General features: G+C 33.3%; 1 long non-coding RNA gene across 3 annotated transcripts; it reads right to left on the reverse strand.

The window, feature by feature from the left end:
• Positions 1-120131: 120131 nt before the first annotated feature.
• On the reverse strand, positions 120132-240700 carry LOC141581056 (uncharacterized). Of its 3 annotated transcripts, none has more exons than XR_012513501.1 (6): positions 235469-235531; positions 231461-231591; positions 177830-177975; positions 176553-176698; positions 121378-121523; positions 120132-120249 (listed from the first exon to the last, which is right to left on the reverse strand). It is a non-coding gene; the product is annotated as an uncharacterized LOC141581056 (long non-coding RNA). The 3 variants fall into 3 exon arrangements; XR_012513502.1 differs by lacking the exon at positions 120132-120249 and adding an exon at positions 120256-120952; XR_012513503.1 differs by lacking the exons at positions 231461-231591; positions 235469-235531 and adding an exon at positions 240390-240700.
• Between the last annotated feature and the right edge of the window lie 8782 nt (positions 240701-249482).

Below are 249482 nucleotides of genomic sequence, written 5' to 3' on the forward strand. Positions count from 1 at the left end.
GCTCCTCCCCTCAGGCAATCTGGCTTAGAGGAAGGCAAGTGAAGGCCAGATGAGACTGAGCCTGCACCCAGCTCCCCATGCCCATCCAACCCTCTGATTCTCTACCCTGCGCATCTTGAAGTCAAGTTAGGTATGTTTTAATGACTGTGTCATAGTTTAAAGAGATGAAAGCGATGATGATTCATTGTGCATTTGTTAAACCAAGTTTCAGACATGATTAACGTGGGCCCTGGACACCAAGCATGGGTGAATTATTTTAGTCTCAGGAAGACAGGTTTTGTAATGTATTTTGTATTAGGCAGAATGAGAAAGTAGAGAGATTGGAGAGTCCTAGATAAGCTGATAGAGAATGGGTAGGACCCCACTGGCACCTTCTCACCCTTCTCCTGACCAGCAGACTGCTGGTTAATCCCGGCTTTGGTCTCGCCTAGCTTCCTACGTGGTTCATCAGTGGCAGTGAGGCACAATGCATTATCTGCTGAAACACAAAGAAAATGCTGATGCATTTCACATTTATTTCCTCAAGTCAATTGAACTTTCCCCTAAAATACGGTCACATTATTAATTACTTTAAATCTTGTCTTTGCCACATATTATGTGTAACATTGAGTAAGCAATTTAACTTTTCTACGTCTCATTCCCTCATCTGTAAAATGAGGTTGACAATAGTGTCCCCTGAGGGTGGTTGGTGAGAATATTAAATAAATCAATATATGTAAACCTCTCAGAACCATGCCTAGTGCATAACAAATACTTCATAGAAAGATTCTTTGTTATTTTATTTTCCACAAGTTATTGGGGTGCAGCTGGTATTTGGTTACATGAGTAAATTCTTTAGTAATGTGTGAGATCCTAGTGCACCCATCGCCTGAGCAGTATACACGGCATTGTATTTGTTGCTTTTGTCCCTTGTGCCTCCCCCCCTCCACCAAGTCATCGAAGTCCACTGTGTCATTCTTAAGCCTTTGTGTACTCATAGCTTAGTTCCCGCATATCAGTGAGAACATACAATATTTGGTTTTCCATTCTCGAGTCGCTTCACTTAGAATAAGTCACCAATCTCATCTAGGTTATGGCAAATGCTGCTAATTTATTCCTTTTTTGGCTGAGTAGTATTCCATCATGTATCTGTATGCCAGTTTCTTTATCCACTCATTTATTGATGGGTATTTGGGTTGGTCCCATGATTTTGCAGTTGTGAATTGTGTTGCTATAAACATGCATGTGCAAGTATCTTTTCTCAAATAATGACTTTTTTTTTTTCTGAGTAGATATCCAGTAGTGGTATTGCTTGATCAAATGGTAATTCTACTTTTAGTTCTTTAAGGAACTCCGCCCTGTTTTCCGTAGTGGCCGTACTAGTTTATATTTCTTCTAGCAGTGTAGAAGTGTTCCCTAATTGCCACAACCATGCCAACATCTACTGTTGTTGTTGTTGTTGTTGTTGTTGTTTTTACATTCTTTGATTATGACCATTCTTGCAGGAGTAAGGTGGTATTGCATTGTTGTTTTGATTTACATTTCCCACATCATTAGTGATGTTGAGCATTTATTAAATTATTTGCTAGCCATTTGTATGTCTTCTTTGGAGAATTGTCTATTCATGTCTTAGCCCACTTTTGGATGGGGTTGATTGATTTTTTCTTACTGATTTGTTTGAGTTTGTTGTAGATTCTGGATATGAGTCCTTTGTCAGAAGTATATATTGTGAACATTTTGTCTCACTCTGTGAGTTAACTGTTTATTCTGCTGACTGTTATTTTTGCCATGCAAAAGCTCTTTAGTTATCTCTCAGCTATTTATCTTTGTTTATATTGCAATTGCTTTTGGGTTTTTAGTCATAAAATCTTTGCCTAAGCCAATGCCTAAAAGGGTTCTTCCAGTGTTATCTTCTGGAATTTTTATAGTTTCAGGTTTTAGGTTTAAGTCTTTAATCTGTCCTGAGTTGATTTTTGTATAAGGTGAGAGATGAGGATTCGGCTTTATTCTCCTACATGTGGCTGGCCAGTTATCTCAGCACCATTTGTTGAAAAGGGTGTCCTTTCTCCACTTGATGTTTTTGCTTGCTTTACTGAAGATCAGTTGGCTGTAAGTATTTGGTTTTATTTCTGGATTTTCTATTCTGTTCCCATTGATCTATGTGCCTGTTTTTATACCAGTACCATGCTGTTTTGGTGACCATGGCCTTATAGTTTGAAATCAGGAAGTGTGATGCCTCCAGATTTGTTCCTTTTACTTAGTCGTGCTTTGGCTATGTTGGCTCTTGTTTGTTTCCATATGAATTTTAGAACTGCTTTTCTTGAACTCCCGACCTCAGGTGATCCACCCGCCTTGGCCTCCAAAATGCTCGGATTACAGGCATGAGCCACCACGCCCGGCCTTAGAACTATTTTTCTAACTCTGTGAAGAATGATGGTAAAATTTTGATGGGAATTGCATCGTGTTTATACATTGCATGTATTTGTACATTGCAGTATGCTCATTTTTACAATATTGATTCTACCCATCCAGGGCCATGTGATGTGTTTTCATTTCTTTGTGTCATCTATGTTTTCTTTCATCCGTGTTATGTAGTTTTCCTACTAGAGGTCTGTCCACCCTTTTGTTAGATATATTCCTAAGTATTTTTTTTTTCTTTTTTTTTTTTTCTTTTTTGGCGGCAATGGTGAAAGGGTTGGAGTTCTTGATTTGGTTCTCCATTTTGTCACTGTTGGTGTATAGAAGAGCTGATTTGTGTACATTAATCTCGTATTGGGAAATCTGCTAAATTATTTTATCAGTTCTGTGAGCTTTCTTGGGGAGTCCTTTGGGTTTTCAAGGTAGATGATCATATTGTTAGCAAACAGAGACAGTTTGACTTCCTCTTTATCTGTTTGGATGCCCTTTATTTCTTTCACTTGTCTGATTGCCCTGGCTAGGATTTCCAGTACTATGTGGAAGAGGAATGGTGAGAGTGGCCATCCGTGTCTCGTTTCCATTCTCAGGAGGAATGCTTTCAACTTTTCCCCATTCAGTATTATGTTGGCTGTGGGTATGGCATAGATGGCCTTTATTACATTAAGGTATGTCCCTTGTGTACCGATTTTGCTGAAGGTTTTAATCAGAAAATGATGCTGGATTTTGTTAAATGCTTTTTCTGCATCTATTGAGATGATCATGTAATATTTGTCTTTAATTCTGTTAATGTGGTACAGCACATTTATTGACTTGCTTATGTTACCCCATCCCTGCATCCCTGGTATGAGTCACTTGATCATGGTAGATTATCTGTTTGATATGTTGTTTGATTTGCTTAGCAAGTATTTTATTAAGAATTTTAGCATGTATCTTTATCAAGGACATTGCTCTGTAGTTTTCTTTTTAGTTGTGTCCTTTCCTGGCTTTGGTAATAGGGTGATGCTGGCTTCATAGAATGGATCAAGGAGGGTTCCTTCTTTCTCTGTCTTGTGGAATAGTGTCAAAAGGATTGCTGTCAATTCTTCTTTGAATATCTGGTAGGATTCTGTGGTGATTCCATCTGCTTCTGAACTTTTTATTGTTGGTAATTTTTAAATTACCATTTCAGTCTTGCTACTTGTTATTAGTTTGTTTGGGGCATCTAATTCTTTCTGATTGAAGCTAAGAGGGCTGTATTTTTCCAGGAATTCATCCATCTCTTCTAGCTTTTCTAGTTTATTTCTGTCAAGGTGTTCGTAATAGCCTTGAGTGATCTTTAGTATTTCAGTGGTGTGAGTTGTGATATCTTCCGTTGTGCTTCTCAGTGAGGTTATTGGGATGTTTCTCTCTTCTCTTGGGTAATTCTGCTAATGGTCTACCAGCTTTATTTATCTTTTCAAAGAACCAGCTTTTTGTTTCATTTATCTTTTGTATTTTTGTTCGTTTGTTTCTATTACATTTAGTCTGGTGTTGGCTATTTCCTTTCTTCTGGGTTTGGGTTTGGGTTTGGTTTATGTTTTTCCTCTCATTCCTTGAGGCACGACCTTAGATTGTCTGTTTGTGCTCTTTCAGACTTTTTGACGTAGGTGTTAAGGGCTATGCAGTTTTCTCTTAGCACCTCCTTAGTTGTAGCTCAGAGGTTTTGATAGGTTGTGTAATTTAAATATGTCATTGAGTTTGACAAATTTTTACATTTCTATCTCAATTTGCTTTGGGACCCAGTGCTCTTTCAGGAGCAGGTTATTTAATTTCCATGTATTTGTGTGGTGTTGAAGGTTCCTCTTTGAGTTTATTTCCAGTTTGATTCCACTGTTGGTATGATAGAGTGCTTGATACAATTTCAGTTGTCTGAAACTTCCTGAGGGTCGTTTTATGGCCTATCATATGGTCTATACTGGAGAAAGTTCCATGTATTGTTGAACAGAATGTGTATTCTGTGGTTGTTGGATGAAGCGTTCTGTATATATCTGTTAAGTCTATTTATTCCAAGGTATAGTTTAAATCCATTGTATCTTTCTTGACTTTCTGTCTTGATGACCTGTCTAGTGCTGTCAGTGGAGTATTGAAGTCCCCCGCTCTTATGGTGTTGCTGTCTACCTCATTTCTTAGGTCCGTTCGTAATTGTTTTATAAATTTGGGAACTCCAGTGTTAGCTGCATATATGTTTAGGATCGTGGTGTTTTCCTGTTGGACAAGGCCTTTTACCATTATGTACTATCTCTCTTTGTCTGTTTTAACTGCTGTTGCTTTAAAATTTGTTTTGTCTGATCTAAGAACAATTATCCCTGCTCAGTTTGGTGTCCTTTTGTATGAAATGCCTTTTTCCAGCCTTTTACTTTAAGTTTCTGTGAGTCCTCATGTGTCAGGCAAGACTCCTGAAGGCAGCAGATGGTTGGTTGGTGAGTTCTTACCCATTTTGCAGTTCCGTATCTTTTAAGTGGAGCATTTGGGCCATTTACATTCGATGTTAGTATTGAAATGTGAGGTATCATTGCAGTCATCATGCTCTTTGTTGCCTGCATAGTCTGTGTTGTTTTGTTTTCGCTTTTTACCTTGTAATTTTGTTTTATTGGTTTTGTGTGATTTATGCATTAAAGAGATTCTGTTTGCGTGTGATTCCAGGATTTTGTTTCAAGATTTAGAGCTCCTTTTATAGCGGTTCTTGTAGTGGTGGTTTGGTAATGGTCAATTCTGTCAGTGTGTGTTTGTCTGAAAATGACTGTATCTTTCCTTCTTAAATAATGCTTAGTTTCACTGGATGCAAAATTCTTGGCTGCTAACTGTTTTGTTTGAGGAGGCTGAAGATAGGACACCAATCCCTTCTAGCTTGTAGGGTTTATGCAGGTAAATCTGCTTTTAATCGGGTGACTTTGGTTTTACAGGTTACCTGGTGCTTCTGTCTCACAGCTCTTAAGAGTCTTTCTTTCCTCTTAACTTTGGATAATTTGATGGCAATATGCCTAGGCAAAGACCTTTCTGTGATGAATTTCCCACGTCTTCTTCATGCTTCTTGTATTTGCATGCCTAGGTCTCTATCTGGGCCAGGGAAGTTTTCCTCAGTTATTTCCCTAAATATGCTTTCCAAACTTTTAGAATTTTCTTCTTCCTCAGGAATACCAATTATTCTTAGGTTTAGTCATTTAACATAATCCCATAATTTGTGGAGGCTTTGTTCATAATTTCTTATTCTTTTTTCTTTGTCTTTGTTGGGTTGGGTTAATTCAAAGTCCTTATCTTTGAGCTCTGAATTTCTCTCTTCCACTTGTTCAATTCTATGGCTGAGACTTTCCAGAGCATTTTACATTTCTAAAAGTATGAACAAATTTTCCTGAATTTTGGATTGTTTTTTTTTTTTTTTTTCTTGAAGCTGTCTGTTTCCTTTAATATTTCTCCATTCACTTCTAGTATCATTTTTTGGATTTTTTTTTTCCCACCCCCACAGGGCTTTGCCTTTCTCTGGACCCTCCCTGAGTAGCTTAACTAACCTCCTGAATTCTTTTTCAGGGGAATCAGGGATGTCTTCCTGGGTTGAATCCATTGCTGGTGAACTAGTGTGATTTTTGTGGGGTGTTGACACGCCTTGTTTTGCCATATTACCAGGGTTGGTTTTCTGGTTCTTTCTCATTGGGCTAGGCTGTGTTAGAGGCAAAGTCTAGGGCTGAAGGCTGTTCTGATATTTTTTGTCCCATGGGGTGTTCCCGTGGTGTAGTGTTCTCCCTGTTCTCCTGTGGATGTGGCTTCCTGTGAGCTGACTGCAGTGATTGTTGTCTCTTCTGGATCCAGCCACCCAGTGAGTCTACCTGGTTCTGGGCTGGTACTGGGGATCGTTTGCACAGAGTCCTGTGATGTGAACCATCTATGGATCTCTCAGTTGTGGATACCAGTGCCTGTTCTGGAGGAGGTGGTGTAGGGTGCAGCAAACCCATGAGGGTTCTTAACTTTGTTGATTTAGAGGTCTATGTTTGTGCTGATTGGCCTCCTGCCAGGAGGTGGCACATCCCAGAAAGCATCAGCTGTGGTAGTGTGGAGAGAAACCATTGGTGGGTTTCTCTCCCAAGATTATATGCCCTTTGTCTTTCCCTACCAGGGTAGGTAGGGAAGGACCGTCATGTAGGGCAGGGCCAGGTGTGTGTGAGTTCAGACTCTCCTTGGGCAGGTCTTGCTGTGGTTGCTGTGGTGGGTGGGGATGAGACTCCCAGGTCACTGGCATTGTGTACCTAGGATTATGGCTGCCTCTGCTGGATCTTGCAGGTTGTCAGGGAAGTGGGGGAAAGCTGGCAGTCACAGGCCTCACCCAGCTCCCAGGAAACCTGAAGGGCCAGTCTCACTCCCACGATGCCCCCTGCAGCATCCCTGAGTCTGTTTCCAGGTGAATGACGAATCGGGCTCGGAAACTTGCCGGAGGGTTTCCTTCTTTCAGCTTCAGCTTCTCCATTGGGGACGTTTTCCACTTCCACAGCTGGGTCTCTCATAGTATTTGGGGTGTCTCTGGGGTCCTGAGGAAAGAGTCTGTTTCCTTCAGAGGGTCTGTCAGTCATCTCAGTATTGCTGGTTTGTTCTTGGAGTCAATCTGGAGCAAAAATTCACAGTGGAAGCCTCCACATGCTGCTCTGACTGGAGCTGCCACCTACTCCTGCCTCTCGTCTGCCTTGATCCATAAGTAGATTCCTAATTATGGAATTTGTGATTATTTTAAGTTATTTAAGGCAATTGTGTTCAGATCTTATTTTGCCACTAAAACTGCCTTGGAAATACGTTCTCTGCCACTCATGCTAACAGTGGTTATAGTGACACAATGGCATAACAGTTTCTCCAGAAATAATTCAGAATTCTCGGACAGTTTTTATTTGTGTCATTCTTTGGTTTATTTGGACAGATTCCGTTTTCCCGTGAATTACATTTGACCTTGTACAGAAATGTAACCAAATAACTGGAAAGTAATTTTCTATTCATTATACTAGTTATTTAATCTCTTAAATGATTATATCAAATAAATTTCTTCAGAGCATAAGAAATAGTGCATATAAAAATGCCTTTAAGACCTTGAAAAAAAATGTTTTCCAGAGGAGTTTTGGTTGTCTGCTTTAGCTTGGTTTGTTTTTACTAAGCTCATCGGTAATTTCTGTCCAACACCCAGCATGACGGAGTCTAGTTGAGTTGGACAGGGTTTGTGTACTGAGTCTGAAGGTTAAAATAAAAAATACATGTTGAATTCCATCTCAGAGGAGGTTATATGAACCACAAAGTTGTATGTTTTTCATGGCGTATAATATGCTTGTCTCAAGTGTGGGTATTCTTTCTACCAAAAGCACTACATTAAAAAGGATCATTTCTATATCCCATGCCAAACATGCCTCCCTGTGAATTTTAGATGACTCATTTCCCACAAGGGAGGTGGCTATGGAGGCCAGCTTTGTTGTTTTTAGTTTCATGGGATTTTCTTCCAGGAACTGGAATGTAAAGAGTATGGCCATGATGCAAACTTAAATGACGATAAGTCCCAGGCTTGCTTTGAGGAGTTACCACTGATATGCATATGCACACACCCACGTGCAACAAAAACTTCAGAGGCCGAATGACAGCACCAGCAGCTTTATGTATGACCCTGATTGGAGGCACTGCACAGGTGTGAGAACTGGGGATATTGTTTGGATGTTTTGTCTTTTCTGACTCTCATGATGACACGTGATTCACCCAGTGTTGGAGGTGGGGTCTAGCGGGAGGTGTTTGTGTTATGGGAGCAGATCTCTCATGAATGACTTGATGCCCTCCCCAGGGAAATGAGTGATTTATTGCTCTATTAGTTTAGCTGGTTAAGAGTCTGGGACCTCCCTCTTCTCTTGCAATGTGAAACACCGGCTTCCCCTTTGCCTTCCACCACGAGTAAAAGCTCCCAGAGGTCTGACCACTAGTTGAGCAGGTGGCGGTGCCATGCTTGTATTGCCCGCAGAACTGTGAGCCAAAGAAACCTCTTTTCTGAATAAGTTACCCAGTCTCAGATATTCCTTTACAGCAATACAAAATGGACTAACACAACTGGGAAGTCCCATCCCTGGGAAGAGCTGTCCCTAATCTTTTTGACAACAGAGACTGGTTTCCGTCTTGGGCAGCTTTACCCCAAAACCAGTTGGGATGGTTTTTGGATGAAACTGTTCCACTTCAGATCATCAGGCAATAGTTAGATTCTCATATGGAGTGCACAAGCTAGATCCCTCACATGTGCAGTTGACGACAGAGTTTACGCTCCTGTCAGAATCTAATGCTGGCTGATGTAACAGGAGGCAGGTCTCAGGTGGTAATGCTCACTTGCCTGCCACTGACCTCCTGCTGTACAGCCCAGTTCCTAGCAGGCCGCAGACCAGTCTCAGTCCACGGCCTGGGGAGTTAGGAACCCCTGCTCAGGAAGGTCAGAGCCAAAGACAATTGTAGTGCCAGCAAAGAATTCTACCAGGTGCATCAGGAGATGGCTTAACACCTTTGGAATCCAGGGTCCTCTGGTAGAAGGATATTCTACCGAACCTGCAGGCCAACGTTTCTGTGCATGTAAGGGGCTTATTTTAGGTAGCCCAGGGGTTGTGGCCCTCCACTTATGAACCCCAAATATGTCTGGGGTAACATATGGAAGGAGAGGGAAGATTGTTGGGCATGGAGAATTGCCTCTGAGATGCTACAGAAGAGGCAAGAGAGTCACCCCTGTGTAACACATAAAAATTACAATAAAGAATTGAATTTTGATCTTTTTCATGGACTGGTAATCTACACGACACATACTAAGAATGTAAGGGTTGTATTTGTATTTTTGACAATAACACAGCTTGGGGTTGTATTTGTATTATTTTCAAAGATAGAGCTAAGGGATGTATTTATATTTTTGAAAATAACACAGCATCGGGGTGTATTTGTATTATTTTCAAATATACAGCTAAGGGTTGTATTTGTCTTTTTGAAAATAACACAGCTTGTGGGTGTATTTGTATTATTTTCCAAGATACAGCTTAGGGTTGTATTTGTATTTTTGAAAATAACACAGCTTGGGGCTGTATTTGCATTATTTTGCAAGATACAGCTAAGGGTTGTATTGGTATTTTTGAAAATAACACAGCTTGGGTGTGTATTTGTTTTTTTTTCCAAGATACAGCTAAGGGTTGTACTTGTATTTTGGAAAATAACAGGGCTTGGGGGTGTATTTGTATTATATTCCAAGATACAGCTAAGGGTCTTATTTGTATTTTTGAAAATAACACAGCTTGGGGGTGTATTTGTATTATTTTCCAAGATACAGCTAAGGGTCGTATTTGTATTTTTGAAAATTACACAGCTTGGGGGTGTATTTGTATCATTTTTAAACATACAGCTAAGGATTGTATTTGAATTATTGAAAATAACACAGCTTGGGGGTGTATTTCTATTATTTTCCAAGATACAGCTAAGGGTTGTATTTGTATTTTTGAAAATAACACAGCTTGGGGGTGTATTTGTATTATTTTCCAAGATACAGCCAAGGGTTTTATTTGTATTTATGACAATAACACAGCTTGGAGGTGTATTTGTTTTATTTTCCAAGATACAGCTAAGGGTTGTCTTTGAATTTTTAACAATAACACAGCTTAGGGGTGTGTTTATATTATTTTCAAAGATAAAGTTATGGGGTTTATTTGTATTTTTGACAATAACAGAGCTTGGGGGTATATGTATTATTTTCCAAGATAGAGCTAAGGGTTGTATTTGTATTTTTGAAAATAACACAGTTTGGGGATGTATTTGCATTATTTTCCAAGATACAGCTAAGGGTTGTATTGGTATTTTTGAAAATAACACAGCCTGGGGGTGTATTTGTGTTTTTTTCCAAGATACAGCTAAGGTTTCTATTTGTGTTTTTGAAAATAACACAGCTTGTGGGTGTATTTGTATTATTTTCCAATACAGAGCTAAGGGTTATATTTGTATTTTTAAAAATAACACAGCTTGTGGGTGAATTTGTATTATTTTGCAAGATACAGCTAAGGGTTGTATTTGTATTCTTGAAAATAACATAGCTTGGAGGTGTATTTGTATTATTTTCCAAGATAGAGCTAAGGGTTATATTTGTATTTTTGAAAATGACACAGCTTGGGTGTGTATTTCTATTATTTTCCAAGATACAGCTAAGGGTTGTATTTGTATTTTTGAAAATAACGCAGCTTGGCGGTGTAGTTGTATTATTTTCCAAGATAGAGCCAAGGGTTGAATTTGTATTTTTGACAGTAACCCAGCTTTGGAGTGTATTTGTGTTATTTTCAAAGATACAGCTAAGGGTTGTATATGTATTTTTGAAAATAACACAGCTTGGGGTTGTATTTGTATTATTTTCCAAGATACAGCTAAGGATTGTACTTGTATTTTGGAATATAACACGGCTTGGGGGTGTATTTGTGTTATATTCCAAGATACAGCTAAGGGTCGTATTTGTATTTTTGAAAATAAAACAGCTGGGGGAGTATTTGTATTATTTTCCAAGATAGAGCTAAGGGTCGCATTTGTATTTTTGAAAATAATATAGCTTGGGGGTGTATTTGTATCATTTTCAAAGATACAGCTAAGGATTGTATTTGTATTTTTGAAAATAACACAGCTTGGGGGTGTATTTGCATTATTTTCCAAGATACAGCTAAGGGTTTTATTGGTATTTTTGAAAATAACACAGCTTGGGGGTGTATTTGTGTTATTTTTCAAGATACATCTAAGGGTTGTATTTGTATTTTGGAAAATAACACAGCTAGGGGGTGTATTTGTATTATTTTCCAAGATACAGCTATGGGTTGTATTTGTATTTTCGTCAATAACACAGCTTGTGGGTGTATTTCTATTATTTTCCAAGATACAGCTAAGGGTTGTATTTGTATTTTTGAAAATAACACAGCTTGGGGGTGTATTTCTATTATTTTCCAAGATACAGCTAAGGGTTGTATTTGTATTTTGGAAAATAACGCAGCTTGGCGGGGTATTTGTATTATTTTCCAAGATAGAGCTAAGGGTTGAATTTGTATTTTTGAAAATAACACAGCTTGTTGGTGTATTTGTATTATTTTCCAAGATACAGCTAAGGGTTGTATTTGTATTTTTGAAAATAACACAGCTTGGGGTTGTATTTGCATTATTTTCCAAGATACAGCTTAGGGTTGTATTGGTAGTTTTGAAAATAACACAGCCTGGGATGTATTTTTGTTTTTTTTCCAAGATACAGCTAAGGGTTGTACTTGTATTTTGTAAAATAACACGGCTTGGGGGTGTATTTGTATTATTATCCAAGATACGTCTTAGTGTTGTATTTGTATTTTGGGAAATAACACAAATTGGGGGTGTATTTGTATTATATCCCAAGATACAGCTAAGGTTTCCATTTGTATTTTTGAAAATAACACAGCTTGTGGGTGTATTTGTATTATTTTCCAATATACAGCTAAGGTTTGTATTTGTATTTTTGAAAATAACACAGCTTGGGGGGTGGTATTTGTATCATTTTCCAAGATACAGCTATGGGTTGTATTTGTATTTTTGAAAATAACACAGCTTGGGGTTGTATTTGTATTATTTTCCAAGATAGAGCTAAGGGTTGAATTTGTATTTTTGAAAATAACACAGTTGGGGGTGTATTTGTATTATTTTCCAAGATAGAGTTAAGGGTTGTATTTGTATTTCTGAAAATAACACAGCTTGGGGGTATATTTCTATTATTTTCCAAGATACAGCTAAGGGTTGTATTTGAGTTTTTGAAAATATCACAGCTTGGGTGTGTATTTGAATTATTTTCCAAGATACAGCTAAGGGTTGTATTTGTATTTTTGAAAATAACACAGCTTGTAGGTGTATTTTTATTATTTTTCAACCTACATCTAAGGGTTGTATTTTTATTTTGGGAAATAACACAGCTTGGGGGTGTATTTGTATTATATTCCAAGATACAGCTAATGGTTCTATTTGTATTTTGGAAAATAACACAGCTTGTGGGTGTATTTGTATTATTTTCCATCATACAGCTAAGGGTTGCATTTGAATTTTTGAGAATAACACAGCTTGGGTGTGTATTTGAATTATTTTCCAAGATACAGCTAAGGTTTCTATTTGTATTTTTGAAAATAACACAGCTTGGGGGTGTATTTCTATTATTTTCCTAGATACAGCTAAGGGTTGTATTTGTATTTTTAAAAATAACTCAGCTTGGCGGTGTATTTGTATTATTTTCCAAGATAGAGCTAAGGGTTGAATTTGTATTTTTGAAAATAACACAGCTTGGGGGTGTATTTGTATTATTTTCCAAGATAGAGATAAGGGTTGTATTTGTATTTCTTAAAATAACACAGCTTGGGGGTGTATTTGTATTATTTTCCAAGATACAGCTAAGGGTTGTATTTGAGTTTTTGAAAATATCGCATCTTGGGTGTGTATTTGAATTATTTTCCAAGATACAGCTTCGGTTTCTATTTGTATTGAAAATAACACAGCATGTGGGTGTATTTGTATTATTTTACAATATTCAGCTAAGGGTTGTATTTGTATTTTTGAAAATAACACAGCTTGTGGGTGAATTTGTAATATTTTCCAAGATACAGCTAATGGTTGTATTTGTATTTTTGAAAATAACACAGCTTGTGGGTGTATTTCTATTATTTTCCAAGATACAGCTAAGGGTTGTATTTGTATTTTTGAAAATAACGCAGCTTGGCGGTGTATTTGTATTATTTTCAAAGATAGAGCTAAGGGTTGAATTTGTATTTTTTAAAATAACACAGCTTGAGGGTGTATTTGTATTATTTTCCAAGATAGAGTTAATCGTTGTATTTGTAGTTCTGAAAATAACACAGCTAGGTGGTGTATTTGTATTATTTTCCAAGATACAGTTAAGGGTTGTATTTGAGTTTTTGAAAATATCACAGCTCGGGTGTATATTTGAATTATTTTCCAAGATACAGCTAAGGTTCGTATTTGTATTTTTGAAAATAACACAGCTTGTCGGTGTATTTGTATTATTATCCAACATACATCTTAGGGTTGTATTTGTATTTGGGGAAATAACACAGCTTGGGGGTGTATTTGTAGTATATTCCAAGATACAGCTAATGGTTCTATTTGTATTTTGGAAAATAACACAGCTTGTGGGTGTATTTGTATTATTTTCCATGATACAGCTAATTGTTTTATTTGAATTTTTGAGAATAACAAAGCTTGGGTGTGTATTTGAATTATTTTCCAAAATACAGCTATGGTTTCTATTTTTATTTTTGAAAATAACACAGCTTGTGGGTGTATTTGTATTATTTTCCAATATATAGCTAAGCGTTGTATTTGTATTTTTGAAAATATCACAGTTTGGGGGAGGTATTTGTATTATTTACCAATATACAGCTTTGGGTTGTATTTGTATTTTTGAAAATAACACAGCTTGGGGTTGTATTTGCATTATTTTCCAAGATACAGCTAAGGTTTGTATTGGTATTTTTGAAAATAACAAAGCCTGGGGTGTATTTGTGTTTTTTTCCAAGACACAGCTAAGGGTTGTACTTGTATCTTAGAAAATAACACGGCTTGGGGTGTAATTGTATTATATTCCAAGATACAGCTAAGGGTCGTATTTGTATTTTTGAAAATAACAAAGCTTCGGGGTGTATTTGTATTATTTTCCAAGATACAGCTAAGGGTCGTATTTGTATTTTTGAAAAAAACACAGCTTGTGGGTGTTTTTGTATCATTTTCAAATATACAGCTAAGGATTGTATTTGTATTTTTGAAAATAACACAGCTTGGGCGTGTCTTTGTATTATTTTCCAAGATACACCTAAGGGTTGTATTTGTATCTTTGAAAATAACACAGCATGGGGTTGTATTTCTATTATTTTCCAAGATACAGCTAAGGGTTGTATTTGTATTTTTGAAAATAACACAGCTTGGGTGTGTATTTGTATTATTTTCCAAGATACAGCTAAGGGTTGTATTTGTATTTTTGAAAATAGCACAGGTTGGGGGCGTATTTGTATTATTTTCCAAGATACAGATAAGGGTTGTATTTGTATTTTTGAAAATAACACAGCTTGTGGGTTTATTTGTATTATTTTCCGAGATAAAGCAAAGGGTTGTATTTGTATTTTTGACAATAACACAGCTTGGGGGTGTATTAGTATTATTTTCCAAGATACAGCTAACGGTTGTATTTGTGTTTTTGAAAATAACACAGCTTGGGGGTGTATTTGTATTATTTTCCAAGATACAGCTAAGGGTTGTATTTGTATTTTTGAAAATAACACAGTTTTGGGTTGTATTTGTATTATTTTCCAAGATACAGCTAACGGTTGTATTTGTATTTTTGAAAATAACAGAGCTTGGAGTTGTATTTGTATTATTTTCAAAGACAGAGCTAAGGGTTGTGTTTGTATTTTTGAAAATAACACAGCTTTGGTGTGTATTTGTATTATTTTCCAACATACAGCTATGGCTTGTATTTGTGTTTTTGAAAATAACACAGCTTGGTTATGTATATGCATTATTTTCCAAGATACAGCTTAGGGTTGTATTTGTATTTTTGAAAACAACACATTTTGTAGGTGTATTTGTATTATTTTACAAGATACAGCTAAGGGTTGTATTTGTATTTTTGAAAATAACACAGCTTGGGGGTGTATTTGTATTATTTTCCAAGACACAGCTAAGGGTTGTATTTGTACTTTTGAAAATAACACAGCTTGGGGTTGTATTTGTATTATTTTCGAGATACAGCTAAGGGTTGTATTTGTCTTTTTAAAAATAACACAGCTTGGGGGTGTATTTGTATTATATTCCAAGATACAGATAAGGGTTGTATTTGTGTTTTTGAAAATAACACAGCTTGGTGGTGTATTTGTATTATTTTCCAAGATACAGCTAAGGGTTGCATTTGTATTTTTCAAAAAAACACAGCTTGGTGGTGTATTTGAATTATTTTACAAGATACAGCTAAGTGTTGTATTTGTATTTTTGACAATAACAAAGCCGGGGGTGTATTTGAAGTATTTTCCAAGATACAGCTAAGGGTTGTATTTGTATTTTTGAAAATAACACATCTTAGGGGTGTATTTGTATTATTTTCCGAGATACAGCTAAGGGTTGTATTTGTATATTTGAAAATAACACAGCTTCGGGGTTTATTTGTATTATTTTTGGAGGTAGAGCTAAGGGTTGTATTTGTATTTTTGAAAATAACACAGCTTGGGAGAGTGTTTGTATTTTTTTCCGAGATACAGTGAAGGGTTGTGTTTGTATTATTGAAAATAACACCGCTGGGGGGTGTATTTGTATTATTTTCTGAGATACAGCTAAGGGTTGTAATTATATTTTTGAAAATAACATAGCTTGGGTGTGTATTTATATTATTTTCCGAGATATAGCTATGGGTTGTATTTGTATTTTTGAAAATAACACAGCTTGGGGGTGTATTTGCATTATTTTCCGAGATACAGCTAATGTTTGTATTTGTATTTTTGTAAATAACGCAGCATGGGTGTGTATTTGTATAATATTCCAAGATAGAGCTAAGGGTTGTATTTGTGTTTTTGAAAATTACACAGCTTTGGGGTGTATTTTTATAATTTTCCAAGATACAGCTAAGGGTAGTATTTGTATTTTTGAAAATAACACAGCTTGGGGGTATATTTGTATTATTTTCCAAGATACAGCTAAGGGTTGTATTTGTTTTTTCGAAAATAACACAGGTTGGGGGTGTATTTGCATTATTTTCCAAGATACAGCTAATGGTTGTATTTGTATTTTTGAAAATAACACAGATTGGGTGCGTATTTGTATTATTTTACAATATAGAGCTAAGGGTTGTATTTGTATATTTGAAAGAAACAAAGCCAGGGGGTGTATTTTTATTATTTTCCAAGGTGCAGATAAGGGTTGTATTTGTATGTTTGACAGTAAAACAGCTGGGGGTGTGTTTGTATTATTTTCCGAGATATACCTATGGGTTGTATTTGTATTTTTGAAAATAACACAGCTTGGGGTTGTATTTGTATTATTTTCCGAGATACAGCTAATGGTTGTATTTGTATTTTTGTAAGTAACACAGCATGTGTGTGGATTTGTATAATATTCCAAGATAGAGTTAAAGGTTGTATTTGTGTTTTTGAAAATTATACAGCTTGGGGGTGTATTTTTATTATTTTCCAAGATACAGCTAAGGGTAGTATTTGTATTTTTGAAAAAAACACAGCTTGGTGGTGTATTTGAATTATTTTACAATTTACAGCTAAGGGTTTTATTTGTATTTTTGAAAATAACAAAGCCGGGGGTGTATTTTTTATTATTTTCCAAGATACAGCTAAGGGTATTATATGTATTTTTGACAATAACACAGCTTGTGGGTGTATTTGTATTATTTTCTAACATACAGCTAACTGTTGTATTTGTATTTTTGACAATAACACAGCTTGGGGGTGTATTTGAATTATTTGCCAAGATACAGCTAAGGGTTGTATTTGTATTTTTGAAAATAACACAGCTTGGGATTGTATTTGTATTATTTTCCAAGATATATCTAAGGGTTGTATTTGTATTTTTGAAAGTAACACAGCTTGGGGGTGTATTTGTATTATATTACAAGATACAGCTAATGGTTCTATTTTTATTTTGGAAAATAACACAGCTTGTGGGTGTATTTGTATTATTTTCCATGATACAGCTAAGGGTTGTATTTCAATTTTTGAGAATAACACAGCTTGGGTGTGTATTTGAATTATTTTCCAAAATATAGCTAAGGTTTCTATTTGTATTTTTGAAAATAACACAGCTTGTGGGTGTATTTGTATTATTTTCCAATATACAGCTAAGGGTTGTATTTATATTTTTGAAAATAACACAGCTTGGGGGTGTTTTTGTATTATTTTCCAAGATACAGCTATGGGTTGTATTTGTATTTTTGAAAATAACACAGCTTGGGGTTGTATTTGCATTATTTTCCAAGATACAGCTAAGGGTTGTATTGGTATTTTTGAAAATAACACAGCCTGGTGGTGTATTTGTGTTTTTTTCCAAGATACAGCTAAGTGTTGTACTTGTATTTTGGAAAATAACACGGCTTGGGGGTGTAATTGTATTATATTCCAAAATACAGCTAAGGGTCGTATTTGTTTTTTGAAAATAACACAGCTTTGGGGTGTATTTGTATTATTATCTAAGATACAGCTAAGGTTCGAATTTGTTTTTTTGAAAAAAACACAGCTTGGGGGTGTATTTGTATCATTTTCAAAGATACAGCTAAGGATTGTATTTGTATTTTTGAAAATCACACAGCTTAGGGGTGTAATTGTCTTATTTTCCAAGATACAGCTAAGGTTTGTATCTGTAATTTTGAAAATAACACAGCTTGGTGGTGTATTTGTATTATTTTCCAAGATACATCTAAGGGTTGTGTTTGTATTTTTGAAAATATCACAGCGTGGGGTTGTATTTGTATTATTTTCCAAGATACAGCTAAGGTTGTATTTGTATTTTTGAAAATAACACAGCTTGGGGGTGTATTTGTATTATTTTCAAAGACACAGATGAGGGTGGTATTTGTAATTTTGAAAATAACACAGATTGGGGGTGTATTTGTATTATTTTCCAAGATACAGCTAAGGGTTGTATTTGTATTTTTGAATATAACACAGCTTGGTGGTGTATTTGTATTATTTTCCAAGGTACAGCTTAGGGTTGTATTTGTATTTTTGAAAATAACACAGCTTGGGGGTGTATTTGTATTATTTTCCGAGATACAGCTAAGGGTTGTATTTGTATTTTTGAAGATAACGGACCTTGGGGGTGTATTTGTATTCTTTTCCGAGATACAGCTAAGGGTTGTATTTGTATTTTTGAAAATAACACAGCTTGGGGGTGTATTTGTATTATTTTTTGAGATACAGCTAAGGGTTGTATTTGTATTTTTGAAAATAACACAGCTTTGGGGTGTATTTGTATTATTTTCCAAGATACAGCTAAGGGTTTTATTTGTATTTTTGAAAATAACACAGCTTGGGGGTGTATTTGTATTATTTTACAAGATACAGCTAAGGGTTGTATTTGTATTTTTGACAATAACAAAGCCTGGGTGTGTACTTGAATTATTTTCCAAGATACAGGTAAGGTTTGTATTTGTATTTTTGATAATAACACAGCTTGAGGGTGTATTTGTATTATTTTCCAAGATACACCTAAGGGTGGTATTTGTATTTTTGAAAATAACACAGTTTGGGGTTGTATTTGTATTATTCTACAAGATAGAGCTAAGGGTTTTTTTGTATTTTTTAGAATAACTCAACTTGGGCGTGTTTTTGTATTATTTTACAAGATACAGCTAATGGTTGTTTCTGTATTTTGGAAAATAACACAGCTTGTGGGTGTGTTTGTATTATTTTTCAAGATACAGCTAAGGTTTGTATCTGTAATTTTGAAAATAACACAGATTGGGGGTGTATTTGTACTATTTTCCAAGATACATCTAAGGGTTGTATTTTTATTTTTGAAAATAACACAGCTTGGGTGTGTATTTGTATTATTCTCCAAGATACAGCTAAGAATTGTATTTCTATTTTGGAAAATAACACAGCTTGGGGGTGTATTTGTATTATTTTCCAAGATAGAGCTAAGGGTTGTATTTGTATTTATGAAAATAACATAGCTTGGGGCTGTATTGGTATTATTTTCCAAGATACAGCTAAGGTTTTATTTATATTTTGGAAAATAACACAGCTTGGGGTTGTATTTGTATTATTTTCCAAGATACAGCTAAGGGTTGTATTTGTATTCTTGAAATTAACACAGCTTTGGGGTATATTTGTATTATTTTCCCAGAAAAAGCTCTGTGTTATATTTGTATTTTTGACAATACCACAGCTTGGGGGTGTATTTGTATTATTTTCCAAGATACAGCTAAGTGTTGTATTTGTATTTTTGAAAATATCACAGCTTGGGGTGTATTTGTATGATTTTCCAAGATACAGCTAAGGGTTCTATTTGTATTTTTGAAAATAAGACAGCTTGGGGGTGTATTTGTATTATTTTCAAAGACAAAGCTGAGGGTGGTATTTGTAATTTTGAAAATAACACAGCTTGGGGGTGTATTTGTATTATTTTCCGAGATACAGCTAAGGGTTGTATTTGTATTTTTGAAAATAACACAGCTTGGGGGTGTATTTGTATTATTTTCCGAGATACAGCTAAGGGTTTTATTTGTATTTTTCAAAATAACAGAGCTTCGGGGTTTATTTGTATTATTTTCGAAGATACAGCTAAGGCTTGTTTTTGTATTTTTGAAAATAACACAGCTTGTGAGAGTGTTTGTATTTTTTTCCGAGATACAGCTAAGGGTTGTATTTGTATTTTTGAAAATAACACAGCTTGGGGGTGTATTTGTATTATTTTCCGAGATACAGCTAAGGGTTTTATTTGTATTTTTCAAAATAACAGAGCTTCGGGGTTTATTTGTATTATTTTCGGAGATACAGCTAAGGCTTGTTTTTGTATTTTTGAAAATAACACAGCTTCGGGGTTTATTTGTATTATTTTCGGAGATACAGCTAAGGGTTGTATTTGTATTTTTGAAAATAACACTGCTTGGGGGTGTATTTGTATTATTTTCCGAGATACAGCTAAGGGTTGTATTTGTATTTTTGAAAATAACACAGCTTAGGGTTGTATTTGTATTATTTTCCGAGATACAGCTAATAGTTTATTTGTATTTTTGTAAATAACACAGCATGGGTGTGTATTTGTATAATATTCCAAGATAGAGCTAAGGGTTGTATTTGTGTTTTTGAAAATTACACAGCTTGGGGGTGTATTTTTATTATTTTCCAAGATACAGCTAAGGGTAGTATTTGTATTTTTGAAAAAAACACAGGCTTGGTGGTGTATTTGAATTATTTTACAATTTACAGCTAAGGATTTTATTTGTATTTTTGACAATAACAAAGCTGGGGGTGTATTTGTATTATTTTCCAAGATACAGCTAAGGGTTGTATTTGTATTTTTGACAATAACACAGCTTGTGGGTGTATTTGTATTATTTTCTAAGATACAGCAAAGTGTTGTATTTGTATTTTTGACAATAACACAGCTTGGGGGTGTATTTGAATTATTTTCCAAGACACAGCTAAGGGTTGTATTTATATTTTTGAAAATAACACAGCTTGGGATTGTATTTGTATAATTTTCCAAGATACAGCTATGAATTGCATTTGTATTTCTGACAATAACACAGCGTGATGGTGTATTTTTATTATTTTCAAAGACACAGCTAAGGGTGGTATTTGTAATTTTGAAAATAACACAGCTTGGATGTGTATTTGTATTATTTTCCAAGATACAGCTAATGGTTGTATTTGCATTTTTGAAAATAACACAGCTTGGGGGTGTATTTGTATTATTTTCCAAGATACAGCTAAGGGTTGTATTGTGTTTTCGAAAATAACACAGCTTGGGGGTGTATTTGCATTATTTTCCAAGATAGAGCTAAGGGTTGTATTTGTATTTTTGAAAATAACATAGCTTGGGGGTGTATTGGTATTATTTTCCAAGATACAGCTAAGGGTTGTATTTGTATTTTTGAAAATAACACAGTTTGTGGTTGTATTTGTATTATTTTACAAGATAGAGCTAAGTGTTGTATTTGTATTTTTTAGAATAACTCAACTTGGTGTTCTATTTTTATTATTTTACAAGATACAGCTAATGGTTGTTTCTGTATTTTATAAAATAACACAGCTTGTGGGTGTATTTGTATTATTTTTCAAGATACAGCTAAGGTTTCCATCTGTAATTTTGAAAATAACACAGCTTGGGGGTGTATTTTTATTATTTTCCAAGACACAGCTAAGATTTGTATTTCTATTTTGGAAAATAACACAGTTTGGGGGTGTATTTGTTTTATTTTCCAAGATAGAGCTAAGGGTTGTGTTTGTATTTCTGAAAATAACATAGCTTGGGGGTGTATTGGTATTATTTTCAAAGATACAGCTAAGGGTTGTATTTATATTTTGGAAAATAACACAGCTTGGGGGTGTATTTGTATTACTTTCCAAGATACAGCTTAGGGTTGTATTTGTATTCTTGAAATTAACACAGCTTTGGGGTATTTGTGTATTATTTTCCAAGATACAGCTAAGGGTTGTATTTGTATTTTTTAAAATAACACAGCTTGGGTGTGTATTTGTATTATTTTCAAAGACACAGCTAAGGGTTGTATTTGTAATTTTGAAAATAACACAGCTTCGGGGTGTATTTGTATTATTTTCCAAGATACAGCTAAGGGTTGTATTTGTATTTTTGAAAATAACACAGCTTGGTGGTGTATTTGTATTATTTTCCAAGATACAGCTAAGGGTTGTATTTGTATTTTTGAAAATAACACAGCTTGGGGGTTTATTTATATTATTTTCCGAGATACAGCTAAGGGTTGTATTTGCATTTTTGAAAATAACACAGCTTGGGGGTGTATTTGTATTATTTTCCGAGATACAACTAATGGTTGTATTTGTGTTTTCGAAAATAACACAGCTTGGGGGTGTATTTGCATTATTTTCCAAGATACAGCTAATCGTTGTATTTGTATTTTTGAAAATAACACAGATTGGGTGTGTATTTGTATTATTTTACAATATACAGTTAAGGGTTATATTTGTATTTTTGACAATAACAAAGCCTTGGGGTGTATTTTTATTATTTTCCAAGATACAGATAAGGGTTGTATTTGTATGTTTGACAGTAAAACACCTGGGGGTGTATTTGTATTATTTTCCAAGATACAGCTAATGGTTGTATTTTTATTTTTGAAAATAACACAGCTTGGGGGTGTATTTTTATTATTTTCCAAGATACAGCTAAGGGTTGTATTTGTATTTTTGACAATAACAAAGCCTGGGGGTGTACCTGAATTATTTTCCAAGATACAGGTAACGTTTGTATTTGTATTTTTGATAATAAAACAGCTTGAGGGTGTATTTGTATTATTTTCCAAGATACAGCTAAGTGTTTTATTTGTATTTTCGGAAATATCACAGCGTGTGGTGTATTTGTATTATTTTCCAAGATACAGCTAAGGATTGTATTTGTATTTTGAAAATAACACAGCTTGGGGGTGTATTTGTATTATTTTCAAAGACACAGCTGAGGGTGGTATTAGTAATTTTAAAAATAACACAGTTTGGGGGTGTATTTGTATTATTTTCCCAGATACAGCTAAGGCTTGTATTTGTATTCTTGAAAATAACACAGCTTGGTGGTGTATTTGTATTATTTTCCAAGATACAGCTAAGGGTTGTATTTGTATTTTTGAAAATAACACAGCTTGGGGGTGTATTTGTATTATTTTCCGAGATACAGCTAAGGGTTGTATTTGTATTTTTGAAAATAACGCAGCTTGGGGGTGTATTTGTATTATTTTCCAAGATACAGCTAAGGGTTGTAATTGTATTTTTGAAAATAACGCAGCTTGGGGGTGTATTTGTATTATTTTCCGAGATATAGCTAAGGGTTGTATTTGTATTTTGAAAATAACACAGTTTGGGGTGGTATTTGTATTATTTTACAAGATAGAGCTAAGGGTTATTTTGTATTTTTTAGAATAACTCAACTTGGGGGTGTTTTTGTATTATTTTACAAGATCCAGCTAATTGTTGTTTCTGCATTTTGGAAAATAACACAGCTTGAGGGTGTGTTTCTATTATTTTTCAAGATACAGCTAAGGTTTGTATCTGTAATTTTGAAAATAACACAGCTTGGGGGTGTATTTGTATTATTTTCCAAGATACAGCTAAGGGTTGTATTTGAGTTTTTGTGAATATCACAGCTTGGGTGTGTATTTTAATTATTTTCCAAGATACAGCTGAGGTTTGTATTTGTATTTTTGAAAATAACAAAGCTTGTAGGTGTATTTGTATTATTATCCAAGATAAACCTTAGGGTTGTATTTGTATTTTGGGAAATAACACAACTTGGGGGTGTATTTGTATTATATTCCAAGATACAGCTAAGGTTTCTCTTTATATTTTTGAAAATAACACAGCTTGTGGGTGTATTTGTATTATTTTCCAATATACAGCTAAGGGTTGTATTTGTATTTTTGAAAATAACACAGCTTCGGGGGTGTGTATTTGTTTTATTTTCCAAGATACAACTATGGGTTGTATTTTTATTTTTGAAAATAACACAGCTTGGGGTTGTATTTGCATTACTTTGGAAGATACAGCTAAGGGTTTTATTGGTATTTTTGAAAATAACACAGCCTGGGGTGTATTTGTGTTTTTTCCAAGATACAACTAAGGGTTGTACTTGTATTTTGGAAAATAACACAGCTTGTGGGTGAATTTATATTACTTTTCAAGGTAGAGCTAAGGGTTGTATCTGTAATTTTGAAAATAACACAGATTGGGGGTGTATTTGTATTATTTTCCAAGATACATCTAAGGGTTGTATTTTTATTTTTGAAAATAACACAGCTTGGGGGTGTATTTGTATTATTCTCCAAGATACAGCTAAGAATTCTATTTCTATTTTGGAAAATAACACAGCTTGGGGGTGTATTTGTATTATTTTCCAAGATAGAGCTAAGGTTTGTATTTGTATTTATGAAAATAACATAGCTTGGGGCTGTATTGGTATTATTTTCCAAGATACAGCTAAGGGTTGTATTTATATTTTGGAAAATAACACAGCTTGGGGGTGTATTTGTATTATTTTCCAAGATACAGCTAAGGGTTTTATTTGTATTTTGAAAATAACACAGCTTGGGGGTTTATTTCTATTATATTCCAAGATACAGCTAAGGGTTGTATTTGTATTTTTGCAAATAACGCAGCTTGGCGGTGTATTTGTATTATTTTCCAAGATAGAGCTAAGGGTTGAATTTGTATTTTGAAAATAACACAGCTTGGGGGTGTATTTGAATTATTTTCCAAGATACAGCTAAGGGTAGTATTTGTATTTTTGAAAAAAACACAGCTTGGTGGTGTATTTGAATTATTTTACAAATTACAGCTAAGGGTTTTATTTGTATTTTTGACAATAACAAAGCCGGGGGTGTATTTTTATTATTTTCCAAGATACAGCTAAGGGTTTTATATGTATTTTTGACAATAACACAGCTTGTGGGTGTATTTGTATTATTTTCTAACATACAGCTAACGGTTGTATTTGTATTTTTGACAATAACACAGCTTGGGGGTGTATTTGAATTATTTTCCAAGATACAGCTAAGGGTTGTATTTGTATTTTTGAAAATAACACAACTTGGGGGTGTATTTGTATTATTTTCAAAGACACAGCTGAGGGTGGTATTTGTAATTTTTAAAATAACACAGCTTGGGGGTGTATTTGTATTATTTTCCAAGATACAGCTAAGTGTTGTATTTGTGTTTTTGAAAATAACTCAGCTTCGGGGTGTATTTGTATTTTTTTCCGAGATACAGCTAAGGGTTGTATTTGTATTTTTGAAAATAACACAGATTGTGGGTGTATTTGTATTACTTTCCGAGATACAGCTAAGGGTTGTATTTGTATTTTTTGAAAATAACACAGCTTCGGGGTTTATTTGTATTATTTTCGCAGATACGGCTAAGGGTTGTATTTGTATTTTTGAAAATAACACAGCTTGGGGGTGTATTTGTATTATTTTCCAAGATAAACCTAAGTGTTGTATTTGTATTCTTGAAATTAACACAGGTTTGGGGTATATTTGTATTATTTTCCGAGAAAAAGCTCTGGGTTATATTTGTATTTTTGACAATACCACATCTTGGGGGTGTATTTGTATTATTTTCCAAGATACAGCTAAGAGTTGTATTTGTGTTTTCGAAAATAACACAGCTTGGGGGTGTATTTGCATTATTTTCCAAGATACAGCTAATCGTTGTATTTGTATTTTTGAAAATAACACAGATTGGGTGTGTATTTGTATTATTTTACAATATACAGCTAAGGGTTGTATTTGTATTTTTGACAATAACAAAGACTAGGGGTGTATTTTTATTATTTTCCAAGATACAGATAAGGGTTGTATTTGTATTTTTGACAGTAAAACAGATGGGGGTGTATTTGTATTATTTTCAAAGATCCGGCTAAGGGTTGAATTTGTATTTTGAAAATAACACAGCTTGTGTGTTTATTTGTATTATTTTCCAAGATACAGCTAAGTGTTGTATTTGTATTTTTTAAAATATCACAGCGTGGAATGAATTTGTATTATTTTCCAAGATACAGCTAAGGGTTGTATTTGTATTTTTGAAAATAACACAGCTTCGGGGTGTATTTGTATTATTTTCCAAGATACAGCTAACGGTTGTATTTGTATTTTTGAAAATAACAGAGCTTGGTGGTGTATTTGTATTATTTTCCAAGATACAGCTAAGGGTTGTATTTGTATTTTTGAAAATAACACAGCTTGGGGGTGTATTTGTATTATTTTCCGAGATACAGCTAATGGTTGTATTTGTATTTTTGAAAATAACACAGCTTGGGGGTGTATTTGTAGTATTTTCCGAGATACAGCTAAGGGTTGTATTTGTATTTTGGAAATAACACAGCTTGGGGGTGTATTTGTATTATTTTCGGAGATACAGCTAAGGGTTGTATTTGTATTTTTGAAAATAACATAGGTTGGGGGTGTATTTATATTATTTTCCGAGATACAGCTAATGGTTGTATTTGTATTTTTGAAAATAACACAGCTTGGGGGTGTATTTGTATTATTTTCCGAGATACAGCTAATGGTTGTATTTGTATTTTTGAAAATAACACAGCTTGGGGTTGTATTTGTATTATTTTCCGAGATACAGCTAATGGTTGTATTTGTATTTTTGTAAATAACACAGCATGGGTGTGGATTTGTATAATATTCCAAGATAGAGTTAAGGGTTGTATTTGTGTTTTTGAAAATTACACAGCTTGGGGGTGTATATTTATTATTTTCCAAGATACAGCTAAGGGTAGTATTTGTATTTTTGAAAAAAACACAGCTTGGTGGTGTATTTGAATTATTTTACAAATTACAGCTAAGGGTTTTATTTGTATTTTTGACAATAACAAAGCCGGGGGTGTATTTTTATTATTTTCCAAGATACAGCTCAGTGTTTTATATGTATTTTTGACAATAACACAGCTTGTGGGTGTATTTGTATTATTTTCTAACATACAGCTAATGGTTGTATTTGTATTTTTGACAATAACACAGCTTGGGGGTGTATTTGAATTATTTTCCAAGATACAGCTAAGGGTTGTATTTGTATTTTTGAAAATAACACAACTTGGGGGTGTATTTGTATTATTTTCAAAGACACAGCTGAGGGTGGTATTTGTAATTTTTAAAATAACACAGCTTGGGGGTGTATTTGTATTATTTTCCAAGATACAGCTAAGTGTTGTATTTGTATTTTTGAAAATAACTCAGCTTCGGGGTGTATTTGTATTTTTTTCCGAGATACAGCTAAGGGTTGTATTTGTATTTTTGAAAATAACACAGATTGTGGGTGTATTTGTATTACTTTCCGAAATACAGCTAAGGGTTGTATTTGTATTTTTTGAAACTAACACAGCTTCGGGGTTTATTTGTATTATTTTCGCAGATACGGCTAAGGGTTGTATTTGTATTTTTGAAAATAACACAGCTTGGGGGTGTATTTGTATTATTTTCCAAGATAAACCTAAGTGTTGTATTTGTATTCTTGAAATTAACACAGGTTTGGGGTATATTTGTATTATTTTCCGAGAAAAAGCTCTGGGTTATATTTGTATTTTTGACAATACCACATCTTGGGGGTGTATTTGTATTATTTTCCAAGATACAGCTAAGGGTTGTATTTGTATTTTTGAAAATAACACAGCTTGGGGGTGTATTTGTATTATTTTCAAAGACACAGCTGAGGGTGGTATTTGTAATTTTGAAAATAACACAGTTTGGGGGTGTATTTGTATAATTCTCCAAGATACAGCTAAGGGTTGTATTTGTATTTTTGAATATAACACAGCTTGGTGGTGTATTTGTATTATTTTCCAAGATACAGCTTAGGGTTGTATTTGTATTTTTGAAAATAACACAGCTTGAGGGTGTATTTGTATTATTTTCCAAGATAAACCTAAGGGTGGTATTTGTATTTTTGAAAATAACACAGTTTGGGGTTGTATTTGTATTATTTTACAAGATCGAGCTAAGTGTTTTTTTGTATTTTTTAGAATAACTCAACTTGGGGGTGTTTTTTTATTATTTTACAAGATACAGCTAATGGTTGTTTCTGTATTTTGGAAAATAACACAGCTTGTGGGTGTGTTTGTATTATTTTTCAAGATACAGCTAAGGTTTGTATCTATAATTTTGAAAATAACACAGATTGGGGGTGTAATTGTATTATTTTCCAAGATACATCTAAGGGTTGTATATTTATTTTGGAAAATAACACAGCTTGGAGGTGTATTTGTATTATTTTCCAAGATAGAGCTAAGGGTTGTATTTGTATTTATGAAAATAACATAGCTTGGGGCTGTATTGGTATTATTTTCCAAGATACAGCTTAGGGTTGTATTTATATTTTGGAAAATAACACAGCTTGGGGGTGTATTTGTATTATTTTCCAAGATACAGCTAAGGGTTGTATTTGTATTCTTGAAATTAACACAGCTTTGGGGTATATTTGTATTATTTTCTGACAAAAAGCTCTGTGTTATATTTGTATTTTTGACAATACCACAGCTTGGGGTTGTATTTGTATTATTTTCCAAGATACAGCTCAGTGTTGTATTTGTATTTTTGAAAATATCACAGCTTGGGATTGTATTTGTATTATTTTCCAAGATACAGCTAAGGGTTGTATTTGTATTTTTGAAAATAAGACAGCTTCCGGGTGTATTTGTATTATTTTCAAAGACAAAGCTGAGGGTGGTATTTGTAATTTTGAAAATAACACAGCTTGGGGCTGTATTGGTATTATTTTCCAAGATAAAGCTAAGGGTTGTATTTGTATTTTTGAAAATAACACAGCTTGGGGGTGTATTTGTATTATTTTTCGAGATACAGCTAAGGGTTGTATTTGTATTTTTGAAAATAACACAGCTTGGGGGTGTATTTGTATTATTTTCCGAGATACAGCTAAGGGTTTTATTTGTATTTTTCAAAATAACAGAGCTTCGGGGTTTATTTGTATTATTTTCGGAGATACAGCTAAGGGTTGTTTTTGTATTTTTGAAAATAACACAGCCTGTGAGAGTGTTTGTATTTTTTTCCGAGATACAGCTAAGGATTGTATTTGTATTTTTGAAAATAACACCGCTTGTGGGTGTATTTGTATTATTTTCTGAGATACAGCTAAGGGTTGTAATTGAATTTTAGAAAATAACACAGCTTGGGGGTGTATTTGTATTATTTTCCAAGATACAGCTAAGTGTTGTATTTGTATTCTTGAAATTAACACAGGTTTGGGGTATATTTGTATTATTTTCCGAGAAAAAGCTCTGGGTTATATTTGTATTTTTGACAATACCACAGCTTGGGGGTGTATTTGTATTATTTTCCAAGATACAGCTAAGTTTTGTATTTGTATTTTTGAAAATATCACAGCGTGGGGGTATATTTGTATTATTTTCCAAGATACAGCTAAGGGTTGTATTTGTATTTTTGAATATAACACAGCTTGGTGATGTATTTGTATTATTTTCCAAGATACAGCTTAGGGTTGTATTTGTATTTTTCAAAATAACACAGCTTGGGATGTATTTGTATTATTTTCCGAGATACAGCTAAGGGTTGTATTTGTATTTTTGAAAATAACGCACCTTGGGGGTGTATTTGTATTATGTTCTGAGATACAGCTAAGGGTTGTATTTGTATTTTTGAAAATAACACAGCTTGGGGGTGTATTTGTATTATTTTCCGAGATACAGCTAAGGGTTGTATTTGTATTTTTGAAAATAACACAGCTTTGGGGTGTATTTGTATTATCTTCCAAGGTACAGCTAAGGGTTTTATTTGTATTTTTGAAAATAACACAGCTTGGGGGTGTATTTGTATTATTTTACAAGATACAGCTAAGGGTTGTATTTGTATTTTTGACAATAACAAAGCCTGGGGGTGTACTTGAATTATTTTCCAAGATACAGGTAAGGTTTGTATTTGTATTTTTGATAATAACACAGCTTGAGGGTGTATTTGTATTATTTTCCAAGATACACCTAAGGGTGGTACTTGTGTTTTTGAAAATAACACTGTTTGGGGTTGTATTTGTATTATTTTACAAGATCGAGCTAAGGGTTTTTTTGTATTTTTTAGAATAACTCAACTTGGGGGTGTTTTTTTATTATTTTACAAGATACAGCTAATGGTTGTTTCTGTATTTTGAAAAATAACACAGCTTGTGGGTGTGTTTGTATTATTTTTCAGTATACAGCTAAGGTTTGTATCTGTAATTTTGAAAATAACACAGATTGGGGGTGTATTTGTATTATTTTCCAAGATACATCTAAGGATTGTATTTTTATTTTTGAAAATAACACAGCTTGGGGGTGTATTTGTATTATTCTCCAAGATACAGCTAAGAATTGTATTTCTATTTTGGAAAATAACACAGCTTGGGGGTGTATTTGTATTATTTTCCAAGGTAGAGCTAAGGTTTGTATTTGTATTTATGAAAATAACATAGCTTGGGGCTGTATTGGTATTATTTTCCAAGTACAGCTAAGGGTTGTATTTATATTTTGGAAAATAACACAGCTTGGGGGTGTATTTGTATTATTTTCCAAGATACAGCTAAGGGTTGTATTTGTATTCTTGAAATTAACACAGCTTTGGGGTATATTTGTATTATTTTCCGAGAAAAAGCTCTGTGTTATATTTGTATTTTTGACAATACCACAGCTTGGGGGTGTATTTGTATTATTTTCCAAGATACAACTAAGTTTTGTATTTGTATTTTTGAAAATATCACAGCTTGCGGTGTATTTGTATTATTTTCCAAGATACAGCTGAGGGTTGTATCTGTATTTTTGAAAATAAGACAGCTTGGGGGTGTATTTGTATTATTTTCAAAGACAAAGCTGAGGGTGGTATTTGTATTTTTGACAATATCACAGATTGGGGGTGTATTTCTATTATTTTTTAAGATACAGCAAGGTGTTGTATTTGTATTTTTGAAAATATCACAGCGTGGGGTGTATTTGTATTATTTTCCAAGATACAGCTAAGGGTTGTATTTGTATTTTTTAAAATAACACAACTTGGGGGTGTATTTGTATTATTTTCAATGACATAGCTGAGGGTGGTATTTGTATTTTTGAAAATAACACAGCTTGGTGGTGTATTTGTATTATTTTCCAAGATACAGCTAAGGGTTGTATTTGTATTTTTGAAAATAACACAGCTTGGGGGTGTGTTTGTATTATATTCTGAGATACTGCTAAGGGTTGTATTTGTATTTTGGAAAATAACACAGCTTCGGGGTTTATTTGTATTATTTTCGGAGATACAGCTAAGGGTTGTATTTGTATTTTTGAAAATAACACAACTTGTGGGTGTATTTGTATTATTTTCTGAGATACAGCTAAGGGTTGTAATTGTATTTTTGAAAATAACATAGTTGGGGGTGTATTTATATTATTATCCGAGATATAGCTATGGGTTGTATTTGTATTTTGAAAATAACACAGCTTAGGGGTATATTTGTATTATTTTCCGAGATACAGCTAAGGGTTGTACTTGTATTTTTGAAAATACCACAGCTTGGGGTTGTATTTGTATTATTTTCCGAGATACAGCTAATAGTTGTATTTGTATTTTTGTAAATAACACAGCATGGGTGTGTATTTGTATAATATTCCAAGATAGGGCTAAGGGTAGTATTTGTATTTTTGAAAAAAACACAGCTTGGTGGTGTATTTGAATTATTTTACAATTTACAGCTAAGGGTTTTATTTGTATTTTTGACAATAACAAAGCCGGGGGTGTATTTGTATTATTTTCCAAGATACAGCTAAGTGTTGTATTAGTATTTTTGACAATAAAACAGCTTGTGGGTGTATTTGGATTATTTTCTAAGATACAGCTAAGTGTTGTATTTGTATTTTTTACAATAACACAGCTTGGGGGTGTATTTGAATTATTTTCCAAGACACAGCTAATGGTTGTATTTGTATTTTTGAAAATAACAGAGCTTGGGATTGTATTTGTATAATTTTCCAAGATACAGCTATGATTTGTATTTGTATTTTTGACAATAACACAGCGTGATGGTGTATTTTTATTATTTTCAAAGACACAGCTAAGGGTGGTATTTGTAATTTTGAAAATAACACAGCTTGGATGTGTATTTGTATTATTTGCCAAGATACAGCTAATGGTTGTATTTGCATTTTTTAAAATAACACAGCTTGGGGGTGTATTTGTATTATTTTCCAAGATACAGCTAAGGATTGTATTGTGTTTTCGAAAATAACACAGCTTGGGGGTGTATTTGCATTATTTTCCAAGATACAGCAAATCGTTGTATTTGTATTTTTGAAAATAACAGAGATTGGGTGTGTATTTGTATTATTTTACAATATACAGCTAAGGGTTGTATTTGTATTTTTGACAATAACAATGCCTGGGGGTGTATTTTTATTATTTTCCAAGATACAGATAAGGGTTGTATTTGTATGTTTGACAGTAAAACTGCTGGGGGTGTATTTGTATTATTTTCAAAGATCCAGCTAAGGGTTCGATTTGTATTTTTGACAATAACACAGCTTGGGGTTGTATTTGTATTATTTTCCGAGATACAGCTAAGGGTTGTATTTGTATTTTTGAAAATAACACAGCTTGGGTGTGTATTTGTATTATTTTCTAAGATACAGCTAAGGGTTGTATTTGTATTTTTGACAATAACACAGCTTCGGGGTGTATTTGTATTATTTTCCAAGATACAGCTAAGGGTTGTATTTGTAGTTTTGAAAATAACACAGCTTGGGGGTGTATTTTTATTATTTTCCAAGATACAGCTATGGGTTGTATTTGTATTTTTGAAAATAACAGAGCTTGGGGGTGTATTTGTATTATTTTCTGAGATACAGCTAAGGGTTGTATGTTTATTTTTGAAAATGGCACAGCTTTGGGGTGTCTTTGAATTATTTTACAAGATACAACTAAGGGTTGTATTTGTATTTTTGAAAATAACACAGATTTGTGGTGTATTTGTGTTATTTTCCAAGATACAACTAAGGGTTGTATTTGTATTTTTGAAAATAAAACAGCTTTGGGGTGTATTTGTATTATTTTCCAAGATATAGCTAAGGGTTGTATTTGTATTTTTGAAAATAACACAGCTTGGGGGTGAATTTGTATTATTTTCCAAGATACAGCTAAGTGTTGTATTTGTATTTTTTAAAATATCTCAGCCTGGGGTGTATTTGTATTATTTTCCAAGATACAGCTAAGGGTTGTATTTGTATTTTTGAAAATAACACATTTTGGGGGTGTATTTGTATTATTTTCAAAGACACAGCTAAGGGTGGTATGTGTAATTTTGAAAATAACACAGCTTGGGGGTGTATTTGTATTATTTTCCAAGATACACCTGAGGGTTGTATTTGTATTTTTGAAAATAACACAGCTTGGGGGTGTATTTGTATTGTTTTCCGAGATAAAGCTAAGGGTTGTATTTGTATTTTTGAAAATAACACAGCTTGGTTGTGTATTTGTATTATTTTCCAAGATACAGCTAAGGCTTGTATTTGTGTTTTTGAAAATAACACAGCTTGTGTGTGTATTTGCATTATTTTCCAAGATACAGCTAAGGGTTGTATTTGTATTTTTGAAAATAACACAGCTTGAAGGTGTATTTGTATTATTTTACAGATACAGCTAAGGGTTGTATTTTTATTTTTGACAATAACAAAGCTTGTGGGTGTATTTGTATTATTTTCCAAGGTATAGCTTAGGTTTATATTTGTATTTTTGAAAATAACACAGCTTGAGGTGTATTTGTATTATTTTGCAAGATACATCTTTGGGTTGTATTTGTATTTTTTAAACTAACACAGCTTGGGGGTGTATTTGTATTATTTTCCAAGATACAGCTAAGTGTTGTATTTGTATTTTTGAAAATAACACAGCTTGGGGGTGTATTTGTATTATTTTTGGAGATACAGCTAAGGGTTTTATTTGTCTTTTTGAAAATAATACAGCTTGGGGGTGTATTTGTATTATATTCCAAGATACAGCTAAGGGTTGTTTTTGTGTTTTTGAAAATAACACAGCTTGGGGGTGTATTTGTATTATTTTCCAAGATACAGCTAAGGGTTGTATTTGTATTTTTGAAAATAACAAAGCCGGGGGTGTATTCGTATTATTTTCGAAGATACAGCGAAGGGTTGTAGTGGTATTTTTGACAGTAACACAGCTTGTAGGTGTATTGTATTATTTTCCAAGATACAGCTAAGGGTTGTATTTGTATTTTGGACAATAACACAGCTTGGGTGTGTAATTGAATTATTTTCCAAGATACAGCTAAGGGTGGTATTTGTATTTTTGAAAATAACATAGCTTGGGATTGTATTTGTATTGTTTTCCAAGATACAGCTAAGGGTTGTATTTGTATTTTTGAAAATAACACAGCTTGGGGGTGTATTTGTATTATTTTCCAAGACAAAGCTATTGGTTGTATTTGTATTTTTGAAAATAACACAGCTTGGGGGTGTATTTGTATTATTTTGACAGATACAGCTATGGGTTTTATTTGTATTTTTGAAAATAACGCAGCGTAGGGGTGTATTTGTATTATTTGCGAAGATACAGCTAAGTTTTGTATTTGCGTTTTTGAAAATAATACAGCTTGGGGGAGTATTTGTATTATTTTCCAAGATACAGCTAAGGGTTGTATTTGTATTTTTGAAAATAACACAGCTAGGGGGTGTATTTGTATTATTTTTCAAGGTACAGCTAGGGTTGTGTTTGTGTTTTTGAAAATAACACAGCTTGGAGGTGTATTTGTATTATTTTCAAAGACACATCTAAGGGTTGTATTTGTAGTTTTGAAAATAACAGAGCTTTGGGGTGTATTTGTATTATTTTCCAAGACACAGCTAAGGCTTGAATTTTTGTTTTTCAAAATAACACAGCTTGGGTGTGTATTTGCATTATTTTCCAATATACAGCTAAGGGTTGTATTTGTATTTTTGAAAATAACACATATTGGTGGTGTATTTGTATTATTTTCGGATACAGCTAAGGGTTGTATTTGTATTTTTGAAAATAACACAGCTTGGGGGTGTATTTGTGTTATTTTCCAATTTACAGCTAAGGATTATATTTGTATTTTGGAAAATAACACAGCGTGGGGTTGTATTTGTATTATTTTCCGAGATACAGCTATGGGTTGTATTTGCTTTTAGAAAATAACACATCTTGGGCGTGTATTTGTATTATTTTCCAAGATACAGCTAAGGGTTGTATTTGTATTTTTGAGAATAACACAGCTTGGTGGTGTATTTGTATTATTTTTAAAGATACAGCTAAGGGTTGTATTTGAATTTTTGACAATAATACAGCTTGGGGGTGTATTTGTATTATTTTCCAACATACACCTAAGGGTTGTATTTGTATTTTTGACAATAACACAGCTCGTGTGTGTATTTGTTTTATTTTCAAAGATACAGCTATGGGTTGTATTTGTATTTTTGACAATAACACAGCTTGTGGGTGTATTTGTGTTATTTTCAAATATACAGCTAAGGGTTGTATTTCTATTTTTGACAATTACACAGTTTGGGTGTGGGTTTGTGTTATTTTCAAAGATACAGCTAAGGGTTGTATTTGTATTTTTGACAATAACACAGCTTGGGGTTGTTTTTGTGTTATTTTCAAAGATACAGCCAAGTGTTGTATTTGTATTTTTGAAAATAACACAGCTTCCGGTTGTATTTGCATTATTTTCCAAGATACAGCTAAGGGTTGTATTGGTATTTTTGAAAATAACACAGCCTGGGAGTGTATTTGTGTTTTTTTCCAAGATACAGCTAAGGATTGTACATGTATTTTGGAAAATAACAGGGCTTGGGGGTGTATTTGTATCATTTTTAAAGATACAGCTAAGGATTGTATTTGTATTTTTGAGAATAAAACAGCTTGGGGGTGTATTTGTATTATTTTCCAAGATACAGTTAAGGGTTGTATTTGCATTTTTCAAAAAAACACAGCTTGGGTTGGTATATGAATTATTTTACAAGATACAGCTAAGGGTTGTATTTGTATTTTTGACAATAATAAAGCCGGGGGTGTATTTGTATTATTTTCACAGATACAGCGAAAGGTTGTAGTTATATTTTTGACAATAACACAGCTTGTAGGTTTATTGTATTATTTTCCAAGATACAGCTAAGGGTTGTATTTGTATTTTTGACAATAACACAGCTTGGGGGTGTAATTGAATTATTTTCCAAGATACAGCTAACGGTTGTATTTGTATTTTTGAAAATAACACAGCTTGGGATTGTATTTGTATTATTTTCAAAGATACACCTAAGGGTTGTATTTGTATTTTTGACAATAACACAGCATGTGGTTGTATTTGTATTATTTTCAAAGATATAGCTAAGGGTTGTATTTTTATTTTTGACAATAACACAGCTTCGGGGTTTATTTGTATTATTTTCCAAGATACAGCTAAGGGTTGTTTTTGTATTTTTCACAATAACACAGCTTGGAGGTGTATTTGTATTATTTTTAAAGACACAGCTACGGGTTGTATTTGTATTTTTGACAATAACACAGCTTTGGGGAGTATTTGTATTATTTTCCAAGATACAGCTAAGGGTTGTATCTGTATTTTTGATAATAACACAGCTTGGTGGTTTAATTGAATTATTTTCCAAGATACAGCTAAGGGTTGTATTATTATTTTTGAAAATAACACAGCTTGGGATTGTATTTGTATTATTTTCAAAGATACAGCTAAAGTTGTATTTGTATTTTTGACAATAACACAGCATGTTGTTGTATTTGTATTATTTTCAAAGATATAGCTAAGGGTTGTATTTGTATTTTTCACAATAACACAGCTTGGGGGTGTATTTGAATCATTTTCCAAGATAAAGCTAAGGGTTGTATTTGTATTTTTGAAAATAACACAGCCTGGGGTAGTATTTGTATTATTTTCCAAGATACAGCGAAGGGTTGTATTTGTATTTTTGACAATAACACAGCTTGCGGGTGTATTTGTAATATTTTCTAAGATACGGCTAAGGGTTGTATTTTTATTTTTGACAATAACACAGCTTCGGGGTGTATTTGTATTATTTTCCAAGATACAGCTAAGGGTTGTATTTGTATTTTTGAAAATAACACAGCTTGGGGGAGTATTTGTATTATTTGCGAAAATACAGCTAAGGTTTGTATTTGCGTTTTTGAAAATAACACAGCTTGGTGGTGTATTTGTATTATTTTCCAAGATACAACTAAGGGTTGTATTTGTATTTTTGAAAATAACACATATTGGTGGTGTATTTGTATTATTTTCGGATACAGCTAAGGGTTGTATTTGTAGTTTTGAAAATAACAGAGCTTGGGGGTGTATTTGTATTATTTACCAAGATACAACTAAGGGTTATATTTGTATTTTGGAAAATAACACAGCTTGGGGTTGTATTTGTATTATTTTCCGAGACACAGCTATGGGTTGTATTTGTCTTTTAGAAAATAACACAGCTTGGGGGTGTATTTGTATTATATTCCAAGATACAGCTAAGGGTTGTATTTGTGTTTTTGAAAAAAACACAGCTTGGGGGTGTATTTGAATTGTTTTAAAGATACAGCTAAGGGTTGTATTTGTATTTTTGACAATAAAAAAGCTGGGGGTGTATTTGTATTATTTTCCAAGATACAGCGAAGGGTTGTAGTTGTATTCGTGACAATAACACAGCTTGTAGGTGTATTGTATTATTTTCCAAGATACAGCTAAGGGTTGTATTTGTATTTTTGACAATAACACAGCTTGGGGGTGTAATTGAATTATTTTCAAAGATACAGCTAAGGGTTTTATTTGTATTTTTGAAAATAACACAGCTTGGGATTGTATTTGTATTATTTTCAAAGATACAGCTAAGGGTTGTGTTTGTATTTTTGACAATGACAAAGCCGGGGGTGTATTTGTATTATTTTCCAAGATACAGCGAAGGGTTGCAGTTGTATTTTTGACAGTAACACAGCTTGTAGGTGTATTGTATTATTTTCCAAGATACAGCTAAATGTTGTATTTGTATTTTGGACTATAACACAGCTTGGGTGTGTAATTGAATTATTTTCCAAGACACAGCTAAGTGTGGTATTTGTATTTTTGAAAATAATATAGCTTGGGATTGTATTTGTATTGTTTTCCACGATACAGCTAAGGGTTGTATTTGTATTTTTCAGAATAACACAGGTTGGGGGTGTATTTGTATTATTTTCCAAGATACAGCTAAGGGTTGTATTTGTATTTTTGAAAATAACACAGCTAGGGGGTGTATTTGTATTATTTTCCAAGGTGCAGCTAAGGGTTATATTTGTATTTTTGAAAATAACACAGGTTGGGGGTGTATTTGTATTATTTTCCAAGATACAGCTAAGGGTTGTATTTGTGGTTTTGAAAATAACAGAGCTTTGGGGTGTATTTGTATTATTTTCCAAGACACAGCTAAGGCTTGTATTTGTGTTTTTGAAAATAACACAGCCTGGGTGTGTATTTGCATTATTTTCCAAGATACAGCTAAGGGTTGTATTTGTATTTTTGAAAATAACACATATTGGTGGTGTATTTGTATTATTTTCGGATACAGCTAAGGGATGTATTTGTGTTTTTGAAAATAACACAGCTTGAGGGTGTATTTGTATTATTTTCCAAGATACAGCTAAGGCTTATATTTGTATTTTGGAAAATAACACAGCTTCGCGTTGTATTTGTATTATTTTCCGAGATACAGCTATGGGTTGTATTTGTCTTTTAGAAAATAACACAGCTTGGGTGTGTATTTGTATTGTATTCCAAGATACAGCTAAGGGTTGTATTTGTGTTTTTGAAAATAAGACAGCTTGGGGGTGTACTTGTATTATTTTCAAAGATACAGCTAAGGGTAGTATTTGCATTTTTGAGAAAAACACAGCTTTGGGGTGTATTTGAATTGTTTTAAAGATACAGCTAAGGGTTGTATTTGTATTTTTGACAATAAAAAAGCCGGGGGTGTATTTGTATTATTTTCCAAGGCACAGCGAAGGGTTGTAGTTTTATTTGTGACAATAACACAGCTTGTAGGTGTATTGTATTATTTTCCAAGATACAGCTAAGGGTTGTATTTGTATTTTTGACAATAACACAGCTTGTAGGTGTATTGTATTATTTTCCAAGATACAGCTAAGGGTTGTATTTGTATTTTTGACAATAACACAGCTTGGGGTTGTATTTGTATTATTTTCCAAGATAGAGTTAAGGGTTGTATTTGTATTTCTGAAAATAACACAGCTTAGGGATGAATTTGTATTATTTTCCAAGATACAGCTAGGGGTTGTATTTGAGTTTTTGAAAATATCACAGCTTGGGTGGGTATTTGAATTATTTTCCAAGATACAGCTAAGGTTTGTTTTTGTATTTTTGAAAATAACACAGCCTGTAGGTGTATTTGTATTACTATCCAACATACGTCTTAGGGTTGTATTTGTATTTTGGGAAATAACACAGCTTGGGGGTGTATTTGTATTATATTCCAAGATACAGCTAATGGTTCTATTTGTATTTTGAAAATTAACACAGCTTGTGTGTGTATTTGCATTATTTTCCATGATACAGCTAAGGGTTGTATTTGAATTTTTGAGAATAACACACCTTGGGTGTGTATTGAATTATTTTCCAAAATACAGCTAAGGTTTCTATTTGTATTTTTGAAAATAACACAGCTTGTGGGTGTATTTGTATTATTTTCCAATATACAGCTAAGCGTTGTATTTGTATTTTTGAAAATATCACAGCTTGGGGGGTGGTATTTGTATTATTTTCCAAGATACAGCTAAGGGTTGTATTTGAATTTTTGAAAATAACACAGCTTGGGGGTGTATTTGCATTATTTTCCAAGATACAGCTAAGGGTTGTATTGGTATTTTTAAAAATAAAACAGCTTGTGGGTGAATTTGTATTACTTTCCAAGATACAGCTTAGGGTTGTATTTGTATTCTTGAAAATAACACAGCTTTGTTTTGTATTTGTATTATTTTCCAAGATACAGCTACGGGTTTTATTTGTATCTTTGAAAATAACACAGCTTTGTGTTGTATTTCTATTATTTTCCAAGATACAGCTAAGGGTTGTATTTGTATTTTTGAAAATAACACAGCTTGGGGGTGTATTTCTGGTATTTTCCAAGATAAAGTTAAGGGTTTTATTTGTATTTATGACAATATCACAGCCTGTGGGTTTATTTGTATTATTTTCCAAGATACAGCTAAGGTTTCTATTTGTATTTTTGAAAATAACACAGCTTGTGGATGTATTTGTATTATTTTCCAATATACAGCTAAGGGTTGTATTTGTATTATTGAAAATAACACAGCTTGGGGGGGGTATTTGTATTATTTTCCAAGATACGGCTAAGGGTTGTACTTGTATTTTTGAAAAAAAAAAACAGCTTGTGGGTGTATTTCTATTATTTTCCAAGATACAGCTAGGCTTGTATTTGTATTTTTGAAAATAACACAGCTTGGTGGTGTATTTGTATTATTTTCCAATATACAGTTAAGGGTTGTATTTGTATTTTTGACAATAACTCAGCTTGGGGTGTATTTGTATTATTTTCAAAGATACAGCTAAGGGTTGTATTTGTATTTTTGAAAATAACACAGTCTGGGGGTGTATTTGTATTATTTTCCAAGATACAGCTAAGGGTTGTATTTGTATTTTTGAAAATAACACAGCTTGGCGGTGTATTTGTATTATTTTCCAAGATAGAGCTAAGGGTTGAATTTGTATTTTTGACAATCACAGAGCTTGGGGGGGTATTTGTATTATTTTGCAAGAGAATGCTAAGTGTTGTATTTGTATTTTTGATAATAACACAGCTTGTGGGTGTATTTGTGATATTTTCAATGATACAGCTAAGGGTTGTATTTGTATTTTTGAAAATAACACAGTTTGGGGTTGTATTTGTATTATTTTCAAAGATAGAGCTAAGGGTTGTATTTCTGTTTTTGAAAATAAGACAGCATGGGGTTGTATTTCTATTATTTTCAAAGATACAAGTAAGGGTTGTATTTATATTTTTCATAATAACGCAGCTTGGGGGTGTATTTGTATTATTTTCAAAGGTACAGCTAAGGGTTGTATTTGTATTTTTGACAATAACCAGCTTGGGGTGTATTTTATTATTTTCAAAGATACAGCTAAGGGTTGTGTTTGTGTTTTTGAAAATAACACATCTTGGGGGTGTATTTGTATTATTTTCCAAGATACAGCTAAGGGCTGTATTTGTATTTTTGAAAATAACACAGCTTGGGGTTGTATTTGCATTATTTTCCAAGATAGAGCTAAGGGTTGTATTGGTATTTTTGAAAATAACACAGCTTGTGGGTATATTTGTGTTATTTTCAAAGATACGGCTAAGGGTTGTATTTGTATTTTTCACAGTAACCCTGCTTTGGAGTGTATTTGTGTTATTTTCAAAGATAAAGCTAAGGCTTGTATTTGTATTTTTGACAATAACACAGCTTGTGATTGTATTTGTATTATTTTCCTAGATACAGCAAAGGGTTGTATTTGTATTTTTGAAAATAACACAGCTTGGGGTTGAATTTGCATTATTTTCCAAGATACAGCTAAGGGTTGTATTGGTATTTTTGAAAATAACACAGATTCGAGGTGTATTTGTGTTTTTTTCCATGATAGAGCTAAGGGTTGCACTTGTATTTTGGAAAATAACACGGCTTGGGGGTGTATTTGTATTATATTCCAAGATACAGCTAAGGGTCGTATTTATATTTTTGAAAATAACACAGATTGGGGGTGTATTTGTATTATTTTCCAAGATACAGCTAAGCCTCGTATTTATATTTTTGAAAATAACACAGATTGGGGGTGTATTTGTAGTATTTTCCAAGATACAGCTAAGGGTCGTATTTGTATTTTTGAAAATAACAGAGCTTGGGGATGTATTTGTGTTTTTTTCCAAGATACAGCTAAGGGTTGTACTTGTATTTTGGAAAATAACACAGCTTGGGGTTGTATTTGTATTATTTTCAAAAATACAGTTATGGGTTGTATTTGTATTTTTGACAATCACAGAGCTTGGGGGGGTATTTGTATTATTTTGCAAGATAGAGCTAAGGGTTGTATTTGTATTTTTGACAATAACACAGCTTGTGGGTGTATTTGTGTTATTTTCAAAGATACAGCTAAAGGTTGTAATTGTATTTTTGACAGTAACACAGCTTTGGAGTGTATTTATATTATTTTCAAAGATACTGCTAAGGGTTGTATTTGTATTTTTGAAAATAACACAGCTTGGGGTTGTATTTGTATTATTTTCAAAGATACAACTAAGGGTTGTATTTGTATTATTTCCAAAGATACAGCTAAGGGTTGTATTTGTATTTTTGACAATAACTCAGCTTGGCGTGTGTTTGTATTATTTTCAAAGATACAGGTAAGGGTTGTATTTGTATTTTTGAAAATAACACAGCTTGGGGGTGTATTTGTATTATTTTCCAAGATACAGGTAAGGGTTGTACTTTTATTTTTGAAAATAACACAGCTTGGGGTTGTATTTGCAGTATTTTCCAAGATAGAGCTAAGGGTTGCATTGGTATTTTTGAAAATTACACAGCTTGGGGGTGTTTTTGTGTTTTTTTCCAAGATACAGCTAAGGGTTGTACTGGTATTTTGGAAAATAACACGGCTTGGGGGTGTATTTGTATTATATTCCAAGATAAAGCTAAGGGTTGTATTTGTCTTTTTGAAAATAACACAGGCATGGGGTGTATTTGTATTATTATCAAAAAGAGAGTTATGGGTTGTCTTTGTATTTTTGACAATCACAGAGGTTGGGCGGCGGGTATTTGTATTATTTTGCAAGATACAGCTAAGGGTTGTATTTGTATTTTTGACAATAACACAGCTTGTGGGTGTATTTGTGTTATTTTTAAAGATACAGCTAAGGGTTGTAATTGTATTTTTGACAGTAACACAGCTTTTGAGTGTATTTATATTATTTTCAAAGATACAGCTAAGGGTTGTATTTGTATTTTTGAAAATAACACAGCTTGAGGTTGTATTTGTATTATTTTCAAAGATAGAGCTAAGGGTTGTATTTGTGTTTTTGAAAATAACACATCTTGAAGGTGTATTTGTATTATTTTCCAAGATACAGCTAAGGTTTGTATTTGTATTTTTGAAAATAACGCACCTTGGCGGTGTTTTTGTATTATTTTCCAAGATATAGCTAAGGATTGAATTTGTATTTTTGTAAATAACACAGCTTGGGGTTTTATTTGCATTATTTTCCAAGATACAGCTAAGGGTTGTATTTGTATTTTAGAAAATAACACAGATTTGGGGTGTATTTGTATTAATTTTAAAAATACATTAATGGGATGTATTTGTATTCTTGACAATCACAGAGCTTGGCGGGGTATTTGTAGTATTTTGCAAGATACAGCTAAGGGTTGTGTTTGTATTTTTGAGTATAACACAGCTTGTGGGTGTATTTGTGTTATTTTCAAAGATACAGCTACGGGTTGTATTTCTAATTTTGACAATAACACAGCTTGGGATTTTATTTGTATTATTTTCAAAGATACAGCTAAGGGTTGTATTTGTATTTTTGAAAATAACACAGCTTGGGGTTGTATTTGCATATTTTCCAAGATACAGCTAAGGGTTGTATTGGTATTTTTGTAAATAACACAGCTGGGGGTTGTATTTGCATTATTTTCCAAGATACAGCTAAGGGTTGTATTGGTATTTTTGAAAATAACACAGATTCGGGGTGTATTTGTGTTTTTTTCCATGATACAGCCAAGGATTGTATTTGTATTTTTGACAAAAACACAGCTTGGTGGTGTTTTTGTATTATTTTCCAAGATAGAGCTAAGGGATTTATTTGTATTTTTGAAAATAACACAGCTTGTGGGTATATCTTCCAAGCTGTGATGTTTTCCAAAATACAAGTACAACTCTTAGCTGTATCTTGGAAAAAAATACAAATACAACCGCAAGCTGTGTTATTTTCAAAAATACCAATGGAACCCTTAGCTGTATCTTGGAAAATAATGCAAATACAGCCCCAACCTGTGTTATTTTCTAAAATACAAGTACAACCCTTAGCTGTATCTTTGAAAATAACACAAATACACCCACAAGCTGTGTTATTGTCAAAAATACAAATACAACCCTTAGCTCTATCTTGCAAAATAATACAAATAAACCCCCAAGCTCTGTTATTGTCAAAAATACAAAAACAACCAATAACTGTATTTTTGAAAATAATACAAATACGCCGCAAAGTTGTGTTATTTTCAAAAATACAAATACAACCCTTAGTTGTATCTTGGAAAATAATACAGATACACCCCCAAGCCGTGTTATTTTCCAAAATACATGTACAACCCTTAGCTGTATCTTGGAAAAAAACACAAATACACCCCCAAGCTGTGTTATTTTCAAAAATACAAATACGACCCTTAGCTGTATCTTGGAAAATAATACAAATACACCCCCAAGCTGTGTTATTTTCAAAAATACAAATACGACCCTTAGCTGTATCTTGGAAAATAATACAAATACACCCCCAAGCTGTGTTATTTTCAAAAATACAAATACGACCCTTAGCTGTATCTTGGAAAATAATACAAATACACACCCAAGCCGTGTTATTTTCCAAAATACAAGTACAACCCTTAGCTGTATCATGGAAAAAAACACAAATACACCACGAATCTGTGTTATTTTCAAAAATACCAATACAACACTTAGCTGTATCTTGGAAAATAATGAAAATACAAACCCAAGCTGTATTATTTTCAAAAATACAAATACAACACTTAGCTGTATCTTTGAAAATAATACAAATACACCCCTAAGATGTGTTATTTTCAAAAATACAAATACAACCCTGATCTGTATCTTTGAAAATAATACAAATACACCCCAAGCTGCGTTATTGTGAAAAATAGAAATACAACCCTTAGCTGTATCTTTGAAAATAATACAAATACACCCCCAAGCTGCGTTATTGTGAAAAATAGAAATACAACCGTTTGCTGTTTCTTGGAAAATAATACAAATACACCCCCATGCTGTGTTATTTTCAAAAACACAAATACAATCCTTAGCTCTATCTTTGAAAATAATACAAATAAAACCCCAAGCTATGTTATTTTCAAAAATACAAATACAACCCTTAGCTGTATCTTTGAAAATAATATAAATACACTCCAAAGCTGTGTTACAGTCAAAAATACAATTACAACCCTTAGCTGTATCTTGGAAATTAATACAAATTCACCCACAAGCTGTGTTATTTTCAAAAATACAAATACAACCTTTAGCTGTATACTGGAAAATAATACAAATACACACACAAGCTGTGTTATTTTCAAAAACGCAAATAGAAACCTTAGCTCTATCTTGGAAAATAATTCAAATACACACCCAAGCTGTGTTATTCTCAAAAATTCAAACACAACCCTTAGCTGTATATTGGAAAATAATAGAAATACACCCACAAGCTGTGTTGTTTTCAAAAATAAAAATAATACCCTTAGCTGTATCTTGGAAAATAATATAAATACACCCCCAAGCTGTGTTATTTTCAAAATTACAAATATACCCTTTAGCTGTATCTTTGAAAATAATACAAATACAACCGCAAGCTGTTATTGTCAAAAATACAAATACAACCCTTACCTGTATCTTTGAAAATAACACAAACACACACCTAAGCTGTGTTATTGTCAAAAATAGAAATACAACCCTTCGCTGTATCTTTGAAAATATCACAAATACACCCCCAAGCTGTGTTATTTTCAAAAATACAAATACAACCCTTAGCTGTATCTTGGAAAATAATACAAACAACCCCCAAGCTCTGTTATTATCAAAAATACAAATACAACCCTTAGCTGCATCTTGAAAAATAACACAATTAAACTTCCAAGCTCTGTTATTTTCAAAAATACCAATACAACCCTTAGCTGTATCTTGGAAAATAATGGAAATACACCGCCAAGCTGTGTTATTTTAAAAAATACAAATACAACCCATAGCTGTATCTTGGAAAATAATACAAATACCGCTACCCCCCAAGCTGTGTTATTTTCAAAGGTAGAAATACAACACTTAGCTGTATATTGGAAAATAATACAAATACACCCACAAGCTGTGTTATTTTCAAAAATACAAATAGAAACCTTAGCTGTATCTTGGAAAATAATTCAAATACACAACCAAGCTGTGTTAATCTCAAAAATTCAAATACAACCCTTAGCTGTATCATGGATAATAATACAAATACACCTACAAGCTGTGTTATTTTAAAAACTACAAATACAACCCTTAGCTGTATCTTGGAAAATAATACAAATACAGCTCCAAGTTGTGGTATTTTCAAAAAGAAAAATACAACCCTTAACTGTATCTTTGAAAAAAATATATATAAACCCCCAAGCTGTGTCATTTTCCAAAATACAAATACAACCCTTAGCTGTATCTTTGAAAATAATACAAATACACCCCCAAGCTCTGTTATTGTCAAAAATACAAATACAACCCTTAGCTGTATCTTGGAAAATAATACAAATACACCCCCAAGATGTGTTATTCTCAAAAATACAAATACAACCCTTAGCTGTATGTTCGAAAATAATACAAATACACCCCCAAATTGTGTTATTGTCAAAAATACAAATACAACCCTTAGCTGTATCCCCGAAAATAATACAAATACACCCCCAAGCTGTGTTATTTTCAAGAATACAAATACAACCCTTAGCTTTATCTTGGAAAATAATAAAAATACAACCCCAAGCTGTGTTATTTTCAAAAATACAAATACAACCCTTAGCTGTATCTTGGAAAATAATACAAATACCCACCGAGTTGTGTTGTTTTCATAAATACAAATACAACCCTTAGCTGTATCTACGAAAATAATACAAATACACCCCCAAGCTGTGTTATTTTTAAGAATATAAATACAACCCTTAGCTTTATCTTGGAAAATAATACAAATACACTACCAAGCTCTTTTATTTTCAAAAATACAAATACAACCCTAAGCTGTATTTTTGAAAATAACACAAATACACCTCCAAGCTGTGTTATTGTCAAAAATACAAATACAACCCTTACCTGTATCTTGGAAAATAATACAAATACACCCCCAAGCTGTGTTATTGTCAAAAATACAAATACAACCCTTAGCTGTATTTTGGAAAATAATACAAATATACCCCCAAGCTGTGTTATTTTCAAAAAGACAAATACAACTCTTAGCTGTATCTTTGAAAATAATACAAATACACACCCAAACTGTGTTATTGTCAAAAATACAAATAAAACCCTTAGCTCTATCTTGTAAAATAATACAAATACACCCTCAAGCTGTGTTATTGTCAAAAATACAAATACTACTCTTAGCTGTATCTTGGAAAATAATACAAATACACCCACAAGCTGTATTATTGACAAAAATACAAATACAATTTTTAGCTGTATCTTTGAAAATAATACAAATACACCCCCTAGCTGTGTATTGTCAGAAATACATATAAAACCCTTATCTCTATCTTGGAAAATAATACAAATACACCAAAAGCTGTGTTATTTTCAAAAATACAAATACTTCCCATAGCTGTATCTTGGAAAATAATACAAATACACCCCCAAGCTGTGTTATTTTCAAAAATACAAATACAACCCTTAGGTGTATCTTGGAAAATAATATAAATACACCACCAAGCTGAGTTATTTTCAAAAATGCAAATACAACCCTTAGCTGTATCTTTTAAAATGATTCAAATACACCCCCAAGCTGTGTTATTTTCAAAAATACAAATAGAAAACTTAGCTGTATCTTCGACAATGATACAAATACACCCCCAAGCTGTGTATTTTTCAAAAATACAAATAAGACCCTTAGCTGTATCTTGGAAAATAATACAAATACACCCCCAAGCTGTGTTATTTTCAAAAATAGAAATACGACCCTTAGCTGTATCTTGGAATATAATACAATTACACCCCCAAGCCGTGTTATTTTCCAAAATACAAGTACAACCCTTAGCTGTATCTCGGAAAAAAACACAAATACACCCCCAAGCTGTGTTATTTCCCAAAATACAAATACAACCCTAAGATGTATCTTGGATAATAATAGAAATACACCTACAAGCTGTGTTATTTTCTAAAATACAAATACAAACCTTAGGTGTATCTTGGAAAATAATTCAAACACACACCCAAGCTGTGTTATTGTCAAAAATAAAAATTCAACCCTTAGCTCTATCTTGGAAAATAATACAAATACACCGCCAAGCTGCGTTATTTTCAAAAATACAAATACAACCCTTAGCTGTATCTTGGAAAATAATAGAAATACACCCCAAAGCTATGTTATTTTCAAAAATACAAATACAACCCTTAGCTTTATCTTGGAAAATAATACAAATACACCTCCAAGCTGTATTATTTTCAAGAATACAAATACAACCCTTAGCTCTATCTTGGAAAATAATACAAATACAAACCCACGCTGTGTTATTTTCAAAAATACAAATACAACCCTTAGCTGTATCTTGGAAAATAATACAAATACAACCGCAAGCTGTGTTATTTTCAAAGATACAAATACAACCCTTAGCTGCATCTTGGAAAATAATACAAAAACACCCCCAAGCTGTGTTATTTTCAAAAATAGAAATACAATCCTTAGCTGTATCTTTGAAAATGATACAAATACACCCCCAAAATGAGATTTTTTCAGAAATACAAATACGACCCTTAGCTGAATCTTGGAAAATAATACAAATACACCCCCAAGCTGTGTTATTTTCAAAAATGCAAATACGACCCTTACCTGTTTCTTGGAATATAATACAATTACACCCCTAAGCCGTGTTATTTTCCAAAATACAAGTACAACCCTTAGCTGTATCTTGGAAAAAAACACAAATACACCAATAGGCTGTGTTATTTTCGAAAATACCAATACAACCCTTAGCTGTATCTTGGAAAATAATGCAAATACAACCTCAAGCTGTGTTATTTTCCAAAATACAAATAGAACCATTAGCTATATCTTTTAATATAATACAAATACACCCCCAAGCTGTGTTATTTCCCAAAATACAAATACAACACTAAGATGTATGTTGGATAATAATACAAATACACCTAAAAGCTGTGTTATTTTCAAAAATACAAATACAAACCTTAGCTGTATCTTGGAAAATAATTCAAATGCACACCCAAGCTGTGATATTTTCAAAAACTCAAATACAACCCTTAGCTGTATCTTGGAAAATAATACGAACACACGCCCAAGCTGTGTTTTTTTCAGAAATACAAATAAAACCCTTAACTCTATCTTGGAAAATAATACAAATACACTGCCAAGCTGCGTTATTTTCAAAAATACAAACACAACCCTTAGCTGTATCTTTGAAAATAATAGAAATACACCCCCAAGCTGTGTTATTTTCAAAAATACAAATACAACCCTCAGCTCTATCTTGGAAAATAATTCAAATACACCCCCAAGCTTTGTTATTGTCAAAAATACAAATACGATCCTTAGCTGTATCTTGGAATATAATACAATTACACCCCTAAGCCGTGTTATTTTCCAAAATACAAGTACAACCTCTAGCTGTATCTTGGAAAAAAACACAAATACACCAGCAGGCTGTGTTATTTTCAAAAATACCAATACAACCCTTAGCTGTATCTTGGAAAATAATGCAAATACAACCCCAAGCTGTGTTATTTCCAAAAGTACAAATATAACCCATAGATGTATCTTGGAAAATAATATAAATAACCACCCCAAGCTGTGTTATTTTCAAAAATACAAATACAACCCTTAGCTGTATATTGGAAAATAATACAAATACACCCACAAGCTGTGTTATTTTCAAAAATACAAATAGAAACCTTAGCTGTATTTTAGAAAATAATTCAAATACACACACAAGCTGTGTTATTCTGAAACATTCAAATACAACCCTTAGCTGTATCATGGAAAATAATACAAATACACCCACAAGCTGTGTTATTTCCCAAAATAGAAATACAACCCTAAGATGTATGTTGGATAATAATACAAATACACCTAAAAGCTGTGTTATTTTCAAAAATACAAATACAAACTTTAGCTGTATCTTGGAAAATAATTCAAATATACACCCAAGCTGTGATATTTTCAAAAACTCAAATACAACCCTTAGCTGTATCTTGGAAAATAATACAAATACACCCCCAAGCTGTGTTATTTTCAGAAATACAAATACAACCCTTAATTCTATCTCGGAAAATAATACAAATACACCCCCAAGCTGTGTTATTTTCAAGAATACAAATACAACCCGTAGCTGTATCTTGGAAAGTAATACAAATTCACCCAGAAGCTGTGTTATTTTCAAAAATAGAAATACAACCCTTAGCTGTATATTGGAAAATAAAACAAATACACCCACAAGCTGTGTTGTTTTCAAAAATACAAATAGAAACCTTAGCTGAATCTTGGAAAATAATTCAAATACACACCCAAGCTGTGTTATTCTCAAAAATTCAAATACAACCCTTAGCTATATCTTGGAAAATAATGCAAATACAACCCCAAGCTGTGTTATTTTCAAAAATACAAATACAACCCATAGCTGTATCTTGGAAAATAATACATATACGCCCCCCAAGCTGTGTTATTTTCAAAAATACAAATAAAACCATTAGCTGTATATTGGAAAATAATACAAATACACCCACATGCTGTGTTATTGTCATAAATACAAATAAAACCCTTAACTGTATCTTGGAAAATAATACAAATAAACCCCAAAGCTGTGTTATTTTCAAAAATACAAATACAACCCTTAGCTGTATCTTGGAAAATAATAGAAATACACCCACAAGCTGTGTTGTTTTCAAAAATATAAATACAACCCTTAGCTGTATCTTGGAAAATAATAGAAATACAACCCCAAGCTGTGTTATTTTGAAAGACAGAAATACAACCCTTAGCTGTATCTTGGAAAATAATAAAAAAACCAACCCAAGCTGTGTTATTTTCAAAAATACAAATACAATCCTTAGATGTGTCATTGACAATGATACAAATACACCCCCAAGCTGTGTTTTTTTCAAAAATACAAATACGACCCTAAGCTGTATCTTGGAAAATAATACAAATACACCCCAAGCTGTGTTATTTTCAAAAATACAAATACGACCCTTAGCTGTATCTTGGAATATAATACAATTACACCCCCAATCCGTGTTATTTTCCAAAATACATGTACAACCCTTAGCTGTATCTTGAAAAAAACACAAATACACCACCAGGCTGTGTTATTTTCAAAAATACCAATACAACCCTTAGCTGTATCTTGGAAAATAATGCAAATACAAACCCAAGATGTGTTATTTTCAAAAACACAAATACAACCCATAGCTGAATCTTGGAAAATAATACAAATACCACCCCCCAAGCTGTGTTATATTCAAAAATACAAATACAACAATTAGCTGTATATTGGAAAATAATACAAGTACACCCACAAGCGGTGTTATTTTCAAAAATACAAATAGAAACCTTAGCTGTATTTTGGAAAATAATTCAAATACACACCCAAGGTGTGTTATTCTTAAAAATTAAAATACAACCCTTAGCTGTATCATGGAAAATAATACAAATACACCCACAAGCTGTGTTATTTTCCAAAATACATATAGAACCATTAGCTGTATCTTGAAATATAATACAAATACACCCCCAAGCTGTGTTAGTTCCCAAAATACAAATACAACCCTAAGATGTATGTTGGATAATAATACAAATACACCTACAAGCTGTGTTATTTTCAAAAATACAAATACAAACCTTAGCTGTATCTTGGAAAATAATTCAAATACACATCCAAGCTGTGTTATTCTCAAAAATTCAAATACAACCCTTAGCTGTATCTTGAAAAATAATACAAATACACCCCAAAGCTGTGTTATTTTCAAAAATACAAATACAACCCTTAGCTCTAACTTGGAAAATAATGGAAATACACCAGGAAGCTGTGTTGTTTTAAAAAATACAAATACAACCCTTAGCTGTATCTTGGAAAATAATACAAATACAACCCGAAGCTGTGTTATTTTCAAAGATAAAAATACAACCCTTAGCTTTATCTTGGAAAATAATACAAAAACAAACCCAAGCTGTGTTATTTTCAAAAACACAAATACAATCTTTAGCTGTATCTTTGAAAATAATACAAATACACCCCCAAGCTGTGTTTTTTTCAAAAATACAAATACGACCCTTAGCTGTATCTTGGAAAATAATACAAATACACCCCCAAGCTGTGTTATTTTCAAAAATACAAACAAGACCCTTAGCTGTATCTTGGAATATAATAAAATTACACCCCCAAGCCGTGTTATTTTCCAAAATACAAGTACAAACCTTAGCTGTATCTTGGAAAAAAACACAAATACACCCCCAGGCTGTGTTTTTTAAAAAATACCAATACCACCCTTAGCTGTATCTTGGAAAATAATGCAAATGCAACCCCAAGCTGTGTTATTTTCAAAAATAGAAATACAACTCATAGCTGTATCTTGGAAAATAATACAAATAACACCCCCCAAGCTGTGTTATTTTCAAAAATACAAATACAACCCTTAGCTGTATCTTGGAAAATAATAGAAATAAACCCCCAAGCTGTGTTATTTTCAAGAATACAAATACAACCCTTAGCTGTATCTTGGAAAGTAATACAAATTCACCCAGAAGCTGTGTTATTTTCAGAAATACAAATACAATCCTTAGCTGTATCTTGGAAAATAATACAAATACACCCACATGCTGTGTTATTGTCATAAATACAAATAAAACCCTTAACTGTATCTTGGAAAATAATAAAAATACACCCCTAATCTGTGTTATTTTCAAAAATACAAATACAACCCTTAGCTGTATCTTGGAAAATAATAGAAATACACCCACAATCTGTGTTGTTTTCAAAAATACAAATAGAACCATTAGCTGTATCTTGGAAAATAATACAAATACAACCCCAAGCTGTGTTACTTTCAAAGATACAAATACAACCCTTAGCTGTATCTTGGAAAATAATACAAAAACACCCCCAAGCTGTGTTATTTTCAAAAATACAAATACAATCCTTAGCTGTATCTTTGAAAATGATACAAATACACCCCCAAGCTGTGTTTTTTTCAAAAATACAAATACGACCCTTAGCTGTATCTTGGAAAATAATACAAATACACCCCCAAGCTGTGTTTTTCAAAAATACAAATACGACCCTAAGCTGTATCTTGGAATATAATACAATTACACCCCCAAGGCGTGTTATTTTCCAAAATACAAGTACAACCCTTAGCTGCATATTGGAAAAAAACACAAATACACCCCAGGCAGTGTTATTTTCAAAAATACCAATACAACCTTTAGCTGTATCTTGGAAAATAATGCAAATACAACCACAAGCTGTGTTATTTTCAAAAATAAAAATACAACCCTTAGCTGTATATTGGAAAATAATACAAATAAACCCAAAAGCTGTGTTATTTTTAAAAATACAAATAGAAACCTTAGCTGTATCTTGGAATATAATACAAATACACCCACAAGTTGTGTTATTTCCCAAAATACAAATAAAACCCTTAGGTGTATCTTGGATAATAATAAAAATACACCTACAAGGTGTGTTATTTTCAAAAACACAAATTCATACCTTAGCTGTATCTTGGAAAATAATTCAAATACACACCCAAGCTGTGATATTTTCAAAAACTCAAATACAACCCTTAGCTGTATCTTGGAAAATAACAGAAATACACCCCCAAGCTGTATTATTTTCAGAAATACAAATACAACCCTTAGCTCTATCTTGGGAAATAATACAAATACACCGCCAGGCTGCGTTATTTTCAAAAATACTAATACAACCCTTAGCTGTATCTTGGAAAATAATAGAAATACACCCCCAAGCTGTGTTATTTTAAAAAATACAAATACAACCCTTAGCTTTATCTTGGAAAATAATACAAATACACCCCCAAGCTGTGTTATTTTCAAGAATACAAATACAACCCTTAGATGTTTCTTTGAAAATAATACAAATTCTCCCAAAAGGTGTGTTATCTTCAAAAATACAAATACAACCATTAGCTGTATATTGGAAAATAATACAAATTCACCCACATGCTGTGTTATATTCAAAAATGCAAATAGAAACCTTAGCTATATCTTGGAAAATAATTCAAATACACACCCAAGCTGTGTTATTCTCAAAAATTCAAATACAACCCTTAGCTGTATCTTGGAAAATAATACAAATACACCCACATGCTCTGTTATTGTCATAAATACAAATAAAACCCTTAGCTGTATCTTGGAAAATAATAGAAATACACCCACAAGCTGTGTTGTTTTCAAAAATACAAATGTAACCCTTAGCTGTATCTTGGAAAATAATACAAATACAACCGCAAGCCGTGTTATTTTCAAAGATACAAATAAAACCCTTAGCTATATCTTGGAATGTAATACAAAAACACCCCCAAGCTGTGTTATTTTCAAAAATACTAATACAATCCTTAGCTCTATCTTTCAAAATGATACAAATACACCCCCAAGCTGTTTTTTTTTTCAAAAATACAAATACGACCCTTAGCTGTATCTTGGAAAATAATACAAATACACCCCCAAGCTGTGTTATTTTCAAAAATACAAATACGACCCTTAGCTCTTTCTTGGAATATAATACAATTACACCACCAAGTCGTGTTATTTTCCAAAATACAAGTACAACCCTTAGCTGTATCTTGGAAAAAAACACAAATACAACCCAGGCTGTGTTATTTTCAAAAATACCAATACAACCCTTAGCTGTATCTTGGAAAATAATACAAATACAACCCCCCCAAGCTGTGTTATTTTAAAAAAAACAAATACAACCCTTAGCTGTATATTCGAAAATAATACAAATACACCCACAAGCTGTGTTATTTTCAAAAATACAAATAGAAACCTTAGCTGTATTTTGGAAAATAATTCAAATACACATCCAAGCTGTGCTATTCCCAAAAATTGAAATACAACCCTTAGCTGTATCATGGAAAATAATACAAATACACCCACAAGCTGTGTTATTTTCCAAAATACAAATAGAACCATTAGCTGTATCTTGGAATATAATACAAATACACCCCCAAGCTGTGTTATTTCCCAAAATACAAATACAACCCTAAGATGTATCTTGGATAATAATAGAAATACATCTACAAGCTGAGTTATTTTCTAAAATACAAATACAAACCTTAGGTGTATCTTGGAAAATAATTCAAACACACACCCAAGCTGTGTTATTCTCAAAAATTCAAATACAACCCTTAGCTGTATCTTAAAAATAATGCAAATACAACCGCAAGCTGTGTTGTTTTCAAAAATACAAATACGACCCATAGCTGTATCTTGGAAAATAATACAAATACCCCCTCCACCCAAGCTGTGTTATTTTCAAAAATACAAATTCAACCCTTAGCTCTATCTTGGAAAATGATACAAATTCACCACCAAGCTGCGTTATTTTCAAAAATACAAATACAACCCTTTGCTGTATCTGGGAAAATAATAGAAATACACCCCAAAGCTGTGTTATTTTCAAAAATACAAATACAACCCTTAGCTTTATCTTGGAAAATAATACAAATACACCTCCAAGCTGTATTATTTTCAAGAATACAAATACAACCCTTAGCTCTATCTTGGAAAATAATACAAATACAACCCCAAGTTGTGTTATTTTCAAAGATAAAATACAACCCTTAGCTGTATCTTGGAAAATAATACAAAAACACCCTCAAGCTGTGTTATTTTCAAAAATACACATAGAATCCTTAGCTGTATTTTTGAAAATGATAAAAATACACCCCCAAGCTGAGATTTTTTCTAAAATACAAATACGACCCTTAGCTGTATCTTGGAAAATAATACAAATACACCCCAAAGCTGTGTTATTTTCAAAAATACAAATACGACCCTTAGCTGTATCTTGGAATATAATACAATTACACCCCTAAGCCGTGTTATTTTCCAAAATACAAGTACAACCCTTTGGTGTATCTTAAAAAAAAACACAAATACACCACCATGCTGTGTTATTTTCAAAAATACCAATACAACCCTTAGCTGTATCTTGGAAAATAATGCAAATACAACCCCAAGCTGTGTTATTTTCAAAAATACAAATACAATCCATAGCTCTATCTTGGAAAATAATACAAATACCCCCCCCCAAGCTGTGTTATTTTCAAAAATACAAATACAACCCTTATCTGTATATTGGAAAATAATACAAATACACCCACCAGCTGTGTTGTTCTCAAAACTACAAATAGAAACCTTAGCTGTATTTTAGAAAATAATTCAAATACACACCCAAGCTGTGTTATTCTCAAACATTCAAATACAACCCTTAGCTCTATCATGGAAAATGATACAAATACACCCACAAGCTGTGTTATTTTCCAAAATACAAATAGAACCATTAGCTGTATCTTGGAATATAATACAAATACACCCCCAAGCTGTGTTATTTCCCAAAATACAAATACAACCCTAAGATGTATGTTGGATAATGATACAAATACACCTAAAAGCTGTGTTATTTTCAAAAATACAAATACAAACAGAAGCTGTATCTTGGAAAATAATTCAAATACACACCCAAGCTGTGATATTTTCAAAAACTCAAGTAGAACCCTGAGCTGTATCTTGGAAAATAATACAAATACACCCCCAAGCTGTATTATTTTCAGAAATACAAATACAACCCTTAATTCTATCTTGGAAAATAATACAAATACACTCCCAAGCTGTGTTATTTTCAAAAATACAAATTCAACCCTTAGCTCTATCTTGGAAAATAATACAAATACACCGCCAAGCTGCGTTATTTTCAAAAATACAAATACAACCCTTAGCTGTATCTTGGAAAATATTACACATTTACCCACAAGCTGTGTTATTTTCAAAAATACAAATAGAACCCTTAGCTGTATATTGGAAAATAATACAAATACACCCACAAGCTGTGTTATTTTCAAAAATACAAATAGAAACCTTAGCTGTATCTTGGAAAATAATTCAAATACACACCCAAGCTGTGTTATTCTCAAAAATTCAAATACAACCCTTAGCTGTATCTTGGAAAATAATACAAATACACCCTCATGCTGTGTTATTGTCATAAATACAAATAAAACCCTTAACTGTATCTTGGAAAATAATACAAATACACCCGCAAGCTGTGTTATTTTCAAAAATACAAATACATCCCTGGCTGTATCTTGGAAAATAATAGAAATACACCCCCAAGCTGTGTTTTTTTCAAAAATACAAATACGACCCTTAGCTCTATCTTGGAAAATAATACAAATACACCCCCAAGCTGTGTTACTTTCAAAAATACAAATAAGACCCTTAGCTGTATCTTGGAATATAATACAATTACACCCCTAGGCCGTGTTATTTTCCATAATACAATTACAACCCTTAGCTGTATCTTGGAAAAAAACACAAATACACCCCCAGACTGCGTTATTTTCAAAAATAAAAATACAACCCTTAGCTGTATCTTGGAAAATAATAGAAATACACCCACAAGCTGTGTTATTTTCAAAAATAAATATACAACCCTTAGCTTTATCTTGGAAAATAATACAAATACACCTCCAAGGAGTATTATTTTCAAGAATACAAATACAACCCTTAGCTGTATCTTGGAAAATAATACAAATTCACCCACAAGCTGTGTTATTTTCAAAAATACAAATACAACCCTTAGCTGTATATTGGAAAATAATACAAATACACCCACAAGCTGTGTTATTTTCAAAAATACAAATAGAAACCTTAGCTGTATCTTGGAAAATAATTCAAATACACACCCAAGCTGTGTTATTCTGAAAAATTTAAATACAACCCTTAGCTGTATCTTGGAAAATAATACAAATACATTCACATGCTGTGTTATTGTCATAAATACAAATAAAACCCTTAACTGTATCTTGGAAAATAATACAAATACACCCCCACGCTGTGTTATTTTCAAAAATACAAATACAACCCTTAGCTGTATCTTGGAAAATAATACAAATACAACCCCAAGCTGTGTTATTTTCAAAGATACAAATACAACCCTTAGCTGTATCTTGGAAAATAATACAAAAACACCCCCAAGCTGTGTTATTTTCAAAAATACAAATACAATCCTTAGCTGTGTCTTTGAAAATGATACAAATACACCCCAAAAATGAGATTTTTTCAAAAATACAAATACGACCCTTAGCTTTATCTTGGAAAATAATTCAAATACACCCCCAAGCTGTGTTATTTTCAAAAATACAAATACAATCCTTAGCTGTGTCTTTGAAAATGATACAAATACACCCCCAAAATGAGATTTTTTCAAAAATACAAATACGACCCTTAGCTTTATCTTGGAAAATAATAAAAATACACCCCCAAGCTGTGTTATTTTCAAAAATACAAATACAATCCTTAGCTGTGTCTTTGAAAATGATACAAATACACCCCCAAAATGAGATTTTCTCAAAAATACAAATACGACCCTTAGCTTTATCTTGGAAAATAATACAAATACACCCCCAAGCTGTGTTATTTTCAAAAATACAAATACAACCCTTAGCTGTTTCTTGGAATATAATACAATTACACCCCTAAGCCGTGTTTTTTTCCAAAATACAAGTACAACCCTTAGCTGTATCTTGGAAAAAAACACAAATACACCACCAGGCTGTGTTATTTTCAAAAATACCAATACAACCCTTAGCTGTATCTTGGAAAATAATGCAAATACAACCTCAAGCTGTGTTATTTTCAAAAATACAAATACAACCCATAGCTGTATCTTGGAAAATAATACAAAAAACCCCCCAAGCTGTGTTATTTTCAAAAATACAAATACAACACTTAGCTGTATATTGGAAAATAATACAAATACACCTACAAGCTGTGTTATTTTCAAAAATACAAATAGAAACCTTAGCTGTATTTTAGAAAATAATTAAAATACACACACAAACTGTGTTATTCTGAAACATTCAAATACAACCCTTAGCTGTATCATGGAAAATAATAAAAATACACCCACAAGCTGTGTTATTTTCCAAAATACAAATACAACCCTAAGATGTATGTTGGATAATAATACAAATACACCTAAAAGCTGTGTTATTTTCAAAAATACAAATACAAACCTTAGCTGTATCTTGGAAAATAATTCAAATACACACCCACGCTGTGATATTTTCAAAAACTCAAATACAACCCTTAGCTGTATCTTGGAAAATAATACAAACACACCCCCAAGCTGTGTTATTTTCAGAAATACAAATACAACCCTTAACTCTATCTTGGAAAACAATACAAATACACCCCCAAGCTGTGTTATTTTCAAAAATACAAATTCTACCCTTATCTCTATCTTGGAAAATAATACAAATACACCGCCAAGCTGCGTTATTTTCAAAAATACAAACACAACCCTTAGCTGTATCTTGGAAAATATTACAAATTTACCCACAAGCTGTGTTATTTTCAAAAATAGAAATACAACCCTTAGCCGTATCTTGGAAAATAATACAAATACACCCACAAGCTGTGTTATTTTCAAAAATACAAATAGAAACCTTAGCTGTATCTTGGAAAATAATTCAAATACACACGTAAGCTGTGTTATTCTCAAAAATTCAAATAAAACCCTTAGCTGTATCTTGGAAAATAATACAAATGCACCCATATGCTGTGTTATTGTCATAAATACAAATAAAACCCTTAACTGTATCTTGGAAAATAATACAAATACACCTGCAAGCTGTGTTATTTTCAAAAATACAAATACAACCTTAGCTGTATCTTGGAAAATAATAGAAATACACCCACAAGCTGTGTTGTTTTCAAAAATACAAATACAACCCTTAGCTGTGTCTTGGAAAATAATACAAATACAAACCCAAGCTGTGTTATTTTCAAATATACAAATACAACCCTTAGCTGTATCTTGGAAAATAATACAAAAACACCCCCAAGCTGTGTTATTTTCAAAAATACAAATACAATCCTTAGCTGTATCTTTGAAAATGATACAAATACACCCGCAAGCTGTGTTTTTTTCAAAAATACAAATACGACCCTTAGCTCTATCTTGGAAAATAATACAAATACACCCCCAAGCTGTGTTACTATCAAAAATACCAATACAACCCTTAACTGTATCTTGGAAAATAATGCAAATACAACCCCAAGCTGTGTTATTTTCAAAAATACAAATTCAACCCTTAGCTCTATCTTGGAAAATAATACAAATAAACCGCCAAGCTGCGTTATATTCAAAAATACAAATACAACCCTTAGCTGTATCTTGGAAAATAATAGTAATACACCCCCAAGCTGTGTTATTTTAAAAAATACAAATAAAACGCTTAGCTTTATCTTGGAAAATAATACAAATACACCTCCAAGCTGTATTATTTTCAATAATACAAATACAACCCTTAGCTGTATCTTGGAAAATAATACAAATTCACCCACAAGCTGTGTTATTTTCAAAAATACAAATACAACCCTTAGCTGTATATTGGAAAATAATACAAATACACCCACAAGCTGTGTTATTTTCAAAAATACAAATAGAAACCTTAGATGTATGTTGGAAAATAATTCAAATACACCCACATGCTGTGTTATTGTCATAAATACAAATACAATCCTTAGCTGTATCTTTGAAAATGATACAAATACACCCCCAAGCTTAGATTTTTTCAAAAATATAAATACGACCCCTAGCTGTATCTTGGAAAATAATAGAAATACACCCCCAAGCTATGTTATTTTCAAAAATACATATACGATCCTTAGCTGTATCTTGGAATATAATACAATTACACCCCTAAGCCGTGTTATTTTCCAATATACAAGTACAACCCTTAGCTGTATCTTGGAAAAAAACACAAATACACCACCAGGCTGTGTTATTTTCAAAAATACCAATACAAACCTTAGCTGTATCTTGGAAAATAATGCAAATACAACCCCAAGCTGTGTTATTTTCAAAAGTACAAATACAACCCATAGATGTATCTTGGAAAATAATACAAATAACCAACCCAAGCTGTGTTATTTTCAAAAATACAAATACAACCCTTAGCTGTATATTGGAAAATAATACAAATACACCCACTACCTGTGTTATTTTCAAAAATACAAATAGAAACCTTAGGTGTATTTTAGAAAATAATTCAAATACACCCACAAGCTGTGTTATTTCCCAAAATAGAAATACACCCCTAAGATGTATGTTGGATAATAATACAAATACACCTAAAAGCTGTGTTATTTTCAAAAATACAAATACAAACCTTAGCTGTATCTTGGAAAATAATTCAAATATACACCCAAGCTGTGATATTTTCAAAAACTCAAATACAACCCTTAGCTGTATCTTGGAAAATAATACAAATACACCCCCAAGCTGTGTTATTTTCAGAAATACAAATACAACCCTTAACTCTATGTCGGAAAATAATACAAATACACCCCCAAGCTGTGTTATTTTCAAAAATACAAATACAACCCTTAGCTGTATCTTGGAAAATAATACAAATACACCCCCAAGCTGTGTTATTTTCAGAAATACAAATACAACCCTTAACTCTATCTCGGAAAATAATACAAATACACCCCCAAGCTGTGTAATTTTCAAAAATACAAATACAACCCTTAGCTGTATCTTGGAAAATAATACAAATACACCCCCAAGATGTGTTATTTTCAAAAATACAAATACAACCCTTAGCTGTATCTTTGAAAATAATACAAATACACCTCAAGCTGAGTTATTGTCAAAAATACAAATACAACCCTTAGCTGTATCTTTGAAAATAATGCAAATACAACCCCAAGCTGTGTTATTTTCAAAAATACAAATACAACCCTTAGCTGTATCTTGGAAAATAATACCAATACACCCCGAAGCCGTGCTATTTTCCAAAATACAAGTACAACCCTTAGCTGTATCTTGGAAAAAAACACAAATACACCCCCAGGCTGTGTTATTTTCAAAAATAACAATACAACCCTTAGCTGCATCTTGGAAAATAATGCAAATACAACCCCAAGTTGTGTTATTTTCAAAAATAGAAATACAACCCATACTTGTGTCTTGGAAAATGATACAAATAACACCTCCCAAGCTGTGTTATTTTCAAAAATACAAATACAAACCTTAGCTGTATATTGGAAAATAATTCAAATACACCCACAAGGTGTGTTATTTTCAAAAGTACAAATAGAAACCTTAGCTGTATTTTGGAATATAATACAAATACACGCCCAAGTTTTGTTATTTCCCAAAATACAAATACAACCCTAAGATGTATCTTACATAATAATACAAATACACCTACAAGCTGTGTTATTTTTTAAAATACAAATACAAACCTTAGCTGTATGTTGGAAAATAATTCAAATACACACCCAAGCTGTGATATTTTCAAAAACTCAAATACAACCCTTAGCTGTATCTTGGAAAGTAATACAAATTCACCCAGAAGCTGTTTTATTTTCAGAAATACAAATATAACAATTAGCTGTATCTTGGAAAATAATACAAATACACCCACATGCTGCGTTATTGTCATAAATACAAATAAATCCCTTAAGTGTATCTTGGAAAATAATAGAAATACACCCACAATCTGTGTTGTTTTCAAAAATAGAAATACAACCATTAGCTGTATCTTGGAAAATAATACAAATACAACCCCAAGCTTTGTTACTTTCAAAGATACAAATACAACCCTTAGCTGTGTCTTGGAAATTAATACAAAAACACCACCAAGCTGTGTTATTTTCAAAAATACAAATACGACCCTAAGCTGTATCTTGGAATATAATACAATTACACACCCAAGCCGTGTTATTTTCCAAAATACAATACAACCCTTAGCTGAATCTAGGAAAAAAACAGAAATACACCCCAGGCAGTATTATTTTCAGAAATACCAATACAACCCTTAGCTGTATCCTGGAAATTAATAGAAATACAACCCCAAGCTGTGTTATTTTCAAAAATACAAATACAACTCATAGTTGTATCTTGGAAAATAATACAAATACACCCACAAGCTGTGTTATTTTCAAAAATACAAATTCATACCTTAGCTGTATCTTGGAAAATAATTCAAATACACCCGAAAGCTGTGTTATTTTCAGAAATACAAACACAACCCTTAGCTGTATCTTGGAAAATAACACAAATACACCCCCAAGCTGCGTTATTTTCAAAAATACAAATTCAAAGCTTAGCTCTATCTTGGGAAATAATACAAATACACATCCAAGCTGTGTTATTTTCAAAAATACAAATACAACCCTTAGCTGTATATTGGAAAATAATACAAATACACCCACATGCTGTGTTATTTTCAAAAATGCAAATAGAAACCATAGCTGTATCTTGGAAAATAATTCAAATACAAACCCAAGCAGTGTTATTCTCAAAAATTCAAATAGAACCCTTAGCTGTATCTTGGAAAATAATACAAATACACCCACATGCTCTGTTATTGTCATAAATACAAATAAAACCCTTAACTGTATCTTGGAAAATAATACAAATACACCCACAAGCTGTGTTATTTTCAAAAATACAAATACAACGCTTAGCTGTATCTTGGAAAATAATAGAAATACACCCACAATCTGTGTTGTTTTCAAAAATACAAATGCAACCCTTAGCTGTATCTTGGAAAATAATACAAATACAACCGCAAGCTGTGTTATTTTCAAAGACACAAATACAACCCTTAGCTATATCTTTGAAAATAATACAAAAACACCCCCAAGCTGTGTTATTTTCAAAAATACAAATACAATCCTTTGCTGTATCTTTGAAAATGATACAAATACACCACCAAGCTGTTTTTTTTTTTTAAAATACAAATACGACCCTTAGCTTTATCTTGGAAAAAAATACAAATACACCCCCAAGCTGTGTTATTTTCAAAAATACAAATACGACCCTTAGCTGTATCTTGGAATATAATACAATTACACCACCACGTCGTGTTATTTTCGGAAATACAAGTACAACCCTTAGCTGTATCTTGGAAAAAAACACAAATACAACCCAGGCTGTGTTATTTTCAAAAATACCAATACAACCCTTAGCTGTATCTTGGAAAATAATGCAAATACAACCCCAAGCTGTGTTATTTTCAAAAATACAAATACAACCCATAGCTGTATCTTGGAAAATAATACAAATACCGCCCCCCAAGCTGTGTTATTTTCAAAAATACAAATACAATCCTTAGCTGTACTTTTTAAAATGATACAAATACACCCCCAAGCTGAGATTTTTTCAAAAATACAAATACGACCCTTAGCTGTATCTTGGAAAATAATACAAATACATCCCCAAGCTGTGTTATTTTCAAAAATACATATATGACCCAAAGCTGTATCTTGGAATATCATAAAATTACACCCCTAAACCGTGTTATTTTCCAAAATACAAGTACAACCCTTAGTTGTATCTTGGAAAAAAACACAAATACACCACCAGGCTGTGTTATTTTCAAAAATACCAATACAACCCCTAGCTATATCTTGGAAAATAATGCAAATACAACCCCAAGCTGTGTTATTTTCAAAAATACAAATAGAACCCATAGCTGTATCTTGGAAAATAATACAAATACACCCACAAGCTGTGTTATTTTCCAAAATAAAAATAGAAGCATTAGCTGTATCTTGGAATATAATACAAATACATCCCCAAGCTGTGTTATTTCCCAAAATACAAATACATCCCTAAGATGTATGTTAGATAATAATACAAATACACCTACAAGCTGTGTTATTTTCAAAAATACCAATACAAACCTTAGCTGTATCTTGTAAAATAATAAAAATACACCAACATGCTGTGTTGTTTTCAAAAATACAAATACAACCCTTAGCTGTATCTTGGAAAATAATAAACATACACCCACATGCTGTGTTGTTTTCAAAAATACAAATACAACCCTTAGCTGCATCTTGGAAAATAATAAACATACACCCACATGCTGTGTTGTTTTCAAAAATAAAAATACAACACTTAGCTGTATCTTGGAAAATATTAAAAAAACACCCACAAGCAGTGTTTTTTTCAAAAATACAAATACGACCCTTAGCTGTATCTTGGAATATAATACAATTACACCCCCAAGCCGTGTTATTTTCCAAAATACAAGTACAACCCTTAGCTGTATCTCGGAAAAAAACACAAATACACCACCAGGCTGTGGTATTTTCAAAAATACCAATACAACCCTTAGCTGTATCTTGGAAAATAATGCAAATACAACCCCAAGATGTGATATTTTCAAAAATACAAATACAACCCATAGCTGTATCTTGGAAAATAATACAAATACCACCCCCCAAGCTGTGTTATTTTCAAAAATACAAATACAACCCTTAGCTGTATATTGGAAAATAATACAAATACACCCACAAGCTGTGTTATTTTCAAAAATACAAATAGAAACCTTAGCTGTTTTTTGGAATATAATACAAATACATCCCCAAGTTGTGTTATTTCCCAAAATACAAATACAACCTTAAGATGTATCTTGGATAATAATAGAAATACACCTACAAGCTGTGTTATTTCTAAAATACAAATACAAACCTTAGGTGTATCTTGGAAAATAATTCAAATACACACCCAAGCTGTGTAATTCTCAAAAATTCAAACACAACCCTTAGCTTTATCTTGGAAAATAATTCAAATACAACCGCAAGCTGTGTTATTTTCAAAAATACAAATACAAACCATAGCTGTATCTTGGAAAATAATAAAAATACCACCCCCCCCAAGCTGTGTTATTTTCAAAAATACAAATTCAAACCTTAGCTCTATCTTGGAAAATAATACAAATACACCGCCAAGCTGCGTTATTTTCAAAAATACAAATACAACCCTTAGCTGTATCTTGAAAAATAACACAAAAAAACCCCCAAGCTGTGTTATTTTCAAAAATACCAATACAAACCTTAGCTGTATCTTGGAAAATAATGCAAATACACCCACACGCTGTGTTATTTTTAAAAATACAAATACAACCCTTAGCTGTATCTTGGAAAATAATACAAATACACCGCCAAGCTGCGTTATTTTCAAAAATACAAATACAACCCTTAGCTGTATCTTGGAAAATAATAGAAATACACCCCAAAGCTGTGTTATTTTCAAAAATACAAATACAACCCTTAGCTTTATCTTGGAAAATAATACAAATACACCTCCAAGCTGTATTATTTTCAAGAATACAAATACAAGCCTTAGCTCTAAGTTGGAAAATAATACAAATACAACCACAAGCTGTGTTATTTTCAAAAATACGAATAGAAACCTTAGCTGTATCTTGGAAAATAATTCAAATACACACCCAAGGTGTGTTATTCTGAAAAATTCAAATACAACCCTTAGCTGTATCTTGGAAAATAATACAAATACACCCACATGCTGTGTTATTGTCATAAATACAAATGAAACCCTTAACTGTATCTTGGAAAATAATACAAATACACCGCCAAGCTGTGTTATTTTCAAAAATACAAATACAACCCGTAGCTGTATCTTGGAAAATAATACAAATACAACCCCAAGCTGTGTTATTTTCAAAGATACAAATACAACCGTTAGCTGTATCTTGGAAAATAATGCAAATACAACCACAAGCTGTGTTAATTTCAAAAATACAAATACAACCCTTAGCTGTATCTTAGAATATAATACAAATACACCCACAAGGTGTGTTATTTTCAAAAATACAAATACAACCCTTTGCTGTATCTTGGAAAATAATACAAATACAACCCCAAGCTGTGTTATTGTCAAAAATACAAATACAACCCTTAGCTCTATCTTTGAAAATAACACAAACACACAACCTAGCTGTGTTATTCTCAAAAATAGAAATATAACCCTTATCTGTATCTTTGAAAATAACACAAATACACCCACAAGCTGTGTTATTGTCAAAAATACAAATACAACCCATAGCTGTATCTTGGAAAATAATACAAATAACCCACAAGCTATGTTATTGTCAAAAATACAAATACAACCCTTAGCTGTATCTTGAAAAATAACACAAAAAAACCCCCAAGCTGTGTTATTTTCAAAAATACCAATACAAACCTTAGCTGTATCTTGGAAAATAATGCAAATACACCCACACGCTATGTTATTTTTAAAAATACAAATACAACCCTTAGCTGTATCTTGGAAAATAATAGAAATACATGCCCAAGCTATGTTATTTTCAAAAATACAAATACAACCCTTAGCTGTACCTTGGAAAATAATACAAATACCCCCCCCACCCCCAAGCAGTGTTATTTTCAAAAATACAAATACAACCCTTAGCTGTGTATTGGAAAATAATACAAATACACACACAAGCTGTGTTCTTTTAAAAAATACAAATAGAAACCTTAGCTGTATCTTGGAAAATAATTCAAATACACACCCAGGCTGTGTTATTCTCAAAAACTCAAATAAAACCCTTAGGTGTGTCATGGAAAATAATACAAATACACCCAAAAGCTGTGTTATTTTCCAAAATACAAATAGAACCATTAGCTGTATCTTGGAATATAATACAAATACACCCCCAAGCTGTGTTATATCCCAAAATACAAATACAACCCTAAGATGTATCTTGGATAATAATAAAAACACACCTACAAGCTGTGTTATTTTCAAAAATACAAATACAACCCTTAGCTGTACCTTGGAAAATAATACAAATACAACCCCAAGCTGTGTTATTTTCAGAGATAGAAATACAACCCTTAGTTGTATCTTGAAAAATAATACATAAACACCCCCAAGGTGTGTTATTTTCAAAAATACAAATACAATCCTTAGCTGTATCTTTGAAAATGATACAAATAGACCCCCAAGCTGTGTTTTATCCAACAATACAAATACGACCCTTAGCTGTATCTTGGAAAATAATACAAATACACCCCCAAGCTGTGTTATTTTCAACAATACAAATTCGACCCTTAGCTGTATCTTGGAATATGATACAATAACACCTCCAAGTCACATTATTTTCCAAAATGCAAGCACAACCCTTAGCTGTATCTTGGAAAAAAACACAAATACACCCCCAGGCTGTGTTATTTTCAAAAATACCAATACAACCCTTAGCTGTATCTTGGAAAATAATAGCAGTAAACCCCCAAGCTGTGTTATTTTCAAAAATACCAATACAACCCTTAGCTGTATCTTGGAAAATAATAGCAGTAAACCCCCAAGCTGTGTTATTTTCAAAAATACCAATACAACCCTTAGCTGTATCTTGGAAAATAATAGCAGTAAACCCCCAAGCTGTGTTATTTTCAAAAATACCAATACAACCCTTAGCTGTATCTTGGAAAGTAATACAAATTCACCCACAAGGTGTGTTATTTTCAAAAATAGAAATACATCCCTTAGCTGTATATTGGAAAATAATACAAATACACCTACAAGCTGTGTTGTTTTCAAAAATACAAATAGAAACCTTAGCTGTATCTTGGAAAATAATTCAAATACTAACCCAAGCTGTGTTATTCTCAAAAATTCAAATACAACCCTTAGCTGTATGTTGGAAAATAATGCAAATACAACCCCAAGCTGTGTTATTTTCAAAAATACAAATACAACCCATAGCTGTATCTTGGAAAATAATATATATACGCCCCCCAAGCTGTGTTATTTTCAAAAATACAAATACAACCATTAGCTGTATATTGAAAAATAATACAAATACACCCACATGCTGTGTTATTGTCATAAATACAAATAAAACCCTTAACTGTATCTTGGAAAATAATACAAATAAACCCCAAAGCTGTGTTATTTTCAAAAATACAAATACAACCCTTAGCTGTATCTTGGAAAATAATACAAATACAACCCCAAGCTGTGTTATTTTCAAAGATAGAAATACAACCCTTAGCTGTATCTTGGAAAATAATAAAAAAACCAACCAAAGCTGTGTTATTTTCAAAAATACAAATAGAACCCTTAGCTGTATCTTTGACAATGATACAAATACACCCCCAAGCTGTGTTTTTTTCAAGAATACAAATACGACCCTAAGCTGTATCTTGGAAAATAATACAAATACACCCCCAAGCTGTGTTATTTTCAGAAATACAAACACAACCCTTATCTCTATCTTGGAAAATAACAGAAATACACCCCCAAGCTTTGTTATTTTCAAAAATACAAATTCAAACCTTAGCTCTATCATGGGAAATAATACAAATACACCGCCAGGCTGCGTTATTTTCAAAAATACTAATACAACCCTTAGCTGTATCTTGGAAAATAATAGAAATACACCCCCAAGCTGTGTTATTTTCAAAAATAAAAATACAACCCTTAGATGTATCTTTGAAAATAATACAAATTTTCCCAAAAGCTGTGTTATTTTCAAAAATACAAATACAACCCTTAGCTGTATATTGGAAAATAATACAAATACACCCACATGCTGTGTTATATTCAAAAATGCAAATAGAAACCTTAGCTGTATCTCGGAAAATAATTCAAATACACACCCAAGCTCTGTTATTCTCAAAAATTCAAATACAACCCTTAGCTGTATCTTGGAAAATAATACAAATACACCCACATGCTCTGTTATTGTCATAAATACAAATAAAACCCTTAACTGTACCTTGGAAAATAATACAAATACACCCACAAGCTGTGTTATTTTCAAAAATAAAAATACAAGCGTTAGCTGTATCTTGGAAAATAATAGAAATACACCCACAAGCTGTGTTGTTTTCAAAAATACAAATGCAACCCTTAGCTGTATCTTGGAAAATAATACAAATACAACCGAAAGCTGTGTTATTTTCAAAGATACAAATAAAACCCTTAGCTATATCTTGGAAAATAATACAAAAACACCCCCAAGCTGTGTTATTTTCAAAAATACAAATACGACCCTTAGCTGTTTCTTGGAATATAATACAATTACACCACCAAGTCGTGTTATTTTCCAAAATACAAGTACAACCCTTAGCTGTATCTTGCAAAAAAACACAAACACAACCCAGGCTGTGATATTTTCAAAAATACCAATACAACCCTTAGCTGTATCTTGGAAAATAATGCAAATACAACCCCAAGCTGTGTTATTTTCAAAAATACAAATACAACCCATAGCTGTATCTTGGAAAATAATACAAATACCCCCCCCAAGCTGTGTTATTTTAAAAAATACAAATACAACCCTTAGCTGTATATTCGAAAATAATACAAATACACCACAAGCTGTGTTATTTTCAAAAATACAAATAGAAACCTTAGCTGTATTTTGGAAAATAATTCAAATACACATCCAATCTGTGCTATTCCCAAAAGTTCAAATACAACCCTTAGCTGTATCATGGAAAATAATACAAGTACACCCACAAGCTGTGTTATTTTCCAAAATACACATAGAACCATTAGCTGTATCTTGGAATAAAATACAAATACACCCCCAAGCTGTGTTATTTCCCAAAATACAAATACAACCCTAAGATGTATCTTGGATAATAATAGAAATACACCTACAAGGTGTGTTATTTTCTAAAATACAAATACAAACCTTTGGTTTATCTTGGAAAATAATTCAAACACACACCCAAGCTGTGTTATTCTCAAAAATTCAAATACAACCCTTAGCTTTATCTTGGAATATAATGCAAATACAACCGGAAGCTGTGTTATTTTCAAAAATACAAATTCAACCCTTAGCTCTATCTTGGAAAATAATACAAATTCACCGCCAAGCTGCGTTATTTTCAAAAATACAAATACAACCCTTCGCTGTATCTTGGAAAATAATAGAAATACATCCCAAAGCTGTGTTATTTTCAAAAATACAAATACAACCCTTAGCTTTATCTTGGAAAATAATACAAATACACCTCCAAGCTGTATTATTTTCAAGAATACAAATACAACCCTTAGCTCTATCTTGGAAAATAATACAAATACAACCCCAAGTTGTGTTATTTTCAAAGATACAAATACAACCCTTAGCTGTATCTTGGAAAATAATACAAAAACACCCTTAAGCTGTGTTATTTTCAAAAATACAAATACAATCCTTAGCTGTATTTTTGAAAATGATAAAAATACACCCCCAAGCTGAGATTTTTTCAAAAATACAAATACGACCCTTAGCTGTATCTTGGAAAATAATACAAATACACCCCCAAGCTGTGTTATTTTCAAAAATACAAATACGACCCTTAGCTGTATCTTGGAATATAATACAGTTACACCGCTAAGCCGTGTTATTTTCCAAAATACAAGTACAACCCTTAGGTGTATCTTAAAAAAAAACACAAATACACCACCATGCTGTGTTATTTTCAAAAATACCAATACAACCCTTAGCTGTATCTTGGAAAATAATGCAAATACAACCCCAAGCTGTGTTATTTTCAAAAATACAAATACAACCCTTATCTGTATATTGGAAAATAATACAAATACACCCACCAGCTGTGTTATTCTCAAAAATACAAATAGAAACCTTAGCTGTATTTTAGAAAATAATTCAAATACACACCCAAGCTGTGTTATTCTGAAACATTCAAATACAACCCTTAGCTCTATCATGGAAAATAATACAAATACACCCACAAGCTGTGTTATTTTCCAAAATACAAATAGAACCATTAGCTGTATCTTGGAATATAATACAAATATACCCCCAAGCTCTGTTATTTCCCAAAATACAAATACAACCCTAAGATGTATGTTGGATAATAATACAAATACACATAAAAGCTGTGTTATTTTCAAAAATACAAATACAAACCTTAGCTGTATCTTGGAAAATAATTCAAATACACACCCAAGCTGTGCTATTTTCAAAAACTCAAGTACAACCCTTAGCTGTATCTTGGAAAATAATACAAATACACCCCCAAGCTGTATTATTTTTAGAAATACAAATACAACCCTTACCTCTATCTTGGAAAATAATACAAATACACTCCCATGCTGTGTTATTTTCAAAAATACAAATTCAACCCTTAGCTCTATCTTGGAAAATAATACAAATACACCGCCAAGCTGCGTTATTTTCAAAAATACAAACACAACCCTTAGCTGTATCATTGAAAATAATAGAAATACACCCCTAAGCTGTGTTATTATCAAAAATACAAATACAACCGTTAGCTGTAATTTGGAAAATAATACAAATACACCTCCAAGCTGTGTTATTTTGAAGAATACAAATACAACCCTTAGCTGTATCTTGGAAAATATTACAAATTTACCCACAAGCTGTGTTATTTTCAAAAATACAAATAGAACCCTTAGCTGTATATTGGAAAATAATACAAATACACCCACAAGCTGTGTTATTTTCAAAAATACAAATAGAAACCTTAGCTGTATCTTGGAAAATAATTCAAATACACACCCAAGCTGTGTTATTCTCAAAAATTCAAATACAACCCTTAGCTGTATCTTGGAAAATAATACAAATACACCCTCATGCTGTGTTATTGTCATAAATACAAATAAAACCCTTAACTGTATCTGGGAAAATAATACAAATATACCCGCAAGCTGTGTTATTTCCAAAAATACAAATACAACCCTGGCTGTATCTTGGAAAATAATAGAAATACACCCGCAAGCTGTGTTATTTTCAAAAATACAAATAAAAACCTTAGCTGTATCTTGGAAAATAATACAAATACACCCCCAAGCTGTGTTTTTTTCAAAAATACAAATACGACCCTTAGCTCTATCTTGGAAAATAATACAAATACACCCCCAAGCTGTGTTATTTTCAAAAATACAAATAGAATCCTTAGCTGTATCTTTGAAAATGATACAAATACACCCGCAAGGTGTGTTTTTTTCAAAAATACAAATACGACCCTTAGCTGTATCTTGGAATATAATACAATTACACCCCTAAGCCGTGTTATTTTCCAAAATACAAGTACAACCCTTAGCTGTATCTTGGAAAAAAACACAAATACACCCCCAGGCTGTGTTATTTTAAAAAATACCAATACAACCCTTAATTGTATCTTAGAAAATAATGCAAATACAACCCCAAGATGTGTTATTTTGAAAAATACAAATACAAACCATAGCTGTATCTTGGAAAATAATACAAATACACCCACATGCTGTGTTATTGTCATAAATACAAATAAAACCCTTAACTGTATCTTGGAAAATAATACAAATACACCCCCAAGCTGTGTTATTTTCAAAAATACAAATACAACCCTTAGCTGTATCTTGGAAAATAATACAAATACAACCCCAAGCTGTGTTATTTTCAAAGATACAAATACAACCCTTAGCCGTATCTTGGAAAATAATACAAAAACAACCCCAAGCTGTGTTATTTTCAAAAATACAAGTACAATACTTAGCTGTATCTTTGAAAATGATACAAATACACCACCAAGCTTAGATTTTTTCAAAAATATAAATACAACCCTTAGCTGTATCTTGAAAAATAATACAAATACACCCCCAAGCTGTGTTATTTTCAAAAATACATATACGATCCATAGATGTATCTTGGAATATAATACAATTACACCCTTAAGCCGTGTTATTTTCCAAAATACAAGTACAACCCTTAGCTGTATCTTGGAAAAAAACACAAATACACCACCAGGCTGTGTTATTTTCAAAAATACCAATACAACCCTTAGCTGTATCTTTGAAAATAATGCAAATACAACCCCAAGCTGTGTTATTTTCAAAAATACAAATACAACCCGTAGATGTATCTTGGAAAATAATACAAATAACCAATCCAAGCTGTGTTATTTTCAAAAATACAAATACCACCCTTAGCTGTATATTGGAAAATAATACAAATACACCCACAAGCTGTGTTATTTTCAAAAATACAAATAGAAACCTTAGCTGTATTTTAGAAAAGAATTCAAATACACACACAAGCTGTGTTATTCTGAAACATTCAAATAAAACCCTTAGCTGTATCATGGAAAATAATGCAAATACACCCACAAGCTGTGTTATTTCCAAAAATAGAAATACAACCCTAAGATGTATGTTGGATAATAATACAAATACACCTAAAAGTTGTGTTATTTCCAAAAATACAAATACAAACCTTAACTCTATCTCGGAAAATAATACAAATACAACCCCAAGCTGTGTTATTTTCAAAAATACAAATACAACCCTTAGCTGTATCTTGGAAAATAATACAAATACACCCCCAAGATGTGTTATTTTCAAAAATACAAATACAACCCTTAGCTGTATCTTGGAAAATAATACAAATACACCCCCAAGCTGTGTTATTTTCAAAAATACAAATACGACCCTAAGCTGTATCTTGGAATGTAATACAATTACACCCCCAAGCCGTGTTATTTTCCAAAATACAATACAACCCTTAGGTGTATCTAGGAAAAAAACAGAAATACACCCCAGGCAGTGTTATTTTCAAAAATACCAATACAACCCTTAGCTGTATCTTGGAAAATAATGCAAATACAACCCCAAGCTGTGTTATTTTCAAAAATACAAATAGAACCCATAGCTGTATCTTGGAAAATAATACAAATACACCCACAAGCTGTGTTATTTTCCAAAATACAAATAGAAGCATTAGCTGTATCTTGGAATATAATACAAATACACCCCCAAGCTGTGTTATTTCCCAAAATACAAATACAATCCTAAGATGTATGTTAGATAATAATACAAATACACCTACAAGCTGTGTTATTTTCAAAAATACAAATACAAACCTTAGCTGTATCTTAAAAAATAATACAAATACAACCACATGCTGTGTTATTGTCATAAATACAAATAAAACCCTTAACTGTATCTTGGAAAATAATTTAAATACACACCCAAGCTCTGTTATTCTCAAAAATTCAAATACAACCCTTAGCTGTATCTTGGAAAATAATACAAATACACCCACATGCTGTGTTGCTTTCAAAAATACAAATACAACCCTTAGCTGTATCTTGGAAAATAATACAAATACAACCCCAAGCTGTGTTATTTTCAAAGATAGAAATACAACACTTAGCTGTATCTTGGAAAATATTAAAAAAACACCCCCAAGCTGTGTTTTTTTCAAAAATACAAATACGACCCTTAGCTGTATCTTGGAAACTAATACAAATACACCCCCAAGCTGTGTTATTTTCAAAAATACAAATACGACCCTTAGCTGTATCTTGGAATATAATACAATTACACCCCCAAGCCGTGTTACTTTCCAAAATACAAGTACAACCCTTAGCTGTATTTCGAAAAAAAACACAAATACACCCACAGGCTGTGGTATTTTCAGAAATACAAATACAACCCTTAGCTCTATCTTGGAAAATAATACAAATACACCGCCAAGCTGCGTTATTTTCAAAAATACAAACACAACCCTTAGCTGTATCTTTGAAAATAATAGAAATACACCCCCAAGGTGTGTTATTTTCAAAAATACAAATACAACCCTTAGCTGTATCTTGGAAAATATTACAAATTTACCCACAAGCTGTGTTATTTTCAAAAATAGAAATACAACCCTTAGCTGTATCTTGGAAAATAATACAAATACACCCACAAGCTGTGTTATTTTCAAAAATAAAAATAGAAACCTTAGCTGTATCTTGGAAAATGATTCAAATACACACCCAAGCTGTGTAATTCTCAAAAATTCAAATACAACCCTTAGCTGTATCTTGGAAAATAATACAAATACACCCACATGCTGTGTTACTGTCATAAATACAAATAAAACCCTTAACTGTATCTTGGAAAATAATAAAAATACACCCGCAAGCTGTGTTATTTTCAAAAATACAAATACAACCCTAGCTGTATCTTGGAAAATAATAAGAATACACCCACAAGCTGTGTTGTTTTCAAAAATACAAATACAACCCTTAGCTGTATCTTGGAAAATAATACAAATACAAACACAAGCTGTGTTATTTTCAATGATACAAATACAACCCTTAGCTGTATCTTGGAAAATAATACAAAAACACCCCCAAGCTGTGTTATTTTCAAAAATACGAATACAATCCTTAGCTGTATCTTTGAAAATGATACAAATACACCCGCAAGCTGTGTTTTTTTCAAAAATATAAATACGAACCTTAGCTCTATCTTGGAAAATAATACAAATACACCTCCAAGCTGTATTATTTTCAAGAATACAAATACAACCCTTAGCTGTATCTTGGAAAATAATACAAATTCACCCGCAAGCTGTGTTATTTTCAAAAATACAAATACAACCCTTAGCTGTATATTGGAAAATAATACAAATACACCCACAAGCTGTGTTATTTTCAAAAATACAAATAGAAACCTTAGCTGTATCTTGGAAAATAATTCAAATACACACCAGAGCTGTGTTATTCTGAAAAATTCAAATACAACCCTTAGCTGTATCTTGGAAAATAATACAAATACACCCATATGTTGTGTTATTGTCATAAATACAAATAAAACCCTTAACTCTATCTTGGAAAATAATACAGATACACCCCCAAGCTGTGTTATTTTCAAAAATACAAATACAACCCTTAGCTGTATCTTGGAAAATAATACAAATACAACCCCAAGCTGTGTTATTTTCAAAGATACAAATACAACCCTTAGCCGTATCTTGGAATACAATACAAAAACACCCCCAAGCTGTGTTATTTTCAAAAATACAAATACAATCCTTAGCTGTATCTTTGAAAATGACACAAATACACCCCCAAGCTGAGATTTTTTCAAAAATACAAATACGACCCTTAGCTCTATCTTGGAAAATAATACAAATACACCCCCAAGCTGTGTTATTTTCAAAAATACAAATACGATCCTTAGCTGTATCTTGGAATATAATACAATTACACCCCTAAGCCGTGTTATTTTCCAAAATACAAGTACAACCCTTTGCCGTATCTTGGAAAAAAACACAAATACACCACCAGGCTGTGTTATTTTCAAAAATACCAATACAACCCATAGCTGTATCTTGGAAAATAATGCAAATACAACCCCAAGCTGTGTTATTTTCAAAAATACAAATACAACCCATAGATGTATCTTGGAAAATAATACAAATAACCACCCCAAGCTGTGTTATTTTCAAAAATACAAATACATCCCTTAGCTTTGTATTGGAAAATAATACAAATACACCCACAAGCTGTGTTATTTTCAAAAATACAAATAGAAACCTTAGCTGTATTTTAGAAAATAATTCAAATACACACACAAGCTGTGTTATTCTGAAACATTCAAATACAACCGTTAGCTGTATCATGGAAAACAATACAAATAAACCCACAAGCTGTGTTATTTCCCAAAATAGAAATATAACCCTAAGATGTATGTTGGATAATAATACAAATACACTTAAAAGCTGTGTTATTTTCAAAAATACAAATACAAACCTTAGCTGTATCTTAAAAAATAATTCAAATATACACCCAAGCTGTGATATTTTCAAAAACTCAAATACAACCCTTAGCTGTATCTTGGAAAATAATAGAAATACACCCCCAAGCTGTGTTATTTTCAGAAATACAAATACAACCCTTAACTCTGTCTCGGAAAATAATGCAAATACACCCCCAAGCTGTGTTATTTTCAAAAATACAAATTCAACCCTTAGCTCTATCTTGGAAAATAATACAAATACACGGCCAAGCTGCGTTATTTTCAAAAATACAAATACAACCCTTAGCTGTATCTTGGAAAATAATAGAAATACACCCCCAATCTGTGTTATTTTCAAAAATACAAATACAACCCTTAGCTGTATCTTGGAAAATAATACAAATACAACCCCAAGCTGTGTTATTTTCAAAGATACAAATACAACCCTTAGCCGTATCTTGGAATATAATACAAAAACACCCCCAAGCTGTGTTATTTTCAAAAATACAAATACAATTCTTAGCTGTATCTTTGAAAATGACACAAATACACCCCCAAGCTGAGATTTTTTCAAAAATACAAATACGACCCTTAGCTCTATCTTGGAAAATAATACAAATACACCCCCAAGCTGTGTTATTTTCAAAAATACAAATACGATCCTTAGCTGTATCTTGGAATATAATACAATTACACCCCTAAGCCGTGTTATTTTCCAAAATACAAGTACAACCCTTAGCTGCATCTTGGAAAAAAACACAAATACACCACCAGGCTGTGTTATTTTCAAAAATACCAATACAACCCTTAGCTGTATCTTGGAAAATAATGCAAATACAACCCCAAGCTGTGTTATTTTCAAAAATACAAATACAACCCATAGATGTATCTTGGAAAATAATACAAATAACCACCCCAAGCTGTGTTATTTTCAAAAATACAAATACAACACTTAGCTTTGTATTGGAAAATAATATAAATACACCCACAAGCTGTGTTATTTTCAAAAATACAAATGGAAACCTTAGCTGTATTTTAGAAAATAATTCAAATACACACACAAGCTGTGTTATTCTGAAACATTCAAATACAACCCTTAGCTGTATCATGGAAAACAATACAAATAAACCCACAAGCTGTGTTATTTCCCAAAATAGAAATACAACCCTAAGATGTATGTTGGATAAGAATACAAATACACCTAAAAGCTGTGTTATTTTCAAAAATACAAATACAAAACTTAGCTGTATCTTGGAAAATAATTCAAATATACACCCAAGCTGTGATATTTTAAAAAACTCAAATACAACCCTTAGCTGTATCTTGGAAAATAATAGAAATACACCCCCAAGCTGTGTTATTTTCAGAAATACAAATACAACCCTTAACTCTGTCTCGGAAAATAATGCAAATACACCCCCAAGCTGTGTTATTTTCAAAAATACAAATTCAACCCTTAGCTCTATCTTGGAAAATAATACAAATACACGGCCAAGCTGCGTTATTTTCAAAAATACAAATACAACCCTTAGCTGTATCTTGGAAAATAATAGAAATACACCAACAAGCTGTGTTGTTTTCAAAAATACAAATACAACCCTTAGCTGTGTCTTGGAAAATAATACAAAAACACCCCCAACCTGTGTTATTTTCAAAAATACAAATACAATCCTTAGCTCTATCTTTGAAAATGATACAAATACACCCCCAAGCTGTGTTTTTTTCAAAAATACAAATACGACCCTTAGCTCAACCTTGGAAAATAATACAAATACACCCACAAGCTGTGTTATTTTCAAAAATACAAAGAGAAACCTTAGCTGTATCTTGGAAAATAATTCAAATACACATTCAAGTTGTGTTATTCTCAAAAATTCAAATACAACTCTTAGGTGTATTTTGGAAAATAATACAAATACACCCCCAAGCTGTGGTATTTTCAAAAAGACAAATACAACCCTTAGCTGTATCTTTGAAAATAATACAAATACACACCCTAACTGTGTTATTGTCATAAATACAAATTAAACGCTTTGCTCTATCTTGGAAAATAATACAAATACACCCGCAAGCTGTGTTATTGTCAAAAATACAAATACTACCCTTAGCTGTATCTTGGAAAATAATAAAAATACACCCTCAAGCTGTGTTTTTGTCTAAAATACAAATACAATCCTGAGCTGTATCTTTGAAAATAATACAAATACAACCCAAAGCTGTGTATTGTCAGAAATACATAGGCAACACTTAGCTCTATCTTGGAAAATAATACAAATACACGCCCAAGCTGTGTTATTGTCCAAAATACAAATGCAACCCTTAAATGTATCTGGGAAAATAATACAAATATACCCCCAAGCTGTGTTATTGTAAAAAATACAAATACAACCCTTAGCTGTATCTTGGAAAATAATACAAATACACCCAAAAGCTGTGTAATTTTAAAAAATACAAATACAAGCCTTAGCTGTATCTTTGAAAATAATACAAATACACCGCCAGCTGTGTTATTGTCAAAAATACAAATACAACCCTTAGCTGTATCTTGGAAAATAATACAAATACACCCCCAAACTGTGATATTTTCAAGAATACAAATAAAACCCTTAGCTGTATCTTGGAAAATAATACAAATACACACCCAAGCTGTGTTATTTTCAAAAATACAAATACAACCCTTTGCTGTATCTTGGAAAACGATACAAATACACCACCAAGCTGTGTTGCTTTCAAAAATATAAATACAAACCTTAACTGTATCTTGGAAAATAATACAAATACACCCGCAAGCTGTGTTATTGTCAAAAATACAAATACAACACTTAGCTGTATCTTGGAAAATAATACAAATACTCCCACAAGCTGTGATATTTTCAAGAATACAAATAAAACCCTTAGCTGTATCTTGGAAAATAATACAAATACACACCCAAGCTGTGTTATTTTCAAAAATACAAATACAACCCTTTGCTGTATCTTGGAAAACGATACAAATACACCACCAAGCTGTGTTGCTTTCAAAAATATAAATACAAACCTTAACTGTATCTTGTAAAATAATACAAATACACCCGCAAGCTGTGTTATTGTCAAAAATACAAATACAACACTTAGCTGTATCTTGGAAAATAATACAAATACACCACCAAGCTGAGTTATTTTCAAAAATTCAAATACAACCCTTAGCTGTATCTTTGAAAATGATTCAAATACACCCCCAAGCTGTGTTATTTTCAAAAATACAAATACAAAGCTTAGCTGTATCTTGGAAAATAATACAAATACACCCCAAAGCTGTGTTTTTTTTCAAAAATACAAATACAACCCTTAGCTGTATTTGGCAAATAATACAAATACAACCCCAAGCTGTGTTATTTTCAAAAATACAAATAAAACCCTTAGCTGTATCTTGTAAAATAATACAAATACACCATCAAGCTGTGTTATTTTCAAAAAGACAAATACAGCCCTTAGCTGTATCTTGGAAAATAATACAAATACATACCCAAATTGTGTTATTTTCCAAAAGACAAATACAACACTTAGCTTTATCTTGGAAAATAATACAAATAAAACCTCAAGCTGTGTTATTTTCAAAAATACAAATACAACCCTTAGCTGTGTCTTGGAAAATAATACAAATACACCCCGAAGCTGTGTTATTTTCAAAAAGACAAATACAACCCTTAGCTGTATCTTGGAAAATAATACAAATACACCCCCAAGCTGTGTTATTTTCAAAAATACAAATACAACCCTTAGCTTTGTCTTTGAAAATAATACAAATACACCCCCAAGCTGTGTTATTTTCAAAAATACAAATAAAACACTTAGCTGTATCTTGGAAAAAACTACAAATAAACCCCCAAACTGTGTTATTTTTAAAAAGACAAAAACATCCCTTAGCTGTATCTTGGACAATAACACAAATACACTCCCAAGCTGTGTTATTTTCAAAAATTCAAATACAACCCTTAGTTGTATCTTTGAAAATAATACAAATACACGCCCAAGCTGTGTTATTTTTAAAAATACAAATCCAACCCTTAGCAGTACCTTGGAAAATAATAGAAATACACCCGCAAGCTGTGTTATTTTCAAAAATACAAATACAACTCTCTGTTGTATTTTTGAAAATAATAAAAATACACCCCCAAGCTGTGTTATTTTTAAAAATACAAATACAACTCTTAGTTTTATTTTTGAATATAATACAAATACACCCCAAAGTTGTGTTATTTTCAAAAATACAATCACGACTCTTAATTGTATTTTTGAATATAATACAAATACACCTCCCAGCTGTGATATTTTCAAAAATACAAATACTAAATCACTTAAATCGGGGACCGTTTTAGCTGTGTATTCTGAAAAACTTGTCTAGCATTCAAAGTACGGACAGTTTTAGCTGTGTATTTTCAAAAAGTTGTCTCTACCTGCCATAGCTCATGAAGTCAAAACGAGTGATCTGTGTCCCCTTGAGTTGAGCATTCTTTTAGTAAGAAAGGATTAAGTTCAATTGGAATTCTGGAAAACTGCTTCTCATTTGTCAATCAGCTGTCAGTTTTGTGTGTTTATTTCTAGGAGAGGTTATAGAGTCAATCCAAAACCAAAGGTGTATTCAAGTCCAGATTGACAAGTCAAACCAAGAAAGCAGGCACTGAGCTGGAAGAGGGATCTTTTCCCAGTGGGCCTTAAGGCCCACATAAATCCCTGTGAAGGAATCGGGAAACAGAGACAGAAAGGGACTCGCCTAAGGCTTGTCACATGAAAGTGCCTGGCAGACTGACTGGCAGAGTGCTGGAAATCAAATCCAAATCTTCGGACGTGTAATTTCACAGGGTGCACCGCCTCGCCCAGGCCCAATGTGACACTTCAGTGGCTTAACGAGAGCTTGACGGGATGGATGTCAACATGAAAAGACATTCGATTCCTTCGGACCTGTCTTTGGCCCATTGTGTCTAAGGAGAATGTGCCTGGTTCAAATTCTCACTTTGCTTCTCACCTGAGAGATGTGACCTCAGTGGTCAATGGGAAATGAGCTGGTTTCGGTCACCAACCTCTCACTCATCACCAAGAAAAATTCCTTCAACCATACATGGATTGTGTTTTCAGGAGTGCTGGGCTTCATCCACAGTTCTGAGTAACATGCTAAAAGAGGAAAGATTTGCTGCTCAGGAATGGAGACAGAAATACAGACACACACACACAGACACACACACACACTCACACACACACGTGACACATAAAACACCCAAACACAGGCCGCACACACAACTGCTCGTGATCAGAAAAATATTTAGTGGTATGAGGTGGGCTTTGAACCCGTCCATGCTCCAAAGGAAGACACACCTTTCGCTATTTCACCCGTCTTTTCTCGTAGGGAATGTGAATAATTCTTTCAGACACGGCTCATGATGACAGGGACCACTCTCATTTCACCCTCAGAGGCAGACAAGAGGACTGCAAAGGACTCAGGTGTCGTCCCGGCTGACTGAAGAGGACTCCCATTTCCCCTCGAACCCAAAGACACAGCAAAAGTAGCTTTCTCTTTGAAGAGCACACAACTTTTTCAAAATACACAGCTAAAATGGTCCCCGCTTAAAATACTTAAAGCGTGGAACGTTTTAGCTGTGTATTCTGAAAAACTTGTCTAGCATTCAAAGCACGGACAGTTTTAGCTGTGTATTTTCAAAAAGTTGTCTCTACATGCCATAGCTCATGAAGTCAAAACGAGTGATCTGTGTCCCCTTGAGTTGAGCATTCTTTTAGTAAGAAAGGATTAAGTTCAATTTGAATTCTGGAAAACTGCTTCTCATCTTGTCAATCAGCTGTCAGTTTTGTGTGTTAATTTCTAGGAGAGGTAATAGAGTCAATCCAAAACCAAAGGTGTATTCAAGTCCAGATTGACAAGTCAAACCGAAAAAGCAGGCACTGAGCTGGAAGAGGGATCTTTTCCCAGTGGGCCTTATGGCCCTCATAAATCCCTGTGAAGGAATCGGGAAACAGAGGCAGAAAGGGACTCGCCTAACGCTTGTCACATGAAAGTGCCTGGCAGACTGACTGGCAGAGGGCTGGAAATCAAATCCAAATCTTCGGACGTGTAATTTCACAGGGTGCACCGCCTCCCCCAGGCCCAATGTGACACTTCAATGGCTTAACGAGAGCTTGACGGGATGGATGTCAACATGAAAAGACATTAGATTCCATCGGACCTGTCTTTGGCCCACTGTCTCTAAGGAGAATGTGCCTGGTTCAAATTCTCAGTTTGCTTCTCACCTGAGAGATGTGGCCTCAGTGGTCAATGGGAAATGAGCTGGTTTCAGTCACCAACCTATCACTCATCACCAAGAAAATTTCCTTCAACCATACATGGATTGTGTTTTCAGGAGTGCTGTGCTTCATCCACAGTTCTGAGTAACATGCTAAAAGAGGAAAAAAGATTTGCTGCTCAGGAATGAAGACAGAAATACAGACACACATCCACAGACACACACACACACACACACACACACACACACACACGTGACACAAAATACACCCAACACAAGCCGCACACACAACTGCTCGTGTTCAGCAAAATACTTCGTGGTATGAGGTGGGCTTTGAACCCGTCCATGGTCCAAAGGAAGACACACATTTCGTTATTTCACCTGTCTATTCTCGTAGGGAATGTGAATAATTCTTTCAGACATTGCTCATGATGACAGGGACCACTCTCATTTCACCCTCAGAGGCAGACAAGAGGACTGCAAAGGACTCAGGTGTCGTCCCTGCTGACTGAAGAGGACTCCCATTTCCCCTCGAAACCAAAGGCACAGCAAAATTAGCTTTCTCTTTGAAGAGCCCACAAATTTTTCAAAATACACAGCTAAAATGGTCCCCGTTTTAGCACTTAAAGCGGGGACCGTTTTAGCTGTATATTCTGAAAAACATGTCTAGCATTCAAAGCACGGACAGTTTTAGCTGTGTATTACAACCCTTAGCTGTATCTTGGAAAATAATACAAATACACACACAAGCTGTGTTATTGTCAAAAGTCCAAACACAACCCATAGCTGTTTCTTGGAAAATAATACAAATACACCCCCAAGCTGTGCTATTTTCAAAAATACAAATACAACCCTTAGCTGTATCTTGGAAAATAATACAAATACAATCCCAAGCTGTGTTATTTTCAAAAATACAAAAACAACCCTTAGCTGTTTCTTCGAAAATAATTCAAATACACCCCCAAGCTGTGTTATTGTCAAAAATACGAATACAACCCTTAGCTGTATCTTGGAAAATAATACAAATACACCCACAAGCTGTGTTATTGTCAAAAATACAAATACAACCCTTAGCTGTATCTTGGAAAATAATACAAATACACCCCCTTCTCTGTTATTGTCAAAAATACAAATAAAACACTTAGCTGTATCTTGTAAAATAATTTAAATACACAACAAAGCTGTGTTTTTTCAAAAATACAAATACAACATTTAGCTGTATCTTGGAAAATAATAAAAATACAACCCCAAGCTGTGTTATTTTCAAAAACACAAATACAACCCTTAGCTGTATCTTGGAATATAATACAAATACACGCCCAAGCTGTGTTATTTTCAAAAATACAAATACAACCCTTAGCTGTATCTCGGAAAATAATACAAATAGAATCCCAAGCTGTGTTATTTTCAAAAATACAAATACAACCCTTAGCTGTATCCTGGAAAATAATACAAATACACCCCTTAGATGTGTTATTTTCAAAACTACAAATACAACCCTTAGCTGTATCTTGGAAAATAATACAAATACACCCCCAAGCTGTGTTATTTTCAAAAACACAAATACAACCCTTAGCTGTATCTTGGCAAATAATACAAATAAACCACCAAGCTGTGTTATTTTCAAAAATACAAATACAACCCATAGCTGTATCTCGGAAAATAATACAAATACACCCCCAAGCTGTGTTATTTTCAAAAATACAAATACAACCCTTAGCTGTATCTTGGAAAATAATTCAATTACACCCCCGGCTTTGTTATTGTCAAAAATACAAATACAACCTTTAGCTTCATCTTGTAAAATAATTCAAATACACCCCCAAGACATGTTGTTTTCAAAAATACAAATACAACCCTTAGCTGTATCTCAGAAAATAACACAAATACACCCCCAAGCTGTGGTATTTTCAAAAATAAAAATACAACCCTTAGCTGTATCTCGGAAAAAAATACAAATACTCTTCCAAGCTGTGTTATTTTCAAAAATACAAATACAACCGTTAGCTGTATCTCCGAAAATAATACAAATACACCCCCAAGCTGTGTTATTTTCAAAAATACAAATACAACCTTTACCTGTATATCGGAAAATAATACAAATACACCCCATGCTGTGTTATTTTCAAAAATACAAAAACAACCCTTAGCTGTATCTCGGAAAATAATACAAATACACCCCCAAGCTGTGTTATTTTCAAAAACACAAATACATCCCTTAGCTGTATCTAGGAATATAATACAAATACATCCCCAAGCTGTGTTATTTTAAAAAAGACAAATACAACCCTTAGCTGTATCTTGTAAAATAAAACAAATACACTGCCAAGCTGTGTTATTTTCAAAAATGCAAAAACAACCCTTAGCTGTATCTTGGAAAATAATGCAAATACACACCCAAGCTGTGTTATTTTCAAAAACACAAATACAAGCCTTAGCTGTATCTTGGAAAATAATACAAATACACCCCAAAGCTGTGTTATTATCAAAACTACAAATACAACCCTGGGCTGTGTCTTTGAAAATAATACAAATACAGCTCCAAGCTGTGTTACTGTCAAAAACACAAATACAACCCTTAGCTGTATCTTGGAAAATAATACAAATACACGCCCAAGCTGTGTTAGTGTAAAAAATATAAATACAACCCAAAGATGTATCTTGAAAAATTATACAAATACATCCCAAGCTGTGTCATTTTCAAAAATACAAATACAAACCTTAGCTCTACCTTGGAAAATAATACAAATACACCCACAGGCTTTGTTATTGTCAAAAATACAAATACAACCCTTAGCTGTATCTTGGAAAATAATGCAAATACACACCCAAGCTGTGTTATTTTCAAAAACACAAATACAACCCTTAGCTGTATCTTGGAAAATAATACAAATACACCCCCAAGCTGTGCTATTGTCAAAAATACAAATAGAAGCCTTAGCTGTATCTTTGAAAAAAATACAAATACACCCACAGGCTGCGTTATTGTCAAAAATACAAACACAACCCATAGCTGTATGTTGGAAAATAATATAAATACACCCGCGGCTTTGTTATTGTCAAAAATACAAATACAACCCTAAGCTGTATCTTGGAAAATAATAAAAATACAACCCCAAGCTGTGTTATTTTCAAAAACACAAATACAACCATTAGCTGTATCGTGGAATATAATACAAAAACACTCCCATGCTGTGTTATTTTCAAAAACACAATTACAACCCTTAGCTGTATCTCGGAAAAAAAATACAAATACTCTCCAAAGCTGTGTTATTTTCAAAAATACAAATACAACCCTTAGCTGTATCTCCGAAAATAATACAAATACACCCACAAGCTGTGTTATTTTCAAAAATACAAATACAACCCTTAGCTGTATCTTGTAAAATAATTCAAATACACCCCCAAGCTGTGTTTTTTTGAAAAATACAAATAAAACCCTTAGCTTTATCTTGGAAAATAATACAAATACACACCCAAGCTGTGTTATTTTCAAAAACACAAATACATCCCTAAGCTGTATCTTGGAATATAAGACAAATACACCCCCAAGCTGTGTTATTTTAAAAAAAACAAATAGAACACTTAGGTCTATCTCGGAAAATAATACAAATAGATACCCAAGCTGTGTTATTTTCAAAAATACAAATACAACCCTTAGCTGTATCTTGGAAAATAATACAAATACACCCGCAAGCTGTGTTATTTTCAAAAATACAAATACAATCCTTAGCTGTATCTTGGAAAATAATACAAATACACCCCCAAGCTGTGTTATTTTCAAAAACACAAATACAACCCTTAGCTGTATCTTGTAAAATAATACAAATACACACCCAAAATGTGTTATTTTCAAAAATACAAATACAACCCTTAGCTGTATCTAAAAATAATACAAATAAATCCCCAAGCTGTGTTATTGTCAAAAATACAAATACAACCCTTAGCTGTTTCTTGGAAAATAATACAAATACACCCACAAGCTTTGTTATTGTCAAAAATACAAACACAACCTTTAACTCTATTTTGGAAAATAATATAAATACACCCCCGGCTTTGTTATTGTCAAAAATACAAATACAACCCTAAGCTGTATCTTGTAAAATAATTCAAATACACCCCCAAGCTGTGTTATTTTCAAAAATACAAATACAACACTTAGCTGTATCTTTGGAAAATAATACAAATACACCTCCAAGCTGTGTTATTTGCAAAAACACAAATACAACCCACAGCTGTATCTCGGAAAATAATACAAATACAACCCCAATCTGTGTTATTGCCAAAAATACAAACATAACCCTTACCTGTATCTTGGAAAATAATACAAATAAACCACCAAGCTGTGTTATTTTCAAAAATACAAATACAACTCTTACCTGTATCTTGGAAAATAATACAAATACACGCCCAAGCTGTGATATTTTCAAAACTACAAATACCACCCTTAGCTGTGTCTTTGAAAATAATACAAACACATCCCCAAAGCTGTGTTATTTTCCAAAATACAAATACAACCCTTACCTGTATCTTGGATAATAATACAAATACACCCCCAAGCTGTGTTATTTTCAAAAATACAAATACATCCCTTAGCTGTATCTCGGAAAATAATACAAATACACCCACAAGCTGTGTTATTTTCAAAAATACAAACAAAACCCTTAGCTGTATCTTGGAAAATAATACAAATACACCCACAAGCTGTGTTATTTTCAAAAATACAAATACAACCCTAAGCTGTATCTTTGAAAATAATACAAATACACCCACATGCTGTGTTATTATCAAAAATACAAATACAACCCTAAGCTGAATCTTGGAAAATAATACAAATACACCCCCGGCTTTGTTATTGTCAAAAATACAAATACAACCCTTAGCTGTATCTTGGAAAATAATACAAATACACCCCCAAGCTGTGATATTTTCAAAACTAAAAATACCATCTTTAGCTGTGTCTTTGAAAATAATACAAATACACCCCAAAGCTGTGTGATTTTCAAAAATACAAATACAACCCTTAGCTGTATCGTGGAAAATAATACAAATACACTCCCAACCTGTGTTATTTTCAAAAATACAAATACAACCCTTAGCTGTATCTTGGAAAATAATACAAATACACCCCCAAGCTGTGATATTTTCAAAACTACAAATACCACCCTTAGCTGTGTCTTTGAAAATAATACAAATACACCCCAAAGCTGTGTTATTTTCAAAAATACAAATACAACCCTTAACTGTATCTTGGATAATAATACAAATACACCCCCAAGCTGTGTTATTTTCAAAAATACAAATACAACCCTTAGCTGTATCTTGGAAAATAATACAAATACACCCCCAAGCTGTGTTATTTTCAAAAACACAAATACAACCCTTAGCTGTATCTAGGAAAATAATACAAATATAACCCCAAGCTGTGTTATTGTCAAAAATACAAATACAACCCTTAGCTGTATCTTGGAAAGTAATACAAATACACCACCAAGCTGTGTTATTTTCAAAAATACAAATACAACCCTTAGCTGTATCTTGGAAAATATTTCAAATACACCACCGGCTTTGTTATTGTCAAAAATACAAATACAACACTTAGCTGTATCTTGTAAAATAATTCAAATACAGCCCAAGCTCTGTTTTTTTGAAAAATACAAATAAAACCCTAGATGTATATTGGAAAATAATACAAATACACCCCCCAAGCTGTGTTATTTTCAAAAACACAAATACAACCCTTATCTGTATTTTGGAATATAATACAAATAAACACCCATGCTGTGATATTTTTAAAAAGACAAATACAATCCTTAGCAGTATCTCGAAAATAATACAAATACAACCCCAAGCTGTGTTATTTTCAAAAACACAAATACAACCCTTAGCTGTATCTTGGAAAATACTACAAATACATTCCCAAGCTGTGTTATTTTCAAAAATACAAATACAACCCTTAGCTGTATCTTGGAAAATAATACAAATACACCCCCAAGCTGTGTTATTTTCAAAAACACAAATACAACCTTTAGCTGCATCTTGTAAAATAATACAAATACACCCACAAAATGTGTTGTTTTCAAAAATACAGATACAACCCTTAGCTGTATCTTGTAAAATAATGCAAATACACACCCAAGCTCTGTTATTTTCAAAACACAAATAAAAGCCATAGCTGTATCTTGAAAAATTATACAAATACACCCCAAAGCTGTGTTATTTTCAAAACTACAAACACAACCCTTAGCTGTGTCTTTGAAAATAATACAAATACACCTCCAAGCTGTGTTATTTTCAAAAATACAAATACAACCCTTAGCTGTATCTTGGAAAATACTTCAAATACACCCCCGGCTTTGTTATTGTCAAAAATACAAATACAACACTTAGCTGTATCTTGTAAAATCATTCAAATACACCACCAAGCTGTGTTTTTTTGAAAAATACAAATGCAAACCTTAGCTGTATCTTGGAAAATAATACAAATACACCCCCAAGATGTGTTATTTTCAAAAACACAAATAAAACCCTTATCTGAATCTTGGAATACAATACAAATACACCCCCAAGCTGTGTTATTTTTAAAAAGACAAATACAACCCTTAGCTCTATCTCAGAAAATAATACAAATACACCCCCAAGCTGTGTTATTTTCAAAAATAAAAATACAACCCTTAGCTGTATCTCGGAAAAAAATACAAATACTCTTCCAAGCTGTTTTATTTTCAAAAATACAAATAAAACCGTTAGCTGTATCTCCGAAAATAATACAAATACACCCCCAAGCTGTGTTATTTGCAAAAATACAAATACAACCTTTACCTGTATATCGGAAAATAATACAAATACACCCCCATGCTGTGTTATTTTCAAAAATACAAAAACAACCCTTAGCTGTATCTCGGAAAATAATACAAATACACCCCCAAGCTGTGTTATTTTCAAAAACACAAATACATCCCTTAGCTGTATCTAGGAATATAATACAAATACATCCCCAAGCTGTGTTATTTTAAAAAAGACAAATACAACCCTTAGCTGTATCTTGTAAAATAAAACAAATACACTGCCAAGCTGTGTTATTTTCAAAAATACAAATACAACCCTTAGCTGTATCTTGGAAAATAATGCAAATACACACCCAAGCTGTGTTATTTTCAAAAACACAAATACAAGCCTTAGCTGTATCTTGGAAAATAATACAAATACACCCCAAAGCTGTGTTATTATCAAAACTACAAATACAACCCTGGGCTGTGTCTTTGAAAATAATACAAATACAGCTCCAAGCTGTGTTACTGTCAAAAATACAAATACAACCCTTAGCTGTATCTTGGAAAATAATACAAATACACGCCCAAGCTGTGTTAGTGTAAAAAATATAAATACAACCCAAAGATGTATCTTGAAAAATTATACAAATACACCCCAAGCTGTGTGATTTTCAAAAATACAAATACAAACCTTAGCTATACCTTGGAAAATAATACAAATACACACACAGGCTTTGTTGTTGTCAAAAATACAAATACAACCCTTAGCTGTATCGTGAAAAATAATGCAAATACACTTTAAAACTGTGTTATTTTCAAAAATACAAATACAACCCTTAGCTGTATCTTGGAAAATAATGCAAATACACACCCAAGCTGTGTTATTTTCAAAAACACAAATACAACCCTTAGCTGTATCTTGGAAAATAATACAAATACACCCCCACGCTGTGTTATTTTCAAAAATACAAATAAAACCCTTAGCTGTATCTTGGAAAATAATACAAATACACCCACAAGCTGTGTTATTTTCAAAAATACAAATACAACCCTAAGCTGTATCTTTGAAAATAATACAAATACACCCACATGCTGTGTTATTATCAAAAATACAAATACAACCCTAAGCTGAATCTTGGAAAATAATACAAATACACACCCGGCTTTGTTATTGTCAAAAATACAAATACAACCCTTAGCTGTATCTTGGAAAATAATACAAATACACCCCCAAGCTGTGATATTTTCAAAACTAAAAATACCATCTTTAGCTGTGTCTTTGAAAATAATACAAATACACCCCAAAGCTGTGTGATTTTCAAAAATACAAATACAACCCTTAGCTGTATCGTGGAAAATAATACAAATACACTCCCAACCTGTGTTATTTTCAAAAATACAAATACAACCCTTAGCTGTATCTTGGAAAATAATACAAATACACCCCCAAGCTGTGATATTTTCAAAACTACAAATACCACCCTTAGCTGTGTCTTTGAAAATAATACAAATACACCCCAAAGCTGTGTTATTTTCAAAAATACAAATACAACCCTTAACTGTATCTTGGATAATAATACAAATACACCCCCAAGCTGTGTTATTTTCAAAAATACAAATACAACCCTTAGCTGTATCTTGGAAAATAATACAAATACACCCCCAAGCTGTGTTATTTTCAAAAACACAAATACAACCCTTAGCTGTATCTAGGAAAATAATACAAATATAACCCCAAGCTGTGTTATTGTCAAAAATACAAATACAACCCTTAGCTGTATCTTGGAAAGTAATACAAATACACCACCAAGCTGTGTTATTTTCAAAAATACAAATACAACCCTTAGCTGTATCTTGGAAAATATTTCAAATACACCACCGGCTTTGTTATTGTCAAAAATACAAATACAACACTTAGCTGTATCTTGTAAAATAATTCAAATACAGCCCAAGCTCTGTTTTTTTGAAAAATACAAATAAAACCCTAGATGTATATTGGAAAATAATACAAATACACCCCCCAAGCTGTGTTATTTTCAAAAACACAAATACAACCCTTATCTGTATTTTGGAATATAATACAAATAAACACCCATGCTGTGATATTTTTAAAAAGACAAATACAATCCTTAGCTGTATCTCGAAAATAATACAAATACAACCCCAAGCTGTGTTATTTTCAAAAACACAAATACAACCCTTAGCTGTATCTTGGAAAATACTACAAATACATTCCCAAGCTGTGTTATTTTCAAAAATACAAATACAACCCTTAGCTGTATCTTGGAAAATAATACAAATACACCCCCAAGCTGTGTTATTTTCAAAAACACAAATACAACCTTTAGCTGCATCTTGTAAAATAATACAAATACACCCACAAAATGTGTTGTTTTCAAAAATACAGATACAACCCTTAGCTGTATCTTGTAAAATAATGCAAATACACACCCAAGCTCTGTTATTTTCAAAACACAAATAAAAGCCATAGCTGTATCTTGAAAAATTATACAAATACACCCCAAAGCTGTGTTATTTTCAAAACTACAAACACAACCCTTAGCTGTGTCTTTGAAAATAATACAAATACACCTCCAAGCTGTGTTATTTTCAAAAATACAAATACAACCCTTAGCTGTATCTTGGAAAATACTTCAAATACACCCCCGGCTTTGTTATTGTCAAAAATACAAATACAACACTTAGCTGTATCTTGTAAAATCATTCAAATACACCACCAAGCTGTGTTTTTTTGAAAAATACAAATGCAAACCTTAGCTGTATCTTGGAAAATAATACAAATACACCCCCAAGATGTGTTATTTTCAAAAACACAAATAAAACCCTTATCTGAATCTTGGAATACAATACAAATACACCCCCAAGCTGTGTTATTTTTAAAAAGACAAATACAACCCTTAGCTCTATCTCAGAAAATAATACAAATACACCCCCAAGCTGTGTTATTTTCAAAAATAAAAATACAACCCTTAGCTGTATCTCGGAAAAAAATACAAATACTCTTCCAAGCTGTTTTATTTTCAAAAATACAAATAAAACCGTTAGCTGTATCTCCGAAAATAATACAAATACACCCCCAAGCTGTGTTATTTGCAAAAATACAAATACAACCTTTACCTGTATATCGGAAAATAATACAAATACACCCCCATGCTGTGTTATTTTCAAAAATACAAAAACAACCCTTAGCTGTATCTCGGAAAATAATACAAATACACCCCCAAGCTGTGTTATTTTCAAAAACACAAATACATCCCTTAGCTGTATCTAGGAATATAATACAAATACATCCCCAAGCTGTGTTATTTTAAAAAAGACAAATACAACCCTTAGCTGTATCTTGTAAAATAAAACAAATACACTGCCAAGCTGTGTTATTTTCAAAAATACAAATACAACCCTTAGCTGTATCTTGGAAAATAATGCAAATACACACCCAAGCTGTGTTATTTTCAAAAACACAAATACAAGCCTTAGCTGTATCTTGGAAAATAATACAAATACACCCCAAAGCTGTGTTATTATCAAAACTACAAATACAACCCTGGGCTGTGTCTTTGAAAATAATACAAATACAGCTCCAAGCTGTGTTACTGTCAAAAATACAAATACAACCCTTAGCTGTATCTTGGAAAATAATACAAATACACGCCCAAGCTGTGTTAGTGTAAAAAATATAAATACAACCCAAAGATGTATCTTGAAAAATTATACAAATACACCCCAAGCTGTGTCATTTTCAAAAATACAAATACAAACCTTAGCTATAACTTGGAAAATAATACAAATACACACACAGGCTTTGTTGTTGTCAAAAATACAAATACAACCCTTAGCTGTATCGTGAAAAATAATGCAAATACACTTTAAAACTGTGTTATTTTCAAAAATACAAATACAACCCTTAGCTGTATCTTGGAAAATAATGCAAATACACACCCAAGCTGTGTTATTTTCAAAAACAGAAATACAACCCTTAGCTGTATCTTGGAAAATAATACAAATACACCCCGAAGCTGTGTTATTGTCAAAAATATAAATACAACCATTAGCTGTATCTTGGAAAGTAATACAAATACACCACCAAGCTGTGTTATTTTCAAGAATACAAATAGAACCCTTAGCTGTATCTTTGAAAATAATACAAATACACCCACAGGCTGCGTTATTGTCAAAAATACAAACACAACCCATAGCTGTATGTTGGAAAATAATATAAATATACCCCCGGCTTTGTTATTGTCAAAAATACAAATACAACCCTAAGCTGTATCTTGGAAAATAATAAAAATACAACCCCAAGCTGTGTTATTTTCAAAAACACAAATACAACCATTAGCTGTATCGTGGAATATAATACAAAAACACTCCCATGCTGTGTTATTTTCAAAAACACAAATACAACCCTTAGCTGTATCTCGGAAAAAAAATACAAATACTCTCCAAAGCTGTGTTATTTTCAAAAATACAAATACAACCCTTAGCTGTATCTCCGAAAATAATACAAATACACCCACAAGCTGTGTTATTTTCAAAAATACAAATACAACCCTTAGCTGTATCTCGGAAAATAATACAAATACACCTCCAAGCTGTGTTATTTTCAAAAATACAAATACAACCCTTAGCTGTATCTTGTAAAATAATTCAAATACACCCCCAAGCTGCGTGTTTTTGAAAAATACAAATACAACCATTAGCAGTATCTTGGAAAATAATACAAATACACACCCAAGCTGTGTTATTTTCAAAAACACAAATACATCCCTAAGCTGTATCTTGGAATATAAGACAAATACACCCCCAAGCTGTGTTATTTTAAAAAAAACAAATAGAACACTTAGGTCTATCTCGGAAAATAATACAAATAGATCCCCAAGCTGTGTTATTTTCAAAAACATAAATACAACAATTAGCTGTATCTTGTAAAATAATACAAATACACCCCGAAAATGTGTTATTTTCAAAAATACAAATACAACCCTTAGGTGTATCTAAAAATAATACAAATAAATCCCCAAGCTGTGTTATTGTCAAAAATACAAATACAACCCTTAGCTGTTTCTTGGAAAATAATACAAATACACCCAGAAGCTTTGTTATTGTCAAAAATACAAACACAACCTTTAACTCTATCTTGGAAAATAATATAAATACACCACCGGCTTTGTTATTGTCAAAAATACAAATACAACCCTAAGCTGTTTCTTGTAAAATACTTCAAATACACCCCCAAGCTGTGTTATTTTCAAAAATACAAATACAACACTTAGCTGTATCTTTGGAAAATAATACAAATACACTCCCAAGCTGTGTTATTTGCAAAAACACAAACACACCCCACAGCTGTATCTCAGAAAATAAAACAAATACAACCCCAATCTGTGTTATTGTCAAAAATACAAACATAACCCTTACCTGTATCTTGGAAAATAATACAAATAAACCACCAAGCTGTGTTATTTTCAAAAATACAAATACAACCCTTACCTGTATCTTGGAAAATAATACAAATACACGCCCAAGCTGTGATATTTTCAAAACTACAAATACCACCCTTAGCTGTGTCTTTGAAAATAATACAAACACATCCCCAAAGCTGTGTTATTTTCAAAAATACAAATACAACCCTTAGCTGTATCTTGGATAATAATACAAATAGACCCCCAAGCTGTGTTATTTTCAAAAATACAAATAAAACCCTTAGCTGTATCTGGGAAATTAATACAAATACACCCCCAAGCTGTGTTATTTTCAAAAACACAAATAAAACCATTATCTGTATCTTGGAATATAATACAAATACACCACCAAGTTTTGTTATTTTAAAAAAGACAAATACAACCATTAGCTGTATCTCGGAAAATAATACAAATACAAACACAAGCTGTGTAATTTTCAAAAATACAAATACAACCCTTAGTTGTATTTTAGAAAATAATACAAATACACCCCCAAGCTGTGTTATTTTCAAAAATATAAATACAACTAATAGCTGTATCTTGGAAAATAATTCAAATACACCCACAAGCTGTGTTATTGTCAAAAATACAAATAAAACCCTTAGCTGTATCTTGGAAAATAATACAAATACACCCACAAGCTGTGTTATTTTCAAAAATACAAATACAACCCTAAGCTGTATCTTTGAAAATAATACAAATACACCCACATGCTGTGTTATTATCAAAAATACAAATACAACCCTAAGCTGAATCTTGGAAAATAATACAAATACACCCCCGGCTTTGTTATTGTCAAAAATACAAATACAACCCTTAGCAGTATCTTGGAAAATAATACAAATACACCCCCAAGCTGTGATATTTTCAAAACTAAAAATACCATCTTTAGCTGTGTCTTTGAAAATAATACAAATACACCCCAAAGCTGTGTGATTTTCAAAAATACAAATACAACCCTTAGCTGTATCGTGGAAAATAATACAAATACACTCCCAACCTGTGTTATTTTCAAAAATACAAATACAACCCTTAGCTGTATCTTGGAAAATAATACAAATACACCCCCAAGCTGTGATATTTTCAAAACTACAAATACCAGCCTTAGCTGTGTCTTTGAAAATAATACAAATACACCCCAAAGCTGTGTTATTTTCAAAAATACAAATACAACCCTTAACTGTATCTTGGATAATAATACAAATACACCCCCAAGCTTTGTTATTGTCAAAAATACAAATACAACCCTTAGCTGTATCTTGGAAAATGATACAAAAACACCCCTAAGCTGCCTTATTATCTAAATTACAAATACAACCCTAAGCTTTATATTGGAAAATAATACAAATACACCCTGAAGCTGTGTTATTGTCAAAAATATAAATACAAACCTTGCTGTATCTTAGAAAATAATACAAATACACCCTCAAGCTGAGTTATTGTCAAAAATACAAATACAACTCTTAGCTGTATCTTGGAAAATAATTCAAATACACTCCCAAGCTGTGTTATTTTCAAAATACAAATACGACACTTAGCTGTATCTTTGGAAAATAATACAAATACACCCCCAAGCTGTGTTATTTTCAAAAACACAAATACAACCCTTAGCTGAATCTAGGAAAATAATCCAAATGTAACCCCAAGCTGTGTTATTGTCAAAAATACAAATACAACCCTTAGCTGTATCTTGGAAAGTAATACAAATACACCACCAAGGTGTGTTATTTTCAAAAATACAAATACAACCCTTAGCTGTATCTTGGAAAATATTTCAAATACACCACCGGCTTTGTTATTGTCAAAAATACAAATACAACACTTAGCTGTATCTTGTAAAATAATTCAAATAAAGCCCAAGCTGTGTTTTTTTGAAAAATACAAATAAAACCCTAGATGTATATTGGAAAATAATACAAATACACCTCCCAAGCTGTGTTATTTTCAAAAACACAAATACAACCCTTATCTGTATCTTGGAATATAATACAAATAAACCCCCATGCTGTGATATTTTTAAAAAGACAAATACAATCCTTAGCTGTATCTCGAAAATAATACAAATACAACCCCAAGCTGTGTTATTTTCAAAAACACAAATACAACCCTTAGCTGTATCTTGGAAAATACTACAAATACATTCCCAAGCTGTGTTATTTTCAAAAATACAAATACAACCCTTAGTTGTATTTTAGAAAATAATACAAATACACCCCCAAGCTGTGTTATTTTCAAAAATATAAATACAACTAATAGCTGTATCTTGGAAAATAATTCAAATACACCCACAAGCTGTGTTATTGTCAAAAATACAAATAAAACCCTTAGCTGTATCTTGGAAAATAATACAAATACACACACAAGCTGTGTTATTTTAAAAATACAAATACAACCCTAAGCTGTATTTTTGAAAATAATACAAATACACCAACATGCTGTGTTATTATCAAAAATACAAATACAACCCTAAGCTGAATCTTGGAAAATAATACAAATACACCCCCGGCTTTGTTATTGTCAAAAATACAACCCTTAGCTGTATCTTGGAAAATAATACAAATACACCCCCAAGCTGTGATATTTTCAAAACTAAAAATACCATCTTTAGCTGTGTCTTTGAAAATAATACAAATACACCCCAAAGCTGTGTGATTTTCAAAAATACAAATACAACCCTTAGCTGTATCGTGGAAAATAATACAAATACACCCACAAGCTGTGATATTTTCAAAACTACAAATACCACCCTTAGCGGTGTCTTTGAAAATAATACAAATACACCCCCAAGCTGTGTTATTTTCAAAAATACAAATACAACCCTTAGCTGTATCTTGGAAAATAATACAAATACACCCCCAAGCTTTGTTATTGTCAAAAATACAAATACAACCCTTAGCTGTATCTTGGAAAATGATACAAAAACACCCCCAAGCTGCTTTATTTTCTAAATTACAAATACAACCCTAAGCTTTATCTTGGAAAATAATACAAATACACCCCGAAGCTGTGTTATTGTCAAAAATATAAATACAAACCTTGCTGTATATTAGAAAATAATACAAATACACCCTCAAGCTGAGTTATTGTCAAAAATACAAATACAACTCTTAGCTGTATCTTGGAAAATAATTCAAATACACTCCCAAGCTGTGTTATTTTCAAAATACAAATACGACACTTAGCTGTATCTTTGGAAAATAATACAAATACACCCCCAAGCTGTTTTATTTTCAAAAACACAAATACAACCCTTAGCTGTATCTAGGAAAATAATACAAATATAACCCCAAGGTGTGTTATTGTCAAAAATACAAATACAACCCTTAGCTGTATCTTGGAAAGTAATACAAATACACCACCAAGCTGTGTTATTTTCAAAAATACAAATACAACCATTAGCTGTATCTTGGAAAATATTTCAAATACACCACCGGCTTTGTTATTGTCAAAAATACAAATACAACCCTTAGCTGTATCTTGGAAAATAATGCATATACACACCCAAGCTGTGTTATTTTCAAAAACACAAATACAAGCCATAGCTGTATGTTGGAAAATAATACAAATACACACCAAAGCTGTGTTATTTTCAAAACTACAAACAGAAACTTTAGCTGTGTCTTTGAAAATAATACAAATACACCTCCAAGCTGTGTTATTTTCAAAAATACAAATACAACCCTTAGCTGTATGTTGGAAAATAATACAAATATGCCCCCAACCTGTGTTATTTTCAAAAATACAAATACAACCCTTAGCTGTACCTTGGAAAATAATACAAATACACCCCCAAGATGTGATATTTTCAAAATTACAAATACCACCCTTAGCTGTGTCTTTGAAAATAATACAAATACACCCCTAATCTGTGTTATTTTAAAAAATACAAATACAACCCTTAGCTGTATTTTGGATAATAATACAAATACACCCTCAAGCTGTGTTATTGTCAAAAATACAAATACAACACTTAGCTGTATCTTAGAAAATAATACAAATACACACACAAGCTGTGTTATTGTCAAAAATACAAATACAACCCTTAGCTGTATCTTGGAAAATAATAAAAAATACACCCCCGGCATTGTTATTGTCAAAAATACAAATAAAACCCTTAGCTGTAAATTGTAAAATAATAAAAATACACCCCCAAGCTGTGTTATTTTCAAAAATACAAATACAACACTTCGCTGTATCTTGAAAAATATTACAAATACAAACTCAAGGTGTTTTATTATCAAAAATACAAATACAAACCTTACCTGTATCTTGGAAAATAATTCAAGTACACCCCTAGGCTTTGTTATTGTCAAAAATACAAATACAACCCTTAGCTGTATCTTGGAAAATAATACAAATACACCCCAAAGCTGTTTTATTTTCAAAAATACAAATACAAACCTTAGCTGTATCTTGGAAAATAATACAAATACACCACAATGCTGTGTTATTTTCAAAAATACAAATACAAACCTTAGCTGTATCTTGGAAAATAATACAAATACACCCCAAAGCTGTGTCATTTTCAAAAATAAAAATACAACCCTTAGCTGTATCTCAGAAAATAATACAAATACACCGCCAAGCTCTGTTATTTTCAAAAATACAAATACAACCCTTAGCTGTATCTTGGAAAATAATACAGATACACCAGCAAGCTGTGTTATTTTCAAAAATACAAATACAACCCTCAGCTCTATCTTGGAAAATAATTCAAATACACCCCCAAGCTTTGTTATTGTCAAAAATACAAATACAACCCTTAGCTGTATATTGTAAAATAATACAAATACACACCCAATCTGTGTTATTTTCAAAAATACAAATACAACGATTAGCTGTATCTTGGAAAATAATGCAAATACACCCCCAAGCTGTGTTATTTTCAAAAACACAAATACAACTCTTAGCTGTATCTTCGAAAATAATACAAATACAATCCCAAGCTGTGTTATTTTCAAAATACAAATACAACCCTCAGCTGTATCTTAGAAAATAATACCAATACACCCCCAAGCTGTGTTATTTTCAAAAACACAAATAGAAACCTAAGCTGTATCTTGGAAAATAATTCAAATACACACCCAAGCTGTGATATTTTCAAAAACTCAAATACAACCCTTAGCTGTATCTTGGAAAATAATACAAATAAACCCCAAAGCTGTGTTATTGTCAAAAATACAAATAAATCCCTTATCTCTATCTTGGAAAATAATACAAATACACACCCAAGCTGTGTTATTTTCAAAAATACAAATTCAACCCTTAGCTCTATCGTGGAAAATAATACAAATACACCGCCAAGCTGCGTTATTTGCAAAAATACAAATACAACCCTTAGCTGTATCTTGGAAAATAATTAAAATACACACCCAAGCTGTGATATTCACAAAAACTCAAATACAACCCTTAAATGTATCTTGGAAAATAATACAAATACACCCCCAAGCTGTTTTATTTTCAAAATTACAGATACAAACCTTAGCTGTAACTTGAAAAATAATAGAAACACACCCTCAAGCTGTGTTATTTTCCAAAATGCAGAAACAACAATTAGCTGTATCTTGTAAAATAATACAAGAACACCCCCAAGTTGAGTTATTCTAAAAAATAAAAAAAAACCCTTAGCTCTATCTTGTAAAATAATACAAATGCCACCCCAAACTGTGTTATTTTCAAAATACAAATACAACCCTTAGCTGTATCTTGGAAAATAATACAAATACACCCCCAAGCTGTGTTATTTTCAAAAATACAAATACAACCTTTAGCTGTATCTCCGAAAATAATACAAATAAACCCCGAAGCTGTGTTATTTTCAAAAATACAAATACAACCCTTAGCTGTATCTCGGAAAATAATACAAATACACCCCCAAGCTGCGTTATTTTCAAAAATACAAATACAACCCTTAGCTGTATCTTGGAAAATAATACAGATACACCACCAAGCTGTGTTATTTTCAAAAATACAAATACAACCCTCAGCTCTATCTTGGAAAATAATTCAAATACACCCCCAAGCTTTGTTACTGTCAAAAATAGAACTACAACCCTTAGCTGTATATTGTAAAATAATACAAATACACACCCACTCTGTGTTATTTTCAAAAATACAAATACAACGATTAGCTGTATCTCGGAAAATAATGCAAATACACCCCCAAGCTTTGTTATTTTCGAAAACACAAATACAACTCTTAGCTGTATCTTCGAAAATAATACAAATACAATCCCAAGCTGTGTTATTTTCAAAATACAAATACAACCCTCAGCTGTATCTTAGAAAATAATACCAATACACCCCCAAGCTGTGTTATTTTCAAAAATACAAATAGAAACCAAAGCTGTATCTTGGAAAATAATTCAAATACACACCCAAGCTGTGATATTTTCAAAAACTCAAATACAACCCTTAGCTGTATCTTGGAAAATAATACAAATAAACCCCAAAGCTGTGTTATTGTCAAAAATACAAATAAAACCCTTATCTCTATCTTGGAAAATAATACAAATACACACCCAAGCTGTGTTATTTTCAAAAATACAAATTCAACCCTTAGCTCTATCTTGGAAAATAATACAAATACACCGCCAAGCTGCGTTATTTGCAAAAATACAAATACAACCCTTAGCTGTATCTTGGAAAATAATTAAAATACACACCCAAGCTGTGATATTCACAAAAACTCAAATACAACCCTTAGCTGTATCTTGGAAAATAATACAAATACACCCCCAAGCTGTTTTATTTTCAAAATTACAGATACAAACCTTAGCTGTAACTTGAAAAATAATAGAAACACACCCTCAAGCTGTGTTATTTTCCAAAATGCAGAAACAACAATTAGCTGTATCTTGTAAAATAATACAAGAACACCCCCAAGTTGAGTTATTCTAAAAAATAAAAAAAACCCCTTAGCTCTATCTTGTAAAATAATACAAATGCCACCCCAAACTGTGTTATTTTCAAAATACAAATACAACCCTTAGCTGTATCTTGGAAAATAATACAAATACACCCCCAAGCTGTGTTATTTTCAAAAATACAAATACAACCTTTAGCTGTATCTCCGAAAATAATACAAATAAACCCCGAAGCTGTGTTATTTTCAAAAATACAAATACAACCCTTAGCTGTATCTCGGAAAATAATACAAATACACCCCCAAGCTGCGTTATTTTCAAAAATACAAATACAACCCTTAGCTGTATCTTGGAAAATAATACAGATACACCACCAAGCTGTGTTATTTTCAAAAATACAAATACAACCCTCAGCTCTATCTTGGAAAATAATTCAAATACACCCCCAAGCTTTGTTATTGTCAAAAATACAACTACAACCCTTAGCTGTATATTGTAAAATAATACAAATACACACCCACTCTGTGTTATTTTCAAAAATACAAATACAACGATTAGCTGTATCTCGGAAAATAATGCAAATACACCCCCAAGCTGTGTTATTTTCGAAAACACAAATACAACTCTTAGCTGTATCTTCGAAAATAATACAAATACAATCCCAAGCTGTGTTATTTTCAAAATACAAATACAACCCTCAGCTGTATCTTAGAAAATAACACCAATACACCCCCAAGCTGTGTTATTTTCAAAAATACAAACAGAAACCTAAGCTGTATCTTGGAAAATAATTCAAATACACACCCAAGCTGTGATATTTTCAAAAACTCAAATACAACCCTTAGCTGTATCTTGGAAAATAATACAAATAAACCCCAAAGCTGTGTTACTGTCAAAAATACAAATAAAACCCTTATCTCTATCTTGGAAAATAATACAAATACACACCCAAGCTGTGTTATTTTCAAAAATACAAATTCAACCCTTAGCTCTATCTTGGAAAATAATACAAATACACCGCCAAGCTGCGTTATTTGCAAAAATACAAATACAACCCTTAGCTGTATCTTGGAAAATAATTAAAATACACACCCAAGCTGTGATATTCACAAAAACTCAAATACAACCCTTAGCTGTATCTTGGAAAATAATACAAATACACCCCCAAGCTGTTTTATTTTCAAAATTACAGATACAAACCTTAGCTGTAACTTGAAAAATAATAGAAACACACCCTCAAGCTGTGTTATTTTCCAAAATGCAGAAACAACAATTAGCTGTATCTTGTAAAATAATACAAGAACACCCCCAAGTTGAGTTATTCTAAAAAATAAAAAAAACCCCTTAGCTCTATCTTGTAAAATAATACAAATGCCACCCCAAACTGTGTTATTTTCAAAATACAAATACAACCCTTAGCTGTATCTTGGAAAATAATACAAATACACCCCCAAGCTGTGTTCTTTTCAAAAATACAAATACAACCTTTAGCTGTATCTCCGAAAATAATACAAATAAACCACGAAGCGGTGTTATTTTCAAAAATACAAATACAACCCTTAGCTGTATCTCGGAAAATAATACAAATACACCCCCAAGCTGCGTTATTTTCAAAAATACAAATACAACCCTTAGCTGTATCTTGGAAAATAATACAAATACACCCCCAAGCTGCGTTATTTTCAAAAATACAAATACAACCCTTAGCTGTATCTCGGAAAATAATACAAATACACCCCCAAGATGTGTTATTTTCAAAAATACAAATACAACCCTTAGCTGTATCTTGGAAAATAATACAAATACACCACCAAGCTGTGTTATTTAAAAAATACAAATACAAGCCTTAGCTGTATCTTGGAAAATAATACAAATACACCCCCAAACTGTGTTATTTTCAAAATTACAAATACCACCCTCAGCTGTGTCTTTGAAAATAATACAAATACACCCCCAAGCTGTGTTATTTTCAAAAATACAAATACAATCCTTAGCTGTATCTTGGAAAATAATACAAATACACCCCCAAGCTGTATTATTTTCAAAAATACAAATACAACCCTTAGCTGTATCTTGGAAAATAATACAAATACACCCCCAAGCTGTATTATTTTCAAAAATACAAATACAACCCTCAGCTCTATCTTGGAAAATAATTCAAATACTGCCCCAAGCTGTGTTATTGTCAAAAATACAAATAGAACCCTTAGCCGGATCTTTGAAAATAATACAAATAAACCCCCAGCTGTTTTACTGTCAAACATACAAATACAACCCTTATCTGTATCTTGGAAAATAATAAAAATACACCACCAGTCTTTGTGATTGTCAACAATTCAAATACAACCCTTAGCTTTATATTGTAAAATAATACAAATACACACCCAATCTGTGTTATTTTCAAAAATACAAATACAACGATTAGCTGTATCTTGGAAAATAATGCAAATACACCCCCAAGCTGTGTTATTTTCGAAAACACAAATACAACCCTTAGCTGTATCTTGGAAAACAATACAAATACACCCCCAAGCTGTATTATTTTCAAAAATACAAATACAACCCTTAGCTCTATCTTTGAAAATAATACAAATACACCCTGAAGCTGGGTTATTGTCAAAAATACAAATACAAACCATACCTGTATCTTGGAAAATAATTCAAGTACACCCCCAGGCTTTGATATTGTCAAAAATACAAATACAACCCTTAGTTGTATCTTGTAAAATAATACAAATACACCCCCAACCTGTGTTATTTTCAAAAATACAAATACAACCCTTAGCTGTATCTTGGAAAATAATACAAATACACCCCAAAGCTGTTTTATTTTCAAAAATACAAATAAAACCCTTAGCTGTATCTTGGAATATAATACAAATACACCACAAAGCTGTGTTATTTTCAAAAATACAAATACAACCCTTAGCTGTATCTCGGAAAATAATTCAAAGACACCCCAAAGCTGTGTCATTTTCAAAAATAAAAATACAACCCTTAGCTGTATCTTGGAAAATAATACAAATACACCCCACGCTTTGATATTTTAAAAAATACAAATACAACACTTAGCTGTATCTTGGAAAATAATTCAAAGACACCCCAAAGCTGTGTCATTTTCAAAAATACAAATACAACCCTTAGCTGTATCTTCGAAAATAATACAAATACACCCCACGCTGTGATATTTTAAAAAATACAAATAAAACACTTAGCTGTATCTTGGAAAATAATACAAATACACCCCCAAGCTGTGTTATTTTAAAAATTACAAATACCACCCTCAGCTGTGTCTTTGAAAATAATACAAATAGACCACCAAGTTGTGTTATTTTCAAAAATACAAATAAAACCCTTAGCTGTATATTGGAAAATAATACAAATACACGCCACGCAGTGATATTTTCAAAAATACAAATAGAACACTTACCTGTATCTTGGAAAATAATACAAATACACCCCCAAGCTGTGGTATTGTCAAAAATACAAATATAACCCAGAGCTTTTTCTCGGAAAATAATACAAATATACCCCAAAGCTGTGTTAATTTCAAGAACACAAATACAACCCTTAGCTGTATCTTGGAAAATAATACAAATACACCCCCAAGCTGTGTTATTTTCCAAAATATAAATGCAAACCTTAGCTGTATCTTGGAAAATAATACCAATATACCCCCAAGCTATGTTATTTTCATAAATACAAATACAACCCTTAGCTCTATCTTGGAAAATAATACAAATACACCCCCAAGCTGTGTTATTTTCCAAAATAGAAATACAACTCTTAGCTGTATCTTGGACAATAATACAAATACACCCCCAAGCTGTGTTATTTTCAAAAATACAAATACAACCCTTAGATATATCTTGGAAAATAATACAAATACACACCCAAGCTGTTGTTATTTTCAAAATTACAGAGACTAACCTTAGCTGTATCTTGAAAAATAATACAAATACACCCACAAGCTGTGATATTTTCCAAAATACAGAAACAACCATTAGCTGTATCTTCTAAAATAATACAAATACACCCCCAAGTTGAGTTATTCTAAAAAATACAAAAAAACCCTTAGCTCTATCTTGTAAAATAATACAAATACAACCCCAAACAGCTTTATTTTCAAAAATACAAATACAACCCTTAGCTGTATCTTGGAAAATAATACAAATACACACCCAAGCTGTGTTATTTTCAAAAATACAAATACAACCCTTGGCTCTATCTTGGAAAATAATACAAATACACCCCCAAGCTGTGTTATTTTCAAAATTACAAATAGCACCCTTAGCTGTGTCTTTGAAAATAACAAAAATACACCCACAAGCTGTGTTATTGTCAAAAATACAAATACAAATCTTAGCTGTATCTTGGAAAATAGTACAAATACAATCCCAAGCTGTGTTATTTTCAAAAATACAAATACAACCCTTAGCTGTATCTTGGAAAATAATTCAAATACACCCCCAAGCTGTGTTATTGTCAAAAATACAAATACAACAGTTAGCTCTATCTTAGAAAATAATACAAATACACCCACAAGCTGTGTTATTGTCAAAAATACAAATACAACAGTTAGCTATATCTTAGAAAATAATACAAATACACCCACAAGCTGTGTTATTGTCAAAAATACATATAAAACCCTTAGCTGTATCTTGCAAAATAATAAAAAATACACCCCCGGCTTTGTTATTGTCAAAAATACAAATAAAACCCTTAGCTGTAAATTGTAAAATAATTCAAATACACCCCCAAGCTGTGTAATTTTCAAAAACACAAATGCAACCCTTAGCTCTATCTTGGAATACTATACAAATACACACCGATGCTGTGTTATTTACAAAAATACAAATACAACCATTAGCTGTATCTCGGAAAATAATACAAAAACAACCCCTAGCTGTATTATTTTCAAAAATACAAATACAACCCTTAGCTGTATCTCGAAAAATAATACAAATACACCGCCAAGCTGTGTTATTTTAAAAAATACAAATACAACCCATAGCTATATCTCGGAAAATAATATAAATATACCCCGAAGCTATGTTATTTTCAAAAATACAATTACAACCCTTAGCTGTATCTTGGAAAATAATACAAATACACTACCAAGCTGTGTTATTTTCAAAAATACAAATACAACCCTTAGCTGTATCGTGGAAAATAATACAAATACACCCCCAAGCTGTGTTATTTTAAAAATTACAAATAACACCCTCAGATGTGTCTTTGAAAATAATACAAATACACCCCCAAGCTGTGTTATTTTCAAAAATACTAATACAACCCTTAGCTGTATCTTCGAAAATAATAGAAATACACCCCCAAGCTGTGTTATTTTCCAAAATAGAAATACAACTCTTAGCTGTATCTTGGAAAATAATACAAATACAACGCCAAGCTGTGTTATTTTCAAAGTTACAGATACAAACCTTAGCTGTATCTTGAAAAATAATACAAATACACCAACAAGCTGTGTTATTTTCCAAAATACAGAAACAATCATGAGCTGTATCTTGTAAAATACAAGTTGAGTTATTCTAAAAAATACAAATACAACCCTTAGCTCTGTCTTGTAAAATAATACAAATACAACCCCAAACTGTGTCATTTTCAAAAATTCAAATACAACCCTTAGCTGTATCTTGGAAAATAATACAAATACACCCCAAAGCTGTTTTATTTTCAAAAATACAAATACAACCCTTAGCTGTATCTTGGAAAATAATACAAATACACCACAAAGCTGTGTTATTTTCAAAAATACAAATACAACCCATAGCTATATCTCGGAAAATAATATAAATACACCCCCAAGCTATGTTATTTTCAAAAATACAAATACAATCCATAGCTGTATCTCAGAAAATAATACAAATACACCCCCACGCGGTGTTATTTTCAAAAATACAAATACACCCCTTAGCTGTATCTCGGAAAATAATACAAATACACCCCCAAGCTGTGTTATTTTCAAAAATGCAAATACAACCCTTAGCTGTATCTCGGAAAATAATACAAATACACCACCAAGCTTTGTTATTTTCAAAAATACAAATACAACCCTTAGCTGTATCTTGGAAAATAATACAAATACACCCCGAAGCTGTGTTATTTTCAAAATTACAAATACAACCCTTAGCTGTGTCTTTGAAAATAATACAAATACACCACCAGCTGTTTTACTGTCAAACATACAAATACAACCCTTATCTGTATCTTGGAAAATAATAAAAATACCACCACTCCGGCTTTGTTATTGTCAAAAATACAAATACAACCCTTAGCTGTATATTGTAAAATAATTAAAATACACCACCAAGCTGTGTTATTTTCAAAAATACAAATTCATACCTTAGCTGTATCTTGGAAAATAATTCAAATACACACCCAAGCTGTGATATTTTTAAAAACTCAAATACAACCCTTAGCTGTGTTATTTTCAAAAATACAAATACAACGCTTAGCTGTGTTATTTTCAGAAATACAAACACAACCCTTATCTCTATCTTGGAAAATAACACAAATACCCCCCAAGCTGTGTTATTTTCAAAAATACAAATTCAAAGCTTAGCTCTATCTTCGGAAATAATACAAATACACCGCCAAGCTACGTTATTTTCGAAAATACTAATACAACCCTTAGCTGTATCTTGGAAAATAAGAGAAATACACCCCCAAGCTGTGTTATTTTCAAGAATACAAATACAACCCTTAGCTGTATATTGGAAAATAATACAAATACACCCACATGCTGTGTTATTTTCAAAAATGCAAATAGAAATCATAGCTGTATCTTGGAAAATAATTCAAATACAAACCCAAGCTGTGTTATTCTCAAAAATTCAAATAGAACCCTTAGCTGTATCTTGGAAAACAAATACACCCATATGCTCTGTTATTGACATAAATACAAATAAAACCCTTAACTGTATCTTGGAAAATAATACAAATACACAGACAAGCTGTGTTATTTTCAAAAATACAAATTCAACGCTTAGCTGTATCTTGGAAAATAATAGAAATACACCCACAAGCTGTGTTGTTTTCAAAAATACAAATGCAACCCTTAGCTGTATCTTGGAAAATAATACAAATACAAACCCAAGCTGTGTTATTTTCAAAGACACAAATACAACCCTTAGCTATATCTTGGAAAATAATACAAAAACACCCCCAAGCTGTGTTATTTTCAAAAATACAAATACAATTCTTAGCTGTATCTTTGAAAATGATACAAATACACCACCAAGCTGTTTTTTTTTTAAAAATACAAATACGACCCTTAGCTGTATCTTGGAAAATAATACAAATACACCCCCAAGCTGTGTTATTTTCAAAAATACAAATACGACCCTTAGCTGTATCTTGGAATATAATACAATTATACCACCACGTCGTGTTATTTTCGAAAATACAAGTACAACCCTTAGCTGTATCTTGGAAAAAAACACAAATACAACCCAGGCTGTGTTATTTTCAAAAATACCAATACAACCCTTAGGTGTATCTTGGAAAATAATGCAAATACAACCCCAAGCTGTGTTATTTTCAAAAATACAAATACAACCCTTAGCTGTATATTGGAAAATAATACAAATACACCCACAAGCTGTGTTATTTTCAAGAATACAAATACAACCCTTAGCTGTATCTTGGAAAGTAATACAAGTTCACCAAGAAGCTGTTTTATTTTCAGAAATACAAATACAACCCTTAGCTGTATATTGGAAAATAATACAAATACACCCACAGGCTGTGTTATTGTCATAAATACAAATAAAACCCTTAACTGTATCTTGGAAAATAATAAAAATACACCCCTAATCTGTGTTATTTTCAAAAATACAAATACAACCCTTAGCTGTATCTTGGAAAATAATAGAAATACACCCACAATCTGTGTTGTTTTCAAAAATACAAATACAACCATTAGCTGTATCTTGGAAAATAATACAAATGCAACCCCAAGCTGTGTTACTTTCAAAGATACAAATACAACCATAGCTGTATCTTGGAAAATAATACAAAAACACCCCCAAGCTGTGTTATTTTCAAAAATACAAATACAATCCTTAGCTGTATCTTTGAAAATGATACAAATACACCCCCAAGTTGTGTTTTTTTCAAAAATACAAATACGACCCTTAGCTGTATCTTGGAAAATAATACAAATACACCCCCAAGCTGTGTTATTTTCAAAAATACAAATACGACCCTAAGCTGTATCTTGGAATATAATACAATTACACCCCCAAGCCGTGTTATTTTCCAAAATACAAGTACAACCCTTAGCTGTATCTCGGAAAAAAACACAAATACACCCCCAGGATGTGGTATTTTCAAAAATAACAATACAACCCTTAGCTGTATCTTGGAAAATAATGCAAATACAACCCCAAGACGTGATATTTTCAAAAACACAAATACAACCCATAGCTGTATCTTGGAAAATAATGCAAATACCACCCCCCAAGCTGTGTTATTTGCTAAAATACAAATACAACCCTTAGCTGTATATTGCAAAATAATACAAATACACACACAAGCTGTGTTATTTTCAAGAATACAAATACAACCCTTAGCTGTTTCTTGGAAAGTAATACAAATTCACCCAGAAGCTGTTTTATTTTCAGAAATACAAATACAACCCTTAGCTGTATCTTGGAAAATAATACAAATACACCCACATGCTGTGTTATTGTCATAAATACAAATAAAACCCTTAACTGTATCTTGGAAAAGAATAAAAATACACCTTTAATCTGTGTTATTTTCAAAAATACAAATACAACCCTTTGCTGTATCGTGGAAAATAATAGAAATACACCCACAATCTGTGTTGTTTTCAAAAATACAAATACAACCATTAGCTGTATCTTGGAAAATAATATAAATGCAACCCCAAGCTGTGTTACTTTCAAAGATACAAATACAACCCTTAGCTGTATCTTGGAAAATAATACAAAAACACCCCCAAGCTGTGTTATTTTCAAAAATACAAATACAATCCTTAGCTGTATCTTTGAAAATGATACAAATACACCCCCAAGCTGTGTTTTTTTCAAAAATACAAATACGACCCTTAGCTGTATCTTGGAAAAGAATACAAATAAACCCCCAAGCTGTGTTATTATCAAAAATACAAATACGACCCTAAGCTGTATCTTGGAATATAATACAATTACACCCCCAAGCCGTGTTATTTTCCAAAATACAATACAACCCTCAGCTGTATCTAGGAAAAAAACAGAAATACACCCCAGGCAGTGTTATTTTCAAAAATACCAATACAACCCTTAGCTGTATCTTGGAAAATAATGCAAATACAACCCCAAGCTGTGTTATTTTCAAAAATACAAATACAACCTATAGGTGTATCTTGGAAAATAATACAAATACCCCCCCCCAACTGTGTTATTTTCAAAAATACTAATACAACCCTTAGCTGTATATTGGAAAATAATACAAATACACCCACAAGCTGTGTTATTTTCAAAAATACAAATAGATACCTTAGCTGTATCTTGGAATATAATACAAATACACCCCCAAGTTGTGTTATTTCCCAAAATACAAATACAACCCTAAGGTGTATCTTGGACAATAATACAAATACACCTACAAGCTGTGTTATTTTCAAAAATACAAATTCATACCTTAGCTGTATCTTGGAAAATAATTCAAATACACACCCAAGATGTGATATTTTTAAAAACTCAAATACAACCCTTAGCTGTATCTTGGAAAATAATACAAATACACCCCAAAGCTGTGTTATTTTCAGAAACACAAACACAACCCTTATCTCTATCTTGGAAAATAACACAAATACCCCCCAAGCTGTGTTATTTTCAAAAATACAAATACAAAGCTTAGCTCTATCTTGGGAAATAAGACAAATACACCGCCAAGCTGCGTTATTTTCAAAAATACAAACACAACCCTTAGCTGTATCTTTGAAAATAATAGAAATACATCCCCAAGCTGTGTTATTTTCAAAAATACAAATACAACCCTTAGCTGTATCTTGGAAAATATTACAAATTTAAGCACAAGCTTTGTTATTTTCAAAAATAGAAATACAACCCTTAGCTGTATATTGGAAAATAATACAAATACACCCACAAGCTGTGTTATTTTCAAAAATACAAATAGAAACCTTAGCTGTATCTTGGAAAATAATTCAAATACACACCCAAGCTGTGTTATTCTCAAAAATTCAAATAAAACCCTTAGCTGTATCTTGGAAAATAATACAAATACACCCACATGCTGTGTTATTGTCATAAATACAAATAAAACCCTTAAGTGTATTTTGGAAAAGAAATACACCCGCAAGCTGTGTTATTTTTAAAAATACAAATACAACCCTAGCTGTATCTTGGAAAATAATAGAAATACACCCACAAGCTGTGTTGTTTTCAAAAATACAAATACAACCCTTAGCTGTATCTTGGAAAAAAACACAAATACACCCCCAGGCTGTGTTATTTTCAAAAATACCAATACAACCCTTAACTGTATCTTGGAAAATAATGCAAATAGAAACCCAAGCTGTGTTATTTTCAAAAATACAAATACAAACCATAGCTGTATCTTGGAAAATAATACAAATACCCCAACCCCCAAGCTGTGTTATTTTAAAAAATACAAATTCAACCCTTAGCTGTATCTTGGAAAATAATACAAATAAACCGCCAAGCTGCGTTATATTCAAAAATACAAATACAACCCTTAGGTGTATCTTGGAAAATAATAGAAATACACCCTCAAGCTGTGTTATTTTCAAAAATACAAATACAACCCTTAGCTTTAACTTGGAAAATAATACAAATACACCTCCAAGCTGTACTATTTTCAAGAATACAAATACAACCCTTAGCTTTACCTTGGAAAATAATACAAATTCACCCACAAGCTGTGTTATTTTCAAAAATACAAATACAACCCTTTGCTATATATTGGAAAATAATACAAATACACCAACAAGCTGTGTTATTTTCAAAAATACAAATAGAAACCTTAGCTGTATCTTGAAAAATAATTCAAATACACACCCAAGCTGTGTTATTCAGAAAAATTCAAATACAACCCTTAGCTGTATCTTGGAAAATAAAACAAAAACACCCACATGCTGTGTTATTGTCATAAATACAAATAAAACCCTTAACTGTATCTTAGAAAATAATACAGATACACCCCCAAGCTGTGTTATTTTCAAAAATACAAATACAACCCTTAGCTGTATCTTGGAAAATAATACAAATACAACCCGAAGCTGTGTTATTTTCAAAGATACAAATACAAGCCTTAGCTGTATCTTGGAAAATAATACAAAAACACCCCCAAGCTGTGTTATTTTCAAAAATACAAATACAATCCTTAGCTGTATCTTTGAAAATGATACAAATACACCCCCAAGCTGAGATTTTTTCAAAAATACAAATACGACCCTTAGCTGTATCTTGGAAAATAATACAAATACACCCCCAAGCTGTGTTATTTTCAAAAATACAAATACGATCCTTAGCTGTATCTTGGAATATAACACTATTACACCACTAAGCCGTGTTATTTTCCAAAATACAAGTACAACCCTTAGCTGCATCTTGGAAAAAAACACAATTACACCACCAGGCTGTGTTATTTTCAAAAATACGAGTACAACCCTTAGCTGTATCTTGGAAAATAATGCAAATACAACCCCAAGCTGTGTTATTTTCAAAAATACTAATACAACCCATAGCTGTATCTTGGAAAATAATACAAATAACCCCCCCAAGCTGTGTTATTTTCAAAAATACAAATACAACCCTTAGCTTTGTATTGGAAAATAATAAAAATACACCCACAAGCTGTGTTATTTTCAACAACACAAATAGAAACCTTAGCTGTATTTTAGAAAATAATTCCAATACACACACAAGATGTGTTATTCTGAAACATTCAAATACAACCCTTAGCTGTATCATGGAAAATAATACAAATACACCCACAAGCTCTGTTATTTCCCGAAATACAAATACAACCCTAAGATGTATGTTGTATATTAATACAAATACACCTAAAAACTGTGTTATTTTCAAGAATACAAATACAACCCTTAGCTGTATCTTGGAAAATATTACAAATTTACCCACAAGCTTTGTTATTTTCAAAAATAGAAATACAAACCTTAGCTGTATATTGGAAAATAATACAAATACACCCCCAAACTGTGTTATTTTCAAAAATACAAATACAACCCTTAGCTGTATCTTGGAAAATAATAGAAATACACATCGAAGCTGTGTTATTTTCAAGAATTCAAATACAACCCTTAGCTGTATCTTGGAAAAGAATACAAATACACCCACATGCTGTGTTTTTTTCATAAATACAAATAAAACCCTTAACTGTATCTTGGAAAATAATACAAATACACCCGCAAACTGTGTTATTTTCAAAAATACAAATACAACCCTAGCTGTATCTTGGAAAATAATAGAAATACACTCACAAGCTGTGTTTTTTTCAAAAATACAAATACAACCCTTTAGCTGTATTTTGGAAAATAATACAAATGCAACCACAAGCTGTGTTATTTTCAAAGATACAAATACAACCCTTAGCTGTATCTTGTAAAATAATACAAAAACACCCCCATGCGGTGTTATTTTCAAAAATACAAATACAATCCTTAGCTTTATCTTTGAAAATGATACAAATACACGCCCAAGCTGTGTTTTTTTCAAAAATACAAATACGACCCTTAGCTGTATCTTGGAAAATAATACAAATACACCCCCAAGCTGTGTTATTTTCAAAAATACAAATACGACGCTTAGCTTTATCTTGGAATATATTACAATTACACCCCCAAGACGTGTTATTTTCCAAAATACAAGTACAACCCTTAGCTGTATCTTGGAAAAAAACACAAATACACCCCCAGGCTGTGTTATTTTCAAAAATACCAATACAACCCTTAGCTGTATCTTGGAAAATAATGGAAATACAACCCTAAGCTCTGTTATTTTCAAAAATACAAATACAACCCATAGCTGTATCTTGGAAAATAATACAAATACACACCCAAGCTGTGTTATTTTCAAAAATACAAATTCAACCCTTAGCTCTATCTTGGAAAATAATACAAATACTCCGTCAAGCTGCGTTATTTTCAAAAATACAAATACATCCCTTAGCTGTATCTTGGAAAATAATAGAAATACACCCCCAAGCTGTGTTATTTTCAAAAATACAAATAGAGCCCTTAGCTGTATCTTGGAAAATAATACAAATTCACACACAAGCTGTGTTATTTTCAAAAAGACAAATACAACCCTTGGCTGTATATTGGAAAATAATACAAATACACCCACAAGGTGTGTTATTTTCAAAAATACAAATAGAAACCTTAGCTGTATCTTGGAAAATAATTCAAATACACACCCAAGCTGTGTTATTCTCAAAAATTCAAATACAACCCTTAGCTGTATCTTGGAAAATAATACAAATACACCCACATGCTGTGTTATTGTCATAAATACATATAAAACCCTTAACTGTATCTTGGAAAATAATACAAATACACCAACAAGCTGTGTTGTTTTCAAAAATACAAATACAACCCTTAGCTGTGTCTTGGAAAATAATACAAAAACACCCCCAAGCTGTCTTATTTTCAAAAATACAAATACAATCCTTAGCTGTATCTTTGAAAATGATACAAATACACCCCCAAGCTGTGTTTTTTTCAAAAATACAAATACGACCCTTAACTCAACCTTGGAAAATAATACAAATACACCCCCAAGCTGTGGTATTTTCAAAAAGACAAATACAACCCTTAGCTGTATCTTTTAAAATAATACAAATACACACCCTAACTGTGTTATTGTCATAAATACAAATTAAACGCTTAGCTCTATCTTGGAATATAATACAAATACACCCGCAAGCTGTGTTATTGTCAAAAATACAAATACTACCCTTAGCTGTATCTTGGAAAATAATAAAAATACACCCTCAAGCTGTGTTTTTGTCTAAAATACAAATACAATCCTTAGCTGTATCTTTGAAAATAATACAAATACAACCCAAAGCTGTGTATTGTCAGAAATACATAGGCAACACTTAGCTCTATCTTGGAAAATAATACAAATACACGCCCAAGCTGTGTTATTGTCCAAAATACAAATACAACCCTTAAATGTATCTGGGAAAATAATACAAATATACCCCCAAGCTGTGTTATTGTAAAAAATACAAATACAACCCTTAGCTGTATCTTGGAAAATAATACAAATACACCCAAAAGCTGTGTAATTTTAAAAAATACAAATACAAGCCTTAGCTGTATCTTTGAAAATAATACAAATACACCCCCAGCTGTGTTATTGTCAAAAATACAAATACAACCCTTAGCTGTATCTTGGAAAATAATACAAATACACCCACAAGCTGTGATATTTTCAAGAATACAAATAAAACCCTTAGTTGTATCTTGGAAAATAATACAAATACACACCCAAGCTGTGTTATTTTCAAAAATACAAATACAACCCTTTGCTGTATCTTGGAAAATGATACAAATACACCACCAAGCTGTGTTGCTTTCAAAAATATAAATACAAACTTTAACTGTATCTTGGAAAATAATACAAATTCAACCGCAAGATGTGTTATTGTCAAAAATACAAATACAACACTTAGCTGTATCTTGGAAAATAATACAAATACTCCCACAAGCTGTGATATTTTCAAGAATACAAATAAAACCCTTAGCTGTATCTTGGAAAATAATACAAATACACACACAAGCTGTGTTATTTTCAAAAATACAAATACAAACCTTTGCTGTATCTTGGAAAACGATACAAATACACCACCAATCTGTGTTGCTTTCAAAAATATAAATACAAACCTTAACTGTATCTTGGAAAATAATACAAATACACCAGCAAGCTGTGTTATTGTCAAAAATACAAATACAACACTTAGCTGTATCTTGGAAAATAATACAAATACACCACCAAGCTGAGTTATTTTCAAAAATTCAAATACAACCCTTAGCTGTATCTTTGAAAATGATTCAAATACACCCCCAAGCTGTGTTATTTTCAAAAATACAAATACAAAGCTTAGCTGTATCTTGGAAAATAATACAAATACACCCCAAAGCTGTGTTTTTTTTTCAAAAATACAAATACAACCCTTAGCTGTATTTGGCAAATAATACAAATACAACCCCAAGCTGTGTTATTTTCAAAAATACAAATAAAACCCTTAGCTGTATCTTGTAAAATAATACAAATACACCATCAAGCTGTGTTATTTTCAAAAAGACAAATACAGCCCTTAGCTGTATCTTGGAAAATAATACAAATACATACCCAAATTGTGTTATTTTCCAAAAGACAAATACAACAGTTAGCTTTATCTTGGAAAATAATACAAATAAAACCTCAAGCTGTGTTATTTTCAAAAATACAAATACAACCCTTAGCTGTTTCTTAGAAAATAATACAAATACACCCCGAAGCTGTGTTATTTTCAAAAAGACAAATACAACCCTTAGCTGTATCTTGGAAAATAATACAAATACACCCCAAGCTGTGTTATTTTCAAAAAGACAAATACAACCCTTAGCTGTATCTTAGAAAATAATACAAATACACACCCAAGCTGTCTTAATGTCAAAAATACAAATCCTACCCTTTGCTGTATCTTTGAAAATAAAACAAATACACATCCAAGCTCTGTTATTGTCAAAAATACAAATACAACCCTTAGCTGTATCTTGGAAAATAATGCAAATACACCCCAAGCTGTGATATTGTCAAAAATACAAATGCACCCCTTCAGCTGTATTTTTGAAAATAATACAAATACACTCCCAGTCTGTGTTATTGTCAAAAATACAAATAGAACCCTTAGCTGTATCTTTGAAAATAATACAAATACACCCCCACGCTCTGTTATTGTCAAAAATACAAATACAACCCTTAGCTATATCTTTGAAAATAATACAAATACACCCCCAAGCTCTGTTACTGTCAAAAATACAAATACAACCCTTAGGTGTATCTTTGAATGTAATACAAATACACCCCAAAGCTGGTTTATGGTCAATAATACAGATACAACACTTAACTGTATCTTTGAAAATAATACAAATACACCCCCAAGCTGTGTTATTTTCAAAAATACAAATACAACCCTTAGCTTTGTCTTTGAAAATAATACAAATACACCCCCAAGCTGTGTTATTTTCAAAAATACAAATAAAACACTTAGCTGTATCTTGGAAAAAACTACAAATAAACCCCCAAACTGTGTTATTTTTAAAAAGACAAAAACATCCCTTAGCTGTATCTTGGACAATAACACAAATACACTCCCAAGCTGTGTTATTTTCAAAAATTCAAATACAACTTTTAGTTGTATCTTTGAAAATAATACAAATACACGCCCAAGCTGTGTTATTTTTAAAAATACAAATCCAACCCTTAGCAGTACCTTGGAAAATAATACAAATACACCCGCAAGCTGTGTTATTTTCAAAAATACAAATACAACTCTCTGTTGTATTTTTGAAAATAATACAAATACACCCCCTAGCTGTGTTATTTTTAAAAATACAAATACAACTCTTAGTTTTATTTCTGAATATAATACAAATACATCCCAAAGTTGTGTTATTTTCAAAAATACAATCACGACTCTTAGTTGTATTTTTGAATATAATACAAATACACCTCCCAGCTGTGATATTTTCAAAAATACAAATACTAAATCAGTTAAATCGGGGACCGTTTTAGCTGTGTATTCTGAAAAACTTGTCTAGCATTCAAAGTACGGACAGTTTTAGCTGTGTATTTTCAAAAAGTTGTCTCTACCTGCCATAGCTCATGAAGTCAAAACGAGTGATCTGTGTCCCCTTGAGTTGAGCATTCTTTTAGTAAGAAAGGATTAAGTTCAATTGGAATTCTGGAAAACTGCTTCTCATTTGTCAATAAGCTGTCAGTTTTGTGTGTTTATTTCTAGGAGAGGTTATAGAGTCAATCCAAAACCAAAGGTGTATTCAAGTCCAGATTGACAAGTCAAACCAAGAAAGCAGGCACTGAGCTGGAAGAGGGATCTTTTCCCAGTGGGCCTTAAGGTCCACATAAATCCCTGTGAAGGAATCGGGAAACAGAGACAGAAAGGGACTCGCCTAAGGCTTGTCACATGAAAGTGCCTGGCAGACTGACTGGCAGAGTGCTGGAAATCAAATCCAAATCTTCGGACGTGTAATTTCACAGGGTGCACCGCCTCGCCCAGGCCCAATGTGACACTTCAGTGGCTTAACGAGAGCTTGACGGGATGGATGTCAACATGAAAAGACATTCGATTCCATCGGACCTGTCTTTGGCCCATTGTGTCTAAGGAGAATGTGCCTAGTTCAAATTCTCACTTTGCTTCTCTCCTGAGAGATGTGGCCTCAGTGGTCAATGGGAAATGAGCTGGTTTCGGTCACCAACCTCTCACTCATCACCAAGAAAAATTCCTTCAACCATACATGGATTGTGTTTTCAGGAGTGCTGGGCTTCATCCACAGTTCTGAGTAACATGCTAAAAGAGGAAAGATTTGCTGCTCAGGAATGGAGACAGAAATACAGACACACACACACAGACACACACACACACTCACACACACACGTGACACATAAAACACCCAAACACAGGCCGCACACACAACTGCTCGTGATCAGCAAAATATTTAGTGGTATGAGGTGGGCTTTGAACCCGTCCATGCTCCAAAGGAAGACACACCTTTCGCTATTTCACCCGTCTTTTCTCGTAGGGAATGTGAATAATTCTTTCAGACACGGCTCATGATGACAGAGACCACTCTCATTTCACCCTCAGAGGCAGACAAGAGGACTGCAAAGGACTCAGGTGTCGTCCCGGCTGACTGAAGAGGACTCCCATTTCCCCTCGAACCCAAAAACACAGCAAAAGTAGCTTTCTCTTTGAAGAGCACACAACTTTTTCAAAATACACAGCTAAAATGGTCCCCGCTTAAAATACTTAAAGCGTGGAACGTTTTAGCTGTGTATTCTGAAAAACTTGTCTAGCATTCAAAGCACGGACAGTTTTAGCTGTGTATTTTCAAAAAGTTGTCTCTACCTGCCATAGCTCATGAAGTCAAAACGAGTGATCTGTGTCCCCTTGAGTTGAGCATTCTTTTAGTAAGAAAGGATTAAGTTCAATTTGAATTCTGGAAAACTGCTTCTCATCTTGTCAATCAGCTGTCAGTTTTGTGTGTTAATTTCTAGGAGAGGTAATAGAGTCAATCCAAAACCAAAGGTGTATTCAAGTCCAGATTGACAAGTCAAACCGAAAAAGCAGGCACTGAGCTGGAAGAGGGATCTTTTCCCAGTGGGCCTTATGGCCCTCATAAATCCCTGTGAAGGAATCGGGAAACAGAGACAGAAAGGGACTCGCCTAACGCTTGTCACATGAAAGTGCCTGGCAGACTGACTGGCAGAGGGCTGGAAATCAAATCCAAATCTTCGGACGTATAATTTCACAGGGTGCACCGCCTCCCCCAAGCCCAATGTGACACTTCAATGGCTTAACGAGAGCTTGACGGGATGGATGTCAACATGAAAAGATATTAGATTCCATCGGACCTGTCTTTGGCCCACTGTCTCTAAGGAGAATGTGCCTGGTTCAAATTCTCAGTTTGCTTCTCACCTGAGAGATGTGGCCTCAGTGGTCAATGGGAAATGAGCTGGTTTCAGTCACCAACCTATCACTCATCACCAAGAAAATTTCCTTCAACCATACATGGATTGTGTTTTCAGGAGTGCTGTGCTTCATCCACAGTTCTGAGTAACATGCTAAAAGAGGAAAAAAGATTTGCTGCTCAGGAATGAAGACAGAAATACAGACACACATCCACAGACACACACACACACACACACACACACACACACACACACGTGTGACACAAAATACACCCAACACAAGCCGCACACACAACTGCTCATGTTCAGCAAAATACTTAGTGGTATGAGGTGGGCTTTGAACCCGTCCATGCTCCAAAGGAAGACACACCTTTCGCTATTTCACCCGTCTATTCTCGTAGGGAATGTGAATAATTCTTTCAGACATTGCTCATGATGACAGGGACCACTCTCATTTCACCCTCAGAGGCAGACAAGAGGACTGCAAAGGACTCAGGTGTCGTCCCTGCTGACTGAAGAGGACTCCCATTTCCCCTCGAACCCAAAGGCACAGCAAAATTAGCTTTCTCTTTGAAGAGCCCACAAATTTTTGAAAATACACAGCTAAAACGGTCCCCGTTTTAGCACTTAAAGCGGGGACCGTTTTAGCTGTATATTCTGAAAAACATGTCTAGCATTCAAAGCACGGACAGTTTTAGCTGTGTATTACAACCCTTAGCTGTATCTTGGAAAATAATACAAATACACACACAAGCTGTGTTATTGTCAAAAGTCCAAATACAACCCATAGCTGTTTCTTGGAAAATAATACAAATACACCCCCAAGCTGTGCTATTTTGAAAAATACAAATACAACCCTTAGCTGTATCTTGGAAAATAATACAAATACAATCCCAAGCTGTGTTATTTTCAAAAATACAAAAACAACCCTTAGCTGTTTCTTCGAAAATAATTCAAATACACCCCCAAGCTGTGTTATTGTCAAAAATACAAATACAACCCTTAGCTATATCTTGGAAAATAATACAAATACACCCACAAGCTGTGTTATTGTCAAAAATACAAATACAACCCTTAGCTGTATCTTGGAAAATAATACAAATACACCCCCTTCTCTGTTATTGTCAAAAATACAAATACAACACTTAGCTGTATCTTGTAAAATAATTCAAATACACAACAAAGCTGTGTTATTTTCAAAAACACAAATACAACCCTTAGCTGTATCTTGGAATAAAATACAAATACACCCCCATGCTGTGTTATTTTCAAAAATACAAATACAACCCTTAGCTGTATCTCGGAAAATAATACAAATACAACCCCAAGCTGTGTTATTTTCAAAAATACAAATACAACCCATAGCTGTATCTTGGAAAATAATACAAATACACCCCCTAGATGTGTTATTTTCAAAACTACAAATACAACCCTTAGCTGTATCTTGGAAAATAATACAAATACACCCCCAAGCTGTGTTATTTTCAAAAACACAAATACAACCCTTAGCTGTATCTTGGCAAATAATACAAATAAACCACCAAGCTGTGTTATTTTCAAAAATACAAATACAACCCATAGCTGTATCTCGGAAAATAATACAAATACACCTCCAAGCTGTGTTATTTTCAAAAATACAAATACAACCCTTAGCTGTATCTTGGAAAATAATTCAATTACACCCCCGGCTTTGTTATTGTCAAAAATACAAATACAACCTTTAGCTTCATCTTGTAAAATAATTGAAATACACCCCCAAGACATGTTGTTTTCAAAAATACAAATACAATCCTTAGCTGTATCTCAGAAAATAATACAAATACACCCCCAAGCTGTGTTATTTTCAAAAATAAAAATACAACCCTTAGCTGTATCTCGGAAAATAATACAAATACTCCTCCAAGCTGTTTTATTTTCAAAAATACAAATAAAACCGTTAGCTGTATCTCCGAAAATAATACAAATACACCCCTAAGCTGTGTTATTTTCAAAAATACAAATACAACCTTTACCTGTATATCGGAAAATAATACAAATACATCCCCATGCTGTGTTATTTTCAAAAATACAAAAACAACCCTTAGCTGTATCTCGGAAAATAATACAAATACACCCCCAAGCTGTGTTATTTTCAAAAACACAAATACATCCCTTAGCTGTATCTAGGAATATAATACAAATACATCCCCAAGCTGTGTTATTTTAAAAAAGACAAATACAACCCTTAGCTGTATCTTGTAAAATAAAACAAATACACTGCCAATCTGTGTTATTTTCAAAAATACAAATACAAACCTTAGCTGTATCTTGGAAAATAATGCAAATACACACCCAAGCTGTGTTATTTTCAAAAACACAAATACAAGCCTTAGCTGTATCTTGGAAAATAAAACAAATACACCCCAAAGCTGTGTTATTATCAAAACTACAAATACAACCCTGGGCTGTGTCTTTGAAAATAATACAAATACAGCTCCAAGCTGTGTTACTGTCAAAAATACAAATACAACGCTTAGCTGTATCTTGGAAAATAATACAAATACACGCCCAAGCTGTGTTAGTGTAAAAAATATAAATACAACCCAAAGATGTATCTTGGAAAATTATACAAATACACCCCAAGCTGTGTCATTTTCAAAAATACAAATACAAACCTTAGCTATACCTTGGAAAATAATACAAATACACCCACAGGCTTTGTTATTGTCAAAAATACATATACAACCCTTAGCTGTATCTTGGAAAATAATGCAAATACACACCCAAGCTGTGTTATTTTCAAAAACACAAAAACAACCCTTAGCTGTATCTTGGAAAATAATACAAATACACCCCGAAGCTGTGTTATTGTCAAAAATATAAGTACAACCCTTAGCTGTATCTTGGAAAGTAATTCAAATACACCCCCAAGCTGTGCTATTGTCAAGAATACAAATAGAACCCTTAGCTGTATCTTTGAAAATAATACAAATACACCCACAGGCTGCGTTATTGTCAAAAATACAAACACAACCCATAGCTGTATGTTGGAAAATAATATAAATACACCCCCGGCTTTGTTATTGTCAAAAATACAAATACAACCCTAAGCTGTATCTTGGAAAATAATAAAAATACAACCCCAAGCTGTGTTATTTTCAAAAACACAAATACAACCATTAGCTGTATCGTGGAATATAATACAAAAACACTCCCATGCTGTGTTACTTTCAAAAACACAAATACAACCCTTAGCTGCATCTCGGAAAAAAAATACAAATACTCTCCAAAGCTGTGTTATTTTCAAAAATACAAATACAACCCTTAGCTGTATCTCCGAAAATAATACAAATACACCCACAAGCTGTGTTATTTTCAAAAATACAAATACAACCCTTAGCTGTATCTTGTAAAATAATTAAAATACACCCCCAAGCTGTGTTTTTTTGAAAAATACAAATACAACCCTTAGCTGTATCTTGGAAAATAATACAAATACACACCAAAGCTGTGTTATTTTCAAAAACACAAATACATCCCTAAGCTGTATCTTGGAATATAAGACAAATACACCCCCAAGCTGTGTTATTTAAAAAAAAACAAATACAACACTTAGGTCTATCTCGGAAAATAATACAAATAGATCCCCAAGCTGTGTTATTTTCAAAAATACAAATACAACCCTTAGCTGTATCTTGGAAAATAATACAAATACACCCGCAAGCTGTGTTATTTTCAAAAATACAAATACAATCCTTAGCTGTATCTTGGAAAATAATACAAATACACCCCCAAGCTGTGTTATTTTCAAAAACACAAATACAACCCTTAGCTGTATCTTGTAAAATAATACAAATACACCCCCAAAATGTGTTATTTTCAAAAATACAAATACAACCCTTAGCTGTATCTAAAAATAATACAAATAAATCCCCAAGATGTGTTATTGTCAAAAATACAAATACAACCCTTAGCTGTTTCTTGGAAAATAATACAAATACAACCACAAGCTTTGTTATTGTCAAAAATACAAACACAACTTTTAACTCTATCTTGGAAAATAATATAAATACACCCCCGGCTTTGTTATTGTCAAAAATACAAATACAACCCTAAGCTGTATCTTGTAAAATAATTCAAATACACCCACAAGCTGTGTTATTTTCAAAAATACAAATACAACACTTAGCTGTATCTTTGGAAAATAATACAAATACACCCTCAAGCTGTGTTATTTGCAAAAACACAAATACAACCCACAGCTGTATCTCGGAAAATAATACAAATACAACCCCAATCTGTGTTATTGTCAAAAATACAAACATAACCCTTACCTGTATCTTGGAAAATAATACAAATAAACCACCAAGCTGTGTTATTTTCAAAAATACAAATACAACCCTTACCTGTATCTTGGAAAATAATACAAATACACGCCCAAGCTATGATATTTTCAAAACTACAAATACCACCCTTAGCTGTGTCTTTGAAAATAATACAAACACATCCCCAAAGCTGTGTTATTTTCAAAAATACAAATACAACCCTTAGCTGTATCTTGGATAATAATACAAATACACCCCCAAGCTGTGTTATTTTCAAAAATACAAATACAACCCTTAGCTGTATCTGGGAAATTAATACAAATACACCCCCAAGCTGTGTTATTTTCAAAAACACAAAAAAAATCATTATCTGTATCTTGGAATATAATACAAATACACCACCAAGTTTTGTTATTTTAAAAAAGACAAATAAAACCATTAGCTGTATCTCGGAAAATAATACAAATACAAATCCAAGCTGTGTAATTTTCAAAAATACAAATACAACCCTTAGTTGTATTTTGGAAAATAATACAAATACACCCCCAAGCTGTGTTATTTTCAAAAATATATATACAACTAATAGCTGTATCTTGGAAAATAATTCAAATACACCCACAAGCTGTGTTATTGTCAAAAATACAAATACAAGCTTTAGCTGTATATTTTAAAATAATACAAATACACCCACATGCTGTATTATTGTTAAAAATACAAACACAACCCTTAGCTGTATCTTGGGAAATAATATAAATACACCCCTGGCTTTGTTATTGTCATAAATACAAATATAACCCTTAGCTGTATCTTGTAAAATAACTCAAATACACCCCCAAACTGTGTTATTTTCAAAAATACAAATACATCCCTTAGCTGTATCTCGGAAAATAATACAAATACACCCCCAAGCTGTGTTATTTTCAAAAATACAAATAAAACCCTTAGCTGTATCTTGGAAAATAATACAAATACACCCACAAGCTGTGTTATTTTCAAAAATACAAATACAACCCTAAGCTGTATCTTTGAAAACAATACAAATACACCCACATGCTGTATTATTATCAAAAATACAAATACAACCCTAAGCTGAATCCTGGAAAATAATACAAATACACCCCCGGCTTTGTTATTGTCAAAAATACAAATACAACCCTTAGCTGTATCTTGGAAAATAATACAAATACACCCCCAAGCTGCGATATTTTCAAAACTACAAATACCACCCTTAGCTGTGTCTTTGAAAATAATACAAATACACCCCAAAGCTGTGTTATTTTCAAAAATACAAATACAACCCTTAGCTGTATCTTGGATAATAATACAAATACACCCCCAAGCTGTGTTATTTTCAAAAATACAAATACAACCCTTAGCTGTATCTTGGAAAATAATACAAATACACACTCAAGCTTTGTTATTGTCAAAAATACAAATACAACCCTTAGGTGTATCTTGGAAAATGATACAAAAACACCCCCAAGCTGCCTTATTTTCTAAATTACAAATACAACCCTAAGCTTTATCTTGGAAAATAATACAAATACACCCCGAAGCTGTGTTATTGTCAAAAATATAAATACAAACCTTGCTGTATCTTAGAAAATAATACAAATACACACTCAAGCTGAGTTATTGTCAAAAATACAAATACAACTCTTAGCTGTATCTTGGAAAATAATTCAAATACACTCCCAAGCTGTGTTATTTTCAAAATACAAATACGACACTTAGCTGTATCTTTGGAAAATAATACAAATACACCCCCAAGCTGTGTTATTTTCAAAAACACAAATACAACCCTTAGCTGTATCTAGGAAAATAATACAAATATAACCCCAAGCTGTGTTATTGTCAAAAATACAAATACAACCCTTAGCTGTATCTTGGAAAGTAATACAAATACACCACCAAGCTGTGTTATTTTCAAAAATACAAATACAACCCTTAGCTGTATCTTGGAAAATATTTCAAATACACCACCGGATTTGTTATTGTCAAAAATACAAATACAACACTTAGCTGTATCTTGTAAAATAATTCAAATACAGCCCAAGCTGTGTTTTTTTGAAAAATACAAATACAACCCTAGATGTATATTGGAAAATAATACAAATACACCCCCAAACTGTGTTATTTTCGAAAACACAAATACAACCCTTAGCTGTATCTTGGAAAATAATACAAATACACCCCCAAGCTGTGTTATTTTCAAAAATGCAAATACCACCATTAGCTGTATCTTGGAAAATAATACAAATACACATCCAAGCTGTGTTATTTTCAAAATTACAAATACCACCCTTAGCTGTGTCTTTGAAAATAATAAAAATACACCATCACGCTGTGTTATTGTCAGAAATACAAATACAAATCATAGCTGTATCTTGGAAAATTATACAAATACAATCCCAAGCTCTGTTATTTTCAAAAATACAAATACAACCCTTAGCTGTGTCTTGAAAATAATTCAAATACACCCCCAAGCTGTGTTATTGTCAAAAATACAAATACAACACTTTTCTGTATCTTAGAAAATAATACAAATACACCCACAAGCTGTGTTATTGTCAAAAATACAAATACAAACCTTAGATGTATCTTGGAAAATAATACAAATACACCCCCAGCTTTGTTATTGTCAAAAATACAAATAAAATCCTTAGCTGTAAATTGTAAAATAATTCAAATACACCACCAAGCTGTGTTTTTTTCAAAAATACAAATACTACCCTTAGCTGTATCATGGAAAATAATAAAAATACACCCCCAAGCTGTGTAATTTTCAAAAACACAAATACAACCCTTAGCTCTATCTTGGAATATTATACAAATACACACCCATGCTGTGTTATTTAAAAAAATACAAATACAACTATTAGCTGTATCTCGGAAAATAATACAAATACAACCCCAAGCTGTGTTATTTTCAATAATACAAATACAACCCTTAGCTGTATCTCGGAAAATAATACAAATATACCCCTAAGCTGTGTTATTTTCAAAATACAATTACAACCCATAGCTATATCTCGGAAAATAATATAAATACACCCCCAACTATGTTATTTTCAAAAATACAATTACAACCCTTAGCTGTATCTCAGAAAATAATACAAATACACCCCCAAGCAGTGTTATTTTCAAAAATACAAATACAACCCTTAGCTGTATCTCAGAAAAAAATACAAACACTCTCCCAAGCAGTGTTATTTCCAAAAATACAAATACAACCCTTAGCTGTATCTCCGAAAATAATACAAATAAACCCCGAAGCTGTGTTATTTTCCAAAATACAAATACAACCCTTAGCTGTATCTCAGAATATAATACAATTACACCCCCAAGCTGTGTTATTTTCAAAAATACAAATACAACCCTTAGCTGTATCTCGGAAAATAATACAAATACACCCACAAGCTGTGTTATTTTAAAAAATACAAATACAACCCGTAGCTGTATCTCGGAAAATAATACAAATACACCCACAAGCTGTGTTATTTTCAAAAATACAAATACAACCCTTAGCTGTATCTAGGAAAATAATACAAATACACCACCAAGCTGTGTTATTTTCAAAAATACAAATACCACCCTCAGCTCTGTCTTTGAAAATAATACAAATATACCCCCAAGCTGTGTTATTTTCCAAAATACAAATACAACCCTTAGCTGTATCTTGGAAAATAATACAAATACACCCCACGCTGTGATATTTTCAAAAATACAAATACAACACCTTGCTGTATCTTGGAAAATAATACAAATACACCCCCAATCTGTGGTATTGTCAAAAATACAAATATAACCCATAGCTTTTTCTCGGAAAATAATACAAATATACCCGAAAGCTGTTTTAATTTCAAGAATACAAATACAACCCTTAGCTGCATCTTGGAAAATAATACAAATACACCCCCAAACTGTTTTATTTTTCAAAATATAAATACAACCCTTAGGTGTATATTGGAAAATAATACCAATACACCCCCAAGCTATGTTATTTTCCAAAATAGAAATACAACCCTTAGCTGTATCTTGGAAAATAATACAAATACACCCCCAAGCTGTGTTATTTTCAAAATTACAGATACAAACTTTAGCTGTATCTTGCAAAATAATACAAATACACACACAAGCTGTGTTATTTTCCAAAATACAGAAACAACCATTAGCTATATCTTGTAAAATAATACAAATACACCTCCAAGTTGAGTTATTCTAAAAAATACAAATACAACGCCTAGCTCTATCTTGTAAAATAATACAAATACAACCCCACACTGTGTTATTTTCAAAAATTCAAATACAACCCTTAGCTGTTTCTTGGAAAATAATACAAATACACCCCCAAGCTGTGTTATTTTCAAAAATACAAATACAACCCTTAGCTGTATCTTGGAAAATAATACAAATACACCCACAAGCTGTGTTATTTTCAAAATTACAAATACCACCCTTAGCTGTGTCTTTGAAAATAATAAAAATACACCCTCAAGCTGTGTTATTGTCAAAAATTCAAATACAAATCTTAGCTGTAACTTAGAAAATAATACAAATACATCCAAAAGCTGTGTTATTGTCAAAAATACAAATAAAACCCTTAGCTGTATCTTGGAAAATAATACAAATACAACCCCGGCTTTGTTATTGTCAAAAATACAAATAAAACCCTTGGCTGTAAATTGTAAAATAATTCAAATACACCACCAAGCTGTGTTTTTTTCAAAAATACAAATACTACCCTTAGCTGTATCTTGGAAAATAGTAAAAATACAACCCCAAGCTGTGTAATTTTCAAAAACACAAATACAACCCTTAGCTCTACTTTGGAATACTATACAAATACACACCATGCTGTGTTATTTACAAAAATACAAATACAACCATTAGCTGTATCTCGGAAAATAATACAAATACAACCCCAAGCTGTGTTATTTTCAAAAATACAAATACAACCCTTAGCTGTATCTCGAAAAATAATACAAATACACCCTCAAGCTGTGTTATTTTAAAAAATACAAATACAACCCATAGCTATATCTCGGAAAATAATATAAATACACCTCGAAGCTATGTTATTTTCAAAAATACAATTACAAACCTTAGCTGTATCTCAGAAAATAATATAAATACAACCCCAAGCTGTGTTATTTTCAAAAATACAAATACAATCCTTAGCTGTATCTCGGAAAAAAATACAAACACTCTCCCAAGCTGTGTTATTTCCAAAAATACAAATACAACCCTTAGCTGTATCTCGGAAAATAATATAAATAAACCCCCAAGCTGTGTTATTTTCAAAAATACAAATACAACCCTTAGCTGTATCTTGGAAAATAATACAAATACACCACCAAGCTGTGTGATTTTCAAAAATACAAATACAACCCTTAGCTGTATCTTGGAAAATAATACAAATACACCCCGAAGCTGTGTTATTTTCAAAATTACAAAAACAACCCTTAGCTGTGTCTTTGAAAATAATACAAATACACACCCAAGCTGTGTTATTTTCAAAAACACAAATAAAACCCTTATCTGAATCTTGGAATACAATACAAATACACCCCCAAGCTTTGTTATTTTTAAAAAGACAAATACAACCCTTAGCTGGATCTCGAAAATAATACAAATACAACCCAAAGCTGTGTTATTTTCAAAAGTACAAATACAACCCTTAGCTGTATCTTGGAAAATAATACAAATACACCCCCAAGCTGTGTTATTTTCAAAAATACAAATACAACCCTTAGCTGTATCTTGGAAAATAATACAAATACACCCCCAAGCTGTGTTATTTTCTAAAACACAAATACAACCGTTAGCTGTATCTTGTAAAATAATACAAATACACCAACAAAATGTGTTGTTTTCAAAAATACAAATACAACCCTTAGCTGTATCTTGGAAAATAATGCATATATACTCCCAAGCTGTGTTATTTTCAAAAACGCAAATGCAAGCCATAGCTGTATGTTGGAAAATAATACAAATACACACCAAAGGTGTGTTATGTTCAAAACTACAAACACAACCCTTAGCTCTGTCTATGAAAATAATACAAATTCAACCCCAAGCAGTGTTATTTTCAAAAATACAAATACAATCCTTAGCTGTATCTTGGAAAATAATACAAATACACCCCCAATCTGTGTTATTTTCTAAAAAATACAAATACAACCCTTAGCTGTATCTTGGAAAATAATACAAATACAACCCAAAACTGTGTTATTTTCAAAAATACAAATACAACCCTTAGCTGTATCTCGGAAAATAATACCAATACACCCCCAAGCTATGTTATTTTCAAAAATACAAATACAACCCTTAGCTCTATCTTGGAAAATAATACAAATAAGCCCTCAACCTGTGTTATTTTTAAAAATACAAATACAAACCTTAGCTGTATCTTGAGAAATAATACAAATACACCAACAAGCTGTGTTATTTTCCAAAATACAGAAACAACCATTAGCTGTATCTTGTAAAATAATACAAATACACCCCCAAGTTGAGTTATTCTAAAAAATACAAATACAACGCCTAGCTCTATCTTGTAAAATAATACAAATACAACCCCACACTGTGTTATTTTCAAAAATTCAAATACAACCCTTAGCTGTTTCTTGGAAAATAATACAAATACACTCCCAAGCTGTGTTATTTTCAAAAATACAAATACAACCCTCAGCTGTGTCTTGGAAAATAATACAAATACACCCACAAGCTGTGTTATTTTCAAAATTACAAATACCACCCTTAGCTGTGTCTCTGAAAATAATAAAAATACACCCTCAAGCTGTGTTATTGTCAAAAATACAAATACAAATCTTAGCTGTATCTTGGAAAATAATACAAATACGTCCCAAGCTGTGTTATTTTCAAAAATACAAATAAAGCCCTTAGCTGTGTCTTGGAAAATAATACAAATAACCCCCAAGCTGTGGTATTGTCAAAAATACAAATATAACCCATAGCTTTTTCTTGGAAAATAATACACATATACACCAAAGCTGTGTTAATTTCAAGAATACAAATACAACTCTTAGCTGTATCTTGGAGAATAATACAAATTCACCCCCAAGCTGTGTTATTTTCAAAAATACAAATACAACCCTTAGCTGTATCTTGGAAAATAATACAAATACACCCCAAAGCTGTTTTATTTTCAAAGATACAAATACAACCCTTAGCTGTATCCTGGAAAATAATACAAATACACCCCGAAGCTGTGTTATTGTCAAAAATACAAATACAACCCTTAGCTGTATTTTAGAAAATAATACAAATACAACCCCAAGCTGTGTTATTTTCAAAAATACAAATACAACCCTTAGCTGTATCTCGGAAAATAATATAAATACACCCCCAAGCTGTGTTATTGTCAAAAATACAAATAGAACCCTTAGCCGGATCTTTGAAAATAATACAAATACACCCCCAGCTGTTTTACTGTAAAACATACAAATACAACCCTTATCTGTATCTTGGAAAATAATAAAAATACACCCCCAGGCTTTGTTATTGTCAAAAACACAAATACAACCCTTAGCTGTATATTGTAAAATAATACAAATACACACCCAATCTGTGTTATTTTCAAAAATACAAATACAACGATTAGCTGTATCTTGGAAAATAATGCAAATACACCCCCATGCTGTGTTATTTTCGAAAACACAATACAACCCTTAGCTGTATCTTGGAAAATAATACAAATACACCCCCAAGCTGTGTTATTTTCAAAAATGGAAATACAACCATTAGCTGTATCTTGGAAAATAATACAAATACACATCCAAGCTGTGTTATTTTCAAAATTACAAATACCACCCTTAGCTGTGTCTTTGAAAATAATAAAAATACACCATCACGCTGTGTTATTGTCAAAAATACATATACAAATCTTAGCTGTATCTTGGAAAATTATACAAATACAATCCCAAGCTCTGTTATTTTCAAAAATACAAATACAACCCTTAGCTGTGTCTTGGAAAATAATTCAAATACACCCCCAAGCTGTGTTATTGTCAAAATTACAAATACAAGACTTTGCTGTATCTTAGAAAATAATACAAATACACCCACAAGCTGTGTTATTGTCAAAAATACAAATACAACCCTTAGCTGTATCTTGGAAAATAATACAAATACACCCCCAGCTTTGTTATTGTCAAAAATACAAATAAAATCCTTAGCTGTAAATTGTAAAATAATTCAAATACACCACCAAGCTGTGTTTTTTTCAAAAATACAAATACTACCCTTAGCTGTATCTTGGAAAATAATAAAAATACACACCCAAGCTGTGTAATTTTCAAAAACACCAATACAACCCTTAGCTCTATCTTGGAATATTATACAAATACACATCCATGCTGTGTTATTTACAAAAATACAAATACAACTATTAGCTGTATCTCGGAAAATAATACAAATACAACCCCAAGCTGTGTTATTTTCAAAAATACAAATACAACCCTTAGCTGTATCTCGGAAAATAATACAAATATAACCCTAAGCTGTGTTATTTTCAAAATACAAATACAACCCATAGCTATATCTCGGATAATAATATAAATACACCCCCAACTATGTTATTTTCAAAAATACAATTACAACCCTTAGCTGTATCTCAGAAAATAATACAAATACACCCCCAAGCAGTGTTATTTTCAAAAATACAAATACAACACTTACCTGTATCTCGGAAAAAAATACAAACACTCTCCCAAGCTGTGTTATTTTCAAAAATACAAATACAACCCTTAGCTGTATCTTGGAAAATAATACAAATAAACACTGAAGCTGTGTTATTTTCCAAAATACAAATACAACCCTTAGCTGTATCTCAGAATATAATACAAATACACCTCCAAGCTGTGTTATTTTCAAAAATACAAATACAACCCTTAGGTGTATCTCGGAAAATAATACAAATACACCCACTAGCTGTGTTATTTTAAAAATAAAAATACAACCCGTAGCTGTATCTAGGAAAATAATACAAATACACCCACAAGCTGTGTTATTTTCAAAAATACAAATAAAACCCTTAGCTGTATCTTGGAAAATAATAAACATAAACCACCAAGCTGTGTTATTTTCAAAAATACAAATACCACCCTCAGCTGTGTCTTTGAAAATAATACAAATACACTCCCATGTTGTGTTATTTTCAAAAATACAAATACAACCCTTAGCTGTATCTTGGAAAATAATACAAATACACCCCACGCTGTGATATTTTCAAAAATACAAATACAACACCTTGCTGTATCTTGGAAAATAATACAAATACACCCCCAATCTGTGGTATTGTCAAAAATACAAATATAACCCATAGCTTTTTCTCGGAAAATAATACAAATATACCCGAAAGCTTTGTTAATTTCAAGAATACAAATACAACCCTTAGCTGTACCTTGGAAAATAATACAAATACACCCCCAAGCTGTTTTATTTTCCAAAATATAAATACAACCCTTAGCTGTATCTTGGAAAATAATACCAATACACCCCCAAGCTATGTTATTTTCAAAAATACAAATACAATCCTTAGCTCTATCTTGGAAAATAAAACAAATACACCCCCAAGCTGTGTTATTTTCCAAAATAGAAAGACAACTCTTAGCTGTATCTTGGAAAATAATACAAATACACCCCCAAGCTGTGTTATTTTCAAAATTACAGATACAAACTTTAGCTGTATCTTGAAAAATAATACAAATACAAACACAAGCTGTGTTATTTTCCAAAATACAGAAACAACTATTAGCTATATCTTGAAAAATAATACAAATACACCCCCAAGTTGAGTTATTCTAAAAAATACAAATACAACCCCTAGCTCTAACTTGTAAAATAATACAAATACAACCCCACACTGTGTTATTTTGAAAAATTCAAATACAACCCTTAGCTGTTTCTTGGAAAATAATACAAATACACCCCCAAGCTGTGTTATTTTCAAAAATACAAATACAACCCTTAGCTCTATCTTGGAAAATAATACAAATACACCCCGAAGTTGTGTTATTTTCCAAAATAGAAATACAACTCTTAGCTGTATCTTGGAAAATAATACAAATACACCGCCAAGCTGTGTTAAGTTCAAAATTACAGAAACAAACCTTAGCTGTATCTTGAAAAATAATACAAATACACCAAAAAGCTGTGTTATTTTCCAAAATACAGAAACAACCATGAGTTGTATCTTGTAAAATACAAGTTGAGTTATTCTAAAAAATACTAATACAACCCTTAGCTGTATCTTGGAAAATAATACAAATACACCACATAGCTGTGTTATTTTCAAAAATACAAATACAACCCATAGCTATATATCGGAAAATAATACAAATACACCCCCAAGCTATGTTATTTTCAAAAATACAAATACAATCCATAGCTGTATCTCAGAAAATAATACAAATACACCCCCAAGCTGTGTTATTTTCAAAAATACAAATACAACCCTTAGCTGTATCTCAGAAAAAAATACAAACTCTCTCCCAAGCTGTGTTATTTTCAAAAATACAAATACAACCCTTAGCTGTATCTCGGAAAATAATACAAATACACCCCCAAGCTGTGTTATTTTCAAAAATGCAAATACAACCCTTAGCTGTATCTCGGAAAATAATACAAATACACCCCCAAGCTGTGTTATTTTCAAAAATACAAATACAACCATTAGCTGTATCTTGGAAAATAATACAAATACACAACCAAGCTGTTTTATTTTCAAAAATACAAATACAACCCTTATCTGTATCTTGGAAAATAATACAAATACACCCCGAAGCTGTGTTATTTTCAAAATTAAAAATACAACCCTTAGCTGTGTCTTTGAAAATAATACAAATACACCCCAAAGCTGTGTTATTTTAAAAAATACAAATACAACCCTTAGCTGTATTTTGGAAAATAATACAAATACACCCCACGCTGTGATATTTTCAAAAATACAAATACAATACTTAGCTGTATCTTGGAAAATAATACAAATACACCCCCAAGCTGTGGTATTGTCAAAAATACAAATATAACCCATAGCTTTTTATTGGAAAATAATACACAAATACCCCAAAGCTGTGTTAATTTCAATAATACAAATACAACCCTAAGCTGTATCTTGGAAAGTAATACAAATACACCCCCAAGCTGTGTTATTTTCCAAAATATTAATACAACCCTTAGCTGTATCTTTGAAATTAATACCAATACACCCCCAAGCTATGTTATTTTCAGAAATACAAATACAACCGTTAGCTCTATATTGGAAAATAAAACAAATACACCCGCAAACTGTGTTATTTTCCAAAATAGAAATACAACTCTTAGCTGTATCTTGGAAAATAATACAAATACACCACAAAGCTGTGTTATTTTCAAAAACACAAATACAACCCTTAGCTGTATCTTGGAAAATAATTCAAAGACACCCCAAAGCTGTGTCATTTTCAAAAATAAAAATACAACCCTTAGCTGTATCTCAGAAAATAATACAAACATACCCCCCAAGCTGTGTTATTTTCAAAAATACAAATACAACCCTTAGCTGTATCTTGGAAAATATTAAAAATACACCCCCAAGCTGTGTTATTTTCCAAAATATAAATAAAACCCTTAGCTCTATCTTGGAAAATAATACCAATACACCCCCAAGCTATGTTATTTTCAAAAATACAAATACAACCCTTAGCTCTATCATGGAAAATAATACAAATACACCCCCAAGCTGTGTTATTTTCCAAAATAGAAATACAACTCTTAGCTGTATCTTGGAAAATAATACAAATACACCGCAAAGCTGTGTTATTTTCAAAATTACAGAAAAAAACCTTAGCTGTATCTTGAAAAATAATACAAATACACCAACAAGCTGTGTTATTTTCCAAAATACAGAAACAACCATGAGATGTATCTTGTAAAATACAAGTTGAGTTATTCTAAAAAATACTAATACAACCCTTAGCTCTATCTTGTAAAATAATACAAATACAACCCCAAACTGTGTTATTTTCAAAAATTCAAATACAACCCTTAGCTGTATCTTGGAAAATAATACAAATACACCAACAAGCTGTGTTATTTTCCAAAATACAGAAAAAACCATGAGCTGTATCTTGGAAAATAATACAAATACACCCTCAAGCTGTGTTATTATCAAAAATACAAATACAAACCTTACCTGTATCTTGGAAAATAATTCAAGTACACCCCCAGGCTTCGTTATTGTCAAAAATACCAATGCAACCCTTAGCTGTATCTTGGAAAATAATACAAATACACCACAAAGCTATGTTATTTTCAAAAATACAAATACAATCCATAGCTGTATCTCAGAAAATAATACAAATACACCCCCAAGCTGTGTTATTTTCAAAAATACAAATACAAACCTTAGCTGTATCTTGGAAAATAATTCAAAGACACCCCAAAGCTGTGTCATTTTCAAAAATAAAAATACAACCCTTAGCTGTATCTAAGAAAATAATACAAATATACCCCCAAGCTGTGTTATTTTCAAAAATACAAATACAACCCTTAGCTGTATCTTGGAAAATATTAAAAACACACCCCCAAGCTGTGTTATTTTCAAAAATACAAATACAACCCTTAGCTGTATCTCGGAAAATAATACAAATACACCCCGAAGCTGTGTTATTGTCAAAAATACAAATACAACACTTCGCTGTATCTTGAAAAATAATACAAATACAAACTAAAGCTGTGTTATTATCAAAAATACAAATACAAACCTTACCTGTATCTTGGAAAATAATTCAAGTACACCCCCAAGCTTTGTTATTGTCAAAAATACAAATACAACCCTTAGCCGGATCTTTGAAAATAACACAAATACACCCCCATCTGTTTTACTGTCAAAAATACAAATACAAACCTTATCTGTATCTTGGAAAATAATAAAAATACACCCCTAGGCTTTGTTATTGTCAAAAATACAAATACAACCCTTAGCTGTATATTGTAAAATAATACAAATACACACCCAATCTGTGTTATTTTCAAAAATAGAAATACAACGATTAGCTGTATCTTGGAAAATAATGCAAATACACCCCCAAGCTGTGTTATTTTCGAAAACACAAATACAACTCTTAGCTGTATCTTGGAAAATAATAGAAATACAATCCCAAGCTGTGTTATTTTCAAAATACAAATACAACCCTCAGCTGTATCTTAGAAAATAATACCAATACACCAACAAGCTGTGTTATTTTCAAAAATACAAATAGAATCCTAAGCTGTATCTTGTAAAATAATTCAAATACACACCCAAGCTGTGATATTTTCAAAAACTCAAATACAACCCTTAGCTGTATCTTGGAAAATAATACAAATAAACCCCAAAGCTGTGTTATTGTCAAAAATACAAATAAAACCCTTATCTCTATCTTGGAAAATAATACAAATACACACCCAAGCAGTGTTATTTTCAAAAATACAAATTCAACCCTTAGCTCTATCTTGGAAAATAATACAAATACACCGCCAAGCTGCGTTATTTGCAAAAATACAAATACAACCCTTAGCTGTATCTTGGAAAATAATTAAAATACACACCCAAGCTGTGATATTCACAAAAACTCAAATACAACCCTTAGCTGTATCTTGGAAAATAATACAAATACACCCCCAAGCTGTTTTATTTTCAAAATTACAGATACAAACCTTAGCTGTATTTTGAAAAATAATAGCAACACACCCTCAAGCTGTGTTATTTTCCAAAATGCAGAAACAACAATTAGCTGTATCTTGTAAAATAATACAAAAACACCCGCAAGTTGAGTTATTCTAAAAAATAAAAAAAAACCCTTAGCTCTATCTTGTAAAATAATACAAATACCACCCCAAACTGTGTTATTTTCAAAATACAAATACAACCCTTAGCTGTATCTCGGAAAATAATACAAATACACCCCCAAGCTGCGTTATTTTCAAAAATACAAATACAACCCTTAGCTGTATCTTGGAAAATAATACAAATACACCCCCAAGCTGCGTTATTTTCAAAAATACAAATACAACCCTTAGCTGTATCTCGGAAAATAATACAAATACACCCCCAAGCTGTGTTATTTTCAAAAATACAAATACAACCCTTAGCTGTATCTTGGAAAATAATACAAATACACCACCAAGCTGTGTTATTTTCAAAAATACAAATACAAGCCTTAGCTGTATCTTGGAAAATAATACAAATACACCCCCAAACTGTGTTATTTTCAAAATTACAAATACCACCCTCAGCTGTGTCTTTGAAAATAATACAAATACACCCACAAGCTGTGTTATTTTCAAAAATACAAATATAATCCTTAGCTGTATCTTGGAAAATAATACAAATACACCACATGCTGTTATATTTCCAAAAATACAAATAAAACACTTAGCTGTATCTTGGAAAATAATACAAATACACCCCCAGGCTTTGTTATTGTCAAAAATACAAATACAACCCTTAGCTGTATCTTGTAAAGTAATACAAATACACCCCCAAGCTGTGTTATTTTCAAAAATACAAATACAACCCTTAGCTGTATCTCCGAAAATAATACAAATAAACCCCGAAGCTGTGTTATTTTCAAAAATACAAATACAACCCTTAGCTGTATCTCGGAAAATAATACAAATACACCCACAATCTGTGTTATTTTCAAAAATACAAATACAACCCTTAGCTGTATCTCGGAAAAAAATACAAATACACCCCCAAGCTGTGTTATTTTCAAAAATACAAATACAACCCTTAGCTGTATCTTGGAAAATAATACAAATACACCCCCAAGCTGTATTATTTTCAAAAATACAAATACAACCCTTAGCTCTATCTTGGAAAATAATACAAATACACCGCCAAGCTGCGTTATTTGCAAAAATACAAATACAACCCTTAGCTGTATCTTGGGAAATAATTAAAATACACACCCAAGCTGTGATATTCACAAAAACTCAAATACAACCCTTAGCTGTATCTTGGAAAATAATACAAATACACCCCCAAGCTGTTTTATTTTCAAAATTACAGATACAAACCTTAGCTGTATCTTGAAAAATAATAGAAACACACCCTCAAGCTGTGTTATTTTCCAAAATGCAGAAACAACAATCAGCTGTATCTTGTAAAATAATACAAAAACACCCGCAAGTTGAGTTATTCTAAAAAATAAAAAAAAACCCTTAGCTCTATCTTGTAAAATAATACAAATACCACGCCAAACTGTGTTATTTTCAAAATACAAATACAACCCTTAGCTGTATCTCGGAAAATAATACAAATACACCCCCAAGCTGCGTTATTTTCAAAAATACAAATACAACCCTTAGCTGTATCTTGGAAAATAATAAAAATACACCCCCAAGCTGCGTTATTTTCAAAAATACAAATACAACCCTTAGCTGTATCTCGGAAAATAATACAAATACACCCCCAAGCTGTGTTATTTTCAAAAATACAAATACAACCCTTAGCTGTATCTTGGAAAATAATACAAATACACCACCAAGCTGTGTTATTTTCAAAAATACAAATACAAGCCTTAGCTGTATCTTGGAAAATAATACAAATACACCCCCAAACTGTGTTATTTTCAAAATTACAAATACCACCCTCAGCTGTGTCTTTGAAAATAATACAAATACACCCACAAGCTGTGTTATTTTCAAAAATACAAATATAATCCTTAGCTGTATCTTGGAAAATAATACAAATACACCACATGCTGTTTTATTTCCAAAAATACAAATAAAACACTTAGCTGTATCTTGGAAAATAATACAAATACACCCCCAGGCTTTGTTATTGTCAAAAATACAAATACAACCCTTAGCTGTATCTTGTAAAGTAATACAAATACACCCCCAAGCTGTGTTATTTTCAAAAATACAAATACAACCCTTAGCTGTATCTCCGAAAATAATACAAATAAACCCCGAAGCTGTGTTATTTTCAAAAATACAAATACAACCCTTAGCTGTATCTCGGAAAATAATACAAATACACCCACAATCTGTGTTATTTTCAAAAATACAAATACAACCCTTAGCTGTATCTCGGAAAAAAATACAAATACACCCCCAAGCTGTGTTATTTTCAAAAATACAAATACAACCCTTAGCTGTATCTTGGAAAATAATACAAATACACCCCCAAGCTGTATTATTTTCAAAAATACAAATACAACCCTTAGCTCTATCTTGGAAAATAATACAAATACACCGCCAAGCTGCGTTATTTGCAAAAATACAAATACAACCCTTAGCTGTATCTTGGAAAATAATTAAAATACACACCCAAGCTGTGATATTCACAAAAACTCAAATACAACCCTTAGCTGTATCTTGGAAAATAATACAAATACACCCCCAAGCTGTTTTATTTTCAAAATTACAGATACAAACCTTAGCTGTATCTTGAAAAATAATAGAAACACACCCTCAAGCTGTGTTATTTTCCAAAATGCAGAAACAACAATCAGCTGTATCTTGTAAAATAATACAAAAACACCCGCAAGTTGAGTTATTCTAAAAAATAAAAAAAAACCCTTAGCTCTATCTTGTAAAATAATACAAATACCACGCCAAACTGTGTTATTTTCAAAATACAAATACAACCCTTAGCTGTATCTCGGAAAATAATACAAATACACCCCCAAGCTGCGTTATTTTCAAAAATACAAATACAACCCTTAGCTGTATCTTGGAAAATAATAAAAATACACCCCCAAGCTGCGTTATTTTCAAAAATACAAATACAACCCTTAGCTGTATCTCGGAAAATAATACAAATACACCCCCAAGCTGTGTTATTTTCAAAAATACAAATACAACCCTTAGCTGTATCTTGGAAAATAATACAAATACACCACCAAGCTGTGTTATTTTCAAAAATACAAATACAAGCCTTAGCTGTATCTTGGAAAATAATACAAATACACCCCCAAACTGTGTTATTTTCAAAATTACAAATACCACCCTCAGCTGTGTCTTTGAAAATAATACAAATACACCCACAAGCTGTGTTATTTTCAAAAATACAAATATAATCCTTAGCTGTATCTTGGAAAATAATACAAATACACCACATGCTGTTTTATTTCCAAAAATACAAATAAAACACTTAGCTGTATCTTGGAAAATAATACAAATACACCCCCAGGCTTTGTTATTGTCAAAAATACAAATACAACCCTTAGCTGTATCTTGTAAAGTAATACAAATACACCCCCAAGCTGTGTTATTTTCAAAAATACAAATACAACCCTTAGCTGTATCTCCGAAAATAATACAAATAAACCCCGAAGCTGTGTTATTTTCAAAAATACAAATACAACCCTTAGCTGTATCTCGGAAAATAATACAAATACACCCACAATCTGTGTTATTTTCAAAAATACAAATACAACCCTTAGCTGTATCTCGGAAAAAAATACAAATACACCCCCAAGCTGTGTTATTTTCAAAAATACAAATACAACCCTTAGCTGTATCTTGGAAAATAATACAAATACACCCCCAAGCTGTATTATTTTCAAAAATACAAATACAACCCTTAGCTCTATCTTGGAAAATAATACAAATACACCCTCAAGCTGTGTTATTGTGAAAAATACAAATACAAACCTTACCTGTATCTTGGAAAATAATTCAAGTACACCCCCAGGCTTTGATATTGTCAAAAATACAAATACAACCCTTAGTTGTATCTTGTAAAATAATACAAATACACCCCCAACCTGTGTTATTTTCAAAAATACAAATATAACCCTTAGCTGTATCTTGGAAAATAATACAAATACACAACCAAGCTGTGTTATTTTCAAAAATACAAATAAAACCCATAGCTGTATCTTGGAAAATAATTCAAAGACACCCCAAAGCTGTGTCATTTTCAAAAATAAAAATACAACCCTTAGCTGTATCTCAGAAAATAATACAAATACACCCACAAGCTGTGTTATTTTCAAAAATACAAATACAAACCTTAGCTGTATCTTGGAAAATTATTCAAATACACAACCAAGCGGTGATATTTTCAAAAACTCAAATACAACCATTAGCTGTATCTTGGAAAATAATACAAATACACCCCCAAGCTGTGTTATTTTCAGAAATACATATACAACCCTTATCTCTATCTTGGAAAATAATACAAATACACCCCTAAGCTGTGTGATTTTCAAAAATACAAATTCAACCCTTAGCTCTATTTTGGAAAATAATACAAATACACCCCCAAGCTGTGTTATATTCAAAAACACAAATACAACCCTTAGATGTATCTTGGAAAATAATACAAATACACCACCAAGCTGTGTTATGTTCAAAATTACAGATACAAACCTTAGCTGTATCTTGGAAAATAATACAAATACACCCCCAAGCTGTGTTTTTTTCAAAAATACAAATACGACCCTTAGCTGTATCTTGGAATATAATACAATTACACCCCCAAGCCGTGTTATTTTCCAAAATACAAGTACAACACTTAGCTGTATCTTGGAAAAAAACACAAATACACCACCAGGCTGTGTTATTTTCAAAATACCAATACAACCCTTAGCTGTATCTTGGAAAATAATGCAAATACAACCCCAAGCTGTGTTATTTTCAAAAATACAAATACAACCCATAGCTGTACCTTGGAAAATAATGCAAATACAACCCCAAGCTGTGTTATTTTCAAAAATACAAATACAACCCTTAGCTCTATATTGGAAAATAATACAAATACACCCACAAGCTGTGTTATTTTCAAAAATACAAATAGAAACCTTAGCTGTATTTTGGAAAATAATTCAAATACACACCCAAGCTGTGTTATTCTCAAAAATTCAAATACAACCCTTAGCTGTATCACGGAAAATCATACAAATACACCCACTAGCTGTGTTATTTTCCAAAATACAAAAAGAACCATTAGCTGTATCTTGGAATATAATACAAATACACCCTCAAGCTGTGTTATTTCCCAAAATACAAATACAAACCTAAGATGAATGTTGTATAATAATACAAATACACCTACAAGCTGTGTTATTTTCAAAAATACAAATACAAACCTTAGCTGTATCTTGGAAAATAATTCAAAAACCCACCCAAGCTGTGATATTTTCAAAAACTCAAATACAACACTTAGCTGTATCTTGGAACATAATACAAATACACCCCCAAGCTGTGTTATTTTCAGAAATACAAATACAACCCTTAACTCTACCTTGGAAAATAATACAAATACACCGCCAAGCTGCGTTATTTTCAAAAATACTAATACAACCCTTAGCTGTATCTTGGAAAATAATAGAAATAAACCCCCAAGCTGTGTTATTTTCAAAAATACAAATACAACCCTTAGATGTATCTTGGAAAATAATACAAATACACCTCCAAGCTCTGTTATTTTCAAGAATACAAATACAACACTTAGCTGTATATTGGAAAATATTACAAATTCAACCACAAGCTGTGTTATTTTCAAAAATACAATACAACCCTTAGCTGTATATTGGAAAATAATACAAATACACCCCCAAGCTGTGTTATTTTCAAAAATACAAATAGAAACCTAAGGTGTATATTGGAAAATAATTCAAATACACACCCAAGCTGTGATATTTTCAGAAACTCAAATACAACACTTGGCTGTATCTTGGAAAATAATACAAATACACCGCCAAGCTGTGTTATTTTCAGAAATACAAATACAACCCTTATCTCTATCTTGGAAAATAATACAAATACACGCCCAAGCTGTGTTATTTTCAAAAACACAAATTCAACCCTTAGCTCTATCTTGGAAAATAATACAAATACACCGCCAAGCTGCGTTATTTTCAAAAATACAAATACAACCCTTAGCTGTATCTTGGAAAATAATAGAAATAAACCCCCAAGCTGTGTTATTTTCAAAAATACAAATTCAACCCTTAGCTGTATATTGGAAAATAATACAAATACACCCACAAGCTGTGTTATTCTCAAAAATACAAATAGAAACCTTAGCTGTACCTTGGAAAATAATTCAAATACACACCCAAGCTGTGTTATTCTCAAAAATTCAAATATTGCCCTTAGCTGTATCTTGGAAAATAATACAAATACACTCACTTGGTGTGTTATTGTCATAAATACAAACAAAACCCTTAACTGTATCTTGGAAAATAATAAAAATACACCACCAAGCTGTGTTATTTTCAAAAATACAAATACAACCCTTAGCTGTATCTTGGAAAATAATAGAAATACAACCCCAAGCTGTGTTATTTTGAAAGAAACAAATACAACCCTTAGCTGTATCTTGGAAAATAATACAAAAACACCCCCAAGCTGTGTTATTTTCCAAAATACAAGTACAACCCTTAGCTGTATCTTGGAAAAAAACACAAATACACCCCAGGCTGTATTATTTTCAAAAATACCAATACAACCCTTTGCTGTATCTTGGAAAATAATACAAAAACACCCCCAAGCTGTGTTATTTTCAAAAATACAAATACAACCCGTAGCTGTATATTGGAAAATAATACAAATACACCCACAAGCTGTGTTATTTTCAAAAATACAAATAGAAACCTTAGCTATATTTTGGAAAATAATTCAAATACACACCGAAGCTGTGTTATTCTCAAAAATTGAAATACAACCCTTAGCTGTATCACGGAGAATAATACAAATACACCCACAAGCTGTGTTATTTTCCAAAATACAAATAGAACCATTAGCTGTATCTTGTAATATAATACAAATACACCCCCAAGCTTTGTTACTTTCAAAAATACAAATACAACCCTTAGATATATCTTGGAAAATAATACAAATACAATCCCAAGCTGTGTTATTTTCAAAAATACAAATACAACCCTTAGGTGTATCTTGGCAAATAATTCAAATACACCCCCAAGCTGTATAATTGTCAAAAATACAAATACAACAGTTAGCTGTATGTTAGAAAATAGTACAAATACACCCACAAGCTGTGTTATTGTCAAAAATACATATAAAACCCTTAGCTGTATCTTGGAAAATAATAAAAAATACACCCCCGGCTTTGTTATTTTCAAAAATACAAATAAAACCCTTAGCTGTAAATTGTAAAATAACTCAAATACACCACCAAGCTGTGTTTTTTTCAAAAATACAAATACTACCCTTAGCTCTATATTGTAAAATAATACAAATACACACCCAATCTGTGTTATTTTCAAAAATACAAATACAACGGTGAGCTGTATCTTGGAAAATAATGCAAATACACCCCCAAGCTGTTTTATTTTCAAAAAAACAAATACAACCCTTAGCTGTATCTTGGAAAATAATACAAATACACCCCCAAGCTGTGTTATTTTCAAAAATACAAATACAACCCTTAGCTGTATCTTGGAAAATAATACAAATACACCCACAAACTGTGTTATTTCAAAATTACAAATACCACCCTTAGCTGTGTCTTTGAATATAATAAAAATACACCCTCAAGCTGTGTTATTGTCAAAAATACAAATACAAATCTTAGCTGTATCTTGGAAAATAATACAAATACAGTCCCAAGCTGCGTTATTTTCAAAAATACAAATAAAGCCCTTAGCTGTGTCTTGGAAAATAATTCAAATACACCCCCAAGCTGTGTTATTGTCAAAAATAGAAATACAGTACTTAGCTGTATCTTAGAAAATAATACAAATACATCCACAAGCTGTGTTATTGTCAAAAATACCAATACAACCCTTAGCTGTATATTCGAAAATAATACAAATACACCCACAAGATGTGTTATTTTCAAAAATACAAATAGAAACCTTAGCTGTATTTTGGAAAATAATTCAAATACACATCCAATCTGTGCTATTCCCAAAAGTTCAAATACAACCCTTAGCTGTATCATGGAAAATAATACAAGTACACCCACAAGCTGTGTTATTTTCCAAAATACACATAGAACCATTAGCTGTATCTTGGAATATAATACAAATACACCCCCAAGCTGTGTTATTTCACAAAATACAAATACAACCCTAAGATGTATCTTGGATAATAATAGAAATACACCTACCAGCTGTGTTATTTTCTAAAATACAAATACAAACCTTAGGTGTATCTTGGAAAATAATTCAAAAACACACCAAAGCTGTGTTATTCTCAAAAATTCAAATACAACCCTTAGCTTTATCTTGGAAAATAATGCAAATACAACAGCAAGCTGTGTTTTTTTCAAAAATACAAATTCAACCCTTAGCTCTATCTTGGAAAATAATACAAATTCACCGACAAGCTGCGTTATTTTCAAAAATACAAATACAACCCTTCGCTGTATCTTGGAAAATAATAGAAATACACCCCAAAACTGTGTTATTTTCAAAAATACAAATAAAACCCTTAGCTTTATCTTGGAAAATAATAGAAATACACCCCCAAGCTGTGTTATTTTCAAAAATACCAATACAACCCTTAACTGTATCTTGGAAAATAATGCAAATACAACCCCAAGCTGTGTTATTTTCAAAAATACAAATACAAACCATAGCTGTATCTTGGAAAATAATACAAATACCCCACCCCCCAAGCTGTGTTATTTTCAAAAATACAAATTCAACCCTTAGCTCTATCTTGGAAAATAGTACAAATACACCGCCAAGCTGCGTTATTTTCAAATATACAAATACAACCCTTAGCTGTATCTTGGAAAATAATAGAAATACACCCCCAAGCTGTGTTATTTTCAAAAATACAAATACAACCCTTAGCTGTATCTTGGAAAATAATACAAATTCACCCACAAGCTGTGTTATTTTCAAAAATACAAATAGAAACCTTAGCTGTATCTTGGAAAATAATTCAAATACACACCCAAGCTGTGTTATTCTCAAAAATTTAAATACAACCCTTAGCTGTATCTTGGAAAATAATACAAATACACCCACATGCTGTGTTATTGTCATAAATACAAATAAAACCCTTAACTGTATCTTGGAAAATAATACAAATACACCCCCACGCTGTGTTATTTTCAAAAATACAAATACAACCCTTAGCTGTATCTTGGAAAATAATATAAATGCAACCCCAAGCTGTGTTATTTTCAAAGATACAAATACAACCCTTAGCTGTATCTTGGAAAATAATACAAAAACACCCCCAAGCTGTGTTATTTTCAAAAATACAAATACAATCCTTAGCTGTATCTTTGAAAATGATACAAATACACCCCCAAAGTGAGATTTTTTCAAAAATACAAATACGACCCTTAGCTTTATCTTGGAAAATAATACAAATACACCCCCAAGCTGTGTTATTTTCAAAAACAAATACGACCCTTAGCTGTTTCTTGGAATATAATACAATTACACCCCTAAGCCGTGTTATTTTCCAAAATACAAGTACAACCCTTAGCTGTATCTTGGAAAAAAACACAAATACACCACCAGGCTGTGTTATTTTCAAAAATACCAATACAACCCTTAGCTGTATCTTGGAAAATAATGCAAATACAACCTCAAGCTGTGTTATTTTCAAAAATACAAATACAACCCATAGCTGTATCTTGGAAAATAATACAAATACACCTCCAAGCTGTATTATTTTCAAGAATACAAATACAACCCTTAGCTGTATCTTGGAAAATAATACAATTCACCCACAAGCTGTGTTATTTTCAAAAATACAAATAGAAACCTTAGCTGTATTTTCGAAAATAATTCAAATACACACACAAACTGTGTTATTCTGAAACATTCAAATACAACCCTTAGCTGTATCATGGAAAATAATACAAATACACCCACAAGCTGTGTTATTTTCCAAAATACAAATAGAACCATTAGCTATATCTTGGAAGATAATACAAATACACCCCCAAGCTGTGTTATTTCCCAAAATACAAATACAACCCTAAGATGTATGTTGGATAATAATACAAATACACCTAAAAGCTGTGTTATTTTCAAAAATACAAATACAAACCTTAGCTGTATCTTGGAAAATAATTCTAATACACACACAAGCTGTGATATTTTCAAAAACTCAAATATAACCCTTAGCTGTATCTTGGAAAATAATACAAACACACCCCCAAGCTGTGTTATTTTCAGAAATACAAATACAACCCTTAACTCTATCTTGGAAAATAATACAAATACACCCCCAAGCTGTGTTATTTTCAAAAATACAAATTCAACCCTTAGCTCTATCTTGGAGAATAATATAAATACACCGCAAAGCTGCGTTATTTTCGAAAATACAAACACAAACCTTAGCTGTATCTTTGAAAATAATAGAAATACACCCCCAAGCTGTGTTATTTTCAAAAATACAAATACAACCATTAGCTGTATCTTGGAAAATAATACAAATACACCTCCAATACTGTGTTATTTTCAAGAATACAAATAAAACCCTTAGCTGTATCTTGGAAAATATTAAAAATTTACCTACAAGCTGTGTTATTTTCAAAAATAGAAATAGAACCCTTAGCTGTATCTTGGAAAATAACACAAATACACCCACAAGCTGTGTTATTTTCAAAAATACAAATAGAAACCTTAGCTGTATCTTGGAAAATAATTCAAATACACACCCAAGCTGTGTTATTCTCAAAAATTCAAATACAACCCTTAGCTGTATCTTGGAAAATAATACAAATGCAACAATATGCTGTGTTATTGTCATAAATACAAATAAAACCCTTAACTGTATCTTGGAAAATAATACAAATACACCCGTAAGCTGTGTTATTTTCAAAAATACAAATACAACCTTAGCTGTATCTTGGAAAATAATAGAAATACACCCACAAGCTGTGTTGTTTTCAAAAATACAAATACAACCCTTAGCTGTATCTTGGAAAATAATACAAATGCAAACCCAAGCTGTATTATTTTCAAAGATACAAATACAACCCTTAGCTGTATCTTGGAAAATAATACAAAAACACCCCCAAGCTGTGTTATTTTCAAAAATACAAATACGACCCTTAGCTCTATCTTGGAAAATAATACAAATACACCCGCAAGCTGTGTTTCTATCAAAAATACAAATACGACCCTTAGCTCTATCTTGGAAAATAATACAAATACACACCCAAGCTGTGTTATCAAAAATACAAATATGACCCTTAGCTGTATCTTGGAATATAATACAATTACACCCCTAAGCCGTGTTATTTTCCAAAATACAAGTACAACCCTTAGCTGTATCTTGGAAAAAAACACAAATACAGCCCCAGGCTGTGTTATTTTAAAAAATACCAATACAACCCTTAACTGTATCTTGGAAAATAATGCAAATACAACCCCAAGCTGTGTTATTTTCAAAAATACAAATACAAACCATAGCTGTATCTTGGAAAATACTACAAATAACCCGCCAAGCTGTGTTATTTTCAAAAATACAAATACAACCCTTAGCTGTATCTTGGAAAATAATAGAAATACACCCCCAAGCTGTGTTATTTTTAAAAATACAAATACAACCCTAAGCTTTATCTTGGAAAATAATACAAATACACCTCCAAGCTGTATTATTTTCAAGAATACAAATACAACCCTTAGCTGTATCTTGGAAAATAATACAAATTCACCCACAAGCTGTGTTATTTTCAAAAATACAAATAGAAACCTAAGCTGTATCTTGGAAAATAATTCAAATACACACCCAAGCTGTGTTATTCTGAAAAATTCAAATACAACCCTTAGCTCTATCTTCGAAAATAATACAAATACACCCACATGCTGTGTTATTGTCTTAAATACAAATAAAACCCTTAACTGTATCTTGGAAAATAATACAAATACACCCACATGCTGTGTTATTTTCAAAAATACAAATACAACCCTTAGCTGTATCTTGGAAAATAATACAAATACAACCCCAAGCTGTGTTATTTTCAAAGATACAAATAAAACCCTTAGCCGTATCTTGGAAAATAATACAAAAACAACCCCAAGCTGTGTTATTTTCAAAAATACAAGTACAAACCTTAGCTGTATCTTTGAAAATGATACAAAAACACCCCCAAGCTTAGATTTTTTCAAAAATATAAATACGACCCTTAGCTGTATCTTGGAAAATAATACAAATACACCCCCAAGCTGTGTTATTTTCAAAAATACATATACGATCCTTAGATGTATCTTGGAATATAATACAATTACACCCCTAAGCCGTGTTATTTTCCAAAATACAAGTACAACCCTTAGCTGTATCTTGGAAAAAAACACAAATACACCACCAGGCTGTGTTATTTTCAAAAATACCAATACAACCCTTAGCTGTATCTTGGAAAATAATGCAAATACAACCCCAAGCTGTGTTATTTTCAAAAGTACAAATACAACCCATAGATGTATCTTGGGAAATAATACAAATAACCAACCCAAGCTGTGTTATTTTCAAAAATACAAATACAACCCTAAGCTGTATATTGGAAAATAATACAAATACACCCACAAGCTGTGTTATTTTCAAAAATACAAATAGAAACCTTAGCTGTATTTTAGAAAAGAATTCAAATACACACACAAACTGTGTTATTCTGAAACATTCAAATACAACACTTAGCTGTATCATGGAAAATAATACAAATACACCCACAAGCTGTGTTATTTCCCAAAATAGAAATACAACCCTAAGATGTATGTGGGATAATAATACAAATACACCTAAAAGCTGTGTTATTTTCAAAAATACAAATACAAACCGTAGCTGTATCTTGGAAAATAATTCAAATATACAACCAAGCTGTGATATTTTCAAAAACTCAAATAAAACCCTTAGCTGTATCTTGGAAAATAATACAAATACACCCCCAAGCTGTGTTATTTTCAGAAATACAAATACAACCCTTAACTCTATCTCGTAAAATAATACAAATACAACCCCAAGCTGTGTTACTTTCAAAAATACAAATACAACCCTTAGCTGTATCTTGGAAAATAATACAAATACACCCCCAAGATGTGTTATTTTCAAAAATACAAATACAACCCTTAGCTGTATCTTTGAAAATAATACAAATACACCCCAAGCTGAGTTATTGTCAAAAATACAAATACAACCCTTAGCTGTATCTTTGAAAATAATGCAAATACAACCCCAAGCTGTGTTATTTTCAAAAATACAAATACAACCCTTAGCTGTATCTTGGAAAATAATACAAATACACACCCAAGCCGTGCTATTTTCCAAAATACAAGTAAAACCCTTAGCTGTATCTTGGAAAAAAACACAAATACACCCCAAGGCTGTGTTATTTTCAAAAATACCAATACAACCCTTAGCTGTATCTTGGAAAATAATGCAAATACAACCCCAAGCTGTGTTGTTTTCAAAAACAGAAATACAACCCATAGCTCTGTCTTGGAAAATGATACAAATAACACCCCCCAAGCTGTGTTATTTTCAAAAATACAAATAAAACCCTTAGCTGTATATTGTAAAATAATTCAAATACACCCACAAGCTGTTTTATTTTCAAAAGTACAAATAGAAACCTTAGCTGTATTTTGGAATATAATACGAATACACGCCCAAGTTTTGTTATTTCCCAAAATAAAAATACAACCCTAAGATATTTCTTAGATAATAATACAAATACACCTACAAGCTGTGTTATTTTCTAAAATACAAATACAAAACTTAGCTGTATGTTGGAAAATAATTCAAATACACACCCAAGCTGTTATATTTTCAAAAACTCAAATACAACCCTTACCTGTATCTTGGAAAATAATACAAATACACCACCAAGCTGCGTTATTTTCAAAAATACATACACAACCCTTAGCTGTATCTTTGAAAATAATAGAAATACACCCCCAAGCTGTGTTATTTTCAAAAATACAAATACAACCATTAGCTGTATCTTGGAAAATAATACAAATACACCTCCAATCTGTGTTATTTTCAAGAATACAAATACAACCCTTAGCTGTATCATGGAAAATATTACAAATTTACCCACAAGCTGTGTTATTTTCAAAAATAGAAATACAACCCTTAGCCATATCTTGGAAAATAATACAAATACACCCACAAGCTGTGTTATTTTCAAAAATACAAATAGAAACCTTAGCTGTATCTTGGAAAATAATTCAAATACACACCCAAGCTGTGTTATTCTGAAAAATTCAAATACAACCCTTAGCTGTATCTTGGAAAATAATACAAATACACCCACATGCTGTGTTATTGTCATAAATACAAATAAAACCCTTAACTGTATCTTGGAAAATAATACAAATACACCCCCAAGCTGTGTTATTTTCAAAAATACAAATACAACCATTAGCTGTATCTTGGAAAATAATACAAATACAACCCCAAGCTGTGTTATTTTCAAAGATACAAATACAACCCTTATCCGTATCTTGGAAAATAATACAAAAACACCCCCAAGCTGTGTTATTTTCAAAAATACAAATACAATCCTTAGCTGTATCTTTGAAAATGATACAAATACACCCCAAGCTGTGATATTTTCAAAAATACAAATACGAACCTAAGCTGTATCTTGGAATATAATACAATTACACACCCAAGCCGTGTTATTTTCCAAAATACAATACAACCCTTAGCTGTATCTAGGAAAAAAACAGAAATACACCCCATGCAGTGTTATTTTCAAAAATACCAATACAACCCTTAGCTGTATCTTGGAAAATAATGCAAATACAACCCCAAGCTGTGTTATATTCAAAAATACAAATACAACACTTAGCTGTATCTTGGAAAATAATACAAATACCCCCCCCCCCAAGCTGTGTTATTTTCAAAAATACAAATACAACCCTTAGCTGTATATTGGAAAATAATACAAATACACCCACAAGCTGTGTTATTTTCAAAAATACAAATTCATACCTTAGCTGTATCTTGGAAAATAATTCAAATACACACCCAAGCTGTGTTATTTTCAAAAATACATATATGACCCAAAGCTGTATCTTGGAATATAATAAAATTACACCCCTAAACCGTGTTATTTTCCAAAATACAAGTACAACCCTTAGTTGTATCTTGGAAAAAAACACAAATACACCACCAGGCTGTGTTATTTTCAAAAATACCAATACAACCCTTAGCTATATCTTGGAAAATAATGCAAATACAACCCCAAGCTGTGTTATTTTCAAAAATACAAATAGAACCCATAGCTGTATCTTGGAAAATAATACAAATACACCCACAAGCTGTGTTATTTTCCAAAATACAAATAGAAGCATTAGCTGTATCTTGGAATATAATACAAATACACCCCCAAGCTGTGTTATTTCCCAAAATACATATACAACCCTAAGATGTACGTTAGATAATAATACAAATACTCCTACAAGCTGTGTTATTTTCAAAAATACAAATACAAACCTTAGCTGTATCTTAAAAAATAATACAAATACACCCACATGCTGTGTTATTGTCATAAATACAAATAAAACCCTTACGTGTATCTTGGAAAATAATTTAAATACACACCCAAGCTCTGTTATTCTCAAAAATTCAAGTACAACCCTTAGCTGTATCTCGGAAAAAAACACAAATACACCCCCAGGCTGTGGTATTTTCAAAAATACCAATACAACCCTTAGCTGTATCTTGGAAAATAATGCAAATACAACCCCAAGATGTGATATTTTCAAAAATACAAATACAACCCATAGCTGTATCTTGGAAAATAATACAAATACCACCCCCCAAGCTGTGTTATTTTCAAAAATACAAATACAACCCTTAGCTGTATATTGGAAAATAATACAAATACACCCACAAGCTGTGTTATTTTCAAAAATACAAATAGAAACATTAGCTGTTTCTTGGAATATAATACAAATACACCCCCAAGTTGTGTTATTTCCCAAAATACAAATACAACCTTAAGATGCATCTTGGATAATAATAGAAATACACCTACAAGCTGTGTTATTTCTAAAATACAAATACAAACCTTAGGTGTATCTTGGAAAATAATTCAAATACACACCCAAGCTGTGTTATTCTGAAAAATTCAAACACAACCCTTAGCTGTATCTTGGAAAATAATTCAAATACAACCGCAAGCTGTGTTATTTTCGAAAATACAAATACAAACCATAGCTGTATCTTGGAAAATAATACAAATACCCCCCGCCAAGCTGTGTTATTTTCAAAAATACAAATTCAACCCTTAGCTCTATCTTGGAAAATAATACAAATACACCGCCAAGCTGCGTTATTTTCAAAAATACAAATACAACCCTTAGCTGTATCTTGGAAAATAATAGAAATACACCCCAAAGCTGTGTTATTTTCAAAAATACAAATAAAACCCTTAGCTTTATCTTGGAAAATAATACAAATACACCTCCAAGCTGTATTATTTTCAAGAATACAAATACAACCCTTAGCTCTAAGTTGGAAAATAATACAAATACAACCACAAGCTGTGTTATTTTCAAAAATACGAATAGAAACCTTAGCTGTATCTTGGAAAATAATTCAAATACACACCCAAGCTGTGTTATTCTGAATAATTCAAATACAACCCTTAGCTGTATCTTGGAAAATAATACAAATACACCCACATGCTGTGTTATTGTCATACATACAAATGAAACCCTTAACTGTATCTTGGAAAAGAATACAAATACACCGCCAAGCTGTGTTATTTTCAAAAATACAAATACAACCCTTAGGTGTATATTGGAAAATAATACAAATAGAACCCCAAGCTGTGTTATTTTCAAAGATACATATACAACCCTTAGCTGTATCTTGGAAAATAATGCAAATACAACCACAAGCTGTGTTAATTTCAAAAATACAAATACAACCCTTAGCTGTATCTTAGAATATAATACAAATACACCCACAAGGTGTGTTATTTTCAAAAATACAAATACAACCCTTAGCTGTATCTTGGAAAATAATACAAATACAACCCCAAGCTGTGTTATTGTCAAAAATACAAATACAACCCTTAGCTGTATCTTTGAAAATAACACAAACACACAACCAAGCTGTGTTATTGTCAAAAATAGAAATATAACCCTTAGCTGTATCTATGAAAATAACACAAATACACCCACCAGCTGTGTTATTGTCAAAAATACAAATACAACCCATAGCTGTATCTTGGAAAATAATACAAATAACCCCCAAGATATGTTATTGTCAAAAATACAAATACAACCCTTGGCTGTATCTTGAAAAATAACACAAAAAAACCCCCAAGCTGTGTTATTTTCAAAAATACCAATACAAACCTTAGCTGTATCTTGGAAAATAATGCAAATACACCAACACGCTGTGTTATTTTCAAAAATACAAATACAACCCATAGCTGTATCTTGGAAAATAATACAAATACCCCCCCCCCCAAGCGGTGTTATTTTCAAAAATACAAATGCAACCCTTAGCTGTGTATTGGAAAATAATACAAATACACACACAAGCTGTGTTATTTTCAAAAATAAAAATAGAAACCTTAGCTGTATCATGGAAAATAATTCAAATACACACCCAGGCTGTGTTATTCTCAAAAACTCAAATAAAACCCTTAGTGTGTCATGGAAAATAATACAAATACACCCAAAAGCTGTGTTATTTTCCAAAATACAAATATAACCATTAGCTGTATCTTGGAATATAATACAAATACACCCCCAAGCTGTGTTATTTTCCAAAATACAAATACAACCCTAAGATGTATCTTGGATAATAATAAAAACACACTTACAAGCTGTGTTATTTTCAAAAATACAAATACAACCCTTAGCTGTATCTTGGAAAATAATAGAAATACACGCCCAAGCTATGTTATTTTCAAAAATACAAATACAACCCTTAGCTGTACCTTGGAAAATAATACAAATACAACCCCAAGCTGTGTTATTTTCAGAGATAGAAATACAACCCTTAGTTGTATCTTGGAAAATAATACAAAAACACCCCCAAGGTGTGTTATCTTCAAAAATACAAATACAATCCTTAGCTGTATCTTTGAAAATGATACAAATACACCCCCAAGGTGTGTTTTTTCCAACAATACAAATACGACCCTTAGCTGTATCTTGGAAAATAATACAAATACACCCCCAAGCTGTGTTATTTTCAAAAATACAAATTCGACCCTTAGCTGTATCTTGGAATATGATACAATAACACCCCCAAGCCACATTATTTTCCAAAATGCAAGCGCAACCCTTAGCTGTATCTTGGAAAAAAACACAAATACACCCCCAGGCTGTGTTATTTTCAAAAATACCAATACAACCCTTAGCTGTATCTTGGAAAATAATACAAATACAATCCGAAGCTGTGTTATTTTCAAAGATAGAAATACAACCCTTAATTGTATCTTGGAAAGTAATACAAATTCACCCACAAGCTGTGTTATTTTCAAAAATACAAATACAACCCTTAGCTGTATCTTGGAAAATAATACAAATACACCCACAAGCTGTGTTATTTTCAAAAATACAAATAGAAACCTTAGCCGTATCTTGGAAAATAATTCAAATACACAACCAAGCTGTGTTATTCTCAAAAATTCAAATACAACCCTAAGCTGTATCTTGGAAAATAATACAAAAACACCCACATGCTGTGTTATTGTCATAAATACAAATAAAACCCTTAACTGTATCTGGGAAAATAATAAAAATACACCCCCAAGCTGTGTTATTTACAAAAATACAAATACAACCCTTAGCTGTATCTTGGAAAATAATAGAAATACACCCACAAGCTGTGTTGTTTTCAAAAATACAAATCCCTTAGCTGTATCTTGGAAAATAATACAAATACAACCCCAAGCTGTGTTATTTTCAAAGATACAAATACAACCCTTAGCGGTATCTTGGAAAATAATACAAAAACACGCCCAAGCTGTGTTATTTTCAAAAATACAAATACAATCCTTAGCTGTATCTTTGAGAATGATACAAATACACCCCCAAGCTGTGTTATTTTCAAAAATACAAATAGAAACCTTAGCTGTATCTTGGAATATAATACAAAAACACTCCCAAGTTGTGTTATTTCCCAAAATACAAATACAACCCTAAGATGTATCTTGGATCATAATACAAATACAACTACAAGCTGTGTTATTTTCTAAAATACAAATACAAACCTTATCTGTATCTTGGAAAATAATTCAAATACAAACCCAAGCTGTGACATTTTCAAAAACTCAAATACAACCCTTAGCTGTATCTTGGAAAATAATACAAATACACTCCCAAGCTGTGTTATTTTCAGAAACACAAATACAACCCTTATCTCTATCTTGGAAAATAATACAAATACACCCCAAGATGTGTTATTTTCAAAAATACAAATTCAACCCTTAGCTATATCTTGGAAAATAATACAAATACACCGCCAAGCTGCGTGATTATCAAAAACACAAATACAACCCTTAGCTGTATCTTGGAAAATAATAGAAATAAACACCCAAGCTGTGTTATTTTCAAAAATACAAATACAACCCTTAGCTGTATCTTGGAAAGTAATACAAATTCACCCCCAGGGTGTGTTATTTTCAAAAATAGAAATACATCCCTTAGCTGTATATTGGAAAATAATACAAATACACCCACAAGCTGTGTTGTTTTCAAAAATACAAATAGAAACCTTAGCTGTATCTTGGAAAATAATTCAAATACACACCCAAGCTGTGTTATTCTCAAAAATTCAAATACAACCCTTAGCTGTATGTTGGAAAATAATGCAAATACAACCCCAAGCTGTGTTATTTTCAAAAATACAAATAGAACGCATAGCTGTATCTTGGAAAATAATACATATACGCCCCCCAAGCTGTGTTATTTTCAAAAATACAAATAAAACCCTTAGCTGTATCTTGGAAAATAATACAAATACAACCCCAAGCTGTGTTATTTTCAAAGATAGAAATACAACACTTAGCTGTATCTTGGAAAATATTAAAAAAACACCCCCAAGCTGTGTTTTTTTCAAAAATACAAATACGACCCTTAGCTGTATCTTGGAAAATAATACAAATACACCCCCAAGCTGTGTTATTTTCAAAAATACAAATACGACCCTTAGCTGTATCTTGGAAAATAATACAATTACACCCCCAAGCCGTGTTTTTCTCCAAAATACAAGTACAACTCTTAGCTGTATTTCGGAAAAAAACACAAATACACCCCCAGGCTTGGTATTTTCAAAAATACCAATAAAACCCTTAGCTGTATCTTGGAAAATAATGCAAATACAACCCCAAGATGTGTTATTTTCAAAAATACAAATAGAAACCTTAGCTGTTTCTTGGAATATAATACAAATACACCCCCAAGTTGTGTTATTTTTCAAAATACAAATACAACCTTAAGATGTATCTTGGATAATAGTAGAAATACACCTACAAGCTGTGTTATTTCTAAAATACAAATACAAACCTTAGGTGTATCTTGGAAAATAATTCAAATACACACACAAGCTGTGTTATTCTCAAAAATTCAAATACAACCCTTAGCTGTATCTTGGAAAATAATTCAAATACAACCGCAAGCTGTGTTATTTTCAAAAATACAAATACAAACCATAGCTGTATCTTGGAAAATAATACAAATACCTCCCCCCCCAAAGCTGTGTTATTTTCAAAAATACAAATTCAACCCTTAGCTCTATCTTGGAAAATAATACAAATACACCTCTAAGCTGTATGATTTTCAAGAATACAAATACAACCCTTAGCTCTAAGTTGGAAAATAATACAAATACAACCACAAGCTGTGTTATTTTCAAAAATACGAATGGAAACCTTAGCTGTATCTTGGAAAATAATTCAAATACACACCCAAGCTGTGTTATTCTGAAAAATTCAAATACAACCCTTAGCTGTATCTTGGAAAATAATACAAATACACCCACGTGCTGTGTTATTGTCATAAATACAAATGAAACCCTTAACTGTATCTTGGAAAATAATACAAATACACCGCCAAGCTGTGTTATTTTCAAAAATACAAATACAACCCTTAGCTGTATCTTGGAAAATAATACAAATACAACCCCAAGCTGTGTTATTTTCAGAAATACAAATAAAACCCTTAACTCTATCTTGGAAAATAATACAAATACGCTCCCAAGCTGTGCTATTTTCAAAAATACAAATTCAACCCTTAGGTGTATCTTGGAAAATAATACAAATACACCGCCAAGCTGCGTTATTTTCAAAAATACAAATACAACCCTTAGCTGTGTCTTGGAAAATAATAGAAATACACCCCTAAGCTGTGTTATTATCAAAAATACAAATACAACAGTTAACTGTAATTTGGAAAATAATACAAATAAACCTCCAAGCTGTGTTATTTTGAAGAATAAAAATACAACCCTTAGCTGTATCTTGGAAAATATTACAAATTTACCCACAAGCTCTGTTATTTTCAAAAATACAAATAGAACCCTTAGCTGTATTTTGGAAAATAATACAAATACACCCACAAGCTGTGTAATTTTCAAAAATACAAATAGAAACCTTAGCTGTATCTTGGAAAATAATTCAAATACACACCCAAGCTGTGTTATTCCGAAAAATTCAAATACAACCCTTAGCTGTATCTTGGAAAATAATACAAATACACCCTCATGCTGTGTTATTGTCATAAATACAAATAAAACCCTTAACTGTATCTTGGAAAATAATACAAATACACCCGCAAGCTGTGTTATTTTCAAAAATACAAATACGACCCTTAGCTCTATCTTGGAAAATAATACAAATACACCCGCAAGCTGTGTTACTATCAAAAATACAAATACGACCCTTAGCTCTATCTTGGAAAATAATACAAATACACCCCCAAGCTGTGTTATTATCAAAAATACAAATAAGACCCTTAGCTGTATCTTGGAATATAATACAATTACACCCCTAAGCCGTGTTATTTTCCAAAATACAAGTACAACCCTTAGCTGTATCTTGGAAAAAAACACAAATACACCCCCAGGCTGTGTTATTTTCAAAAATACCAATACAACACTTAGCTGTATCTTGGAAAATAATACAAATACACCCCAAAGCTGTGTTATTTTCAAAAATACAAATACAAACCATAGCTGTATCTTGGAAAATAATACAAATACACCACCCCCCAAGCTGTGTTATTTTCAAAAATACAAATTCAACCCTTAGCTCTATCTTGGAAAATAAGACAAATACACCGCCAAGCTGCGTTATTTTCAAAAATACAAATACAACCCTTAGCTGTATCTTGGAAAATAATGGAAATACACCCCCAAGTTGTGTTATTTTCAAAAATAAAAATACAACCCTTAGCTTTATCTTGGAAAATAATACAAATACACCTCCAAGCTGTAATATTTTCAAGAATACAAATACAACCCTTAGCTGTATCTTGGAAAATAATACAAATTCACCCACAAGCTGTGTTATTTTCAAAAATACAAATGCAACCCTTAGCTGTATCTTGGAAAATAATACAAATACACCCACAAGCTGTGTTATTTTCAAAAATACAAATAGAAACCTTAGCTGTATCTTGGAAAATAATTCAAATACACACCCAAGCTGTGTTATTCTGAAAAATTTAAATACAACCCTGAGCTGTATCTTGGAAAATAATACAAATACACCCACATGCTGTGTTATTGTCATAAATACAAATAAAACCCTTAACTGTATCTTGGAAAATAATACAAAAACACCACCATCCTGTGTTATTTTCAAAAATACAAATACAACCCTTAGCTGTATCTTGGAAAATAATACAAATACAACCCGAAGCTGTGTTATTTTCAAAGATACAAATACAACCCTTAGCTGTATCTAGGCAAATAATACAAAAACACCACCAAGCTGTGTTATTTTCAAAAATACAAATACAATCCTTAGCTGTATCTTTGAAAATGATACAAATACACCCGGAAAATGAGATTTTTTTCAAAAATACAAATACGACCCTTAGCTGTATCTTGGAAAATAATACAAATTCACCCCCAAGCTGTGTTATTTCCCAAAATACAAATACAACCCTAAGATGTATGTTGGATAATAATACAAATACACCTAAAAGGTGTGTTATTTTCAAAAATACAAATACAAACCTTAGCTGTATCTTGCAAAATAATTCAAATACACACCCAAGCAGTGTTATTTTCAGAAATACAAATACAACCCTTAACTCTATCTTGGAAAATAATACAAATACACCCCCAAGCTGTGTTATTTTGAAAAATACAAATTCAACCCTTAGCTCTATCTTGGAAAATAATACAAATACACCGCCAAGCAGCGTTATTTTCAAAAATACAAACACAACCCTTAGCTTTATCTTTGAAAATAATAGAAATACACCCCCAAGCTGTGTTATTTTCAAAAATACAAATACAACCATTAGCTGTATCTTGTAAAATAATACGAAAACAACACCAAGCTGTGTTATTTTCAAAAATACAAATACAATCCTTAGCTGTATCTTGGAAAATGATACAAATACACCCCGAAAATGAGATTTTTTTCAAAAATACAAATACAACCCTTAGCTGTATCTTGGAAAATATTACAAATTTACCCACAAGCTGTGTTATTTTCAAAAATAGAAATACAACCCTTAGCTGTATCTTGGAAAATAATACAAATACACCCACAAGCTGTGTTATTTTCAAAAATACAAATAGAAACCTTAGCTGTATCTTCGAAAATGATTCAAATACACACCCAAGCTGTGTTATTCTCAAAAATTCAAATACAACCCTTAGCTGTATCTTGGAAAATAATACAAATACACCCACATGCTGTGTTATTGTCATAAATACAAATAAAACCCTTAACTGTATCTTGGAAAATAATACAAATACACCCGCAAGCTGTGTTATTTTCAAAAATACAAATACAACCCTAGCTGTATCTTGGAAAATAATAAGAATACACCCACAAGCTGTGTTGTTTTCAAAAATACGAATACAACCCTTAGCTGTATCTTGGAAAATAATACAAAAACACCCCCAAGCTGTGTTATTTTCAAAAATTCATATACAATCCTTAGCTGTATCTTTCAAAATGATACAAATACACCGCTAAGCTGCGTTATTTTCAAAAATACAAACGCAACCCTTAGCTGTATCTTTGAAAATAATAGAAATACACCCCCAAGCTGTGTTATTTTCAAAAATACAAATACAACCCTTAGGTGTATCTTGGAAAATATTACAAATTTAAGCACAAGCTTTGTTATTTTCAAAAATAGAAATACAACACTTAGCTGTATATTGGAAAATAATACAAATACACCCACAAGCTGTGTTATTTTCAAAAATACAAATAGAAACCTTAGCTGTATCTTGGAAAATAATTCAAATACACACCCAATCTGTGTTATTCTCAAAAATTCAAATAAAACCCTTAGCTGTATCTTGGAAAATAATACAAATACCCCCACAGGCTGTGTTATTGTCATAAATACAAATAAAACCCTTAAGTGTATTTTGGAAAATAATACAAATACACCCGCAAGCTGTGTTATTTTTAAAAATACAAATACAACCCTAGCTGTATCTTGGAAAATAATAGAAATACACCCACAAGCTGTGTTGTTTTCAAAAATACAAATACAACCCTTAGCTGTATCTTGGAAAATAATACAAATACAAACCCAAGCTGTGTTATTTTCAAAGATACAAATACAACCCTTAGCTGTATCTTGGAAAATAATACAAAAACACCCCCAAGCTGTGTTATTTTCAAAAATTCAAATACAATCCTTAGCTGTATCTTTCAAAATGATACAAATACACCCGCAAGCTGTGTTTTTTTCAAAAATACAAATACGACCCTTAGCTCTATTTTGGAAAATAACACAAATACACCCCCAAGCTGTGTTATTTTCAAAAATACAAATACGACCCTTGGCTGTTTCTTGGAATATAATACAATTACACCCCTAAGCCGTGTTATTTTCCAAAATACAAGTACAACCCTTAGCTGTATCTTGGAAAAAAACAAAAATACACCACCAGGCTGTGTTATTTTCAAAAATACCAATACAACCCTTAGCTGTATCTTGGAAAATAATGCAAATACAACCCCAAGCTGTGTTATTTTCAAAAATACAAATACAACCCATAACTGTATCTTGGAAAGTAATACAAATTCACCCACAAGCTGTGTTATTTTCAAAAACACAAATACAACCCTTAGCTGTATATTGGAAAATAATACAAATACACCCACAAGCTGTGTTATTTTCAAAAATACAAATAGAAACCTTAGCTATATTTTGGAAAATAATTCAAATACACACCCAAGCTGTGTTATTCTCAAAAATTGAAATACAACCCTTAGCTGTATCATGGAAAATAATACAAATACAACGCCAAGCTGTGTTATTTTCAAAAATACAAATACAAACCATAGCTGTATCTTGGAAAATAATACAAATACCCCACCCCCCAAGCTGTGTTATTTTCAAAAATACAAATTCAACCTTTAGCTCTATCTTGGAAAATAATACAAATAAACAGCCAAGCTGCGTTATATTCAAAAATACAAATACAACCCTTAGCTGTATCTTGGAAAGTAATAGAAATACACCCTCATGCTGTGTTATTTTCAAAAATACAAATACAATCCGTAGCTTTAGATTGGAAAATAATACAAATACACCTCCAAGCTGTACTATTTTCAAGAATACAAATACAACCCTTAGCTGTATCTTGGAAAATAATACAAATTCACCCACAAGCTGTGTTATTTTCAAAAATACAAATACAACCCTTTGCAATATATTGGAAAATAATACAAATACACCCACAAGCTGTGTTATTTTCAAAAATACAAATAGAAACCTTAGCTGTATCTTGAAAAATAATTCAAATACACACCCAAGCTGTGTTATTCTGAAAAATTCATATACAACCCTTAGTTGTATCTTGGAAAATAAAACAAAAACACCCACATGCTGTGTTATTGTCATAAATACAAATAAAACCCTTAACTGTATCTTGGAAAATAATACAAATACAACCCCAAGCTGTGTTATTTTCAAAAATACAAATACAACCCTTAGCTGTATCTTGGAAAATAATACAAATACAACCCCAAGCTGTGTTATTTTCAAAGATACAAATACAAGCCTTAGCTGTATCTTGGAAAATAATACAAAAACACCCCCAAGCTGTGTTATTTTCAAAAATACAAATACAATCCTTAGCTGTATCTTTGAAAATGATACAAATACACCCCCAAGCTGAGATTTTTTTCAAAAATACAAATACGACCCTTAGCTGTATCTTGGAAAATAATACAAATACACCCCCAAGCTGTGTTATTTTCAAAAATACAAATACGATCCTTAGCTGTATCTTGGAATATAACACAATTACACCCCTAAGCCGTGTTATTTTCCAAAATACAAGTACAACCCTTAGCTGCATCTTGGAAAAAAACACAAATACACCACCAGGCTGTGTTATTTTCAAAAATACCAGTACAACCCTTAGCTGTATCTTGGAAAATAATGCAAATACAACCCCAAGCTGTGTTATTTTCAAAAATACTAATACAACCCATAGCTGTATCTTGGAAAATAATACAAATAACCCCCCAAGCTGTGTTATTTTCAAAAATACAAATACAACCCTTAGCTGTATATTGGAAAATAATACAAATACACCCACAAGCTGTGTTATTTTCAAAAACACAAATAGAAACCTTAGCTGTATTTTAGAAAATAATTCCAATACACACACAAGATGTGTTATTCTGAAACATTCAAATACAACCCTTAGCTGTATCATGGAAAATAATTCAAATACACCCACAAGCTCTGTTATTTCCCAAAATACAAATACAACCCTAAGATGTATGTTGTATAATAATACAAATACACCTAAAAACTGTGTTATTTTCAAAAATACAAATACAAACCTTAGCTGTATCTTGGAAAATAATTCAAATATACACCCAACCTGTGATATTTTCAAAAACTCAAATACAACCCTTAGCTGTATCTTGGAAAATAATACAAATACACCCCCAAGCTGTGTTATTTTCAGAAATACAAATACAACCCATAACTCTATCTCGGAAAATAATACAAATACACCCACAAGCTGTGTTATTTTCAAAAATACAAATTCAACCCTTAGTTCTATTTTGGAAAATAATACAAATACACCGCCAAGCTGCGTTATTTTCAAAAATACAAACACAACCCTTAGCTGTATCTTGGAAAATATTACAAATTTACCCACAAGCTTTGTTATTTTCAAAAATAGAAATACAAATCTTAGCTGTATATTGGAAAATAATACAAATACAAACCCATGCTGTGTTATTTTCAAGAATTCAAATACAACCCTTAGCTGTATCTTGGAAAATAATACAAATACACCCACATGCTGTGTTTTTGTCATAAATACAAATAAAACCCTTAACTGTATCTTGGAAAATAATACAAATACACCTGCAAACTGTGTTATTTTCAAAAATACAATTACAACCCTAGCTGTATCTTGGAAAATAATAGAAATACACCCACAATCTCTGTTGTTTTCAAAAATACAAATACAACCCTTAGCTGTATCTTGGAAAATAATACAAATACAAACCCATGCTGTGTTATTTTCAAAGATACAAATACAACCCTTAGCTGTATCTTGGAAAAGAATACAAAAACACCCACAAGCTGTGTTATTTTCAAAAATACAAATACAATCCTTAGCTGTATCTTTGAAAATGATACAAATACACCCGCAAGCTGTGTTTTTTTTCAAAAATACAAATACGACCCTTAGCTCTATCTTGGAAAATAATACAAATACACCTCCAAGCTGTGTTACTTTCAAAAATACAAATACGATCCTTAGCTGCATCTTGGAATATAATACAATTACACCCCTAAGCCGTGTTATTTTCCAAAATACAAGTACAACCCTTAGCTCTATCTTGGAAAAAAACACAAATACTCCCCAGGCTGTGTTATTTTCAAAAATACCAATACAACCCTTAACTGTATCTTGGAAAATAATGCAAATACAACCCCAAGCTGTGTTATTTTCAAAAATACTAATACAACCCATAGCTGTATCTTGGAAAATAATACAAATACACCCCCCAAGCTGAATTATTTTCAAAAATGCAAATACAATCCTTAGCTGTATATTGGAAAATAATACAAATACACCAACAAGCTGTGTTATTTTCAAAAATACAAATAGAAACCTTAGCTGTATCTTGGAAAATAATTCAAATACACACGCAAGCTGTGTTATTCTCAAAAATTCAAATAAAACTCTTAGCAGTATCTTGGAACATAATACAAAACACACACATGCTGTGTTTTTGTCATAAATACCAATAAAACCCTTAACTGTATCTTGGAAAATAATACAAATAAACCCCCAAGCTGTGTTATTTTCAAAAATACAAATACAATCCTTAGCTGTATCTTGGAAAATAATAGAAATACACCCACAGGCTTTGTTGTTTTCAAAAATACATATACAACCCTTAGCTGTATCTTTGAAAATAATATAAATACACTCCAAAGCTGTGTTACTTTCAAAAATATAATTACAACCCTAAGCTGTATCTTTGAAAATAACACAAATACACCCACAAGCTGTGTTTTGGTCAAAAATACAAATACAACCCTTAGCTGTATCTTGCAAAATAATACAAATACTCCCCCAAGCTCTGTGATTGTCAAAAATACAAATACGACCCTTAGCTCAATCTTGGAAAATAATACAAATACACCGCCAAGCTGCCTCATTTTCAAAAATAGAAACACAACCCTTAGCTGTATCTTGGAAAATAATACTAATACACCCCCAAGCTGTGTTATTTTCAAAAATACAAATACAACCCTTGGCTGTATCTTTGAAAATAATACAAATACACCCCAAGCTGAGTTATTGTCAAAAATACAAGTACAACCCTTAGCTGTATCTTTGAAAATAATGCAAATACAACCCCAAGCTGTGTTATTTTGAAAAATACAAATACAACCCTTAGCTGTATCTTGGAAAATAATACAAATACACCCCCAAGCCGTGTTATTTTCAAAAAGATAAATACAACCCTTAGCTTTATCTTTGAAAATAATACAAATAAACCCCAAGCTGAGATATTGTCAAAAATACAAATACAACCCTTAGCTGTGTCTTTGAAAATAATACAAATACACCACTAAGCTGCTTTATTGTGAAAAATACAAATACAACCCTTAGTTGTATCTTTGAAAATAATACAAATACACCCCCATGCTGTGTTATTTTCTAAAACACAAATACAACCCTTAGCTCTATCTTTGAAAATAATACAAATACAACCCCAAGCTGTGTTATTTTCAAAAATACAAATACAACCCTTAGCTGTATCTTTGAAAATAATATAAATACACTCCAAAGCTGTGTTACCGTCAAAAATACAATTACAACCCTTAGCTGTATCTTTGAAAATAACACAAATACACTCCAAAGCTGGGTTTCTGTTAAAAATACAAATTCAACCCTTGGTTCTATCTTGGAAAATAATACAAATACACCGCCAAGCTGCGTTATTTTCAAAAATACAAATACAACACTTAGCTGTATCTTGGAAAATAATAGAAATACACACCCAAGCTGTGTTACTTTCAAGCATACAAATACAACCCTTAGCTGTATCTTGGAAAATAATACAAATTCACCCACAAGCTGTGTTATTTTCAAAAATACAAATACAACCCTTAGCTGTATATTGGAAAATAATACAAATACACCCACAAGCTGTGTTATTTTGAAAAATACAAATAGAAACCGTAGCTGTATCTTGGAAAATAATTCAAATACACACCCAAGCTCTTTCATTCTCAAAAATTCAAATACAACCCTTAGCTGTATCCTGGAAAATCATACAAATACACCCACAGGCTGTGTTATTGTCATGAATAAAATAAACACCTTAACTTTATCTTGGAAAATAACACAAATACACCCCCAAGCTGTGTTATTTTCCAAAATACAAATACGACCCTTAGCTGTATCTTGGAATATAATACAAATACGCCACCAAGCCGTGTTATTTTCCAAAATACAAGTACAACCCTTATCTGTATCTTGGAAAAGAACACAAATACACCCCCAGGCTGTGTTATTTTCAAAAATACCAATACAAGCCTTAGCTGTATCTTGGAAAATAATGCAAATAAACCCCCAAGCTGTGTTATTTTCAAAAATACAAATACAACCCATAGCTGTATCTTTGAAAATTATACAAATACAACCCCAAGTGGTGTTATTGTAAAAAATACAAATACAACCCTTGGCTGTATCTTTGAAAATAACACAAACACACACACAAGCTCTGTTATTGTCAAAAATAGAAATACAACCCTTAGCTGTATCTTGGAAAATAATACAATTACACTTCCAAGCTGTGTTATTTTCAAGAATAGAAATAGAACCCTTAGCTGTATCTTGGAAAATAATACAAATTCACCCACAAGCTGTGTTATTTTCAAAAATACAAATATAACCCTTAGCTGTATATTGGAAAATAATACAAATACACCCACAAGCTGTGTTATTTTCAAAAACACAAATAGAAACCTTAGCTGTATCTTGGAAAATAATTCAAATACACACCCAAGCTGTGTTATTCTCAAAAATTCAAATACAACCCTTAGCTGTATCCTGGAAAAAAATAGAAATACACCCACAAGCCGTGTTGTTTTCAAAAATACAAATACAACCCTTAGCTGTATCTTTGAAAATAATACAAATACAACCCCAAGCTGTGTTATTTTCAAAGATACAAATAAACCCCTTAGCTGTATCTTGGAAAATAATACAAATACACCCCCAAGCTGTGTTATTTTCAAAAATACAAATACAATCCTTAGCTGTATCTTTGAAAATGATACAAATACACCCGCAAGCTGTGTTATTTTCAAAAATACAAATACGACCCTTAGCTGTATCTTGGAAAATAATACAAATACACCCCCAGTCTGTGTTATTTTCAAAAATACAAGTATGACCCTTAGCTGTATCTTGGAATATAATACAATTACACACCAAGCCGTGTTATTTTCCAAAATACAAGTACAACCCTTAGCTGTATCTTGGAAAAAATCACAAATACACCCCCAGGCTGTGTTAGTTTCAAAAATACCAGTACAAACCTTAGCTGTATCTTGGAAAATAATGTAAATACAACCCCAAGCTGTGTTATTTTCAAAAAAAAAAATAAATAAAACCCTTAGCTGTATCTTGGAATATAATACAAATACACCCCCAAGCTGTGTTATTTTCAAAAATTCAAATACAACCCTTAGCTGTATCTTTGAAAATAATACAAATACAACGCCAAGCTGAGTTATTGTCAAAAATACAAATACAACCCTTAGTTGTATCTTTGAAAATAACACAAATACACACCCAAGCTGAGTTATTGGCAAAAATACAAATACAACTTTTAGCTGTATCTTTGAAAGTAACACAAATACACCCACAAGCTGTGTTATTGTCAAAAATACAATTACAACCCTTAGCTGTATCTTGGAAAATAATACAAATAAACACTAAGCTCTATTATTGTCAAAAATACAAATACAACCCATAACTGTATCTTTGAAAATAATACAAATACACACCCAAGCTGTGTTATTTTCAAAAATACAAATACAACCCTTAGCTGTCTATTGGAAAATAATACAAATTCACCCACAAGCTGTGTTATTTTCAAAAATACAAATACAACCCTTAGCTGTATATTGGAAAATAATACAAATACACCCACAAGCTGTGTTATTTTCAAAAATACAAATAGAAACCTTAGCTGTATCTTGGAAAATAATTCAAATACACACCCAAGCTGTGTTATTCTCAAAAATTCAAATACAACCCTTAGCTGTATCTTGGAAAATAATACAAATACCGCCACAGGCTGTGTTATTGTCATGAATAAAATAAAAACCTTAACTTTATCATGGAAAATAACACAAATACACCCCCTAGCTGTGTTATTTTCAAAAATACAAATACAACCCTTAGCTGTATATTGGAAAATAATAGAGATACACCCACAAGCTGTGTTGTTTTCAAAAATACAAATACAACCCTTAGCTGTATCTTGGAAAATAATACAAATACAACACAAATCTGTGTTATTTTCAAAGAAACAAATACAACCCTCAGCGGTATCTTGGCAAATAATACAAATACACCCCTAAGCTGTGTTATTTTCAAAAATACAAATACAATCCTTAGCTGTATCTTTGAAAATTATACAAATACACCCCCAAGCTGTGTTATTTTCAAAAATACAAATACGACTCTTAGCTGTATATTGGAAAATAATACAAATACACCCCCAAGCCGTGTTATTTTCTAAAATATAAGTACAACCCATAGCTGTATCTTCGAAAAGAACACAAAAACACCCCCAAGCTGTGTTATTTTCAAAAATACAAATACAACCCTTAGCTGTATATTGGAAAATAATAGAAATACACCCACAAGCTGTTTTGTTTTCAAAAATACAAATACAACCCATAGCTGTATCTTGGAATATAATACAAATAAACCCCCAAGCTGTGTTATTTTCAAAAATACAAATACAACGCATAGCTGTATCTTTGAAAATTATACAAATACAACCCAAAGCTGTGTTATTGTAAAAAATACAAATACAACCCTTAGCTGTATCTTGGAAAATAATACAAATTCACCCACAAGCTGTGTTATTTTCAAAAATACAAATACAACCCTTAGCTGTATATAGGAAAATAATACAAATACATACACAAGCTGTGTTATTTTCAAATATACAAATAGAAACCTTAGCTGTATCTTGGAAAATAATTCAAATACCCACCCAAGCTGTGTTATTCTCAAAAATTCAAATACAACCCATAGCTGTATCTTGGAAAATAATAGAAATAAACCCACATGCTGTGTTATTGTCATAAATACAAATGAAACCCTTAACTGTATCTTGGAAAATAATACAAATACACCCCCAAGCTGTGTTATTTTCAAAAATATAAATACAACCCTTAGCTGTATCTTCGAAAATAATAGAAATACACTCCCAAGCTGTGTTGTTTTCAAAAATACAAATACAACCCTTTAGCTGTATTTTGGAAAATAATACAAATGCAACCCCAAGCTGTGTTATTTTCAAAGATACAAATACAACCCTTAGCTGTATCTTGTAAAATAATACAAAAACACCCCCATGCTGTGTTATTTTCAAAAATACAAATACAATCCTTAGCTGTATCTTTGAAAATAATACAAATACAACCCAAAGCTGTGTATTGTCAGAAATACATAGGCAACACTTAGCTCTATCTTGGAAAATAATACAAATACACGCCCAAGCTGTGTTATTGTCCAAAATACAAATACAACCCTTAAATGTATCTGGGAAAATAATACAAATATACCCCCAAGCTGTGTTATTGTAAAAAATACAAATACAACCCTTAGCTGTATCTTGGAAAATAATACAAATACACCCAAAAGCTGTGTAATTTTAAAAAATACAAATACAAGCCTTAGCTGTATCTTTTAAAATAATACAAATACAAACCCAGCTGTGTTATTGTCAAAAATACAAATACAACCCTTAGCTGTATCTTGGAAAATAATACAAATACACCCACAAGCTGTGATATTTTCAAGAATACAAAATAAAACCCTTAGCTGTATCTTGGAAAATAATACAAATACACACCCAAGCTGTGTTATTTTCAAAAATACAAATACAACCCTTTGCTGTATCTTGGAAAACGATACAAATACACCACCAAGCTGTGTTATTTTCAAAAGTACAAAAACTTCCCTTAGCTGTATCTTGGAAAATAATACAAATACACCCCCAGCTGTGCTATTGTCAAAAATAAAAATACAACACTTAGCTGTATCTTGGAAAATAATACAAATACACCACCAAGCTGAGTTATTTTCAAAAATTCAAATACAACCCTTAGCTGTACCTTTGAAAATGATTCAAATACACCCCCAAGCTGTGTTATTTTCAAAAATACAAATGCAATACTTAGCTGTGTCTTGGAAAATGATACAAATACACCCCCAAACTGTGTTATTTTCAAAAATACAAATACAAAGCTTAGCTGTATCTTGGAAAATAATACAAATACACCCCAAAGCTGTGTTTTTTTTCAAAAATACAAATACAACCCTTAGCTGTATTTGGCAAATAATACAAATACAACCCCAAGCTGTGTTATTTTCAAAAATACAAATAAAACCCTTAGCTGTATCTTGTAAAATAATACAAATACACCATCAAGCTGTGTTATTTTCAAAAAGACAAATACAGCCCTTAGCTGTATCTTGGAAAATGATACAAATACACCCCCAAACTGTGTTATTTTCAAAAATACAAATACAAAGCTTAGCTGTATCTTGGAAAATAATACAAATACACCCGAAAGCTGTGTTTTTTTTTCAAAAATACAAATACAACCTTTAGCTGTATTTGGCAAATAATACAAATACAACCCCAAGCTGTGTTATTTTCAAAAATACAAATAAAACCCTTAGCTGTATCTTGTAAAATAATACAAATACACCATCAAGCTGTGTTATTTTCAAAAAGACATATACAGCCCTTAGCTGTATCTTGGAAAATAATACAAATACATACCCAAATTGTGTTATTTTCCAAAAGACAAATACAACACTTAGCTTTATCTTGGAAAATAATACAAATAAAACCTCAAGCTGTGTTATTTTCAAAAATACAAATACAACCCTTAGCTGTGTCTTGGAAAATAATACAAATGCACCCCGAAGCTGTGTTATTTTCAAAAAGACAAATACAACCCTTAGCTGTATCTTGGAAAATAATACAAATACACCCCCAAGCTGTGTTATTTTCAAAAAGACAAATACATCCCTTAGCTGTATCTTAGAAAATAATACAAATACACACCCAAGCTGTCTTAATGTCAAAAATACAAATCCTACCCTTTGCTGTATCTTTGAAAATAAAACAAATACACCTCCAAGCTGTCTTATTGTCAAAAATACAAATACAACCCTTAGCTGTATCTTGGAAAATAATGCATATACACCCCAAGCTGTGATATTGTCAAAAATACAAATGCACCCCTTCAGCTGTATCTTTGAAAATAATACAAATACACTCCCAGGCTGTGTTATTGTCAAAAATACAAATAGAACCGTTAGCTGTATCTTTGAAAATAATACAAATACACCCCCAAGCTCTGTCATTGTCAAAAATACAAATACAACCCTTAGCTGTATCTTTGAAAATAATACAAATGCACCCCCAAGCTCTGTTACTGTCAAAAATACAAATACAACCCTTAGGTGTATCTTTGAATGTAATACAAATACACCCCAAAGCTGGTTTATGGTCAATAATACAGATACAACACTTAACTGTATCTTTGAAAATAATACAAATACACCCCCAAGCTGTGTTATTGTCAAAAATACAAATACAACCCTTAGCTGTATCTTTCAAAGTAATACAAATACACCCCTAAGCTGTGTTATTTTCAAAAATACAAGTACAACCCTTAGCTGTATCTTTGAAAATAATACAAATACACCGCCAAGCTGTGTTATTTTCAAAAATACAAATACAACCCTTAGCTTTGTCTTTGAAAATAATACAAATACACCCCCAAGCTGTATTATTTTCAAAAATACAAATGAAACACTTAGTTGTATCTTGGAAAAAACTACAAATAAACCCCCAAACTGTGTTATTTTTAAAAAGACAAAAACATCCCTTAGCTGTATCTTGGACAATAACACAAATACACCCCCAAGCTGTGTTATTTTCAAAAATTCAAATACAACCCTTAGTTGTATCTTTGAAAATAATACAAATACACGCCCAAGCTGTGTTATTTTTAAAAATACAAATCCAACCCTTAGCAGTACCTTGGAAAATAATACAAATACACACGCAAGCTGTTTTATTTTCAAAAATACAAATACAACTCTCTGTTGTATTTTTGAAAATAATACAAATACACCCCCAAGCTGTGTTATTTTTAAAAATACAAATACAACTCTTAGTTTTATTTTTGAATATAATACAAATACACCCCAAAGTTGTGTTATTTTCAAAAATACAATCACGACTCTTAGTTGTATTTTTGAATATAATACAAATACACCCCCCAGCTGTGATATTTTCAAAAATACAAATACTAAATCAGTTAAATCGAGGACCGTTTTAGCTGTGTATTTTGAAAAACTTGTCTAGCATTCAAAGTACGGACAGTTTTAGCTGTGTATTTTCAAAAAGTTGTCTCTACCTGCCATAGCTCATGAAGTCAAAACGAGTGATCTGTGTCCCCTTGAGTTGAGCATTCTTTTAGTAAGAAAGGATTAAGTTCAATTTGAATTCTGGAAAACTGCTTCTCATTTGTCAATCAGCTGTCAGTTTTGTGTGTTTATTTCTAGGAGAGGTTATAGAGTCAATCCAAAACCAAAGGTGTATTCAAGTCCAGATTGACAAGTCAAACCAAGAAAGCAGGCACTGAGCTGGAAGAGGGATCTTTTCCCAGTGGGCCTTAAGGCCCACATAAATCCCTGTGAAGGAATCGGGAAACAGAGACAGAAAGGGACTCGCCTAAGGCTTGTCACATGAAAGTGCCTGGCAGACTGACTGGCAGAGTGCTGGAAATCAAATCCAAATCTTCGGACGTGTAATTTCACAGGGTGCACCGCCTCGCCCAGGCCCAATGTGACACTTCAATGGCTTAACGAGAGCTTGACGGGATGGATGTCAACATGAAAAGACATTCGATTCCATCGGACCGGTCTTTGGCCCATTGTGTCTAAGGAGAATGTGCCTGGTTCAAATTCTCACTTTGCTTCTCACCTGAGAGATGTGACCTCAGTGGTCAATGGGAAATGAGCTGGTTTCGGTCACCAACCTCTCACTCATCACCAAGAAAAATTCCTTCAACCATACATGGATTGTGTTTTCAGGAGTGCTGGGCTTCATCCACAGTTCTGAGTAACATGCTAAAAGAGGAAAAAAGATTTGCTGCTCAGGAATGGAGACAGAAATACAGACACACACACACAGACACACACACACACTCACACACACACGTGACACATAAAACACCCAAACACAGGCCGCACACACAACTGCTCGTGATCAGCAAAATATTTAGTGGTATGAGGTGGGCTTTGAACCCGTCCATGCTCCAAAGGAAGACACACCTTTCGCTATTTCACCCGTCTTTTCTCGTAGGGAATGTGAATAATTCTTTCAGACACGGCTCATGATGACAGGGACCACTCTCATTTCACCCTCAGAGGCAGACAAGAGGACTGCAAAGGACTCAGGTGTCGTCCCGGCTGACTGAAGAGGACTCCCATTTCCCCTCGAACCCAAAGACACAGCAAAAGTAGCTTTCTCTTTGAAGAGCACACAACTTTTTCAAAATACACAGCTAAAATGGTCCCCGCATAAAATACTTAAAGCGTGGAACGTTTTAGCTTTGTATTCTGAAAAACTTGTCTAGCATTCAAAGCACGGACAGTTTTAGCTGTGTATTTTCAAAAAGTTGTCTCTACCTGCCATAACTCATGAAGTCAAAACGAGTGATCTGTGTCCCCTTGAGTTGAGCATTCTTTTAGAAATAAAGGATTAAGTTCAATTTGAATTCTGGAAAACTGCTTCTCATCTTGTCAATCAGCTGTCAGTTTTGTGTGTTAATTTCTAGGAGAGGTAATAGAGTCAATCCAAAACCAAAGGTGTATTCAAGTCCAGATTGACAAGTCAAACCGAAAAAGCAGGCACTGAGCTGGAAGAGGGATCTTTTCCCAGTGGGCCTTATGGCCCTCATAAATCCCTGTGAAGGAATCGGGAAACAGAGACAGAAAGGGACTCGCCTAACGCTTGTCACATGAAAGTGCCTGGCAGACTGACTGGCAGAGGGCTGGAAATCAAATCCAAATCTTCGGACGTGTAATTTCACAGGGTGCACCGCCTCCCCCAAGCCCAATGTGACACTTCAATGGCTTAACGAGAGCTTGACGGGATGGATGTCAACATGAAAAGACATTAGATTCCATCGGACCTGTCTTTGGCCCATTGTCTCTAAGGAGAATGTGCCTGGTTCAAATTCTCAGTTTGCTTCTCACCTGAGAGATGTGGCCTCAGTGGTCAATGGGAAATGAGCTGGTTTCAGTCACCAACCTATCACTCATCACCAAGAAAAATTCCTTCAACCATACATGGATTGTGTTTTCAGGAGTGCTGTGCTTCATCCACAGTTCTGAGTAACATGCTAAAAGAGGAAAAAAGATTTGCTGCTCAGGAATGAAGACAGAAATACAGACACACATCCACAGACACACACACACACAGACACACACACACACACACGCACGTGACACAAAATACACCCAACACAAGCCTCACACACAACTGCTCGTGTTCAGAAAAATACTTAGCGGTATGAGGTGGGCTTTGAACCCGTCCATGCTCCAAAGGAAGACACATATTTCGTTATTTCACCTGTCTATTCTCGTAGGGAATGTGAATAATTCTTTCAGACATTGCTCATGATGACAGGGACCACTCTCATTTCACCCTCAGAGGCAGACAAGAGGACTGCAAAGGACTCAGGTGTCGTCCCTGCTGACTGAAGAGGACTCCCATTTCCCCTCGAAACCAAAGGCACAGCAAAATTAGCTTTCTCTTTGAAGAGCCCACAAATTTTTCAAAATACACAGCTAAAACGGTCCCCGTTTTAGCAATTAAAGCGGGGACCGTTTTAGCTGTGTATTCTGAAAAACATGTCTAGCATTCAAAGCACGGACAGTTTTAGCTGTGTATTACAACCCTTAGCTGTATCTTGGAAAATAATACAAATACACACACAAGCTGTGTTATTGTCAAAAGTCCAAATACAACCCATAGCTGTTTCTTGGAAAATAATACAAATACACCCCCAAGCTGTGCTATTTTCAAAAATACAAATACAACCCTTAGCTGTATCTTGGAAAATAATACAAATACAATCCCAAGCTGTGTTATTTTCAAAAATACAAATACAACCCTTAGCTGTTTCTTCGAAAATAATTCAAATACACCCCCAAGCTGTGTTATTGTCAAAAATACAAATACAACCCTTAGCTGTATCTTGGAAAATAATACAAATACACCCACAAGCTGTGTTATTGTCAAAAATACAAATACAACCTTTAGCTGTACCTTGGAAAATAATACAAATACACCCCCTTCTCTGTTATTGTCAAAAATACAAATACAACACTTAGCTGTATCTTGTAAAATAATTCAAATACACAACAAAGCTGTGTTTTTTCAAAAATACAAATACAACACTTAGCTGTATCTTGGAAAATAATAAAAATACAACCCCAAGCTGTGTTATTTTCAAAAACACAAATACAACCCTTAGCTGTATCTTGGAATATAATACAAATACACCCACATGCTGTGTTATTTTCAAAAATACAAATACAACCCTTAGCTGTATCTCGGAAAATAATACAAATACAACCCCAAGCTGTGTTATTTTCAAAAATACAAATACAACCCTTAGCTGTATCTTGGAAAATGATACAAATACACCCCCTAGATGTGTTATTTTCAAAAATACAAATACAACCCTTAGCTGTATCTTGGAAAATAATACAAATACACCCACAAGCTGTGTTATTTTCAAAAACACAAATACAACCCTTAGCTGCATCTTGGCAAATAATACAAATACACCACCAAGCGGTGTTATTTTCAAAAATACAAATACAACCCATAGCTGTAACTCGGAAAATAATACAAATACACCCCCAAGCTGTGTTATTTTCAAAAATACAAATACAACCCTTAGCTGTATTTTGGAAAATAATTCAATTACACCCCCGGCTTTGTTATTGTCAAAAATACAAATACAACCTTTAGCTTCATCTTGTAAAATAATTCAAATACACCCCCAAGACATGTTGTTTTCAAAAATACAAATACAACCCTTAGGTGTATCTCAGAAAATAATACAAATACACCCCCAAGCTGTGTTATTTTCAAAAATAAAAATACAACCCTTAGCTGTAATTCGGAAAAAAATACAAATACTCTTCCAAGCTGTGTTATTTTCAAAAATACAAATAAAACCGTTAGCTGTATCTCCAAAAATAATACAAATACACCCCCAAGCTGTGTTATTTTCAAAAATACAAATACAACCTTTAGCTGTATATCGGAAAATAATACAAATACACCCCCATGCTGTGTTATTTTCAAAAATACAAAAACAACCCTTAGCTGTATCTCGGAAAATAATACAAATACACCCCCAAGCTGTGTTATTTTCAAAAACACAAATACATCCCTTAGCTGTATCTAGGAATATAATAGAAATACATCCCCAAGCTGTGTTATTTTAAAAAAGACAAATACAACCCTTAGCTGTATCTTGTAAAATAAAACAAATACACTGCCAAGCTGTGTTATTTTCAAAAATACAAATACAACCCTTAGCTGTATCTTGGAAAATAATACAAATACACCCCCAAGCTGTGTTATTTTCAAAAATACAAATACAACCCTGGGCTGTGTCTTTGAAAATAATACAAATACAGCTCCAGGCTGTGTTACTGTCAAAAATACAAATACAACCCTTAGCTGTATCTTGGAAAATAATACAAATACACACCCAAGCTGTGTTAGTGTAAAAAATATAAATACAACCCAAAGATGTATCTTGGAAAATTATACAAATACACCCCAAGCTGTGTTATTTTAAAAAATACAAATACAAACCTTAGCTAAACCTTGGAAAATAATACAAATACACCCACAGGCTTTGTTATTGTCAAAAATACAAATACAACCCTTAGCTGTATCTTGGAAAATAATGCAAATACACACCCAAGCTGTGTTATTTTCAAAAATACAAATACAACCATTAGCTGTATCTTGGAAAATAATACAAATACACCCCGAAGCTGTGTTATTGTCAAAAATATAAATACAACCCTTAGCTGTATCTTGGAAAGTAATTCAAATACACCCCAAAGCTGTGCTATTGTCAAAAATACAAATAGAACCCTTAGCTGTAACTTTGAAAATAATACAAACACACCCACAGGCTGCGTTATTGTCAAAAATACAAACACAACCCATAGCTGTATGTTGGAAAATAATATAAATACACCCCCAGCTTTGTTATTGTCAAAAATACAAATACAACCCTTAGCTGTATCTTGGAAAATAATAAAAATACAACCCCAAGCTGTGTTATTTTCAAAAACACAAATACAACCATTAGCTGTATCGTGGAATATAATACAAAAACACTCCCATGCTGTGTTATTTTCAAAAACACAAATACAACCCTTAGCTGTATCTCGGAAAAAAATACAAATACTCTCCAAAGCTGTGTTATTTTCAAAAATACAAATACAACCCTTAGCTGTATCTCCGAAAATAATACAAATACACCCAAAAGCTGTGTTATTGTCAAAAATACAAATACAACCCTTAGCTGTATCTTGGAAAATAATTCAAATACACCCCCTGCTTTGTTATTGTCAAAAATACAAATACAACCCTTAGCTGTATCTTGTAAAATAATTCAAATACACCCCCAAGCTGTGTTTTTTTGAAAAATACAAATACAACCCTTAGCTGTATCTTGGAAAATAATACAAATACACACCCAGGCTGTGTTATTTTCAAAAACACAAATACATTCCTAAGCTGTATCTTGGAATATAAGACAAATACACCCACAAGCTGTGTTATTTAAAAAAAAACAAATACAACACTTAGGTCTATCTCGGAAAATAATACAAATAGATCCCCAAGCTGTGTTATTTTCAAAAATACAAATAAAAACCTTAGCTGTATCTTGGAAAATAATACAAATAAACCCACAAGCGGTGTTATTTTCAAAAATACAAATACAATCCTTAGCTGTATCTTGGAAAATAATACAAATATACCCCCAAGCTGTGTTATTTTCAAAAACACAAATACAACCCTTACCTGTATCTTGTAAAATAATACAAATACACCCCCAAAATGTGTTATTTTCAAAAATACAAATACAACCCTTAGCTGTATCTAAAAATAATACAAATAAATCCCCAAGCTGTGTTATTGTCAAAAATACAAACACAACCTTTAACTCTATCTTGGAAAATAATATAAATACACCCCCGGCTTTGTTATTGTCAAAAATACAAATACAACCCTAAGCTGTATCTTGTAAAATAATTCAAATACACCCCCAAGCTGTGTTATTTTCAAAAATACAAATACAACACTTAGCTGTATCTTTGGAAAATAATACAAATACACCCCCAAGCTGTGTTATTTGCAAAAACACAAATACAACCCACAGCTGTATCTCGGAAAATAATACAAATACAACCCCAATCTGTGTTATTGTCAAAAATACAAACATAACCCTTACCTGTATATTGGAAAATAATACAAATAAACCACAAAGCTGTGTTATTTTCAAAAATACAAATACAACACTTACCTGTATCTTGGAAAATAATACAAATACACGCCCAAGCTGTGATATTTTCAAAACTACAAATACCACCCTTAGCTGTGTCTTTGAAAATAATACAAACACATCCCCAAAGCTGTGTTATTTTCAAAAATACAAATACAACCCTTATCTGTATCTGGGAAATTAATACAAATACACCCCCAAGCTGTGTTATTTTCAAAAACACAAATAAAACCATTATCTGTATCTTGGAATATAATACAAATACACCACCAAGTTTTTTTATTTTAAAAAAGACAAATACAACCATTAGCTGAATATCGGAAAATAATACAAATACAAACCCAAGCTGTGTTGTTTTCAAAAATACAAATACAACCCTTAGCTGTATTTTGGAAAATAGTACAAATACACCCCCAAGCTGTGTTATTTTCAAAAATATAAATACAATTAATAGCTGTATCTTGGAAAATAATTCAAATACACCCACAAGCTGTGTTATTGTCAAAAATACAAATACAAGCCTTAGCTGTATCTTTTAAAATAATACAAATACACCCACATGCTGTATTATTGTTAAAAATACAAACACAACCCTTAGCTGTATCTTGGGAAATAATATAAATACACCCCCGGCTTTGTTATTGTCATAAATACAAATACAACCCTTAGCTGTATCTTGTAAAATAACTCAAATACACCCCCAAAATGTGTTATTTTAAAAAATACAACTACATCCCTTAGCTGTATCTCGGAAAATAATACAAATACACCCACAAGCTGTGTTATTTTCAAAAATACAAATAAAACCCTTAGCTTTATCTTGGAAAATAATACAAATACACCCACAAGCTGTGTTATTTTCAAAAATAGAAATAAAACCCTAAGCTGTATCTTTGAAAATAATACAAATACACCCACATGCTGTGTTATTATCAAAAATACAAATACAACCCTAAGCTGAATCTTGGAAAATAATACAAATACACCCATGGCTTTGTTATTGTCAAAAATACAAATACAACCCTTAGCTGTATCTTGGAAAATAATACAAATACACCCCCAAGCTGTGATATTTTCAAAACTACAAATACCACCCTTAGCTGTGTCTTTGAAAATAATACAAATACACCCCAAAGCTGTGTTATTTTCAAAAATACAAATACAACCCTTAGCTGTATCTTGGATAATAATACAAATACACCTCCAAGCTGTGTTATTTTCAAAAATACAAATACAAACCTTAGCTGTATCTTGGAAAATAATACAAATACACACCCAACCTTTGTTATTGTCAAAAATACAAATACAACCCTTAGCTGCATCTTGGAAAATGATACAAAAACACCCCCAAGATGCGTTATTTTCTAAAATACAAATACAACCCTAAGCTGTACCTTGGAAAATAATACAAATACACCCCGAAGCTGTGTTATTGTCAAAAATATACATACAACCCTTAGCTGTATCTTAGAAAATAATACAAATACACCCTCAAGCGGAGTTATTGTCAAAAATGAAAATACAACTCTTAGCTGTATCTTGGAAAATAATACAAATACAATCACAAGCTGTGTTATTTTGAAAAATGCAAATACAACCCTTAGCTGTATCTCGGAAAAAAATACAAATACTCTCCCAAGCTGTGTTATTTTCAAAAATACAAATAGAACCCTTAGCTGTATCTCCGAAAATAATACAAATACACCCCCAAGCTGTGTTATTTTAAAAAATACAAATACAACCTTTAGCTGTATCTCGGAAAATAATACAAATACACCCCCAAGCTGTGTTATTTTCAAAAATACAAATAAAACCCTTAGCTGTATCTTGGAAAATACTTCAAATAAAACCCCGGCTTTGTTATTGTCAAAAATACAAATACAACACTTAGCTGTATCTTGTAAAATCATTCAAATACACCACCAAGCTGTGTTTTTTTCAAAAATACAAATGCAACCCTTAGCTGTATCATGGAAAATAAGACAAATACACTCCCAAGCTGTGTTATTTTCAAAAACACAAATACAACCCTTCTCTGTATCTTGGAATATAATACAAATACAACCCCAAGCTGTGTTATTTTTAAAAAGACAAATACAACCCTTAGCTGTATCTCGAAAATAATACAAATACAACCCCAAGCTGTGTTATTTTCAAAAGTACAAATACAACCCTTAGCTGTATCTTGGAAAATAATACAAATACATCCCCAAGCTGCGTTATTTTCAAAAACACCAATACAACCCTTAGCTGTATCTTGTAGAATAATACAAATACACCTACATAATGTGTTGTTTTCAAAAATACAAATACAACCCTTAGCTGTATCTTGGAAAATAATGCAAATACACACCCAAGCTCTGTTATTTTCAAAAACACAAATACAAGCCATAGCTGTATGTTGGAAAATAATACAAATACACACCAAAGCTGTGTTATTTTCAAAACTACAAAAAGAAACCTTAGCTGTGTCTTTGAAAATAATACAAATACACCTCCAAGCTGTGTTATTTTCAAAAATACAAATACAACCCTTAGCTGTATCATGGAAAATAATACAAATACACCCCCAAGCTGTGTTATTGTCAAAAATACAAATACAACCCTTAGCTTTATCTCGGAAAATAATAAAAATACACCCACAAGCTGTGTTATTTTCAAAAATACAAATACAACCCTTAGCTGTATGTTGGAAAATAATACAAATACGCCCCCAACCTGTGTTATTTTCAAAAATACAAATACAACCCTTAGCTGTACCTTGGAAAATAATACAAATACACCCCCAAGATGTGATATTTTCAAAATTACAAATACCACCCTTAGCTGTGTCTTTGAAAATAATACAAATACACCCCTAATCTGTGTTATTTTAAAAAATACAAATACAACCCTTAGCTGTATTTTGGATAATAATACAAATACACCCCCCAGCTGTGTTATTTTCAAAAATACAAATACAACCCTTAGCTGTATGTGGGAAAATAATACAAATACACCAGAAGGTTTGTTGTTGTCAAAAACACAAATACAACCCTTAGCTCTATCTTGGAAAATAATACAAATACACCCCCAAGCTGTGTTATTTTCAAAAATACAAATACAACCCTTAGCTGTATCTTGGAAAATAATACCAATACACCCCCAAGCTGTGTTCTTTTCAAAAGTACAAATACCACCCTTAGCTGTGTCTTTGAAAATAATACAAATACACCCCCTAGCTGTGTTATTTTCAAAATTACAGTTGCAAACATTAGCTCTATCTTGAAAAATAATACAAATACACCCCCAAGCTGTGTTAATTTCCCAAATAGAAATACAACCCTTAGCTGTAAATTGTAAAATAATTCAAGTACACCCCCAAGCTGTGTTATTGTCAAAACTACAAATAGAACCCTAAGCCGGGTCTTTTAAAATAATACAAATACACCCCCAGCTGTTTTACTGTCAAACATACAAATAAAACACTTATCTGTATCTTGGAAAATAATAAAAATACACCCCCAGGCTTTGTTATTATCAAAAATACAAATAAAACCCTTAGCTGTATATTGTAAAATAATACAAATACACACCCAATCTGTGTTATTTTCAAAAATACAAATACAACGATGAGCTGTATCTTGGAAAATAATACAAATACACACCCAAGCTGTGTTATTTTCAAAATTACAAATACCACCCTTAGCTGTGTCTTTGAAAATAATAAAAATACACCCTCAAGCTGTGTTATTGTCAAAAATACAAATACAAATCTTAGCTGTATCATGGAAAATAATACAAATACAATCCCAAGCTGTGTTATTTTCAAAAATATAAATACAACCCTTAGCTGTGTCTTGGAAAATAATTCAAATACACCCCCAAGCTGTGTTATTGTCAAAAATACAAATACAACACTTAGCTGTATCTTAGAAAATAATACAAATACACCCGCAAGCTGTGTTATAGTCAAAAATACAAATACAACCCGTAGCTGTATCTTGGAAAATAATACAAATACACCCCCGGCTTTGTTATTTTCAAAAATACAAATAAAACCCTTAGCTGTAAATCGTAAAATAATTCAAATACACCACCAAGCTGTGTTTTTTTCAAAAATACAAATACTGCCCTTAGCGGTATCTTGAAAAATAATAAAAATACACCCCCAAGCTGTGTAATTTTCAAAAACACAAATACAACCCTTAGCTCTATCTTGCAATAATATACAAATACACCCCCCAGCGGTGTTATTTTCAAAAATACAAATACAACCCTTAGCTGTATCTCGGAAAAAAATACAAACACTCTCCCAAGCTGTGTTATTTTCAAGAATAGAAATACAACCCTTAGCTCTATCTCCGAAAATAATACAAATAAACCCCGAAGCTGTGTTATTTTCAAAAATACAAATACAACCCTTAGCTGTATCTCGGAAAATAATACAAATACACCCCCAAGCTGTGTTATTTTCAAAAATACAAATAAAACCCTTAGCTGTATCTTGGAAAATACTTCAAATACACCCCCGGCTTTGTTATTGTCAAAAATACAAATACAACACTTAGCTGTATCTTGTAAAATAATTCAAATACACCACCAAGCTGTGTTTTTTTGAAAAATACAAATGCAACCCTTAGCTGTATCTTGGAAAATAATACAAATACACACCCAAGCTGTGTTATTTTCAAAAACACAAATAAAACCCTTATCTGAATCTTGGAATACAATACAAATACACCCCCAAGCTGTGTTATTTTTAAAAAGACAAATACAACCCTTAGCTGTATCTCGAAAATAATACAAATACAACCCAAAGCTGTGTTATTTTCAAAAGTACAAATACAACCCTTAGCTGTATCTTGGAACATAATACAAATACACCCCCAAGCTGTGTTATTTTCAAAAATACAAATACAACCCTTAGCTGTATCTTGGAAAATAATACAAATACACCCCCAAGCTGTGTTATTTTCAAAAACACAAATACAACCCTTAGCTGTATCTTGTAAAATAATACAAATACACCTACAAAATGTGTTGTTTTCAAAAATACAAATACAACCCTTAGCTGTATCTTGGAAAATAATGCATATACACTCCCAAGCTGTGTTATTTTCAAAAACACAAATACAATCCTTAGCTGTATCTTGGAAAATAATACAAATACACCCCCAATCTGTGTTATTTTCAAAAACACAAATACAACCGTTAGCTGTATCCTGGAAAATAATACAAATACACACACAAGCTGTGTTATTGTCAAAAATACAAATACAACCCTTAGCTTTATCTCGGAAAATAATACAAATACACCGACAAGCTGTGTTATTTTCAAAAATACAAATACAACCCTTAGCTGTATCTTGGAAAATAATACAAATACGCCCCCAACCTGTGTTATTTTTAAAAATACAAATACAACTCTTAGCTGTATCTTGGAAAATAATACAAATACACCCCCAAGCTCTGATATTTTCAAAACTACAAATACCACCCTTAGCTGTGTCTTTGAAAATAATACAAATACACCCCCAATCTGTGTTATTTTAAAAAATACAAATACAACCCTTAGCTGTATCTTGGATAATAATTCAAATACACCCCACGCTGAGATATTTTCAAAAATACAAATACAACACTTAGCTGTATCCTGGAAAATAATACAAATAACCCCCAAGCTGTGGTATTGTCAAAAATACAAATATAACCCATAGCTTTTTCTTGGAAAATAATACACATATACACCAAAGCTGTGTTAATTTCAAGAATACAAATACAACTCTTAGCTGTATCTTGGAAAATAATACAAATTCACCCCCAAGCTGTGTTATTTTCAAAAATACAAATAAAACCCTTAGCTGTATCTTGGAAAATAATACAAATACACCCCATAGCTGTTTTATTTTCAAAAATACAAATACAACCCTTAGCTCTATCTTGGAAAATAATACAAATACACCACGAAGCTGTGTTATTTTCAAAAATACAAATACAACCCTTAGTTGTATCTTGCAAAATAATTCAAAGACACCCTAAAGCTGTGACATTTTCAAAAATGAAAATACAACACTTAGCTGTATCTCAGAAAATAATACAAATACACCCCCAAGCTCTGTTATTTTCAAAAATACAAATACAACCCTTAGCTGTATCTTGGAAAATAATAAAAATGCACACCCAAGCTGTGTTATTTTCAAAAATACAAATACAACCCATAGCTGTATCTTGGAAAATAATACAAATACACCCCGAAGCTGTGTTATTGTCAAAAATACAATTACAACCCTTAGCTGTATCTTAGAAAATAATACAAATACACCCCCAAACTGTGTTATTTTCAAAAATACAAATACAACCCTTAGCTGTATCTCGGAAAATAATACAAATACACCCCCAAGCTGTGTTATTGTCAAAAATACAAATATAACCCATAGCTTTTTCTTGGAAAATAATACACATATACACCAAAGCTGTGTTAATTTCAAGAATACAAATACAACTCCAAGCTGTATCTTGGAAAATAATACAAATTCACCCTTAAGCTGTGTTATTTTCAAAAATACAAATAAAACCCTTAGCTGTATCTTGAAAAATAATACAAATACACCCCATAGCTGTTTTATTTTCAAAAATACAAATGCAACACTTACCTGTATCTTGGAAAATAATACAAATACACCACGAAGCTGTGTTATTTTCAAAAATACAAATACAACCCTTAGTTTTATCTTGTAAAATAATTCAAAGACACCCCAAAGCTGTGACATTTTCAAAAATGAAAATACAACCATTAGCTGTATCTCAGAAAATAATACAAATACACCCCCAAGCTCTGTTATTTTCAAAAATACAAATACAACCCTTAGCTGTATCTTGGAAAATAATACAAATACACCCCGAAGCTGTGTTATTGTCAAAAATACAAATACAACCCTTAGCTGTACCTTCGAAAATAATACAAATACAATCCCAAGCTGGGTTATTTTCAAAAATACAAATACAACCCTTAGCTGTATCTCGGAAAATAATACAAATACACCCCCAAGCTGTGTTATTGTCAAAAATACAAATAGAACCCTTAGCCGGATCATTGAAAATAATACAAATACACCCCCAGCTGTTTTACTGTCAAACATACAAATACAACCCTTATCTGTATCTTGGAAAATAATAAAAATACACCCCCAGGCTTTGTTATTGTCAAAAATACAAATACAACCCTTAGCTGTATATTGTAAAATAATACAAATACACACCCAAGCTGTGTTATTTTCGAAAACACAAATACAACCCTTAGCTGTATCTTGGAAAATAATACAAATACACCCCCAAGCTGTGTTATTTTCAAAAATGCAAATACAACCATTAGCTGTATCTTGGAAAATAATACAAATACACATCCAAGCTGTGTTATTTTCAAAATTACAAATACCACCCTTAGCTGTGTCTTTGAAAATAATAAATATACACCATCACGCTGTGGTATTGTCAAAAATACAAATACAAATCATAGCTGTATCTTGGAAAATTATACAAATACAATCCCAAGCTCTGTTATTTTCAAAAATACAAATACAACCCTTAGCTGTGTCTTGGAAAATAATTCAAATACACCCCCAAGCTGTGTTATTGTCAAAAATACAAATACAACCCTTAGCTGTATCTTGGAAAATAATGCAAATACACCCCCACCTTTGTTATTGTCAAAAATACAAATAAAACCCTTAGCTGTAAATTGCAAAATAATTCAAATACACCACCAAGCTGTGTTTTTTTCAAAAATACAAATACTACCCTTAGCTGTATCTTGGAAAATAATAAAAATACACCCCCAAGCTGTGTAATTTTCAAAAACACAAATACAACCCTTAGCTCTATCTTGGAATATTATACAAATACACACCCATGCTGTGTTATTTAAAAAAATACAAATTCAACTATTAGCTGTATCTCGGAAAATAATACAAATACAAACCCAAGCTGTGTTATTTTCAAAAATACAAATGCAACCCTTAGCTGTATCTCGGAAAATAATACAAATATACCCCTAAGCTGTGTTATTTTCAAAATACAAATACAACCCATAGCTATATCTCGGAAAATAATATAAATACACACCCAACTATGTTATTTTCAAAAATACAATTACAACCCTTAGCTGTATCTCACAAAATAATACAAATACACCCCCAAGCAGTGTTATTTTCAAAAATACAAATACAACCCTTAGCTGTATCTCCGAAAATAATACAAATAAACCCCAAAGCTGTGTTATTTTCCAAAATACAATTACAACCCTTAGCTGTATCTCAGAATATAATACAAATACACCCCCAAGATGTGTTATTTTCAAAAATACAAATACAACCCTTAGCTGTATCTCGGAAAATAATACAAATACACCCACAAGCTGTGTTATTTTCAAAAATACAAATACAACCCCTAGCTGTATCTAGGAAAATAATACAAATACACCCCCAAGCTGTGTTATTTTCAAAAATACAAATACAACCCTTAGCTGTATCTTGGAAAATAATACAAATACACCCCCAAGCTGTGTTATTTTCAAAATTACGGATACAAACTTTAGCTGTATCTTGAAAAATAATACAAATACACACACAAGCTGTGTTATTTTCCAAAATACAGAAACAACCATTAGCTATATCTTGTAAAATAATACAAATACACCTCCAAGTTGAGTTATTCTAAAAAATACAAATACAACCCCTAGCTCTATCTTGTAAAATAATACAAATACAACCCCAAACTGTGTTATTTTCAAAAATACAAATACAACCCTTAGCTGTATCTTGGAAAATAATACCAATACACCCCCAAGCTGTGTTATTTTCAAAAATACAAATAAAACCCTTAGCTCTATCTTGGAAAATAATACAAATACACCCCGAAGCTGTGTTATTTTCCAAAATAGAAATACAACTCTTAGCTGTATCTTGGAAAATAATACAAATACACCGCCAAGCTGTGTTATTTTCAAAATTACAGAAACAAACCTTAGCTGTATCTTGAAAAATAATACAAATACACCAACAAGCTGTGTTATTTTCCAAAATACAGAAACAGCCATGAGATGTATCTTGTAAAATACAAGTTGAGTTATTCTAAAAAATACTAATAGAACCCTTAGCTCTATCTTGTAAAATAATACAAATACAACCCCAAACTGTGTTATTTTCAAAAATTCAAATACAACCCTTAGCTGTATCTTGGAAAATAATACAAATACACCCCAAAGCTGTATAATTTTCAAAAATACAAATACAACCCTTAGCTGTATCTTGGAAAATAATACAAATACACCACAATGCTGTGTTATTTTCAAAAATACAAATACAACCCATAGCTATATCTCGGAAAATAATATAAATACACCCCCAAGCTATGTTATTTTCAAAAATACAAATACAATCCATAGCTGTATCTCAGAAAATAATACAAATACACACCCAAGCTGTGTTATTTTCAAAAATACAAATACAACCCTTAGCTGTATCTCAGAAAAAAATACAAACACTCTCACAAGCTGTGTTATTTTCAAAAATACAAATACAACCCTTAGCTGTATCTCGGAAAATAATACAAATACGCCCCCAACCTGTGTTATTTTCAAAAATGCAAATACAACCCTTAGCTGTATCTCGGAAAATAATACAAATACACCCCCAAGCTGTGTTATTTTCAAAAATGCAAATACAACCCTTAGCTGTATCTCGGAAAATAATACAAATACACCCACAAGCTGTGTTATTTTCAAAAATACAAATACAACCCTTAGCTGTATGTTGGAAAATAATACAAATACGCCCCCAACCTGTGTTATTTTCAAAAATACAAATACAACCCTTAGCTGTATCTTGGAAAATAATACAAATACACCCCCAAGATGTGATATTTTCAAAATTACAAATACCACCCTTAGCTGTGTCTTTGAAAATAATACAAATACACCCCTAATCTGGGCTATTTTAAAAAATACAAATACAACCCTTAGCTGTATTTTGGATAATAATACAAATACACCCCCTAGCTGTGTTATTTTCAAAAATACAAATACAACCCTTAGCTGTATGTGGGAAAATAATACAAATACACCAGAAGCTTTGTTGTTGTCAAAAACACAAATACAACCCTTAGCTGTATCTTGGAAAATAATACAAATACACCCCCAAGCTGTGTTATTTTGAAAAATACAAATACAACCCTTAGCTGTATCTTGGAAAATCATACAAATACACCACCAAGCTCTGTTGTTTTCAAAATTACAAATACCACCCTTAGCTGTGTCTTTGAAAATAATACAAATACACCCCCAAGCTGTGTTATTTTCAAAAATACAAATACAACCCTTAGCTGTATCTTGAAAATAATACAAATACACCCCACGCTGGGATGTTTACAAAAATGCAAATACAACACTTAGCTGTATCTTGGAAAATAATACAAATACACCCCCAAGCTGTGGTATTGTCAAAAGTACAAATATAACCCATAGCTTTTTCTTGGAAAATAATACACATATACCCCAAAGCTGTGTTAATTTCAAGAATACAAATAGAACCCTTAGCTGTATCATGGAAAGTAATACAAATACAACCCCAAGCTGTGTTATTTTCCAAAATATAAATACAAGCCTTAGCTGTATCTTTGAAAATAATACCAATATACCCCCACTCTGTGTTATTTTCAAAAATACAAATACAACCCTTACTGTATCTTGGAAAATAATACAAATACACCCCCAAGCTATGTTATTTTCAAAATTACAAATACCACCCTTAGCTGTGTCTTTGAAAATAATACAAATACACCCACAAGCTGTGTTACTGTCAAAAATACAAATACAACACTTAGCTGTATCTTGGAAAATAATACAAATACACCCCCGGCTTTGTTATTGTCAAAAATACAAATAAAACCCTTAGCTGTAAATTGTAAAATAATTCAAATACACCACCAAGCTGTGTTTTTTTCAAAAATACAAATACTACCCTTAGCTGTATCTTGGAAAATAATAAAAATACACCCCCAAGCTGTGTAATTTTCAAAAACACAAATGCAACCCTTAGCTCTATCTTGCAATATTATACAAATACACACCCATGCTGTGTTATTTACAAAAATACAAATACAACCATTAGCTGTATCTCGGAAAATAATACAAATACACCACCAAGCTGTGTTATTTTCAAAAATACAAATAAAACCCATAGCTATATCTCGGAAAATAATACAAATACACCCCCCAGTGGTGTTATTTTCAAAAATACAAATAAAACCCTTAGCTGTATCTCGGAAAAAAATAGAAACACTCTCCCAAGCTGTGTTATTTTCAAAAATACAAATACAACACTTAGCTCTATCTCCGAAAATAATACAAATAAACCCTGAAGCTGTGTTATTTTCAAAAATACAAATACAACCTTTAGCTGTATCTCGGAAAATATTACAAATACACCCCCAAGCTGTGTTATTTTCAAAAATACAAATACAACCCTCAGGTGTATCTTGGAAAATAATACAAATACACCCCCAAGCTGTGTTATTTTCAAAATTACAAATACCACCCTTAGCTGTGTCTTTGAAAATAATACAAATACACCCCCAAAATGTGTTATTTTCAAAAATACAAATACAACCCTTAGCTGTATCTTGGAAAATAATACAAATACACCCCACGCTAGATATTTTCAAAAATACAAATACAACACTTAGCTGTATCTTGGAAAATAATACAAATTCACCCCCAAGCTGTGTTATTTTCAAAAATACAAATACAACCCTTAGCTATATCTTGGAAAATAATACAAATACACCCCAAAGCTGTTTTATTTTCAAAAATACAAATACAACCCTTAGCTGTATCTTGGAAAATAATACAAATACACCACAAATCTGTGTTATTTTCAAAAATACAAATACAACCCTTAGTTGTATCTTGTAAAATAATTCAAAGACACCCCAAAACTGTGCCATTTTCAAAAATAAAAATACAACCCTTAGCTCTATCTCAGAAAATAATACAAATACACCCCCAAGCTCTGTTATTTTCAAAAATACAAATACAACCCATAGCTGTGTCTTGGAAAATAATAAAAATACACCCCCAAGCTGTGTTATTTTCAAAAATACAAATACAACCCTTAGCTGTATCTTGGAAAATAATACAAATACACCCTGAAGCTGTGTTATTGTCAAAAATACAAATACAACCCTTAGCTGTATCTTAGAAAATAATACAAATACACCCCCAAGCTGTGTTATTTTCAAAAATACAAATACAACCGTTAGCTGTATCTCGGAAAATAATACAAATACAACCCCAAGCTGTGTTATTGTCAAAAATACAAATAGAACCCTTAGCCGGATCTTTGAAAATAATACAAATACACCCCCAGCTGTTTTACTGTCAAACATAGAAATACAACCCTTATCTGTATTTTGGAAAATAATAAAAATACACCCCCAGGCTTTGTTATTGTCAAAAATACAAATACATCCCTTAGCTGTATATTGTAAAATAATACAAATACACACCCAATCTGTGTTATTTTCAAAAATACAAATACAACGATTAGCTGTATCTTGGAAAATAATGCAAATACACCCCCAAGCTGTGTTATTTTCGAAAACACAATACAACCATTAGTTGTATCTTGGAAAATAATACAAATACACCCCCAAGCTGTGTTATTTTAAAAAATGCAAATACAACCATTAGCTGTATCTCGGAAAATAATACAAATACACATCCAAGCTGTGTTATTTTCAAAATTACAAATACCACCCTTAGCTGTGTCCTTGAAAATAATAAAAATACACCATCACGCTGTGTTATTGTCAAAAATACAAATACAAATCATAGCTGTATCTTGGAAAATTATACAAATACAATCCCAAGCTCTGTTATTTTCAAAAATACAAATACAACCATTAGCTGTGTCTTGGAAAATAATTCAAATACACCCCCAAGCTGTGTTATTGTCAAAAATACAAATACAACACTTAGCTGTATCTTGGAAAATAATACAAATACACCCCCGGCTTTGTTATTGTCAAAAATACAAATAAAACCCTTAGCTGTAAATTGTAAAATAATTCAAATACACCAACAAGCTGTGTTTTTTTCAAAAATACAAATACTACCCTTAGCTGTATCTTGGAAAATAATAAAAATACACACCCAAGCTGTGTAATTTTCAAAAACACAAATACAACCCTTAGCTCTATCTTGGAATAGTATACAAATACACACCCATGCTGTGTTATTTACAAAAATACAAATACAACTATAAGCTGTATCTCGGAAAATAATACAAATACAACCCCAAGCTGTGGTATTTTCAAAAATACAAGTACAACCCTTAGCTGTATCTCGGAAAATAATACAAATATACCCCTAAGCTGTGTTAGTTTCAAAATACAAATACAACCCATAGCTATATCTCGGATGATAATATAAATACACCCCCAACTATGTTATTTTCAAAAATACAATTACAACCCTTAGCTGTATCTCAGAAAATAATACAAATACACCCACAAGCAGTGTTATTTTCAAAAATACAAATACAACCTTTAGCTGTATCTCGGAAAAAAACACAAACACTCTCCCAAGCTGTGTTATTTTCAAAAATACAAATACAACCCTTAGCTGTATCTCCGAAAATAATACAAATAAACCCCGAAGCTGTGTTATTTTCAAAAATACAAATACAACCCTTAGCAGTATCTCAGAATATAATACAAATACACCCCCAAGCTGTGTTATTTTCAAAAATACAAATACAACCCTTAGCTGTATCTCGGAAAATAATACAAATACACCCACAAGCTGTGTTATTTTCAAAAATACAAATACAACCCGTAGCTGTATCTCAGAAAATAATACAAATACACCCACAAGCTGTGTTATTTTCAAAAATACAAATACAACCCTTAGCTGTATCTTGGAAAATAATACAAATACACGACCAAGCTGTGTTATTTTCAAAAATACAAATACCACCCTCAGCTGTGTCATTGAAAATAATACAAATACACCCCCAAGTTGTGTTATTTTCAAAAATACAAATACAACCCTTAGCTGTATCTTGGAAAATAATACAAATACACCCCACGCTGTGATATTTTCAAAAATACAAATACAACACCTTGCTGTATCTTGGAAAATAATACAAATACACCCCCAATCTGTGGTATTGTCAAAAATACAAATACCACCCTCAGCTTTGTCTTTGAAAATAATACAAATACACCCCCAAGCTGTCTTATTTTCAAAAATACAGATACAACCCTCAGCTGTATCTTGGAAAATAATACAAATACACCCCAAGCTGTGATATTTTCAAAAATACAAATACAAAACTTAGCTGTATCTTGGAAAATAATACAAATACACCCCCAAGCTGTGGTATTGTCAAAAATACAAATATAACACAGAGCTTTTTCTCGGAAAATAATACAAATATACCCCAAAGCTGTGTTAATTTCAAGAATACAAATACAACCCTTAGCTGTATCTTGGAAAATAATACAAATACACCCCCAAGCTGTGTTATTTTCCAAAATATAAATACAACCCTTAGCTGTATCTTGGAAAATAATACCAATACAGCCCCAAGCTATGTTATTTTCATAAATACAAATACAACCCTTAGCTGTAACTTGGAAAATAATACAAATACACCCCCAAGCTGTGTTATTTTCAAAAATAAAAATACAACCCTTAGATGTATCTTGGAAAATAATACAAATACACCCCCAATCTGTGTTATTTTCAAAATTACAGATACAAACCATAGCTGTATCCTGAAAAATAATACAAACACACCCACAAGCTGTGTTATTTTCCAAAATACAGAAACAACCATTAGCTGTATCTTGTAAAATAATAAAAAAGCACCCCCAAGTTGAGTTATTCTAAAAAATACAAAAAAACCCTTAGCTCGATCTTGTAAAATAATACAAATACAACAACAAACAGTGTTATTTTCAAAAATAGAAATACCACCCTTAGGTGTATCTTGGAAAATAATACAAATACACCCTCAAGCTGTGTTATTATCAAAAATACAAATACAAACCTTACCTGTATCTTGGAAAATAATACAAATACACCCCCCAGCTGTGTTATTTTCAAAAATACAAATGCAACCCTTAGCTGTATCTTGGAAGATAATACAAATACACCCAAAGCTGTGTTATTTTCAAAAATACAAATACAACCCTTAGCTGTATCTCGGAAAATAATACAAATACACCCCCAAGCTGTGTTATTTTCAAAAATACAAATACAACCCTTAGCTGAATCTTGGAAAATAATACAAATACCCAACCAAGCTCTGTTATTTTCAAAAATACAAATACAACCCTTAGCTGTATCTTGGAAAATAATACAAATACACCCCGAAGCTGTGTTATTTTCAAAATTACAAATACAACCCTTAGCTGTGTCTCTGAAAATAATACAAATACACCCCAAAGCTGTGTTATTTTAAAAAATATAAATACAACCCTTAGCTGTATCTTGGAAAATAATACAAATACACCCCACGCTGTGATATTTTCAAAAATACAAATTCAACACTTAGCTGTATCTTGGAAAATAATACAAATACACCCCCAAGCTGTGGTATTGTGAAAAATACAAATATAACCCATAGCTTTTTATTGGAAAATAATACACAAATACCCCAAAGCTGTGTTAATTTCAAGAATACAAATACAACCCTAAGCTGTATCTTGGAAAATAATACAAATACACCCCCAAGCTGTGTTATTTTCCAAAATATTAATACAACCCTTAGCTGTATCTTTGAAAATAATACCAATACACCCCCAAGCTATGTTATTTTCAGAAATACAAATACAACCCTTAGCTCTATCTTGGAAAATAAAACAAATACACCCCTAAACTGTGTTATTTTCCAAAATAGAAATACAACTCTTAGCTGTATCTTGGAAAATAATACAAATACACCACAAAGCTGTGTTATTTTCAAAAATACAAATACAACCCTTAGCTGTATCTTGGAAAATAATTCAAAGACACCCCAAAGCTGTGTCATTTTCAAAAATAAAAATACAACCCTTAGCTGTATCTCAGAAAATAATACAAATATACCCCAAAGCTGTGTTATTTTCAAAAATACAAATAAAACCCTTAGCTGTATCTTGGAAAATATTAAAAATACACCCCCAAGCTGTGTTATTTTCCAAAATATAAATACAACCCTTAGCTCTATCTTGGAAAATAATACCAATACACCCCCAAGCTATGTTATTTTCAAAAATACAAATACAACCCTTAGCTCTATCTTGGAAAATAATACAAATACACCCCGAAGCTGTGTTATTTTCCAAAATAGAAATACAACTCTTAGCTGTATCTTGGAAAATAATACAAATACACCGCCAAGCTGTGTTATTTTCAAAATTACAGAAACAAACCTTAGCTGTATCTTGAAAAATAATACAAATACACCAACAAGCTGTGTCATTTTCCAAAATACAGAAACAACCATGAGATGTATCTTGTAAAATACAAGTTGAGTTATTCTAAAAAATACTAATATAACCCTTAGCTCTATCTTGTAAAATAATACAAATACAACCCCAAACTGTGTTATTTTCAAAAATTCAAATACAACCCTTAGCTGTATCTTGGAAAATAATACAAATACACCCCAAAGATGTATAATTTTCAAAAACAAAAATACAACCCTTAGCTGTAACTTGGAAAATAATACAAATACACCCCAAAGCTGTTTTATTTTCAAAAATACAAATACAACCCATAGCTATATCTCGGAAAATAATATAAATACACCCCCAAGATATGTTATTTTCAAAAATACAAATACAATCCATAGCTGTATCTCAGAAAATAATACAAATACACCCCCAAGCAGTGTTATTTTCAAAAATAAAAATACAACCCTTAGCTGTATCTCAGAAAAAAATACAAACACTCTCCCAAGCTGTGTTATTTTCAAAAATACAAATACAACCCTTAGCTGTAACTCGGAAAATAATACAAATACACCCCCAAGCTGTGTTATTTTCAAAAATGCAAATACAACCCTTAGCTGTATCTCGGAAAATAATACAAATACACCCCCAAGCTGTGTTATTTTCAAAAATGCAAATACAACCCTTAGCTGTATCTCGGAAAATAATACAAATACACCCACAAGTGTGTTATTTTCAAAAATACAAATACAACCCTTAGCTGTATGTTGGAAAATAATACAAATACGCCCCCAACCTGTGTTATTTTCAAAAATACAAATACAACCCTTAGCTGTATCTTGGAAAATAATACAAATACACCCCAAAGATGTGATTTTTTCAAAATTACAATTACCACCCTTAGCTGTGTCTTTGAAAATAATACAAATACACCCCTAATCTGGGCTATTTTAAAAAATACAAACACAACCCTTAGCTGTATTTTGGATAATAATACAAATACACCCCCTAGCTGTGTTATTTTCAAAAATACAAATACAACCCTTAGCTGTATGTGGGAAAATAATACAAATACACCAGAAGCTTTGTTGTTGTCAAAAACACAAATACAACCCTTAGCTGTATCTTGGAAAATAATACAAATACACCCCCAATCTGTGTTATTTTCAAAAATACAAATACAACCGTTAGCTGTATCTTGGAAAATAATACAAATACACCAAAAAGCTGTGTTATTTTCAAAATTACAAATACCACCCTTAGCTGTGTCTTTGAAAATAATACAAGTACACCCCCAAGCTGTGTTATTTTCAAAAATACAAATTACAACCCTTAGCTGTATCTTGAAAATAATACAAATACACCCCACGCTGGGATGTTTTCAAAAATGCAAATACAACACTTAGCTGTATCTTGGAAAATAATACAAATACACCCCCAAGCTGTGGTATTGTCAAAAGTACAAATATAACCCATAGCTTTTTCTTGGAAAATAATACACATATACCCCAAAGCTGTGTTAATTTCAAGAATACAAATAGAACCCTTAGCTGTATCATGGAAAGTAATACAAGTAAAACCCCAAGCTGTGTAATTTTCCAAAATATAAATACAAGCCTTAGCTGTATCTTTGAAAATAATACCAATATACCCCCACGCTGTGTTATTTTCAAAAATACAAATACAACCCTTAGCTGTATCTTGGAAAATAATACAAATACACCCCCAAGCTGTGTTATTTTCAAAATTACAAATACCACCCTTAGCTGTGTCTTTGAAAATAATAAAAATACACCCTCAAGCTGTGTTATTGTCAAAAATACAAATACAAATCTTAGCTGTATCATAGAAAATAATACAAATACAATCCCAAGCTGTGTTATTTTCAAAAATATAAATACAACCCTTAGCTGTGTCTTGGAAAATAATTCAAATACACCCCCAAGCTGTGTTATTTTCAAAAATACAAATACAACACTAAGCTGTATCTTAGAAAATAATACAAATACACCCACAAGCTGTGTTACTGTCAAAAATACAAATACAACACTTAGCTGTATCTTGGAAAATAATACAAATACACCCCCGGCTTTGTTATTGTCAAAAATACAAATAAAACCCTTAGCTGTAAATTGTAAAATAATTCAAATACACCACCAAGCTGTGTTTTTTTCAAAAATACAAATACTACCCTTAGCTGTATCTTGGAAAATAATAAAAATACACCCCCAAGCTGTGTAATTTTCAAAAACACAAATGCAACCCTTAGCTCTATTTTGCAATATTATACAAATACACACCCATGCTGTGTTATTTACAAAAATACAAATACAACCATTAGCTGTATCTCGGAAAATAATAAAAAATACACCCCAAGCTGTGTTATTTTCAAAAATACAAATACAACCCATAGCTATATCTCGGAAAATAATATAAATACACACCCAAGCTATGTTATTTTCAAAAATACAATTACAACACTTAGCTGTAATTCAGAAAATAATACAAATACACCCCCCAGCGGTGTTATTTTCAAAAATACAATTAAAACCCTTAGCTGTATCTCGGAAAAAAATACAAACACTCTCCCAAGCTGTGTTATTTTCAAAAATACAAATACAACCCTTAGCTCTATCTCCGAAAATAATACAAATAAACCCTGAAGCTGTGTTATTTTCAAAAATACAAATACAACCTTTAGCTGTATCTCGGAAAATAATACAAATACACCCCCAAGCTGTGTTATTTTCAAAAATAAAAATACAACCCTTAGCTGTATCTTGGAAAATACTTCAAATACACCCCCGGCTTTGTTATTGTCAAAAATACAAATACAACACTTAGCTGTAACTTGTAAAATAATTCAAATACACTACCAAGCTGTGTTTTTTTGAAAAATACAAATGCAACCCTTAGCTGTACCTTGGAAAATAATACAAATACACCCCCAAGCTGTGTTATTTTCAAAAACACAAATAAAACTCTTATCTGAATCTTGGAATATAATACAAATACACCCCCAAACTGTGTTATTTTTAAAAAGACAAATACAACCCTTAGCTGTATCTCGAAAATAATACAAATACAACCCCAAGCTGTGTTATTTTCGAAAGTACAAATACAACCCTTAGCTGTATCTTGGAAAATAATAAAAATACACCCCCAAGCTGTGTTATTTTCAAAAATTCAAATACAACCCTTAGCTGTATCTTGGAAAATAATAGAAATACACCCCCAAGCCGTGTTATTTTCAAAAACACAAATACAACCCTTAGCTGTATCTTGTAAAATAATACAAATACACCTACAAAATGTGTTGTTTTCAAAAAAACAAATACAACCCTTAGCTGTATCTTGGAAAGTAATGCATATACACTCCAAAGCTGTGTTATTTTCAAAAACACAAATACAAACCATAGCTGTATGTTGGAAAATAATACAAATACACAACAAAGCTGTGTTATTTTCAAAACTACAAATACTACCCTTAGCTGTATCTTGGAAAATAATACAAATACACCCCCAAGCTGTGTTATTGTCAAAAATACAAATACAACCCTTAGCTGTATCTTGGAAAATAATACAAATACACCCCCAAGCTCTGATATTTTCAAAACTACAAATACCACCCTTAGCTGTGTCTTTGAAAATAATACAAATACACCCCCAATCTGTGTTATTTTAAAAAATACAAATACAACCCTTATCTGTATCTTGGATAATAATACAAATACACCCCCAAGCTGTGTTATTTTCAAAAATACAAATACAACCCTTAGCTGTATCTTGGAAAATCATACAAATACACCCCCAAGCTTTGTTATTGTCAAAAATACAAATAAAACCCTTAGCTGTATCTTGGAAAATAATACGAATACACCCCCAAGCTGTGTTATTTTCAAAAATACAAATACAATCCTTAGCTGTATCTCGGAAAAAAATACAAACACTCTCACAAGCTGTGTTATTTTCAAAATTACAAATACCACCCTTAGCTGTGTCTTTGAAAATAATACAAATACACCCCGAAGCTCTGTTATTTTGAAAAATACAAATAAAACCCTTAGCTGTATCTCGGAAAATAATACAAATACACCCCCAAGCTGTGTTATTTTCAAAAATACAAATACAACCCTTAGCTGTATCTCGAAAAATAATACAAATACACCCCCAAGCTGTGTTATTTTCAAAAATACAAATACAACCCTTAGCTTTATCTTGGAAAATAATACCAATACAGCCCCAAGCTGTGTTATTTTCAAAATTACAAATACCACCCTCAGCTTTGTCTTTGAAAATAATACAAATACACCCGGAAGCTGTCTTATTTTCAAAAATACAAATACAACCCTTAGCTGTATCTTGGAAAATAATACAAATACAATCCCAAGCTGTGATATTTTCAAAAATACAAATACAACACTGAGCTGTATCTTGGAAAATAATACAAATACAACCCCAAGCTGTGGTATTGTCAAAAATACAAATATAACACAGAGCTTTTTGTCAGAAAATAATACAAATATACCCCAAAGCTGTGTTAATTTCAAGAATACAAATACAACCCTTAGCTGTATCTTGGAAAATAATACAAATACACCCCCAAGCTGTGTTATTTTCCAAAATATAAATACAACCCTTAGCTGTATCTTGGAAAATAATACCAATACAGCCCCAAGCTATGTTATTTTCATAAATACAAATACAACCCTTAGCTCTATCTTGGAAAATAATACAAATACACCCCCAAGCTGTGTTATTTTCCAAAATAAATATACAACCCTTAGATGTATCTTGGAAAATAATACAATTACACCCCCAATCTGTGTTATTTTCAAAATTACAGATACAAACCTTAGCTGTATCTTGACAAATAATACAAACACACCCACAAGCTGTGTTATTTTCCAAAATACAGAAACAACCATTAGCTGTATCTTGTAAAATAATAAAAAAAACCCCAAGTTGAGTTATTCTAAAAAATACAAAAAAACCCTTAGCTCGATCTTATAAAATAATAAAAATACAACCCCAAACTGTGTTATTTTCAAAAATACAAATACCACCCTTAGGTGTATCTTGGAAAATAATACAAATACACCCTCAAGCTGTGTTATTTTAAAAAATACAAATACAACCCTAAGCTGTATCTTGGAAAATAATACAAATACACCACCAAGCTGTGTTATATTCAAAAATACAAATACAACCCTTAGCTGTATCTTGGAAAATTATACAAATACACCCCCAAACTGTGTTATTTTCAAAATTACAAATACCACCCTCAGCTGTGTCTTTGAAAATAATACAAATACACCCCCAAGCTGTGTTATTTTCAAAAATACAAATACAACCCTTAGCTGTATCTTGGAAAATAATACAAATACACCCCCAAGATGTGGTAATGTCAAAAATACAAATATAACCCAGAGCTTTTTCTCGGAAAATAATACAAATATACCCCAAACCTGTGTTAATTTCAAGAATACAAATACAACACTTAGGTTTATCTTGGAAAATAATACAAATACACCCCCAAGCTGTGTTATTTTCAAAAATACAAATACAACCCTTAGCCGTATCTGCGAAAATAATACAAATAAACCCCGAAGCTGTGTTATTTTCAAAAAATACAAATACAACCCTTAGCTGTATCTCGGAAAGTAATACAAATACACCCACAATCTGTGTTATTTTCAAAAATACAAATACAACCCTTAGGTGTATCTCGGAAAAAAATACAAATACACCCCGAAGCTGAGTTATTTTCAAAAATACAAATACAACACTTAGCTGTATCTTGGAAAATAATACAAATACACCCCCAAGCCGTGTTATTTAAAAAATTACAAATACCACCCTCAGCTATGTCTTTGAAAATAATACAAATACACCCCCAAGTTGTGTTATTTTCAAAAATACAAATACAACCCTTAGCTGTATCTTGGAAAATAATTCAAATACACCCCCAAGCTGTGTTATTGTCAAAAATACAAATACAACCGTTAGCTGTATGTTAGAAAATAATACAAATACACCCACAAGCTGTGTTATTGTCAAAAATACATATAAAACACTGAGCTGTATCTTGGAAAATAATAAAAATACACCCCCGGCTTTGTTATTGTCAAAAATACAAATAAAACCCTTAGCTGTAATTTGTAAAATAATTCAAATACACCACCAAGCTGTGTTTTTTTCAAAAATACAAATACTACCCTTAGCTGTATCTTGGAAAATAATTCAAATACACCCCCAAGCTGTGTTATTTTCAAAATACAAATTCAACCCTTAGCTCTATCTTGGAAAATAATACAAATACACCGCCAAGCTGCGTTATTTGCAAAAATACAAATACAACCCTTAGCTGTATCTTGGAATATAATAGAAATAAACCCCCAAGCTGTGTTATTTTCAAAATACAAATAAAACCCTTAGCTGTATCTTGGAAAATAATACAAATACACCCCCAAGCTGTGTTATTTTCCAAAATATAAATACAACCCTTAGCTGTATCTTGGAAAATAATACCAATACAGCCCCAAGCTATGTTATTTTCATAAATACAAATACAAACCTTAGCTCTATCTTGGAAAATAATACAAATACACCCCCAAGCTGTGTTATTTTCCAAAATAGAAATACAATTCTTAGCTGTATCTTGGAGAATAATACAAATACACCCCCAAGCTGTGTTATTTTCAAAAATAAAAATACAACCCTTAGATGTATCTTGGAAAATAATACAAATACACCCCCAATCTGTGTTATTTTCAAAATTACAGATACAACCCTTAGCTCTACCTTGAAAAGTAATATAAATTCACCCACAAGCTGTGTTATTTTCCAAAATACAAGTACAACCTTTAGTTGTATCTTGGAAAAAAACACAAATACACCCCAGGCTGTGTTATTTTCAAAAATACCAATAAAACCCTTAGCTGTATCTTCCAAAATAATACAAATACAACCCCAAGCTGTGTTATTTTCAAAAATAAAAATACAACCCATAGCTGTATCTTGGAAAATAAAACAAATACACACCTCCGAAGCTGTGTTATTTTCAAAAATACAAATACAACCCTTAGCTGTATATTGGAAAATAATACAAATACACCCACAAGCTGTGTTATTTTCAAAAATATAAAGAGAAACCTTAGCTGTATCTTGGAATATAATACAAATACAACCCCAAGTTGTGTTATTTCCCAAAATACAAATACAACCCTAAGGTTTATCTTGGATAATAATACAAATACACCTACAAGCTGTGTTATTTTCAAAAATACAAATACAAACCTCAGCTGTATCTTGGAAAATAATTAAAATACACACCCAAGCTGTGATATTCACAAAAACTCAAATACAACCCTTAGCTGCATCTTGGAAAATAATACAAATACACCCCCAAGCTGTGTTATTTTCAAAATTACAGATACAAACCTTAGCTGTATCTTGAAAAATAATAGAAACACACCCTCAAGCTGTGTTATTTTCCAAAATGCAGAAACAACAATTAGCTGGATCTTGTAAAATAATACAAAAACACCCCCAAGTTGAGTTATTCTAAAAAATACAAAATAACCCTTAGCTCTATCGTGTAAAATAATACAAATACCACCCCAAACTGTGTTATTTTCAAAATACAAATACAACCCTTAGCTGTATCTCGGAAAATAATACAAATACACCCCCAAGCTGCGTTATTTTCAAAAATACAATTACAACCCTTAGCTGTATCTTGGAAAATAATACAAATACACCCCCAAGCTGCGTTATTTTCAAAAATACAAATACAACCCTTAGCTGTATCTCGGAAAATAATACAAATACACCCCCAAGCTGTGTTATTTTCAAAAGTACAAATACAACCCTTAGCTGTATCTTGGAAAATAATACAAATACACCACCAAGCTGTGTTATTTTCAAGAATACAAATACAAGCGTTAGCTGTATCTGGGAAAATAATACAAATACACCCCCAAACTGTGTTATTTTTAAAATTACTAATACCACCCTCAGCTGTGTCTTTGAAAATAATACAAATACACCCCCAAGCTGTGTTATTTTCAAAATACAAATACAATCCTTAGCTGTATCTTGGAAAATAATACAAATACACCACACGCTGTGATATTTCCGAAAATACAAATAAAACACTTAGCTGTATCTTGGAAAATAATACAAATACACCCTCAAGCTGTTTTATTATCAAAAATACAAATACAAACGTTACCTGTATCTTGGAAAATAATTCAGGTACACCCCCAGGCTTTGTTATTGTCAAAAATACAAATACAACCCTTAGCTGTATCTTGGAAAATAATAAAAATACACCCCCAAGCTGTGTTATTTTCAAAAATACAAATACAACCTTTAGCTGTATCTTGGAAAATAATACAAATACACCCTCAGGTGTTTTACTGTCAAACATACAAATACAACCCTTATCTGTATCTTGGAAAATAATAAAAATACACCCCAAGGCTTTGTTATTGTCAAAAATACAAATATAACCCTTAACTGTATATTGTAAAATAATACAAATACACACGCAATCTGTGTTATTTTCAAAAATACAAATACAACGATTAGCTGTATCTTGGAAAATAATGCAAATACACCCCCAAGCTGTGTTATTTTCGAAAACACAAATACAACCATTAGTTGTATCTCGGAAAATAATACAAATACAGCCCCAAGCTGTGTTATTTTCAAAAATGCAAATACAACCCTTAGCTGTATCTCGGAAAATAATATAAATAAACCCACAAGCTGTGTTATTTTCAAAAATACAAATACAACCCTTAGCTGTATCTTGGAAAATAATACAAATACACCACCAAGCTGTGTTATTTTCAAAAATACAAATACAACCCTTAGCTGTATCTTGGAAAATAATACAAATACACCCCGAAGCTGTGTTATTTTCAAAATTACAAATACAACCCTTAGCTGTGTCTTTGAAAATAATACAAATACACACCCAAGCTGTGTTATTTTAAAAAATACAAATACAACCCTTAGCTGTATCTTGGAAAATAATACACAAATACCCGAAAGCTGTGTTAATTTCAAGAATACAAATACAACCCTAAGCTGTATCTTGGAAAGTAATACAAATACACCCCCAAGCTGTGTTATTTTCAAAAATATAAATACAACCCTTAGCTGTATCTTTGAAAATAATACCAATACACCCCCAAGCTATGTTATTTTCAGAAATACAAACACAACCCTTAGCTCTATCTTGGAAAATAAAACAAATACACCCCCAAACTGTGTTATTTTCCAAAATAGAAATACAAATCTTAGCTGTGTCTTGGAAAATAATAAAAATACACCCCCAAGCTGTGTTATTTTCAAAATTACAGATGCAAACCTTAGCTGTATCTTGAAAAATAATACAAATACACCCACAAGCTGTGTTATTTTATAAAATACAGAAACAACCATTAGCTGTATCTTGTAAAATAATAAAAATAGAACACCAAGTTGAGTTATTCTAAAAAATACAAATACAACACTTAGCTCTATCTTGTAAAATAATACAAATACAACCACAAACTGTGTTATTTTCAAAAATACAAATACAACCCTTAGCTGTATCTTGGAAAATAATACCAATACACCCCCAAGCTATGTTATTTTCAAAAATACAAATACAACCCTTAGCTCTATCTTGGAAAATAATGCAAATACACCCCCAAGCTGTGTTATTTTCGAAAACACAATACAACCCTTAGCTGTATCTTGGAAAATAATACAAATACACCCCCAAGCTGTGTTATTTTCAAAAATGCAAATACAACCATTAGCTGTATCTTGGAAAATAATACAAATACACATCCAAGCTGTGTTATTTTCAAAATTACAAATACCACCCTTAGCTGTGTCTTTGAAAATAATAAAAATACACCATCACGCTGTGTTATTGTCAGAAATACAAATGCAAATCATAGCTGTATCTTGGAAAATTATACAAATACAATCCCAAGCTGTGTTATTTTCAAAAATATAAATACAACCCTTAGCTGTGTCTTGGAAAATAATTCAAATACACCCCCAAGCTATGTTATTTTCAAAATTACAAATACAACACTTTGCTGTATCTTAGAAAATAATACAAATACACCCACAAGCTGTGTTATTGTCAAAAATACAAATACAACCCTTAGCTGTATCTTGGAAAATAATACAAATACACCCCCAGCTTTGTTATTGTCAAAAATACAAATAAAATCCTTAGCTGTAAATTGTAAAATAATTCAAATACACCACCAAGCTGTGTTTTTTTCAAAAATACAAATACTACCCTTAGCTGGATCTTGGAAAATAATAAAAATACACCCCCAAGCTGTGTAATTTTCAAAAACACAAATACAACCCTTAGCTCTATCTTGGAATATTATACAAATACACACCCATGCTGTGTTATTTACAAAAATACAAATAAACTATTAGCTGTATCTCGGAAAATAATACAAATACAACCCTAAGCTGTGTTATTTTCAAAAATACAAATACAACCCTTAGCTGTATCTCGGAAAATAATACAAATACACCCCCAAGCAGTGTTATTTTCAAAAATACAAATACAACCCTTAGCTGTATCTCGGAAAAAAATACAAACACTCTCACAAGCTGTGTTATTTTCAAAAATACAAAAACAAGCCTTAGCTGTATCTCCGAAAATAATACAAATAAACCCCGAAGCTCTGTTATTTTGAAAAATACAAATAAAACCCTTAGCTGTATCTCGGAAAATAATACAAATACACCCCCAAGCTGTGTTATTTTCAAAAATACAAATACAACCCTTAGCTGTATCTCGGAAAATAATACAAATACACCCCCAAGCTGTGTTATTTTCAAAATTACAAATACCACCCTCAGCTTTGTCTTTGAAAATAATACAAATACACCCCCAAGCTGTCTTATTTTCAAAAATACAAATAGAACCCTTAGCTGTATCTTGGAAAATCATACAAATACACCACAAGCTGTGATATTTTCAAAAATACAAATACAACACTTAGCTGTATCTTGGAAAATAATACAAATACACCCCCAAGCTGTGGTATTGTCAAAAATACAAATATAACACAGAGCTTTTTCTCGGAAAATAATACAAATATACCCCAAAGCTGTGTTAATTTCAAGAATACAAATACAACCGTTAGCTGTATCTTGGAAAATAATACAAATACACCCCCAAGCTGTGTTATTTTCCAAAATATAAATAAAACCTTAGCTGTATCTTGGAAAATAATACCAATACAGCCCCAAGCTATGTTATTTTCATAAATACAAATACAACCCTTAGCTCTATCTTGGAAAATAATACAAATACACCCCCAAGCTGTGTTATTTTCCAAAATAGAAATACAATTCTTAGCTGTATCTTGGAGAATAATACAAATACACACCCAAGCTATGTTATTTTCAAAAATAAAAATACAACCCTTAGATGTATCTTGGAAAATAATACAAATACACCCCCAATCTGTGTTATTTTCAAAATTACAGATACAAACCTTAGCTGTATCTTGAAAAATAATACAAACACACCCACAAGCTGTGTTATTTTCTAAAATACAGAAACAACCATTAGCTGTATCTTGTAAAATAATACAAAAACACGCCCAAGTTGAGTTATTCTAAAAAATACAAAAAAACCCTTAGCTCTATCTTGTAGAATAATACAAATACAACCCCAAACTGTGTTATTTTCAAAAATACAAATACCACCCTTAGGTGTATCTTGGAAAATAATACAAATACACCCTCAAGCTGTGTTATTATCAAAAATACAAATACAAACCTTACCTGTATCTTGGAAAATAATTCAAGTACACACCCAGGCTTTGTTATTGTCAAAAATACAAATACAACCCTTAGCTGTATCTTGTAAAATAATACAAATACACCCCCAAGCTGTGTTATTTTCAAAAATACAAATAAAACCCTTAGCTGTATCTTGGAAAATAATACAAATACACCCCAAAGCTGTGTTATTTTCAAAAATACAAATACAACCCTTAGCTGTATCTCAAAAAATAATACAAATACACCCCCAAGCTGTGTTATTTTCAAAAATACAAATACAACCCTTAGCTGTATCTCGGAAAATAATACAAATACACCCCCAAGGTCCGTTATCTTCAAAAATACAAATACAACCCTTAGCTGTATCTCGGAAAATAATACAAATACACCCCCAAGCTGTGTTATTTTCAAAAATACAAATACAACCCTAAGCTGTACCTTGGAAAATAATACAAATACACCACCAAGCTGTGTTATATTCAAAAATACAAATACAACCCTTAGCTGTATCTTGGAAAATAATACAAATACACCCCCAATCTGTGTTATTTTCAAAATTACAAATACCACCCTCATCTGTGTCTTTGAAAATAATACAAATACACCCCCAAGCTGTGTTATTTTCAAAAATACAAATACAACCTTAGCTGTATCTTGGAAAATAATACAAATACACCCCCACGCTGTGATATTTTCAAAAATACAAATACAACACTTAGCTGTATCTTGGAAAATAATACAAATACACCCCCAAGCTGTGGTATTGTCAAAAATACAAATATAACCCAGAGTTTTTTCTCATAAAATAATACAAATATACCCCAAACCTGTGTTAATTTCAAGAATACAAATACAACACTTAGCTGTATCTTGGAAAATAATACAAATACACCCCCAAGCTGTGTTATTTTCAAAAATACAAATACAACCCATAGATGTATCTTGGAAAATAATACAGATACCCACCCCCCATGCTGTGTTCTTTTCAAAAATACAAATACAACGCTTACCTGTATATTGGAAAATAATACAAATACACCCACAAGCTGTGTTATTTTCAAAAATACAAATAGAAACCATAGGTGTATTTTGGAAAATAATTCAAATACACACCCAAGCTGTGTTATTCTCAAAAATTCAAATACAACACTTAGCTGTATCATGGAAAATAATACAAATACACCCACAAGCTGTGTTATTTTCCAAAATACAAATAAAACCATTAGCTGTATCTTGGAATATAATACAAATACACCCCCAAGCTGTGTTATTTCCCAAAATACAAATACAACCCTTAGATGTATGCTGGATAATAATACAAATACACCTACAAGCTGTGTTATTTTCAAAAATACAAATACAAACCTTAGCTGTATCTTGGAAAATAATTCAAATACACCCCCAAGCTGTGTTATTTTCAAAAATACAAATACAACCCTTAGATGTATCTTGGAAAATAATACAAATACACCACCAATCTGTGTTATTTTCAAAATTACAGATAAAAACCTTAGCTGTATCTTGGAAAATAAGACAATTACACCCCTAAGCTGTGTGATTTTCAAAAATACAAATACAATCCTTAGCTGTATCTTTGAAAATGATACAAATACACCCCCAAGCTGTGTTTTTTTCAAAAAAACAAATTCGACCCTTAGCTGTATCTTAGATAATAATACAAATACACCCCAAAGCTGTGTTATTTTCAAAAAACAAATACGACCCTTAGCTGTATCTTGGAATATAATACAATTACACCCCCAAGCCGTGTTATTTTCCAAAATACAAGTACAACACTTAGCTGTATCTTGGAAAAAAACACAAATACACCACCAGGCTGTGTTATTTTCAAAAATACCAATACAACCCTTAGCTGTATCTTGGAAAATAATGCAAATACAACCCCAAGCTGTGTTATTTTCAAAAATATAAATACAACCCTTAGCTGTATATTGGAAAATAATACAAATACACCCACAAGCTGTGTTATTTTCAAAAATACAAATAGAAACCTTAGCTATATTTTGGAAAATAATTCAAATACACACCCAAGCTGTGTTATTCTCAAAAATTGAAATACAACCCTTAGCTGTATCATGGAAAATAATACAAATACACCCACAAGCTGTGTTATTTTCCAAAATAAAAATAGAACCATTAGCTGTATCTTGTAATATAATACAAATACACCCCCAAGCTGTGTTACTTTCAAAAATACAAATACAACCCTTAGATATATCTTGGAAAATAATACAAATACAATCCCAAGCTGTGTTATTTTCAAAAATACAAATACAACCCTTAGCTGTATCTTGGCAAATAATTCAAATACACCCCCAAGCTGTGTTATTGTCAAAAATACAAATACAACAGTTAGCTGTATGTTAGAAAATAATACAAATACACCCACAAGCTGTGTTATTGTCAAAAATACATATAATACCCTTAGCTGTATCTTGGAAAATAATAAAAAATACACCCCCGGCTTTGTTATTTTCAAAAATACAAATAAAACCCTTAGCTGTAAATTGTAAAATAATTCAAATACACCACCAAGCTGTGTTTTTTTCAAAAATACAAATACTACCCTTAGCTGTATCTTGGAAAATAATAAAAATACACCCCCAAGCTGTATAATTTTCAAAAACACAAATACAACCTTTAACTCTATCTTGGAATATTATACAAATCCACACACATGCTGTGTTACTTACAAAAATACAAATACAACCATTAGCTGTATCTCGGAAAATAATACAAATACAACCCCAAGCTGTGTTATTTTCAAAAATACAAATACAACCCATAGGTATATCTCGGAAAATAATACAAACACACCCCCAGCTGTTTTACTGTCAAACATACAAATACAACCCTTATCTGCACCTTGGAAAATAATAAAAATACACCCCCTGGCTTTGTTTCTTTCAAATATACAAATACAACCCTTAGCTCTATATTGTAAAATAATACAAATACGCACCCAATCTGTGTTATTTTCAAAAATACAAATACAACCATTAGCTGTATCTTGGAAAATAATGCAAATACACCCCCAACCTGTGTTATTTTCGAAAAAACAAATACAACCCTTAGCTGTATCTTGAAAAATAATACAAATATACCCCCAAGCTGTGTTATTTTCAAAAATACAAATACTACCCTTAGCTGTATCTTGGAAAATTATAAAAATACACCCCAAAGCTGTGTAATTTTCAAAAACACAAATACAACCCTTAGCTCTATCTTGGAATATTATACAAATACACACCCATGCTGCGTTATTTACAAAAATACAAATACAAACATTAGCTGTATCTCGGAAAATAATGCAAATACACCCCCAAGCTGTGTTATTTTCAAAAATACAAATACAACCCATAGCTATATCTCGGAAAATAATATAAATACACACCCAAGCTATGTTATTTTCAAAAATATAATTACAACCCTTAGCTGTATCTCAGAAAATAATACAAATACACCCCCCAGCGGTGTTATTTTCAATAATACAAACACAACCCTTCACTGTATCTCGGAAAAAAATACAAACACTCTCCCAAGCTGTGTTATTTTCAAAAATACAAATACAACCCTTAGCTCTACCTCCAAAAATAATACAAATAAACCCCGAAGCTGTGTTATTTTCAAATATACAAATACAACCCTTAGCTGTATCTCGGAAAATAATACAAATACACCCCTAAGATGTGTTATTTTCAAAAATACAAATACAACCCTTAGCTGTATCTTGGAAAATACTTCAAATACACCCCCGGCTTTGTTATTGTCAAAAATACAAATACAACACTTAGCTGTATCTTGTAAAATAATTCAAATACACCACCAAGCTGTGTTTTTTTGAAAAATACAAATGCAACCCTTAGCTGTATCTTGGAAAATAATACAAATACACCACCAAGCTGTGTTATTTTCAAAAACACAAATACAACCCTTATCTGTATCTTGGAATATAATACAAATACACCCCCAAGCTGTGTTATTTTTAAAAAGACAAATACAACCCTTAGCTGTATCTCGAAAATAATACAAATACAACCCCAAGCTGTGTTATTTTCAAAAGTACAAATACAACCCTTAGCTGTGTCTTGGAAAATAATACAAATACACCCCCAAGCTGTGTTATTTTCAAAAATACAAATACAACCCTTAGCTGTATCTTGTAAAATAATACAAATACACCTACAAAATGTGTTGTTTTCAAAAATACAAATACAACCCTAAGCTGTATCTTGGAAAATAATGCATATACATAACCAAGCTGTGTTATTTTCAAAAACACAAATACAAGCCATAGCTGTATGTTGGAAAATAATACAAATACACACCAAAGCTGTGTTATTTTCAAAAATACAAACACAACCCTTAGCTCTGTCTTTGAAAATAATACAAATACAACTCCAAGCTCTGTTATTTTCAAAAATACAAATACAACCGTTAGCTGTATCTTGGAAAATAATACAAATACAACCCAAAACTGTGTTATTTTCAAAAATACAAATACAACCCTTAGCTGTATCTTGGAAAATAATACAAATACACCCCCAAGCTGTGTTATTTTCAAAAACACAAATACAACCGTTAGCTGTATCTTGGAAAATAATACTAATACACCCCCAAGCTGTGTTATTGTCAAAAATACAAATACAACCCTTTGCTTTATCTCGGAAAATAATACAAATAAACCCACAAGCTGTGTTATTTTCAAAAATACAAATACAACCCTTATCTGTATCTTGGAAAATAATACAAATACGCCCCCAACCTGTGCTATTTTCAAAAATACAAATACAACCCTTAGCTGTATCTTGGAAAATAATACAAATACACACCCAAGCTGTGTTATTTTCAAAAATACAAATACAACCCTTAGCTGTATCTTGGAAAATAATAGAAATACAACCCCATGCTGTGTTATTTTCAAAGATACAAATACAACCCTTAGGTGTATCTTGGAAAATAATACAAAGACACGCCCAAGCTGTGTTATTTTCAAAAATACAAATACAATCCTTAGCTGTATATTTGAAAATGATACAAAAACACCCACAAGCTGTGTTTTTTTCAAAAATACAAATACGACCCTTAGCTGTATCTTGGAAAATAATACAAATACACCCCGAAGCTTTGTTATTTTCAAAAATACAAATACGACCCTTAGCTGTATCTTGGAATATAATACAATTACACCCCAAGCCGTGTTATTTTCTAAGATACAAGTACAACCCTTAGCTGTGTCTTGGAAAAAAACACAAATACACCCCAGGCTTTGTTATTTTCAAAAATACCAATACAAACCTTAGCTGTATCTTGGAAAATAATGCAAATACAACCCCAAGCTGTGTTATTTTCAAAAATACAAATACAACCCAAAGCTGTATATTGGTAAATAATACAAATACCTCCCCCAAACTGTGATATTTTCAAAAATACAAATACAACGCTTAGCTATATATTGGAAAATAATACAAATACACCCACAAGCTGTGTTATTTTCAAAAATAAAAATAGAAACCATAGCTGTATTTTGGAAAATAATTCAAATACACACCCAAGCTTTGTTATTCTCAAAAATTCAAATAAAACAATTAGCTGTATCATGGAAAATAATACAAATACACCCACAAGCTGTGTTATTTTCCAAAATACAAATAGAACCATTAGCTGTATCTTGGAATATACTACAAATACACCCCCAAGCTGTGTTATTTCCCCAAATACAAATACAACCCTAAGATGTATGTTGGATAATAATACAAATACACCGACAAGCTGTGTTATTTTCAAAAATACAAATACGAACCTTAGCTGTATCTTGGAAAATAATTCAAATATACACCCGAGCTGTGATATTTTCAAAAACTCAAATACAACCCTTAACTGTATCTTGGAAAATAATACAAATACACCACCTAGCTGTGTTATTTTCAGAACTACAAATACAACGATTAACTCTATCTTGGAAAATAATACAAATACACCCTCAAGCTGTGTTATTTTAAAAAATACAAATTCAACCCTTAGCTCTATCTTTGAAAATAATACAAATACACCGCCAAGCTGCGTTATTTTCAAAAATACAAATACAACCCTTAGCTGTATCTTGGAAAATAATAGAAATACACCCACAAGCTGTGTTATTTTCAAAAATACAAATACAACCATTAGCTGTATCTTGGAAAATATTACAAATTCACCCACAAGCTGTGTTATTTTCAAAAATACAAATACAACCCTTAGCTGAATATTGTAAAATAATACAAATACACCCACATGCTGTGTTATTTTCAATACAAATAGAAACCGAAGCTGTATCTTGGAAAATAATTCAAATACACACCCAAGATGCGATATTTTCAAAAACTCAAATACAACCCTTAGCTGTATCTTGGAAAATAATACAAATACACCCCCAAGCTGTGTTATTTTAAGAAATACAAATACAACCCTTATCTCTATCTTGGAAAATAATACAAATACACCCCCAAGCTGTGTTATTTTCAAAAATACAAATTCAACCCTTAGCTCTATCTTGGAAAATAATACAAATACACCGCCAAGCTGAGTTATTTTTAAAAATACAAATACAACCCTTAGCTGTATCTAGGAAAATAATAGAAATACACCCCCAAGCTGTGTTATTTTCAAAAATACAAATAGAAACCTTAGCTGTATCTTGGAAAATAATTCAAATACACACCCAAGCTGTGTTATTCTCAAAAATTCAAATGCAACCCTTAGCTGTATGATGGAAAATAATACAAATACACCCACAAGCTGTGTTATTTTCCAAAATACAAATAGAACCATTAGCTGTATCTTGGAATATAATACAAATACACCCCCAAGCTGTGTTATTTCCCAAAATAAAAATACAACCCTTAGATGTAGGTTGAAAAATAATAAAAATACACCTACAAGCTGTGTTATTTTCAAAAATACAAATACAACCCTTAGCTGTATCTTGGAAAATAATTCAAATACACACCCAAGCTGTGATATTTTCAAAAACTCAAATACAACCCTTAGCTGTATCTTGGAAAATAATAGAAATATACCCCCAAGCTGTGTTATTTTCAGAAATACAAATACAACCCTTAACTCTATCTTGGAAAATAATACAAATACACCCCCAACTGTGTTATTTTCAAAAATACAAATTCAACCCTTAGCTCTATCTTGGAAAATAATACAAATACAACCCCAAGCTGTGTTATTTTCAAAAATACAAATACAACCCATAGCTGTATCTTGGAAAATGATACAAATACCACCCCCCAAGCTGTGTTATTTTCAAAAATACAAATACAAACCTTAGCTGTATATTGGAAAATAATACAAATACACCCACAAGCTGTGTTATTTTCAAAAATACAAATGGAAACCTTAGCTGTATCTTGGGATATAATACAAATACACCCCCAATTTGTGTTATTTCCCAAAATACAAATACAACACTAAGACGTATCTTGGATAATAATACAAATACACCCCCAAGCCGTGTTATTTTACAAAATACAAGTACAACCCTTAGCTGTATCTTGGAAAAAAAACAAAAATACATCCCAGGCTGTGTTATTTTCAAAACTACCAATACAACCCTAAGCTGTATCTTGGAAAATAATGCAAATACAACCCCAAGCTGTGTTATTTTCAAAAATACAAATACAACCCTTAGCTGTATCTTGGAAAATAATACAAATACACCAACAAGCTGTGTTATTTTCAAAAATACAAATTCAACCCTTAGCTCTATCTTGGAAAATAATACAAATACCCCGCCAAGCTGCGTTATTTTCCAAAATACAAATACAACCCTTAGCTGTATCTTGGAAAATAATAGAAATACACCCCCAAGCTGTGTTATTTTCAAAAATACAAATACAACCCTTAGCTGTATCTTGGAAAATAATAGAAATACACCCACAAGCTGTGTTATTGACGAAAATACAAATACAACCCATAGCTGTATCTTGGAAAATAATACAAATACACCCCCTAGCTGTGTTATTTTCCAAAATACAAATACAACCCTTAGATGTATCTTGAAAAATAACACAAATACACCCCCAAGCTGTGTTATTTTCAAAAATACCAATAAAACCCTTAGCTGTATCTTGGAAAATAATGCAAATACACCCCCAAGCTGTGTTATTTTCAAAAATACAAATACAATCCTTAGCTGTATCTTTGAAAATGATACAAATACACCCCCAAGCTATATTATTTTCAAAAATACAAATGCGACCCTTAGCTCTATCTTGGAAAATAATACAAATACTCCCCCAGCTGTTTTATTTTCAAAAATACAAATACGACCCTTAGCTGTATCTTGGAATATAACACAAATACACCCCCAAGCCGTGTTATATTCCAAAATACAAGTACAATCCTTAGCTGTATCTTGGAAAATAATACAAATACAACCCCAAGCTGTGTTATTTTCAAAAATACATATACAACCCTTAGCTGTATCTTTGAAAATAACACAAATACACTCCAAAGCTGGGTTACTGTCAAAAATACAAATTCAACCCTTGGCTCTATCTTGGAAAATAATACAACTACACCGCCAAGCTGCGTTATTTTCAAAAATACAAATACAACCCTTAGCTGTATCTTGGAAAATAATAGAAATACACACCCAAGCTGTGTCATTTTCAAAAATACAAATATAACCCTTAGCTCTATCTTGGAAAATAATACAAATACACCTCCAAGCTATGTTATTTTCAAGAATACAAATACAACCCTTAGCTGTATCTTGCAAAATAATACAAATTCACCCACAAGCTGTGTTATTTTTAAAAATACAAATATAACCCTTAGCTCTGTATTGGAAAATAATACAAATACACCCACAAGCTGTGTTATTTTCAAAAACACAAATAGAAACCTTAGCTGTATCTTGGAAAAAAACACAAATACACCCCCAGGCTGTGTTATTTTCAAAAATACCAATACAACCCTTAGCTGTATCTTGGAAAATAATGCAAATACATCCCCAAACTGTGTTATTTTCAAAAATACAAATACAACCCTTAGCTCTATCTTGGAAAATAATACATATACCCCCAAGCTCTGTTATTGTCAAAAATACAAATAAACCCCATAACTTTATCTTTGAAAATAATATAAACACACCCCTAAGCTGTGTTATTGTTAAAAATTCAAAGACAACCCTTAGCTGTATCTTGGAAAATAAAACAAATACACCTCCAAGCTGTGTTATTGTCATAAATACAAATAAAACCCTTGGCTGTATCTTGGAAAATAATACAAATACACCCCCAAGCTGTGTTATTTTCAAAAATACAAATACAACCCTTAGCTGTATCTTGGAAAATAATAGAAATACACCCCCAAGCTGTGTTATTTTCAATAATTCAAATACAATCCTTAGCTGTATGTTTAAAAATGATACAAATACACCCCCAAGCTGTGTAATTTTCAAAAATACAAATACGACCCTTAGCTGTATCTTGGAAAATAATACAAATACACCCCCAAGCTGTGTTATTTTCAAAAATACAAATAAGACCCTTAGCTGTATCTTGGAATATAATACAAATACACCCCCAAGCCCTGTTATTTTCCAAAATACAAGTACAACCCTTAGCTGTATCTTGGAAAAAAAAACAAATACACACCCAAGCTGTGTTATTTTCAAAAATACCAATACAACCCTTAGCTGTATCTTGCAAAATAATGCAAATACAGCCCCAAGCTGTGTTATTTTCAAAAATACAAATACAACTCTAAGCTGTATCTTGGAAAATAATACAAATACACCCACAAGCTGTGTTATTTTCAAAAAGACAAATACAACCCTTAGCTGTATATTTGAAAATAATACAAATACACCCCGATGCTGTGTTATTTTCAAAAATATAAATACATCCCTTAGCTCTATCTTTGAAAATAATACAAATACAACCCCAAGCTGTGTTATTGTCAAAAATACAAATACAACCCTTACATTCTTAGTATGTGTCGTGTAGATTACCAGTCCATGAAAAAGATCAAAATTCAATTCTTTATTGTAATTTTTATGTGTTACACAGGGGTGACTCTCTTGCCTCTTCTGTAGCATCTCAGAGGCAATTCTCCATGCCCAACAATCTTCCCTCTCCTTCCATATGTTACCCCAGACATATTTGGGGTTCATAAGTGGAGGGCCACAACCCCTGGGCTACCTAAAATAAGCCCCTTACATGCACAGAAACGTTGGCCTGCAGGTTCGGTAGAATATCCTTCTACCAGAGGACCCTGGATTCCAAAGGTGTTAAGCCATCTCCTGATGCACCTGGTAGAATTCTTTGCTGGCACTACAATTGTCTTTGGCTCTGACCTTCCTGAGCAGGGGTTCCTAACTCCCCAGGCCGTGGACTGAGACTGGTCTGCGGCCTGCTAGGAACTGGGCTGTACAGCAGGAGGTCAGTGGCAGGCAAGTGAGCATTACCACCTGAGACCTGCCTCCTGTTACATCAGCCAGCATTAGATTCTGACAGGAGCGTAAACTCTGTCGTCAACTGCACATGTGAGGGATCTAGCTTGTGCACTCCATATGAGAATCTAACTATTGCCTGATGATCTGAAGTGGAACAGTTTCATCCAAAAACCATCCCAACTGGTTTTGGGGTAAAGCTGCCCAAGACGGAAACCAGTCTCTGTTGTCAAAAAGATTAGGGACAGCTCTTCCCAGGGATGGGACTTCCCAGTTGTGTTAGTCCATTTTGTATTGCTGTAAAGGAATATCTGAGACTGGGTAACTTATTCAGAAAAGAGGTTTCTTTGGCTCACAGTTCTGCGGGCAATACAAGCATGGCACCGCCACCTGCTCAACTAGTGGTCAGACCTCTGGGAGCTTTTACTCGTGGTGGAAGGCAAAGGGGAAGCCGGTGTTTCACATTGCAAGAGAAGAGGGAGGTCCCAGACTCTTAACCAGCTAAACTAATAGAGCAATAAATCACTCATTTCCCTGGGGAGGGCATCAAGTCATTCATGAGAGATCTGCTCCCATAACACAAACACCTCCCGCTAGACCCCACCTCCAACACTGGGTGAATCACGTGTCATCATGAGAGTCAGAAAAGACAAAACATCCAAACAATATCCCCAGTTCTCACACCTGTGCAGTGCCTCCAATCAGGGTCATACATAAAGCTGCTGGTGCTGTCATTCGGCCTCTGAAGTTTTTGTTGCACGTGGGTGTGTGCATATGCATATCAGTGGTAACTCCTCAAAGCAAGCCTGGGACTTATCGTCATTTAAGTTTGCATCATGGCCATACTCTTTACATTCCAGTTCCTGGAAGAAAATCCCATGAAACTAAAAACAACAAAGCTGGCCTCCATAGCCACCTCCCTTGTGGGAAATGAGTCATCTAAAATTCACAGGGAGGCATGTTTGGCATGGGATATAGAAATGATCCTTTTTAATGTAGTGCTTTTGGTAGAAAGAATACCCACACTTGAGACAAGCATATTATACGCCATGAAAAACATACAACTTTGTGGTTCATATAACCTCCTCTGAGATGGAATTCAACATGTATTTTTGATTTTAACCTTCAGACTCAGTACACAAACCCTGTCCAACTCAACTAGACTCCGTCATGCTGGGTGTTGGACAGAAATTACCGATGAGCTTAGTAAAAACAAACCAAGCTAAAGCAGACAACCAAAACTCCTCTGGAAAACATTTTTTTTCAAGGTCTTAAAGGCATTTTTATATGCACTATTTCTTATGCTCTGAAGAAATTTATTTGATATAATCATTTAAGAGATTAAATAACTAGTATAATGAATAGAAAATTACTTTCCAGTTATTTGGTTACATTTCTGTACAAGGTCAAATGTAATTCACGGGAAAACGGAATCTGTCCAAATAAACCAAAGAATGACACAAATAAAAACTGTCCGAGAATTCTGAATTATTTCTGGAGAAACTGTTATGCCATTGTGTCACTATAACCACTGTTAGCATGAGTGGCAGAGAACGTATTTCCAAGGCAGTTTTAGTGGCAAAATAAGATCTGAACACAATTGCCTTAAATAACTTAAAATAATCACAAATTCCATAATTAGGAATCTACTTATGGATCAAGGCAGACGAGAGGCAGGAGTAGGTGGCAGCTCCAGTCAGAGCAGCATGTGGAGGCTTCCACTGTGAATTTTTGCTCCAGATTGACTCCAAGAACAAACCAGCAATACTGAGATGACTGACAGACCCTCTGAAGGAAACAGACTCTTTCCTCAGGACCCCAGAGACACCCCAAATACTATGAGAGACCCAGCTGTGGAAGTGGAAAACGTCCCCAATGGAGAAGCTGAAGCTGAAAGAAGGAAACCCTCCGGCAAGTTTCCGAGCCCGATTCGTCATTCACCTGGAAACAGACTCAGGGATGCTGCAGGGGGCATCGTGGGAGTGAGACTGGCCCTTCAGGTTTCCTGGGAGCTGGGTGAGGCCTGTGACTGCCAGCTTTCCCCCACTTCCCTGACAACCTGCAAGATCCAGCAGAGGCAGCCATAATCCTAGGTACACAATGCCAGTGACCTGGGAGTCTCATCCCCACCCACCACAGCAACCACAGCAAGACCTGCCCAAGGAGAGTCTGAACTCACACACACCTGGCCCTGCCCTACATGACGGTCCTTCCCTACCTACCCTGGTAGGGAAAGACAAAGGGCATATAATCTTGGGAGAGAAACCCACCAATGGTTTCTCTCCACACTACCACAGCTGATGCTTTCTGGGATGTGCCACCTCCTGGCAGGAGGCCAATCAGCACAAACATAGACCTCTAAATCAACAAAGTTAAGAACCCTCATGGGTTTGCTGCACCCTACACCACCTCCTCCAGAACAGGCACTGGTATCCACAACTGAGAGATCCATAGATGGTTCACATCACAGGACTCTGTGCAAACGATCCCCAGTACCAGCCCAGAACCAGGTAGACTCACTGGGTGGCTGGATCCAGAAGAGACAACAATCACTGCAGTCAGCTCACAGGAAGCCACATCCACAGGAGAACAGGGAGAACACTACACCACGGGAACACCCCATGGGACAAAAAATATCAGAACAGCCTTCAGCCCTAGACTTTGCCTCTAACACAGCCTAGCCCAATGAGAAAGAACCAGAAAACCAACCCTGGTAATATGGCAAAACAAGGCGTGTCAACACCCCACAAAAATCACACTAGTTCACCAGCAATGGATTCAACCCAGGAAGACATCCCTGATTCCCCTGAAAAAGAATTCAGGAGGTTAGTTAAGCTACTCAGGGAGGGTCCAGAGAAAGGCAAAGCCCTGTGGGGGTGGGAAAAAAAAAATCCAAAAAATGATACTAGAAGTGAATGGAGAAATATTAAAGGAAACAGACAGCTTCAAGAAAAAAAAAAAAAAAAACAATCCAAAATTCAGGAAAATTTGTTCATACTTTTAGAAATGTAAAATGCTCTGGAAAGTCTCAGCCATAGAATTGAACAAGTGGAAGAGAGAAATTCAGAGCTCAAAGATAAGGACTTTGAATTAACCCAACCCAACAAAGACAAAGAAAAAAGAATAAGAAATTATGAACAAAGCCTCCACAAATTATGGGATTATGTTAAATGACTAAACCTAAGAATAATTGGTATTCCTGAGGAAGAAGAAAATTCTAAAAGTTTGGAAAGCATATTTAGGGAAATAACTGAGGAAAACTTCCCTGGCCCAGATAGAGACCTAGGCATGCAAATACAAGAAGCATGAAGAAGACGTGGGAAATTCATCACAGAAAGGTCTTTGCCTAGGCATATTGCCATCAAATTATCCAAAGTTAAGAGGAAAGAAAGACTCTTAAGAGCTGTGAGACAGAAGCACCAGGTAACCTGTAAAACCAAAGTCACCCGATTAAAAGCAGATTTACCTGCATAAACCCTACAAGCTAGAAGGGATTGGTGTCCTATCTTCAGCCTCCTCAAACAAAACAGTTAGCAGCCAAGAATTTTGCATCCAGTGAAACTAAGCATTATTTAAGAAGGAAAGATACAGTCATTTTCAGACAAACACACACTGACAGAATTGACCATTACCAAACCACCACTACAAGAACCGCTATAAAAGGAGCTCTAAATCTTGAAACAAAATCCTGGAATCACACGCAAACAGAATCTCTTTAATGCATAAATCACACAAAACCAATAAAACAAAATTACAAGGTAAAAAGCGAAAACAAAACAACACAGACTATGCAGGCAACAAAGAGCATGATGACTGCAATGATACCTCACATTTCAATACTAACATCGAATGTAAATGGCCCAAATGCTCCACTTAAAAGATACGGAACTGCAAAATGGGTAAGAACTCACCAACCAACCATCTGCTGCCTTCAGGAGTCTTGCCTGACACATGAGGACTCACAGAAACTTAAAGTAAAAGGCTGGAAAAAGGCATTTCATACAAAAGGACACCAAACTGAGCAGGGATAATTGTTCTTAGATCAGACAAAACAAATTTTAAAGCAACAGCAGTTAAAACAGACAAAGAGAGATAGTACATAATGGTAAAAGGCCTTGTCCAACAGGAAAACACCACGATCCTAAACATATATGCAGCTAACACTGGAGTTCCCAAATTTATAAAACAATTACGAACGGACCTAAGAAATGAGGTAGACAGCAACACCATAAGAGCGGGGGACTTCAATACTCCACTGACAGCACTAGACAGGTCATCAAGACAGAAAGTCAAGAAAGATACAATGGATTTAAACTATACCTTGGAATAAATAGACTTAACAGATATATACAGAACGCTTCATCCAACAACCACAGAATACACATTCTGTTCAACAATACATGGAACTTTCTCCAGTATAGACCATATGATAGGCCATAAAACGACCCTCAGGAAGTTTCAGACAACTGAAATTGTATCAAGCACTCTATCATACCAACAGTGGAATAAAACTGGAAATAAACTCAAAGAGGAACCTTCAACACCACACAAATACATGGAAATTAAATAACCTGCTCCTGAAAGAGCACTGGGTCCCAAAGCAAATTGAGATAGAAATGTAAAAATTTGTCAAACTCAATGACATATTTAAATTACACAACCTATCAAAACCTCTGAGCTACAACTAAGGAGGTGCTAAGAGAAAACTGCATAGCCCTTAACACCTACGTCAAAAAGTCTGAAAGAGCACAAACAGACAATCTAAGGTCGTGCCTCAAGGAATGAGAGGAAAAACATAAACCAAACCCAAACCCAAACCCAGAAGAAAGGAAATAGCCAACACCAGACTAAATGTAATAGAAACAAACGAACAAAAATACAAAAGATAAATGAAACAAAAAGCTGGTTCTTTGAAAAGATAAATAAAGCTGGTAGACCATTAGCAGAATTACCCAAGAGAAGAGAGAAACATCCCAATAACCTCACTGAGAAGCACAACGGAAGATATCACAACTCACACCACTGAAATACTAAAGATCACTCAAGGCTATTACGAACACCTTGACAGAAATAAACTAGAAAAGCTAGAAGAGATGGATGAATTCCTGGAAAAATACAGCCCTCTTAGCTTCAATCAGAAAGAATTAGATGCCCCAAACAAACTAATAACAAGTAGCAAGACTGAAATGGTAATTTAAAAATTACCAACAATAAAAAGTTCAGAAGCAGCTGGAATCACCACAGAATCCTACCAGATATTCAAAGAAGAATTGACAGCAATCCTTTTGACACTATTCCACAAGACAGAGAAAGAAGGAACCCTCCTTGATCCATTCTATGAAGCCAGCATCACCCTATTACCAAAGCCAGGAAAGGACACAACTAAAAAGAAAACTACAGAGCAATGTCCTTGATAAAGATACATGCTAAAATTCTTAATAAAATACTTGCTAAGCAAATCAAACAACATATCAAACAGATAATCTACCATGATCAAGTGACTCATACCAGGGATGCAGGGATGGGGTAACATAAGCAAGTCAATAAATGTGCTGTACCACATTAACAGAATTAAAGACAAATATTACATGATCATCTCAATAGATGCAGAAAAAGCATTTAACAAAATCCAGCATCATTTTCTGATTAAAACCTTCAGCAAAATCGGTACACAAGGGACATACCTTAATGTAATAAAGGCCATCTATGCCATACCCACAGCCAACATAATACTGAATGGGGAAAAGTTGAAAGCATTCCTCCTGAGAATGGAAACGAGACACGGATGGCCACTCTCACCATTCCTCTTCCACATAGTACTGGAAATCCTAGCCAGGGCAATCAGACAAGTGAAAGAAATAAAGGGCATCCAAACAGATAAAGAGGAAGTCAAACTGTCTCTGTTTGCTAACAATATGATCATCTACCTTGAAAACCCAAAGGACTCCCCAAGAAAGCTCACAGAACTGATAAAATAATTTAGCAGATTTCCCAATACGAGATTAATGTACACAAATCAGCTCTTCTATACACCAACAGTGACAAAATGGAGAACCAAATCAAGAACTCCAACCCTTTCACCATTGCCGCCAAAAAAGAAAAAAAAATACTTAGGAATATATCTAACAAAAGGGTGGACAGACCTCTAGTAGGAAAACTACATAACACGGATGAAAGAAAACATAGATGACACAAAGAAATGAAAACACATCACATGGCCCTGGATGGGTAGAATCAATATTGTAAAAATGAGCATACTGCAATGTACAAATACATGCAATGTATAAACACGATGCAATTCCCATCAAAATTTTACCATCATTCTTCACAGAGTTAGAAAAATAGTTCTAAGGCCGGGCGTGGTGGCTCATGCCTGTAATCCGAGCATTTTGGAGGCCAAGGCGGGTGGATCACCTGAGGTCGGGAGTTCAAGAAAAGCAGTTCTAAAATTCATATGGAAACAAACAAGAGCCAACATAGCCAAAGCACGACTAAGTAAAAGGAACAAATCTGGAGGCATCACACTTCCTGATTTCAAACTATAAGGCCATGGTCACCAAAACAGCATGGTACTGGTATAAAAACAGGCACATAGATCAATGGGAACAGAATAGAAAATCCAGAAATAAAACCAAATACTTACAGCCAACTGATCTTCAGTAAAGCAAGCAAAAACATCAAGTGGAGAAAGGACACCCTTTTCAACAAATGGTGCTGAGATAACTGGCCAGCCACATGTAGGAGAATAAAGCCGAATCCTCATCTCTCACCTTATACAAAAATCAACTCAGGACAGATTAAAGACTTAAACCTAAAACCTGAAACTATAAAAATTCCAGAAGATAACACTGGAAGAACCCTTTTAGGCATTGGCTTAGGCAAAGATTTTATGACTAAAAACCCAAAAGCAATTGCAATATAAACAAAGATAAATAGCTGAGAGATAAGTAAAGAGCTTTTGCATGGCAAAAATAACAGTCAGCAGAATAAACAGTTAACTCACAGAGTGAGACAAAATGTTCACAATATATACTTCTGACAAAGGACTCATATCCAGAATCTACAACAAACTCAAACAAATCAGTAAGAAAAAATCAATCAACCCCATCCAAAAGTGGGCTAAGACATGAATAGACAATTCTCCAAAGAAGACATACAAATGGCTAGCAAATAATTTAATAAATGCTCAACATCACTAATGATGTGGGAAATGTAAATCAAAACAACAATGCAATACCACCTTACTCCTGCAAGAATGGTCATAATCAAAGAATGTAAAAACAACAACAACAACAACAACAACAGTAGATGTTGGCATGGTTGTGGCAATTAGGGAACACTTCTACACTGCTAGAAGAAATATAAACTAGTACGGCCACTACGGAAAACAGGGTGGAGTTCCTTAAAGAACTAAAAGTAGAATTACCATTTGATCAAGCAATACCACTACTGGATATCTACTCAGAAAAAAAAAGTCACTATTTGAGAAAAGATACTTGCACATGCATGTTTATAGCAACACAATTCACAACTGCAAAATCATGGGACCAACCCAAATACCCATCAATAAATGAGTGGATAAAGAAACTGGCATACATATACATGATGGAATACTACTCAGCCAAAAAAGGAATAAATTAGCAGCATTTGCCATAACCTAGATGAGATTGGTGACTTATTCTAAGTGAAGCGACTCGAGAATGGAAAACCAAATATTGTATGTTCTCACTGATATGCGGGAACTAAGCTATGAGTACACAAAGGCTTAAGAATGACACAGTGGACTTCGATGACTTGGTGGAGGGGGGGAGGCACAAGGGACAAAAGCAACAAATACAATGCCGTGTATACTGCTCAGGCGATGGGTGCACTAGGATCTCACACATTACTAAAGAATTTACTCATGTAACCAAATACCACCTGCACGCCAATAACTTGTGGAAAATAAAATAAAATAACAAAGAATCTTTCTATGAAGTATTTGTTATGCACTAGGCATGGTTCTGAGAGGTTTACATATATTGATTTATTTAATATTCTCACCAACCACCCTCAGGGGACACTATTGTCAACCTCATTTTACAGATGAGGGAATGAGACGTAGAAAAGTTAAATTGCTTACTCAATGTTACACATAATATGTGGCAAAGACAAGATTTAAAGTAATTAATAATGTGACCGTATTTTAGGGGAAAGTTCAATTGACTTGAGGAAATAAATGTGAAATGCATCAGCATTTTCTTTGTGTTTCAGCAGATAATGCATTGTGCCTCACTGCCACTGATGAACCACGTAGGAAGCTAGGCGAGACCAAAGCCGGGATTAACCAGCAGTCTGCTGGTCAGGAGAAGGGTGAGAAGGTGCCAGTGGGGTCCTACCCATTCTCTATCAGCTTATCTAGGACTCTCCAATCTCTCTACTTTCTCATTCTGCCTAATACAAAATACATTACAAAACCTGTCTTCCTGAGACTAAAATAATTCACCCATGCTTGGTGTCCAGGGCCCACGTTAATCATGTCTGAAACTTGGTTTAACAAATGCACAATGAATCATCATCGCTTTCATCTCTTTAAACTATGACACAGTCATTAAAACATACCTAACTTGACTTCAAGATGCGCAGGGTAGAGAATCAGAGGGTTGGATGGGCATGGGGAGCTGGGTGCAAGCTCAGTCTCATCTGGCCTTCACTTGCCTTCCTCTAAGCCAGATTGCCTGAGGGGAGGAGCAGTGTAACATCTGCTTCCAGTGATGAAAATCCACCCTACCAACAGAATGGCCATACATTGAGAAGAGGGAAGTACTGAGTTCTGAAACTCAGTACTTCATGAGTGAAGACTCATCCCAAACTCCTTCGATGTAAGTTTACTATCTATCTGTGGATGTTATCAGACTACATAATCTTGTAAATTTATTTAGACCATCTTTCAGTTATTTTGAGTGAGTTATGCTTTTTCAATTAGTTGATGGTTGTTTTTTTAAAACTGGGAAGAAATGCAGATAACTGTTTTCTCACCATAAACTGAGCACATATGATGCTTCAAGCCATATAAATGTTTCATGGGTTTTGTGAACTGTACTGGTAGGAAGAGAATTCTGACATGTCACCTCACAATTCTTTGTGTAAAATCAACATGACAACAGCTTGAAATTGAAATCTAAGTTCAAACCTGATTAATAGTTTCATAAAATCTACAGTGGTAGTAAGTGATTGCAGGAAGGAAAAAATTATCTGGGTAGTTTTCAGCCATACTGATGTGTACAATGAATCTAGGGGTGATTAAATGTTGAGTGCATAAACAAATGAGCTAATATGTAAGTGGAATGTTGATAAATTATTGATCGATGGCCTAAATAGTACATACGACTTAGTTATATCACTGACTATCTAGATGATTCTGCTTTCCTGAATTGGTTTTTCTAGCTCCATTCTTTCCAAATCATCAGGAATGCTTGATTTACTACCTGGCTAACCAGGAGCTCACAGGTATCTTCTCATCCTTGAGCCAAGGGCCTTCACTCATCACTGTTTCTTTCCTTGATTATTACTTGCAAGTGATAAATGTACTTGCTTTTCATCATCTCTTCTTCCAATACATGCCCCATGATGAGAAGGACTCAGCCTGGCTTGTTATTCCCATAAGGACAAAGGCCAACTAAAAATAAGAAGCTCGACTCTATGTGAAGGACTGAATTGTGCCCCACACTAAATTTGCATGTGGAAGTCCTACCCTCCAGTGTGACTTTATTGGAAGAGAGGGCCTTTAAAGAGTTAATTAAGGTTAGATGAGATGACAAGGATTGGGCTTCAGTATGATAAGACTGGTGTTCTTCTAAGAGGAGAAAGAGACACAAGAGATCTCTCTCCCTGTGCATGGGGAAAAGGCCACATGGGAGGGAGTGAAAAGGTAACTGTCTCCAAGATAGGAAGAGCAGTCTCACCAAAAGCCAACCCCACTGGCACCTTCGTCTTAGACTTTCGGCCTCAAGAACAGTGAGGAAATAAATATCTGTTGTTTAACTTACCCAATCTGTAGTATTTTGTTAGAAGCCTATAATTACTAACTGACTCATATATTCTCCATGTTAAAAAATAAGAAAAGAAGCACCTTTTGCTTAGGGCGTTTATTTTAGAAAGCTTGTACATCTTTGTCATATTGAAATGTATGTAAATATTCTTAAAAGATAACTTAGTCTCATTAGTTTTAAGACCCAAAGATGCTGTTCTGAAAGCCTGGGAATCATCACTTTGAAAATTATCAAGGAAGATAACACCTCCATTTCTCAGGTTCAGTAGGAGGCTGGGAGGGTAAGTTCCGCAGGTATCTTACTCCAAGTTGCAAGACAACCTCCTTTTATAAAGACATAAGAAGTTTACTTTTTCTTTGGAAAAGCCAATTGTCTAACAGAGACGGTTACCCCAATTGCTAAGAACGTTTAAAATGAAAGGTGTGTGACAAATGGGACTGTAAAGTCCCCTTGAGGACAAGTTATTGCTTACCTTGAGAATTTGTATGTTAAAGGTTATATCTGCTTTTTATATAAAAAGGTGAGAGTTGTTTTTTTCTTTTTTTCTGTCGTTGCAACTGCTGAGCTGATTTCCTGAGAAGTGCATCTCACTTTGGTTTCATGCTAAAAGAAATAAAGGTTATTCAATTAGAAAAAGAGGAAGTCAAATTGTCTCTATTTGCAGATGACATGATTGTATATTTAAAAGACCCCATTGTCTCAGCCCAAATCTCCTTAAGTTGATAAGCAACTTCAGCAAAGTCTCAGGATACAAAAACAATGTGCAAAAATTATGAGCATTCCTGTACATCAGCAACAGACACACAGAGAGCCAAATCATGAGTGACCTCCCATTCACAGTTGCTACAAAGAGAATAAAATCCTAGAAATACAACAAAACATGTGAAGGACCTCTTCAAAAAGAAGGACAAACCACTGCTTAAGAAAATAAGAGAGGACAGAAACAGATATAAAAACATTTCATGCTCATGGTCAGGAGGAATCGATATTGTGAAAATGACCATACTGCCCAAAATAATTTACATATTCAATGCTTTCCCCATAAGCTACCAATGACTTTCTTCACAGAATTGGAAAATAAACACCTTAAGCTTTATACGGAACCAAAAGAGAACCTACATAGCCAAGACAATCCTAAGCACACAATTATGGAGACATCATACTACCTGACTTCAAACTGTACTACAAGGCCACAGTAATAAAAACACCGTGGTACTGGTACCAATGTAGACCAACGGGACAGAACAGAGGCCTCGAAAGTAACACCACACAGCTACAACTGTCTGATCTTTGACAAACCTGACAAAAACAAGCCATGGGGAAAGGATACCCTAGGTAACAAATGGTGTTGGAAAACTGGCTAGCCACATGCAGAAAGCTGAAACTGGATCCCTTCCTTGCACCTTATATAAAAATCAACTCCGGATGGATTCAAGATTTAAACATAAGACCTAACACCGTAAAAAACCTAGGCAGTACCATTCTGGACATAAGCATAGGCAAGGACTTCATGACTAAAACAGCAAAAGCAATGGCAACAGAAGCCAAAACAGACAAATGAGATCTAAACTTAAGAACTTCTGCACAGCAAAAGAAATTAGCATTAGAGTGAACTGGCAACCAAAAGAATGGGCAAAAAATTTTGTGGCAGAGATGAAGAGACACTTTTCAAAAGAAGACATTCATGCAGCCAACAAACATGAAAAAAAAAAAAAGCTCATCATCACTGATAACTAGAGAAATGCATATCAAAACCACTTTGAGGTACCATCTCATGCCAATTAGAATGGCAATCATTAAAAAATCTGGAGACAACAGATGCTGGAGACAATGTGGAGAAACAGGAATGCTTTTACACTGCTGTTGAGAGTGTAAATTGTTCAACCATTGTGGAAGACAGTGTGGTGATTCCTTCAGGATCTAGAAATAGAAATATTGTTGGACCCAGGAATCCTATTATTAGATATGTACCCAAGGGATTATAACACTTTCAATTATAAAGACACGTGTACACGTATGTTTATTGTGGCACTGTTTACCATAGCAAGGACTTTGAACTAACCCAAATGCCCATCATAGATAGACTGGACAAGGAAAATATGTCACACATACACCATGGAATACTGTGCAGCCATAAAAAATAACTTCATGTCCTTTGCTGGAACATGGATGAAGCTGAAAACCATCATTCTCAGCAAACTGACACAAGAACAGAAAACCCAACATTGCATGTTCTCACTCATAAGTGGGTGCTGAATAATGAGAACACACAGACACAGGTGGGGGAACATCACACACTGGGGCCCAGGGGTTGAGGGGCTAGGGGAGGAATAGCAGGGTGTGGGCGAATTGGGGAGGGATAGCATTAGGAGAAATACCTAATGTAGATGACGGGGCAATGGATGCAGTAACAACCACCATGGCAGGTGTATACCTATTGAACAAGCCTACATGATCTCCACATGTATTGCAGAACTTAAAACATAATATTTTTTTCTAAAATATAAGTGGATGGTGAACAATGAGACCACATGGACACAGGGAGGGGAACATCACACACTGGGGCTTGTGGGTGGTGGGGGAGGGGTGGGGAGGAACAGGCAGGGGTGGGGGGATTGGGAAGGGATAACACGAGAAATACCTAGTGTAGTTGATGGGAGGATCAGATGCAGCAAAGCACCAAGACGTGTGGATACCTATGTAACAAAATGCACGTTCTGCACATGTACCCCGGAAATTAAAGTGTAATAATAGTATTTCTTTCTCTTCTACCTTCGTGGAGAAGTTTTCTTGGTTGGGGGGAGATTTCGTTTTCAATTATGTGTCTCTAACACCTCCCAGTCTCAGTGAGAATGTTAAACATATATACATATATACATATATATGCATATGTATATGTGTGTATATATATATATATTTATATATATATGTATATAAACATCTTCTAAATTAATACTTTATCTCTTCATCTGTATTAGTCCAATTTGCATTGCTGTAATAAAGGGATACCTGAGGCTGGGTAATTTATAGGGAAATGAGGGTGATTAGACTCATGGTTGTGCAGACTGTCCAAGAAGCATGGCACCAGCATCTGCTTCTTGTGAGACCTCAGGGAGCTTACAACCATGGCAGAAGGCAAAGGGGAGCTGGCATCTAACATAGTGAGAGAGGAAGCAAGAGAGAGACGGGGGCAGTATCACACTTTAACAACCAGATCTCAGTGAGTGAAGAGAGCAGGAATTCAGCCATTACTGTGAGGAGGGCACCAAGCCATTCAGGAAGGATCTGCCCGATGAGCCAACACCTCCCTCCCAGCAGGCCCTACCTCCAACACTGGGGATCACATTTCAACATGAGACTTGAAGGGCCCAAACGTTCAAACGATATCACCATCTCTGTTACTACTGTATCTACACAGGTAATGAGGGGTTCTGTTAGACTTCATTACATCTTAATTCTGCTGCCCATATCAGATAAACAATGGTAGGCTGGTAATGAGGAATCAGAAGTAGAGGCCAAAAGTGGTTTTACTCAGATGGCCATAGCATCATTTTAAATGTTTGGAAAAATTAGATTTCTTGGGTTAGTGCACTGATTAGTGGAAAATGCCCTGTGCTTGCAGTTGGAAGAATGTGGATCTGAACTCCGTTCCACCACTGACTCTCTCTGTGAGTCTTACCAGTCTCCTAATTTCACCCTGAAGCCCAATCTCCTCATCTGAAAACATCTCTTGTTTCTTCTAGGGTCACTGAGAGACCAGATGAAATATTACAGGTGTGCTTTGCGTGATGAACACTTGTACCCTAGTGTTTTCTTAGTATTCACTAACCTTGCCATCTAAAGGGACTGACATTTACCAGCTAGTTTCCAAAGGGGCTTACTCCTAAAGGAAAGGAGAACTGATCTTTCCATTTCCAGTTCATCTGTCCATTCTTCTACTCCTTTAAACTTCTTCATAAAGACTTTCTTGCCTTTCAGCATTATATTCTATCTTTAATAACATAGGACATGGTGCTCACAGTTTTGCACATTTAATTTGTTCTGCATTGGGGGTTATGGTTCCTAAGGGAGATGCCCTATCAAGTTACCCTGTCTTTTCAGCTCAAGAATTCAAGGTGTTTATAAACTGAGGAAATACAATGACTTCAAGTGGAAAATAAAATGAGGAATAACTGCATACTACAAGATAGCAGTGCAATTTAGAGCTAGAACAGGCCTAGTGTGTTCTAAATCTAGCATAAACACATTTTATGTTATAAATATGGATTTTAAGTAAAAAAAAACAAGCTTTCTGTTGTGATTTATTTATTTAGGTTTCTCTCTAATTTGGTTGAGGTCTCTCTTTAAAGGAGGCCAGAAGCCAGCCCATCTCCAGGAGAGCCCTGGCCAGGAGGAAAGGCAGGCTCTGGGGTGTCAGTCAGGTAAGGCACAAGGAGGAGGCAACACCAAAACACAGGAACAGAAGAAACCTCTAACTTACCCATCCTGGAGAAGGTCGGGGAGCGTCTGGAGCCCGAGGGGCAGTCTGAAGGCCGTGAGGAACCAGAGAGCAGAGGGCGGGCCTGAAGCTTTCTTCTCGGGCTTTCCCGTGAGGGTGTGGCTTTGCTGATTTAAGAGAACACGTGGAGCTGGGCTTATTTACAGGGCTCTGGTGTCGACCATTAGGTTTTATCATGACCAGCAGCTGTGTGATGGGTGGGTTCTGACTCAGCGGGATGGGCCGCATCACGACCACTCAGGGAGGGGGAGGGTTACCCAGATCGGAGGGGATACAGTGAGACTGGGCTTCAGACAACTTAGGTCAGGTCTGAAAATGGATGCTGAGGCAGCAACTATTAAACACATTTATGGCAGCTTTCCCCGAAACCTGGCTTTTAAATCATTTATATTACACATGAACAAAAACTAAACTGAAAATATTTGGAAATAACCCCTTTGGTTTGCACTAATAAGCGGGAATCAAGTTTCTAGGTTGTCCTGTTTTAAGTCAAATGACAATGTTATTTAAGTTCTCCTATTCGTAGGTTCTCCTATTATAAGTAAAATGACAATGTCATTTCATCTTAAAGCTAAGATATGAAAATAGAGAGGGAAATATGTAGCCCTTTACCTGAGGTGTCAAAGTGTTTCTGTTCATAAAGGCCGTTTTAAGTTTTAGTTTCAGATTTATCTTGTTACTTTAGTGCAGTCTAGGTGAAAATATTCTTTTGAGGCTGTAAGACACATGTTCCCATTTGGAAAAAAGATATTTCATTGACCATATATGTTTCTACTATGACTGTCGAGTGTTTCTTTTATCTAGAGGTTTATATTGCTAAAGAAGTTGCCTATGGTTACAGTTTGCAGCCAACAAGTTACCCTGAATTAGCACAGGTGGCTCTTGCTATAGGAATGCTGTGGCGTGAGGCTTAACCATAGTTCTCATATTGTGGTTCCCGAACCAGCAGCATCAGTTGTGTCTGAGAACTTATTATAAATGCAGATTCTCAGACCCCACCCAGACCTACTGAATAAGAAACTCTGAGTGGAAACCAGCAATCTGTGGCCCAACACGCCCTACAGGTGATTCTGGACTGCACTAGAGAGCCATCAATTTAATGTTACAGAAACCCCTTTAGGGTTTCTGTAGCACATTGCTTCAGTAATATAAATGTTGACTTTATTTTACTTAATGGCATATGTGATATAAATGGTATATTAATGTCATATAAATGACTATAAATGGTAGCACATTACTTAAATAATATAAATGGTCAACATTTTAAAATTCTTTTAGCTGGTACTGAAAACCACTATCCTGTTTAACAAGGGTTCAGCCTAACAACAGTGGTGGTCATCACAATTCACAGTTTTGGCCAGTTGGTCCTGTTCATAGGCACAGTCAGTGATTCACCCAGAGGACTCACAATGAGTTGCAAACACGTCCCTTCTGCAGAGCTCAGACCGGGATGCCTTTTGAGGTGCTAACTGGCAAAAAAAAGTTAAATGTCGTTGCGATTTACCCTGCCCTCATCTTCACCCTCATTCTGGGTCTTTGCTTTCCTTGAAACAGTCGCTTTCTCTGTGACCTTATTTATCCTCTCTCACTGTGTGCCCTTCCTCAAACTTGCAGAGAATCCACAAGATTCAGTAATCACCTTCTGAAGGTAGTTTCAGAACTGACTGCTCTCTTAGCTATATCTCTATCTTAGTAAACACAGTCACTTAGATGTCCTCCTGTTAACATCAGCACAAATAAATAAAACTGAATGTGTGCCTCACATCAGCTTCCTATCTGAGCGTCCACATTTTTGTCAGTGGGAGGTTGCACAGATCTACAAGTTACCCTGATTCCCCTTTCTCCTTTGCTGGCTTGACCCTGGAATGAGCTATAGATTTTCATAATATATATCATATTTATCCATTTCTCCATTACTGTATTTAGAATGTAAACACCGGAAATGGGAAACTGTTTTCCAAAAGGCCTTCTTCTGTCCCTTTCTTATTCCCTCCCTCTCTTTCTTCCCTTTCTCTTAATTCCGTCCTTTTTTCCTTCTCTCCTCCTTTCTTTCCTCCCCTTCCTTCCACAAACAGATGGCAAAAGAAATGATTTAGCTCCTCTCCTTCTAGGTGTCCCACTGACTAAGAGCAGCCTTTGCATTCTTGAGCCTCAAAGTTCTCCACGTTCTGCTGACAATCTACTTCTTTCATCTCCCCTCCATCCACTTCCTGTATTGACTCTTATTGGGTCTCAAACTCAGACACACCGAAAAGCCTGATTGAAAGAGATATTTGAGACCAAATCCTAGGGTTTCTGACACAGTAGTTTCATGGTAAATCCCAAGATTTAACATTTCTGAAAAGTTTTCATGTGCTACAGATAGAATGTTGGTATCTCCCACAAATTCATATGTCCAAGTCCTAACCCCACAGTGTGTCTGTATTTAGAGATGGGGTCTCTAAGGAAGTCAGTCAAGTTAAATGAAGTCATAGGGTTGGGCCCTGGCCTGATGAGATTAGTGTCCTTATAAAATAAGGTGTTCTTATAAAATAAAACACCAGAGAAAGGAAAGGAAAGGAAAGTAGAAAGGAAAGGAAAGGAAAGAAGAAAGAAAATGAAAGGAAAGGAAAGGAAAGCAAAATCAGATGTGGGTGTAATGCACACTAGCATGAGCAGGGGTGCGGTGTTGGTGGCGGATAAGATAATCAGGGAAGCCTTCTCTGTGAATGTGATAGAAGTGAGGGATGAGCCCTGGGAACTAATTTGAAGTTTCTTCAAATGGTTGCAAGTAGATTTACCGTATGACTCAGTGATTCCATTGCTAGCTATATGCCCCAAAGACCTGAAAACAGGTGTTCAAACAAAAACTTGTATGCTCTTTAAATGTGTCAAGATCATAAATATGCAGGAAAGTCTTGGAAACAGTGTCAGGAAAACTGGATCAGAATGCAAAAACATATTTTACTCCCAAGCGGGGCAAGAGGTAAAAGTTAAATGAGTTTGTGAACTGAATTATCATGTAGGAACCATGCTGATTTCTTGATCTAGGGGTTATGCGGTGGTAACCTAGGAGAGTTTCCACACTTTGGATAAAATATACCGGAGTATTTTGTGGGATGTTGCAAATCTGGCACAGCAATAACTGGTGGGGACTCTAAGAAAAGAAACAGGTTATATTTTGCACTGCTACTGGAAGTTTCCTAGAAGTATGACATTATTAAAAAGTAAATTACTTTTTAAAACAACCATATCAATACTATGCCAGAAAAGCAGAGACGTCACCAAAATCCACTATAGAGGCTACTCTTCATCCAAAGCTGTGAACCCTTATAAAAGCCTCAATGTCAACCAACTCCACTTAGTAGATATTATTATACTTACTAGTATTAGAGGCTGCTGTGTGGACACATTAGTTTTACTGCACAGTGTGGATATTAGTGTTAGGGCATAGTGTACATATTATATTGGTGTTGGAGAACAGTGCAGATATTACATTAACATCAGGGAACCATACGGATAGTATTACATTAGCATTAGAAGCAACAGTGTGGATGTCAGATTAGCGTCAGAATATGGTGTGTATATTTTATTGGTGTTAGGGTACAGTATGGCTATCATAGTAATGTTAGGGCACGGTGTGATTATTATATTAGAGGCCACTGTGAGAACATATCTTAGCAGCCACTGTGTCTGGATATTGACAATGATATCAGGATGTGGTCGTAATGAGGGGATTTGGGGATTTCATTTTTCTAGATGAATTTCTTCCTTTGCTGAGTACTCTAAAGACTCTCTTGTCTGCACTCAAGGCCGTGGAAAGGAAGCTTTTTACTCACCAATGAACAAGACTTAGTTGACACCACCGTCGTGCTGCCCCGAGGAAGTCTTCGGGCACCTCAGAGGGAAGTTGGTCAGGGGTGGGTTCGTGCGCCCTCTGGTGGCACCAGAGCTCAGCACAGATACTCTTGCTCAGTTTCTCAGCAGACGTGCACCCCCGCCTGGCTGTCCTGAAATACCTATAAAATTCAATATTGAGTTTACTCAATGTAATAATTTTAGAAATTCAAACTAAAATGAAGCCCACTGTAGCCATTCCTTCCCAAAGACGGTGATGGAAGACTTTGGAAGCCATGTAGAATCAAATGAATATATACACAAATTAAGAAAAACAAAAACCTACTCAATAGTCCAGAGACTGTAATTTTAAATGCAAAACTATAAAAATTCTAAAAGAAAATCTATATGACGTGCTTTAAAGCGGGGACCGTTTTAGCTGTGTATTCTGAAAAACTTGTCTAGCATTCAAAGCACGGACAGTTTTAGCTGTGTATTTTCAAAAACTTGTCTCTACCTGCCATAGCTCATGAAGTCAAAACGAGTGATCTGTGTCCCCTTGAGTTGAGCATTCTTTTAGTAAGAAAGGATTAAGTTCAATTTGAATTCTGGAAAACTGCTTCTCATCTTGTCAATCAGCTGTCAGTTTTGTGTGTTAATTTCTAGGAGAGGTAATAGAGTCAATCCAAAACCAAAGGTGTATTCAAGTCCAGATTGAAAAGTCAAACCAAGAAAGCAGGCACTGAGCTGGAAGAGGGATCTTTTCCCAGTGAGCCTTAAGGCCTACATAAATCCCTGTGAAGGAATCGGGAAACAGAGACAGAAAGGGACTCGCCTAACGCTTGTCACATGAAAGTGCCTGGCAGACTGACTGGCAGAGGGCTGGAAATCAAATCCAAATCTTCGGACGTGTAATTTCACAGGGTGCACCGCCTCCCCCAGGCCCAATGTGACACTTCAATGGCTTAACGAGAGCTTGACGGGATGGATGTCAACATGAAAAGACATTAGATTCCATCGGACCGGTCTTTGGCCCGTTGTCTCTAAGGAGAATGTGCCTGGTTCAAATTCTCACTTTGCTTCTCACCTGAGAGATGTGGCCTCAGTGGTCAATGGGAAATGAGCTGGTTTCAGTCACCAACCTCTCACTCATCACCAAGAAAAATTCCTTCAACCATACATGGATTGTGTTTTCAGGAGTGCTGGGCTTCATCCACAGTTCTGAGTAACATGCTAAAAGAGGAAAAAAGATTTGCTGCTCAGGAATGGAGACAGAAATACAGACACACACACAGACACACACACACACACACACACACGTGACACAAAAAACACCCAAACACAGGCCGCACACACAACTGCTCGTGTTCAGCAAAATACTTAGTGGTATGAGGTGGGCTTTGAACCCGTCCATGCTCCAAATGTAGACACACCTTTCGCTATTTCACCCATCTATTCTCGTAGGGAATGTGAATAATTCCTTCAAACATGGCTCATGATGACAGGGACCACTCTCATTTCACCATCAGAGGCAGACAAGAGGACTGCAAAGGACTCAGGTGTCGTCCCTGCTGACTGAAGAGGACTCCCATTTCCCCTCGAACCCAAAGGCACGGCAAAAGTACCTTTCTCTTTGAAGAGCACACAACTTTTTCAAAATACACAGCTAAAACGGTCCCCGCTTTAAGTGCTAAAGCACTCCCCCGCTGAGGGAGAGGCGTTCTGATCTTGGGTATTCACAGCCTTTTTTGTTTTCTTCCCTTCGTTATAAATTTATCCATCTGTGGTCTTTGTATTTACTGTCTTTGTAATTGGGTTTCTGAGTGGACGTCCAACTTATTGATTCTCAGCGCCGAAATCTGAGCAACCCACTGCGCCGAGTAAATCAGCGGCGTTAAGATTGATGGTGCTTTTCTGACTCTGCACCAAGAACCGACGCTCCGAGGTGCCGGCAGAACTGCCTTGCCGGTCACAAGAGTCGCGCTGGCAACCCGTGGGGCTCCTCTGCTGGGAATCTCCTGGTGCGGGAGCAACAAGATTTCATGTGAAGGTGTGGCGTCCTCTCGTTCTTTGTGCTTTCACTGGGAGCTACAATCCCGAGCTGCTAGTGATCAGCCATCCTGGATCTCTCTCCATTCTAACCTGTCCCCATTCTAACCTGACTGGCACATCTTAGCCTAACCAGGGGAGGCGAGAAGTGAAAAACTGTGAGGAGGACTCTATTCGGATCCTGGATTTTTTTTTTTTTTTTTTTTTTTTTGGTAGAGAGAAGATTGTTTCATGAAGAAAAGTGAATGAGTATTTTGGGCTTCCCCTGCTGTGCCCAGCTGTCTGTGGAAGGGAGATGGTCTCATGAAGATGCAGGATTCAGTACAGCACCTGGTACCTAGCAGGAACTCTGCAAATGCCAGTTCCTCTTCTCCCCATGCCACTCCCTGTGACAGGGTGGCTGACAAGGGAAAGTGCTGTATATTCTCTGCGGTCTGGTCCACTGTGAATGTGGGTGGGAACAAAGAGGGAGGGAAGGAGGAGATGGAAATGATCATCAGAAAATTAATTTAGCAGGAAGTAACTTCAAAGGCAGCAGGGACTTGTTGCCCTCCGTCCTTTCCCCAACCCACCCCCAGGGAGTCGAGCCTGCCCCTTCTCCAGGGGCTACACAGAGACCTCCTTTGGGAAAAGGTGACATCGTCATGGCTCCGGACACCCTTCAGGCTCTTCAGAGCTTCCACCATGAATCATATGGATGCTGTGATCCAGTTAGGAGCCTGGGTTTGAATCTCAGCTTTGCCTTAAGTATCTGTGTGACGTTGGGTAAGTCACTGTCCCTTTCTAGGACTCAGATCTCTGAGCTCCAACCTACCATGACTCTGCAAGATTGAAAATGGTATTACAGAAAAACATGAAGAATATTGTAACCAACAGGGTCTAGAAGAGTTGTTGGATTTTTCTTTTTCTTTTTCTTTTTTTTTTGATACCGAGTCTTACTGTGTCACCCAGGCTGGAGTACAGTGACGTGATCTCGGCTCACTGCAACCTCCATCTCCTTGGTTCAAGTGATTCTCGTGCCTCAGCCTCCTGAGTAGCTGGGACAATAGGTGTGTACCACCACACCTGGCTAATTTTTGTATTTTTAGTAGAGGCAGGGTTTCATCATGTTGGCCAGGCTGTTGTCAAACTCCTGACCTCGTGATCTGCCCACGCAGCCTCCCAAAGTGCTGGGATTACAGGCGTGAGCCACCGCGCCTGGCCATGAGTTGTTGGATTTTTATGACAATGACATTTATATACTCTTTGACTCAATTCTGGTGATGGTGGGTCCCACCATGGCCATACTGTCCACTTTTGTCCTCATCTGGGATGCCGAATCCTCCTCCGCATCAGGAAGAGCCTGCAGACCAAGGCAGAAGCTGGGACTGTGCCATGCTCTTCCTCATTATCTCCAGGGCACTTTTATCACGGGGTAGCTTCCCCACCCCGATTCTGATTCCAGTTGAAGAGAGAGCCTTGCCGGTGAAAAGACATCAGCTGAAATGTCAGGAGAGCTGCATCTTCGTTCTGCAATGACACACATCAGTAAAATGCTGGCCAGTCCTTACTAGCTTGGTTCTGAGAATTGAATAGGACTGTGGATATGAAAGTCGTTTGTAAAGCCATGAGCTCTATACTAATGTAAGGATTTGCTGATCTAATGAAGAGCTCCTGAAGGAATCTCTAGGGAACACTTTTACTCTCTACCCCTGACTCCCAGGGAAGCTTTGAGGAATCACTGTGGCTTTGCAGATACACTTTTTAAAGAGGCCACTCAGCTCTAAGAAGCCTCCTGAGGCTTTGAAAAAGAAAAGAGCCTTCTCTCTTCCTTTCTCTGCCATCGTGGTGTATGCTTTACTTCACTTCGGCCATGTCTTCTCACAAGACTTTCAGAACTAAGCGATTGCTAGCCAAGAAACAAAAGCAAAATCATCCCATTCCCCAGTGGATTCGGATGAAAACTGGTAATAAAATCAGGTACGACTCCAAAAAGAGACATTGGAGAAGAACCAAGCTGGGTCTGTAAGGAATGACACATGCGATGGCACACATACTTATGCTGTCTGAAGGTCACAATCATGTTCAAGCTGAAGATGTCACCGCTATCCGGAGAATTTTGAGCAGAATTTCCTCTCTGAATCTGTTATGAACGCGTTGGTTGGCTGGATTCAGTAATAAATATGTGATGCCTTTCAAAAAAAGCAGAAAGAAAAAGAAAAGAGCCTTGCTGAATGCTGTGAGTGAACAAAGCATCCCAGTCCTTCAGTGCTAGAGAACTGGAGAGTGAGGCCCTCCTGGGACCAAGGCTCAGGCCGATGGGAGGACCCATAGTCTCTGCTGCCCATGTCAGCCCCTGATGTCCAATACTCCTTCCCTGTCTATCTGCCCTGGTGGAGTGGGCTTAGAGGCCTCCCCTGCCAGCCAGGCCTGTTGAATCTGCTCCTCCTCCTGCTTACGTAAGTGGCCTCCCCACCCCCATGCCCCATCTTTAGATCACAGTTTCTGACCCTAATGCCTAGAGTTGGTAAATCTTTGTTCTTCATGGTGACTGGGAGTAGAAAGAACACCAGCTGTGTACCCCAAAGACCTGGGTCTGCATCTTGATCGCACCCCTTTTCTTCCTATCTCAACTTAAGCAAGGTATCCACTCTCCCTGAGCAATGCTTTTCTCATTTATGAAATAGAAATAGCAATGCCCACTTTGTTGGGAGGGATTTGTTAAACTGTAGCTATAGATAGAACACGCAACGGATGTTAGAGTCGGGAATAACGGCCTGGCTCCAGATCGCATCTGGTAGGTGACCTCCAGGGCCCTGTCCCAGGAGAGTCTACAGAGAGGAAAGGAGGAGACGTACCTGGGGTCCAGGCTGACTAAAGCACCTTCCTTGTCTCCCCTTTGCCTTCTAGAGACCCCCTCTTACTTATGGTATTTTCTATGGTATTTTCAGTTTCGCATTGCACAAGGGGAATTTACTTGCGGTGGTGGCTTTGGGACCCTCCTTGTTCCTCCCATGGAAAGGCTACGCTTGATCTTTTCTGGAAACCTGGTTCTGTCCTGTGATCCGGCCAATGGGGAACAACTGCACACTGGCTGAGGGCCTCGGGAGCCCATTCCAGGAAGCTCCCGAAGGAAGTGGCGGATCTCATTGGGTCTATGAGTGAAAGGTCTGTAGGGCTTGTGGGAGGCTCGCCTGGACAGTCTGGGCTGGTGGAAGAGCCTTGGCTAGGATTCAAGGAGGAGGGGCTCTGTGGAAGCAAGGAGGGGGCTCTGTGCTCTCTGGGACGAATCCTGTTTCTGACGGCAAACCCCAGGAGAAACTGAACAATGCTGTCTGTGACTGGGCACCTGTGTAAAATGTGCATGCCATCCTGTGACTGTGAATGACAGTACTTTAGTCCCTTAAAACCTATGTACAAGCAGGACATGAGGGGCAGGCGGGACAGAGGAGGGTAGGAGGGGTTCATCGGTTGACTATGAGGATTTTTCAGAATTGTTAGTTACACTGTTTGGCTCAAGCTGTACTTTCGCAGATACCGTGTCTGTGTTTCATATGTAAATAGGTCTTTTACCTACTATGGGGCTACAGATTCAGCCCAGGCTGTAGCAGTTCATTCCTGGGTCAGAAACCCAGGTTGAAATTCACCAATAAAAAGATTTAATATCCAGGAAATTTCTGTGGATCTTTAGTTTTCTGGAGGCAATAATAATGGGATATGCAAGATACGATTCAAGTGTGTTTGTCTTGAGTGAAAGGGTGAGGTGGTTGGGGGAAGGGACCATCCTGCACTCAGTTTAAGTGGGAAAAGCAAAGTGTCTTGGAGTTTGCCAAGGGGCCACAAGGTGGCAGTGTGGAGCCAAAATGGGCCTGGACTGGGCTGGGCTTGGCTTGACAGCTCCTGCCGAAGAATCAGGGTAAGGCCCTTTAGCAAAAAATTGCTGAGATCCAGTGCACATTCCTTAACTCTCCTGGAGGATGAGAAGCAGTAATGACTCACAGGGAAGGCTAGGAAAGTCACCCAGCCTCTGAGCTTGTGAGTCCTCAAGTTCCAAAGAGTCTTGGTCCCTCATTTGACCCAGTTCTCCTGAGATATCTGGACATACACTTGGTTCTCTCCAAGCCCACAGAGATTTGGGAAGGGCAAATAACAAGCAGTTTCTCCTGCAGGGTGAGGAAATGAGTGTCGGAATTCCTACCCAAAAGGCAGCAAGACACATGAGTCAGTGTTTAAAGGCCCTAGAAGCACCTCAAAAAGCCATATGAGCTATGGTTACTTTACGGGTTTTGGTTTAGAATCTGGGGGCATGAATTAGGAGGCTTCTTGAGAGTGCCTCAGAGCCCAGCAATCTGTCCTAATTCCAGAAGCAAAGAAACCCACTGGTGTTGAGCATGAAATACCTCCTCACCCTTGTAGCGTCCAAGACCTTGCTCATGGAATTTTGCTGCAGTTCCCATGCTGTGCATTTGGATGCTTGCTCTTTTAGAATAAGAATTCATTGAAGACAGGTCACATTTATCATGGTCTATGGGTCCATAGTCCTGGGTCATTGTGGGTATGTAATCAATCATCTACTGGTTGCCAATAGCAAATCAGTTTTTCAGTGTCTTATTATCAGATAATTTTGGAAAAATCTGTATCCAGTCTATGTCCATGGAGAAGTCCAGTGCTAAGCAGGATGATTGTTCCCGGGAGGTACCAGTCTCCAACATGTAACATGGGAGAGTGTGACTTCCCTGAACTGGAAGCCGTGCCCCTGTGCTTACTCATACAGGTGACTATCTGTACTGATTTAGACAGCTCACCCTTGAAGCTCATAGAAATATGACAAACAAAAGGCCATTTTATTTCTAGGTGGCTTGCAATGACTTTGAGGATTAGGTCAAATTGTTAGCTGACCCCAGTCGTTAGCTCATTGGTTCAAACTCCTCAGGAGGTGACATCAGCCTTCCTCTGTACTTACGAGGGCATCTGAGCAGCTGTGTGCACTGCTGACATTCCAAGCTCTGTAAGTCACTTGGTAAACTCATATGTTCCAATCTACTGTTCAGCAACACTCTCCAAGAATGCTTTTACCCCAATGTAAGCAATCAGGGTGGGTTCTAATGTTAGCCTCCGTGATATATTTGCTATCAAATGTGTGGGTGACCCCCCTTCTGGGCACCGAGGAAGGGCGCTAAGCAGACCCCTGGCACAATTAGTCCCTGAAGAATAACTTACTGCTCATTTATTTCCTTTTATATAATCCTTTTATATGATCATATCTTAGTTTGTAGTCAGAGGAGTGTCAAGAGCAGACACGGTACAGAGCATGAACTAGGGAAAAATCAGCCACACCAGGACAAGAATCAACGGCCCAGGCAGTAGTGCCCCTGCCTGAAAGGGCATGTGCTACATGGCAGGCCGGCCCTGGCAGCAGCATTCAGTATCGTAAGGATATCCACTGTATGGCAGGCTTGGAGCAAGAGTCACTCCTCTTGTAAGGCAGTTGTAGTATCTTGTGTCCAGTTCTTGTGGAAAGCTGGCCTCAGGCCGGCAATCCATGAACCTCTGAGGGCTTAAAACCCCTCCAGTATAATCGCGCCTTGTTGGCTGTATACCCTTCCAGCTCTCTTGCTACTGTGCTGACTCAAAACATCCTCCTATAGAAAACCTTAGAAGTTGCCTGCCCCTAGATAAGAGACGTTGCACACTGCACCCTTCCTGCTGCACACTGCCCATCCCCATTAGGTCACTTCTTGCCTCAGTGACCGTCACTCCTTGCCTCGGTGACCTAATGGGGATGGTGCCCTTGTTTATTACTCACATGATTGTGTTGGCCCTACCACTATCCTTAAGATGACCTCACTCACTACCCTTCCTAACCTATACCTAATAAATGCAGATGTGCCTGGACACTCGGGGCCTCGCCTGTCTCTGCTTGTAAGTGCCATTGGCCCCCGAGCCCAGCTGCTCTTATCCAGTCCTTTGGCGTTTTGTCTCCTTATTTCTTGGATCCAGTACCCCAGCACAGCGATAAGGGACACTCCACGATCCTAGTAGGGTTGGACCCTACAAAATGTCATATTTCTGAAGCAGTTTATTATAGAGCTTCATCAGATGGTCTGTGGTCATTCTACAGCCTCTGGTCCCCCTGACACCAACTCCCTGCTCCAGAGCATCACAGCAGCCTCTGAGCCCAGACTGGGACAGCTCTCCAGACAGTTCCTCTCAGAGCCGTCCCTCAGGCATTTATTGAGAGCCTGCAGCAGGTCGGATCTGTTCCTTTCCCTCTGCCTTTTCTCCCGTCAGTTGATTTGCCACCTTCTTTTCTAAGCTGAGGTCAGAAATCACCTCTTTCTGGGATGTTTTCTGATTAAGGCTTCCTGATTCTAACACCCTGTTCCCCGATCCATATGAACATTGATAGGCTCTGGTTTCATTGCTTTGTGCTGTTTGTTACGTGTTGTTTTGTACATGTTCTCTGGCTCTTTCCTGTCCCTACAGTTAGGTCATAGATGCCTTGACTGCCTTGATAAGCCCAGATGATTAAAGCTTCTTTTTATTGATCTCTCCTCTCAACACTCAAGGCCTGTCCCAGAATTCTGCAGAAAGCAGGCACTCTGTTTACCCTCTTGTCCCCTCTCCTGGTGGAAACTGTCTCAGCAGTGTCCTCACAGTGTCTCTTGGGTGCACTGTAACTTGCCCGAATTGCTTCAGCATACTCTTGAATTTTTTTTTTTTTTTTTTTTTTTTTTTTTTTTTTTTTTTAACGATGAAGTCTTGCTCTGTCGCCCAGGCTGGACTGCAATGGTACAATCTCAGCTCACTGCAACCTCTGCCTCCCAGGTTCAAGCCATTCTCCTGCCTCAGTCTCCCAAGTAGCTGGGATTACAGGCATGAGCCACCACAACCAGTTAATTTTTGTATTTTTAGTAGAGGTGGGTTTCACCCTGTTGGCCAGGCTGGTCTTGAACTCCTGACATCAAATGATCAGCCCGCCTCAGCCTCCCAAAGTACTAAGATTACGAGCATGAGCCACTGTGCCCGGTCTTTTTTTTCCCCCCCTTTTTAAAAGAGATCAGGCCAGGTGCAGTAGATCATGCCTAATCCCAGTGCTTTGGGAGGCTGAGTTAGGAGGATCACTTGAGGTCAGGGGTTCAAGAGCAGCCTGGGCAGCATAGTGAGACCCCCTCTACAAAAAACAATTTAAATTAGCTGGGCATGATGGCATGCACCTGTAGTCATAGCTACTTGAGAGGCTTTGGCAGGAGGATCACTTGAGCCCAGGAATTTGAGGTTATACTGAGCCACGGTCATATTCCTGCTTGAGTGACAGAGTGAGACCCTGTCTCTATAAATAAATAAATAGAAGAAATCAATAAGAAGCAGAGTTTCACTTCTTGATAGGACAATGTTGCTGATATTATTGTCGGTATTTATTCCTCATTCTGCCTGTCTTATCAGTAGACTCTCCTGTAACTCATTAAGAAAAGCGTTGTAAGGAGAGGAACGACCATGGTAGCTAAAGGTGAAGGGACAAACAGAACAGCAACATGTTCCAACCCCAGAAACCCAAACCGGAATCATGCCCTTAGATCATCCTGGGGAAGAACTCAGGAGGAGGAAAGCCTGTCTACTGCTCTCAGTGCCAGGGCTGGGAGGGTCATCCACAGCCAGCAGATGGAGCACAATTAATAATAGATCTCAGGTGTCTGAGACCTGAATGCCACTGATCTGGGGTTTGAATTTGGCTAGGAGTGACCCTAGGGTTTCAGGTTTTGGGGCATGTCTGTTTAGCTACTATGAGCAAAATTTCTTTTCACTTCATTGTCTTTTTTTTTTTTTTTTTTTTTTTTTTTTTTTTTTGAGACGGAGTTTCGCTCTTGTTACCCAGGCTGGAGTGCAATGGCGCAATCTTGGCTCACCGCAACTTCCGCCTCCTGGGTTCAGGCAATTCTCCTGCCTCAGCCTCCTGAGTAGCTGGGATTACAGGCACACGCCACCATGCCCACCTAATTTTTTTGTATTTTTAGTAGAGACGGGGTTTCACCATGTTGACCAGGATGGTCTCGATCTCTTGACCTCGTGATCCACCCGCCTCAGCCTCCCAAAGTGCTGGGATTACAGGCTTGAGCCACCGAGCCCGGCTCACTTCATTGTCTTAATTAGC

This window comes from Saimiri boliviensis, chromosome 14 (assembly GCF_048565385.1).
Source record: "Saimiri boliviensis isolate mSaiBol1 chromosome 14, mSaiBol1.pri, whole genome shotgun sequence".
NCBI lineage: Eukaryota > Metazoa > Chordata > Mammalia > Primates > Cebidae > Saimiri > Saimiri boliviensis.